At 34.4% G+C, this 243,947-nt stretch overlaps 25 protein-coding genes and 1 pseudogene across 39 annotated transcripts; 18 read left to right on the top strand and 8 right to left on the bottom strand.

Annotated features, from left to right (window-relative positions):
* The first annotated feature begins 3,213 nt into the window (after positions 1 to 3,213).
* LOC118051816 (probable sphingolipid transporter spinster homolog 2) lies at positions 3,214 to 12,775 on the top strand. Its single transcript, XM_035062540.2, has 16 exons — positions 3,214 to 3,619; positions 4,250 to 4,381; positions 4,997 to 5,098; positions 6,193 to 6,297; positions 6,455 to 6,530; positions 9,134 to 9,208; positions 9,407 to 9,509; positions 9,583 to 9,648; positions 10,171 to 10,213; positions 10,393 to 10,490; positions 10,780 to 10,856; positions 11,058 to 11,171; positions 11,610 to 11,729; positions 11,823 to 11,951; positions 12,356 to 12,434; positions 12,505 to 12,775. Exons 1-16 carry the CDS (start codon positions 3,558 to 3,560, stop codon positions 12,639 to 12,641), a joined length of 1,518 nt encoding a protein of 505 aa, XP_034918431.1. The 5' UTR covers positions 3,214 to 3,557; the 3' UTR covers positions 12,642 to 12,775.
* Positions 12,776 to 14,867: 2,092 nt separating this feature from the next.
* LOC118051814 (heat shock cognate protein 80) lies at positions 14,868 to 17,838 on the top strand. The gene is made up of 3 exons (XM_035062538.2): positions 14,868 to 15,104; positions 15,517 to 15,658; positions 15,775 to 17,838. The coding sequence occupies exons 1-3, from the start codon at positions 14,982 to 14,984 to the stop codon at positions 17,628 to 17,630; spliced, it is 2,121 nt and encodes a 706-aa protein (XP_034918429.1). The 5' UTR covers positions 14,868 to 14,981; the 3' UTR covers positions 17,631 to 17,838.
* Positions 17,839 to 19,285: 1,447 nt separating this feature from the next.
* Positions 19,286 to 22,565, bottom strand: LOC118051815 (soluble inorganic pyrophosphatase 6, chloroplastic). The gene is made up of 6 exons (XM_035062539.2): positions 22,192 to 22,565; positions 21,478 to 21,638; positions 21,184 to 21,284; positions 20,888 to 21,069; positions 20,224 to 20,322; positions 19,286 to 19,666 (listed from the first exon to the last, which is right to left on the bottom strand). Exons 1-6 carry the CDS (start codon positions 22,444 to 22,446, stop codon positions 19,574 to 19,576), a joined length of 891 nt encoding a protein of 296 aa, XP_034918430.1. The 5' UTR covers positions 22,447 to 22,565; the 3' UTR covers positions 19,286 to 19,573.
* A 3,256-nt stretch (positions 22,566 to 25,821) lies between these two features.
* LOC118051812 (probable protein S-acyltransferase 23) lies at positions 25,822 to 32,206 on the top strand. The gene is made up of 13 exons (XM_035062537.2): positions 25,822 to 26,246; positions 26,384 to 26,524; positions 26,656 to 26,768; positions 27,081 to 27,160; positions 28,008 to 28,171; positions 29,223 to 29,361; positions 29,446 to 29,545; positions 30,022 to 30,079; positions 30,349 to 30,426; positions 30,523 to 30,621; positions 31,100 to 31,178; positions 31,327 to 31,475; positions 31,794 to 32,206. The coding sequence occupies exons 1-13, from the start codon at positions 26,013 to 26,015 to the stop codon at positions 31,980 to 31,982; spliced, it is 1,623 nt and encodes a 540-aa protein (XP_034918428.1). The 5' UTR covers positions 25,822 to 26,012; the 3' UTR covers positions 31,983 to 32,206.
* Positions 32,207 to 35,857: 3,651 nt separating this feature from the next.
* On the bottom strand, positions 35,858 to 38,739 carry LOC118051811 (L-galactose dehydrogenase). The gene is made up of 5 exons (XM_035062536.2): positions 38,460 to 38,739; positions 38,112 to 38,340; positions 37,665 to 37,964; positions 36,884 to 37,012; positions 35,858 to 36,441 (listed from the first exon to the last, which is right to left on the bottom strand). The coding sequence occupies exons 1-5, from the start codon at positions 38,642 to 38,644 to the stop codon at positions 36,310 to 36,312; spliced, it is 975 nt and encodes a 324-aa protein (XP_034918427.1). The 5' UTR covers positions 38,645 to 38,739; the 3' UTR covers positions 35,858 to 36,309.
* A 3,624-nt stretch (positions 38,740 to 42,363) lies between these two features.
* On the top strand, positions 42,364 to 44,692 carry LOC118051893 (transcription factor bHLH25). Of its 3 annotated transcripts, none has more exons than XM_035062664.2 (5): positions 42,364 to 42,442; positions 42,800 to 42,850; positions 42,961 to 43,467; positions 43,577 to 43,951; positions 44,063 to 44,692. In XM_035062664.2, exons 2-5 carry the CDS (start codon positions 42,815 to 42,817, stop codon positions 44,135 to 44,137), a joined length of 993 nt encoding a protein of 330 aa, XP_034918555.1. In that variant the 5' UTR covers positions 42,364 to 42,442; positions 42,800 to 42,814; the 3' UTR covers positions 44,138 to 44,692. The 3 variants fall into 3 exon arrangements, with proteins under 3 accessions (XP_034918555.1, XP_034918552.1, XP_034918554.1); XM_035062661.2 differs by having other exon boundaries at positions 42,411 to 42,516; XM_035062663.2 differs by lacking the exon at positions 42,364 to 42,442 and adding an exon at positions 42,563 to 42,662.
* An 8,611-nt stretch (positions 44,693 to 53,303) lies between these two features.
* On the top strand, positions 53,304 to 54,809 carry LOC118051794 (protein TUNICAMYCIN INDUCED 1-like). The gene is made up of 2 exons (XM_073412743.1): positions 53,304 to 53,591; positions 53,762 to 54,809. Exons 1-2 carry the CDS (start codon positions 53,481 to 53,483, stop codon positions 54,380 to 54,382), a joined length of 732 nt encoding a protein of 243 aa, XP_073268844.1. The 5' UTR covers positions 53,304 to 53,480; the 3' UTR covers positions 54,383 to 54,809.
* Positions 54,810 to 55,347: 538 nt separating this feature from the next.
* Positions 55,348 to 58,483, bottom strand: LOC118051793 (malate dehydrogenase, glyoxysomal). Its single transcript, XM_035062512.2, has 9 exons — positions 58,206 to 58,483; positions 57,854 to 58,069; positions 57,316 to 57,630; positions 57,087 to 57,176; positions 56,898 to 56,981; positions 56,053 to 56,088; positions 55,831 to 55,920; positions 55,651 to 55,745; positions 55,348 to 55,555 (listed from the first exon to the last, which is right to left on the bottom strand). Exons 1-9 carry the CDS (start codon positions 58,275 to 58,277, stop codon positions 55,483 to 55,485), a joined length of 1,071 nt encoding a protein of 356 aa, XP_034918403.1. The 5' UTR covers positions 58,278 to 58,483; the 3' UTR covers positions 55,348 to 55,482.
* A 2,993-nt stretch (positions 58,484 to 61,476) lies between these two features.
* Positions 61,477 to 67,177, bottom strand: LOC118051839 (uncharacterized). 5 transcript variants are annotated; one of them, XR_004688112.2, is made up of 6 exons: positions 66,897 to 67,177; positions 66,420 to 66,589; positions 66,180 to 66,343; positions 66,025 to 66,091; positions 64,046 to 64,255; positions 62,300 to 63,963 (listed from the first exon to the last, which is right to left on the bottom strand). XR_004688112.2 is itself a non-coding variant. In XM_035062582.2 (5 exons), exons 2-5 carry the CDS (start codon positions 66,555 to 66,557, stop codon positions 61,612 to 61,614), a joined length of 468 nt encoding a protein of 155 aa, XP_034918473.1. In that variant the 5' UTR covers positions 66,558 to 66,589; positions 66,897 to 67,160; the 3' UTR covers positions 61,477 to 61,611. The 5 variants fall into 5 exon arrangements, 3 of the variants coding, with proteins under 3 accessions (XP_034918473.1, XP_034918474.1, XP_034918475.1); XR_004688113.2 differs by having other exon boundaries at positions 62,300 to 63,953; XM_035062582.2 differs by lacking the exons at positions 62,300 to 63,963; positions 64,046 to 64,255 and adding an exon at positions 61,477 to 61,710 and having other exon boundaries at positions 66,897 to 67,160.
* A 4,183-nt stretch (positions 67,178 to 71,360) lies between these two features.
* Positions 71,361 to 76,610, top strand: LOC118051789 (proline iminopeptidase). 2 transcript variants are annotated; one of them, XM_035062508.2, is made up of 11 exons: positions 71,361 to 71,517; positions 71,607 to 71,815; positions 72,141 to 72,239; positions 72,329 to 72,439; positions 72,540 to 72,602; positions 72,743 to 72,836; positions 73,463 to 73,560; positions 73,794 to 73,895; positions 74,362 to 74,475; positions 75,957 to 76,031; positions 76,343 to 76,610. In XM_035062508.2, the coding sequence occupies exons 1-11, from the start codon at positions 71,415 to 71,417 to the stop codon at positions 76,442 to 76,444; spliced, it is 1,170 nt and encodes a 389-aa protein (XP_034918399.1). In that variant the 5' UTR covers positions 71,361 to 71,414; the 3' UTR covers positions 76,445 to 76,610. The 2 variants fall into 2 exon arrangements, with proteins under 2 accessions (XP_034918399.1, XP_034918400.1); XM_035062509.2 differs by lacking the exons at positions 75,957 to 76,031; positions 76,343 to 76,610 and adding an exon at positions 75,566 to 75,931.
* Positions 76,611 to 76,792: 182 nt separating this feature from the next.
* LOC118051788 (uncharacterized) lies at positions 76,793 to 82,251 on the top strand. The gene is made up of 10 exons (XM_035062507.2): positions 76,793 to 77,660; positions 79,224 to 79,288; positions 79,375 to 79,436; positions 79,509 to 80,588; positions 80,680 to 80,755; positions 80,871 to 80,993; positions 81,074 to 81,199; positions 81,275 to 81,367; positions 81,483 to 81,688; positions 81,774 to 82,251. The coding sequence occupies exons 1-10, from the start codon at positions 77,519 to 77,521 to the stop codon at positions 82,030 to 82,032; spliced, it is 2,232 nt and encodes a 743-aa protein (XP_034918398.1). The 5' UTR covers positions 76,793 to 77,518; the 3' UTR covers positions 82,033 to 82,251.
* A 7,576-nt stretch (positions 82,252 to 89,827) lies between these two features.
* Positions 89,828 to 93,474, top strand: LOC118051889 (uncharacterized). Of its 4 annotated transcripts, none has more exons than XM_035062652.2 (5): positions 89,828 to 90,631; positions 91,026 to 91,192; positions 91,676 to 91,853; positions 92,546 to 92,819; positions 92,975 to 93,474. In XM_035062652.2, the coding sequence occupies exons 2-5, from the start codon at positions 91,151 to 91,153 to the stop codon at positions 93,264 to 93,266; spliced, it is 786 nt and encodes a 261-aa protein (XP_034918543.1). In that variant the 5' UTR covers positions 89,828 to 90,631; positions 91,026 to 91,150; the 3' UTR covers positions 93,267 to 93,474. The 4 variants fall into 4 exon arrangements, with proteins under 4 accessions (XP_034918543.1, XP_034918544.1, XP_034918545.1 ...); XM_035062653.2 differs by having other exon boundaries at positions 89,829 to 90,631; positions 91,679 to 91,853; XM_035062654.2 differs by lacking the exon at positions 91,026 to 91,192 and having other exon boundaries at positions 89,829 to 90,631.
* A 1,844-nt stretch (positions 93,475 to 95,318) lies between these two features.
* On the bottom strand, positions 95,319 to 100,087 carry LOC118051801 (DUF21 domain-containing protein At2g14520). The gene is made up of 11 exons (XM_035062527.2): positions 99,547 to 100,087; positions 99,073 to 99,149; positions 98,896 to 98,979; positions 98,426 to 98,539; positions 98,255 to 98,341; positions 97,814 to 97,953; positions 97,636 to 97,723; positions 96,343 to 96,416; positions 96,096 to 96,220; positions 95,694 to 95,953; positions 95,319 to 95,596 (listed from the first exon to the last, which is right to left on the bottom strand). The coding sequence occupies exons 1-11, from the start codon at positions 99,722 to 99,724 to the stop codon at positions 95,531 to 95,533; spliced, it is 1,293 nt and encodes a 430-aa protein (XP_034918418.1). The 5' UTR covers positions 99,725 to 100,087; the 3' UTR covers positions 95,319 to 95,530.
* Positions 100,088 to 104,726: 4,639 nt separating this feature from the next.
* On the top strand, positions 104,727 to 107,995 carry LOC118051810 (probable pectin methylesterase CGR2). 2 transcript variants are annotated; one of them, XM_035062534.1, is made up of 7 exons: positions 104,727 to 104,887; positions 105,033 to 105,188; positions 105,307 to 105,346; positions 105,661 to 105,702; positions 106,363 to 106,737; positions 107,195 to 107,250; positions 107,639 to 107,995. In XM_035062534.1, the coding sequence occupies exons 2-7, from the start codon at positions 105,066 to 105,068 to the stop codon at positions 107,789 to 107,791; spliced, it is 789 nt and encodes a 262-aa protein (XP_034918425.1). In that variant the 5' UTR covers positions 104,727 to 104,887; positions 105,033 to 105,065; the 3' UTR covers positions 107,792 to 107,995. The 2 variants fall into 2 exon arrangements, with proteins under 2 accessions (XP_034918425.1, XP_034918426.1); XM_035062535.2 differs by having other exon boundaries at positions 104,733 to 104,887; positions 105,022 to 105,188.
* Positions 107,996 to 119,195: 11,200 nt separating this feature from the next.
* LOC118051894 (pathogenesis-related protein 1) lies at positions 119,196 to 119,907 on the top strand. Its single transcript, XM_035062665.2, has one exon. It carries the CDS (start codon positions 119,250 to 119,252, stop codon positions 119,733 to 119,735), a length of 486 nt encoding a protein of 161 aa, XP_034918556.1. The 5' UTR covers positions 119,196 to 119,249; the 3' UTR covers positions 119,736 to 119,907.
* An 8,733-nt stretch (positions 119,908 to 128,640) lies between these two features.
* On the top strand, positions 128,641 to 129,334 carry LOC118051896 (pathogenesis-related protein 1). Its single transcript, XM_035062667.2, has one exon. It carries the CDS (start codon positions 128,679 to 128,681, stop codon positions 129,162 to 129,164), a length of 486 nt encoding a protein of 161 aa, XP_034918558.1. The 5' UTR covers positions 128,641 to 128,678; the 3' UTR covers positions 129,165 to 129,334.
* Positions 129,335 to 134,543: 5,209 nt separating this feature from the next.
* On the top strand, positions 134,544 to 135,294 carry LOC118051887 (pathogenesis-related protein 1). The gene has a single exon (XM_035062650.2). The coding sequence runs from the start codon at positions 134,700 to 134,702 to the stop codon at positions 135,195 to 135,197; it is 498 nt and encodes a 165-aa protein (XP_034918541.1). The 5' UTR covers positions 134,544 to 134,699; the 3' UTR covers positions 135,198 to 135,294.
* A 7,513-nt stretch (positions 135,295 to 142,807) lies between these two features.
* LOC140956070 (uncharacterized) lies at positions 142,808 to 147,328 on the top strand. Its single transcript, XM_073412239.1, has 3 exons — positions 142,808 to 143,101; positions 143,264 to 144,493; positions 145,286 to 147,328. Exons 1-3 carry the CDS (start codon positions 142,808 to 142,810, stop codon positions 147,326 to 147,328), a joined length of 3,567 nt encoding a protein of 1,188 aa, XP_073268340.1.
* Positions 147,329 to 164,906: 17,578 nt separating this feature from the next.
* Positions 164,907 to 167,984, top strand: LOC118051786 (uncharacterized). Its single transcript, XM_035062503.2, has 2 exons — positions 164,907 to 165,109; positions 165,822 to 167,984. The coding sequence occupies exon 2, from the start codon at positions 165,855 to 165,857 to the stop codon at positions 167,595 to 167,597; it is 1,743 nt and encodes a 580-aa protein (XP_034918394.1). The 5' UTR covers positions 164,907 to 165,109; positions 165,822 to 165,854; the 3' UTR covers positions 167,598 to 167,984.
* A 78-nt stretch (positions 167,985 to 168,062) lies between these two features.
* Positions 168,063 to 170,148, bottom strand: LOC118051787 (uncharacterized). The gene is made up of 2 exons (XM_035062505.2): positions 169,347 to 170,148; positions 168,063 to 168,822 (listed from the first exon to the last, which is right to left on the bottom strand). The coding sequence occupies exons 1-2, from the start codon at positions 169,964 to 169,966 to the stop codon at positions 168,102 to 168,104; spliced, it is 1,341 nt and encodes a 446-aa protein (XP_034918396.1). The 5' UTR covers positions 169,967 to 170,148; the 3' UTR covers positions 168,063 to 168,101.
* Positions 170,149 to 179,323: 9,175 nt separating this feature from the next.
* Positions 179,324 to 185,186, bottom strand: LOC118051879 (aspartate--tRNA ligase, chloroplastic/mitochondrial). The gene is made up of 15 exons (XM_035062639.2): positions 184,717 to 185,186; positions 184,469 to 184,612; positions 184,239 to 184,348; positions 184,037 to 184,148; positions 183,842 to 183,913; positions 183,409 to 183,500; positions 183,091 to 183,211; positions 182,168 to 182,290; positions 181,865 to 182,060; positions 181,574 to 181,761; positions 181,408 to 181,479; positions 180,392 to 180,490; positions 180,217 to 180,297; positions 179,634 to 179,691; positions 179,324 to 179,545 (listed from the first exon to the last, which is right to left on the bottom strand). The coding sequence occupies exons 1-15, from the start codon at positions 185,077 to 185,079 to the stop codon at positions 179,376 to 179,378; spliced, it is 2,001 nt and encodes a 666-aa protein (XP_034918530.1). The 5' UTR covers positions 185,080 to 185,186; the 3' UTR covers positions 179,324 to 179,375.
* Positions 185,187 to 188,028: 2,842 nt separating this feature from the next.
* On the top strand, positions 188,029 to 191,874 carry LOC118051888 (uncharacterized). Its single transcript, XM_035062651.2, has 3 exons — positions 188,029 to 188,443; positions 189,010 to 191,501; positions 191,597 to 191,874. The coding sequence occupies exons 1-3, from the start codon at positions 188,248 to 188,250 to the stop codon at positions 191,669 to 191,671; spliced, it is 2,763 nt and encodes a 920-aa protein (XP_034918542.1). The 5' UTR covers positions 188,029 to 188,247; the 3' UTR covers positions 191,672 to 191,874.
* A 2,825-nt stretch (positions 191,875 to 194,699) lies between these two features.
* LOC118051913 (serine/threonine-protein kinase TOR) lies at positions 194,700 to 225,456 on the top strand. 3 transcript variants are annotated; one of them, XM_035062696.2, is made up of 57 exons: positions 194,700 to 195,112; positions 195,619 to 195,957; positions 196,025 to 196,099; positions 196,304 to 196,476; positions 198,216 to 198,314; positions 200,126 to 200,285; positions 200,419 to 200,562; positions 200,686 to 200,855; positions 200,955 to 201,159; positions 201,248 to 201,442; positions 201,803 to 201,955; positions 203,306 to 203,427; positions 203,567 to 203,669; positions 203,751 to 203,846; positions 204,522 to 204,652; positions 206,346 to 206,448; positions 206,525 to 206,707; positions 206,779 to 206,871; positions 206,996 to 207,031; positions 207,612 to 207,710; positions 207,797 to 207,895; positions 208,033 to 208,195; positions 208,641 to 208,765; positions 209,053 to 209,105; positions 209,893 to 210,016; positions 210,134 to 210,319; positions 210,923 to 211,075; positions 211,143 to 211,295; positions 212,745 to 212,816; positions 212,925 to 213,059; positions 213,179 to 213,240; positions 213,354 to 213,451; positions 214,698 to 214,807; positions 214,885 to 215,058; positions 215,157 to 215,222; positions 215,360 to 215,428; positions 215,535 to 215,645; positions 215,982 to 216,122; positions 216,223 to 216,351; positions 216,479 to 216,644; positions 216,739 to 216,953; positions 217,347 to 217,553; positions 218,053 to 218,166; positions 218,247 to 218,450; positions 218,734 to 218,814; positions 221,615 to 221,689; positions 221,770 to 221,836; positions 221,917 to 222,077; positions 222,188 to 222,361; positions 222,510 to 222,638; positions 222,727 to 222,810; positions 223,428 to 223,489; positions 223,568 to 223,640; positions 223,745 to 223,879; positions 224,300 to 224,473; positions 224,556 to 224,818; positions 225,154 to 225,456. In XM_035062696.2, exons 1-57 carry the CDS (start codon positions 194,990 to 194,992, stop codon positions 225,170 to 225,172), a joined length of 7,428 nt encoding a protein of 2,475 aa, XP_034918587.1. In that variant the 5' UTR covers positions 194,700 to 194,989; the 3' UTR covers positions 225,173 to 225,456. The 3 variants fall into 3 exon arrangements, with proteins under 3 accessions (XP_034918587.1, XP_034918588.1, XP_073268578.1); XM_035062697.2 differs by having other exon boundaries at positions 194,701 to 195,112; positions 203,570 to 203,669; XM_073412477.1 differs by lacking the exons at positions 194,700 to 195,112; positions 195,619 to 195,957; positions 196,304 to 196,476 and having other exon boundaries at positions 196,081 to 196,099.
* A 3,312-nt stretch (positions 225,457 to 228,768) lies between these two features.
* On the top strand, positions 228,769 to 233,642 carry LOC118051853 (pyruvate kinase isozyme A, chloroplastic-like; annotated as a pseudogene).
* Positions 233,643 to 237,206: 3,564 nt separating this feature from the next.
* On the top strand, positions 237,207 to 239,829 carry LOC118051882 (uncharacterized). The gene is made up of 4 exons (XM_035062642.2): positions 237,207 to 237,580; positions 237,734 to 237,963; positions 238,195 to 238,302; positions 239,403 to 239,829. The coding sequence occupies exons 1-4, from the start codon at positions 237,370 to 237,372 to the stop codon at positions 239,520 to 239,522; spliced, it is 669 nt and encodes a 222-aa protein (XP_034918533.1). The 5' UTR covers positions 237,207 to 237,369; the 3' UTR covers positions 239,523 to 239,829.
* A 1,221-nt stretch (positions 239,830 to 241,050) lies between these two features.
* LOC118051796 (tubulin alpha chain) lies at positions 241,051 to 243,477 on the bottom strand. 2 transcript variants are annotated; one of them, XM_073412201.1, is made up of 5 exons: positions 243,258 to 243,477; positions 242,537 to 242,771; positions 242,080 to 242,450; positions 241,419 to 241,879; positions 241,051 to 241,336 (listed from the first exon to the last, which is right to left on the bottom strand). In XM_073412201.1, the coding sequence occupies exons 1-5, from the start codon at positions 243,348 to 243,350 to the stop codon at positions 241,195 to 241,197; spliced, it is 1,302 nt and encodes a 433-aa protein (XP_073268302.1). In that variant the 5' UTR covers positions 243,351 to 243,477; the 3' UTR covers positions 241,051 to 241,194. The 2 variants fall into 2 exon arrangements, with proteins under 2 accessions (XP_073268302.1, XP_034918410.1); XM_035062519.2 differs by having other exon boundaries at positions 241,051 to 241,879; positions 243,258 to 243,476.
* Between the last annotated feature and the right edge of the window lie 470 nt (positions 243,478 to 243,947).

The following is a 243,947-nucleotide window of genomic DNA, read 5'->3' as shown; positions in this document are numbered from 1 at the left end:
TTCACGTGAACAGTGCAGTGGATTGCACTGTTATTTCATTTTCACATGCTACAGTGCACGCAAAGCAGGTTTTTTATGCTTTTCATTTTCAGCGTTTTAAACGCAAAAAACACGTGGTCCCATGTACAGTAAATCAAGTTGTCCCATGCACAATAAATCAAGTTTTTTTACAGCCACAACCGCGTAGACAAACATACTATAAATTGAGTATGGCAAGAGAAAAGAACGGGGATGGGTTTAAAGACAGAAAAAAGGAAGAAGCTGCAACAACACATATAAAACCCATGAAATAATAGGGCCAAACCACCATTGAAACCTCACGTTATTTGTATTACTAGATCATAGATTATTAGCTAGCCTTGCATGTCGTATCATTTTTTTTAACCATAAAAATAATTTCAAGCATTATTAATACGGTTTTTTTTTTATATATATATATAGCCATGAATTCATTACATGGTTCGTCATATTATGATGCTGATTTTTTTATTTACGTGATCAAATAACCCTGACAAAATAAATAACAATCTAAAAGGCTGAAATCATGTTTAACATAACCTTGTTTAAGATAATCATGTATTTGATAATTAAATGTATTGAAAAAAAGATACAGGCCCATATATAAATTTATATTTAAAAACCCTAAGTATGTTATGAAGTTAGTTAATTTTCAATAAGTCAAAATGAAAAATCATATTTATTCTTTAACTTGTTGCAGAAATTTACAGCTCGAAAAAATATAATATATTCTCTTCTAACTAGCTCTAGTAAAATTTCTTTTGTGTTGTAAGCTAATAGACTTGAACTAATAATTTATTAACATGAGCTTAATAATGAAACAAACCCCACAGTGTCTAATGATACAGAAAAAAATTCAAATTAAAAATAATTATTCAAAAATAAATAAATAAATAAGATAATAAAAACAAATTCTCTATGCTAGAATTCTTTCATATAACTTGAATCTCAAATTTTAGCATTTTCTTGACAGATTTCGGTCTTGACTTTAAACATTTTATTCTCTCTTCTTCTTTTTTTAAATGAATTAATGGACCTACCATATGTGTTTGAAATTCTTGACATGTCTAGTTTCTAGTACAACTTGTATCACAATAAAATCTCACCTATAACTCCAAATATGTCCAAAACACTACACAAAGGTCTAATATTGCAGATTTTATAAGATTCCTTTAATAACTTCGACCATCTGAAATAATATGTTCCATAAATCCATTTTTTTTGAAAATTTACCACAATATATTTACATGTGTTTAATATATCTCTGAAAATTTTTAGCTCAATCCAGTGTACGATTTAAGAGTTATGTCCGATCTAGTAAACTAGTCAACACGTATTTCAAAGCAAAATTTGGACATGACTTTGTTCGTATCATGTTGGATGGTATCCTTTTAAAATATTAATATGGTGACATATTATATGATTTTTGTTTTTCAAGTATTGAGATAATGAAATATTTGATTTACACAATTTAAATTGTTAAATATGCAACTTGGATCATGAAACAATGATAATCATATGAAAGACACATCAAAATAAATTATGAAGGTTAATTATTGATCAACCTAATATCAAAGGATAAACTTAGAAAAATAATATTTAATTAAAAAAAGAACAAAAAATACCCAAGTCAACTCAAGTTAATTTGTCAAAACTCGCAACTCAAATAAAGAAATCAAGATAATCTCATTGAAAGTAAATTGAAAAAAATCACGAATCCCAATTTCCAACTAACCTCGTGCTGAAAAATAAAATTAAAATAAATCAATTAAAAAAAAACATTAGGAAACAACCCAAGTCAACCCAAATTAACCAATTAAACTTGTGACTTGGGTCACAATACTAAGATAACTTCATAAAAAAAAATTAAAAATTATGGAGCATCATTTCCAATCTATACAATATTAAAGATTAAAATTGAGGAAAAAAACTAAATTCATGAGGCCGAGATAATTCTACAAAAAAACAAATTGAAAAAAAATAACGGAGCTCAATTCCCAAACAACTCAATATTAAATGATGAAATTGAAAAAAAAAAAAAACTAAAAAAGTGATTGAGATTGTGGAGGGAGAAATTGAAAAAAAAAAACATTGAACTAAAAAATGACCAAAAAATGAAGCGAGTCAACCCAGGTCAACTTGTGAAATTCACACCTCTGGTCAATAAATTAGAATAACCTCATAGAAAATAAATAAATAAAATCATGAAGCCTAATTAAAAATTATTAAATTAAAAAACAGATCCAAATAAATAAATAAAATCAACCTGGCTTAACCTGTTAAACCAACAATTTGGATCAAAAGATCTGGATAACTCTATAGAAAGTAAATAGAAAAAATTACAAAGTTCAATTTTTAACTAATCGAATGTTGAAGGATAAAAATAAAAAAAAATCAACAATTAAAAAACTATGAGTCAATCTGGGGTAATTTATTAAACTTGTGACCTGGATTATGGGATCAAAATAAATTTATAGAAAATAAATAAATTTTTTTTATAAAACTCAAATTCCTACTAATCTAATATTTAAAAGTGAAAAATAAAGCTTAATACAAGAGACTAATATATAACAGATAAAAAACAAAAAAGATACGAATCATGATTTTCAAATATAATTTAATATTAAAAGGCTAAATAAAAAAATTATATTATTAAAGAATGAAATATAAAAAAACTAAAAAATAATTCAAAACGCTATTCTTATTTAGTGTTTTGTTAGTTAATTATTTCTCATTAAACAGATTTTCTTCTTTTTTTTATTGGGTTGAAAATCTGTCGGTCAGGTTTAAAGCATTCTAGAGTCCCGATCCAGTGCTATTTAATAACCCAGCCTCACGATAACTTTCAGTAAATACCCACGAAATCATAATTGCCCCATTATTATCTGTTGACGTGTCAACCCTGACTGCCATCTTCTGTCAACAAACCAAGGCACATAAATGAGGCTGACACAGAAGATCCAAACCCAAACTCGAAAAAAATCAAGGAATAAACTACCAGATTCCAGATTCGTTTTCGATAGATTTAACAATAAAATCATTACTAAGCGAGCGGTAATGTAAGCATCTTTTCTCATCGCTTGAAGCCAAAACCTTTTACCCCTTAATGTTGAGAAAAAGTTAATTTAATTTACTAAAAACCCCTCTCGCCATTTAAGCCAATAAAAAAAAAAAAAATTAATAACCTGGCTTAAGATGCTTTTTTAGAGAAAGGGAGGGACAGAGGGGAGGGATCAAGTAAAATCTCTCTCTCTCTCTCCCCTTCTTTCTCTAACTACCATTCAAAAGAATAGTCACGATATCCACCACCTACCACCTCTTTATTACATTCTTTATTTGGTTTCTTAACACGAAAAAACTTTCGTGTTAAGGAACCGAAACACTGGCAGGAAAAGTAATTTCTTTCAACCGCTCAGGTCCAATTAGTTTGTGTGTTCGTGTCGTGATCATCATTAAGAAGAAACTAGCGTTGCGTGCCATTCAGCTTGTCATGCAGTCCTATAAGCTTTAAGAGAAACAACCGAACTGTGGTCATAGAGATGGCGAGTAGTTCTACTGCATTATTATCACCTCCTAAACCTTCATGGTTCACTCCAGAAAGGTACCTTTTTTTATGGGTTTTGAACGTTGAGGCCTGAACAGCATTTTTTTAGTTTCAGTTTTTGGTTCTGGGTTGTGGGTTTTCTTGGATATTTTAGAATAAGATCAAAAAATATCTTATTTTGGGTATGTATATGAATATTTTTTATGCATGACTGGATGGATTGTTTGGGTATTAAAACATTGATTTTTTACGTTTTTGTGCTAGTATTAGTTTTTTTTTTTTTTTAAAAAAAAAAATAATTTGGATTAAGGTTTCTGTAGTTGTTGAGGTGATGCCTGTTTAGATTTTTCATACATCATGAGGGAAATATTGGCAAATTGTGCAATTGAATTTCAACTTTTTTGCATTTATAGGAAAAGTCTTGTTAAAAACATGACACCGCTATTGATTTTTTACCCCTTTTGTTTTAGTTATTGGATATGTTAACGTGCCGTGTTATTCGTGACGACGGACCTTGAACCCAGATACGCTGCTTGTGCTTTTTTTAATCTAATTTTTGTGGTCGTTCCGAGATTGGGGGAACGTTTGTTCCAGGATAAATTGCAAATTTTGTGGCCCAAATCTGAAGTTTTTTGCTTTCTAGTTGCTAAATGAGGCCTAATGAACTCTGTAATTTTCGCTTTACAGGCTGCTAGTTATCTTTTGTGTGATCAACTTGATAAATTATGTGGATAGAGGAGCGATTGCAAGCAATGGTGTCAATGGGAGTCGTGGAAGCTGCTCAAAAAGTGGTACATGCACATCCGGCAGAGGAATACAGTAAGATCTATTTGGATGCTTTTGTTTGAGCCTGATACAAGTTATTTTTTCTTTTTGAGGATTTGGTGATTGCGGCCACTGTTTCCTTCCTTGTTCTTGGGGGAAGAAATGCTAATTTTACATGATGGCCGATCTTCCGTTTTTAAATGTGCTCTCTAATAGAAACAGATTGGACATTGTAGGCTTATTTAAAATGTTAGCGTTCCATTATTTTTTACTTCGACAAAGAAAGTGCCTGTCCGTCCCCTCAAAGTAAAGATCCTTAAAGTTAACAGGTGTATAAGCATATGATAACTATATTTGCATTTTGTATAAAACCAAAAAGATAAAAGTAAGTATTAGTAACAAGACAAGTATGCTAAATTTGTTCCTTACTTAACCTGTAAGGTGAAAGTTTTAGAGACTGAGAAACCAGATTCTGAATTGTGTCCTTTCACTTCTGCTGTTAAGTGGCCGGGGTGTCAAACTTCGATACATTCTGCTTTATTCCTTGTATACGTTGTATTTGTGCTTGCCTAATCTGTAACCAACTGTTGACGGGAAATAGCAAGCATAGATACTATTTTGCTGGAAAAAAAAACATTCTGACTAATTTTAGTTACTTGGTTTTCATAGAGGGGATTTTAACCTGAGCAATTTTGAAGATGGAGTTTTATCCTCAGCTTTCATGGTTGGACTTCTCCTGGCTTGCCCAATATTTGCATCATTAGCAAAGAGGTAATGAGCTTCTATTTCTTTCATCCTAGCTTAATGATGAATTACTGTTGTTGGAAGTAAAACTTCAATATATATGATTCTAGGGAGATGGATGGTGCAGAAAAGAAAGGGCCACTAAAGGTTACTAATTTTCAAATGAAAACATGGTCAATTATTGGAGAGACTAACATTTAATTGATATGATGGCCCGTGAGTAAAATGCACTGGTGGATAGGCTTTTGGTTCAAATATGCTGATGACAGGTCCTAGAATGGCAATGGGGGACCTCGGATAAGCATGCCTGAAACATTTCTGTCGCATGAAGTTTACTTCTATTTGTCTAGGAATAGCCATCATAATACCTCGGGATGTATAAGTTAGGAATAGTGTCCCTATTTTGTGATGTTCCTAAGCACCGATGCCTATGAAGCAGCAATTATGCTATGCTTAAGATTTCCCATTTAATAAAAGGTGTCTTCCCTCGTACATCGTTTTCAAGTTCAAAATTTATGTAGATTTCATGGAGCTGGATCAAGAAATAGGCAACAAAAGTTGTTTGCCAGTTTATCAGATTATAAATTAGGGTTTAGAAAGTGGGGCAAAGAGGAAGGCGAGCTAATCTAAGTCAGAAGAAAAACTAACTGACCAAACCACTGGTCAGAAACCTTACCTGATGCATGTTAAATTTATGTATTTTATTGCTAAAGTGTGTGTTTGGTAAATTGTCTTGCCAAGAGCATCTTTTCTCATAAACTGAAGATCTCCCAACAGTCATCCTGTAAGAACTAGATATGCATAAAAACCCAAAAATAAGTTCCTCTAGGGCTTCAATGGATCTGGAACTATCATCTTGTGGCGTAGAAGTACCGGCTTGGCATTTTGCAGTCAAGCAGGCAGTGTGGACAGTTCATTGTCTTGTTTCTTGATATGGTGTAATGGAGCAAGTTACCTGCATTTATGCATTGTTGTTGCATTGACAACCACGTAGAACTGAAGGAAAGAGTATTCGACTTCTTGGTCTCTTTTATAATTTGTGGAATAGAAGTTAGATTATGATTTAATTCTCATTGATTTAATTCTTTATTGAGCCCTTATGCATTCATGAAAATTTGCAGCGTGAATCCATTTAGGCTCATTGGAGTTGGATTATCAGTTTGGACAGTTGCCGTAGTTGGTTGTGGTTTTTCAATTAACTTCTGGAGCATTACAGTCTGCCGCATGTAAGTACATTATCTATCTTGTGCTGTTCTTCGTAATATTGTTTCACTAAACAATTAAATAAAATTTCCTTTTATACAGGAAGAACAGTTTTTGCACATGACAATGATAAGCTGCTTTATGATGAACCATAGTTCTGATGTTTTGTTCCTTTTTTAGGCTAGTCGGTGTTGGTGAGGCTTCATTTATAAGTCTTGCAGCCCCTTTTATCGATGATAACGCCCCTCCAGCCAAGGTTTCGTTTCTTTCTTTTAGATCATGCCAAATTATGTATTATTGATGATTATGTTTTATTTCTGTTAACTTTGCATTACTTTCTTCTGTGGAATCATCCTTACATAAAGCTAAAACGGGTGGTATTTTATACTGTTTATAAAAACACTATTTACCCTCACATTTTACCGTGAATTACAACAGTATAATTTTTAAAAATCTTCAATTTGGTCCGTGAACTCTTTTTTTTAACACAATTGAACTCTTTTAAAACTGGATTAGATCCCAATTGCATGTTTTTTTTTTTTTTTATGAGGGAGGGTTAAATTAAAAGAAAAGAGATTGAAGTGAAAAAAATAGGTAACATAGGTGGTGCATTAAAAATTTCTGTTAAAAATTCATTTGAGTTGAGCCCAATCGCATTTTATTTTTTTTTGTATGGGAGGGTTGAATTTAAAGAAAGGGGACTAAAATGAAAAAAGTTGGTAATATAGGTAGTGGATTGAAAATTTCTGTCAAATATTCATTTGAGTCTCCCATTTTTTAACTTAAAAAAATATAGGCCCGCTTGTGGGCCGTTGCTTGATTGGGCCAGGCATTAGGCTAGCCTGATTTTAAAACAAATTGATTTTTTTTATAAAAATAAAGCATTAGTTGATTTTTTTTTCCAATAAATTTTTGGTTTATATTTTAATTAGTTTGTGATGATTTTTAAATGATATTAGGTATGTTTAGTTTTTAAAGAGGTATGTATGATTTATCTGTGATTTTTTTTTTAATTTTACATAGATTAAATTTGTTTTCTTTTTAAAATATTGATTTTTATATTAGATTTTTTGTATGTGCAGCCTTGTATTTGTTTTTTGTTTTTATTTAATAAATTTTATGTGTGTGTCGGTTTCTATTATAAATTCTATGTGTTTTTCTATTACAAGTAGAAATTCATTAAACACAATAAGGTAAATTACCCGTGTTACGATGTTAAATATTTTGATCTTTATTTGTCGCTTAATTTTTTACAGCATTTCAATACTAGGATGATGTTTTATTTTCCGATCATATATATATATATTTATCATGTAGTTAAATAAAAAAATAGTTTTGAAAAAAAAATTATAACTCTACTAGAGTTTATAACTCAGTTCACAGGTTTGATGTGCCAGCCAGGGTTACTTGGTTAATAGATTTGACGAGTTCACTCACTGGCCAAATATGTTTTTTTTTGTCCTTTAATTATTTTTAATAGTTTTTTCTTGATTTTATTCTTTAATATTAGATTAATTGGAAAATAAATTGTATGATTTATTTATTTATTTAGGGCTGTCATTGTTTCAAATAAGTTTTTAATTTTAGGTTGATGTTTTGACTATATATATATATATATTTGTTTGTCATATAATTAAAAAATATATACTTTATAGAAAACAAATTGTTAAACTCAATGGAGTTTATGACACAATTTGTTTGAGGACTGAGATCGATCTAATCTGTCATTGTCTTAATAAATTTTTTGAAAAAAATTATTATTTTGAAGTTTTGTTAAAAGTTAAAGCCATGTTTTTACCGATCATCAATATTGCATTTTGTTTCATGAAATCAATCAATTTAATTTGAGCTAATTCTCACGAGATTTAATTGGAAACTTAAAATAAATAAAAAATTAGGTTACAAGTTTTCAAAATTAATCCACTAAACTAGATTTAATAACACAATATTTTTGATGCTCTTAATATTTTTTCTAACATTTTAAAAAAATTATTTGACATACATGTACATGTAACAATATACACAGATGCTGGAAAACTATGTGACTTCGCTAGTGTTGACACGTCTTCTAATTCAGTTAAGACATTATCACCAATTGCATGCATTGTTGCAAGTCCACTTATCAAATGTTTTGATTTTTTTTTTCAACTCCCGTTACAATTAAAGTGTTATTACGGTCATAGTTTGTTTTTCATTTAAAAATATATTAAAATATTTTTTTTATTTTTTAAAATTTATTTTTAACATCAATATATCAAAACGATTTAATAATACTAGAAAAAATAATTTTAAACAAAAAAATTAAAATTTGGACAAACAGTGTTTTGGCCGCAATGTCAAAAGTAAGAAATTAACTAAAATTAAGTTGGACAAATTTCACTAAGTGCATAAGAAATAAATAGAATTCCATAATTTTATTAGACATGAGGCTGTGAAATTAGGTCCCTAACGACATGTTAAAGTAGTGCTTGGAGTTTTTCTTTATTTGTTTTTACATTGTTACAAAATTATTTATTCTATGTTGATAAATTGTTGGTTATTAAATCTTTATTAACAAGGCAAGTACTCGTGCATATTGTATGGACAATAACTAATTTTTAAATTACACATGTTAAATTTATCAGGTTAGGCCCCCTTTAATTCAGTAGAGGTTATATAAAAATTTTAATTTCAACTTGGCTTTAATATTTCACAATAACAAAAGTTCAAATGAATAGAAATTAAGTTGAAATGCTCTCAGAAGGTGTAAAAAGTAGCGGATTTTGTTTTATTGTGTGATATACTTCCTTCTTGTGTTGTTATATCCCATCAACTTTCATCTGCTCTGACCCTGTGTTTTACACCCTGCGTTTTTGTCAGAAAACTTTATGGCTTGGAATGTTTTACATGTTTATACCAACTGGATACGCCGCCGGCTACGTATATGGTGGACTGGTAAGCTTATTATTTGATTGTTAAGATTCTTTTCGTCAAAGAAAATCTCAATTACATATGGAGAATAGAAAAGAATTACTCTGAGGAAAGGACCAGCTCTTAGTAGTTCATATTAAAAATTTATGTCATATTTCATCTGCTTTGAAACTGTCAACACCTGTGGTTACTATATAACTGTATTCTCTTATTCTCAATTAGGTTGGTGACCATTTCAATTGGCGCTACGCTTTCTTTGGAGAGGCGGTTTTGATGCTTCCATTTGCTGTTTTAGGTTTTGTTATGAAACCTTTGCAGTTGAAAGGTGAGAGTTTGTTACATCTTGGTTTTTTGAGTTGAAGATAATTGCAGCTGCTCATAAAAAATTACTGGTACAGGTTTTGCTCCTGCTGAATCTACCAAAGCGCTGACATCCATAGAGACAGCTTCTTTGGAAGTTCAAGGTGCTGTGTGTAATGATAATATGGAATCTTATTATTTTGTATAATCCATACGTTTTCTGATTTTAAAGAAATGAATAAATAAGTCAAGATTTGAAGAGAAGCCATCTCACCTGATCACTCACACTTGAAAATCTCACAGAAAATAATGAACTCTAAAGAAATGCAATTGAATGAGGTTTTTAAACACTTTCTTGAAGCATGTGGCTAGACAACCATGGATTTGGAAAGAAGCAACAGAAATAGATGATAACGTTTATACTGTGATGGATTCAAAAAGGAACAATAGGTTGGATAAAAATCTCTAGAGTTATGTATCACGTTAGGCACCCAAGTACAGCCTCATACAATACCGTTTAAATTTTCATGACGGAAGAGCAAGTGGACTGGGTTATCATCTATTTCTTTTTCAAAGGCCCTTTCTTTTGGGATTTTTAATGTGCCTCTATGTTCTGTTATTTAGTTTCTAATAAATTAAAGATTTTTTTCTCGTAATCTATTAACTGTGTTTACATCTGAAAGCAGATACAGATGTCTCTGTTGTCAAAGGCTCAATGAAATCTTCCAAGTGAGCTTAACTGTCCTTAGCTCATAACATGTGCGGTATAGATTGCATATTGTAATAGATATATCGCTATCTTTCCGATTTAGATTTTTTATACATCATTGTGAGTGCGCGCGCGTGTGTGCACGTGCACATCCAAGTTGGGATATGTAGGTGATTTTTTGGATTTAAATTTGTTGCAGGTCAAAATGTGCATTTGTTGATTTGAAGCAATTCTCAAGATTTATGAAAGACTTGAAAGTGCTTTTGCTTGACAAGGTTTATGTAGTGAATGTTATAGGTATTCTTTTTCACACTACTTTATGTTAACCATCAACTTTTCAGCTAGTCTTTTCTTTACGAAAACCAAAATGTCAGGTTAAAAGTAATTTCTTGTGCTCCTACTGTCTTTTCTGGTCTTATTTAGTTAAATGTCTGCCTTGATAGTCAACTCTCAGCTAGTTTCTGGAAAGTTTGTTCATTATGAGTATTTTCCAGGACATCTGCAATTTTACCATCTCTGAAATCATGCTGATTTGCTACATCTATGTAAACTTATTGCCTGAACAGTATCTGGCTTGTTTTATTAGGTTACATAATATACAATTTCGTCCTTGGTGCATATTCATATTGGGGACCTAAAGCAGGCTATAGCATTTATAACATGGTAAGCTTTCAGATTTGATGTGGCAACGACATGAAGTATAAAAAAGCACTGATAACACTTCCCAATACATAAATGTTCTTTTTTGTTTCCATCTCATTACTTTTATATTAAAGGTAAAAAAATTTCAAAATAAACTATCGCAAAAAGTTGAGAGTGAGAGTTTATGATGTATTTATTCTACTTGAAGTGGGTTTTTTGCAGAGCAATGCAGATCTGATATTTGGAGGAATTACCATAGTCTGTGGTATAGTTGGCACACTAGCAGGGGGTTATGTTCTGGATCTCATAAATTCCACAATTTCTAATGCTTTTAAGGTACGTAGTCTTGCACATAAAGGGAATGTTCTAAGATATGTTTAAGTTGAGCTGCTATGCTGATAAGTATGGAATATCCACTATTTTGTCTTGTTTAATTGCTAAATGGTGTTTGGTATCTTTTCGGTTTTTATTTATTTTCATTTCTAGTGAACTCCTTTTCTCAACTAATACCCTCCTGTTCATCCAGTATTTTAAATATCCTTGCTCTCAAGACCTAGTAATTTTAATTGGATGATCATGAATGATACTAAGGAGAACAAAGGTGTCAATAATTTACAGCTGATTGAAGTAATAGCTTGCGCTTACTTTCGGTATTAACGAGACTCAGAATTTTCAAAATAGCTCTAGGCTGTTTAAATATCTGGCTTTGAATTGGTTTATGTCTCTAAAACTATTGAACTCTTTTTTTCTCTGAAATTGTTGAACTCTTTGCAGCTTCTTTCAGCAGTTACATTTGCCGGGGCAATATTTTGTTTCAGTGCCTTCTGTTTTAAGAACATGTATCCCTTCCTTGCTCTTTTTGCTATTGGTGAACTATTTGTCTTTGCAACTCAGGTACTAGATTTTGCTGCTAGCATCTGTTATACGTTTAGCATTTATATTGCACGTGTTTTTAACACTGTACCAAATATTTGTGTTCTTTTCCAGGCTCCTGTAAATTTCATATGTCTTCACTGTGTTAAACCAAGTATGAGACCAATATCTATGGCTATCTCGACTGTTGCAATTCACCTCTTTGGAGATGTGCCTTCCTCACCACTTGTTGGTGTTCTCCAGGTTTGCCTTCACAGATTCAATTCTTGTTTGAACGATGTGCTTTGCTGAACTGATGTTTTTTTTTTTTCAGAAAAGATAAACATGCATGCATCTGTTTTCTCCCAAAAAAAGAAAAGAAATTGTAGGATTTTCATTAATCTTAAAGAAAAAAGGAAGCATGGTCCTAGTTCTTTAGTTCTTTCCCGTGAGCATATTTCTCAAACTACAGAATAATCTTAGAGAGAGTTCATTCGAATTTGGGGCTATACATCTATCACAATATCACCTGATTTGTTGTAGTTTATACCTTCCCAGCATCTCAACCTGTGAAGTTTAACTTTCACATCGTTAAGATTGGATTGATATTTTTATTTTATGATGATTATTTGAGCTCCTCAACCTCAACAGTGGAAAATATCTTGCAGGATCAAACTAACAACTGGAGGAAGACTGCTCTTATTCTGACGTCCATTTTGTTTCCAGCAGCTGTGATATGGTTTATAGGTAATTGTTCATAGCGATTCGTCAATGGTGTATCAGAGTTGCATAAACTCATCGTTTTTCTCTACGACAGGTATATTTCTGCACAGCGTGGATAGATTTGATGAAGAAAGTGAGCATCCTGAAGTGACTACAGCTGACGGATCGAACACAACGCCTTTGCTTGATAGGAAGGCAGCCGGAACAACAGAAACACCGGCAGAACCATAAAGTTTTCACCGGAATTGTATACGGTTTTATTTTGTTTTCTGCACAATTTCTGAGCTTGTCCACGCGCAAACGCAAGTTTTTCTGGTATATATATATTAATCTTCCTACTGCGGATAGGAATTGATTATCTTTAATTCAATGCCTCTGAATAATCCTTGCAGATTCTAACAAAAAGTGTAATGTTGTTAAGAATGCACGCCATGTCAAGGTTTTGTACATACTAGCCATTTAACGCATTGCTTCGCCGTAGTCTCTTTTTTTTTTCAAAAAAATACCGGCTATGTAAGCTGATTAAATGTGTTTTTTAATATAAATTGAGGGCATTTTAAAATTTAAGAGGAAAAAACAATTAACAAAAGGGAAAAAAAAATCAAAAAAATTGCAAAAAAAAAAAAAAAAAAAACAATAGCATATACTTTGATTGAATGATTAAATTGAATATTAATAAAATATTAATAAAAGATCAAAGTGTAAAAATAACAAATCAAAAAAACAAGAACTGAATTGGAAAAAAACAATATATAAAAAATTGTAATTTAAAGATAAAATTTAAAACACAAAAAACTTTTTATAAGAGGGCCAATGAAGAAAATAAACAATAAAAAATAAAATGACTGAAGCTGAAAAACAAAAAGAAAAGATAACAAACATATACTTTGACTAAAAAAGAAAAAAAAATAAAAAGAAGAAATAACCACTAGAGATAAAATTGTTGGCCCACCACCAACATGCTCCATACCAAGAGAAGAAGAAGAACATAGCAACGTTTCCATTGACATGACAAAAGGCTATTTTTAAACAAATAGTAGCATCGTATGTGCTGTCGAAAGAGCACGGATTCTGCCAATACGCGCTAGCAACTTTTCTGAATTTAATATTAAAAATAATTATTAAAGTCACCCATAACTTTGGAAATAACAAATAAATCAATATAAAAGTACCAAAATATCTTTGAATGCATATAAGCTACTTTTTCTTATCTAAGAGCAAAGAAATATTTTATTTATTTTAAAATTTATGCAAAGTTAAAAAATTCTTGGTCAATATATTTAAATTTCATTGATTTTGGAGGTATGAGAATATTTTTATTGTATAAATAATCTAAAAAGATAACAATACCCTTATTCAATTTTTTAATAACTAATGGTCAGTGTAAAAGATTAAAATACCCATGTATCCCAACCTTTCAAATTTTTTTTTTCCACCGAGGGGTATAAAGATAAATTCAACAATAAACTATATTTATTGTTATAATAAGTTCACCACATGTTTTTTAGAGTTTTGTTGCAATCATATCCACGTTTGAATGATGTAAAGTTTTCTATTATTAGGCATGTCACTAACTTATATGCTAATCTAAGATAGATATTATATGATATATTAATGGTATGTGTTAACGTTAAATAGTAATGAGATCAATATTTCCATGATTTGAAAAATTTCCGTCGCCATTTGTTTTTTGGTTATGTTATAAATTGTGTTTGGATGTATTTAATTTGAAAAAAATATTAAATTAATAATTTTTTATTAATTTTTTTTATGATTTTAATATGTTAATGTAAAAAATAAAAAAAATCTGAAAAAATATTGGATTTAGTGCTTCTGATCTAATGATTCAGATCATAAATTTAAAAATTTACATATTTCTTTTAAAAAATTTTATAATTATTTTTATTTTTTTATCAAGTTATTCCAATAATATAATTTGAATTACGGCTTTGAAAAGATATCTATTTTGACCTAAGCCTAATTAGTGTTGTTATATATTTATTATGACTGATTTTTAATTATTTTTATTTCATTTCAATTCTTAAATATTATATTTTGTATAAAATTATAGTCTGATTTTACAGTAAAGCGCGGACACGAAAACTATTACTTCTCTCTCTCTATGTGTGTGTGTGTATTTATATTTTTAATACTTGTCATTTTCTATATTTTATATGAGGCCATATTCAACGCATAAACCTGGACCTAACGGGGCAATCTGAGTTCTGAGGATGAAAAAGAAAAGGAAAAAGAAAATAAGAAAAGAAAGGGCACAATAGAGAAGGTATGAACACTACTACTACTAAATAGTAAATACGAAAAAAAAATAGACGGCCTGGTTAATGGTACAGGTCGGTCACGGAAAAGAAGATTCTAGTATGTCAATGTCAACATACAGAAGAAGGATCTAGAATAAAGAAAGACCTTCCCTTTATCTATAAAACCACACTCAAGACTTCTTCTTTTTATTGCTTCAATTTCTTCCAAAACCCTAGATCTCCCTTTTCCCTCCACTCTCTCTTGTGTTGGCGTGTTGTTTCGGTTTCCTTCTTTGTGAGCACAGCAAAAACAATGGCGGAGGCGGAGACGTTTGCTTTCCAAGCTGAGATCAATCAGCTGCTGAGTTTGATCATCAACACTTTCTACAGCAACAAAGAGATATTTCTTCGTGAACTCATCAGCAATTCCTCTGATGTATGTCTCATTTTATCTAATTTTCAGCTTCTGTTATCTTTCTGTCTCATGGTTTTACGTGTGAATAGAGTGATTAAAATGTTGGGACTTTGATGAGTTTGGGGCTATGATTTTTTGTTTGATAAACCCTCTTGTTGTTCTGTTTTAATTACATTAAAGATCTAAACTTTTCTTTTCTTTTTTATGGTTTTATGCATGAATAGGGTAATTAATTTATGTATTAACGTGTATTAATGTTTTTCAGTTGAATTTTGGGACTTTGATGCTTGTTTGATAAACTTTGTTGTGTTTTTTTCAAGTTAAAGATTTCGTGTAATGCGGTGCGATTTGATTGGAATGGTAGAGTCAATGGGTGCGAATTAGCAGATGGTAGCAACAGCTTATGATGTTACCGTGTTTCTGTGTTTTATAGGCTTTGGATAAGATTCGATTTGATAGCTTGACTGACAAGAGCAAGCTCGATGCCCAACCCGAGCTTTTCATTCACATTATTCCTGACAAGGCCAGCAATACTCTCACTATTATTGATAGTGGTATTGGAATGACCAAGTCTGGTGAGCATCTTATTTTTGTTTTAAACTATTAATGTTTGAATTTTGTTGCAATTGTTAATTATGATTCTGTTTTTGTTTGATATTTGACTCTGCTTTTCTTCTCGTGTTTGTATCAGACTTGGTGAACAACCTCGGTACCATTGCAAGGTCTGGAACCAAGGAGTTCATGGAAGCTGTTACTGCTGGCGCTGATGTTAGTATGATTGGACAGTTTGGTGTCGGGTTCTACTCGGCTTACTTGGTTGCTGATAAGGTGGTTGTCACCACCAAACACAATGATGATGAGCAGTATGTGTGGGAGTCTCAGGCTGGTGGTTCATTCACGGTCACCAGGGACACCTCTGGTGAGAACCTTGGCAGAGGTACTAAGATCACTCTCTTCCTTAAGGAAGACCAATTGGAGTACCTTGAGGAGCGTCGTCTCAAGGATCTGATTAAGAAACATTCTGAGTTTATTAGCTATCCGATTTCCCTTTGGATTGAGAAGACCACTGAGAAGGAGATTTCTGATGATGAGGATGAGGAAGATAAGAAGGACGAGGAAGATAAGAAGGATGAGGAGGGTAATGTAGAGGATGTTGACGAGGAGAAGGACAAGGAAGAGAAGAAAAAGAAGAAGATCAAGGAAATTTCACATGAGTGGTCTTTGGTGAACAAGCAGAAGCCCATCTGGATGAGGAAACCAGAGGAGATCACTAAAGAGGAGTATGGTGCATTTTACAAGAGCCTTACCAATGACTGGGAGGAGCACCTTGCAGTGAAGCACTTCTCAGTTGAGGGCCAGCTTGAGTTCAAAGCTGTCCTCTTTGTTCCTAAGAGGGCACCATTTGACCTCTTTGACACCAAGAAGAAGCAGAACAACATCAAGCTCTATGTCCGCCGTGTCTTCATCATGGACAACTGTGAGGAGTTGATGCCTGAATACTTGAGCTTTGTGAAGGGTATAGTGGATTCTGAGGATCTTCCTCTCAATATTTCAAGAGAAATGCTTCAGCAGAACAAGATCCTCAAGGTTATCCGCAAGAACTTGGTCAAGAAGTGCGTTGAGCTCTTCTTTGAGATTGCCGAGAACAAGGAAGATTATGACAAATTCTACGAGGCATTCTCTAAGAATTTGAAGCTTGGTATTCATGAGGATTCTCAGAACAAATCCAAGATTGCTGAGTTACTTCGATATCACTCGACTAAGAGTGGTGATGAGTTGACCAGCCTGAAGGATTATGTGACAAGGATGAAGGAGGGCCAGAGTGATATCTATTACATTACAGGAGAGAGCAAGAAGGCTGTTGAGAACTCCCCGTTCCTTGAGAAGCTGAAGAAGAAGGGATATGAGGTTCTGTATATGGTCGATGCAATTGATGAATATGCCGTGGGACAGCTAAAGGAATTTGAAGGAAAGAAATTGGTGTCTGCAACCAAGGAAGGTCTTAAGATTGACGAGACTGAAGATGAGAAAAAGAAGAAAGAAGAGTTGACGGAGAAGTTTGAGGGTCTGTGCAAGGTGATCAAGGATGTGCTTGGTGACAGGGTGGAGAAGGTTGTGGTATCTGATCGTGTGGTGGACTCCCCCTGCTGCTTGGTCACTGGAGAGTATGGTTGGAGTGCGAACATGGAAAGAATCATGAAGGCACAAGCACTGAGGGATAACAGCATGGCTGGGTATATGTCAAGCAAGAAGACAATGGAGATTAATCCGGAGAACCCAATCATGGATGAGTTGAGGAAGAGGGCTGATGCTGACAAGAATGACAAATCAGTGAAGGACCTGGTCCTCTTGCTATTTGAGACTGCCTTGCTAACATCTGGGTTCAGCTTGGATGATCCTAACACCTTTGGCAGTCGCATCCACAGAATGCTGAAATTGGGATTGAGCATTGATGAAGACTCTGCTGATGCTGACACTGACATGCCTCCTTTGGAAGATGCTGCTGATGATGCTGAGGAGGGTAGCAAGATGGAGGAGGTTGACTAAACCCCGGCACTGCAACAGGCCCGTCTCAAGAAGCAGGAGCATCTGCTAGAGTGGTCCCCTCCTATCCTTCTCCTTCGTTAATCTAATCTCAGTCTTTACAATTATTGATTTCGGTTTTGTTAGGGTTTATCAAGGATGATATCTACCTTTGTTATTAAGACATGGTTTCTTTTTCAATTTAAGCAAGGTATATGGAATTTCATCCCCACTGCCTTTACCTGATGTTTAGTTAATTTTTCTTTCATGCTGTCAATGTTGACATGGCACAGAAATTTGCCACTGAAAGTTCTATCCTTAACACACTATAGTACTATTGGGTTGAAAGCTGAGTTTGGGTTAAAATAATGGTCTTCACAGAAGTACGCGTCCTTGAACTTGTGAACAAGAATAGAGGCCTATGACGCCATTGTTTTACAATTCAATCATCCTAGAAGGTTTTAAAAATCATGTAGGAGAATCTTACTTAATATAACACTTACTATATATATATATATAAATCCGGGCAACTTCAGTCAGCTGCTGAGCAAACCTAGAAAGTACAGCTGTTGTTTTTGTACACCTATTTTTGGTTCATTGTTTTCATTTTTACAAGGCCCACAGTTTTCGTTTGCCTGTTTTAGGCAAACCTACTACCTTGCGTTATTCGCTATGTATATATATATATATATATAGAGCCTTTCACTATTTCTTGTCTGCATTTTTTTTTTAGCCATGTCTCCTACAGCATCGATGCTACTACTTCCCCACCATAACAAATCTTCGTCTCCACCATCTCCTCTGTCTTTAACACCCTCACCTCCTTTTTCTGGGGCTAATTTCTCTGTTATGAAATGGGTTCGGCAAGACAAACCAATCTTCAAAGGAAGATCTCAGGGCAAAGAGTCTTTCATGGCTGGTCCTTCCTCGCCCCCTAATGATTCTGACAAGGTAATGAGGTTTGAAGAAGCGCTTGAACGCAGCTTCTGGTGCTAGGATGGCTTTATGGTTTTGCGGTCCTTCCATTTTCTTCTTTATTTTCAATTAGTGTAAAAAGTCTGGTTAGTGTAAAAGGTCCAGTATTTGTACATGTAATGCCATAGATCATGTGATGAAAACTGCTTGTATATGCTGTTTGCAATGACTTTGGAAGGATTTTACTTTGATTAAATGGGAGAATCAAAAGGGACTTGTTGCTTCGATTAAATGTTGGGTTTTAATCAATTCTGGATAAATTACACCAGAACTTAACAACCAAGCAACATCCAAGGTTACCATCAATGATCAATCAGTTGTTAGTATAATAGTTCTTCAACGTTGCTTCTTGTACATGGAGGCTTAAAGAATCCAGTTCCTTTGATTCCGCACGCGCTGAAAATCTTATTCTGCCCTAATGGTTACAAATTCCAACTGCCGGACAGTGGATGGAAGCCTATAATGGCTTATACAGTTCAATGGCCAATCCCCAGCTTAGCCCATCCTATGTATTGTAGGAGGCGACGGGACTTTTTAAGAGGCTTGCCATCAATTCACCTCTATATTAAAGGAAAACATCTAATTATTTGGTGCAGGAAAGGTTATGTTTAGTCCTTGGTATTTCGAAATTGAAGGTTGATGAAGTGAGGATTATATGCCAACCACCATCCTTATGAAAATGATACTGACCATGACAACAGGAATGTGAAATTCTTACTTGATTATAATAAAGCCTTGGCTTCTTACACCACCCATTCACAAGTAGCAGAAATGTATTCTGAATCTCACAAAGAAACACAAACATGGGAACAACGGCTTATTCAAACTCATTACCGAGGAAAAAATGTCATTGATATCGTCAATGTGTAAGACAACGCGGGGCTTGCTTGCCAGAAGGTAAAATCCTGGCAAGTAATGCCAAAAACAATACGACTTTCAGCTCCATCTCAATAATAATACTTTCAGCTCCGACTCTAGTCTACCGGTGGCTTTTATACAAGAGAGAGCTCTCCAGCAGGGATAGATCTCTTGACGAGTTTAGCCCAAGATTCGTTGGTCTCCATGATGACCTTGAGAGCATAGTCCTATCCATCACACGGAAACCACAAATCACAGAAGACACGGAAGATTATAGAATAGAGAACAAGTAGCAATAAACACACAAAAAATGAGGATAAAGCTAAGGCATGCTGTTCTATATTATTGTACCAAATTGGAACTGGCTATCAGAGGATCAGAACAGAACAAGGATGGCTATCAATTTATTAAATTATCCGTCAATGACAATGCTGTCCATGGTGTTCTGCCACGTGACATAAAGGCCCTCACTAAGTAACCGCCATTAATGGTAAAATTGATATCTGTACATTGTTGAAGAATTATGGCATTCAATTCATTTATCACCTTATGAGGTCAAAAGCGTTCAAAATGAAATGATGTTGTAGATAGTTGTATATCTAAATAATGCAATCTTTTTTCTGCATAAAAACCTTTTACAGCATGGTTAGCCAAACCCAAAATTCACAACAGGTAAAAAAAAGGAAAAGAAAATGAGGCGAAATTAACACCCCACAAAGCTATAACATACATGTAAAGATTCTATTAAATAAATTACCTTTTTTCTAACAAATTAATAAAATACCTTGTTTGCTGCCTTGTTGCCAAGACCAAACTTGTTGGCAGGTTTCCCATCAGGGATCTTATAGTCTCTGAACCAATCCCTGATTGCAGTGAGAGTGCCCTGAAGATAAACCACCAGCTACTTAGTCTATATATTCCTATTTATATTACATTCTTTCATTTCCAAATTAAAAAAAATGATTCTGCTATTTGCATGTTGGTATTAGCATAATTTCCAGATTTAATCAATGTCCTTGCTTGTTTTAGGACAACATTTTTCAGTTAATTCAAAGTCCATGAAGAAATCCTAACAAAAAGTACTTTCATCACACCCTAGCTTTTTCAAAATCCACACCATTAATCGTCTAATACAATGTCAGCGAAATTGGATGTGATAAATAACTGACATCTTTGGCGATTCCACATCCTAACTTAGCATTCCAGATTTTTCACACATTTGTGCGCTTATTACAATAGATTAGCACATTAATGCTTACAACTCTTTAATCATTTACATCCCTTTAAGCAGATTAAGAGAAGGCACAAATGCACCCTTATCTTTTGTGAACACAATCTAACTATTTAATAGCATATATCTGATTAGCTGGTAAAAGAACATGTAATGGAATCCACAAGTGATTGTGGTGCAGTATTGTTTGGCTGCTTTGTGATAGAAGAGGACTTACAGGGAAATGTTTCTCAACATCATCAATATCATTTACAAGAGATGCTCGTGGATCATCCAGAGAGATTGCAACAATTTTCCAGTCAAGTTCCCCTTCATCAATCATGGCCAAAGCAGCCAAGGGCTTGATCTTAAGAATTTCACCGATTTTTCCCCGTCTTTCACCAATCTCAACAACATCAACTACAAACAGAGACAACCATTTTACAGAATTGAAATGCTACTTAACTGGAACAAACAAATGCTAGAATCCACGAGAAAGACAAGTATCAATATAGAATATATGTTGATAAATACCAGGATCATTATCTCCGAATGCTCCTTCAACTTCAGCATTTGCAAGAGATGGGTCTTCCCATGTTTGTGGAAGCAATCCATAGTTCCAGTTTATATTGTAGCTGAAAATAAGGCAGAGAAACGAGTTAAAATCCAATACAACATACTCAGGTGATGATATAAGCAGGGGAAATGGAACTGCATGTTTAACTACAATGGGCTAACACTAAAAGTGCAAATGCCGAGAAAAAATAATCAAATATCTAAAAAAAAACCAATGAATGAATCATAAAGGAAGAAACTAGCGAATCTTACGGATAGTATCTTAGTTTCCCCTTTTTAGTATCTTGCTTAATGGGAGTGAATTGCTCATCGGTAGCAACCTCCATCTTTGCACTTGATTCTTTTGGAATTTCAACAACATAGTTGAAAGCCCCGTCTCCCAAGTGCAATGGTATGCCATGCCAGGGCGATACCTGTAATACCGAACAACACTTACATTACCAGTAAGCAGATACAAAACCAAAAGAGTGCTGTTCTAAATTGTTAAAGAAAATCCGAATCATAGGTGGTCTCTAAGGGAGCAGCATGTCAGTTTTCTTAAAGAACTAACAGATGACTGGTTTCAGGCATGTGGAAGACAAAGTCGCTTGCAATGCAAAATGGGATTTACATAATCTTATCTTCACTATAAAAACCTTTCATTTCAAGTTTCAAATTCAGATAACCAGAACTAAAATAAACATCGAGACCTCAAAATTAAAACATAGAAACACCAGAATCTAACATTAATCCTCGCAAGAAAAACTCAACTATCGAAAACAATGTATTCTTATTTTCCGAAACAAACATAAATTTAAGCACGGATATACACTGGAATCAATATCATTCGAGACAGGAATTAGTTTTCCAAATAATTTTCTTCTGGGTTTAGCAAATTACTTTCATTCCTCTCATTTTATCACCAAACAAAACAGATAGCATAAAAAAAGAGAAGCTTTTTAATAGATAGAGAGTGAAAGTTATAACCTTTTTGCCAGAACTGTCCAGGAAGTAGACTCGGTAATCAAGGGTCTCAGGCTGGCCCTCTTCCTTGATTCGAACATCAGGGTTGTAAATAGACTTGCAAGAAAATAACCTCTTTGAAACTCTTTTGGTGGTGTTGTTGAAGCAGAGGCTGTTAAAGTTGGGAACTTTTTGACTTAAACTGAAGAATGGTCTTTTATGGGGCAAACAGGATGCTGATGTGTTGCTTGCAGCTGACATCATTCTTGCAGTCGCCATTTCTGCTGCTAGATTCGCTGATACCACCCTTTTCTTGGTTAAATTCACTGAGAGAGTACTTCTCGTGGCTTCAGGGCTCTCGCTTAAAAGGTGGCGATTTTTCAAGTTTTTGAGCCACAGATTGAGAACAAGTTGTTTAACCTTGATATTGATTGGCTGTCTTTCACTCGAGTAAATTATCAAGCAGTCCCTAGTTTTATAAAATGAGTTAAATAATTTCTCTGATTTTGAAAATAATTAACTAATCTCTATATTATTAATTTTGTTTGTAACTTGATTTTTTTCCCTTATTTCATATATATTTTTTAAGTTATTATATTTTTAATTTATTAATCATCATTTTTTGTATAAAAAATGGCTCGACCCGCAGTGAAGCATGAAACCAAGGCTAATATCGACTAAAAACAAACTAAAACTCTTTTGTTTTTCATACTCTCTCAATGCATGCAAGATGACTATGTTTTTCCCAACCTTTCACACATTAATAAAAAAAATCAAATGACTTGTGTATTAATTGAGATTAAAGGCATAAGTTACTGACCTTATAAATTTAAAATTGATCACTACTTTTAGAGTTTTGGTGATTAATCATTGTGTTTTTAATTTTCTTATACCAGGGATTTATTTTTATTATAGATCCTTAATATTTATTGAATTTATTTCATAACCTGGATAAAAAAAAATCAAATTAATTATATAAAAGCATATTCAAACATAACTTGAGTATAGAATAGAAAAATGATTGTTTTGTTCTATGAAAGTCTTATGAAATGTTTAGGTTTTCTTAAGTGTATATACATTTTTTTTCATAATTAATTTTCTATTCCATTTTGTTTATGCCTATACATTTTACCTTTACAAGTTTTGTATAGGAGGAGTCTAAAAATCCAAGATATTTAGATATAAAAATGATTTATTGAACAATTAAATAATTTCTTGAAATTAGCAATCCAATTTATTCTTTATAATCAAGGTATTTGGTGGCTTGATATGAAAAGTTTAAAGGGTTAGTAACTAGTAGCATGTGATGTCTAATAAACAAGGTGATTAATAGCTAGTACTTACAAAAAGTTCTTTTTGATGGACATAGAGACTTTCTGATGATAAAGTCAATAACTTTTTTTTTTTTTAAAAGTGCAATAATATTATGGAGAGCAATGCTCTGAAAATATATATGCAGTAGAGAATAAAGAGATTGTGAACATTTGACTTGAAGAATTCATGATATATTTATAACTCATGAATCTTGTCATTTTATGGAGATGATGGACCAAAGTATAATTTTGTCCTTTTAATATTTTGAATTATAATTTACTCAAAATAAGACATGTTGGACCCATATAAAATATTAGGGATATGTGCGGGGTCCTAAACAAATTCATAGTGAATATTGGGCTCGGGCCCATTAAAGGTGAGAAATAAGTCAAAACACGTTGCCTAGATTCAAAAGAGTTGGGCTACACACTTGAACTCAAGCATTTTAGGCTCTCAAGCCCGAGAACATGAGGTTCAGGCGTGTATGCTTGAGCCCACAGAGGTGCATGTATATGCTGGGCATGATAACGCGCCTAGTAAGGTGTGCACCTTGCATATGTTTAGGCTTCTTACTTGAGCTTGTGTCCTTTAGAGAGTTGGGCTTCTTATTGGGCCCCTTGCTATATTTTATCCTTTGAATATCAAGCTCGATCCAAAAAATATTTTTTTTAGATCTATTTTAAAAAAAAAAAATTGGATCTATTTTGTGAATTTTTAGATCTTTTTATTTGGATGCATTAATATCTTATTCAATCATTCTCTTTTAAAAGTGCAGTTACACCATTGATCACCACCATCAATTCAACATCATTCCATTATTGTTGTTTTGCACCTTACTTATCGAACATCATAAAATATTTATCATGTAAAATATTTCATCCATTCATGAAAAAAATGACGCAAGACATGTGCCTCCTAAATGTAGTTTTTCATATAAAATATGAATACTTTTTTTTCATCACTTGATTTCTCTGCTTATTAGGGTATGTTTGCTACAAGGATAAAACACATGAAAAGCTACTCCCTTTGTAGTTTGTACATGTTTGGAATGGTACCTATTTTTTTTATCATATTTAAATAAAATTGATTTTTTTTTAAAAAAAATTTAGAACTTACTATTATTTATAATTTTTCTAACTCATTCCAGATATCCTTGCAATTTCACCTATTAATATTTTTTTACACCCTTAACATTCTATCCTTGATTCGGAGTTAAGAAATAGAGATTAAATATTACTGAGTTGAATATTAAAATATAAATTATGGAGTGTTGAAGATGCGAGGAAATAGCTGAAGGATATATTATTAAAGATATATTTGATATGCATATAAAAATTACTTGCAATGGCGAGATTCATTTACTAAATGTGTATAAAAAAACATGAAAAATGAAAGTTGAATTATAAAAAGCTCACAGAAGCATAAAAAATTCTCTCCTTGACATTTTTGTTCCCTCGTTCACAAGTAAACACAAAACCCTCATTTGAGGCTTAATTTTAAGGAATGTATGTTATTATACTTCCAGTTATTTTTTTGAAGTATTTTTTTATTTAGAAATTTATTAAAATAATATTTTATTTTTAATATTAATATATTAAAACATTTAAAAGTATTTTTTTAAAAAAAAATTAGATTTTTTCATAAAAACAAACACTTATGGAGTCTTCTTAACCCCTCCACCACCCTCTCCTGAAAAAAAAAAAAAAAAAACGATTAAGAAGGACTTAGAATTCAATCACAATCCAAACTATTCTTAAAAAAAAAATTTTATAATAAATTTTTAATCTTATATCAAACGTAATATATAAGAAAAGAATATATATGTGACAAGTAAAGGAAACTAGAGGAGACAAAAAGACACATCTCGTTGTTTTTCATCACTCACTTTCCCTTTCAATTGCACTCGTTTTCTTCTCAAAACCATTACTTGTATCCTTTCAAATATTATTTAGAAATATAGTTAAAATTATGTTTTTTAAAAATTTAATTTTTTATAATAATTTTTATTTTTTAAAATTATTTTGATATTATTAAATTAGTTTTTATGTCAATTAATTATTTTTTAAACACTCTTAAAAACTCACCCTCTAGCAGATGCAATATAATTTAACAATATTTTTAGGCGCTGTAAGCTGAAAAAAGGGTGCAAATCTTCTACTGCTAATCCACACTCTTGAATTTATTCTACATACAATATTATATATTTCAAAGTAAACAACATTAATTAATAATTCAAAATTCTAAAATCTGCTCAAGGACACACCTTAATTACAAGCCGTCGGATTTTTTTATCGGACGACCAAGAACAGAACAACCTAGTCATTTAATAAACACAACATTTTCCATCACTGGGTCAATATTTGGCGCGTTAAAAACCTAGGTAAACCTAATTATCATCCCCTGAACACGAGCATGCGTTGCTGTCATTTCCGAGTTCAAATCGGGAACTATAAACCCTAAATCCCCAATCTTAGAAACCCTAATTTATTTATCAAATCCAAAACTAAACCCTAAAGCTCTGATATTCTTCAATGGCATCTTCAGAGATCGAGATAGTTTCATCAGAATCCAAACAAATCCCAAACGGCGTCGCGGTCAACGTGATCGATGTTTTCTCTGCTTCTGCTTACGGTGATCTCGATAAATTACGCAAATTTGTCGAAGAAGATAAAGCTTCTCTCTCTACCCCTGACGGTAATGGTTATTACGCTCTTCAATGGGCCTCTCTTAACAATTTCCCCGACGTTGCCCAATACATAATTGAGGTATTGCAAGAGTAAAGTTTTCATTTTTTTAATTTAAATTGATGTAATTAGTGAGTATGTGTTCAGTGTATAATTGCATTTGATTGGTGTGTTTACTATTATTATTATTTGGTAATCTCATTTGTTTGTTTTTGAAGCACGGGGGAGATGTAAATCAAAATGATAATTTGAGGCAAACAGCACTGCATTGGGCGGCGGTTAGAGGTTCAATTGCGGTGGCAGATGTGCTTTTGCAGAATGGAGGACGAGTGGAAACAGCTGATGCTAATGGGTATCGGGTAAAAATGTTTGGCATTTTGTTATTATCCTGTTTTAGTAACCTGTTCGGCTGATATTTTTGTGACTGATTTTAGGCAGTATTCTGATTTTTTTTTTGTATTATTTTAATGTATGTCAATTTGTGTTGTAGGCAGTTCATGTAGCTGCTCAGTACGGACAAACAGGCTTTTTGAATCACATTGGAGCAAAATATCGTGCTGATTTTGATGCAGTTGATAATGAAGGGAGGAGTCCTCTTCATTGGTATGTTTTAAGGATATGGTGTGGGGAGTTTATATTTAAAACCTACAGCTCGCTGTTCTGGTGATGCATGTCAATGATATAGTGCTAGTTGAATTGGTTTGTGTGCGCGTGTGTATGCAAACAGATAAGACGAGATCTGTTTGTAACTGAAATTCTAGTTTTGCAAACGGTATTTTTAGTGTCAAAGAGATAATAAGTTTTAATGGTATTTCCTGACTTAGCAACTTAGAGTTAATAGTGTCATGTGGAGTATATTTCTATTGAAAATGTGTGAACTAGAGGTAAGCTTATTTTTGTGTTATAATGAACCAGGGCTGCTTATAAGGGTTATGCAGATACAATTAGACTACTTCTATTTCGAGACGCATACCAAGTGAGACAAGATCGAGAAGGTATTGTCAGAACACTAGAATCCTATCTTGTAATTCTTCAACTATTTGGAATTCACCTAGTTTTGGCTGTGATGATCACTATTTTACTCGGTTGTCATATGCTTGCTCTCTAAAATTTCTTATTATTTCCTTCTAGGACAATTTTGTGAATTTAACAAATATTATTTGCCCAAGTATATATTCCAGTGGAAAGAAATAGTTAGGGACATCAAAAAAATGAAATGATGAACATGTTTTTCAAGTCAGCAGGAGCATTTTCCCGAGAAGGAAAACAGGAAGCAATTACGTACTCATCATTCAATATGCTAATTATACATGGTCTCTAAATGATAAACCAGGATGTGGATCCTTTTAATAAATATATCTGGAGATGAGTTTTGCAGGATTAATATAGACAAACACATTTCTTTTCTGATATACTCATAGGCTGAGGATAGCTGCAATGATTCCTCACAATTGTTGTCAAAGTTTTGCAGGGGAGGGGGAGTGAAGCTAAGTTGAATGCCATAATTTTGTCACATGCAGTTGCTGGAGTTCTGGAACTGTCATTGCACTCAAACTTTATTGTTGGCTTTATGGTTCTTGGTATATTCATATTTTAAGATTTAATGGTATATGATTTATGGAATCAAGGCCATTAGTAGTGTAATATAGAATACTATATCATCTTTTTTTTCTTGGCGATTAAAAACTATACCACATATTCATGAAGATTATTAACTTATGTTAAATTCCTTAGAATTGTATCCCATTTTGGCATTTTCAATTTTATTACTCTTGACAATAATCAACCATTTTACTATACATCTATAGAACCGTGCTGACATTGATTGTCCAATTGTATCAGGCTGTACCCCTTTGCACTGGGCTGCATTAAGAGGAAATATAGAGGCATGCACTATTCTTGTACATGCCGGCACAAAGCAGGAACTTGCTGTGAAAGATAAAGCTGGATTTACTCCTGCTCAGGTTGCATCTGATAAAGGTCATCGGGATATCGCCCTTTTCCTCGTACGTACTTTATATCGATGTTACCATCGGTAGAATGGCATGCAGATAACTTTAAACCAATACCTACCAATGTGAGCATCTATAGGGATGTGAGACCTGTTGGTGTCCTATTGGGGAAAATGGTCTGATTCAGCCATCTATGAATTTTTTTTTTTTTTTTTTTTTTTTGTGGTGAACTTTAGGAGATAACATGCTGTGATTTTCTATGGTGAAAGTTGGATTTGCTTGCACTTGGTTCTCATAAGTCTTAACCCTCTTAAATGTCAACTTTTGCATGTTACTGAACAAAATATGCTGAACATTTGGTTATGGTGGATATTGGGAATAAATTGCTGTGATTGATCATGGTGAAATTGGGATGCGTTGCTGGAATTTGCTTGCACTTAGTTGTTATGAGTCCTAACCCTCTTAAATATTAACTTAACCATGTTACTGAACAATGTATCTTGCAGTTGGAAATTTTGTGCTCTGTTGCATTATACTGGAGGAGTCATCTAGTAGTTTGAATCATTGCACCACCTTCTTCGATGTCCTTTCTTTATTTTATTCTCTTTGAGAGGAAGTGCCGGACACCTTTTGAAGTGTCTTGTGCATTACTGTCTTTGGTCTAATTACTGTATTAGGAGGGACCTATCCAAACCATACATTATTTTTGTTCATCAGGTGAGATCATGTCATGTCTATTGTGTATTGACATTTTGTGGTGGGGCTATAATTTTTTGAAGTAAAGGCAAGCAGAGATACAAGAATTCACCACCAATCTGAGTAATACAGATTTTTTCATGAAAGATATAATCTTTTTGGCTCAATGGGTGACTTTATATCTGCACAGATGTCTTGAAAATGATTATTAATAGAATGTCATTTGCTGTAGCTATGGAATTGGTACATTTAAAACACTTTCTTTCTGTTTGTATTAAATTCAGTGTTGTTAATCAACTGCTGTCTGAGATTTAGTTTCACCATGTTCTGAAAGATTGTGTCTTTAGAGCATCTAGATCTTAAAAAATAATGGGAAAGTTTTCATATATTTTCTCTTGATTTTATTCAGTCAAATGCACAGCGGGCGCAAAGCAACCACTGGAAAGACAAAATTCGTAGTGGGAAGATGGGAGATGTTGGTTTTGCTCCTATCTTATTGTCCATTATACTCATTCTCATGTTCCTCTTCATCAACTCAGTTATTGCAGGTAAGTGAGTTGTTTTACTTCAATTTTATGTTGCGATGGGCATAAATTCTGCTCTAATCATGATTCACCTCACGTGGATGGTAGCTCCAAACCTTCCAAAGGTAACTGCTGTTGTTGGACTTTGGGGATGGACTGCTCTTTCTCTAGCTTTTGTTTCGATTATTATGTTCTACAGGTGCAGTAGGTAATATCTCTCTGCTACTAATACTGGTTGGGTTTTGTTTGGAATATTTGTTTCTCTTGTGGATTTTGTAGAGCCATAAAAATTTAGTTGGCTTTGACTTTTGCCGCTGATACCTTGAACTTGGTTTCCTTCCCAACGCAGTCAGCATGCATATTTTGCTTTCCAAGATCCTCCACACCTTTCACATTCTACTGATCAAATCTTTGTGATCACAAGATGTTATTAACAAAATACGTTCTGTGCAATTAACCCTTATGCCTGGCATACTTTGCTGAAGCATTAACCTGAAGTTTGCTGCAGACTGTCTATTTAACTATCTTGTTTAAAAGCTAAATTACAGTTACACTGGAATCTGCTTTTTTAAATTTGTGGTTTTACAACTTGCAAACACTTATCATAGAATGTACGCTGCTACCCTTTCACTTCCTCAAAATTTTTATTCCAGAAATTACTTTTTTCATGTTCTTTCTCTGCAGTAAAGACCCGGGTTTTATCAAAAGACTTGGAGATTTGAATAAAGATACTGATTCAGAGGTATGCAGTATCTCTGCTTAGTTTTTTTTTGTCATTGTTCATTTAGTAAAGTGTTTTGTCTACTGAAGGTCTATTGCTAGTTTATGGTAACTGTTAGCTAGGCAAAAATTTGAATTTCTCTGCTGTGCTTTATTCCTCTTTTGGTGGGCTGGCTTTTGTTACCAGTTGGTCAATGGTTATAAGATTATGGTCAAAGCTGTCCAAATTCATGGCTAGGTTCATTTCTACCATTTTTTCACTCTTTATTATCGTTACCTGATTTTTTGCAGGATCCCTTGTTGAATATTGATTTGAACAACTCCTCAGTGTGGACAGGGAATTGGTCTCAGCTTTGCCCTACATGCAAGGTCAAGTAGTTGGACCTTTAATTTTCTAATTTTTATGTTTAAGAGGGTTGAAATGCTATCTCAACTAAAGAAGTATTTTTTCAATTAACTTTTCAGATAATAAGACCTGTTCGCAGTAAGCACTGCCCTACGTGCAAACGCTGCATAGAGCAGTTTGACCATCATTGCCCGTGGATATCTAATTGTGTTGGCAAGGTGAGAAATTGAGCTTTACTGTTTCAGTCCTGGTAATTATGGCATATAATGTGGATTCATGAGATGCCTTTTATTGGAATCTCTGATTGAAATATTTGGTTTCTCTGTATGATGTCATTTGCTTGGATATCTATAACAAATAAGGCCACTTGATGTCCCTTCGCTTATCTTAATACAGCCTTTGGAAATACCACAATTGATGTCACTAATTCATCATACAATATTTTGTGACATCACTATTCTACAATCCAAAGATGACAAGAAAGTCTATGAACTTTTGTTCTCTGGGTGTATGCCCATTTTCAATCATTAGGATCTCTTCTAGTAGTTATTAGAAGAGCCCTTCAATGTTATCTCTCCATTCTATACACTTGTGGCTAATCAGCAAGCAAGATGCTTTGCATGGCTTTGCCCTGAAGTATAATTTCCTTTTGTCTCTTCATTACCTCATCAGTTGTCATCATCATGTATCTTGCAGAGGAACAAACGAGACTTTTTCATCTTTATATGCCTGGCAACTTCATCATCGTTTCTTGCTGCCATCATCGCAGTTCAAAGTGCGTGGGTTGCTAAAAATTTACTTTTAATTCTTTCCTGTTGGCTGAAAGGCAACTAATCTCCAGTTTCTTGGATTCTTTTATTTTGCTATTCCATATCTGTTATTTCATTGCGGAGTTTGTGACCCCCATTTCTGTGTCATGACAGGGGTTTGGACAGCTGCACAGTCATTGAATATTGAAGAAAGTTGGATTCGTTATGTGGTAGTTCATCATCCTGGTGTAGTTGCATTTTTGGTGCTGGACGTGGTTGTTTTTATTGCTGCCACTACTTTAACAACAGCTCAGGCATCTCAGGTAATGGACTAAAACCCTGTTTGCTAGCAAAGTTTGTCTTCTTCTATTAGTGCTTTAGCCATGGGCTTAAGACGTTATCAGTCGCATTCTTCAATTGCCACTGTTGCTCAAAGTTCTGGCAGACATAATAATTAAACCATTATATGGATACTACAATTAGTTTGGGATAAGACTTTTTCAATTTTTCTTTTTTTCCTTGTCTTGTGTTTCGTGTTTTTTGGGGCGGGAGAAGATGAATTGATTATTGCTCTTGCATTATTGGAAACTAGTTTGGGTTGAAGTTTCAAGTGTAATGGAGACTTTTCATGGATATTACAGATAGCTCGGAATATCACAACCAATGAATTTGCGAATGCTATTCGCTATGGGTATCTTCGTGGTCCAGATGGACGTTTCCGAAACCCCTATAACCATGGGTGCCGAAAGAACTGTGCAGATTTCCTTGTTCAGGGTTACACAGATGATAATGAGATTGCTTGGCCACCATTGCAGCAGGTTGCCAGTTAGCAGTAATGCAAAGATACGCAGCAGGGCCAGTTGAGGCTTATCAAGTGTTTTGCAAGTATCTTAGTTTCCGATGATGCTCGGTTAAACTATCATTGCAGATACCAAGATCCTTGTCCAGCTGTAGCTGCCATTCATGTTATATAAATTTGGTGATATAGATGAAACAATGTACATTCAATGCCATGAATTAGATGAGAAATGAAATGCTGCCCTTTTTCTTTTTATCCTTTGTGTCATGTTTATGTAATCGACTTGTTCAGGAGTTCCTGATTCCAGGTTATTCCCCAAACCAAACACTGCGAGTCCACTGCACTAACAAATCGAGCCGTCTTAGTTTTTAATGAACGTAGTTCATCTAACAGACTTGGCGAAGCTGATTCCTCATATGTCGCCAAATTACTTCCAACCTCGAAATAAATTTTCCCGGCCCTCGCTAAAAGTAGCAGGTCCGGTGACAGCAAAACACTAATTGTCCTCAACCCTTCTGTCAAAGAATGATAGTCAGTTGAGCAGTTATGGCATCCACGATACTCAGACTTCGTCATCGTTACCCTGAAAAACTGTAAACCAGACAAATCAGATGCGCTCCATGGTCGGTCGGTATTGATGATATTGACGACGGAATTTGAACATAGGAGTGGTAAGTTACTGGGAGCAGGCCTTTTCTCCTCTCTAGCCATGGCTTCTGCCCTCTCTATTATAAGTAACTATCTATTTCAATGGATTTTGCGTATATTTCTTTCTCTCTCAATGGAGGTCTTGGCTTAATGGAGGTCTTGGCTGTGCATTTATGCTATAGCTAACTTGCAGACAGATGATATTACAAATAATAGAGCGTGTCCACAGTCAAATGAATCTCTAGAACCGTCCCAGCAGAATTAGTTGAACAACATGCAACATGCAACGGTAAAGCTTTCGAAAAAGAGCGACAAGAAAAGTTAAGTGTTGAAATCAAGGGAAGAAAATGAAACAGAATTGCATCTGTCTAATAGAGTTCATGCCAACCAGCATGGATGAAATATAGAAAAGCAAGAGAAGTTTTCGATTCTCCCTCAACCATTGTTGTCAGCCCGACGAGTTAATGCAGGACCTAGACGAGTTAATGCAGGACCTAGGTGACCTAGGGTCTTGACTGGGTTTTACAAAGAAAAAACCAGAGTTGCAATTAATTTAGTCAAACCCGAGTGACTTATATATCAACCTGATGTAACCCATGTGAGACCTGACTTTTTTTCTTCTCAATATACGATGTTTTGTCCCCACTTCCCTTTCATCCCTTACTTTTCTTCCCCCTCCTAGTTCATTCTTCATTTCTTCTTCGATCTCACCTCCATTGCCACCTCTTGCCGATTGGGAAAACCCAGATGATCTGGGACATGGGTACTTGGTTGGGTTAATTCCTTGACATGGTTTAATAACCATGCCATGAAACTCTTAACACTCGTTCATATAATCCAAGAATTGGGCTCGCCATACTGTTTTATCACCCTTCTGTTAAAAATATAACCAATGGTCATTTTCTTCTATCACCTATCAGTGAAATCAATTCTCGAGTGACTCCCAAGTTTTTGCTTGTTCTTGAGCGTGTGGCAGCTCCATCTCCTTGAATACTTCCTTGTATCAAACAAAACCACTCGCTCGTAGTCTCAGTGCCAGTCCAATGGATCATCATCGTCTTTTTTATGAAATCCAAGCCAAAGGAGAGCTACATTCTGGAAAGTGAAGGAGTGCTGCCAATGTCCCTCTCCATGCTTCTCTTTAGCTCATACCAGAGACTGCACTTTTTAACAACGATGCACAACTCTGGCATCAAACCGAAACCCTTTGCCCCAGCATTATCATCGTGTAATATGTATTCAAATCTCAATTCATTGCTGTCGTTGTTATAGTTTATGATTTCCATCAGAAACTGCTACTTCCTTTAGTTCTTCAAGGTAATGTTGGTGGGCTTGGGAATAAAAGCAGGGCAACTAATTAAAAAGCACCGTGATTTTGAAACACACCTGAATCGTCAGAGCGACTTTAACAGGCAACCTTATCATGCCAAGTCTTCTGGATCTCTTAAAAGAAATGTTTGTGCAACTATGTATCTGTGTGTGTTTTTACATGTGGTCTTCACAGATTAGTACCAACGGGTTTAGCATCGACAGATATGCTTGTGTAACCATGGATCTGTGCGTGTTTTTACATGAGTTTTCTTCAGATATGTCTCGTTCAATTGGATCACTCTCTTCTTCGGTTGTTGAGAAGTGGCCTCTTCTGAGTCAATAATTTATTGCAAAGAGTTACAGCTCCCTTGAGACCCATCCGGCAAGGCTAGAGTCTCCGCATAATTCCCTCCCCAAAACAGTACAGACTGAGGAAAACAGATAGCAAGTTTTCTTTCGTCAGTTTGAAGATCATACAAAACCAATCGGCGAATTTGCAGTAAGAGAAGTTTCCCGTTCTCCCTGAACTCTAGTACCTTTCATATTTGTGCAGATAATTGTGAATTGTACTTTAATCCAATTTTCCATGCACTGACTACTGACTTGGAACCAACAGCTTCTGGAAATTACGTCTCCCTGAATACTTCGCTGGTCGTATCGAACAGTACCGCCCTCACATAGCCTACATCGTCAAATGGATCGTCTTTTTTACGATATCCAAGCCAATGGAGAGCTCCATTCAAGATAGCGGAAGATCGGTTTACAGATAGTTGGGGAGTGCTACCAATTTCCCTTCACGTGTTTCTATTTAGCTCGTAGACTTTTACCCGAGGCTGAAGATTATCTCGAAGACGCACAATATCGACAAGCTTGTAGTCACTAGTTCTGACATCAAACCAAAAACCCTAGCCCTAGAATAAAGATCTTCAGTTTTAGCAATACAAGGAAAGGGAAGGGCCGCATGCTTTCTCAGTAAAGGATTCCAATAAATAAAGGTTCGTGTTTTTGGTATTATAATTTCCTGTTGTTGTTTGAAAAATATATATTTAGTTAAAATTATAAGTGAATAAAAAATAATTTAATATGTTTGTTTAAAGAAATATATATTTTAAATTAAGGTTATATATATATATATATTGATGATTTTTAATTTAAATATTGTAAATTTAACTATTTCTATTATATTATGAAATAAATAATATTTTATATAAAATATTTTATATTGTTCCTTAAAACTATCTAAAATTATATTATATATGAAATACATCCGATAAGGACTACAGTTTTTATATATTTTTTAAGAACCCAATAATATAGGTAAAATATAATCAGAATCAAAATTAGAATTGGAATTGCAATTAAATTCTGCAAATGTTACGTCATCAAGCGATTTCTGTCTAATTTATATATTATTATTGAATAATGTTTAATGCTAGTTTTTTGAATAAAACATAATTAAAAATAAAAAATAATTATTTTTATTTTTATTTTTGCAGTGTCAGACCCTGGTTCAATGTATTTTTAATTTTAAACGGACCCGGTCCTAGCTGAAACAGTAAAGAATATCTTCATTGTTCATGTGAACAGTGGAGACATTCTCCACTGTTTAGTAATTCTTCAGAAGCAGCTAAATACTAGATTGCAAAATTGATAGGTCCTAACTAGCATAAAACACTTTCTTCTTCTTAACCAAACAGTATTACATGTGACTACGAGTGAACCTTTCCTGCCGCCATTCTATAAACATCACAATCATTACATGCTAAAGCTTCTAGAACAACATTAAATAGGTTTTTGAAGTTGAAAAAAACCTGGTAGCATCTTTCCATAACTGACCGCTTCATGAGGGGGGCCAACCCTACCTGTCGTTATTTACCATCTTAATAAAACATGCGCAATTCATATTTGTTTTACAAAGAAAACAAAAACCATCATGATAATGCACAGTAGGAGTTGATTGAGTGCAGATTTATTAATTTATTTAAGACAATCAAGAATACACTGCTAAGCAAATTAAAGGGTTTGAGTTTGGCACTGCATTAAATCATGCAACAAAATAATTTGCGCATTATAATGTCAGATGCGGAAAATGAAGGATTGACTAGCAGACTTTATACAACTTTGAAATGACCAAAGTTTTAATGTCAATAATTTGATCACACTTTTAGTAACTACCCCGGGATAATCGAGGATGTCTTACATATTTATTGAACTTTGGATCCATCAGCACAATGACGAACCCTCTCTTTTCATTTCAAATTATTATCTTCTTTACCTGGCTGGGTGGGATTATAATAGAATGGGCCCTCCAATGTACCTAATATGGATTAGGCGAACTGCTAATGGCAATTTGAACTGCACGAAGTACAAAGGTGGAGTGGTCATAGGACAGCAAAGAATCAGCTCTCTTGGATTCCACTAGGCCAAGTCTGATTCTTCACAGGGCTCAGAATTGCTTCAACTTCTGATAAAGTTTCCTGATCCTTGCCAAATGTAGCAAGTTCCGTAGCGGCATAAACATTCTCCCTGACCTGATCATCAAATAAGGTATATCACTCACACAATTATGATGTACATGGTGTATGTATATTTTTGACATCATTGCCATGACAAAAATGACAAATCAGATATATTGCACGTTAAAAGGAGTACTAGTTCAACAAAATAGTTCAATGAAATAGCTGCTATCTTCCTCTAAATTACTTTTTCAGCTTTTAGAATTGATGCTGTATGGCAAAATTCTGGACTTGCTCCCATATAGCAGACTTACAAACAGATGATGTGCAAACAAAAACCTCACAAAATGCAGATGTGGTCATATTTATATATCTGAGCTAACAGGACCATGCCAGAGGAATTGATCAAACAATACAACGATAAAAAGCTTTCAGATACTGTGACAAACAAATTGAGCCTAACACTTCCACAACGAATAAAATAATGAAAGCAAGGCGCAATATAATGAAAGAGAACCTGTCTAACAGAGTTCATGCCAACCAGCACCGAGGATATATCTTTATTTGCCAAACTGTATTGCATTGCTAACTTTGAAATATTCTTCCCCTTCGCTTTACAGAAGGCAGCAGCAGCTTGACATGCAGACTGAGGGAAAATAAGCATACATAAACAAATCAAATAAATTTCAAAAAGCTGCAATCCATTTTCAACTAGGCAGACAGTGCAAGCATCTCCAAGGTTTTCACGATTATATGCATGAGACAGCCCTTACAGACAGCCCATAAATATCCTGTTCCGATTGTCTGATTAGAATTCCTAAAAGGAGTATCAAAGTTTGCATGTACCAGTGCGATTGATTACATCCATATTGAAAGCAACAGTCCTCAATCCCATCAAGAAACATGGGTGCTAGCTGGAATCCTCAACAAATTCATAGTGGACAAGGACCATGATTTGACAGATATTTATTTCAACTTAAAATTTGATTTTCGTTATCATGATGTACCACTCTTCTATCTTATCAAGAGAGCTCCGAGTTTGATAATAGCCCCTGCAGATTAATCCAACCCTCTAAAATATGATCGGTGATCTTAAAAGGACTGTATACATGCCAAAATCTGGATGGTGGGTGCTGTGCACACTAGGATGGATGTGAACTATACTCAACAAACCTGAACACAAATCTTGTTGAGATAAGGTGGGGTGAAACAGCTTTGCAAGCAACATTTGTTAATAAAAAGGACAAATGATATGGAAAGAAAACACCATAGATTATTTAAGGGGAAAAAGGGCAGACTTTCAGTTCAGCAGAAGCTGGATGCCACTCTGGAGGACCATTCTCTGTAAGTAACCCCATTGCAAGTGGAGAAGCACTAATTACACCTACACCTTTGCTCTTCAAGTAAGGCAATAAATCCACCAATGTAGAATCATTAACACTGTAGTGGCAATATGACAGAATAACATCAACAGTGCCTGGTGGCACTCGATCAAGAACATATGTAAATACACTTAATGGCAGCCCGGTTATACCGATAAAACGAATCTTCCCTGCTTCCTTTAGTTTCTGTAGCGCAGGAATTGTTTCATTCGCAATCTGTCATTGAAACCAAACCAGCCCAGGTCATTCTTGGCCATCACATCCTCATGCTTTTCTAAAAAGATGTGAACTTTAAAATCTACGCAAAGCTAAAAAACGTGGATATTGCAGACCCAGATAGAAAAATAAAATAAAATTAAGAACCTGATCAAGAGACCCAAATTCAATATCATGGCATTGGAGTATATCAACATAATCCAACTGCAATCTTGCCAAGCTCTCATCAATGCTCTTAGTCACTCTCTCAGCACTAAAATCAAAGCCCTCCACGTACCTCCCACACTTTGTGGACACAATATATTCATTTCTCGGAACTCCTAGAGCTTTAAGTCCCTTACCAAGCATCTTCTCTGACAATGTCCCTCCATAATACCTATCAAATGGCAGAATCAATCATTATCTAGAACAAGAACATAATGAAAAACTGGCAAACAGAGAGTAGCGGTGAGAGTCAGAAGAATGTTTGTTGAGGAAAAAAAAACAGAGACATACGGAGAAGTGTCAAAGAAATTGATGCCAAGGTCGAAGGCTTCGCGGACAGAGGAGATGGCGTCGTGTTCAGAGACAGGGCCGAAGACACTGCCAAGGGGGGAAGCTCCAAAACCGACGCAGCTAAGTTTGAGACCCGTGTTTCCTAAGGGTCGGAGCTCAAGGTTTGGGCGTGGAGGAGATGCCATCTGATTGATTTGTTAACGTTTGGAGAGCGAGAAATGAAATGAGAAAAAAGGGAGAATTTGAAAAAGCGTGAGAGAGAAAGGGAAGTGTGGAAGGTGAGGAGTAATTTCGTTTTTTTGGTTGTACGGATTTTATTTTAAATTAATGTTTTTTTTTAATAATTTTAAATTATTTTCATATATTAATATTAAAATAATTAAAAGTGACTGGTACTTTCAAAACTCAATTCAAATTTTTGGTTGATAATACTAATCTTTATGTTAAATTTCATCCTTTACTTTCATTCAATTCTCAAACTTAAATACCCTCTATTTGGAAGCAACAGATTTGCCTTGAATTTAAAATTTTTTCTGTTTGCAACTTGTTTAATGTTTAATGAGACAAAAATTATAATATTGTTTAGATTTTAGATTTATTTCTAGAAATTATCAGTTTAATTCTTAAAACTATTAAAAACTTATCTGGTAGTTAATTTTAGAACTTAAAAAAATAATTGAGGTATACATAAACTAATCTAAATACCCATAATTATATAAAAAAATTTATTCAATTCAACTTGATTCTTTTTATATCTGTCCAAGTTCAATAGAAAAATAGATGGGTCATAGCAGTGGAGCCACATTATTATTATTATTTATTTAAAAAAGCTAACTAATCAATTTTAAAAAAATAAAAAATAAAGAGCTACATTAAAAAAATATATTAAAATAGATCCGCAAACCTCATTTTTATTACTAGTTTGTTGGATTTGCTAGTTTAATTGCAAAATTCATACATCAAATAATTTAATAATGAATTCTTATACTATATTGTTAATAAAGTCATTTAAATTAGAAATGTAACTTGAATTAGTTTATGAAGAACAAATCCGAGCAGCAAAACCTTTCCCCCGTTAATTTACACATGGACAAAGTAAACTATTACATATTCAAAACAAAACCACTGAGATTAGCGGCCGACAAAACGACAAGAACAAAGAAACCGGCAGGAAACCTCCCCTCCACTCTTTTTTGTTTTGTATTTAAAAAATATTTTTTAATATTTTAATTTACTAATATTAAAAATAATTTTTACACCGTGCTTTCCTTTGTGCGTTGTCGTGGCCCATTTTATTTGCCTTATCCAATTGAATGCAAAATGGCTTGAACGCAACCTTGTCTTCTACATTCTTTGGGCCTGAGCTCCCCTCTCTTGAAAGGCCTGTCAATAGAAGAGCGGCCCTGCAGAGCCCAAGATATGGATTTAAACAGGGGTCAAGCACACAATTTAGTCCCTAGAGAAGGCATTCGCTACTATTGATGCCACCATCTGTTATTTCCAAGAGCTATTTATTTTTGAAGGACCAATTCGGGTCTTCAAGAAACAATAAGGACCAATTCGTGTCTTCAAGAAACAATAAGGGCCAACCAGCACTAAAAAGTGGTCTATTCGGAATATTCTGAGTACTTCATTTTGCAGGCGAAGTAGTTTATTATTTTCTAACTAAATAAAACTATTAAATAAAAAATTAGGTAGTGATCGTTTATTTTCATGATCGATTCTAAATTAACATTTAATTGATAACACTCAAATAACTAAAATATATTTATTTCTCAAAATATTTTTTATTTAAAAATATATTATAATAATATATTTTTAAAAAGAATTTATTAGAAAATAATAAATCATATCTTAAAATCTTATTTAATAATTTAAATTATTAGGTTGAGAATTTGGATAATTATTTGACATGATATCAAAGTTTAACTGATCAAGCGATCACGAGTTTAAATCTCACCATTCTCATTTATTTAATAAAAAATTAAACACAAGATATAATAAATTTGTGCAAGTTTTAAGTTTAAAAAACTTTTACTTGATGATATGTATTAGAAAATAATATAAATTATATCTAGAGATTTTTATCTATAAGTTTAAATTATTGGATCGAGATTCTTTAACAAAAATTATTATTAATATTAAAAATAGAATAAATTATATATATATATATATATAATTTTTTTTTAACTCATAGTTAAACTACAGCAATAAACACCGCAAAAAACAAACATCCCCGGACCTACATTTGAGTTTCAACTATCACAATTGGCACTGGCAGTTTAATGAAAAAAAAAAAAAAAAAACTAAAATAATCCGGTGTTGAAGACACTTTTTTCAAAACAAGCAAGCACCGCCTACTTCTTTGTTTTGTTTATACCCAAGAACAACTGTGTGCCCTCCTTCTCTTCCTTCAATATATAAATATAAATAAATTAATTAATTATAATTAATGCTTGCAGAAAGGACAAATGAGATCGCATTGTCAATGTGCAAGCCGTGTGAAGGTTCTCAATGATTTTCACAGGTGGGCAATAGCAAGCAGAAATCGAAACCCCATAGCCAATGTTTGCTCCCAGCATTTTAAGGCCTGGACTCAACCATTGATCCGCTGGGAATTAGAGATCTTTGCAGATCCATTTCAAGTTTATCCACATTTAATTATTATTTTATTAACTCATGTTGCACTTAATTAATTCTTTAGTTTATACACTAGAGCTTGTTTGTTTTTTCCATAGGTTTTTTAAAATATTTTTTATTTAAAATATAGCTAAATAATATTTTTAAATTTTTAAAATTTATTGTTAATATTAACATGATATAAAAATATATATAAAAAAATTAAAATTTAACCCGACAGCGTTTTGGCTGCGAACAATCATGCTGTTAACCAGTCAAAAACTCTCATTACTTTTTGGCAACATCGTTATGGGTCCTCACTCGTAATCATGAGCCTACCTCTTTATGGGTCGGCTTTTCACAGGCCGTACCAGCCCATCATAACAACAGGTGTCGTTTTCTTATTGGATTAAAAATAAATAAATAAAAAAGTCAAAGGAAAGTTCCAAGTTGAACCTACCATGTATGACATTTTTAAGCAAATACTTGCACGTTTCCTTCACACGGGTTTCTAACTGTTTGCCTGATCGCTTCCTTGGATCATTTCGCAAGTAAATATTCTAAGACTATTTTCTTTTTAGGTTTTATTAAAGTTACACATTTTTTTCGTGAATTTAATATGGTTGCATATTTATAAGTATATTTTAAAAACCATACAATAAACTGTTGATATTTTAAATGCAATGGAAGTCCACTTCTTCAATAACTCTAACTAAAAAAAATCAAGCTAAATAATTAATGTTTAATTGCGTTTAAAAAATTATATATATAAAAATGAAATTCACAAAAATAATGTTGGCTTTGTTCTAAAATTAAAAAAAATACAATCAATTTTATCTTGGCTAGTTTGATTGAGACATTGATTTTTAGTTTTAATAGTGTTTTTGAAAAAAAAAATTAATTTATTTTAAATTAATGTATTTTTTATATATTTTAAGATTATTTTGATGTGTTGATATTAAGAATAAATTTTAATAAATAAAAAATATATTATTTGATTATATTTTTAAATAAAATAATAATTATTATAATATCAAACAATCCTTGTTATAATTTCTAATTAGCAAACCTTGAATGAAAATTTCAACGGCTAGTTGGTAATCAATCTCATAAAGTCTGCAAAACAACAAAAATGATTTCATAGAGGTTAATTGGTTTGTCAGCAAAAACGACCCACTGAGTTAAAAATATTCCAATTTGCCATGATGTAGCCATCGAATTATTAAATTAATCCAGCCTATATTGATCAAAACCCCAAGGCCCTTTCACATCGCTTATCACACACGAGGTGGAAAAGCTATAAAAGTTGAATTAAGAGGGCAGGATCTCTCCTGCTTTAGTGGAGGTTTGACATAGAAAGCTTGGTGAGCACTTACTATCGAAGGCTGACAGTTCATGCGACTGTACATTTGTTCCAATTCCTGGTTTTTTGGTCTCCGTATGTATCTTTATCTGATAAAGCCTTCGGGGTTTTATAATGCTTATATAATCATAGTTCTTAAGTGCTTGTATCTTACAAGTACAGGCTGTAACGATTATATTTTTATTCGAAACTGTTGTCCTCTCCTTCTTTGATTTGCCTGTGTGAGTGCGATTTATGTTTGTTGATTTGCATAGTTTTGGATTTGTGTATAGTTCATTAGATCGAATTAATTCAGCTGTTTTGGTGACCGCCCCGCCACACCAGTATTGATTTTCTCCTGTTGTCTTCCCATCATCAGAAAGGAGCTTCTTCCATGGAGACTTCATCAATTACAGCTTTATGTGAACTGGTAAGAGCACTTGTGATGATTGTTGAACTTTAATTATCAGGTATAGGAATTTGGAAGCTTTTTGTTTGTAATTCAGGAGTTTCTGAGATTTAAATACTGTTGGCCTATAGGGAATGGAGGATTCAAGCTTCACCAACCAGTGGTTCATGAACTCTCTTGATGATACCAGCTTTCTACCATTTGCTGCTGCATTTGGAGAGAACATACATCACTCTTTCTCTCACCAAAACTTCAACCTCAAAACCTCCATGGATAGTGTCAGACCAACAAAACAACTGAGAACTGATCATTTGTCAAACCCACAACCTGCTTTTTCTCCGAACATTCTTTCCTTTGTCAATCCCAACCACGCAAATCAAATGGGATTGATGAAGCCTAAAGAGGAGGCAGTGTGTTCTAGGAGCATCAACAATCTCCCTTCTGACATGGTAGTTTCTCAAGATTCCTTTGGGAACCAAAACTATGCATTCAAGGCCTCCCAAGGACCTAAGATGATTAGCGCGAACGGTACTAGACTTTCTCAAAGTCAAGATCACATTATAGCAGAAAGGAAGCGGCGGGAGAAGCTCAGTCAACGATTCATAGCTTTATCTGCTGTAGTTCCTGGGCTAAAAAAGGTATCGAATTTATTTTAGATAATCCTTTATTTTGCCATTCCTGATAACTTCATGATTTCCAATCTTGGCGTCTGCGGTAACTTATATATGGGAGCATGTTTGTCTTTAGATGGATAAAGCTTCTGTTCTAGGAGATGCTATCAAGTACTTGAAACAATTGCAAGAGAGAGTTAAGACACTTGAGGAACAAACAAAAAGGAAAACCATGGAATCAGTGGTTATTGTGAGGAAATCTCATGTCTATGTTGATGAGGGTGGTGAAAACTCTTCCTCAGATGTGTCTAAAGGACCTATTCATGAGACGTTGCCAGAACTTGAAGCAAGATTCTGCGACAAACATGTCCTCATAAGAATTCACTGCAAGAAAAACAAAGGAGTTTTGGAGAAAACAGTGGCTGAAGTTGAGAAACTCCACCTATCAGTTATCAATAGCAGTGTCCTTACGTTTGGGACTTCTGCTCTTGATGTTACTATTATTGCACAGGTAATTAAGTTCTGTCCTCAACCATTCCTTTTGAACATCCAGTTTAACATGTTTATGCATGCGTCTTCTCTTTTGTCAAATGCTAATAAAAAGCATATTCAATTTTTGCAGATGGATATAGACTTCAACATGTCAGTGAAGGATCTAGTGAAGACTTTACGCTCAGCTTTCCAGTATTTCATGTGAAAAATAAGCTCCGACTTCAGTTCATACGATGGTCCCATTAGTTTCTTTGCTGCTGCTGGAAACTTCGAAGACACCATAAATAATCAGAATATACAGACACACACACAGCTCAAAACTATCTTTCCAAAAGTAGACAAGGCTTGTAACGCACCACCACCTTCTATCCTCACATATAAGCTTATTTGCTGCGATGTTCATTTTGCAGGAGGGTTTTTTCTAATCAGTTTTTGCATGGTTATTGAATCCTCAGCTATGTTCAAGACCCATCCGTATCAAAAGAGTGATCTCGCTGCTTGTTTAGGCCTTTTTTTTTTTTTTTTTTTTTCTGTGAGGTTGATTATTCAACTGAACATGTTCAGTCCCTTTCTTACCTACTAAGGTGGTTGAATAGGGAAGATGGTTTTTTAGGTGTGTAGACAACATGCTTTGCTGTTGTAGTTTGTTTGGTCAATGTTTTAAGAGGCAGTCTGTGTCCTCTTTTCTCTTTGTAATGTTCTAATAATGATTTATAACAATTTCGTCCACACCAATGGAATAATAATTACTACAAAAAATCTGTATCCGCCCATAAACACGATTACCTGCGGATCAATGGCTGAATGGGTGTCGCTGGTTTCTCATGTTCCTTGAAATCTCCATATGGATTTTCAGCAGCTACATATCGATCATGGAGCCAAATGGGTTAGTCATGATCAGATTGGATGATCAGCTAGCTCCTATTGCATGGAAAATCACCTTCTCATAGTTTTCCATTCTAAAGGAAATGTAATTTTAATCAGATGCTCTTTCTGCTCCCTAGAGTTGCTTGATTGCTGGGAATGGCTTGTGGAACCGATACGTTGCCAACAACCATGTTAAGCTTCCCGGAAAGTGAGTCGGGAATTTAGTGCAGTATCCGACTTAAACTAGACGTGAGAATGTGTCGCACACAAACACAATAACAATCTTTATTTGAGATTTTAGAAGATTATGTTAAAGCTCAAGAATATAAAAAAGATGGTATCGTATATTTAATTTATTATATTTGGTTCAATTGAGCACACTTCAAAAGAATTACCTCTTTCATGAATCCATGATCATAGAAAGTCGCTACTTGGACGTTAACATCAGGATCAGAACAAAAAATGGGCATAAGATAAATTTTAATATCGCCATTGTTGCAGTCTCACCAGGAGATAAGGAAGGGCAGCGTTGAAATCAAGGAAAGCTCCCATCCCTTGTCAAGTTTTGCAGGATCGAGCACGTTACACTAATTAAATGGCTATGGAGCGCATGATTGATGTAGCTCCATAACCGACGAGCTTTTTTGGTGCTTGATGATGACTTCCAAGAATTGACAGTCCGCGAAAGTTTTCGCATCACAGTGGATCGTGTAGACAGTAATAAAAGTGGCGTCCAAGACATGAATCTGACTAATCTAATATTAATTGAATTATTGAAAGGAATCATTATAACCTTAGTCCCCACAAAAGATTGTGATCTTCCGATGACTTTCATCTCTCTCTGTCGCATTGAAGATAGCTATGGATTAATTGTTCCCATTAAAAAATAAAAGAAGAAAATGAAAACCAAGCAGCAGATACGCACATCAAAATGGAGAAACATCGCTTGCAAAATCGATCAGTGTCCAAAAGTGACAGACCATGCATGTGGATCAAAAAGAAAAGAAAAAGGTGACAAACCTATCGACAAGATTTCACATCTCACAGTACAATGACAAATACCATGACCTGACCATCACATGATATCAATTATCGTTTGGGTGTTCATTTGATAGCCAGGAAAATACAGATGACAGATAAGCTATACTGCGTAATAGGCTTTGAAAATCTACTCTTACAAGGATCGTTCCGGTGAGTTTCCTCTGAGAAAGGGTCCTTCTTAATGAAATCAAGCTCCGGTTCATGTTCAATGTATAGTTAGCTGGTTATTTCAAACTATTTATTATCATAAACATAGAAGGTACGTATTCTCTGCAAGTCATCATTAATTTGCAAATATTGCTGACTTCGAAATGGATAATAGCGAGGAAGCTCGAGCTTCAAACCTCTTGAAGATGGAGGAAACATTGAGTGCCGGTGCTTGTTTTTTTTTTTCCCCAGAATCTTACTGAGGAAATGCGAGTTCTGAATACGACAAGAAACGCTGATGTAACGTAAAGGGCCGTGAAGAGGTGATTGGTTGATGATTTTTTACTCAATTATTATAGTCAGTGAGAGACAGACACGTCTTCCTTAATCGACAACCTCAATTAATTATATGCTACTTCCGCACAGGGGAAGCCTATCTTCGTTTTATAAAGCGATATACAAGGAATTAAAAACATATGAAGCACAAGTGGGCGTCCCCCGACTACAAAAATTCAACCCATCTCCTGTAATCTTGGAAATCATAAATCCTTTTCATATTTTTCAGCATCTCGGAACCATCTTCATCGCTTGCCACTGTGCGGAGTACGGACAGGCTGGACCTACTAATGTACATTCTAGATTGACTCCAGGAACCCAACCCACTTTTCAGAGGCCAACAAATTCTCACTTTTGAATATTCAGTTCTGCTACAATTTCATGTTAAATATATATATATATATATATATATATATATATATATATATATATATATTCTCATGAATAGCCGTTGATAGTCCAAGAAAAAAGATTGTTTTCTAACCCCCTTTTTCCGATCAGGTTGATCGCTTGAAACTAGAATTCTACATGCCGGATTTATTGGAAGCGAGGATGAATATGAGAGTCCACCTGTTTACACACGGAGAACGAGGGAACAAGAGACTGAATGCAGCCATTCCAAATGCCGTGAAGGTGGCGAATATTGGCACCGACGATTATGATGGTTTCTGGAATGTTTGACCGGACATGTGGATGTGACCCTGTACCCCTTCGATTGTGATCGTGGTGGTCTTAACCCTGAAAGCGCGTCAAATTAATAGTAAGAAGAAACTAAGAAAAGTACTGTCTAGCGGCAGCCGCTTTATTCTTTTGAAAAATTAAGTTACTTTTTTGGTCATCATATTTGTTTCTGTATTTTAAAATATTTTAAAAAAAATTTAAATTTTTAATTTTTTTATTAACTTTAAATTAATAAGTATTTTTAAATTATTTTAATATAACAATACCAAAAATAATTTTTAAAAAATAAAAAATATCATTTACATACATTTTAGCACAAACAATTATTTGAAAAACAACTACAACCACACTATTAAACAAGCTTATGGATGTGTTACAATGAAACAAGATTTTGTCTGTATCTTTATATATTTTTATTAAAAAATATCAAATAAAAAAATATGAATATAATTTTTTTGAATTACTAGTGCAATGAACTAGCATGCATGAATATAAACACACTCTAATAGAGACGCGTTTAAGTCTAACCAAAGTTAGATCCAAAAGCTAATTAAGTCTGGCTCTAATTAAACTCAATCATGAATAGGCTTGGCAGTATGTCAAATCTTGAGCGCGTTGGGTTTGGCCAATGCTAGACTCAATAGTATGCCAAGCTCAGACGTGTTGGGTCTAGCGTTAGCCACACCCAACCATGCTTGGGCTTGACAGTGTGCTAAGCTTCTGGAGCGTCGAGTCTGGCCAATACCATATTCATGTTAGGGACTGACAGCACCAGTCCCATGTTTGGGTGTGACAACATCTATTAAACCCAACACTTGGGTATGGTGGATGGCGTCAGGCCCAATATTTAGGCCTGGTAGTACATTAGGCCCAGATGCAATCTAAGTCTGATGCCTGTCAAACCTAACTCTTGGGTCCAACAGGTGTTGCCAAGCCTAGTAGCTTAACCTGATGCACTTTCAGGCCAATAGGGTGGGTCTGACACGTGTTTTCTAAAAGTATCGAGCCTGAGGATTTCTGTTATCATAGCCCAGGCATGGCCAAATTCGCTACACCCGCAGATTCAAACATAATACATGAATCTAACACCATTAATTCCATATATTTTTTCTTAAAATCTTAGAGAATTTATATCTCAACAAATAAGCTTAATTAAACAAATCTACATTTCGCCAATACCATTAAATGTATTAAAATCTTTCATGGCTCGTCATATCTCCATCTTTTTGTTGGATAAAATAAGTGGAATACAACTCACAATACAACTTAAAATATCACAAAGATAAAATTACAATCTAGTCCCTCATCTCCATAAAAGGACAAAACTCATGAGCTATAAATATACTATAAGACCTTTAGAACAGAGATTCATAATCTTCATTCTCTACTACATATATATTTTTAGAACATCTCTCTCTAGAATATTATTGTATTTTCTTTCTCTATAAATATATTTATTTAAACATCGGAGAGTCTCCACCTCCACTAAAGGGGATCTTTTATAGGTACTAGCCACAAGCACCTTAGCCTACCAAGTATCAAGTATAAGTTATCAACTATCTTGGCTAGAGAGAATGAATGAGATTGTTATGACTAATTGATTAGCCAACCCAGGATCCCTTTTCTTAGACTATTTGGATTTTTTAAGACATCATGAAATTACCTAGTAAATCTCCAAATTCATCTAATGACCGGCATGAGACCCCCTAAACTAAAATTACACTAAATAATGCTATACAAAAAAATGAACAAACCTTTGTGAGTCTTTCCAAAAATTAATTTAAGGTGACTAACTTATCCTCTCCAATTTACTACAGCGTTTTCTTTTGGAAAAAAAACTTCTAATATCTTTAGCAACCGATCCAATCAAGGGTTTCTAAACCTGGTTAATCAAGCAACGAGGGAAAAGGAATGGGTCAAGACTCTGTGAGTACGTGATTTTTTTCATGATTTTTCTTATTATTATGAGTCTTTACAGCAAAAAAAATAAAATAAAATTACTTCAATTGTTTATAGTATTGTTGAAATCACACATTTAACTTTATTTCCTTCTGTTTTTTAGAGAACCAAATTCATGGGACATGTACGAAAATATTTTGACCATTTTTCTCCTTTTATTTTTCCCAAAATGACGGATTTCATCCATCTAGATATTTATTCTGATTCATAGGTTTTCCTTCCAAATATTGTGTTAGGTGATCCTTTGCTTTGCTCTTGTAATTTTCATAAGAAATCTCTTCTTGAATTATATGCATCACCAACCTTATTGCTTCATATTAAACATATAGTTACTAGTCGGTGATGTTATTATGTTTATCCTTTTAATCATTTACATTAACAGAAAGTATCATGGTTTGAAAATGTTATTTTTGAAATTTGCAATAAGGTGTCGTGTCATGTTGTATTTGGTTATAATATATAGAAAGATCTTTGGTTCTAATCCGACCTTCCACTTACTTCTTTTAATGACAAGTCATTTATTTAACATCAACCGAACATTTAATGCAAAAACAACTCTAAATATCTTTGTACCCCACCCTCCTCCATTTCTTCCACGTTAATATAAAGCTTATTCCTTCTCTAGACACCAACAAATCTTAACCAATCATCTTTTACCTTCGTATCATTTTCTCTCTTCTCATTAGCTTTTTTTATTACATGTCACCATTTCATAAACCCTCCACTAATCTAGAACCTTCTCCCTTTTATAAACCTTGAAAATTAAAAAAATCCCCCTCTCTAAAATCCAATTCTCAATCTATTGATTTCCCCTCGTAGTTTGATCCCCTTATTTGGTACGCATATTAATGGCTATGAAATCATCAAACGGATACCTAACCCTAATCTCACTAATTTACAAATTGTATGCTTAATCAAAGCTTTGATCTCCACACTGGACATCAATTCCCCTCCCCATTCAAAAGTGATCTTGGTATGTAATTAACTTCATAAACTATTAATTCCTCTAACCGTATCTTTCATGTAGTAGGATTTAAAGGAAGCGATAGTGTAGGGTTTAGGGTTTCAAACGGGTGATTTAAGATTTTGAGTTTTGATTTAAGAGACACACTCTATTACCAATCTTCAATATAAAAAAAATAATGGAGATTTAAGCATGTGCAGAATATGAAAGACATGTAAAGATAATAGTTGTAACAAATTAGCTAATTTGATCATGTGAGATTAGTTAGTAGTGAGATAGTTAATTGTTAAAGTGGTTTGTCATTCGTAGTTAGAATAAAGTAGTTATAACAATTATAATTAGAAGGAAAACAATAGAATATAAGCTAGTGTATTGGAAATATAAAGCATAAGAAATAACGATATGAAGGTGTGACTTGGTATCAACTTCAAGCTTTTTTGAAGTTATTACAATTAGGAAGGTCTGATATAGTCATAGAAGTAGATCAATTAAGGATTTATTCTCCTATCTTATTTGATTTTATCAAGATGAAGATCTCTTTTAGAAAAAAAAAAAAAAAAAAAAAAGACCAATAGAGTTAAAAGGGATAGTGAAAGAAGCCATATTAAAGATGATAATAACAATTAAAGTTCATAAAAATTTAAATGAGGCTTTGTTTGGTTTTGTTTAGCAATTGTTTTCAATATCAATCTCAGAAAAACCAAACAAGAAGATTGAAAATACAAAAGTAAAGGCATTGTCAAAAGAATTTCAGTCTATCTTTGATGAACCTCAGCAATTACCATCAGTGAGGAGACTAGATCATAAAATTCCTCTTGTTCCGAAGGTGTAACCAATTAACATCAGACCTTACAGGAGTTCTTTCATTCATAAAGAGGAAATTAAGAAGTTGGTAAAGGAAATATTGTCAAATGACGTTATCTAGCACAATTAATGCCCTTTTGCATCACCAGTTATAGTGGTTAAGAAGAAGGATTGAACATAAAGGCTTCGCATGGATTACAGGCAGCTGAACAACATCACAATACAAAAAAAGTTTCTAATACCTCTCATTGATGAATTGATGGACGAGTTGAATGGAATAAAGTTCTTCTCAAAACATCAATTGAGCCCTCCTAATTCGATGTTTTTTTTTAAAATGATCATTGATTGTGAATTTCTTTAATTTAGCTCTTAATTGACCCCAAAACTTTGATTTTGTTATGATTTTGTCCCTGATTTGAACTAAATGACTTTGTGAAAATTAAGTTTGGTCTTCTAAAATTTCAATCTTCTCAATTAAGTCCAAATTGAGCTCCCAGACTTATTTTTTCACCAATTAAGCCCTTACTAAAATTAATTTGACCAATTTAAAGTATAATTAAATCATTGCATCTAATTAAATCCTTTAATTAGATCCAAAATAATTCTTGAACATAATTAAACTTTTAATTTGGCTCATGATTAAATCAAATTGACCAATTAAAAATCTAATTGTATGATCCTGAACTTAATTTTTATGCAGAATCTTTCAATAATCATTTAATTTGATTGTAAATCTGCATTATCTCTCCAGTTTTAGATATAATAAAGTACAATTATGCTTCTAATTCTATCTAAAATTATAACTTGATTTTTCTATATTTAAAATCTTTTCTCTGCTAGCTTTTTTAACATCATTAGTCTCTTTACTACTATTATTTTTTTTATTATTTATTTTTTTTATTTTGAAAAAAAAAGTAAAATTGTGGGGAATAACCAAAATTGGTTATGACAACAATGATCCAAAATGGAAGAATGTTGTGGCTGAGAAACTAATATTCAATGCTGCTTGTTGGCCCGACTACAATCTTTCTGGTGGAGTATTAAAATACAAAAACATAATTGTGATTGAGAATAATGATGACTTAAGAAACAGATTGGTGGGTGCTGCACATGATTCCTACACAAGAGGACATGCAGGGGTTCAGAACTCTTAAAAAAGGTTGAAGGCATTTTTCTATTGGCATGCAGCGAAACAAATGGTTAGATAATTGGTGGAGGAATGTGATGTTTGTGAAAGAGCAAAGATAGAGAGAGTGGGTTATCCTGGCCTATTGCAGCCCCTTCCATTACCAGAAGGCACATGGAGGAACATCACGATATATGGACTCCATTGAATCTCTACCCAAATCCAAGGGAAATGATACAATTATGGTGATAAATGATAGATCCATCAAATATGCTCATTTCATTACACCGTCCCATCCTTTTACAGCTCAGGATGTTGCTCCAATATTCTTGAATCATTTCTGTAAGTTTCATGGACCCCCAGCTTCAGTTTTCAGTACTAACAAGTTTGTTCTGGAGGGAATTATTTAAAAAGTTGGGAGCTAAGTTACTTGAGCCCAATATATCACCCCCACACAGATGGACAATCTGAGAGGGTGAATCAGTGTTTGGAAAAGTGCTGAAGAAGTATGACGATGTATAATCCTAAGAAATGGCTTTCACGGTTGTCCTTGGCCCAATGATTGTATAACACCAGCTATCATTCATCCATTAAAATGTGTCCCTTTCAGCCACTGTATGGATACCAACCTCCCAGTAGGGGAATAGTGCCACAAGACATATATCTCTAGTGGTGGCAGTGGATGCTATGTTGCAGTTAAGGTTGGACATGGATCAGGTTCTTCAAAGACAGTTAGGAATGGTAAGAGACAGGATGAAACATGTGGCTGGCAGGGGAAGGACTAAGAAAGAGTTCAGCGTGGGCGATTTCTTCTACCTTAAACTACAAACATATAGACAGAAAAGTTTGGCTTTGAGGAAAGACTTCAAGCTTAACCCTAGATTTTATGGCCCTTATAAAGTGATCTAGAGGATTGGTGCTGTAGCTTATAAATTACAACTTCTAGAAGGAGTTTTAATTTATCCAATCTTCCACGTCTCATTACTTAATAAGAAGGTGGGAAGTAATGTGGTGGTATCAACTACATTACCTGCAATGGATGGATATGGGAAGATTCATTATGAAGAAAGGTAACATGGCCGCCACAATGGGGATGATGCGGTGGTCTAATCTGTTCGATGAAAACGCTATCTGGGAAGATTTATATGAGCTTAGTAAACAGTTTCCAGGCTTCAGTCAAGATTCTTGAGGGCAAGAATCATTTTAAGATGGGGGAATTGTTACCAGTCTTCAATAAAAAAAAAAAAAGGATGGAGATTTAAGCATGTGCAGAATGTGGAAGGCATGTGAAGAAAATAGCTGTACAAACTAGCTGATTTGATCATGTGAGATAAGTTAGTTCTGAGGTAGTTAGTTTTCAAGGTAGTTAACCGTCAATAGGTGGAATAAAGTAGCAAATACAGTAATTCTTCTTTTCTCTACTTTTCTTCTATAACTCTTCTCTTGTTAAGCTGATAGCTTAAAACACTAGTGAGTCCTTCAGTGGCTTATGAATTTATTGTGGAGGTCGATAATAAGGTGGTTCCGTTCAAGTTATTGGACGACGTGAACCGCTGGGAGTTTGTTGATTTGCCTATTTTTAGAGTTGAAAACCTTGTTAGACCCGGTGATGAAAACGGGTTGATGGAACCAAAAAAGGATGGTAATGGGTTGCTTGTTTTAGCTCCGTTTCATCTTGCTGGGCCCATCGAGATATGGGTTCAGGATGCCAAAGATATGCGCATTTCATTGCCGGTATGTGATTGATTTCCATTTTATTCGGTTCATTCTAATTCATTCCGGGTTCTTTTCAATGGTAGAATTTATTTTTGCTACCATGATTTCGGCTACATTTTCACCCCTAGTTTACCATAGGAAATTTCTTCGGGATCTGAAAAGATTTATTGTTATTTTTTAATCTGCAGCATGATGTGGATGCTGGTGTCTTGAAGAAAGTCATTTTAGCAGATGGTGCTGTTGTCCCGGTGAAGGGTGCGAGATCAGTTAGTCTGCGTCGCCCGATTGATCTTCCATTGCCTCTATATCGAACTCGATCTGGTTTTGCTTCTGGGCTTCTAACCTTAGCTGAAGAGCTGCGTCAAGCTGTTCGTTCTGAAGGGGCTCCACTCCTCTCTCCGAGGATTGTTGGGCCCACCTCGTTCACATCTCCATCATCATCACCTTCTTCTAATAACAGACTCAAGCTGAAGCGCCTTGCTCCTGGACTTGAGGAGCTATCCTTGCCTGCAAAATCTCAACCTGTTGATGCCCTCTCCACCGTTGATTTGGAACAAGCTACTACTGTTCTAACTCCTAAACATTTCACTACAATGTGGCCATTCGCTTCTGTGAATGGCTCAAACTCGAACTTGGTTGATCTTGAGAAATTGCTTACCTCTATGTTGGGTCCCAAGGCTAATAAGAAAGGTTCCTTCAAGTTGTTGAAGGCAGATGTGTCAGCTCAGACATTTGTTAAGACAGGGTTTGGTGTTGAGAAGAAATTGAAAGGAGTAGATGGGCTTGGTCTGGAGGCTATTCCTAAATGAAGGACAAAGCCTGGGAGTTTGAGGATGCATTTTGAGGTATCGGCTAAGGTTGATGACCAGAAGATAGTACCGGAGGGAGTGGTGCAGGTTAACCCTGTGATCGTGGAGGATACAGTGGCTCCTCATGTGCTTAGAGGGAATGTGAGCATGTCCAGAACTCCTGTTGTCCACCCTCCTTCCAATCCCTTCACCTTGTAAATCCTTTTGCTGGAGAAGCTGTAAATATTTTCTTTTTTCCAGTTACACGTAATGAGATGGTAGAGATGGACGCTGTAAAAACTATTGAACGAAGAAGATATGAAAAGGTTCATATTGTCTGTTCTATGAGTGATAAAATGATAGCCTTCAATCTTTTGGTGTTTCTTATAATTATTTGTGTTGCCAACATTTTCTTGGCAGCACCTGGAAATCTTTTTCAGGAGCTAGTCCAACAGGCTACATATAATTATCATTTATAGCTAGTCATTTCTGATAACTTTCTGGAAATATCCGCTGTAAAATCAATCCAGAAAGTGTAGGTTATATATCAGGTCAAGAGAGAACGAGCTGATCATACTTTTTTCCGGTGAAATTCATTATATTTAAGGCAGTATCAAGATGGAAACCATTGCAGGAGACCAAACAATCTTTACCGATCGAATTAACGTGAGGATTAAGGCATTTGAGCATTAAGTCCAGCCATCTGTTGCTTTCCCCATGCGTGGAATAAAACAGCTGGACGGGATTTAAGATGAAGCTTTCGTGTTATGGGGAAACAATGCCATTTGTTGTCGGTTCTTGAAACAAGCCGGTGGAGTCAGTTTACCCCTTTATAACCACTTCTGTGGAGAGACGGGTATGTTATTCTGGGCAATAGATTGGTCAGTTGACATGTCTCTGTGGTAAAAGATCGATTCTTGGTGTTCAAGAATACTGAACTCAGACTTGACGCCATCATTGCAAGTACTCTCTCAAGCCATAAAAGATGTTAAAAAACGAAAACTCTTGGTGAGTTTCGTATCGGCTAATTATCATTTTTCAGTAGAGTTGATTTCCAACAGGTCCGGAAACAAGAAACTACTCATTTAACTCTTGAGTAATTTGCTTTACTTGGATTGAAACTATTTCCTGATGAAGGAAACCCCCTTCTGAATGCTTTCTGCCAACTCTTTTTTAGCCCTTTCCAACCCCACCCTGTTAAAAACGTAGTTAAAAAGGTGAATATTTTTGTTGATTGTCTTTTACCAACAAAGGAAAGCCAGACGAGTGGTAAAATGCTTTCTTCATACCTCTCATATTCGTTTAGGGGACCAAGTTGATAGACTTCCTCGGCCCCTCTGCGGCCGAGTCGTACCTTGGTTGCGAAGAATGGGAGTTCTGTCACCTGTTATAAACAATATGCTTCATTATTGAAAGGTTAAACTAGCAAGTGTGAAGATTCTTGCAAAGAAAGGCTTCCAAAAAAATACCTCAGAAGCTACAAATGCACATTCCACAACACCAGCATCTCCCCTCAAGCCACGAAGGCAGGCATCTGCAAATTTAACAGCTGCATACGCCTGTACAATTGCATATCCCTTGTCAAATTTTTGGTTCTATAAGTCCACTAGGTTTGGAATTTTATAATTCACTTTTGTAATCAAAGTTGCAGAATGAAAAAAGAAGAGAAAGGAGGAGATAGATTGGCTAACCATTGACAGTGTTGCAGAGCCAGCCCCAGCTTTCGCCTGCCAATAACAGGGACATTGTTTAATGTAGTTTAACCAATCTATTAAATCCAAATGGAAAGGAAGCATACAAGAAGTTTGAGGAACTTTTATGTTGGGAACCATGAACTTAAGAACAATTGCATTTAAAAATTGATGAAAATAGGATGCAGAGAGATGATACACGTGCCAGCATGAAAAGGAGAACTCAATTCCTGCAGAGACACTGTGGCACTTTGCATTGAGTTGGAAATCATGATTTAGCGAACATCATGACAAAAACATGCAGTGCCACATAAGAAATCAAAATCTAAAAAAAAACAGAGAAATCATTGCTGAGAATGATATTGCGAACTACAATTATAGCTTTAAAAATTCGCAAAAATGTGCAGCTGTGAGATCGGATGCCATCTAGGAATGTACTTCAAAATGTTAGCAGTTAATGAAAGGAGAATGAAATGGTGAGGTTTGGAAGCATTGGACTTCTTGATCAGAAACGATGCAATAGATGAAATTAGCAAAACTGCTCTTCAATAAAAATATTAATTCTAGCAAGTTCAATTAAAGAAACCACCATCCTTGTCCATGTCCCTCCTGGGATTTTACACTCAATCTACAATAACAAGCCGCTGTAGGACATGCTTATCTATATCAGATCACTGAAATGTTACCAGAAAGGTGGTAACAATTTGTATCTTAAACATTGGCTGATTCTCTTTCTTTGTCCAAGCAGATGACTCCAACAAAACGCTTGGAAGGGTGGTCTAATAACACCCAGTATTGCAATCCCACGTGCTCCAAGAAAAGAAAAGGAAGAAAAAAAAATTTACCTGAACAACCTCTGTTCCACCATCTTGAATTCGTTTGGTCAGGTTTTCAGTTTCTTCAGGGGTGAAGGAGGAAGGAGGCTTAACCTGCAAAGAGTGAATCAATTCATTTCAAAATGTGCCACATTTTTTAGCAGTAGCTCTAAACATCTAAATTAACATCGAAATGTTTGGCAAAACAATCTACGAAACCTGTGACAGAAGAGGCAAAATTGTGACTCCAGCGTGGCCTCCAACAACTGGAACATCAACTTCCTTAGGATGAAGTCCCAGAACTTCTGCCTGCGAGGAAATCACAGGAGAAAGTGTAGAAAACTTATAAATGACTGTAATAGAAAGCACAAAAGCTCCACCTGGCGCTTTTCCAGCAGGACTATATGTGCAAGAAACTATCAGTGAGTCCAATTTTCAGATTAGATACCACGAATGTGTTTGCTCTCACAACATCAAGCATTGTAACTCCTAGAAGTCGCTTTGGATCATAAGTTCCAGCTTTCTTGAAAACCTCTGCTGCAATTGGAACTGTAGAATTGACTGGATTACTGATCAAGTTGACAATTGCATTCGGGCAGCACTTTGCAATTCCTTCGCAAAGAGTTCTGACGATCCCAGCATTGATGTTGAATAGATCATCTCTAGTCATTCCAGGCTTCCTTGGCACGCCAGCAGGTATGATCACAAGGTCCATCCCTGTAAGAGCATTCTCAAGCTGCGGCTGCCCTAGGAAACCCCGAACCTAGAAAACCAAATAGTATAGACTGTAACTATCAAATACTTTCTAGCCTACATGATAAAGTTTGAATTCATGAATAAAACATCTGTTAATAATGAATCCCAATTCCAAATCAAGAAAATTACAATTCAGAGATACAAGGATTACCTTACTTCACAATTAGACATGAATACACATGCAAGATAAAAAAATGAAAAAAATAGTTAATGATGGGTTAATAAATTACCACGGCGCCAGTGTCCATGTGACCAATATCAGCAGTGACACCAGGAGTATTGACAACATCATAAAGATGAAGAACAGAGACCAAAGGATTCATCTTCATAAGCATCGCAAGAGGCTGGCCAATTCCTCCAGCAGCACCCAAGATAGCGACTTTGAACCCTGGTGCCCCGCCTTTCGCTCTGCAATCAGCTCTCTTCAAAACACAGCTTTCCTCCGTCTATTGAAACACAAACCACAAATCTTTCTCAAAAAAAAAAATATCTAACTTTCTTGAAAATCATATATAGGGATATGCACAGATAACAAGTATATTAACTATAAAACAAGTGAGAAGATGAAACAAAAAGAAGGACCTGGGAATTTGGAGGTTGGAGATGAGCTGATATCCTTGCAATCCTTTGGCTAGCCTCTCTGATGGACTCCATAGCTATCAGCGTGTTTTGCAAGACTGGGAGGTCAGGAGTTGTTTTGGCGTCACAGGACACACTACCTATATGATCAATGAATGGATTTATAACTCCAATGAATGAATTTTTGGAGATAATGTCATAATTGGCAGATAAAATTTTTGAGGAAAGGGAGGCAAGAAGGTGACATGTTTTTTGTTTTAAATGCTATTATTTTCGTAGAAACAAGTTTTTGGACCCTTATCCTCTGGATGTCTCAGATTGTCTGCCTGTGGCTGTAATATTTTTCTTCTTTTTTATTTTCGAAGTGTTGAAAGATTTATTGAATAGATCATTATTTCTTATGACCAGAGAATGCATTCAATTTTCTCTTGGTGTTGGTTTGTGATAAAATATTAAAATTCTGAATTCTATTGTTTCAAACTGGCTAATTGCTTAATGTGATGGAAAAAAAATATATCCACTACTAGTGAAACAGTTCACGAGATATTTTCTATTATGGTTTTTTTTATGAGATGCCTCTTCATTGTAACGTTGTGTGGAAATCTCAGAGAACCGATCATTGTATGTTAAACTTCCATTAATGCTTCCAACACACAAGAAATTAGGTTCCCCAAGCCACCAAACACTGTTGGGGATTCCATCAATTCTTGGGGACAAAGAAAGAAGAAACAAGAAGTTAATGAAAAATTGAGTCTTTAATTGTAAAATAAATAATAAACATGGCTCACATGCGATAAATATGCAAAAAAAAAAAGAAGAAGCTCCACAACATATATAGGTCTCTCACAATGACGAAAAGCAATTGCATTTATTCATCCAAACTATACTTTTAAACGAAAGTCGAGTTGCCCAAGTTCCCTCTCGATCTTCACTTGAAAGGAGTTAAAGACTTTCCACCGCCAACACTAGAAGTAGTTCTAAGCTTAACCTTGCCACAGTCAATGTAATCCGTAAACTTATCTTTTCCTGAGCTAGCATGTTGGTTTTCATGTCCAGCACCTGACAAAGTCCTCTTAAGCTTAATCTTTGTACGATTGATGTAGTCAGTGAATATATCTTCAATGTGCATCCCTAGCTTTTTGCTACCTTCTTCCAACTTGTTATGCTGAGGTGATTCAACCTCGGGATTGTTGGCTTTGTTTCCTTGGCTTGGACTTTGCAGCACAGCCATGCTTTATGCTTTAGCTTCAGGTTCCATCCTGGAAGCAACTTGGGTGTTCTTTGGAATGGAAGGAAGTGGAGTAGTAGCTAACTTGGATTTACCATTTTCTGGAACACCCTGGCTTGAGAAATCGAAGATGACAGGAACCATTTCTGCTGCTTCTCTATTCCTAAGAGTGTCATGGCTTTTGGCACCCTCTGCAGACTTGCGATGTTTTCTTGGAGAATATGTTTGGGGTTGGGTATCAATGATTTTCTTAGAACGAGAGGGTGGTTGTGATGAGTTTGGAGCAGGTCTAGCAGGCCTAGGATCTTGCGGGCGAGTTGAGACGCGGCGAATTGCTCGGAAAGAAAATACTTTGTAGATTTTTTCACACACATCCTTGGGGCAGCTACTGCTATTCCTTTCCATGGTGAAAGATACCAAACGAAGAAGATGGTTTCTTTCTGTTCAGAGATATGAGTGAAAATATCCTGATGCAACTGTAATTCAGGGGGGCTGAAGGGCTTGGATTTTATTTTAGCATAAACTGGAATATGGAGGAGAAATCTAGGGCCCGAAGCACTTTATTTTGGTCTGCAAATAATAATCTTTAGAGCCCATCCCTGTGATCTAGGGTGAAAATCAGCTGTGCTTGTTAAATTAGTTGATGGGGGGCATTACAACCAAAGATTCCTATCAATTAGAAAGACAAACAACTTTCTGGGATTTTCAAAATGATGTGATGGCGAGGGATCATATTCCCCTCTCTTTTTTTTCTTTCTGTAAAGCTAGAATCTGACTAAAACTCCAGAGATTTTAAGACTTTCTAGCTGTTCCACACATTCGGATAATGATACATGCTGCCGTTTGAAGACTTCACCTAAGCAACAAGGCATCAGATTCAGCTTGATGTCACTCTGCTCAACTTTGCTCGCAATTTCAGGGTTGCTGCCCTACCCTTTTTGTTTTTTCTGCATCTGTGCATTGCCTGTGTTTTGATGGCCATTGGATTTGAATCCATTGAATCTCTTTTTACTATTTTATTCAAATTCAATGACATAAAAACAGTCAATTTGATCCTTCAGTTTTAGGAAGGGTCCATTCAAACCATTATTCATCTAGATTATATCGTAAGATTTGTTAACTTCCATATCAAATAAATGTGATGATAAATGAAAAAAAAAAAAAAAAAAAAAACTTGCGTGCTTAAAGAAAAGGAATCCGCTTCCTGTCCTGTTCTACAAAAAGGAATTCTGGGGGTACAAACAACGTAACTCATTCTGAATGAGTTCTGTAACTGAGATAGGTTAATGAAAAAACAAGTCAGTGATGCTTCTATTTCTCAAACAAGATCCATTCTTCCTTCCGGTGTGTGTGCAAGCTGCTCTTAAAAAGTGCTGCATCGATCCCATCTTCCAAGCTAAAACATGCTCTCATGCTCTTGCATTCCAATCCATTTTTGGGGATCAACCGAAGCAATCCCTAATCCTCCAAGTTGTGATTATTTGATGGGTGACCTGCAGTATTGCTATGATGTGGCAGACTTTTAAGCAACCCCATTGGAGAACTGCGTTTCTGAATTTTGGACTAGATGCTTGCTATGATAGAAACATGCTGGTATTTGGTTCTTATCAAAAGTGGGAATAAAAATGGCAGTTGTAATGATGACAAACTGAAACACCAAACACTCCCAAGAGTACAATAGTTTCAGTTTCTGCTTTTCATTGTGTCTTTACTTGAAAAAACCTCAAATTGTCGCTACTTGAGTTATTTTCGACGATGGTTTTCACTTTGTCAAATTGGAGCCATAAATAATTACTTGGTTGAGTGTTTTGACCAGCTGCACCACAGATCTGCTGATGATTGGTTTTCATCTTTTAATAACTTCCTCTCCACGTTGTTATTTAACAGTTTTTCAGACAATCAGTTGAGGTTCATGATTCTCGGTTCACAAGGAAGTTACTATATTTTATAGGTAGCTTTCCTCGTACAGTTCTAAGTCCTTTTGCCTGAAGGTCACTTTTATTGTCAAGGGAGCCAGATGAGAAATAGAGGACAGTGAACAGTGAATAGTGGAAAAACCCTTCCATGATAAAAGTCTGCTATCATTTACAGCCTTGAAGAGAATTTCACTTGCTGTTATACACATTAGAGTGACAGGATAGTGTGACTATGGAAATTATACAAAACCTAAAGAGGCCACCTTTACAAGTTTTTGTACAACAACTCATATCTTGGTATCCGCTCTGGGGGCAGGGGGCAATTCGCGATCAGCTTGCCTTTCATGGCTGCTCTGAATATGGCCTGTAAGAACAGGAAACGAGTTTTTATAAGATAATATCAAGTACAGTCTGCAACTGATCCCATCATATACAAGAAAAGATTTATAGATCAAATATCATTTTTGAAAAAAGAAACTGGTTTCATGTGTGACCAACTGCAGAAGAACTTGTACAGACATTAAAATGAATACAATCAACACACTGCTGCGGACATGGTGCAATTGCAGTATAGCTCGACAATAACCAAGTTTGAGGACTAGTCAGTTGCCTCCATTGTAATTTCATTATGAAGGTCTCCTCTGTAACGGAACATTTATTCCTCAAAGTTTCAATACTTTAAAACAGTCTCCCATCAATTAACAAACTCCGACATGTTAATTAAAGAGTTGTCAAAATAGCTGCTAGATCATCCAAGTAAAGCATCTAATATTTGCATCACTTCACACCAAATTAAAACCAAGGAATTGAATAACAAAACCTGAAAGAACAAATATTGGTTCTCAGTACTCTTTACGCACAAGGTTCTTAAAATTTGGGAAGACAACTACACAGACCCTGAAGAAACCTCGGCCACTTGAGTTTTTTTTTTTTCTTCCTGCTAGTTGCATTACACAAACTTTATTGATCTTTTGATTTGGTAACTACGTTACCTATTATTCTTAATATATCATACACCTAATAATGTAGGACAGATTAGGGATTTGTGTCCTACAAAGGATTCATGGTGGTGAGCTATGGTTTGTTATTTGTAAAATTAGAGTAGAATAGAGCTTGTTTAGAAAGAAATAATGAGAAATCAAGCTGTGAACCGCAGGTTGCAGCACTTTAGCGGCAGAACTTCAAAACAATGGAGAAGAATTATGAGAAAATAGATAAACAAGAGATAGGAGAAGAAACCAACAAACCGTAGGCACCATGCCTTCAAATTCTCAATTTATTTCATAATAACTCGACTATGCTAAAAAAAATAGCATTTCTATGTAGAGATTGGGACTCCTTAAACGACTAGGATTACTAATCCTTACTTGAATAGGAAAGAAAAACAGAAATAAACTATTAAAAACTAACACACCAACTTCCTAAATAAGAATGGACTTTGAGTAATCCTGCTTACAAAATAACTGATGACTCAAAGCTATAAAACCCAAACATTAAAAATCCACAAGGACACTTAATTTTTTGACCAAAAAGACTTCTTGCTTAATTAAAAATCACTTAATGTTGAGTTCAAAAGTTGAGTGCTTTCTCTAAGTATAGCATAGCTACTCCACAGTTCTCTTTGAAAACCTCAACTCCGTTGAGTTTGGGGCAGGACCTAGGAATACATCACCCATAAATCTACACGCATTACAAAGAATGAATGACCTGGCAACCTCTTCAACTTTGACAACAAAAGATCATTCTGTGCCCTGAGCTTAAATTTCTTTTGATTTAATAAGGAATATATATTTTCAAAGGCATCATGCTGCATCCTTCTATGAAATTACCATGGATGACCCAAAAGAATATGGCAAACGCTTAGAGGAAGGACATCACATTGCACTTCATCGACTAATCCACCAGGTTTAAGAGTAACCAAGCATCCAATTTTTCAATTTGTGTTATCCACCCAAGCGACTTTATATGGTTGAGGGTGAGGTTCTGTCTTCAAACCTATAACTTCTTGACAGCCTCTTCAGATATGATGTTAGCACAAGTACCCAAATCCATGATCATAGTGTTAACTCTTGAGTTGAATATAGAAATATGTCTCCAATTGTCATCATCTACAACAACCTCATAAGTTGCAAGCATGGGTCAAAATACTAAACATTGGAATCCGATTTCCAACTTTGATTGTCATCTTCTTCAACATTGGAATCTGATTTCCAATTTTGAATGTTTATCTGTATCCATCTCAGCAAATAACTTCTTCAAATTCTTCCTCGTTGACGGCTTCTAAGGCTTGTCCTTTATTAGGAAGTGAGAGCGCCTTACCAGGACACTCAAAAGAAAAGCAGCTGAAGCCCCTGCACTTGAAACATCAACCTTCTTTATTTCCCTTGGTATTTGATCAACTGCTTCCTTGGGATGAATAGGAAGCATTAGGATGAGTGGACTTGTGAATAGAGTGGGAAATTCCTTGAGATTTATCAACAGAATTCTCTGCAATGAAGCCAACAGCTATCTTTTCATTCCTACCAGGGGACGTGGCTGGAATCTCATGGAAGTCTTCTTCCTCAATCTTAAAAGCAACTTGAACTGCTTCAGCCATTGAATAAAAGCCTACAAGTTGCTAAAATGAAGGAATTTGTGAAATATTGTCCTTCCAGATACAACAGAAATCATGACATCTTCATTCCAGTTGAAGTTCTAACCTTGTTAAGCAGAAAAAAATGTTGAAATATTTCCCACCAAACATTAGTTGTTCCTTTCAGCTCCACAAATAAAAAAAAAATCGCCCATCCCTCAAGTGATACCATTTAAAGAAACTTTCCAGACCAGATAAACTATCAAGAAACACCTTAGGATTGTTCTCCACAAAAGCACCTAGCATCAAGCTTAATACCTTTATAATAGAAATGGTCCTGAAAAGAAAGGTACAACAATGCTTATATCAATAGACTTTAGAGAAATCCTAATCTAAGAAGGAAAACCAACTAGCACTAGAAAAACTAAAGCGAACTCCTAAACTATCAAGGAAAAGACTACTAATCAATAACTACTGCTAAAAATCTTTGCTCTGTAAAATGACAGAAATACTCCTGAAAAAGGGACTATTCTTCATCAATTCCCCTTGACTTTGAAAAACTCAGCTCGAACAAGTTCGTTGATTGGTGCATTGTGCGAAGTACTCAACTCATCTTTTGGAATTCTTGAGCAGTAATCCAAATGCTTCAAAATACCGGTATACCTCTCCATTTAAACAAGTATTTTTGGTATCCCCCACGTAAATGCTGGTCTTGAATAACACGCTCAGTGTCTTGAGGATGGACAATTAGAAGTTTCACCACCACCATCTTGATGTCCATGATAAATACTTAGATCCACAAAAATTGAATATAGGGTTGATGTGTAATTCCAAGGGTAGATCCCAGAGATAAACATTCTCACCTAACTACTTAAATACTTGAAATGCCCTTGGCTTTCTCAAATGAAGCTATTGATATGTACCCCTTGGTGGAACCATAACTAAATCACTCTTTAAATTCAACAAATCTCTACGCAAATCAACTGCCATTTTATACCTTTCATTGTTGTCTTGTATCCTTTTCCACACATCAGCATGTATCTCTTGAATGTGCTTAGCAAAGGAGTCACCATCTTGACTAATAGGAGAAAATGTAGGCAAAGAAGGTCTCTAGGCTGTCTTGGTTTTAACCAATTCATAACCTCAGTTGTTCTTCTAGTAAAGCAGTTAAAGGAGCTATTAAAAGCAAATTCAGCTTTTCGTAGGATTCTGTCTCACGATGCTAGATGATCATAATTAGGCCTCGTAATAGAATTCCAAGGCTTCAATTAACAATTTCAGTTCATCTATTGATTTGAGGATAAAGAGTTAAAGAGCGTTAGTTGAGTTGATGTATATTAGTTGTATATAGCTGTCAATTAGTTAGTTGATTTTTAGCCTAACTTTTAGCTCCTAGCTTGTAGCCTATTCAATTGTATAGTTGACTTATCTAAATGATTTATATGTGTCTTGTATAAAGACCCCTTGGTGATATGGAAAAAAAAATCATCCTACCTAATTCTATTTTTCAATTTGGTATCATAGCTTTAGGCTAAAGGTCCTAACTCGATTTCTTGACGAGATTCTGTCTGAATCTTCATTTTTTTATCCAGTAGCCATTGCTGACACTGTCTTGCCTTTTTTTTCCCTTGCAATAGCTTCATTCAACCCTAGTCTTCTATGTCTAACGAGCAAGCAATTATGTCCAACAGCGACAAAGTCCTTGTAGAAATCAATTAGTATCCTTTTTCACACAGTAAGAAATTCACAACTTTTGCCAAAGGGTAAAAATGGTGCAGCTGTAAATGGGTTACAACCAGGAGGGAACAATTGGCACTTTGTCGGTTTGCCCCTAAACTAGTCCAATACCAACTGACAATCATCAATCATAATCTATAACCTATAATAATCAAAAGATCCAATACAAGAAACTAGCAAGCGCAACTGAAAGGCAAATCAAATTCCATGGTGTGTCCTCAAGTAGAGATTAAATCAGCAATTTCATTATTAGTTTAAACCAAAATATTTATACTGGTGCATGGCTTTCAGTTCTCACAAGTGCATGTTGGATACACAAACTCAAAGTGGTGAAAAATAAAGGGAAATTAAATAAGAAAACAAGCATACCTCAACTACATCAATGAAATCTTGTTTTCTGTGAAAAGCACCAACCCATTTAGTGTGATCTGCAGTCCTGAATCCACGATGAAGATACACTAATTATCATTACAAAATAGAAATGAATATTTAAATTTCCCTTATAGGGAGGGGGGAAATTGTACCCAGAATCCATTTTCATATGATGAGCGTTGAAGAAGAAAACAGTAGAAGGAACCAAAGTTATGTCAAAATAGTTGACGTAAACTTGAACATCCTCGGAATCAATGTCTACCAAGGCTACTGTTGCAAATTTCGAAACCTCACGAGCTGATTTCGATAACTGCAACTTGGAAACAATAGTTTAATTTGTGTGAAAAGGAGAGAGAGGGGAGTGCTAAAAGCAAGGGAGAGGGGTATCATACAATGTCATCGAGATGGAGACAAACGGGATCGGAGGCGCGGCCGAAGCGGAGGACAAGGACCTTGTCGATTGTATCTCTGATAATGTAGTCGATTTCTTTCTTCTTTGTAAGCAGCGTTGTTAATAGGTAATCACTCATCTTTCTTTATTGATGGGTCAAAGGAAAATAAGCTGTATGAACATCCAAAGAATCAAAACTTTGACTAACAATCCTATTATCTATCCATCATTGAGGCTACAAATATAATAACGATTTAAACCCTATGTCACTAAAGGAGTAACATTGCTGCAAACAAAAGTCGAGAAATTCGAAACCCTAACCAACGGTCTTTTTTGGAAACGGAGGAATAATAGAGAGGGATATGAGAAAATAAAGCAAAAGGTATCGAATCTAAAAACAGTAGCTCAAACAAACAGACCCGTGCACATGCATCCAGTGCGATAAAAAAAAATAGAAGAGAGAGAAATAGAGACTTGCCTGAGAGAGGAGACAGCTGCGGGAGAAAGCAGATAGAGTAGAGAACTGGTATCAGAGAGGCGGAGAGGGAGGGTGGGCGACGGGCGGGGGAGATCGAGTGAGCAGGGAGGGAGGAGACAATCACATCCCAGGTGTTTCTTATAAATATGTTAGTAGAAAATAATTTTCTCAAATATTTTCATGTTTACTGTAAACTAATTTCTGTATGAAAATATGTTCATAAAAAATAATTTTCTTAAGTAAAGTGGTCCAAAGTTTAAAGTTTCAATTGTTTTGTTGAAAATAAGTGATTTTCTTAAAAATATTTTGCATAAAACACATGAAAAAATTCCTTGAATAAGTTTTATTTTTTATAGCTTATTTGTATTTGAAGGTAGTTTGAAAAGCATTTTATTTATATTGTATGAAAAAGAAATATAAAGTAAGAAAGAATATGGAATAGTAATGCTGGTGATGCAAAATTATCTTTTATATTTTTAGAGAGAGAGAGAGATTTGTTGATTTGTTGATGTGTCCTTTTAATTCTATAAACTATAAAGGGCTTAGCTGGACTCTCTTGGGCCTTCCCTCTTATAATTATAATTGATTTATTTTTTATATTTCAAAATCAAATTATTTTTAAATAAAATAATTATAATGATATTTTAATAGTCATATAATAATCATATAATGATATCACATATGAATTTGATATGTGTATTTAAAAAAAAAATATTCATGAATATTCAATTAAAATAAAATATTTATTTTTTATTTTTAATTGTGATGTTTATTACAGTTCTCTCAATTTAATTATTCATTATTTTCTCACATTGTGACATAAAAAATATCAAGACATATTTTTTTCCTTTTTAATTAAGAATTTTTTTTCAAATCATTATAAACTTGTATTCAAAAAATCATATTATGAGTAAAAAGGGTTTTTTTTTTAATAAGAAAAAATACATAAACAAGGAAAGGTGTTTTTTACTGATAGAATTTTAGCAAAAAACTTTTTTTTTTTGTCTGACATGATGATGTCTCCATAGTTTTTTTTGAAAAGAAAGGTCTTTTTATGCACTGTAATTAACTTTCCAAGTAAATAAAGTAAAAACAAAATACACAAACATCAATTTTTTCCGATAAAAAATCTAAATTTAAAAAAACACTATCATTTTTTTCATCTATTTCTTTTATATATTCACTAGTTATATGATTCTCACTCCATTGTTGAACATTTTTATTTTTTATATAAAAAAATTATATATAAAAAAAAAAATATGATAAACCTATCTAAGATCTTAAAAAATCTATAAAACCGCATTAAAAATCAAAATCAATCTAAATTCAAAAATCAACCCGAGTTTAGATATGTTTTCTCACGAGCTTTAAAGGTAAAAAATACCTAATATGAACTCTCTTCATCAAATGAATGATTTAACACAAATACTATTTGTTTTGGTGGCTTAAATCATTGTCAATGACACTTTTTTTCTCTATCGATGAAATTCGATGACCCCTCTCTCTACTCTCTCAGCCATGGACTAAAAAAGTACAAATAAAATTTTATCATAAAATTGAATTGGGAAAATATTAAGGTGCTATAATTGTATAATTTGTGTAATTTTTAAAGTTCAAGGACCAAAATGTATCTTTTAAAAAACTTATGGCATGTCATCCAAGTTTGATATTTTTTTCATTTCGATCACTCTTCTTTCAATTTCACTTTTTTTTTTAAAAAAAATCAAAATCAATTGATCTTCAATTAGACCAAATCACAAAAAAAAATGTTTGAGGACTAAACTGAAAAAACTTAAAATTTTGCACAACCTATCCACGATAATGTTTGAAATGATGAACAGTGGAACCTTACACAGTAAAAAAAACTCATACCTCTTAGAGTAATAATTAATAGACTAAGAAACAAGCAACATAACATGGACAATAACATTATTATCTACTAAAATAAACAAATTAGGATAAACCTAACTCATGTGCCCCCATTTTTCTTTTTTTAAAAAAATATATCTTTTAAATTTTTTTCAATATAATTCTTTTTTCTTTCCTAATTTTATCCTTTAATAATATGTTGATTTTGAATTGATTTTCACAATTTATTTATAATTATTTTTATGACATTATCACACTCAAAAAAATATCTAGATATTTAATTGATACTTAATTTGTAAGAACCTATGTTTGTTATCATATCATAAGTGAAAAAATAGTTAGAAAAGAATCAAAGTTCTTAAAAAACATAATTCAATATTATGTTGGCTTCTTATCACACACTCAAATAAATATCCTAATATTTTATTTATGTTTAATTTTATGAGTATCTATTTTTGTTATCATATTATTAAGTAAAAGATAGTTTAAAAAAAAATTAAAGTTGTTAAACCCAGGGCATCCAAATTTGGATCGCAGGTTTTACATGTTAAATAGCGAAACCTTAGTCAATTTAATATGTCATCATTTTAATATTAAAAAAAATAAGTCATCTTGTTTTTTTTTAAAAAAGTTAAATTATGCTTTTTACTGGTTATCCAGGTTGTCTTTAAACTTTGCAAGTCAATTAGGTCACATTGTAGACAACTCTCACATGAATTAATTTTAAACTCAAGTTCAAGTAATGAAATGTATTGAGAGATTTCAAGGTTGACCTGCTAGGTTGGGGTCTTGTTTTTTTTTTTTTAAAAAAAGAATTCCGTCTTTTATTTTTTTTTTATTGAATCTTTTACTGTGCTTTCTTTTTCATTAACATTATTAAACTTCATTTTGAATTAGTCTTCGTAATTTGTTTTAGTTTGCTTTATATGATGTTATTACATTCTCAAATAAATATTCTAGTGTTTGATTAGTATTCAATTTTACGAGTGTCTATTTTTGTTATTATATCGTGAAGTAAACAAATAGTTAAAAAAATGAAGTTGTTAGACCTAATGGAGTCCATGATTTGAGTTGCGGTTTAACAGGTTAAGTCGTGAAAACCCGAGGTGATTTGATATGCTATTATTTTAATATTAAAATAAAAAAAATATTATCTTGATTTTTTTTAAAAGTCAAATTATTTTTTTACTAATCATTTTAGGCTGATTTTAGATCTATTGAGTCATGTCAAGATAATTTTTATATTAATTAATTTTAAATATCAATTAGGTAAGTAGTTGGGTTGGGAGGTTTCAAATTTAATTTATTGGATTGAGCTCAATAATAATACTAAATAGTTTCATATGGCTTAAATATTTTTTCAAGTTTTTTTTTTTTATTCAGTCCATAGCACGATATGGGCCTCTAAGCTAGTTAATACTATTAGACCCATACTATTTTTGAATCTCATGGTTTGATATTGTGGTTTGAAACCAAGTATCTAGAGTCCAAGCGTTTGAACCATCATAATAGCAATGATAATTATCTTTAAATTTTCTTTGATATAGTAAGGTTATCCAAGGTAAGAAGTCATTTGGAAGAACTAATTTGGTAATATAACTTTTTAAATAAAATTAATATAGCATTCTATATATATGCACTTTAATAAAAAAAATCATTTAGAAAAGCTAATTATATTTTAATATATTTAATATTAATAAAGCTATTTAGTAATAGTGACTAACTAATACAACTCTAATCATTTTTTTTTTTTGCATAAAAATATATTAAACAAACTTTTCAACTCTTTTGACCAAAGTAGGAATAGCTTTCTAATTTATAAATATTATTTTGGACTCTCTAATACAACTATTCCCTCGTAGCTATAAAAATAAAAAATGAAAGCCAAATTTTGTTTTCCTTTTCTTTTAGCTTTTCTTCCAACTCTTTCCTTAAAGATGCCTAACAGTCTTTTCATACAAAAAATCAAAATTAAGAATAAGAATAATAAAAAGAAGAAAAGACATCTAAAAAATGAGATGCTACTTAAAAGAACTAATTTAATAACATAATTTTTTTAATAGTGTAAACATAGATATTTTTTATGTGCACTTCAATAATAAAATGTCATTTAGAAAAGTTAAATATATTTGATACATAACTATTTTAAAAATTTAATATGATCTAATTGACTTAATGGGTTTAAAAGTAACCTCAACGATTCTAAATTAACTAAATATTAAATGAAGTATTTAAAAATATCATTCAGGTCAATTCGGTTGAACTCGTTAAATTTATGTGAGTTATAAAATCAGAATAATTTTATTAAAAATAAATAAAAGAAACATAGATTTTAGAAAAATTAAAGAAAAAAAAAGCTAATTAAAAAAAATATTCTTATAATAAATAGTATTTTTACAAGATCCGCAGGAATAACTTTTTTTTATTATAAAAAAATCGTAAAATAACGTTTTCTTGGGATTCCTCTTATAAGATGTAAAAGAAGCATTGAAAGCCAAAATAATATAATAAAAGAATCACCGAAAGAGTTAAATAAGAAAGGGCATATTTCATTTAAAAAATTGGGCTTGGAATCTGAACATGATACCTTTGTAAGCTAAAGCTAATCCAAAAACATTACCCACGCTGCTATTATATGCCCACCAAATCATGAGTTTATTAGGCTTCACTAGTTCACTCGTCTCTTTCACACCTTCTCATCCCCTTCCTTCCCTCACTCCTCTTCTCCCTTCACTCTCCTGTCTTTCCATCAGTAAGTACTCTCTCTGTGTGCGTTAGGTTTTACTTTTTTTTATACAGAAAACACCTGGAATCCTATTAATGTTTCGTGCTACTTTGCAGGAAGAAGGAATCCTTTACTGTTAAGTGTGAGAAATCTTGATTACAAGTGTGAATCACAGGCAAGTGGGTTGTACATGGAACCAGTCAAGGAGTCAGTGGAATTAAATAGGAATCTTTATGCAAATATAGAGCCTTATGAGACTGGTTTTTTGAAGGTCTCTGATCTTCACTCAATCTACTATGAACAATCAGGAAGTCCCTCTGGGCATGTAAGTAGCCGTGGTCTCTAAAATTTACTTTTTTATTCATACAACTCTCATGTTCATGTATTTTTGTGGATCTGGGTATTTTTGTTTGTTGGGGTTTTGATAATTGAAACTGTACACACTAGCATGGCTGAATATGCATGTTGAAAGTAGCAGTCTTTCCCTTGTCCTAATGCTAGTTTTTGCAATATGTTTGAGTCCTTTCCGTAGTATTCTAGTTGATCAGTTTATTAAAAGTCGGTTGAATTAGTCTATGTTTCTCTTAAGAAATTGTAGATGAAAAGGTATCTGAATATTTGAACAAAGGAATTTCCTTGCCCTTTTGCAGCCTGTTGTCTTTCTTCATGGGGGCCCAGGAGGAGGAACTGCACCGAGTAACCGAAGATTTTTTGATCCTGAATTTTACAGAATCATTTTGTTTGACCAGGTTGTTATTCTAGTATCCACTATGGTAAATTACGAGCCTCCATTTAATCTCTACAATTTGAAATTTAATTTCTCGTATTGTTTCCTTAGCGAGGTGCCGGAAAGAGCACACCCCATGCTTGCTTGGAGGAAAATACCACTTGGGATCTCATTGCTGACATTGAAAAGCTAAGGGAACACTTGAAAATTCCGGAATGGCAGGTCAAAATTTTGTCCAGTTGTTGATCCGGAAAGAAAACTCTATTTTCTATAATGGGGGTGAAATTGTTGAACTGGATGTTTATATTCTCGTACTGTGCAGGTTTTTGGTGGATCATGGGGAAGTACACTGGCACTTGCGTACAGCCAATCACATCCTGAAAAGGTACATAATTACTTTAACCTGACACTGTTTCTTTGGTGGGAACTCGTAAACAACAGGAACCAGGCCATTGAAATTTCATAAACTTTTGTTTGGAGCAGAACTAATTCATATTTTGATATTTTTTCTGTGTTTTTTTTAAGGTTACTGGACTGGTCCTTCGAGGGATTTTTCTTTTGCGAAAGAAAGAGATTGACTGGTTTTATGAAGGTGGTGCTGCTGCTATATTTCCTGATGGTATGCTAGATACTATTCTTTATATGATCTATTATAACAAGATAAGCCATAAACATATGCATCATAGATTGGTTGAGAAAAGGCCCAAGGGCTAGCTGGCAGTAGCAAAGGGCAAGAGGATTGTGGTGTTCAAGAAAAAGTGCGCCAACATTTTTTTCGCTGGCAGTAATAAGCTTTCACATTCTTATAAAAAAATGACCATGCTCAGATGCTACAAGTAATTTAAGCTGGCATTTCCATCTCTGTATGCTTTGAGATGTAGATAATGTTAATAAATTCGTAGATAGCCTAATTTATGATTTTTTTTAAAAAAATACTTGTCATGATGGTGGTTATTTCTCTTATTATTCCATCCTACAGTACATGCAGGGAGGTTGTGATTGCATTCCCCCAATTCTTAGATACTATATTTTATAATTTAAGGTAATTTCAATGTTTATTAGGAGGACTGTGGAACTGCTGTGGCTGGTCTTTGTTTCAGAAACCATGCACAAGAATGTTTATTAGCTTGCTTTGAAATGCTTTGTTGATTTGTGCCCAGTAATTTAAAACTCTGGTTCTTTTTGTTGAGCATGCACAAGTGTTTTTGAAGTTTCTTATATATTTAGCTGACTCTTGCCATGCAGCTTGGGAGTCATTCAGAGATTTTATTCCAGAAAATGAAAGGGGATGTTTCGTAGATGCTTACAGCAAGAGATTAAACTCTGATGATTTGGAAACACAAGTAAGCTACTACCTGTTTTTTTGACTGATTTTATATCTAAAAATTGTGTCGGTCTAGTTTCAACAACAACAACACTAATTTTTACATTTGTTTATGAAAACCATGACCATTTATCTGATCTTGACACTTGAGCATGCACAAGTTTTAAAATATGTTGAGAATCAAGTGCATGTCCTTCAATTATGGGTCCTTACAATAGAAATAATGAATGCATTACCCTCATAATTTCTTAGTATGCAGCTGCAAGAGCATGGACCAAATGGGAAATGATGACTGCCCATCTTCTTCCAAATGAAGAGACTGTCAAGAGAGGGGATGATGATATTTTTTCCTTGGTAAGTCAATCTAGCATCAATTATTATAGGCTTCTGTGTTGTTCCATCAACGAGACATCAAAACATGTCTTCCTTGAGATTTCCTTTAGTCTACTGTTGTAGAGTAGGAAAGGAGAAACTAAAATGCCCCATGATACTGCACAAGAAAAGTGAACTCACTGACATATTTCTTCAGTTGTTGCTCAAATGCAGAGTGAAAAGTTCGCGTGTTATTGTTGAGAACCAAAGCATTTCAACCTTGTAACTTCTCTTTAATACAGTTGCTTCCAGCGTTTACTTAAATTTGATATGGTGCTGAGAATATGTTATCTTTTTTCTCAATTTTTAATTCAATTCACCATAGCAGATTGAGATAAATAATTCATCACTGCTTATTTTTTTTTTTGTTTTTAAGATGTTTGAATTTGAATTGTGGGCATGATTGTTGAAATTTTTAATGTGTCCCTGCTTGTTTCATTCTATTCAGGCATTTGCAAGGATTGAAAATCATTACTTTGTGAACAAGGGGTTTTTTCCTTCAGATTCTTTCCTATTAGAAAATGTTGATAAAATAAGACACATCAACACTACAATTGTACAGGTATGTGTTACCTTTATCTCTACTGTCATTTTATGTGCTTTGTTCAGAAAATGAGTGATCTTTTCAGACAAATAAATGATTTTCATGTGCTAAATGAAACCATATATAATGTGCTCTCTGATATGATTCTGTTAACATCCTAAGTTTTTATCAATCCTTGCAATTTGATCACTTTGTCAAAATTCAATTTTTTTGTGGTCACTGAATCAAACGTTATATATATATATATATATATATATATGTATATATATATTATTATTAATAATAAGGATCGATCGAGGGTCTGAAGAATCTTCTGATTTACCAACAACTAAAATTATGTTTTAAAACTATGAATATAATAATGACAATAAGTTAAAATGTGCTACTTATTCTTCCTACACTCAATCTCTATCTTCGATTTTTATTCGCACACTTCTTATCTATATTTTATGAATACTAAAATACTAAATTCAGATGAGTAAGCCACATATAAAGAGAGTTTTTCTAGAAAATTCAGCTTGGTAATAAAACACAGTTATATACCAAATAAGGTACTGATCAAGGCCATAAAACTAATCCTTAATTTGGCCCATAAACAATCAAGCCCATGGAAGGGCTGTTCTTCACTTCATATTCTTAGAATCATTTGGTCAAATATGCAACAGTCCAACATTATTAGTGAGTATTTGGAAACGCAATTGTACCCGTGTTTCCAAAAAATTTATTATTTTTTTTTTGCTAAAAATTATTATTTTTTTGCATGTTTTGGATCGTTTTGATACGCTGATTTAAAAAATAATTTTTAAAAAATAAAAAAAACATTATTTTAATGCATTTCAGCATGCAAAACACTTTAAAAAATAACCACAACCACACTCCCAAACAGGCATGTGGTTTCTTTCTTTATCTTCTCAACCATTGGTTTTTCCACCATAACTCCATCAAAGTGCTTGAAATCTTCTAAAAGTGTGCTCCTTTGCTTTGTTTTTCTAGACTTTATTAACCACTCTTTTTACTCGATTGTTCTCATCCCTCTTCTTATTCTTAGTTTTAACTCACACGGTTCAGAATAAAAGTAAGTGATAATGATTGAAGACTTTTAAATCAGAGAGTGGAAATGGGATGATCGAGAGGAGAGGAGGTGGAGAAATTGAGGTGAAGAGAAATTACAAGCGACAACTATAGATTTGGTAAATAACAACATATGAGGACAGCAGCACAAGAGAAGCGGTTACTTCCGTTATCATATCAAAAACTCGTAATCCCTTTCAATTTTGAAGTCATTAACAATGCTGGTAAACTCACGACTATAATGATCCAATTACCAATCTTAGTTCAAGATCATTCTAGTATGATATCTTAGACAAGTTAAATTGTCAGGTGAATTTTGAAACATAAAACCGTAGAATTTATGATCCAACACGTGATTTGATAACCTTTTGCTGCATTTTTAAAGGTGTGAAACATTTATTGTTCAACATGGTTGAATTATGTTGCAGGGGAGATATGATGTTTGCTGTCCTATGATGTCTGCTTGGGATCTTCATAAGGCATGGCCAGAGGCAGATCTAAAGGTAGGAGAACTTCTCTAAGCTGCTGAATTTTTTCATTCAGTATTATTAATGTTTTTCAGCACATATAACAACTACATCTAATTGTAATGCAAGCCACTTGATGTGGCTTGCATTGCTATTTGAATTATTGGACGGGCTAGTTATGCATGTACTATTTCAACTTATAATCTTGATAGATGATGACATTGGATTGACACAGAGCAGATCTCATGTTAAGAATGGATCATGGGATTATGCATTTTTTCTCCATGGCTTCATTTCCAGCTTTCCTCAGATTTGAACTAGTTAACATATGAAATCACCTTGGACAGGTTGTCCCAGACGCAGGGCATTCTGCTTATGAACCAGGAATAACCGCAGAGCTTGTGGCAGCAAATGAGAAACTCAAAAACATCATCAAGAATGGACCGTGAAAGGAGGTGGATCAAGCTCACACGAATAAATTCCTTGACTAAAACATGTCACATTTCATCACCATGGTTTGCATCCACAGGAAAGCAGGTTGTATAATTACAGGATTTAAATTGTGAACGTTGAATAACTATGGAATGTCTATGTTGCCTGTGCTTTTACTAGTCATTGTGAGGGGCCACCTGATTGGTTTATGACCAGTCCTTCAACTGTGCTTTCCCAATCTCTTTGGATAACCACGCTGTAGACATTGCAGGACAACCCTGAGAAAAACCATTTGTTGTCGGGATGATAAAAAGGTGGAATGCCGAGTTGTTGATGATGGTAATGCTTAAGGCTTTAGATATGGCTTGTGAGGTGCAATGCCTCGGTTTATTTAACGGTAAAGAAAAACAAAACATAGTTTAGCCGTTTGCTTGCATTTGGCAAGGACTTTATAATTTTCTATTGCATAAATATTCAGAGGGGATGGATATTATATATAGATTACTATGACTAAAAAGACTAAAAGAATTGGGCAGAATAAGCTGAGTTCAAGTGGGTTTATTTATTTATTTAAATATACAAGAGGTGTTTAATAATCTCAAAGTAAATGTACATTACCTGTAATATATCTAACCTGTAGGCTATACCACCAAGCAGTTTTCCCGCCCGTAGCCAATGCATATATGATTTTTTTAATTTAATATCTTTATGGTGCTTAAGAGAATAAAAAATCAAAAGAGAAAGATGGGCTGGACTGGATATATGGAACCGTGGGCCCCTGGAAGGCCGTGTTTCTGGTCTTGTCTGGACCGGGTTGCAGACGTCTGGTACTTATTGATTGGACGAAAAGAGACACGAGAATCGGTTATTATGACAATCGTGTCTGTCAGAATTTGCACCTTTCCTAACGGCTACTTACAGTAAGAGAGGAAAGAAAGCGTTCATTTTTTTATTTTTATTTTTAAAACCGTCTCGATCCTCTCACCGTTACCGATGCAACAGATTTTTCTCCACACAGCTCCACTCTCCCTTACACACACAAAAGCAAAAAACACGCTCCTTTCTCTCTCTCTCTCTCTCTCTCTGAGAAAATGGAAGAAGAATCTCAGTGTTTGAAAACCAACGGCGAAGAAGACTTCTACGAGAACATCGAGGCGCCGAAGTTCGTGGACCTTAACGCTCCCGATCACTACCACCCGGGCGATGACCGATATTGGTTCTGCTTGCGTGTTGGTAAATATTGTAAATTCAACTTTGTTTTCTTCTTTTCTCTAATTACTTCAAACCTGAAGCTCTGTCGTGAGTGGTCGATGACTTGACTTGTCGTTTAACATCTGATGGGTGAGGCCTGGACAGGGCTCTTAAAGATGGAGGAGGTTACGTTCTCCTTCATGACGTTAATTAAGAGAGCAAGAGCACAATTAATTCAATACCGTCGGATTATGGGCTGCATTTAATTTTTTTAAGTTTAATTAATGTCTGTTGATTACCAGATTTGTTAAGAATTGTGTGGAACTCAATCCAAACTATGAATCACTTTATGGCATGCCATGCATGCCACTTCTCTTGCTTGCTTGGTACGTGTATCTTGTTTTGAACATGTTAAAAAGAAAGAGATTTCTCTAGTAGAAATCTGACTTCTTTTCAGATTGCTTAGAGTCATAAAGTGTAGCTGGAGCTGGAATTATCCTGGATAACATCACTTGAATTAAGTATGCAACGTCATGTTTGGTAGAATAGAATTGGGTCCAATTCATGCTGTTCATTGTTTGTCCTTTACTATCTCGTAATTGGATTTGTACTTTCAGATAATTTTTTAATTAAAGATCAAGTGAACTTGCCACAGAACCTTTTTTTTTTATTATTTTTTTTGCAATAACAAGATTTTTACCCTTAAACTAAACCTAGTTTAATTGTTGTTAAGAGAAATGCTACAGTCACTTGCAAGTAATGAAGCCCAGCGCATTCAATGGACGTATGCAACCTGCATCTTTGGATTGGATGCGGGAGGGTGAGTCACTTGCGAGTGTAGGTTGCATTTCCCTTACTATCAATTCAATGTCTCCAAGTAGCCTTACGTTAGAATCTTATCTGGTATAAATATTTCCAATATGGCAATTTTTTTCTCTTATTATTGAAACACGTGGATAAAATAGTTTCCAAGTTGAGGATGAGACCTTTGCGTGGTGAGATCCACCATGCAATGAATAAATCAACATAAATCCTTTCCATATGAAATTTTATTTCTTAACCTTTTGAACTCAATTAAAAAGCTAAATAGATATACCAAATAAGGAAATGGCGAAAGGTGATAGAACTGGAGTGAATTCTATGTAGTTTTTGTCTTTTCAAGCATCATGTTATGATAGATTCGTGTTGATTGATCCACTACTTGGCAGGGCCCTATCATGCAATGGCCAAATTCTCAATTTTGAGGACTTGATTAGCATGAATGGGCTTGTTGTTCGTATGTTTTGATCAAGAAAAGGAAAGAAAAGGAAAGGAAAGGAAAGAAAAGAAAAGAAAAGAAAAAGGTTCATTGTAAATATCTGCAAATTCATACCAGTTCGTTTCTAACTCCTTACATACTTGCATACAAGTGAATTCAATAAAAAATGAATTCAAATCCACTGCAATTCTACTCCTGAATTATTCTAAATGAGCTGCATTCTATACTTTTCAATTGCGTATTTGATTATATCAGCGGGTTATTTTTTTTCATTTTGTTTTTTGTGAGTGACTTCAAATGCTAGATTTTGAATTTCTCTATTTGCATCCCATGTGCCTTTGCTGTAGGATGCGATCAAAAGCATGAAGAAGAAATGGATTCTGAAGCAATCTACAAAAAATTTGTTTTACGGGTTAGTTATCACTTTCTTTTGTGCAGTATGATGGTTTCTACAGTAGATCAATTTAGAATTAGGCAGTAAGTTATTGAGTCATGCAGGTTATGGCTGCAAGGAGTCCCAACATACGGCTTCGGAGAGCTCTGTACAGAAAGGATTCAAGGTATATTTAATGTCTTCTCTTAGGGCTCTAACTGGATTTGTACTAACACGATTTACTATTTGTATGTGATAGTGCCAATATTAAATGTCCCCAGACAGTTCCAGCAAAATCTTCAAAACCTCGAGTATCAAGATTGGCCCTCATTTCCTCGATATCTAAAAGAATGGTTGATCCCAAAGTGAGAGTCAAATCCCTTGCTAAACAAAATGCAACCCCAAATGTGAGGGCAAAGCAATCTGTTGTATCCAAGGCTCTGACAACTCCAAGGAACAAAAAGCGACTGTCAAATCCTGATGCATTTTGTAGTGTTAGGAATCCGAAAGCAACAGCCGTAGCAGTGCCAAATAGTAGAGTGGTAGCGAAGGCATTATTTCATTCACCTAAGAAGTCAACGAGGACAAAGACTTCAATTGAATTGGATACAACTGTCAAGAAAATATGTGCAGGTCTAAAGAATCTTGAGATCGCTGATGGAAAGAAGCATGCTTTGGTGTGTAATAGACAGTTGCCTTCAAATGCTCCAAGGAAACAACCACGAGGACGAGAGGTTAAAAGCAGAGTTTATGATGGACTACTTTCTCAAAATTGTAAGGGAAAGGAACCCAAATCTTTCAAATGTGTGATGAAAAAGAACAAGGGAAAGAACTCGAAGCAGAGTCATGGTCCCATGCCTCGAGAAGGGGCTGAAAATGATTTCAGTGACATGGAGATTGAGGAGAAATCAAGAAATGGTTTTCCTGGCGCCTGCTATAATGCTAAATGTGATGAAGGAAATGATGCCCTTGAAGGGCCCTCAACAACTGTAAAAATAGAAGCATCGATGGTTGAGAACAAAGTTGAAGCCTTGTCAGATGCCAAGGCAAATACCCCGGGATGCAAGGAGCCAAATCAAAGACTTTATTCCCGGATCCACGAGAGGGGCTTGGGAGAAAATGATGTTCCCAAACTTGTAGCTTCAAGAGAAGATGGCAATGGTGCCAATGACAGACATGGCAAAGAAGACAAAAGGAACTCGAGTATGGATAAGGGCATTGATGGTCCCATGGAGAGTAATGATAGTAAACATATTTTCATCTCAGATGAAAAGGAAAATGACAGAGAAGCCATTGGGAGCGACAATAAGGAAAATGCTTCAGCCTCTGATGATAACAGGTGAGTAAACTCATTTCAATAATTTCATCGGCCATATAGATGTTGTTAGATACTTTTGGCCATCACTTATCAATGAGTTTTGGATTTTCAGAGAAATGGATCTCAATACTGGCCACTTGAAAAGACAAATCCTTGGCAAGCATGAGAGTGTGAAGAGCACTCAAAAGGTCACTTACTCCTATTTCAGGAACTTGCATTCCTCTTTCTGGATATTTTTATCACTTTCTTTCTTTCTTTTTCCTTTCTGTTTGTGATTTGTTTGTGAATACGGAAATGATGCAGATGGCCAAAGCAAAGAGGAAGCCATCCAAAGAGAGCTTCGTTACTCATGCCACTGGTGCTCAAGAACTAAAACATAGAAAACCTAGGCCTACAAATCCCAAGCCTTTTCGGCTGAGAACTGATGTATGCACTTCATTATCCTATCTACGTCTTAGAAATAGTAATCTTTTAATAGAATCTGAGAGTACTTAATTTATATATAGGAAAGAGGGATTCTTAAGGAAGCAACCTCAGAGAAGAAGCTCCACCCTGCTCCTCTGAAAGAAATCCTGCCAGTTACGAGGTTCCCAGGAGGGAATTTACAGAAAAAACATCAGAATGCATTACGAGTGAGTTTTCAGTTAAATGCTCTTTTAGCCGTCAGCAATGGTTCAACTAGACTGATATTATTATTCTAATTGCAGAGAAATGACAAGAGCCTTGAACAAACCGAATCAGCCAATGACACTCAGGAAGCATGTGAAGTGCAAAGAAACATGACACAGAAGGAGCAACATGTAAGACGATCTACTTTTGAAGCGTAAAAATAACAGTAAAAAACATTAAGGTTTGGTTTCCATGGTTGTTTACATGGACACTGGCTCAAGCCTCCTATTATGATACTTTTTGTAGCAAAACCAGACTTCCAGCTTGAAGAACAAAGAAAGAGTGATACGAAAATTATCTTCAGCTCCACAGAGACACACAGTTTCGTCACAACAGAAGCTTGTGGCCCCACTGAAGAAATATAGCGAGGATCAGACAGCAGCTCAAAATCTGGGGAACGTCTTGAAGAAGACCAGATCATCATTTGTGAGAAAAGTCGCAAGGCCTCAAGAGTGAGTTTCTACTTTTTAAAAACTTATTTTAATTGTAGAATTACTTCGGAATCCCTCTACTAATTAAGCCACTATGCTCTTGCAGGACCTCATCGATTACAAACGAAACACTCTCGATTATGATACCTGGTCAACTAGGTGTGATAAAGGAAGACTCGCCAACATTCGTGAGACCCAAAGAAGCTGAAAAGCCTAGAAAACGCAGTGCTTCCCTGGAAATCAAAGCTTCTGCTTCTACTGTCTCCAGGCAATCACTACAGGGGAAGAGGTCAACAACTATTCCAAAGGAACCGAATTTTCATGCCATCCACACACCAAAGAGCTGCACACGAAGAGTGGCTTAGGTTTTTTTCTACAAAAATATTCCTGTTGGTGTACTATATCTTGTTGTTGTTCAATCCATTCATTGAATTATGTATTCCGCGTGAACTGCTCGAGTAATTCTTTGTTGTTGTCTCCATATTTATTTCTTGGCCCATTGTTTGTAATCTGTAACATTTTGGGCTTGATTTGTAGCTCATATATAAACATATAAGGGATCTTGTTCGTCCCATTCACTCAAAGCGATGCGTGCATGTTCTTAGTGATGGCGTCATCGAGTGTTCTTACAGAATTGCTGAATTATAGATATAAAATCATCATCAGTCTCGATAAAACTCTTATGACATGGCATTTCACGACTTCGGATCCTTTAATGCTTGAGACACACACGTGAGCTCCAGAGATTGAGAAAGAGGATATTTTGTTGCTAGGTAAAGCTTTTTAGGTTTATGAATATATTTTTCATGGACTTGATAATCGTGGTGTGAGTACGAATAGATTGTTATGAAGCTACAGGTACGACAGGTTCGTGGATGTTTATAGGTTGAGATTGTGCTGGTGTAGAAAAAGATAAAGGTGAAGCTACATGAGAACTATTTGTCACGATGATAGCAAAGGAAGGTATCATTTCAATGTGAGGCACCACTAGTATAGCACCTGAAACTGACAGAAGGCATAGTAACATGGGTAAAGGTTGAAAAAAAAATTACATTCATAAAAAATGACATGCCGAGACAAGAAAATATGAGATGAATTAAGGTCAATATATTTATAAGCATTTTATGAGTTTGAGTAACCGAGAAATAAACAAGGCATGGATTTTGAATGTAGTTTACTGGTGGTATAAGGTTTTAGCCATAAATAACACTAACAACAAAAAATACATATTTTTTTTTTTATAATCTGATAAACGACCAAATAGACACTCAAAAGGACTCTTATTTTGTAAAACAAAAGTAGACTTACAATTTATCAAACAAACCGTTATTTGAAAAGTATAGAATCAATAAGATGAAGGAAAACTTGCTTGACTTAATAGAGTTAGTCTTGTTTCAATAATGTGATGATGACAACAATCACTAATACAATTTTGTTGAGGTGTATGAGGAGTTGTGGTTAACCGATTAATAAAATTATAAGAAAAATAGTTGTGAAGAGCATTATATTCTCCCCCTCATTATCAGAGTAAAAATGCCTAATTTGAAAACAAAATTATTTTTCAAGTAATTCTTTTAACTGACACAAGATGGAGTGAACATCAATGAATTGAAAATAACCAACAATACATGGTAGAGTGATCAACAAATAACACATAAAAACAAAATCCATCAATTGAAGTTGAAGATGCAGACCCTAAAGATCTGTATAGATGTATTCAAGAGGATGAGTACTAATAGGAGAAGTAGAAGAAAAAAGCAATTTGTGAATTTTATTGCATTGACAAGCAAAATAAAGTGATGGTAAGAAAGGACGATACACTATAGTTGGAAGAGAAAACGATGAATAATCAAATCAATGATTTTATTTGATGGATGCCCAAATTGCCTATGTCAAATGTCAGATGTTGTTTGTTCACCAACAAGTGCTAAAACAAAAGATTTGATAGAAGAGAAAGTCATCGGTATTGGATAAACACCATCATGGCATTTATCATGAAAAAAAGTCGCCCCCTTTGCTTTGATTATTCACAAGAAAATAAAATGGGTGAAAGTCAATAAAAACATTATTGGAATGGGTGAAGTTATGAACATAAATCAGATTATGGTGAATATTAGGAACACAAAAAATATTAGTTAGTTTAAAAGGTTTCGAGAAAGAGGGAAAAGTCATAGAGCCAACACGTGTGACTTGCAAACTTGAGCCATCTCCAATGACAACTTTATCAGTGCCATCATACTCCGAGTGAACATATAAATTGGCATGATCAGATGTAACGTTGTGAGAAGCAGCTAAGTAATAAGCCATTTCTTATTATTAGACCCATTGGTAGTTGCACAATTCATAGACTTGTCACTAGAAACCACACATCAAGCTTGGCTGAGTGTCCCACTTTGTCACATAATTAGCAAATAATTTGGGGCTTACTAGATCGTTCTCTGTGACCATTACGATTATAATTGGTGCGATGTTGTCTAGAGGAACCATTGTTAAAGCGTTGGTTGCGGTTGAATTTGGAATTCATGGGACGACGTTAAGTTCTATTGACAGTAGCAATAATGATGGAGTTTGAAGCTTTAATATGTTTTAAATAGCTTTAGTGATAAACTAGCATATTATGAAGCTCTTCAAAGGTAAGAGAAAACTCACGATTTCAAATTAGTGCTACAATATCATGAAAGTCAAAGCCAAGACTACCGAAAACATAAAAAGTTATGTCATCTGCTAAGATGGGAGAGTCAATCACTGCAAGTTTATCAACAATAACCTTGATGACATGAAGATATTGCAAGACCAGGTGAGACTCTCTCTGAATAAGAGTTAAACTCTCCTTAAGTTGCATAACACGAGTACATGAATGATTGGCTTACAATCATTGCAACTTGGATCGTGCTTCATGATTAGTAGATGAAGCAATAATGAGAGACATAACTGATTTAGAGACAGATGTAAAGATGGCATGAAGAATCAACTTATCTTGCCTAAGCCAATGCCAAAAGACTAGATTAGGAACATCTACAGAAGCTAAGCCATCAGAAGAGGTGCTGAGAGGAAGTGTTGATGACAAACATACAATGATATTGTCAATATAGCCTTAAAGGTCATAGCCAATGAGCTAGGACATCAGTTGGGCATGCCATAAAGAAAAATTGGAAAAAGTTAGCTTCAAAGGTAATTAAGATCCAGTATTGAAGGCAACATAAGTAGTCTCACTATTGCTAGTTGGCACACAAGGGTTAATAAACACTGATTCAGGAGATGTAGCCATTAGAAAGAAAAAAAATCTTGTTAGAGGAAATGACTCTAATATCATAAAGAGTTTTACAGAAAGATAATTTTATTACTAACAGTACATATTATATATAGGACTTTACAAATTGTTAATCAGAGATATATTATCGTAACGAGTGAATCCTAAAAGAAGATTGGATAAGAGAATTAAAAGGGATAAGATACAACTAATTTAAATATGAAAATTAATATTGTTATAACTACTTGATTTCCTTTATATCTTTTAGGTATCACATGGAAGACCACGCTTTTGTTATTGGCGAAGGGTTTCCTATGTCAAGGCTTTTCAGAATACGATTAAAGGAGTGACAATTGCACAACACTTTGAACTTCATATTATAAAAAGTGACCTGATTCGATACTTTAAAAAGTGTGCTTCAGAAGGTTGTCCATGGTATATTCGTGCAGTTAAGCTTTCTAATGCCTCAACCTTCACAATAAGAAGCCTTGAAGGTACTCATACTTGTGGTATAAATGAACAAATTAGGCTTCTGTAGATTGGATTGTGAGATTTAAAGGGGAACGACTACAAAATAACACCAATTACAAACCAAAGGATATATTGTATGGTATCCATCAACAATAGGGATAACCATTCCACATAAGCAAGCCTATTTTTCCTAAGAATGGGAGGATACTGTTTACTTCCTTTATAATACGAGCAATTAAAAAGAACTAACCCTGGTAGTATTGCAGAAGTGATCAAAACCAGTGTAGATAATCCATTTCAGAGGCTATTAATGTCTTTTTATGGACCGATACATGGGTTTTTGAATGGTTGCTTGCCTATTGTTAGGCTTGGTGGAATCCATCTCAAGAGTAAATACCTTGGCACCTTACTTTCAGCCACATCTTTTAATGTTGATGACAAGTTATTTCCACTTGCATTTGGAGTTGTTGGTGTGGAAAATGATGAGAGCTGGACGTGTTTCATGTTAGAGATTCAAAAGGCATTAAAGATGAATGTTGAGAATATGTCATAAGTCACATTTTTGTCTGATTGATACATTAAAAAGAAAGCTCCTAAGTTCTTTACATGCATTTTGTATGAAGGTTCTTATAATGGGTTAGCTAAAGGGAGACCAAGAGGGAGGAGGTTGAACTGTTGTCCTGGTTTAATGGTTCTTTCATCATAGGAAAAAAGAGGTTGAATAAGAAACAAGGATGATCATAATGAAGGAGAGAGAGTTGCAACTGGAGGTATGACTTACTTATGAGTTAAGGGGGAGATAAAAAAGAAAACAAGGTTAGCTAAGCAACTAAAAAAGTGGTGTGTAAAAGCTGATTTTTTTGCTCGCTTTCCACTTAATTTTGCAAGAAATCCATCCCTATTTATAAGGAATGAAAAAGGAACATTTGGTCTTTATTGTGTACGAATCTTGACTTTTGATTCAAATAGAAAGGATCTTAATTGTTGGCCAAAGATCACCATCACAGGTTGCCAAAGGTGGTCGAGCTAGCTTTTTTGGGTTAACTTTACAAACATATCGAAGTAGGGATAGGATTGAAACAAGGTTGATGGGATCCTCCTTCATCAGAAGATCAATGAGAGCAAGCTTTTTCGATCATTGAAATTACAAAAAAGAGAAAAAATAACGCCTAAATCCCTTATCCAAGTAGGTTGTCTTTGCTTGTTTGGGATAAAAGACAATGAACAATACCCTTCAAAACGATGTTGTTTCTTTGTTTTTTTTTTAATTAACAAAACGACGATATTTTATACAAAACATGTCATTTCATTTAAAAGAAACATCATCGTTTTGGCTCTTTGGGTTTAAATTAGACTTAAAACTCCTCTTTCAATTTCAACCTTCAAACCTTTCAATTTATTTAATTAGATCCTTAATTGAATTTTGATTATAAAAATCAATTCAATTTCACCCCTGTCAAATTTCTTTGGGTCTTGGATTTTTTTTTATTTTATCCTTAATTAACCTTTAAACTTTCAATTTCTTCAATTTCACCCTTGTTTTCAACTAAATTTAGCCCTTGAATTCACGTGTCTTTTGTGAAAAGGGTCTTGGTCTTGAGTTTCTTCAATTTGGCCCTTGATTGACCCAGAGTTTGATTTTCTTATGATTTTATTCATGATTTCACCCAATTAAGCTTGAAAAAAAAAAATTAAATTTGGTCCTTTAAAATTTTAAATCTTCTCAATTAAGCTTACAAACTAATTTTTTTACCAGTTAAGTCCATAATAAAAATAATTTTACCTATTAAAAGTATAATTAAGTCCTTGCACCTAATTAAATTTTTAATTTGACCTAAATTAATTCTTAAACTTAATTAAACATTAAATTGAACCCATGATTAAATCAAATTGGCCTTGCAAATTTGGCTTAATTTTTATGCAAATTAAGTCCAATAATCATTTAATTTGACTTTGAATTTACATTATTTTTTGATTTTATGTACAATGAGGTATAGTTGGCCTTCCATTTTTGTCCAAAATACCAGTTTCGTTCTTTCGTGTGTCTATAACCTTTCTCGGCGTGCTCTAGCCAAGGTTCAACTAATTTTTTCATTTTAATTTTTTTTGTTATTTTTCTCTTTTTGATATGCCTTTTTTTTTTTAATTTAAGAAGAAGATATAGTTTTTTTTTGGAAAACCCAAAATTAGGTTGTGACACTAATAATCTCATCAATTCTCCTTGGTCAAGATGGTTGATAGTTTGTACTTGGTGCTTAGTAGGCCAATGTGACTTGTGGCTAAGACCTGCAAAAAATATATTTTTAGATATTTCAATAATTATCTTTTTAGATAGAGAGATGGTACAATAATATTCTAAAGATATATGTTCTAAAAATATATATTTAGTAGAGAATGAAAATTGTGAATTTTTATTCTGAAGGTCTCAAGATATATTGATAACCCACGAGTCTTATCCTTTTATGGAGAAGATAGAATGTAATGCGATTTCACCTATAATATTTAAGTTGTATTGCACTCATTTTATCAAGTAAAACAAAAGGATGGAGACATGGTGGGCACTTATATACTTTAATACACTTAATAGACTTGTTTAATTAAACCTATTTATTGATAAATAATTCCTTTATGATTTTATGTAAAGATCTATAAAATGGATAGTGTTAGACCTAATAATCTCTTGGGCTTCGTCAGCGCTAGACAAAACACATTTAGGTGCGGCATATTGTCAAGCTCAATTGTGGCTGGGTTTGGCTACTGTGATGCCCAACATGCTTGGATTTAATGTATTGTTAGACCTAATCATGACTGTGTCTAGATAATATAAGACTCAACGTGCCTGGGCTTGATATGCTAAATTTCTTTAATTTCACCATTGTTTTCAACTAGATTTGGCCCTTGAATTCATGTGTCTTCTGTGAAAAGGTTCTTGGTCTTGAGTTTCTTTAATTTGGCCCTTGATTGACCCTAAAGTTTGATTTTCTTATGATTTTATTCATGATTTCACCCAATTGAGGTTGAAAAAAAAAATTAAATTTGATCCTTTAAAATTTTGAATCTTATCAATTAAGCCCAAATTAAGTTTACAAACTTATTTTTTTACCAATTAAGTCCATAATAAAAATAATTTGACCTATTAAAAGTATATTTAAGTCCTTGCACCTAATTAAATCTTTAATTTGACCCAAATTAATTCTTAAACTTAATTAAACATTTAATTGAACCCATGATTAAATCAAATTGACCTTGTAAATTTGGCTTAATTTTTATGCAAATTAAGTCCAATAATCATTGACTTTAAATTTACATTGTTTTTTGATTTTATGCACAATGAGGTATAATTGGCCTTCCATTTTTGTCCAAAATACCAGTTTAGTTCTTTCGTGTGTCTATAACCTTTCTTAGCATGCTCTAGCCAAGTTTCAACTATTTTTTTCATTTTTATTTTGTTTTGTTAATTTTCATTTTTTTTTTTTTTTTATTTTTCTCTTTTTGATATGCTTTTTTTTTTTTAAAAAAAAAGAAGAAGATATTTTTTTTTGGAAAAACCCAAAATTAGGTTGTGACACTAACAATCTCGTCCAATCTCTTTAGCCAAGGTAGTTAATAGCTTGTACTTGGTGCTTGGTATACCAATGTGACTTGTGGCTAAGACCTGCAAAAAATACATTTTTAGATATTTCAATAAGTATCTTTTTAGAGAAAGAGAGGGTACAATAATATTCTAAAAAGATATGCTCTGAAAATATATATTTAGTAGAGAATAAAGATTGCGAATCTTTATTTTGAATATCTCAAGATATATTAATAACCCACGAGTCTTATCCTTTTGTGGAGAAGATGGAATGTAATGTGATTTCACATGTAATATTTAAGTTGTATTCCTCTCATTTTATCAAGCAAAGCAAAAGGTTAGAGGCATGGTGGGCACTTATAGACTTTAATACACTGAATAGACTTGTTTAATTAAGCTTATTTATTGATAAATAATTTATTTGTAATTTTATGTAAAAATTTATAGAATTGATAGTGTTAGACTGAGTAATCTTTTAGATCACTAGACCAAATACATTTGGGTGTGACACATTATTGCGAAGCTCAATTGTGGCTAAGTTGCTTATTGTCAGGTCCATGAATTTGAAGCACTGTAAGGTCAATCATAATTAAGTCTAGATAATACAAGACTCAACATGCCTAGACTTGATCTACTGCTAAGTTCAATCATAGCTGAGTCTAGAGCACACAACAAGATTAAGGTTTGGGTTTGGCATTGGTCAGATACAATTATCTCTTAGGTTTAGATAGTGCTAGATCCAATCAGCTCTTAGGTCTGGTTTTTGCTAGACTCGTTGCATTTCTATTAACTCAACATTGGGAATTCAGAAAAATTATAAATGTATGTTTTCCTTGATAACAGTACTTTTTTCTTGGTAAACATATATAAAGATAAACTTATGAAATCTTATTTCCTTTTCAACATTCTGGTTTCTGCAGTGAAAGAGAGTGAGCTCGAAATGAAATAGACTAAGAAACCGAAACGCAAAAGGCAATTATGGAATCAAGATTATCGATGATAATGATTTTTAGTACCTAGCTTTGAAGGTAGTAGGGGCGGCTAAAAAAGCCGAGGAAGAAAAAGAAGAAGAAATTGAAGTCGATAAAAATTGCGTTTTCTCCGATTTTGTGTGCACTTCACTCACTGAGACACAGAGAGAGAGGGCAATGAAGTTATAGTGTCGTGTACTACGGTGCTTTTAAAGGAAGGTAAGGGTCTCCGGCTTCCTTTTCTAAATAATACGAAGAGCCATCACGAATCACGTAGCATCGACTGACCTAATTCGTGTTTTCCATTCGTTAACTATTAAGTAATAACAGTTGCTTCCGTTCAATTAAAAACCCTGAGATTCATAGTCGACGGTGAGTTAATGAGCGTTTTAGGGATCAACGGTCACGTAAAACTCGGTGTTCCCGGGCCCAATGAAGAAATGGGTTGTGTTTCACACCGGCCCATATCTTCTTGTTAGAAAATACTAGTAGCAGCAGGCGACGCTATTTCCCTACTTGCTCGGGCTCGAGTAACGGACATTTATGAAAGAGGATAATAGTAAAAACTAGGATTAGGGGTGTTCTTTGCAATCCGAAAGCGTGAAAGGAGGGAGAGCAATAGCTACATTCTTTTTTGCTTCGATTGAGATTGGGATCTCCTTTTTTCCTCACATCTGCCTTTTCCTTCAATCGGTTTGGTAAGTTTTTGTCTTGTTAATGGCTTCCAAAATAGATTTTTCTGCTTTTGTTGTTTGGTTACTGAGAAAATTGAGGAATACAAAAGAAATTCGAAAGTTCGATTATTTTTATTGTATTAGACAATAATTTCTAGGTTTAATTAATAATTGGATTAATTGGGTTAGGTTCTTAATGCCCTGTATACCTCCATTTTTTGTTTGCTCAAAATTCAATGAGCTCCAATTTTTCTACAGGTTTATTTCTCATCAAAAACAATACTTTGGACATAAAAAGCTTGAATTTCTTGCTAATTTACTTGGTCGAAACAAAACTAGACTGGGTCCAATGGTACCCAAAATTTTAATTATTTTGAATGGAAAATCGTGCTGGGTTTAATTAACTAGCTTTTTGCAGTGTGATTTGCTGAGCAGTGGAGCTATTGTTTGTGTGATCCATGGTTTTTCCAATGAGGATTTGCCCAATAACTTCTTTTTCATGGGCACAAAGTTGAGAGTTTGTCCTCTATACCAATCCAACACATGATCAATGATCAATCTTTATTGTTCAACCAATCGAAACAGGTATTGGATTGTGAGAAACATATAAACTTGGATTTAAAAGAAGCAACATGATACGAACAAAACCATCTAAGAAAACAGGTATATTTGTTGTTAGGAAAAATTCTAGAGAAGCAGGGATAAACTATTCCATACCATATTTAAATTGGAATACTTGACAAATAATCAATGTGAACTAAATTTGAAACTATACATTCTTATTTCGCAAAACAGGTTAGAGTTTTTTCTTTCTTATTGAGAAATTTTTAATCAAAATCTAGAATGCCAAAAGTATTAAGCTTTGGAGAATATTCAGATTATTGGGAGGAAAACCATTTTTTGGTTGTTGCGGTGGCACAAGTGAACTATTGAAAAATATATAGTCTCAAGCTAGTTTACTGCTTGTAAATTAGATGTCTAATTAGTTGAGTATATTTATGCTGCCAAGCCAATTTGTATGCTCTTCTTTGTGTTACTCACCGCACTAGTGCTTTGGGGTTTTTTTAGCAGGTTTTAATGGATCTGGAGACTGAGAACAGAATAGCTGCTATTCTTATGAAAGAAGCAGCAGAATTGCGGCAACGAGCTAAAAGGGAAGGTGTGCATGTTTACCTTGAACAGCCTAAAGTAAGAGCGCGGCCAAATTCTCGCTTCCTCACTGCTACTGTCCTTGGAGTGCAGCAAAGTCAGTGTTTCATTGCTTTTAGTTTTCAGATGGTCATCTTTCCTTTTAATGTTTTAGTGCTCTCAGACAAGAATGCGAGTTCACCTGACAAGTGGCTCCTTGCTTTACTCATGCATGATTATACAGCCTTAAAGACTAAAGTTGTTATCCAGCTTCCTTGAAAAGATTTTTATGAGTTGGCTGACATTTTGTAATTGAAGTCCAGCTATGGATGAATCAAAATGGATTTTGGAAAAAGCATAAAGTTATGCCTCATTCTAAAGAATAATGTTGTGCTTGATTATCTAACAGGTTGTCTTCTGATAATAAGCGGAACCCCACTGGATCATGAGATTATAGGATCGTGATTGTTTGGATATATGCGTATGTATTCTACAATATATTTCTAGCATATTTTGACATGTTAAAATTGATTTGCATAGAAAAAGATCCATGCACCTATTAAGGACTGCTTGAAAAATATGTGCAATGTAATGATTTTCCAATTTTTTTATGGGGACTTGAAATGAGAACAATTTCGTTTCATTTCTTTTCTTTTTTCTATATTAAAATGTGTCATTCATGTATGTTTTTCTCCTCCTCTCATGATTTCATCATTGTTTTTGTTTAGAGGACTTAGAATTGGCTTGTTTAATGCCACTGATGTCCGTATATCTTTCATGTCTGATTTTTTATTGGTTTACACTTTTCAGCAAATCGAGCTGTTGAGGTCAATGAGATGTGGCAAGTCCGGCAAAAGGAGCTCAAGATGGATGATAGGCTGAGAGAAGGATCAGGATACGATGATAACTGCAGCAAGAACTATGGGGATGTTGGTGATATCCCTAGAAGTACAGGCAGAAGGCATTCTGTAAATGAGAACAATACTAGGGTGTCATCATCGTCAAGCAAAAGAGTAGGGAGCTCTTATTCAAGAGAAGATGAAGGTTTAAGGGATGAAGAAGTTGAGGAATTTTTACACTCGAGGTCATTGAAAAACTCTCTTTTTCTCACGCTTACGTGTTCTTTCCATCATCTGTAGACTCATTTTATTGCACAAATATCATTTGTGGCTTTATTTCAAAATTCTCAGGGGAAAAAAAAACTTACTGTTTTGGCATGGATATTTTTGCTCATGACAGGGTTAAGCGAGGTCGAGGTGCAGTAGGTTCGAGGATGGATGAAACAGGGCCTTACCTTCCACCTTGTCCAGACTACGAGGAAAAGCTTTCCAGAAGCCCGGATGCGAAGCTGCTGGGTGTTGTTTTTAAACCAGAGAAATATTGTTCATCATCCGAAGAAGAGCTTAAAAAGGCAAAGAAGGTTTGTTCAAAGAGTTTGGATAAGAAGCATTCCAGGAAGCACAGATCTAAAGAAAAGTCGAGGGATAAGAAGAGGAAGAGAAAGGATGAGAAAAGAAGTAAACACCAGTAAGTGCCCTCTTTTTTTTGTACACCATTGTTCCCATGCAAGATTCATAAGCTAGTTGTGTTCAATACGTATTATAGTTCTTGTTTGGTAAATTCAAACTACCACGAGTATTATACAGGTTTTGCAAGAATGTATTATTTGTATTTAAATATATATTTGTTGATTAAATTTCCTCCCACTAAGGAAACTGTAATGATATTTTCCTTGCATCTGTTGGGTTTCTCATGTCATCTGCATCTTCTCTCGAGGCAAGTTTTAAAGAGTAGTTTGAATTGGAGGCATAGATCCCTTAACAAATTATAATTTGATAAATTATTTTAAATAAAATAAATAATAATTAAAAAAACGAGGCTTAAATCTGATAGATAAAAAAATTTAACTAAGAAAATGATAAGAAAAAAGCAAGTAACAATCATAAAAATGAGGATTAAAGTTGATATAAAAATCAATTTAAATTAATTTTTAAGGGATGAAATTGAAGGAAAAAAAATAATCAAATTAAAAATATATAATAATTAAAAATTTAAGGATTAAATTTGATATAATTAGTAAATAATATGATATTTTTAAATTTTTTATAATTTTAAGTGTTTTTTTATTTAAAATAATTTTTTTTTTGAAACTAAGTTAATATTTTTTTAATTAAAAAGTGTTTTTTATTGATTAATTTTTTAATAACAAATAAATACAAAAAATTTAAAAATTAAATTTAAAAAAGTTATTTTTCATGAAACAAATGAGGCAATATTTTTTACACACGCACGGACGCAAAGAAGAGCAAATCTCACTTCATCTCATATGCGTGCTTGGTTACATATTGCCATTTTCCGGGTTAAATCACAGCATGTAAACAACACTTCTGTCAAATGGGCTTAAGTTTTTGCTAATTTGTCTGGTAACAATTTCCGAAAAGGGTTCTGGGTTGAGTTCCTTTTTAGTTTCGAGGGAGAAACAAGAATCGCAAGAGAGCACGTGAGACATTAGTAATGCGGCTTCAAAGTTCAAAGCATTCAATAAGTATCTCATTATTGATTATTTGACTTCAAACATTACTTCAATGCATCAAATTTATTTAAAATTACAACGGAAGCAGTTTGGATTGAAAAGGTCCAATTGTCCCGACTCCATATAGAGCATTTACTTACCATCAAGCATTACCTTTCTAATGTTTTATATATATATATATATATCCTACTTTCCAAATTATCAATACCCAAGTCAATTTATAACTATAAAAATAACGAGTTTTAACTCTTAAAGATACCCTTTTAACAGTATTCTTAAAACATATAATCTACCATTTTAATGGTACTCTCAAAACAGGAATTCATGAGCTGCTAAATCTATTTTTTCTACGTTTAACTATGTATTTAGTTGGATTTATAATTCCATGGTAGAATCTTGTAAGTTATATCCTCGAATTATTTATTATTTATATGAATGTTATTTATATGAAACATTCATGTCAGGAGGTAATTATCCCCTATATTTATAAATATATAAAAAAAATCTTTAGAGATATTTTTCTTTATATATATAAAAAAAAAAAACCTTGATTTATTTCCTATTAATACCATAAAAAAAAAAAAACTTTTCAATCCTTTTCTTTTCTACTCTAAAAAACTTATATATCTCATAACATAAATTACAAAATACTAGAACAAGCATCCTTATTCTTTAAATTTACAGTTTTTTCTTTCATTTATCATCCTCTACTACTTTATAATAAGTTCCACTGCCAGTGACTGTTTTTGCACGTAATTCATTAGAATAATTTGAAAGGAATAAACAACACTTGAATATTAGTCTCACATATAATTTGAATAATAATAAATATAAATGATTTTCTATTTTAAAGAGCATAGATGTGATATGAGGCACTTTGTGATAGCTGATCCAGCCAGTCAAGTTGCCGACACTAGCTGATTAATTTGATATAGCGCTAAAGTAAGTTGGTGAGCTGTTGCGAGGGACCGTTCCTAAATTGTTTCATCGCACTATCATGTGACCCACTACTACCTCTTCAAAATTATTTTGATATGGTAAAAAGATACATATTCAATCCTGACATTAAAAACATTTCATTCAAAAAAAGTTCAATAAACAATCCTTTTTGCTCCACAAACGAGTCTATTTAAGATCTCTCCGCAACAAAAGCAACACGATATGTATATATATTCTGAAACTAGAACTTTTGATCATTGCATAATCAATCTTCCATCAGAAACAACTTTTTTCGTCATTGTCTGTCTATACCGTAGAATGTTCTACGGCTTAGCAGTGCCAGTGCAAGAATCGTCAAAATGATGATCAGTTTCATCGAAGATCTCCTCCTAAATGGTGCCAAGCAAGATCACAGCATGAGGTAATCTCTAAGAAACTGGAGGGAGATACATAAGTGTAATATAAATGACAAAACATGTCGCTTACCTGTAAAAGCTCTTCAATGACATCTTCCATTGTTATTATGCCCACTGCTTCTTCTTCCTCTGGGAGCTGTGGTAGTGGATTGCCATTTAGATGCAAGATGTCTGAGTCCAAGTCCTTTGTCCACTTCTTGCTCCTCGAGTTCCTAAATGAATTGTTGCCGCTGTTGGGAAAGCTTTTCCACTTTTGAAGTGGTCTCTTCAAAGTCTTGTCTTTGGGAGGCTTTTCACCATCGATATCAACTTTAACTTCTTTCACCGGATCTGTTGTGAGCAAGGACAAGAGAGCCACAGTTATCTAAATGATTGTACTTGTCATAAAGAGCGATGCTCTCCAGATTAGGTTGATTTTAGCACAGCTTGGGACAACAAATAGCGGCAAAATCCCGTAGGAATTGACACTTACCGTCACTAGCACCGCTAACATGCTGCTCCTCTTGCCTTTTGCACTGCCTTACAACAACTGCCATGTGGCTATGACCTTTTTGAAACTCGTTCAATATATCATATAAAGGTAAAGTTTCTGGAACCCTACAACACATAATTATTTAGAGCCATCAGTCTGTAGGTAACAATGGACATCATTTTTCTGTCCAATAACAACTAAAAATATAACATCTACATACAAACAATTGTTGACCTAAATGATATACCTGGGGATCCTGCGTATAGTGACATTCTTTACAGGTACTTTATCTTCTGGGTGAATTGTCAACAAATTCTTGGCCTAAAAGATCACAATACACATGCATGTTCAAGAAAAAGCAGCCAAAAATTTCTGCCAATTCATTTGGCGTGTGAACTCTGATCAAAAGATATGAAAGTAAAGGCAAGAGATCATGGACAAATCAAGTGCCAAACAAAATAAATTAGCATGTAAGAATAGTCTTATTCCGTTACCCTAATGAAAGTTATGCCTCACTTCCCATAGTTATGCTTGTTTGCAGTTTTCCATGCTCAAGTTCTCAATGCACCTGGCCCCCTTGTGGTTTATCCTTTCTCTTTATCATGTCAATGTTAGGGGAACATATTTACTTATAAGTTCCAACATTATTTTTTTGGTGATTTCATAAAGAGAAAACACAAATCTCAGTCCAAAATTATAAGCAGACCTTTTTAAGATCCAATATTCAATTCCAAACTAAATAGTAAGAAATTGAAGTCAGATTCCACGTGTGGGGAAAAAAAAAAGATGTCTCCTATGTCAAGTCTTGGGGAAATACATTAGCTTTGAACATAAAAAATAATGGAGCAGGCCTCAAGGAACGCCTAAAGACAGCATTAACATAAGCAAGCAATACAAGGGAAATGTCTACCCATCAGATGATAAATTCAAACAGATACAAGCATATCACAGAGGCCATGGTCCAAGGTTCCCCAAAAGGCTAATTTGAAGGGAGGCACTCTTCTCATCTTGCCTACAGCAGTTGCTCTACAGAGTAGACCCTCCCTCCACACCACACCACCCCCTGTCTTAAAATTTATATAATAGTTGAAACATGTGACTAAACCATTTATTTACTTAAGAGATAATCTGAAAGTCCGTATATTATAATGATTCATCATAATATTGAACATTGCTGGCTTCTAAACTTTCAAACAATTTTTTCTTTCTTTCTAAAACTGCCAATAAATCTCATAGTCAAGAGGCCATTGACACAGTTCTCTGTCATATTTGACTTTTTTTTCACATCATACAAATTTAAAAATTAATAGGGAATAGTGTCTTGCAATTCAAGCATGCATGAATTGCTAGGGAAAGAGCACAATGAATAGGTACAGAAGATAACAAATAAAAGCTTAATGTTGGTGGAGAGAAGGAGACTATCAGGATACCATGTTATTCAACCAATGCACCGCCATTCCAAGTATATGGAGAAAAAAAGGAAAAAATAAAAAAAGATCTCTTTTCATTGTTGCTGAATACATTACTATCGTCAATTTACCAGAATTAGTCCAATTATGTTTGTAGATTGCTCATAATAAACTGGCACCCTGCTATGCCCTTTCTCCAATATCAAACTCATCAACTCCCTGTACAAAGTATATAATGCAGCTAATCACAACGAATGTCATGCAACAGAAGCAAGTGATTTTTAAGTTTACCCTTTTTGAGCACCCCACCTGTCAAGTTTGGCATTAATGTCAATAGCAAAAGTTTCAGATATAGGAGTCATGGCATCACTAGCTGTTTTCTCACTGAGCTCAAGTGCTCCAGCAATAATCGTTGTCTCATCGTGAGTCAGTTCTCCACCTTTTCCAGCCTAATAAACACCAGCAACAGTGTTACAAAGCTGATGGAAGATGTAAGAGAAAAAAAGGGGGTAGCAGACAACAGATTCCGTACACAAGTTATAAGCAATAGAAGAGATTTTAATAAAGGTAGAAAATTGCATCAAATTGATGACTTGATAGGCAGAATGAAAGACTACAAACAAGAACGATAACAAGAAGCTAGCAGATAAGCTGTGTGGCCATAATTATTAAGACAGCCAATCATCAAATTGACAATAAAGCATAATATTCTGTTCAAAGATGTGTAATTCTGAAGGGCACAAAACACACCTCGTTACCATGAAAATCAACAAGTGTTTTCAACTCAGCTCTGCGAAAAAGAGCAACATGACCATGTCCCAGCAGAAAGTCCAGAAGCTGGAAATATCACACAAAAATGAAGTCACTCTTCCATTTAAGAGGGTTCAACAATGTGCAAGCTTTAACCTACATATGTGTCACCTTGCTTATAGGATAGGCAACAGGAAAACAGATCCAAACAAGAACACGGACAAATGGGGTCACTGTTGCGCCAATTGCCAGACCATAGCGGGTACAAACAGATTGTGGTATAATCTGCACATCCAAACAAAAAGAGCAATTAGTGGACCAATAAACCATTTTACCATTCCTACCATCTTAAAAAGATAGTTCTAGATGAAACTAGGCTATATATTTCCATTGTTCCCAAGAAGCATCTTTTGCTAGGCAAACTTGCAACAACATTCAAATGTCTGAATATTTGAAACAGTGCAAGAACTAGGTCTCAAAACAAAGTGGATCATCACAAAATCTGTCATCGAAAGAAACTAATTTTCAAGTAGCATACCCAGAACAAGTTAAGACTCATGAACCTCTACTTCCGTGGTTCTACCGTGCATCCTGATTGCTTTAAACTAATAAAAATGCACAAACCAACATGGATGCCTTACCTCACCAAACAGAAGAATCAGAGTTACTGAAATTAGAATAGCACCCCAAGCTGTAACCAGACTATCAAGAAAAATGGGAAGTGTCTGACAAAGTAAAACAAGAAAGACATTCCATAATCAAGTCATATTCGAAAAACAATAATCAAAGCTTATAAATTCTCTCTCTACATCACATACCTCCATAGCAGCAGCATTGCAAATAAGGAGCGTGCAAAGCAACAAATGCTGGTTTTTAACCACCGGCAATATTTTCGCTGTTTAGAGCATGAAACAAGCAATCAGCGCCCGCAGCACATAACCACACGCAATTAAACTTACAATAACCCCGGCGTAAATTTCTTATATGGAATAAGCATTCAGCATAAAATACTACGATTCCAATTAATTCGTACAGATTAAAGCCAACAACCACTAAGAAATCAAAGCCAAATATCTCTAAAAGACAGGCTAGTAATTGTAATAACTAATGACCACACTTAACAAGTCTAGCTAATTCTCATTTCCCTGGATCCCATACAACAAAACTACACCCGTCCAAAATCACAAGTTTCTCACTTATTTTCTCACTTTCTCACTATCCAAACAGAACTTAAACGATCTAAATAAATTAGGAAAGAAAAGAATGCCGAAAGTGAAATTTTAAATCTCTACCTGCGTATATTTGATCTTTTGGAGTACCAGATTTAGCAAGAACTTCAAGATCAACGAGACTCATAGACATGAGCCCTAAAGTGAGGCCAGACATCAGTCCAGCGAACATAACAAGAAACACTATTATCAAAATGTGTAAAAAGAAATTCGTTTCGCAGCAACTATACTCCACCGTCATCTCTCTTCTAAAATTCTCAAAATTCAGTAAATTCAGTAGCGGTTAATCGTCTAGAGAAACACCAACCAGAGCAATATCTCCTCCATTCTCTCTTTGAAATTTCTCGAATCAGCTCGCGCGTTTCGAAACGGTTACGAAGAAATGAAAAGGCAAATCCTTCTTTAACTACTTATACTAAATTAAACAGCTATAAAGCGTGCACACGTGAAAGCCACGTAACGTAAGGATTGTGTGTTCTGTGTAGAGAATGAGGAGGTGCGGTTCTGTGTGCAGAGATTTGATTGCCGGCAAAAGAGAGAAAAAGGGGGAAGGGGGCGAGAGAGAGAGAGAGATTTGCAGGCGTTGTTTTGAAAGTGATGTAAATAAATAATGGGAGGAAGATATGGAGAGACGGAAACGGAAGAGGGGCTGTCTTTGGCGCTGTATGAGGGTGACGTGTGGTGTGCGTGTCTTGGCTGTAGCTGTGAGGTGTCGCTGTCTGTTTCTCGGATTTATTGAGCTTTGTCAGGATATTTACATTTACAGTTACAGTGTTTTATTAGCAATGCGTACCTGGCAGCTTTGCAAAAGGATTTTTTCATTAAAAATAAGACGAGATGATGTTTTTTTTTTTAATACGATGAAATTAAAATATCTAAATAAATAATAATAATAATAATAAAATATTCTTAAATAAAAAGTGTTTTAAAAAATAAATTAAACTACAAAAATAAATACACTTATTTGCTAGCTAATTGAGTGCATATTGAATAATTCTTTTTAAAAAAAAGTATGCAAATTTTTTTCAAAATGTTTTTCTAACTTTCTCAATCATAAATCAAAAAATATTATACATGAATTTAATTAAAAAAATTAAAAATCATTTATGCCAATAAACACCAAAAACAAAGTCGTTAGTGATAACTAAAAAATTAAACTGAAATAAATTAAAAAATAAATTTAGATCAAAATATTTGACCTGACAATATAGATTATATACCTAGTTGTATTTAATAACTTGATTTTCAAATATTTTTTTAATCCAAAACTCTTGGAAAACACCATATGCACTATGATAAACCCACTCATGCACTAAAATAGCCTAAGAACTTGAATCAATCCAAAACAAAAAAAAAACCTTTCTAAGATCAGATCTATTATCTTAGGTAGGGCTAAGAGAAAATAACACATATAATAAACTTTCTTCATCGAAAAAAACTCATTGATTCCAAAATTGACCATTTTTCATCACTGGAATTGATATCAATTAAGATTTTCTCTCTCTACTAAAAATTGACCACTTTCTCTCCCCTCACTCAAACCAATAACTAAAAATTAAAGACAATAAAGTTTTAGAATAAAAATATTTTTAAAAAAATTAACAGAGTTATAATATGAAAAGTAAAAGGACCAAAATGAATTTGTTTACCAAATTACAAGATTGCCAGTCATTTTGTATATCTTTTTTACTCTGGTCCTCCTTTCAATATTGTCATTTTTTAATAAATTTAAAGCAATTAGATTTTATTTATGCCACAAAATAGATGAAATCATCAAAAATAAAAGTTTGATGATTAAAATGAAAAAAAAATCATAGCGAGTCATATTGAAATGTAAAAGAAAACATGATGTTTTTACTATAGTGAAATCGACATACAATTTAGAGTTTACTAGATTATTGACATGCACTTCGTTACGGATCGGGTCAAATTTTTTCTTGAAAGTAAAAAATATATTCAAGTGTTGCAATATTTTAAATTTTTCTAGTGGAAAATTTTTTTTGAATCATGTGGGGATTAATCTGATTTGACTTGGTTGCTTTTGTAAATTCAAAAGCTCAGATAACTTGTAAAAACATAATTTGACTTATAAAAATTTTCAAGATGATTTTTTTTTTTAATATTAAGATAACAACATATTGAATTGATTCGGGTCAACTCAAGTTAACATGTAAACTTGGTGACCAGATTATGAGACTATGATAGCCATATAGAAAACAAATAACAATAAATTATGAAACATAATCTCTAATCAACCAAATATTGAAGAATAAAATTTTAAAAAAATCAATTAAAAAAGGGTCTAAAAAGTAAACCAAGTTAATCTGTCAAATTTGTGATCCGAGTTATAAGATCGAGAAAAGCCTATAGAAAACATATTCAAAAAAAATTACAAAGTCCAATTACTAATCAACTTGATGTTAATGGATGTGATTAAAAAAAATCATTTAAAAATAACATAAAAATTACTCAAGTTAATTCGTCAAACTCATGACTTAGATAAATAATAATAATAATAAGATATTGTGTAGAATTAGATCAAAAGCTACATTGAAAAGGCCATCAAAATCTATTTAAAACAAGCAAAAAAGACATAAACTAGTTGCAATCATCTTTTAAAGGTAAGCTATTCAACTTGATGGAGAGATAAAACTCATTGAGAATACCTCTCATCTCTGTATTTTAAGCTTTGATTTTCTTTCATTTAAGAATTGTTTATGATGTTTATTGTATGAAATGACCATGTTTTAGTTTGTTTTATATATATATATATACATTTAATTTGTAGTACAAGCTTGTTATATAATTAATTGTTTTGTTGTTAATTGGTTGTTTTATGATGTTTAATGAATGATTAATGACATATTTTTGATGATTGGATACTTGTTTTTATTCAGTTTTAAAAGTTCATATAGGTCATTATGATGTTGCTTGTGATGTTAAATAAGCTTTTAGATTGATAAAAACAATATAGGTGCATATTTGTATGTTAACGGTAGGTTATAGACTTTGGTTCCTATATATTTTAATGTTTACATGTTTATTGTTGTTTTTTAAGATAGAAACATGAGTGTATGTGACTTGCATGAAAAAGTTTTAGTCATTGTTTTTGGGCTTGGATGTATTTTTTTTTTTGGGTTTAAGCCTTTGACGGATGCTTCTAGGTTTTTGGGATGACATTTATCAATTGAACTTTATTTTAGGCCATGGATTTTTGTGTCATTTTGATCGCTTTATAGTTCTGATATGTGTGTGAATGCTTTTTAATCATCATTCTAGGGTTTTTATGGTTTAAAAACACTAAAATTATGGCATTTGATTTTCATTTCTTTCATTTTATACTTTGCCCCAAAATCAATCGTGACAATTGGGTGTTTATTATAATGATTCATTCTTAGATTTTTGTATAAACATTGGTTTTGCTTGTTTATGTGCCTTTCAATGTGATGTACTATGGTCTTTTTTTGGAATCACAAAACTAGGTTTATTCTTGTATTCTTCGTTATATTCAAGCCAAAACACCTTGTTTAATCTTTAAAATTTTGTTTTGTATTTTTGGGCTTTGTTTTATGGGTTTGGGTCATTAGGTTATGAAGCCTAACTTACATGCTTGGACCGAACCCTTTTTTTTTCTTCCCCATAAGGCCATGTTTGGAGTACCTTATTTTTATCAAAGGTAAAATGTATTTTCTTGTCCTTGAAAGCATGTTGGTCAAACATGACCTTAATATATTTTTTAAGCCTATGATTTTTAGCTAAAGATGTGTTTGACAAATATGTTTTATTGACTTTCCAACAGTGTTCCCTTTTTCATTTTTATGTCTTTGCCATCAAATAATTTCCAAAAACATATGAAAAAATTTAAGGACCCTTTTAAATTTATTTTTAGATCCCTCGTATGTTTTTCAATAATTTTGTTTAATTATTTGAGCTTTAAACTTATACTATAAGATATTGATCCAATCTTAAATATATGCTTTTTGTTTAAGACTTCAAAAAATATAAAAAACTAAAAATTAAATATAAAAATATGTTTTTCTTTATGTATATATGACCAACTTCTAAAAATTTCATGCATTTTTTATTTTTATCATACTTGAAAAAATACAAAAAAAAATTAATTAATGTGTATTATAATAAGTTTGTGATTATCCATTAAGATTTGACAAAAAATTCAAAAATAACATAAAAATCATTTTGCTTAAATTTGGGATATGTTTTTTTTTTTTTTTTTAGAATGGTTAGGTTTTTCACTTGATAATATAAGGATTTCTTTATTGAAATAAACTTTATTTAAACTTTAGACAGACCAATGAATAGAAACATAACTTTTAAAAAAACAATCAATTAATAATATAGTTTATCATATATAAGATGCATTGAGAGTAATGTGTTTTTTTTATATATAACTAGTTTTTTTATTCAAACTCTCACGTATTACTAGATTTTCAAATAACTATTATTATATTAGATTACGAATAGTAAACCTTTTAAATTATAATTTTATAATTTATCTTAATACATCCAAAACCTTCTCATCCAACAGCTATATCTGTCACCATAAGCCGACAGTTTTATTGCACCCAAGTACTAAATTTCTGTTAAAGTCGAGTGATAAATAGTTAGTAAATAAAGACAGTCCAAGATTTAAACCCGATCTTTGCTCACCAACTTCAAAGTTGGTATCGCAGTTCTTAGTAAACTTATACTAATATTATGTCTATATAAATATATGCTACACTGCTTGCTTTAGGTGTCGCATATGTTTCTTTCACATTTATGACGTGTCCATTTCTAATGAGAAGTGCTTGAAATTTCTGTTGCAAGAGTATAAAGTCCGAGCAAAGAACAAAGCTGTTGGGTTGGGCCTATACTGGGCTAAAACATACTTGGACCCTCTCATCTTCAAAACAGACTTGGGCCTAAAAGATTAATCCAATCGAGGCTGCATCGAATCAATCCCCGCTGTGGCGCTTGCTGGATTCCACTCAGCAACAGAATGTAAACGGATAAATTCGACTCAGTAAATAAATAAATTAATTAATAAACAAAAGCAACTTGGATCAATCAATATTGTATTTTTGGCTGTATTTTAAAAATATCTTTATTAATAAATTAATATTCTTATAATGATCTGATGTACAATATAAAAATAAAAAATATTTTTCTAAAAATTATTTTACTACAATTCTAAAAAAAATAAACTACTTTTAAAAATCACTAGATAAAGACGCTGTAAATCTCATTCCCCCTCTCTTTTTCTTCAACTCACTCTCTCTCTCTCTCTCTCTTTCACACCCAAAGAGCTTACAATAGTAAGACACCGACAGTTACAGCCAAATCGCGCTCTAAAAGATCTTGAGACCTAACTTTTCTCAATTTCTCGATCTATCTCAACTCTCAGGTAACTTTGTGATTTATATTGCATCAAAAATGAAAATTGCCGAATTATTGAATCTAAAATGATAACTGGGATGCTATAGAAGAGGTGTTGTTTAAATGTGATCATAAATGCCGCATTTAATTGATCCATTACAGTTTGATTTCAGGCCCTCTTGTCTTAGATTGAATTAAAAATAATAATGTCAAGGAGGCCAGGGAATCCTGCTAGACGTTTTGCTGATGGGGGAAGTCTTCCTTTTGTTGGTTCAATGCATTCTAAATCACGTTCATCGCCGCTACTATCCATTGGCCTTCTTGTTGTGGTTGCTCTTCTCAACTCTTGTGATTTGCATTTTCGTTGGGACGCTTTGTAATTAAGTGCGTTGCTTTACTGTGGAAACTGCTAATTCATTTCCTTTTTTTTTCCCTTGTTGATTTCAGGGCGCAATCCTTCTCATTGGATATTTTTACAGTGGTTCAGGTCTGTGGTTTCTCTACCAACTTTGATCTGTTTCATCTGATGCTAATTCACTGCAGGATCTGGTTTAAGTAAACTAGATGCATCAACTCTGTTTCGTCTGCTAATACAAATAGTAGCTATATCTTTTTGTGGATGCAAAGAAGGGAAAACAGTTAATATTTAATATTAAACAAAAAGCCAAGGAAAGAGAACTGTCTGTGATGTGTTTCTTGTTTCCTTTTGCTGACATTGATTTTAATAAATGTAGGCAAATGATGTTGAATTGGAGAGTTTTCAGTACTATTTTTAGTGAATTTGTTATGGTTGTGTGACAGGTGGGCGTACCAGCGATAGAGAAGCTTTAGGCAATGCAGAAGGTAAATTTGTATGATATCTTTATGTGTGTATTTTTGAGTTGTTTGGGTCCATTAGATTAACTAACATATAGGACCATGTAACCGTGTCCAATTACTTGATGTGGGTTTTTCGTACATTTCTGTTCTATTTTTTTGGGGAATGGGGATTTATTTAATTTTATCATCCAAAAAAAAATCATATAAATCAAGGCGGCTGAGAGCTCCTGGATTTGTTTTTTTTTATTGGTAGACGTTAGACGTAGTCTATTTTTGTACAGCTTCAATATAAATTCTGAGTTGAGCGTATTTCTCAAGTAAACAATGGCTCAAATCTTCAGCTCCTTGACTGTGATATAATTTCATTAGCTGTCATTATTATCTTTAACCTGTATTTCCTTGTTATCTTTCTTATTGTGACCAAGAGTTAACGGGAGCTCTGAGAACCTGAAAATACTTGGGTCGGGTGCAGGGCCCAGCTTTTGCCTCTGAACTAGACTTTGTTCATTTGTCTTTGTTCTCAATGTTTCCTATGTGGAGTATTGAAGACTATTAAGAAAGTTTTTGAGCCTGCACATCTTATATTTTAAGCATTTGCATTCTCTTGTCTAGAAAAGTGTTGCCAGTGTGAAAATTTCTGGGCTAAACAATTCAGTAATCTGAGATTTGGATATGCATATTCAGGTGGTGTTTCATGCACATCAGAAGTCCAAAGAGCGATACCTATTCTGAAGAAGGCTTATGGTGACAGCATGCGTAAAGTGTTGCATGTTGGCCCTGACACTTGCTTAGCAGTATCAAGCTTATTAAAAGAAGAGGATACCGAGGCCTGGGGTGTGGAACCATATGACTTAGATGATGTGAGTGCCAACTGCAAGAGTCTTGTGCGCAAAGGCCTTGTTCGTGTGGCTGACATCAAATTTCCTTTGCCCTACCGGGCAAAATCATTCTCTCTTGTTGTAGTGTCGGATGCTTTGGATTATTTGTCTCCGAAATATCTCAACAAAACTCTTCCAGAATTGGCGAGAGTGTCAGCTGATTACTTAGTTATATTTTCTGGTATTTGGTTATGTTGCTTATTTTTTTTTTTTATGTTGTTAGTCTCCGCTGCATGAATTCTTGCATATCAAAGCCAAGCTAAAAACTTTTCTAATTTGTAGTGGCATTTTGAACAGCAGAAACTTAAACCACATTCACCTTGCTCATAACCCAAACTAGTCACAACCTTGCTACTTGCAACTTGAGTCCTCTTTCTCTTTATCAACATTGCTCTTCTCATGTCAAGAAAGAAGCATTGATGTGAAAGAGTCAAAACTGATAGCTCTTTATTTCTTAATCAGTGATTAGAAGAGTGATTTCCTTGGAAATTTTAATTATTTGTTCTGCCATGTTATTAACAGACATGTAAGAAGTTTCTGTTTATATTGCCAGGGCATCTTTTTTTGTTTGAGATTTTCTGTCTTTCGAAATAATTAATCTTCTGATTTGATTGCTGATCTCCTTTTTCTTTCTACAGGCCATCCAGGTCAGCAAAGAGTTAAAGTTGCAGAAATGTCTAAGTTTGGTCGTCCAGTAAGTGGGCAATGTTTCATTTACTGTTCTGATTTTACTTTAGGGATTTTCTCTGGACATTGAGGTGTCATTTTATGCCAATTCTGATTTTTTTCTTAGATATTAGTCTGTTGGATGAGCATTCTATGCCTTTGGGGCTTTATGTCGTTTGTTGTTGAGAGGGTTTGCTTATTTCCATCGAGGGAGAAAATTAATGGGGAATATGGAAACTCTGATCATGTCTAGGATAAAATCGATGCTTTCATTTGAATCTTTATATTGCGCACATCGCTCACTCGCACTAATCTTTGTTGCCACACACCGAATTCTTTTTTTCCCTTCCATTTATCGATCAGAGAAACTGAGATTCTAGTCTTAAAGAGATAACTAAATTGCTATTTTTGTGAAGGCCAAATTTCGGAGCTCATCCTGGTGGACAAGGTACTTTGTTCAGATTGGTTTACAAGTGAATGAACCCGCCTTAAAGAAGTTTGAGCAGGCTTCGTTGAAGAAGTCATATAAGCCAGCCTGCCAAGTTTTCCACCTCCAGTCACACGATTGAAAGTATTGATGTTCCAACAATTTCCATTGCTCTTTCTGCGAAATGGCAGCAAACCACGGCCAATGTTAAAGCTATGTCGTGGAATACGTTCTCTTTCTTCCGTACCTTGATAACAGTAGATCTTCTTTATCATTATTTATCGAGAAAAGTAAAGCATGTATGGATTCACTCACACTCTTCTCTATAAGATAAGTTTTTGCACCCTCCTGCTGTATTGCTTGCATTTACCTTCTGTTATTATATCTAGATCCATCCTTTATTTTGATCACAGAACATATCTCAAATGTCATTACAATGATGAAATCAGTATGGAAAACCTTTAATTTATATGTTCCACGGTTCATTTTTTTGACTATTATTATTGAAAATGTTTTGAAGGCAAGAACTTTCGATGGTGTCTTAGGCCATGTTTGTTTCCTGGAAAGTAGTTTCCGAAAAACTATTTCCCAAACTTTCCTGTGTTCGTTTGCCATTAGAAAAGTTGATTAACGGAAAACATTTTCTGGTCAATGGAAAACACTTTCTAGTCAACATAAAATGTTTTTCGGTCAACGAAAAACACTTTTTAGTCAAAGAAAATTTTGGCTTGGTTTTCAAGAAAGTGTTTTTCTTTTTAGCTTTGTTTGTTTTCCAGAAAGTGGTTTCCGAGAAATCACTTTTCAAACTTTCTTGTGTTTGTTTGCCATTAGAAAAGTTGGTCAACGGAAAACACTTTTCAATAAAAGAAAAATTTGACTTGGTTTTCAAGAAAGTGTTTTCCTGAAAAATTTAGACGGAAAACACTTTCCGGAAGTTATGAAAAATTTAGAAATGTCATTATTTGCTGATTATATCAAATTTGATCCTCAAACTTTTGATTGCTATATATATTTTGTTTTGAATATTTATTATTCAATTTCATCTCTTAAAATTTTATTTTTATATTAACTTTGGTCCTTATTTTTATAATTGTTATTTGCTTTTTCCTTATCATTTTTTTATTGAAATTTTTTTATCTGTCAAATTTGATCCTCATTCTTTTGATTGTTAATTATTTTATTTGAAATAATTTATGAAATGTTGATTATTATTATTTTAATTACTTCATCTTTTATTTTTTTTTTTTAATTTTTTTAATTTGATCTCTATTATTTTGATTATTTTTTATTTTATTTGAGATAATTTATAAAATTATATTTTTTTTCAATTTCATTCTCATTCAACTTTTTAATTTGTAAGATTTGTTCCTCATTATTTTAATAAACTTGAGAAAAATAAAATATTAATAAGTTGTTTTCTAGATCATTTTCAATGACATAACTAAATACTAGAAAATATTTTCTAATTTATTTTTTATTATATTACAAAACATCGGAAATATTTTCTTGAAATTTACTTTCAGTAAACAAATAAAACCTTAGAGAAGGCTCAAGATGTGTTTGTGCTATACGCTGAGTTCTACTACGTGGATTTCAACGAGTTCTAGACTCTTAGGTGAATAACATGTCTCAATTCTTAATGTGTATATATTCATAAATGTCAATCAACAAACATGTCGTAGAAAGATCATGATCAAGACTTGCCAAAACCTAACTCCTTGCAGGAAAATTACCACCTAAAGAACCACAAGAAATGAATTTAGCAGAACAATGGCATCGACAATCGCATCTTCAGCTACTGGAAACAAGAGGCTACTGGAAACAAGAGGGATCACCCAAACCATGTGAAATGGTGGGCCTTGGATCATCTTCTCTGAGATTTCTTTTAGCTTGGTCATCATGTCACCACCAATGCTGGCTGCTTGTGTATTTTCAATACCATGTTTAAAACACTGAGCTGTAGTCCGACGTTCTTTCAAAGGGATATTCATTTTCCATAGGGAACAAGATTTCCTTCTGAAAACTCGCCTCCAATTGAGCATTTCATAATACACATGAAATCTGTGGGAGAAAGGCCACACCCAACATTATTTCAGTTGATATCACCACCAGACTTCGATCACAGTCTCCCTGTCATCACTGTTTTCACAACAGAAGCCATGGAGCATCGTAAGAACAGATTAATCAACATTGAAGGGAAGAGGAGCAGTTAATGTGGTCATCATGCACACAACTTAAAAAAAAAAGAAATTACTATTAAATTCCTGCAGAAAGAAAAGGTTCAAAATTAAGTTTAATGTAGCACAAGAGCATTCATGATAACTACAAAGACTTGGAAACCTAAAAATCAAAGAAGTTAAAAAATTAGTTGCTATTAATATTAGCAGGGTGGATGGTATCCAAAAGAGTCCTGTTTAAAAGTGCGTGGATGTTGCGTTTCAAATTATTTTATAAATATATTAAAATAAGATTTTTTATATTTTAAAATTTGTTTTTAATATCAGAATATATATACATTAAAATTCAAATTTTAAGCGAGGATCCTTTTGTTCTATAATGTCAACTTGTTATTATGGGCTAATTCCTTGGGCTGAATCAACTTTGGGTCTATTAATGGTCACGAGGCCTGGACATGCTGGACTGTGGACCAATCGGCTGGTTGACAAAGAACGTAGGGATTCTGTCCATTTCTCGGCCCAAATTTGAAAGGTCTGTTTTCTTTGCCAAGGAACCTTAGAATTCACCCTACCTGTCGATGAAAAAAAATGGGATTTTTTGCGCACTTTAAGTCTTGACCAGCGGTTGAAGGGACTTGTTCCCTCTCTCTGTATCCTGGGTTCAAACCTTACTGTGCACGCCTATCACCCCCGCGGTGCCTTACATGCTCACTGGGTTTGCAGGATGTTCAGTGAGCCGTGGGATTAGTCGTGGTGCACACAAGCTGACTCGGACATCCACGTAAATAAATAAAAAAGGATTTTATAGTCCTGGCCGCGGATTGCCACAAACATAACGACTTTATATAATGCTGTGTGTGGTTCGAGGTGTAGAAAAAGTAATCTTGAAGCTCGGATGGGAAGAGGTTTTTAGAGTATCGATGTCTACTTTATATAAAAAGAAAGAAACAAGTAAATATTTTAAAGAAAGTGCTCGGGTATTAATAAAGACTTTAGAAAATTTCAAATTTTATTCTATACAATATTTCACTTTCATGAGTCCCAATTAGATGTAGGCTGAGTTTACCTTGCTTTTATTGATGGGTTGCAATTAATAGCTCTTGTGTTTTTCAGTAGTTGTTGATGCTTTTTTTTATGTTTTAGCTGCAAATTGTGTCAGTTGTTGGATTTTTTTTATTGTTCTTCTTTTCAGTTGGTTATTTCTAGTATTTGTTGGATCCTTAGTTCCTTAGCTAACTGATTGATACTTTTGATTCTTTTTCTAAATAGCTGTCTCTTTGTATTTTTTGATGAATAAGAGCATGCTTTTTTTTTTTTCTTTTGATTTTGTACATGTGTATATATAATTTGCCAGTTTCAAGAACTGCTTTATTTTAATCTATTATATTTGATAAAAAAAAAAAAAAGAGGAGATTTTATAGGACCACTAGCTAGCGAATTAGTTATGGAATGTCCTCCTCCTTCCCGAGCTTTCCGATCAACTAATCCCCTATTTCAGGGACTGATAAACTGTATCTTATTAGCCTAATGCTTTTTTTTTTTTTTTTTTTTTTTTCTTGGCACGAAGCAGATGCAAAAGTTTCTTTAGTGTCAATTGTCAAAGCTTCCCGGAAAACAAAAATTTAGACCTAACAAAAATGAGCTCAGCAAGACTTCAAAGGCCTCCTTTATGAAAACAATGAGCTCCTATTCTTTTTTAACTGCTGAAAATCTTGCTATGATACCGTGAACTTGGTTTCAGAAGCATACAATATTTTCTCGCAAGTTTCAACCTCGTATTTATAACTTTTTATTTAGAACATGTTAAAAAAAAATAATAATAAGAGGAGATTTTCTTTTTTCTACATAGAAGAGATTCAAAATGAGTTTTTATTCCTAATGAAAGAAGTATAGTTATTAAACTAGACTTAGCCTGATAAGTCAACCGGGTAGCTGAACTAGTTTAGGTAAAATAAACGATCGAGGTGAGTAAAAACCAGGCAAAACCAAGTTGACCCATGACCCAGATGACTCTACAAAACTCGGTTGAGACATTTTTTTTTTTTTTTTTTATCCAAATGTGTTTTCTCTCCTAGCCAAAACCTTTTTTTTTTTTATATATATATATATTTTTTAATTAGTTATTAACTTTCGTTAAAGTTTCTTATATAAATACAAGAAGAATGTTTTATTTTTTCAATGTAAGATTTGAAACCTTTTAGTATATATACTTATTGTTCACAAGAAAAAAAAAAGTTTTTTCAATGTGGGATAAAAAACCTTTTTGGTTTAAATACTTCAACTTAAAAAAGATAACATATGAACATAGTATCTTTTTTAATCTAAGATAAAAAAATATTTTGAAATAATATTTTAAACGTCATTATTTATAACATGTTTAGTTTTTATTTATATGGATTGTTTCTTATTTTTTTTATATGAAATATTAAAACTTCAAATATAATTTTTTAAAATTTTTCCGGATCGATTTGGGTTAATCTATGTAACCTGGGACTTGATATTTTAACCAGGTCAACCTCGGTCAGGTCTAATAACTATGAAAGGAAGATGGACATCAATTATGTTACAAACTTATCACTAAGGGGATTTTTCTTTTCAACGAATAAAACTATGTTAAGCATTCTTAGAAAGATTATTTGATCATGCGTTTGCTGGATTTTTGAAAGTGTGATCTGTTATACTTAAAACATGATAGCTTTTTATTTTTATATATTTTTAAAAATATTATTTTAATATTTTTTAATAATTTTGATGTACTAATATTAAAAATAAAATTTTAAATTTTAAAAATATTTTTAAATAAAAATAATTTATAAGAAATACCCAAAACACACCCATACACGAAAAGTTTGTACATATTATCCAGATGCACCGTGACACAAATATTAAAAAACCAAATAGTCAAGAATCGAAGTCAATTCATAAGAAAAAAAAATAATTAGCTGTAGTGACGGGGAAGAATAATATTGAAGTTATCTAGAAATAGAACGAATTAAGATATATATATATATATATATATATATATATATATATATATATATATATATATATATATTAACTTAGTTAAATAACAGCAGAATTGGAGTGGTTTGAGCATCCATTACAGTGGTGAGTGTCGTCGAAATTATATTTCATTTCAACTATAATTTTAAAAGTATTTAATTAATTAATACATATTATAATTTACAAGAATTCTACTAAGAATTTTATCTTAAAATCTTGATTATAAAAAATTATAATTTATAATTTTTTAAATCACAACCACAAAAATTAAATACTATACAAAATAAACACTTATTATCATCAAGAATTTTCTACTCCTAAAAAAAGAAGTAGTCATAGCTTCATCGGGCCACCGTTTTCCTTGAACGTTCCTACCATATTAATCCATGGTTACACGGCACTTTTTTTTTATAAAAAAATTATTTTCATGGAAAGCAGCCAACACATGCTTGACTCAACTTTTTTTTTTTTTTTTTTTTTTTTCTTTTGGGGTCATGACTCGTGATGATAAGATATTGTCGGACGTGTCAGCTTTTAAAGGGCATGTTACACGCACACTTTCCCCTGTATGATCATGTTAATCCACTTTTTATATCACTCTTTATGCGTTTGGTAAGAGATTTCTTTTAATTTTCTTGGAGGATTGCATTTCAATAGAAAAATCAACTACCTGTTCTTTAATTAATCTCTGGAGGAAAAGAAAATAAAGAAAAAGATGGTGTCATGTTGTTGACGCAATCATGGATGATGATAAACAATGGAAGCGGCGTGATTTGTGGAATAAAAATTTGAAAAAACAAGAATACAGGCGGGCAGTGACAAGGGAAAACACAAGGAAGGGCCACTCGATATTAATAAATTGAGACCTTTCTGGTACAGATGCTGTGGAAATGTGGGTTGATGAGAAGGCAAACTATGGCTTCAACTCGAATTCACTATTGGCATTAAATACATTAGTTATTTTTGGCATATATTAAAGGTGATTTATGTAACATGATTTACTTTTACCAAGGATTCTTTTTTAAGGGAACTAAAAGCAAAGTGATAACCTAAACGCATCTAAGTATTGAACTCAATCATATATTAATCTGACAAGTTGCTAAATTTAATATTTTTAGATTTAGTCAAATATTGATTCCAAGTATATACCTAGACTCAGCACCCTTGGGTTCAATTAAGTGTTGATCCAAAGGATATACGGATTTGACGAGTTGATAGACCCAACATTGTTGGGCTAAGCCAAGCATTGAGCTCAAGTATATATAAGTATGATGAAATGCTAGACCCAACACCTTTGAGTTTAGCCAAGCGTTGAGCCCAAACATATATAGATCTAACGAGCTGTCAGACCGAGTTGCCAGACTTAACATCCTTGAGCACAGCCAAATACTGAGCCCAAGTACGTTTAACTTTGACAATCTTGTTAGGCTTAATGATGGACCACAAGGTTCTGATGAGTCAAACGTATTTTTTCTTTTGACGAGTCAGATATATTTTCTCTTGAAAATATAAGAGATGTTTAATGCTATCGGAGAAATATAACTTTTCAATCCTCCTATCTACCAAAGGGTAAGAATCATGGGCTATAAAGACCTATTGAATCCTTACAAGAAGCAGGTTTACAATCTCTATTCTTTACTGTATATTTATTTTTAGTGTTTCTTTAAAATATTATTGCATTTTCTCTCAAGAAAATACTTAAGCATCATAGAGTCCCCAAATCCATTAAAAGAAATCTTTTGCAAGTACCTACCAATAGTTATCTTGGCTTACCAAACACTAGCCATCAGCCACCTTAGCTAGAAAGAATGAATCATATTTCTAGAACTAAGAGATTAACCAATTATCCAATACATAAACTTTGTTTTAAGCTACAAGTGTTAAGAACAATGGTTGTGAAACCAAACTAAAAGGTGAAACAAGAAGTTCCTTTACATTAAGTTCATTTCTCATATTAAAGTCAAATGATGACTATAGCTCTCACCATGCATCATTAAGATGTTTAAAGGGATGGTTAGGATCCTCTCTAGTAGTCTTCATCACCTCAAGACCAGTCTCTTCAATTCTTGATCATCCACCAACAATGGCCTCCATAAGTTCTTGCTCCTTCTTAGTTAGGGTAGGGAAATTGAAAGGAGCTCAACCAATAATGAGGGTAGGGAAATTGAAAACGCTATCAGGAATAGCCCAAGTAAAAGGCCCAACTATTGCAACCTTTATAGGCAAGGTTATAAGTTGAAGTAGAGGGAATGCCATCACCAGAGCCTCCATGATCGAGGATGGAACACCAGTCTCCATTGGGGTAGAGACCTTTTTTCTTTTGAAACTGGCAACAACTCCTGTAATTACATTAGAGGGAGTCAAATCTACTTGACCTTCGACTCGAGAAGTATGAATGACCCAATCTTCCTATTCTACGGCAGTCTTGACTCCCATCGTTGTTTTTTTTTAGAAACAGAGAGTTCATTAACAATGGTGGGGTTGTCCTCTATCACATCTTTATTTCTGCCTCCACTCACGTCGAGAGACAACGACTTTCTTTGTGAACTCTTTATAGACCTTACTTAAGTTTATCATTCTCCTTTAGCTATTAGTTCTACATTAAAAAAAAAATAGTCAGCAATAAACTTAGATAAATAAAAAAAATAAAAAATCAAGAGACAAAGACTTACTTTGTAAAGTCTTTACAGACCTTGCTATAGTTTCTCTTTCTCCTTAGATGTTAGTTCTACATAAAAAAAGAAGTTAGCAATAAACCTAGATACATAGAAAACAAAGTATAAGGAAGTTGCATACTTCGTAATGTGGGTTGATAATATCCTTTTGGCTATTTTATTGACTTTATACTTAGTCGAGGTCAATGCCATTGTAACACATATTTTCTCTTTATCCGAGCTCAAATGAAGCTTGCTGTTTACATCAAGGAAGGAACCCTCCAATAACATGAATAACCCTATAATTGTTACATTCCACCTTTAGGACTAACTAACCTGCTATACCTTATAATCAGCCTACCTACACTTCAATTTCTTGACATGCACGAGCTTTCTAACCAGAGTTCTTTCATAGATCTAATAGGTCTATTGGCGAAGGTGTAAAACCAATGCACCTATAATTGGTGCCAACGATCAAATAGTAATAATTTCTAAAGACATTAATTGTAGGCTCGATTCCGAAAAGCTTAAAAAACTTATCAAAGATAAACAAGGTTATCTATCCATTAGGGTGCAACTGGTCTAAACCTAATTAGAGGGAGAAGGAATACCTTAATGCATACATGTAAAATAGGGATGTAATTTCAAATTGACCCCAGGCAAAGCCCAAGGTCTATCGATTGATACGTTTAGTTTGATTAGACATTTGAGCTATATTCTCTCTTGGCTGCAAGTAAGTAATAAACTTTTTATCACTTAGGGGTTTGAGGCAACCCCCTTTCTCTCTTGAGATTCCTTGTTAGTGGCAGGAGAAAAACTTCTCTTGAGTGGAGAGCTACTTCCGTCTTACCAGAGGTGGACGTCAAGGTATCGCCCTTTTTAGTTTTGAGGCCCAATATGATGGACCCCTGCCCCATACGACTTCTTTTAGTCTCAGGTTGGAACCTGAAATCCTCATCAAAGGCAACAACATCCCTACTTCTAGGAATAAATTTGACTTTTTTTTGGTTTATTTCTATGTTCAAAGTAAAGAAGAAAAAAAGAAGTTTATGATAGAAAATACTCAAAGTGATGGTTTTTATATCAGATTAGAGCGAGATTGGCTTAGGATTCTTTCACAAATTTATTTCTTAGAAGTTACGAAGAGTAAAAGAAAAAGAAAAGTTGGTAGCACAAATGGATAAGGTTATAAAAGAAATAACTTTTTACCGATACAGTTAGATGACTGACCTTTTATGTCATCTTAGATCTCCAAAAATCCACGTAATTACTGTATTAAATACAAGTTGCCATTTTGTTTCCTAAATGATACCTTGAATAAAGACAAGTCACCTGGTCACAAGAATCCCAACATCTCTATATGGGACAGAAAAATCTTATAGAAATGGTAAAAAAACTCTCATTTACCACTGATAAACTTTTAAAAATCTTTGTGTATTAAATATGTAAATGTTTGATGGGCTATTAATGGATCAATATGTTTTATTTTTACCTGGATTCTAATTTAAAAGAATCAAAGGCAGGGTGATAACCTAACATCTTTGGGCTCATCCAAACAACGAGATCAAGCATATATGGGTTTAGTGAGCTACCAAACCTAACATCCTTGGGCTCAACCAAGTTACTAGACCCAACATCCTTGGGCTTAGCCAAGTGCTGAGCCTATGCATATATGAGTCTAATGAGATGCCAAAACCACTATTCTCGGACTCAGTTAAATTTTAAGCCCAACTATGTATGACTCTAGTAATCTTAGTAGACTTCATGTTGGACTACAAGATTCTAATGAGTCGGAGATTTTTCCCTTGATGAGTCAGATATATTTTCCCTCTTGCATACATAAAAGATGTTTAATGCTATCAAGGAAATATAACTTTTTAGTCCTCTTCTCCATCAAAAAGTAACGATCGATCGTAGGCTACAAGTCCCATTGAATCCTTAAAAGAAGCAGAATCACAATCTTTATTCTTTAGTGTGTATTTATTTTTAAAGTCTCCTTAAAATATTATTTTATTTTCTTTTAGAAAGATATTTAAATATCAGAAAGTTCCTAAATCTACAAAAAAAAAAAAAAAAACCTTTTACAGGTATCAACAATCAGTTACCTTGGCTTACTAGGCACCAAGCACCAGTCACCATGGCTAGAAAAAATGGATCATATTACTAAAACTAAGAAATTATGTGATTATAAAATACATAAAATTTATTTTTAAACTACTTGAAAATTTTAAAACAACATCAAAATAACATAAGAGTCAGGTATACAAGTCATGCAGACCTATATACTAATCTTTTAATGGTGGCATGGAATATTTTGTTATCAATATCTATTCATATGGATACCATTTTGACTAACTACATGGCTGGAAATTTGCACCAAGACAACTTTATGTACCTACAGTAGTGAGCTAGACGTAACTGCTAGCTACAATTAATATGGGGTGCCATAGAATGAAAACAATCTAAAAAGAAATCGTCCTAATAGCAGAACCCTCAATTTCCACATAAACCTCCAGAAATGAACGTCTTCTCCTGTCTGTAGGTCCTATTTGTTTTTGTATTTAAAATATATTATTAAAAAAATAGACTCTTAATCTTTAACTTTGACCTTAAGTTTACATCTCCCTTTAATAATCGTGATTCGTTTATCTCACGTAATTGTCGGCAGCCACCGGTGACCAGAGACGTTAACAGTGACATGACTTCCCAAGCAGCCAGAAAGTTAACAAATCATTAATCGCATATGTAAAACTGATCGTAAGTAACAAGTATTATCAAAAATGAAAAAAAAAAAACAATAAATACAAAAAAAAATACATGTAATAAAATAATGACAAAATAATAAATACAAGATATAAATATATGTGGGTACGATGCGTCTCCGTCGGCCATCGTGTTTGCAAGGCTATTCAACTCCTGCCCCGGTCTTCGCTTTTACAAGTAGAAATCTTTCTTAATTCACACTTAATTGTATTCATAGATGTGGGTTTCAATGGATCTCTCTATTACTATCGGTAAAAAATAGCACTCTCGGAAAGTCGTTGATTAATTATCCATCCAAGAGGGATAATTAAATACTATATATTGTACTCGTGTGCTAAAATAATAATTCCATATATATATATATATATATATATAACAATATCTCCTTTCTATGAAAAATTAAAGGCACCTCTAGAAAACGAACATCAAGACCCGATTAGCTGATTTTATCAGCTACTCCACGTGATATTATCTTCAAATTACCTGACAAGACCGCAATTAGAATTCTTTAGTCATTCCACTGTGGTGGTGTTTGAGTAATAGCTTGTTTATTTGTGTATTTTTAAAAATATATTTTTAAATATTTTTATATTGATATTAAAAATAAATTTTAAATTTTTATTAAAAATATTAATTTAATATATTTTTAAAACAAAAAAATATTTTTTAAAAATAACTATTATGAAAAATTTATCAAACGGATCAAGTTGCTTGACATTTGGCCATGAAGGTCTCATTAATTAAAACAATTTTTCCTGGGCCCACGTCGACTCCTCTCCTTTTCATTCATAACAAAACTATTTTTTAATTTTTTTAATATATTAATTTAATATATTCTCAATTAAAAATATTTTATAAAATAACTATTATCAAAATATCAAAGCCGCCATGATGGTCTCATTAGAACAATTTTCCCCAGACCCTATATATAGATGCGTCCACTCTTTATCATTCATAACAAAACTATTTCACATCCCGCTTGGAAAAGGAAAAAAAACACAACATGGAAATCTCCAAGAATTCACTAGCAATTGCTTTTCTTTTTGCCTTGGCTATAATAATCCCTCTATCCCTTGCCCAAGACTCCCCACAAGACTACGTCAATGCCCACAATAATGCTCGTGCACAGGTAGGCGTTGGAAATATTGTGTGGGACACTAACGTGGCAGCTTATGCAAGTAACTATATTAAACGGCTCACGGGCGATTGCAGACTTGTGCATTCTGGTGGGCCTTACGGCGAGAACCTTGCAGGTGGTAGTGGTGATCTTACAGGCAGCGCTGCCGTGAAAATGTGGGTTGATGAGAAACCAAAGTATGATTACAAGTCCAATTCATGTGTTGGTGGAGAATGCAGGCATTATACTCAGGTGGTTTGGCGCAACTCGGTTCGTTTAGGTTGTGCTAAGGCGAGGTGCAGCAATGGCGGTACAGTCATCAGTTGCAACTATGCTCCCCCCGGCAACTACGTTGGCCAGCGTCCTTACTAGAGCTGTGACTCTAGGGTTTGGCATGCAGGAATGCGTGCGTGATAAATAAGCCATCTCATTTGGCCAATGATAGTAAAATGGAAACGATGTATTTCCGCGACTAATTATATCAAACGATATTATGGTGCAATAATATTCACTTCAATTTCTCTGGAAAATGAAGTTTCAATTATCTAATACTTCATAGGGAAAAGGAGAGATATATTCCTCCCAACATCCCTTAAATCTCCATCAAGCCTCCCCGTATTGAGATAATCATTGCTATAATATCAAATAAAAATTTAAATGATTTGTTTAGCTTAAATTATTATTTTTTAATTATGTTGAATTCTTTTACGGTCGAGCTAATAAGAGAAAATTCAGCTACTATTTTGAACCGCACTATCATGAAAAAAATGGATATTATTTCATTATGAAAATGGATGAATGAAAATGAAGACGATTAGACGACTAAAGTAGGAGAGCACATGATCCGTATAGTGACAACCATGATTGTGAGGTCAACATAACATATTCTTAATAAATAAATAAGAAATTCTAAATTAGATATTTTTATATCACGACCATAATTAGATTAAAAATGAAGATAATAAAACATTTATTAGGATAGACAAATTACCTTAATATTTGAATTAGGGCACTATTTTTTCGTAGATGTTATTATGACACTTTTTTCTTTGCTGGAAAGTCTTTTTGTATCTACCTAATTATTAAATTTTTATGACAAATCCGAAAAAAAAACTTTGTATTAATTTTGTCCTCCATATTGTTTCAAAAATTCTTAATTAAGTCTTTTCATCCATGTATTCTTATCATGGATTCTATCCACGTTATTGTTGTTTTGCAAAAAAAATTAATAATAATATCGTCTCATAAAGAACTTAAGAAGTTTTGTTATATAATTCTAATAATTGAGAAATAAAAATTAGTTAACAATAAAATTGATATATATATATATATATATATATATATATATATATATATATATATAAAAGATACAAATTAATATTAATATAGTAGCTGGTGTCATTTTTGAGGTTTGCCTTTAATTTTAGTCAGAAGAAAGAATTTTGACCTTTCCAATAAAGGAGAAAATTATTGATGGCTAGAAGACAATACTTGCAAGAAAGCAAAGGGATAAGAAGCATTATTATGTAAGTGAAACTTCAACATCTCACCCTTGGACCAATTTGAGTTTATCTGATCGCCTTCAGATTAAACGAAGTTGACCGCAATCTTCCTTGTAAATCCATGGGCGGTGTAATAGAAAGCTTTCGTTTGAACATCCTGCCATTGATCATATAATTTTCAGCACAGAGACGTTATGTATACGTTTTATACTGCCATCCCAGTTTTTAGTCATTGCCCGGTATGGAGATTAGCGAAAATTCTTTAGCAATTGCTTGTCTCATTGCCTTAGCCTTACTATTCCCTGTTTCCCGCTCTCAAGATTCACCTCAAGACTACATTAATGCTCACAATGCTGCTCGTGCAGAGGTTGGTGTTGGACCTATGAGTTGGGACGATAATGTGGCACTCTCTCAAGATTCACCTCAAGACTACATTAATGCTCACTCATATGCACAGAACTATACTGATATACAGTAGAGTGATTGCAGAATCGCACTCTCTCGTGGGCCTTACGGCGAGAATCTCCATTGATCAGCTGCAACTATGATCCTCCTGCTGGCAACTATATATGCTGCTGTTGAGGCCAGGCCAAGTGAAAAAGAATTCACAACCAGATGCAGGTCGCCCCTTTCTGACGTGAATAGAGGTGTGCATGATGTCTCCGTCGTGGCTGCAACCATTGTTAAGACGACGAAAGGCAGTTGATAACATCTGAATTTCTCTCCTCTGCTAAGGAAATTGAAATAATTTTTTTCTCTTATGCTGCCAATCAACTAGGTTTAGTTTAGTTCTTATCTTGGTATTTTATGTACCTAATAAATTCGTATTTTGGAAGGATAATGAAAGAGTTTTTGTTTTCTTGTTCTTCCCACTCCTTTTAGACGTAGGCAGAAGAGAATAAAATCAAAGTAACTGCTGAGTTCATTGTGTAGAATTTTGATTCATACCTTATCATATGAAAAATGAGAGTGCTCCTGGAGAGGGTCACTCAACTAGTTTTAATTTGTTTTCAGTTTAAATCACAACCACAAAAACTACATGAAATACAAACACACTTATTATCACTATAGCAAGAATTTTCTACTCATAAAAGAAGAAGAAGAAGTAGTCATAGCTTCATCGGGCCAACTATTTCCTTGAACGTTCCTCCCATGTTACACGGCACATTATTTTGATAGAATGCAGCCAACACATGCTTGACCTTAACAAAGCTCTACTTTTTTTTTTCTTTTTTTTTTTTTCTTTTGGGGTCATTCTCGTGATCATAAGATAATAACAAGTTTGGATATTGTCGAACGTGTCAACTTTTAATGGGCATGTTACACGCACACTTTTTCTCTATTTTCGAATTGTTTCGCCATCTAAAAACTGATTTTTTACTGTCATTATGCTAAGGCCAGTTTGCCAAAACTGAAGATTACGCGAGAGTTTAATTCCGTATGGAATTAATTTGAATTTTAATATCCTAAGAGAAGACCTGTCCTTCAAAGATTAAGCCAATTTTCCCCTGTATTCATGTCAATCCACTTTTTATATCACTGTTTATGCGTTTGGTAGAAGATTTTTTTTTTTTAATTTTCTTGGAGGATTGCATTTCAATAGAAAAATCAACTACCAGTTCTTTAATCTCTCGAGGAAAAGAAAAGAAAGAAAGAGATGGTGTCATGTTGCTGACGCAATCATGGATGATGAAAAACAATGGAAGCGGCGTGATTTGTGGAATAAAAATTTGAAAAAACAAGAATATTACAGGCGGGCAGTGACAAGGGAAAACATAAGAGCGGGCCACTCAATATAAATAAAGAGGACTTTGCATGGAGCAGCGGAGACCTTTCTGGTACAGATGCTGTGGAAATGTGGGTTGATGAGAAGGCAAACTATGGCTTCGACTAGAATTCACTATTGGCATTAATTACATTAGCTATTTTTGGCATAAATTAAAGGTGATTTATGTAACATGATTTACTTTTACCAGGATTCTTATTTAAAGGAACTAAAAGCAAAGTTATAACCTAAGCGCATCGAAGTGCTAAACACAATCATATATGAGTCTGACAAGCTGTTAAACTCAATATTTCCGAGCTTAGCCAAACACTAATCCGAAGTATATACCTAGACTCAGCACCTTTGGGCTCAACCAAGTGTTGATCCCAAGCATATACGGGTCTGAGGAGTTGCTAAACCCAGCATTGTTGGGCTAAGCCAAGCATTGAGCTCAAGTATATACGGGTATAACGAGTTGGCAGACCCAACACCTTTGAGTTTAGCCAAGCATTGGACCCAAATATATATAGGTTTGACGAGCTATCAGACCAAGTTGCCAGACCCAACATCTTTGAGCTTTAGCTATTAGTTCTACATAAAGAAACGAAGACTTTATTTGTGAACTCTTTATAGACCTTACTTAAGTTTCTCCTTCTCCTTTAGCTATTAGTTCTACATAAAAAAGAAGTCAGCAATACACTTAGATACACAGAAAAAAAAATCAAGAGACAGAGACTTACTTTGTAAAGTCTTTACAGACCTCGCTAAAGTTTCTTTTTCTCCTTAAGCTGTTAGTTCTACACAAAAAAGAAGTCAGCAATAAACCTAAATACATATAAAACAAAGTATAAGGAAGTTGCATACTTCGTAATGTAGACTAATAATATCATTTTGGCTATTTTATTGACTTTATACTCAATCGAGGTCGAGGCCATTAGAACACATATTTTCTCCTTATCCAACCTCAAACGAAGCTTGTTGTTTACATCAAGGAAGGAACCCTCCAGTAACAGGAATAGCCCTATAACTGTTACATTCCACCTTTAGGACTAACTAACCTGCTATACCTTATAATCAACGCATCTACACTTTAATTTCTTGACATGCACAAGCTTTCTTACCAGAGTTCTTTCATGTAGGTCTATTGGCAAAGGTGTAAAACCAATGCACATTGCTATAATCAGTGGTAATGACCAAGTAGTAACAATTTCTAAAGACATTAATTGTAGGCTCGATTCCGACAAGCTTAAAAAACTTATCAAAGATAAACAAGGTTATCAACCCATTAGGGTGCAACTGGTCTAAACCTAACTATAGGGAGAAGGAATACCCTAATGCATACCTGTAAAATAGGGATGTAATTTCAAATTGACCCCAAGCAAAGCCCAAAGTCTATCGGCTGATACGCTTAGCCTAATTAGAAATTTGAGCTATATTCTTTCTTGGTTCCAAGTAAGTAATAAACTTTATATCCTTTCCACCTAATGTATTAGGAACATCATTTTTAGAGGTTTGAGGCAACCCCCCTCTCTCTTGAAATTCCTTGTTAGTGGCAGGAGAAAAAGTTCTTTTGAGGGGAGAGCTACTTCCTCCTCATCAAAGGAGGACGTCGGGGTACCACTCTATTTAGTTTTGAGGCCTAATATGATGGACCCCTACCCCATGCTACTTTTTTTAGTCTCAGGTTGGAACCTGAAATCCTCATCAAAGGTAATAACATCCCTACTTCTAGGGATAAATCTGACTTTTTTTTGTTTATTTCTATATTCAAAGTAAAGAAGAAAAAAAAAGTTTCTGATGGAAAATACCCAAGGTGATGGTTTTCTTCTCAGACTACAACGAGATTGGCTTAGGATTCTTTCACAAAATTATTTCTTAGAAGTTACAAAGAGTAAAAGCAAAAGAAAAGTTGGGAGCATGAATGGATAAGGTTATAAAAGAAATAACTTTTTACCCATACCATTAGATGGCTGACCTTTTATGTCATCTTAGATCTCCAGAAATCCATTTAATTACTGTATTAAATACAAGTTGTTGTGTTGTTTTCCAAATGATACCTTCAATAAAGACAAGTCACCTAGCCATAATAATCCTAATAGTTCTATATGAGACAGAAAAAACTTATAGAAATGGTAAAAAGACTCTTGCTTACTACTAATAAACTTTTAAAAATTGTTGTGTATTAAATAAGTAAATATTTAGGGGGGCTATTGATGGATCAATATGTTTTATTTTTACCTGGATCCTCATTTAAAAGAATCAAAGGTAGAGTGATAACCTAACATCATTGGGATCGTCCAAACAATGAGATCAAGCATATAAGAGTCTAGTGAGCTACCAAACCTAACATCTTTGGGCTCAACCAAGTGTTGAGCTCATATATATATGGGTGTAGTGATTTGCTAGATTTAATAATTTTGGGCTCATCCAAACACTGAGCCTAGTTATATATGGGTCTAGGAGGTGTCAGATCAAGCGCTCTTAGACTTAGCACTTAACCTATGCTTATATGGGTCTGACAAGCTATTATAACCAACACCCTATACTTAACGAAGCATTGAGTCCAAACATATACGAGTCTGATAAGTTACTAGACCCAACATCCTTGGGCTTAGCCAAATGCTGAGCCCATGCATATATGAGTCTAATGAGATGCTAAAATTATTATTCTCGAGCTCAGTTAAATGTTAACCCCAAGTATGTATGACTCTAGTAATCTTAGTAGACTTCATGCAGGACTACAAGATTCTAATGAGTCAGAGATTTTTCTCTTGATGAGTCAGAGATATTTTCCCTCTTGCATACATAAAAGATGTTTAATGCTATTAGGGAAATATAACTTTTTAGTCCTCTTCTCCATCAAAAAGTAAGGATTGATCGTAGGCTATAAAACCCATTGAATCCTTGAAAAAAGCAGAAGCACAATCTTTGTTCTTTAGTGCATATTTATTTTTAAAGTCTCCTTAAAATATTATTTTATTTTCTCTTAGAAAGATACTTATTTAAATATTAGAAAGTCAATATATATATATATATATATATATATATATATATATATATACTTTTACAGGTACATAAATTTTATTTTTAAACTACTTGAATTATTTAAAACAACATCAAAATAACATAAGAGTCAGGTATACAAGTCATGCAGACCTATATACAAATCTTTTAATGGTGGCATGGGATATTTTGTTATCAATATCTATTCATATGGACACCATTTTGACTAACTACATGGCTGGAAATTTGCACCAAGACAACTTTATGTATCTACAGTAGTGAGCCTGACGTAACTACTAGCTACAATTAATTTGGGGTGCCATTGCACTTAAATTTCTTTATTAGATGACACGTAATGTTTTGACTGCTAGTATTGCTAGGACTTATTAAAAGGAATGAAGGGACTATTTTAGTCCACAACTTTTGATCATAATCTTCTCACATTGCTCGTTGATGGACCATAGATAGTCCATTGTGGTTAGAAACGTAATCTATTCATTTTGACTAACTACATGGCTGCTAATAGTGCTGACTTGACAGCCATAGATGCTGTGAATTTGTGGTTAGAAACGATTACAAATCTAGTTCATACGTCGAACAAGAGTACATGGCTTGTATTAACGTGGTCTTGCGCATCTTGCATCGTTTAGGTTGTGCTGAAGCGAGATGCAATAATTGAGGTCCGGTCATTTATCCCGCCTGTGACCCGCCCGTCGACATCGCTGGCAAGCGTCCTTACTAGCATAATGAAGCTTCTATTCTGAGAAACGGCAATAGAATGAAAACAATCTGAAAAGAAATCGCCCTAATAGCAGAACCCTCAATTTCCACAGAAACCTCCAGAAATGAACGTCTTCTCTTGTCTTTAATCTTTAACTTTGATCTTAAGTTTAATCTCCCTTTAATAATCGTGATTCCTTTATCTCACGTAATTGTCGGCAGCCACCGGTGACCAGAGACGTTAACAGTGACATGACTTCCCAAGCAGCCAGAAAAGTTAACAAATCATTAATCGCATATGGAAAACTGATTGTAAGTAACAAGTATGATCAAAAAGGAAAAAAAACAATAAATACAAAAAAAATACATGTAATAAAATAATGACAAAATAATAAATACAAGATATAAATATATGTGGGTACGATGCGTCTCCGTCGGCCATCGTGTTTGCAAGGCTATTCAACTCCTGTCCCGCTCTTCGCTTTTACAAGTAGAAATCTTTCTTAATTCACACTTAATTGTATTCATAGATGTGGGTTTCAATGGACCTCTCTATTACTATCGGTAAAAAATAGCACTCTCGGAAAGTCGTTGATTAATTATCCATCCAAGAGGGATAATTAAATACTATATATTGTACTCGTGTGCTAAAAATATATAATTCCATATATATATATATATATAACAGTATCTCCTTTCCATGAAAAATTCAAGGCACCTCTAGAAAACGAACACGAAGACCCGATTAGCTGATTTTATCAGCTACTCCACGTGATATTATCTTCAAATTACCTGACAAGACCGCAATTAGAATTCTTTAGTCATTCCACTGCCGTGTTTTTTAGTCTACCTTTCTTTTGTTTTGTTTATATATTTTAAAAATGTTTTTTAATTTTTTTATGTGTTGATATTAAAAATAAATTTTAAATTTTTATTAGAAATATTAATTTAATATATATTTTTTAAAAATAATTGCTATAAAAATTTTATCAAATGGATCAAGTTGCTTGACGTTTGGCCATAATGATCTCATTAATTAAAACAAATTTTCCCGGATGTGCGTCGACTCCTTTTCATTCATAACAAAACTATTTTTTAGTTTTTTTAATATATTTTTAAATAAAAATTATTTTAAAAAATAACTATTATCAAAATATCAAACCAAATGAAATTTCTTGACATTTGGCCATGATGGTCTCATTAGAACAATTTTCCCCCGATCCAGTTGCGAAGCCACGTAGGGGCAAGAGGGGGCAATTGCCCCCTCCCCCTCCCAATTAGCAACCCTCCATAGCCAGAGAAGCATAGGCTATAAACGTGTGGCTCAGACACCTCAAGGATGGAGCTTAACTATTTCATGGTATAAAGCTATGTTACTTTTTTACATAATTTATATAAATTAATAGTAGATAAATCAAACATTCAAATGAAATAAAATATAAAGATTTAACAGCTAAATCAAAACATAATATAATAAAAAAAGAGTTAATCAAAACTAATATAAAGCTGTGTTATTTTTTTATTTGTTTCATTATATAATTTTAGTTTTATTTTTTATAATTAGTTATTGAAAATGTTAGGATTTATAATAATTTATGGGTTTGTTGAATTAATATGTGTATGGATAATATTAAAAGCTAATAGATATGAAATGAAATGAGTTTTGATGAATTGATACGTATTTTATTATGAATTTCATATAAAAAAAATGATGATAATAAATTTACTAATGATTAAAAATGAAGTACAGGACAACTAAAAAAATTAAGGATATAATAAATAAATTAAAAAAAAAAACATTTAATATTTATGTTCAATCCACTTGTATAAAACAACAAGCTAGCAAGAACATTAATTTGTGACAATCCTTTTAAGCTATAATTTTAGATGTTATGTACCATATATCAGCATAAAATTGTTGCCAAGAACTTTTCTAATCCTTGAAAAATTTAGAAATAAATAAATGAAAATTTGTTGTATATATTGAGAAAAATAGTTTTAATGAGATTAAATATAATCATTATGAAACAATTTTAAAATATTAAATCTTGAAAAGAACAATTATAATATAAGTTTTTTTTTATTTTTAAAAGTATTTCTTAAATTAATTTTGCTTAACTTGAGTTGGTATATATATTTCAAATTAATTTATATATATAACAAATATAATATATAATATCAAATATTTGTTAATAATTTGCCTCCATATTTAAAAAAATCTTAGCTTCACCACTGCCCAGACCCTATATATACATGCGTCCACTATTTATCATTCATAACAAAAACTATTTCACATCCCGCTTGGAAAAGGAAAAAAAACACAACATGGAAATCTCCAAGAATTCACTAGCAATTGCTTTTCTTTTTGCCTTAGCTATAACAATCCCTCTATCCCTTGCCCAAGACTCCCCACAAGACTACGTCAATGCCCACAATAATGCTCGTGCACAGGTAGGTGTTGGAAATATTGTGTGGGACACTAACGTGGCAGCTTATGCAAGTAACTATATTAAACGGCTCACGGGCGATTGCAGACTTGTGCATTCTGGTGGGCCTTACGGCGAGAACCTTGCAGGAGGTAGTGGTGATCTTACAGGCAGCGCTGCCGTGAAATTGTGGGTTGATGAGAAACCAAAGTATGATTACAAGTCCAATTCATGTGTTGGTGGAGAATGCAGGCATTATACTCAGGTGGTTTGGCGCAACTCGGTTCGTTTAGGTTGTGCTAAGGCGAGGTGCAGCAATGGCGGTACAGTCATCAGTTGCAACTATGCTCCCCCCGGCAACTACGTTGGCCAGCGTCCTTACTAGAGCTGTGACTCTAGGGTTTGGCATGCAGGAATGTGTGCGTGATAAATAAGCCATCTCATTTGGCCAATGATAGTAAAATGGAAACGATGTATTTCCGCGACTAATTATATCAAACGATAATATGGTGCAATAATATTCACTTCAATTTCTCTGGAAAATGAAGTTTCAATGACCTTAAAAGGATTGGTTTAATTATTTAATATATGTATATATATACATATATTAAATAATTAAACCAATCCTTTCAAGCCATCATGTTTGATGAGGCACGAGCTTTAAAAGGGTGCCATTCTTAGTCAGCAATAAGGTTAGTAGAGAATTAATGCAAATTCTTTCATATCAATTAACCACATGTATTAATACTCCATAGGGAAAAAAGGAAAAGAGATATATTCCTCCCAACAATTAATCCCTTAAATCTCCCTCAAGCCTCCCCGTAAACAATAATGATATTCAAATAATCATTACTATAATATCAATCAAAGAAAGAAAACCATCAAGAATATTAGGAGAATCATTGCATATTTTTCCTTTTCATAGAAATATAAATATAAATGATTTGTTTAGTTTAAATTATTATTATTTTTAATTATGTTGAATTCTCTTACGGTCGAGCTAATAAGAAAAAATTCAACTACCAATTTAAACCGCACTATCATTAAAAAAATAGATATTATTTCATTATGGAAATGGATGGATAAAAATGAAGACGATTAGACCACTGAAATAGGAGAGCACAGGATCAGTATAGTGACAACCCCAAAATAGCATATTCTCAATAAATAAATAAATAAGAATTCTAAATTATATATTTTTATATTACGACCATAATTAGATAAAAAATCAAGATAATATAATATTTATAGGATAGACAAATTACCTTAATATTTGAATTAGGGCACTGGTTTTTTCATAGAAAATTATTGTTTAATTTGATTATTTATGGCACTTTTTTCTTTGCCGGAAAGTCTTTTTGTATCTACCTATTCTCTTTGCCGGAAAAATCCTTTTGTAATTATTAAGTTTTATGACAAATCATAAAAAAAAAAAAAAAAAAACTTTGTATTAACTTTGCCCTCCATATTGTTTCAAAAATTCTTAATTAAGTATTTTCATCCATATATTCTTATCTTGGATTCTATCCACATTATTGGTTTTTTGCCAAAATAAAATAAAAATAAAGATGTTTTGGTATATAATTATAATAATTGAGAAATAAAAATTAGTTAACAATAAAATTGATATACAAATATATATATATATATATATATATATATATAAGATAAAAATTGATATTAATATAGTAGTTGGTGTCATTTTTGAGGTTTGCCTTTAATTTTAGCCAGAAGAAAGAATTTTGACCTTTCCAATAAAGAAGAAAATTATTGATGGCTAGAAGACAATACTTGCAAGAAAGCAAAGGGATAAGAAGCATTATGATGTAAGTGAAACTTCAACATCTCACCCTTGGACCAATTTGAGTTTATCTGATCGCCCTACACGTGGAATCACACCTTGAGATCAAACGAAGTTGACCGCAATCTTCCTTGTAAATCCATGGGTGGTGTAATAGAAAGCTTTCGTTTGAACAATCCTGCCATTGATCATATAATTTTCAGCACAGAGACGTTATGCATACGCTTTATACTGCCATCCCAGTTTTTAATCATTGCCCGGTATGGAGATTAGCGAAAAATCTTTAGCAATTGCTTGTCTCATTGCCTAATTAGCCTTACTATTCCCTGTTTCCCGTTCTCAAGATTCACCTCAAGACTATACTAATATACAGTAGTGAGTGATTGCAGAATCGCACTCTCTCGTGGGCCTTACGGCGAGAATCTCCATTAATCAGCTGCAACTATGATCCTCCAGCAGGCAACTATATATGCTAACCAACGTGCTTACTAATTATGGCCTCGGATTAAAGTTCCGAGTTAATAATGCGTGTGTGTGTTAAATAAGTCGTGTTTATTTTACATGTTTGGTGAAATCTATTTTACATGTTTGCCAAGATAATGATTCCCACCATCAACGCTAGGGCAAGCCACACACTACACCGCTGCTTCATGAGTATAAAGACATTCCATTGTCTCTACAAGCTTTGTGTTCCGGTGACTACAAATTTTCTGAACGAGGCACAATGGATGCTGCTGTTGAGGCCAGGCCATGTGAAAAGGAATTCAAAACCAGATGCAGGTCGCCCCTTTCTGACATGAATAGAGTTGTGCATGATGTCTCCGTCGTGGCTGCAACCATTGTTAAGACGACGAAAGGCAGTTGATAACATCTGAATTTCTCTCCTCTGCTAAGGAAATTGAAATAATTTTTTTCTCTTATGCTGCCAATCAACTAGGTTTAGTCTAGTTCTTATCTTGGTATTTTATGTACCTAATAAATTCATATTTTGGAAGGATAATGAAAGAGTTTTTGTTTTCTTGTTCTTCCCACTCCTTTTAGACGTAGGCAGAAGAGAATAAAATCAAAGTAACTGCTGAGTTCATTGTGTAGAACTTTGATTTATGCTTATCATATGAAAAATGAGATTTCTCCTGGAGAAGGTCACCCAACTGATTTTAATTTGTTTTCCGTTTATGATGAAGCCCGTTCAATTTACAAAGAAGCACAGAGGTCCTATAGTACATATAACGCACAGACCCGTCGCAGTGTTAGCCCATGCAGCTAGCAAGCTAGAGCATTGGGGTAATGTCTGAAAACTAAAACATTAAGCCCACAAGCTAGAAATCAGCTAAACTTATTTCAAAATTCATGGCCCTTTTGTTTTTAATAATATTTTTTGTTTTCGTTTTCCTTTTCGTTTTCGTTTGGAAAATAGTAGTCATGGCTCGGCATTTGATATAAGAATTATCACAAATTATCACATGTATCTTATAGTTAGAAACTAGTTATCTACCGTATTATGTTGTTGGCTAATTTATTTTTAAAAAAATATATATTAAAAATTCAAAAAACATTGGATCTGGTCGTTACCTACCATAAAAAAAATATTAAACTAGTTAAATATTATAATGCCGAATCCAAGAGCGTTGAGTTTGGTTACAACATCAAACCCAACAATAATATTTATAATATTAATAATAATATTTAACTTGTTTATCTAAATTCTTATATTTTTTATTTTTTTTTAAATGATGGTTTTTCTTTCATAGTAATGACAATATTTTTTAAATTTATTGATGATAATAATAATAATAAAAAAAATTTCAAATTTATTAATTATTTTATTAATAATATTAATTATAATACAAATTATAATATTTTTAATTTTAATACTTTTAATTATAATAAAAATAACAATAAGTATAATACAAATAATAATATTTAGAAATTTATGACCTAAGAACCTTGAATCTTAACGCAAGACCTATTAATCTCAAGTCCTGACGCAAGACCCAAGAGAATTAAGTCCTAACACCGGACCCATTAGCTTTTGGTCCGGATGCAGGAACCATTAGCCTTTGGTTCGGATGCCGGACCCATGAGAATTGAATCTTGACGCACGACCGATTACCCTTGGATTCTAAAGCCGAACCCAAGAGAATTGGATCTTAAAGCAGTCCCATTAGTTTTGAGTGTTGACACCGGACTTGAGAGAATGAGGTCAATGTCGAAGCCAAGATAATTTGGTCTTGACAATGGACCCATTACCAATGGTTCTAAATGTAGGACCTCAGAGAATTTGATCTGGATGTAAAACTCATTAACCTTGGATCCTGACCCTAGACCCTAGAGAATTAGGTTCGGAAATGAACACATTACAATTCTTAATGTTACCATTTAAATCAAATATATTATTGTTTTTTAATATTAATAATATTTTTTACAAATTTATTAATTATTATATTAATAATATTAATTATAATCAAAATAATAATATTTATAATAAAAATAATGGTATTTTTAATATTAATAATAATAACAATCATAATATTTATAACACAAATAATATATTATTTTTAGTATTAATAAAATAATAAAAATATTTATAATACAAATAATAATATTCATCATATTAATAATAATTATAGACTTGAATGGCCCTGGTTTTTATAGTAATAAAATTATTAACAATAATAACAACAACAATAATAATTGTTATTTTATTTTTTTTATTCTATAGACCCAACCGCACGGGTCTGCAACCCCTGAGGGGGTTTGTAGACCCTAGGCATCGGTCAGAAGAGACCTAGACGTGTGAGCCCGCATTCAACACGTGGTTCTGCAGACCCAAGCAAGTGGGCCTGCAGCTCTAGATGCACTGGCTTGCAGACCTGCTCGCCTGGATCTGCGGCCAAGCACAAGTCTGGTCCTAGTGCTCAGGACATGGCAGCCCCAACACTAGGTGTCTGCACTCTTGAGCCTACAACGCATCATGCCCCACCAAAATTTGCACTGATCGTTTTCTTCCAAATCATCTTTTCAATGCTAAATGCATACGAATGTAAAGACAACCCCACCCTCCCCTTGCAGTCTTTATAATTCTCTATAGCAAGAATAGCTTTGTTGTTACACTGCTTTAATCAACAATGCTTTGTATCTTGGTAAACAGTAACAAGGACAATGAGCTCTTTTAATATATCATATAATGTTAATATCGTTAGCATTATTTTTCACCGGTGTCAATTCATTTTTTTTTTCAATAGAAGAAACAAAGACAATGAAAAACAAATAGGAATTTTATTAAGGTTTTCAATATCTATCAAATTTAAAGTGTTTTTCGTTCAAAAATAGATTAGAGTGTCTTTCAAAATAATACATTAAAATAATTTTTTTAATTTTTAAAAATTATTTTTGATATTAACATATCAAAACGATATGAAAATATCAAAAAATATTAATTTAAAGTAAAAAAAATTATTTTTTTCAAGAATATTTTTAAAATACAAAAATAAAGGTGATATTATCCATTTGTAAATATCTCATATGAGTGCACTGTATATATCCGTACGTCTTCTACGAAGCATGGGAATTTAAAATATGCAGAATTTTTAATTTAATGTAATTATATAGATAAGGACGAAATAAGTTATGAAGAAAAGGTGAAAGCAAGTTGAACTTGAATAAAGACCATATGGGACAACACATGTTCTCAGGAAACATCTTTTAAAAGCTCTCTTTTTAATTGAATGAGGATAAGCCGCCACCTTATTTTCCTGTTAAGAACGCCATCTGATCAAGTTGAGCTTGGAAAAATAGAGTACCAAAAAATCAACTCATGGTGGGTCAGTCTATGAGCACATTGAGTACCTAACGGTGGCGGCCTTGCCTAGAGGTGGCGGCCATTGTTGATTTTTATATATTATCGAAAATGACTTCTTTCTACTGGCATACATTAATCCAAATTTACTTTTAAATATTTCCCACTAGCTACTAATCCATAATTCTTCTCTTGCAGGATGATGTTGATGAACATTAAACATTAAGTGGGAAATCCCTATATATACCTACGTAAATGCTCTTTCCTATTCATCAACATTAGCCCCAAGTGCTTCCTCCTCTTCCTCCAGGCGAATCAACATGGAGATGAGTAAGATCGCCCTAGCAATTATCTCTCTAGTAAGTCTAGCCACTGTCGCCAATGCCCAGGACTCCCCGCAAGACTTCCTCAATGCTCACAACGCTGCCCGTGCATCGGTGGGTGTAGGGCCCATGAGATGGGACAATACAGTGGCTGCTTTTGCACGAAGCTACATTAATGGACTAAGGGGCGGTTGCAGAATGGTGCACTCCGGTGGTCCTTATGGTGAAAACCTTGCATGGGGCAGCCCTGACCTTGCCGGCACGGCTGCTGTGAAAATGTGGGTGGATGAGAGGGCAAACTATGACTACAACTCGAATTCCTGTGTTGGTGGGCAGTGCTTGCATTACACTCAGGTAGTTTGGCGCAACTCGGTTCGTCTAGGATGTGCTAAGGTGAGGTGCAATAATGGCGCCGGCACAATCATCAGTTGCAACTATGACCCCCCAGGCAACTATAACGATCAACGTCCTTTTGAATTTATATCTAGCTCTTAGTAAAATCTCCAAGCTACCATGAGTACTGTTGATGTGATATGAATAAGTCTGTCATTGACAGATTGTAATAAAATATTGGAGTTTTTTTTTTTTTTAATTCTTCTGGGATGGCAATCTTTCACCTCATCGCTAAATTCAGTAAAGATAGGATCTTTCAAAAACATTTCTTTTCACGCACAAAGAAATCAAGGAGATCACCATGATGCCTCCTAAAACAAACAAGCAATCAGCCATTAATTCACATAAAGACACCAATTTTGAACGCAGAGTAACTTATATAAATCCGAGAAATTCCAATTCCTATAACTTTCCATCCCTTTATTCACTTCCACGTATCCTTAACCATCATATTCGTAAGTAAAAAACTTACATATACATATAAAAAAAAGTTTATTTGAGCACAGAAATTGGGTATCTCTTTGTGAGTCTCTTTTACATACAAGAAAAGGTGTGGATTCTGTGTGTGTGTGTGTGTGTTTGTGTGTGTGAGAGAGAGAGAGAGAGAGAGAGAGAGAGAGAGTACCAAGTTTACTGCGCTCATGGTTTACAGTATTTTCTTCATTCCATAAAGGGCAGACCAAGTTGCTAGCTAGCGCTATGCACTTTGAAGATGATTTTTCCTCTGTTTCTGAGTTACGAAATTAAGGTAATGTTTGTCTCGAATGACTTTTCCTGCCTAACAGCGGTAATACTTCAATAATATCTTTTTCACAGAATATTTCGCTGTCTTCATGATTGATATACATTTCAACCATTTCTTTTTCTTTTTCTTTTTCTTTTTTCTCTTTTTTTTATTCTCATTATAATTTGCGAGAGGAAAGAAAAGAGAGGAGACAGAACAAACAAATAAATAAATAAAAAGACACTAGAGGATTGGTTCCGCCATGGGGTGACTTTTTTTTTTTTTTTTTTTTTTTTATGATATTGGATTCATCTTATAAAAATGATATTAATAATGTTACAATTGATATTTTAAAGTGTTTTTGGGGTCTTTTTGTTTTTTTCTTTTTCTCTGTCATCTCTCCTCTTTTCTTGTTAAAATTTATATAGTTCAATTCATAATTCTTTTAAAATGTTGCATTTCAAATAGAAACAAGCTTGGATATCATGTTTTCTAAATACAACATGTATAAATTAATGTCATTTCACTAAATTTTTTCAAGCTGTATTATTTTATCAATTTTTTAAAAAATATAATAAGCAAAAATATACCAAATAATCCAGTATTAAGGAATCTGATTAGATCACATCACAACACATTCAAATGCAGTTGTTATCATAAGTCATGCTAGATTTTGTGCTCTCCATAAATATAGGATTTGTTTGAAATATTGTTATTATCCTGACTGTAAATATTCTTCAGTTACACACATATTTGAATTCAAAATTCAAGCTTCCAAATCTGTATAAATGTTACAGCAAATGAATAAGAAAAGTTGTGTGTTGCATTACAAAAAACATTGCAATATAAGTTTCTATATGGTATCAGAGCCTGAAAATCTCTAACGAGTATTTTCGATCATCCTGCTACTCTTCTTCTTCTGTTCCCTGCAAATGGCAACCATCACTACATCCACCACCGACTCCACACACTCACCCATAGTCACAATCAATGCTGCCACAACCATCAATGAAAAACTCATCCCCTCTACTTTTCCACAATGGCGAGCTCAATTCGAAGCCTTGCTCATCGGCTACGATCTCATTGAGTTTGTAACAGGCAAGCATAAGTGCCCTGCCATTGATGCACTCAATCTTACTGCATCCAAAGCGGCAAATTCCCACTGGATTCGCCAAGACAAGCTCATTCTACATGCCATCCTTGCCTCCACATCTACCACCATTACCCCTCTTTTATCTGCCTGCAAAACATCTTGTGATGCTTGGACAGCACTTACCCGTTTATATCCAGGAAAATCAAGAACACGTGTGATGCAGCTCAAAGAAGATCTTACCTTGAGCAATCGTGGGTCTCGTTCGGTTACTGAATTCCTTCAAGGAATTAAAGTTATTGCTGATGAATTAGCAATCATCGACCACCCTGTTTCAGACGATGATTTGACTCTATACATCCTAAATGGCTTGGGTGTTGAGTTTAGGGACATCGCTGCTCCTATTCGTGCCCGTGAGACGTCTCTGAAATTCGAAGAGCTTCATGATCTACTTGTTAATCATGAAAGTTACCTTCGGCGGCTGGAGCAACAATCTGCAACTTTGTTTGTTCCCACTGCTAATTACTCTCATCGCTGGCATCCACAATCCTCCTTTAATTCTAGACAGTCCAGATGGCGTCCTCCGGCTGCTTCTCCACCTCCACGTGGCAACAATGGTGCTCACCGAAATGGGTCTTTTAATTCGGGATAAAGGAGGTTTAAACCAAAATGTCAATGGTGTGATCAATTTGGGCATACAGCGAAACAATGCCCAAAAATGTCTACTTTTGACTTCTCAGCAAATTGTGCAGCCTCTTCTCAACGCAAAAATCATAAATGGCTAGTGGACTCAGCCGCATCTCATAATATGACTACTGATCTCTCTAATCTGACAATTAATTCAGAATATAACGGCACTAATGAAGTGGTAATTGGGGATGGATCAGGTTTGCACGTCTCTCATACTGGGTCCTTATCTCTTAAAACATCCAATCATGTCTTTCATTTACGTGACACTCTTTGTGTTCCAACCATCCATAAAAATCTTATCTCAGTTCATCATTTTACCAAGCATAACAATGTTTTCATTGAATTTCACCCTACTTACTTTTTGGTGAAGGATCGGATCACGGGGGCGATTCTACTCAAAGGCGAATGTGAAGATGGAGTGTACCCATTTCCGGAATACCTACCCTCTATTAAGAAAAATATTACTGCTTATGTTCATGAACGTACCACAACCGATGGATGGCACAAACGTCTTGGTCATCCATCATCTAAATTGGTTAATCATCTCATTCATGCTTTTTCCTTACCCATCAATAAAAATGGCCATTCCTCTTTATGTACTTCATGTTCTCAAAACAAAGCTCATTGTCAACCTTTTAATACTCATGGTCTTACTAGCAATATTCCACTTGAACTAATTTACACAGATGTTTGGGGTCCATCTCATGATATTGGAATTAATGGATTTAAATATTATGTTATTTTTGTTTACCATTATACCAAATATATATGGCTTTATCCCATGACCCAAAAATCAACTGTTCAAACTATTTTTCCTCAATTTCGCAATCTTGTGGAAAATCATTTCAACATAAAAATCAAAAGTCTTTATTCTGATAATGGTGGGGAATATATTGGTCTCAAAACTTATCTCTCAGTTCATGGAATTAGTCACTACACTACTGCTCTCCACACCCCCCCAACAAAATGGTATTTCTGAAAGGCGACATCGTCATCTAGTTGAAACTGGTCTTACTTTGCTCACTGATGCTCATATGCCTCTTTTTTATTGGCCTTATGCATTTCAAGCTGTTGTCTACCTTATAAATCGCATGCCAACTGTCATCTTGAATAATAAATCTCCGTTTGAATTATTATTCAATTAAACACCCAACTATCTCAAGCTTAAACAGTTTGGCTGCCTTTGTTTTCCATTAACCCGACCATATAATAAACATAAACTTGAGCCGAAATCCAAACCGTGCACATTCGTTGGTTACAGTTTATCTCAAAATGCATATATGTGCCTTGAGTCTTCTACCGACAAAATAATCACTTCCCGACATGTCATCTTTCATGAAACAACATTTCCTTTTCAACCGACCAGTCATTCCAATGTCAGTTCTTCTCCATCAGCGGGCCAACACTCTTCTGTGTCAATCTCCTTACCAAAGTTATCCTTTGATCCACCTCGTCCTAGCCCCTCTCTGGATGTGGGTAATGAAGTCTTCACATCGTCTGAGCATGGATCGTTCTCTAACCCGTCTCCTCTCCAGGTAAGTACTCCATCTTCACCACTGTTTTTCGATTCCCCTGTTTCAATTGAATTACCTGCTTCAATTGACATACCTGCTTCTACTGTTCCTTCATCTGATGCAATACGTGTTCATACAATGACTACTAGATCCATGAATAACATTTATAAACCAAAAAAAAAATCTTTCCTTGTTACCAAACATCCTCTTCCATCTTCTCTGGAACCCACCAGTGTTACTGCTGCCCTCGCCGATCCTAGATGGCGTGACGCCATGTCCACCGAGTTAACTGCTTTAATGCAACATAATACTTGGCAATTAGTATCCCCTCCTTCTGATTGCAATATTGTGGGTTGTAAATGGGTGTTTCGAGTGAAACGGCTTGCTGATGGGTCTGTTGAACGGTTCAAGGCCATATTAGTGGCCAAATGGTTCAATCAGCGACCCAGTCTCGATTACAAGGAGACATTTAGTCCTGTTGTTAAACCAGTCACTATACGCACTGTGTTAACTCTTGCTGTAATGCAGGGTTGGACCTTGAGACAATTGGATGTTAATAATGCATTTCTACATGGGCATCTTACCGAAACAGTATACATGAAGCAGCCTCCTGGGTTCAGAAATCCTGACTATCCAGATCACGTTTGTTGCCTAACTAAGGCAATTTATGGCTTAAAACAGGCACCCTGTGCTTGGTTCTCTGCCCTTAAGCATGCCTTGACTGAGTTTGGGTTTCTTAATTCTAAATCAGATTCCTCTCTTTTTGTGTTTCATACTGGCTCCAATCTTGCTTATTGCCTAGTGTATGTTGACGATTTGATTATCACAGGCAATAACTCAGTCTTTGTTGCAAGTCTTGTTGATCATCTTGGTCAAAAATTTTCTATCAAAGACTTGGGATTACTGCATTTCTTTCTTGGTGTTGAGGTTATTCCCACTGCAGCCGGCTTGTTTCTGACTCAGCACAAATATATCAGAGACTTACTTGCCAGGACAAATATGGATGGTGCTAGAGATGTCAACACACCACTCTCAACATCGGTTCCCTTACAATTGAATGATGGGTCTTCCTCTATTGATTCCACCGAATATTGTCGAGTCATTGGAGCATTGCAATATTTATCTCTTACCAGACCTGATATAAGTTTTGTTGTGAATAAACTGTCCCAGTTCATGCATCATCCCACACAGATTCATTGGACAGCAACGAAGAGGCTACTGCGATATTTGAAGAATACAATCTTCCATGGAATTACTATTAGTAACACATCCAGCAGACTGTTAACTTGTTTCTCGGATGCTGACTGGGCTGGTAATTTGGATGACAGGAAATCTACTTCTGCCTATTTGTTATTCCTTGGCACCACACCAATTTCCTGGAGTTCTAAGAAGCAGCGTGCCATTACAAGATCATCCACTGAAGCTGAATATAGGGCCCTGGCAACGACTGCTGCTGAAAGTGTTTGGCTACTATCACTGCTCCAGGAACTGAAATTTTGTTTATCACAGCCACCCCTGCTCTTATGTGACAATTTGGGTGCTACTCACCTCAGCTTTAACTCTGTGCAGCACTCCCGGATGAAACACATACAGATTGATATTCACTTTGTGAGAGATTTGGTTGCGAAAAAAATTCTTAATGTTCGACATGTCCACACCACTGATCAGCTCGCAGATCTGCTCACCAAGCCTCTCTCCAGACAACGGACCAACTTCTTATGCAACAAGATCGGCCTATCCGATGGTAGCCCGTTCTTGCGGGGGCGTATTAAGGAATCTGATTAGATCACATCACAACACATTCAAATGCAGCTGTTATCATAAGTCATGCCAGATTTTGTGCTCTCCATAAATATAGGATTCGTTTGAAATATTGTTATTATCTTGACTGTAAATATTCTTCAGTTACACATATATTTGAATTCAAAATTCAAGCTTCCAAATTTGTATAAATGTTACAGCAAATGAATAAGAAAAGTTGTGTTGCATTACAAAAAACATTTCAGTATAAGTTTTTATATCCAGATTGTAAATTCTACACATATGCTTGGTCTAAACCTGTTTGTTGGTTGGAAAGTAGCTTTTTTATTAAAAAAAAAAATAGTTCTGAAAAGTGAATTATTTTTTTATATTTTGCAATGTTATAGAAAATGAGTTAAAAAATACTTTTTTTATATTTGACTATGCCATGAAAAATAAGCTAAAAATAACTCATAATGTTTTAATTTTTAAATTTGTTAAAATTGGGACAAAATCTAACATATGAAAAGGTTGAATGAAGATTAAATTGAAAAACTAAATTTAAAGGTTTTGATATTTTAACCCAAGTTAAATCAAATCACTTTTTTATTTTCTTTGTAAGATGTTATCTCAGTCTCATGACTTGGCTCACGGGTCCTTTAATATTAGATTTGATTTTTAATGGGTTGTCCATGTCTCATGATCTGGGTTACGAGTTTGCCGGGTTAACCCAATTGACTTAGTTTTTTTTTAATTGATTTTTTTTAATTTCATCATTTAATATTGTGTTTGATTGAGAATTAGGCTTCATGATTTGTTTCAATTTGCTTTTTATTATGTTATCTTAACCTCATGACCCAGGTTTGACAGGTTAGCTCGAGTCATTTTTTTAGGTCTTTTTTATTTAATTTTATTTAATTTCATTCTTTAATATTGAGTTGATTGAAAAATTAGCTAGGTTTAATAATTTATTTGATTTGCTTTATATTGGGTCATCATAGTCTTATAACTTGAATCACATATTTGAATTGTTAACTCAAGTTGATCTAAGTTAATACAATATGTTGTTATTTTAATATTAGAAAAAGATATTATCTTAAAATATTTTTTAGTCAAATTATATTTTTACGGATTGTATAAGTTGTTTTTAAATTCACAAAATCAATCGAGTTATATCAAATCAATCCTTACACGGTTTAAAAAAAATTTAATTAATTTTTTATATATATATTCAAGAAAAATTTAACATGAACCTATCAAATATCTAGTTTTGTCTATTTCTTGCATGCTCGCTGATAATCACAGGTCCGCTTGGCATGATCTGGCTACAGGGAGATTACATCAGTGATATGAAATGATAGCATATCGAACCAGCAATGCATGGAGAATATTGGAACATAGCACATGCTCCCACAGAAGCTAACGCTGCAAACAATTCTTCAATACTTGCAGAACAAGCCACCCCTGCAGCCGACTCTCCTACACCAGAAGACTCACGAAGACTGGCCATGATATCATAAACACATTGTCATTTATGGATATAATATAGTTAGTTATATTCTGTTACAATTAGTTAACCGTTTGTTAACAGACGTTAGTTAGAAATTGTATATATATATGTATTGATATCCACTGTAAAAGAAGTAGAAAATACAAAGAAGCATTACTGCATTTTTTGATTGCAGACTTTCTAAACGTATCTTCCTTCCTTTTCTTTTCTCTCATAGGAAATCCTATTCTTTTCATTCTTTCTCTGCTTCTACAAGCAAAAGATACATTCTGCTATTGCAAATTCATCATGGTATCAGAGCAATAGAAGAAATCAAGATTTTATAATATCTCTGCTATATTCTAAAAACTCTGAAAACATATACTCTTCTTTAATTTTTAAAGATTCATGATCTTTGTAGTTGGATACCTTTTTCTGTCATCAACTTCTTGATTCTTTTTCAAAATGTCTGATCATTTTGAAGAAAGTGCTTCTACAGCACATAAAGATTCATCCAATATCGCTACTCTAAATCTTTCTGATGATTCTTCCAGCTGCTATTACCTCCATCCTTCTGATAATCCTGGCGCTCTTCTGGTTTTAGAAATCTTCACTGGCGAAAATTATATTGCATGGAGCAAATCCATGACAATTGCCTTGACAGTGAAAAACAAGATTGCCTTCATTGATGGATCTTTAGTTCAACCAAATACAACCAATCAATCACTTCGTATGGCTTGGCTGAGATCAAACAATTTGGTCCTATCATGGCTGATGAATTCAATTTCCAAAGAAATTCGCAGCAGCCTTCTTTACTTCACAACAACTTTTGATATCTGGGAAGAAATATGAACTAGATATCTTAGAAGTGATGGACCAAGGGTTTTTAGTTTAGAAAAATCTTTGAGTTCTATTGCATAGAACTCAAAATCTATCACTGAATATTTCAGTGAATTCAAGGCCCTATGGGATGAATACAACAGTTATCGCCCAATCCCAAGCTGCAAATGTGGACATCTTGATTCCTGCTCATGCAATATTTTTAAACATCTAACTGCTCGACAACAATCCGACTTTGTCATGAAATTTCTGGTTGGCCTTCATGATTCTTACTCATCAGTTAGAAGCCAACTATTGCTGCAAACTCCTTTGCCATCTATGGGCAGAGTCTTCTCCCTGCTTCTTCAAGAAGAGAGTCAGAGATCCCTAACAAATGCAGCAGCCATTCCAATTGATTGCCAAGCAATGATTGCTGAACACTACCACAATCAAAATTCCAAATCAGGTTCCAACTATACTACACGATTTGCTAAATACAAAGGTAAAACTAAGGCAACCTGCACCCACTGTGGATATCCTGGACATATTGTTGATAAATGTTTCCAACTCATTGGATACCCTCCTGGGTGGAAGGGACCAAGAGGAAAAAGATTGGCTACCATGCCACATACCAGCAAGAACTTTCAACGATTACCTACTGCACATCATACTACTGCCTTGCAACCACATCTTGATACCCCTAACATTGTTTTCTCTCAAGAACAGATGCAAAATCTACTCACTCTAGCAAATAGCATTTCCAGCTCAAAGCTAAATAACACTGCTACAGAAGTATCTACATCAGGTATATCTTTTTCATGTCATACAGCATCTTCACCTCATAACAGTTTTTCTTGGATTCTTGATACTGGAGCCACAGATCACATGATCTGTAGTCCTCTTCTTTTTGAATCCATCATTCTTCCTAAAACTCAGAATAACGTTCATCTGCCTAATGGTCAACATGTACCAATTCTCTTCACTAGAACAATTAGATTTTCCCCTGACATCATTTTATACAATGCACTCTATGTTCCAGCCTTTAATATCAATCTTATTTCTGTTTCTAGACTAACTGCTGCTAACATTGTTGGTTTATTTTTTCTTCACACCAAATGTATTCTACAGGACCTAAGCAAATGGAAGATGATTGGTCTTGCTGAAGCTGAATCTGGTCTATACAAACTTCACAAACCTCCTGCTCCAAATGCTACAAAATCACCTCTTATAACAAACATCAAATCCTGTGCTGTTGCCACAAATATCTGGCATTTACGTTTAGGCCACATACCTCCCTCCAAAATCGCCCTTTTGAACAAAACTGATCCTTCAGTCACTATCAGCAACAATAGCTTTTGTGATATTTGCCCCTTAGCTAAACAAAAACGTTTGCCTTTTTCTTTATCTGTTCATCAATCTACAAAAACCTTTCAATTAGTTCATATTGACATTTGGGGACCCTTCTCTGTCACCTCTTATTCTGGTTATCAATTTTTTCTTACTATTGTAGATGATTACAATAGATTTACTTGGTTGTTCTTAATGAAATCCAAATCTAAAACAAGACATCTTCTCAGCAATTTTCTAGCATATGTTCATACTCAATTTAACACAAATATTCAAACTCTCAGATCCGACAATGGCCAAGAATTTAATATGCCTATCTTCTACCAAACACATGGCATCATACATCAACAAACATGTGTTGAAACACCTGAACAGAATGGAAGGGTTGAAAGAAAACATCAACACCTGCTCAATGTAGCTCGATCTCTTCTGTTTCAAACCCAACTACCTTTATCTTATTGGACAGATTGCATATTAACAGCCACACACCTCATTAATCGTACCCCCTCCCTCCTTCTCCAAAATCAGACACCTTACCAACTTCTTTATCAAAAACCACCACATTACAATTACTTAAAAGTTTTCGGCTGTTTATGCTTTGCTAGCACAATCACTCATAATAGAGGTAAATTTCATCCAAGAGCCACGAAATGTATTTTTCTTAGATACCCTCCACACATTAAAGGATACAAAGTTCTTGACTTAAACACTTGCAAAACTTTTGTCTCTCGCAATGTAGTTTTTCATGAATCCAACTTTCCATCTATTCCAAATCAGGTTCATACACCTCTTGTATTCCCTGACTATCCTCAACACTTTGATCCTTTTCCTTGTCGACCATCAAACACAACTCTACATGATTCTGTTGTTCCTACAACAATTCCTATCCAACCTTCTGTTCCTCACATTTCTACCCTGCCTCCTCCTCTTACTCAACTTAGAAAATCTGAAAGAACTAAACATCCACCTACTTACTTAACACAGTATTATTGTGGACATATGGCTCAGATTGCTTCAGCAACACCAGACTCTTCCCCTTGCTTCCTGCCTGGTAAGCCCTACTCCATCCTTTCTTACTTATCTACATCCCATTTATCTTTACCCCACTGTGCTTTCACTTCTTCTGTTTCCTCTATTTATGAACCGAAAACTTACAAACAAGCTAGCTCTATCCCTCATTGGCAGCATGCTATGACCAATGAAATAACAGCCCTTGAGAAAAACCAAACTTGGGACTTAGTCATTCTGCCCCCTAATAAAACTGTCATTGGATGTAAATGGGTCTACAAAGTTAAATTTCAGGCTGATGGACAGGTTGAGAGATATAAAGCACGATTGGTCGCAAAAGGATACACACAACAGGAGGGAATTGATTTTTTTGACACCTTCTCTCCTGTTGCAAAAATCACTACAGTACGTGTTCTTCTCACCATTGCTGCAGCCAACAATTGGCATTTACATCAATTTGATGTAGACAATGCCTTCCTACATGGGGACTTACATGAAGAAGTATTTATGCAATTACCACCTAGTTACTCCAATCACAATGACCCTCGAGTATGCAAACTCAAAAAGAGTATCTATGGCCTTAAACAGGCTTCAAGACAATGGTTTTCCAAACTCTCTGCATCTCTTCTTCAATTTGGTTTTCTACAAGCCAATTCAGATTCTAGCCTCTTCATCAAGCAATCTGAAACCACCCTCATTGCCATTTTAATCTATGTTGATAATGTTCTCATCGCATCAAATGATCTTACAGCACTGACTATAGTCAAAAACTATCTTCGCAGAATTTTCCCCGTCAAAGATTTGGGACACCTCAAATACTTTCTCGGCATTGAGGTAGCTCGATCTACCAAAGGCATTGTTCTTTGCCAAAGAAAATATGCCTTGGACATCCTCATGGACAGTGGTTTTTCTGGTGCTAAACCTGTCACTTTTCCCATGGAATCCACACTCAAACTCAGCACACACGATACTAGCCCTCCCTTGCCTAATCCTGCATCTTATCGTAGACTTATTGGTAGGCTTCTCTACCTTACACTCACAAGACCTGACTTATCCTATGCCATCCAAACTCTTAGCCAATTCATGTCAAATCCTCACACCCTCCATATGCAAGCAGCAGAGAGAGTCCTTCGGTATCTTAAAGCCACACCAGGCAAAGGTTTACTACTCAAAGCTGCTTCTCCCCTTCATTTAAAAGCTTATTCTGACAGTGATTGGGGAGGTTGTATTGACACTCGTCGAAGTGTTACTGGCTATCTAGTTTTCCTTGGCGATTCCTTAATCTCTTGGAAATCAAAGAAACAACCTACTGTAAGTAGGTCCTCTTGCAGAAGCAGAATATCGGGGCATTTGGCAACAACTTCTTGTGAACTACAATGGCATTCTTATTTACTGGCTGATTTCCACATCCCTCACTCTCAACCTGCCTTACTCTACACTGACAGCAAACCAGCCTCCGAAATAGCTTACAACCCTATTCATCATGAACGCACCAAACATATCCAAATTGACTGTCATCTTGTTCGTGAAAAATTGCAAGCAGGACTCCTTACCATCATTCACATTCCTTCCAAGTTTCAATTAGCTGATGCCCTCACTAAACCACTTGGTTCTCATATGCTTAATCCTCTACTTGACAAGATGGGAATGATAAATATCCATTCTCATCTTGCGGGGGGATATTGGAACATAGCACATGCTCCCACAGAAGCTAACGCTGCAAACAATTCTTCAATACTTGCAGAACAAGCCACCCCTGCAGCCGACTCTCCTACACCAGAAGACTCACGAAGACTGGCCATGATATCATAAACACATTGTAATTTATGGATATAATATAGTTAGTTATATTCTGTTACAATTAGTTAACCGTTTGTTAACAGACGTTAGTTAGAAATTGTATATATATATGTATTGATATCCACTGTAAAAGAAGTAGAAAATACAAAGAAGCATTACTGCATTTTTTGATTGCAGACTTTCTAAACGTATCTTCCTTCCTTTTCTTTTCTCTCATAGGAAATCCTATTCTTTTCATTCTTTCTCTGCTTCTACAAGCAAAAGATACATTCTGCTATTGCAAATTCATCAGAGAAAAACAAGTAAAATCCAGCAAAAGAGAATACAAGACAAGTCCAATTCAATAGATGCAGTTTACTGGAAACATGAAACAAGCAACAGAAGAAGAAACATGCATTTATAAAACAAAACCAATTAATCTTAAGAAAATTTAACCTGAAGGAAGGGTCGGGAGGATAGTGAACAGACTAGAGAGCACATAACACAGGCTGTGCTCATGAGGCCATATAAAAAAAAAACGAGTCGTAATCAAATCTAACCTAAAGAATCTTGTGAGTCTCTGACAAACACTATCTAAGCATGGGTCATATGGTCATGAAGAATTGATCATCCACCACCATCACCATCTCTCACTGTCCCACTAAAACTGATATGTCCATTGCTTTCTAACCCTTTCTTCACTTCCACAATTCATCCATGCCAAAAATATCAGAATTTTGTGCATCAGTATCAAACTCAAGTACCGGCTTGTCTCCTTGACTGGCCCTCTCAAATGTCCTAGCTAAGACTTTGTCAGGCCTGAACCGGTCAGTTTTCGGGATATTAATTAACTGCTCGTCTTGGACCAATGGGCGCGCTCTCTGAGCAAGTGCACCCAATTCCTGGTCTCTCCTTTCCTTCTCCTTTACCATAATCTCATTATGCAATTTTGTTCTCATAGTAACATCTTCTCTATTGTTCTGTTATGCAACATAAAGTACCTCGGCTAAGTTATTGAAATTAGGACTAATTCTTGCAAACCATTACCATAAGCTGTCAAACGTTTGGCACAACCCCTGGAATTCTTCCATTTAGAGATGGAAGGTGGGATTTTCCAGTCCTGTGTTTTATTCAACTTGACAGGCCGAGAAGGGGACTGGATTACAGGCACAGGTTTCATACTTGACGCCTTCGGAACGCTCTTATTTTTGTACTTAGCAGGTCAAATGGAACTATTGGCTTCTCTACCTTTCTCATGAATCTTTCTTTTGCACCTGATGATGGTTTGTGCTTGATATAACGCGGTTCACAGTTAAGCGACAGTGGTCTGGTTCTTAGCTTAACATTCACAATCTTTACAAATGTAGCCTTTATCTTTTGCAAATCATCATCATCAAACAGACCAGGCTCTATCTCCTGTTACGTGCGACACGCATGGTTACGTTAGTAGGAAATTGAAGCAGATATCTAAAAACCAGAAGGAAGACAATATTGCAAAAGAAAATTTGGGTTGATCAAATTAATCAAAACAGTGATAAATATTTGCAAGGGTTGCATGAGTATTTATAGAGGGAGATTCGTACTAGTCCATGTACAACTCAGAATCCCGAACCAACTAAATCCCTAGCTGATTCAGTCCTGATCGGACTTCAGTCCAGTCCTATACGCAGCAATTAAGGATGCAGAATCTTTTATGGGGTCCGCAACGCTGCATTAACCTGGGCTCTGGGCTTCACCTTTGTAGTCTTAGGGCTTTGCCGATAAGTTCATAGTTTCTTTTAGGGTGAGGCAAGAGAGCAGGTTTAAGAATTTAGAGAGTGTTTTTTGTGACTGTTTCTATGTTTGAAATAGCCTAAGAAAAAAATTATTTATTTAATTACTAAATATAATTTATTGTTTGTGGAACCTTATATAATTTACGTTCAAAACTCAGGTTTACCGAAAGTAGCTTCAAGCTATTTCTCCCTTCTCCTACTGTCTTTACAGTGGAGAGTTTCATGTTATGTATGGACACAAACCGGCTATTAGACTTCATGTCAAACATGGCTGTATGGTGAAGATCAAGAGTGGTTGCTGAATATTAAATACAGTGGCAGGAGTGACTGTTATAATTGACTAAAATGGCGAGGATTGTCTCCCATATCAGTTATAAAAAGAGGGTGCTAATAAGAGTTAAGTGACACGAAAATAGAGAGAAACAGAGAGAGAGAGCTAGAGAGAGTTGGGTTGAGTAGAGAAGACTTTTCCCCTCCCCCTTGTTTTGTTATTTATATTGTTTCTAAGCTTGATTAATACAAACCAATAGCTTCGTGGAGTAGGCAAGTTGCCGAACCACGTAAATTATGTGTGTTTGATTTTTGGAATTTCCTAACAACCAGTAACAGAGTGTGTTCTTGAAAAACAAGGGTGTTTGATCCAAACCCAGAAATCAAAGTTTTCAAAACGTGTTTTTGAACATACCATTGTGTAGGGGATGCCGACAGAAATCCACTAGTGAAACTCCGACGAAGAACTGACGTGTTGCATGCCCACACGATCCTGCACGTGCCTACGTCAGGACTGCCTATGCGCATAAAAACACCACACGCGTACCACACTCCTTCTTCACCCGACTACCAATGACTAAATCGGGTTGACCCACCACATCATCAACCAATCAACACCCCATAAGCTATCCAGCACAGTCATCTGCCACGTAACTTGAACAGTCAGCAATCCATGTCAGCAATTGCCGCGTTAACAAGCTTCCACGCAACACTGCCATGTCATTGTCTGTGGGCATGTTGTGTTGTGTGGATGACATGTCGTCATTTGGGTTTCGATCTGGTATAGCAGAGATATTGTTTCACTTGACATACGGCTTCATCTGCACCATTTTTTGGTTCAAAAGTTTAATTAATCAAATCTAAGCCATCCAAAGTCTGATTTGGGTGATTTCAAAGTCATTTCCAACGTTTCTAGCCATTCCAAACATAACCATGAAGTCAAATTCAGCAAATTCAAATTCTAAAATTATTAAAAATGGCAAATGAAAAAAAAAGCCTGCTAGAATTGAAAATTTTGATGAGACAGATTTTGGATATTGGAAAATGCTAATCGAAGACTATTTATATGGGAAGAAACTTCATCTTCCTCTGTTGGGGAGCAAATCGAGAATATGCAAGAAGAAGAATAGCTAATTCTTGGTAGACAGGTTTTGGGCATTATCCGACAATCCTTATCAAGAAGAGTTGCTCACAATGCCACAAAAGAAAAATCTATTGTAAGATTAATGGAAGCCTTGTCTGGGATGTATGAGAAGCCCTCAGCAAATAATAAATTGCACTTGATAAAGAAGTTGTTCAACTTAAAGATGAAAAGAAGCACCTCTGTCACACAACATCTTAACAACTATAATACCATCACAAATCAATTATCATCTATTGAGATTGAGTTTGATGATAAGATTCGTTCATTGATTTTGCTAGCTTTACTTCCAAGCGGTTAGGAAGGTATGAGAGCAGTTGTGAGTAACTCAGCTGGAAAATCCAAACTTAAATATGATGACATCCGAGATTTGATTTTAACTAAAGAAGTGTGTGGAAAAGACTTTGGTGAAAATTCAAGTTCAGCTCTCAACATCAACACTCGAGGGAGGAGATAAGATAGAGGCTTATCTAGAGGCAAATCAAAATCAAGATACAGAACTAAAAGCAAGTTTGGACCCAGAAAGCAGGTTGAATGTTAAAATTGTGGCAAACCTGGTCATTATATAAGGAGTTGCACAAAACCAAAAAAACCTAAGGCTGACTCTGCAAACACTACCACTGATAAGGTACATGATGCTTTGATTCTTGCTGTATAAAGTTCAATTGATGATTGGATTCTTGATTCTAATGCTTTATTTCATTGTATACCACACCACGAAATGATGCAAAACTATGTTACTGGAGATCACAATGTAGTCTATTTGGCCAATGGACAACTAATGGATATCGTGGGGGTATAAAAGATGTGTAAATCAAGACAATGAATGGATCTATATGGAACTTACAAAATGTAAAACATGTTCCTAGATTAAAGAAGAAACTGATGTCCATTGAACAACTTAACGATAGTGGTCATTCAATCCTTTTTTCTGAAGGTATGTGGAAAGTATCAAAAAGAGCAATGGTCTTGGCTTGTGGAAAGAAAATCAGCACCTTGTATATAACCACAAGATTTGCAAGCATTATTGCCTCTACTGAAGAAGAAAATCAAGCACAGTTATGGCACCGTAGATTCGGCCATACGAGTCAAAAGGGGATGAAGATACTTCAATCAAAGGGAAAGCTACTAGAGTTAAAAAAAAAAATGTTAATCTAAACATTTATGAAAGTTGTATTCTTGGAAAACAGAAAAAGCTCAGTTTTTTAAAGGTTGGCAAAACCTTAAGAGCAAGAAAGCTAGAACTAGTACATATAAATTTATGAGGACCTTCTCCAGTGGCATCTCTTGGAGGTTTTCAATATTATGTGACTTTCATTGATGTTTTCAGTAGGAAGGTATGGGTCTACTTTCTGAAAAATAAATCTAATATGTTTGAAACATTCAAGAAATTGAAGGTTATAGTTGAGACTGAATCGAGTTTAAAGTTGAAATGCTTTAGATCTGATAATGAAGGAGAATACATTGATAGAGGTTTCGAAGAGTATTGCGTTGTTAATGGTATTAGGATGGAAAAAACTATTCCAGGCACACCATAACAGAATGGCATTACTGAATGCATGGACAAGACCATCAATGAATAAGCTAAAAGTATAAGGTTGCATTCAAGGTACCTCAAACATTTTGGGTTGACGCAGTTCATATTGCAGTTTACTTAATTAACCGTGGACCATTAGTTCCTTTGAAATTCAGATTGCCCAAGGAAGTATGGAAAGGAAAAGAGGTATAACTCTTTCATATAAAGGTCTTTGGGTGTGTTTCCTGTGTTCATATAGATTCTGATGCTCGCAACAAGCTAAATAAAAAATCCAAGAAATGTTTCTTCATTGGCTATAGAGATGAAGAATTTAGGTTTCGATTCTAGGATGATCAGAATAAAAAGATTATCAGAAGCAGGAATGTGATTGATGCAACCATATTATTCGATAGTTTCACCCACATTTAACTAGTGTTTTGCCTATGTTTTATATATAAAATGCCTTGATATTCTTTGTTTTATGTTTTGAATGCACTTTTGGATGAAAGATGCAAAAGGGAGTAAATTGAAGGTAATTGGCAGATTTGACGTTCAGTCGATATTTTGTGCAGAACGTGAGCTTTAAAGGTCGAAATGAAGTGACATTAAAAAGCTAACATCCATACCTTTCTGGACATCTAAGGCAAGACAATAAAAAGATTATCGGAAGCAGGAATGTGATCTTCAATGAGAAAGTTTTGTATAAGGATAGATCAAGTGTAGAAACAAATATGGTTGATTCAGATACAAGTCAATAAAAATATGAATACATAAGATTAAAAGGACTTCCTAATGTTACCGAGCAGAACAAAAACCAAGATCCTTTACAAGAAGATTCAAGCACATTTATACCCACTACTACACAGGAAGATACAGAGCCATGTGAACCTATTATTTATATACGCATGTCTTTAAGGACTGTAAAACCCCCACAACGGTTCACACTTTTCCTGAATTATATTTTGTTGATAGATAGTGGTGAACCACAAACTTATGAAGAATTATTACAAGATGAAAACTCAAGCATGTGGGAGTTAGCCATGAAGGATGAGATGGATTCTTTGTTGAAGAACAAGACTTGGGAGCTAACCACACTACCTGAAGGAAAGAAGGCTTTGCAAAACAAGTGGGTTTACATAGTAAAGATTGAGCATGACGAAAGCAAATGGTTCAAGGCAAGACTTGTTGTGAAAGGGTTTCAATAAAAAAAAAAAAAAAAGATTGACTACTATGAGATATTTTCTCCAGTCATGAAACTCACAACAATCAGAGTTGTTCTTGGGATAGTAGCTGCAGAAAATTTACATCTTGAACAATTAGATGTAAAAACAGCATTTCTTCATGGTGACTTGGAGGAAGACATTTATATGTAACAATTAGAGGGTTTGCAATACAAGGAAAGGAGAACCAAGTCTGCAAGCTAAAGAAAAGCCTATACGGTTTGAAGCAAGCTCCAAGACAGTAGTACAAGAAGTTTGCCAACTTTATGTGTAGTTCGGGGTACACAAGAAGCTAAGTTGATCATTGTTGTTATGTCAAACATTTTGACACCTCCTACATCATTATATTATTATATATGGATGATATGTTGATTTCAGGATCTGGTATTGAGGAGATTAACAAGTTGAAATAACAGTTGTCAAAACATTTTGAAAAGAAGGACCTAAGAGTTGTTAAACAAATACTTGGCATGAGAATCATCAGAGATAAAGACAAAGGCTTACTAAAGCTTTCACAAACAAAGTATGTCAATAAGGTTCTCAGCAGGTTTAATATGGATAATACTAAATCACTAAGTACACCTCTGGGAATCATTTCAAGCTCAGCAAAGACCAGTCACCAAAAACTGAGCTAAAATATGGATATATGGATAAGATTCCATACGCCTAAGCTATCGGCTCTTTAATATATGCTATGGTCTGTACCAAACTAGACATTGTCCATGTAGTAGGAGTTGTAAGCTGATATATATGAGCAATCCTGGAAAGCAACATTAAAGGGTGGCAAAATGGATCATGAGGTACTTAAAAGGTTCCTCGGAGACTTTTTTTTATATCAGAATGTAAGTATATATTTAGATCAAAAGTGACAATGCTGTTAAAACAACAATTACAAAATCATATAAAGAGAAAATGGCAGCATGCACCTTGAAACAAACAAAAATAACAACAAAGTGAACAAGCTCCCTAGAATAATTTATATGAGTCATGCAAGGCTGACAACATATTAAAAACTATAACATAAATGCACTGATAAAGTTCACCCATAAGTAGCTATCCAGAGGGAGGAACAGTATCATCCAGAGAAGCATGCAAAGCCATGCAACCAGTAAACAGTGGCAGGCAATTGTCTCCCAAATAAACTTTGTAAAGGAGCGGGGAAAGGATTAAACACAAGACAGTATCCATATCAGCTAGCCACATTATAGGCTAAGGGGTTCTTTTCATGAAAATACAAGATTGTGTAAAACAGAATTTGGAATTTTCTGAAGCTAACCTCGACTGATTTAGCAATGTTGTTGAAAATTCATTTGTTTCTTTCTTCCCAAATCAAGTACACAAGCAGAGCAAGTGAGACTCTTCTCATTTGCGGTTCCAAACCTTTTTTTGTTGTTATTGAGGCCCCGAATAGCCCTATTCAAGGTTGACATTCTACTATGGATCTCAAGCTGGAATCGAGCCTTGCCCTATAATGAAGAAGACCAAAAACAATTGAAGAAGAGATACACATAAGATTCATCTGCATTCTAACAAAGGGGGCATAAAGGATCAAAGGATAAAAACTAAAGCATTCCCCTTATTCTAAGCTTTCCAACATTGTCAGCCATAGGAAGAAGTTGTGCCTTGGAAGAGACCATTGTTCCCAAACCACTATATCCCACTGGATAGGAGCAGCTTTATATCTAAAGAACTCATAAGCATTGGCTGACAAGGTCCCCGAGCCAGAGTGCCAGCTTGATAGCATTTCTTGCACTACAGGGATCCCTCCTCACTGCTCAATCATTTTGTTTCGAAGAAAGAAGATGGACTTCCAAAGAGGAGAAGTTGTCTTCTTATATTAGAGAACCAAATAAAGGTATGGGGAGTGTAGTAATGATCCACACATCGGTTTCAAAGAGAGTCTATTTTCATATGGATGTTCCAAAACAGTAATCTTGCTAATAACCAAAGCTGGGATTGGAAAAATATTGATCCAAAACTGAACTATACCCTGCAAAACATATCTAATTAACACAAGGTGATCAGCATAAGAGAGGTGTTTACCTATCTAACTTTAAATTGATAATTCTAACTTGTGCAGAAGAGGAGAGAATTGGCTAGCCAGCAGCCTGTACGAACTGAGAGGAACCCCTAGGTACTTGAAGGGAAAACTTCCTTCAGTGAATCCTGAGGAACGAAGAATGGCCTGTTTCACATCACCCGAAACTCCAGCAAAGTATATAGAAGATTTGGTTACATTAATAACAAAACCAGATGTCTCCCTAAAAACTAGTTGTTGAAGAAGAATACTAACAGAAGGCATATCTCCTCGGCAGAGCAACAAAATGTCATTAGCGAAAGCTAGGTGGCTGATTCCAAGAGCTTGACATTAAGGATGAAAATGGAAGGCATAACTTTGAGCACTTACTTCAGCAACCTAGACAAGTATTCCATACAAATAATGAAGAGATATGGCAATAGTGGATTTTCTTGCCGAACACCACACTTTCCTTTAAAGAAGCCAAACAAACTGCCATTTACATAAACTAAAAAAGAGGTGGTCTCAACACACTTCATAATAAGATAAACAAACCAATTCGAAAAACCCAAAAGCTTAAGAAGGTCACGAAGGAAGGGCCATTGGACAAAATCAAAAACTTCTTCAAGTCTATATTAATGGTGTATCTAGGGGAGATACGCTTTTGCACATCTGCCTAAGGAGCTCCTGCATGAGATTAATATTATCCGCCATATAACAACCATCAAGGAAAGCATTCTGAAAAGGGTTTATAATATCATTTAATACATGAGCCAACCACCCTGGTAGAATTTTAGAAATCACTTTGTAGGTGATGTTACAACAAGAAATGGCCTTGTAGTCTGCTGTCGAGTTAGCATTACCTGACTTTGGAACAAGGGCAATGATAAAGTGGTTGATTTTTTTTAGAATCTCTCTTGAAGTAAAAAAAAAAAAAATCTTGAATGGCTGTATAAAAATCACCACCAATAATACTCTAAGAGTTTTTGAAGAAAGAAGTATACCCATCCGAGCATGGAGCTTTACTATCCCCTATACTAAAAAGAGCTTGTTTAATGTCAACTCCAATTACAGGAGCAAGAAGAAAACCATAAGAATCTATAGCAATGCAAGGACCATAATGAGCCACATCAGTACTTGGTGGGAGGGTAGGTTTCGAGGTTTCCAACAGCCCTTGATAATATGAAATAAATTCTCTTCCAACCACTTTAACCTACGTGGTGAGTAAGCCATCACCATGAAGAATAGCAGAGATATGGTTTCTCTTATGCTTCTGGCTCATCAAAGAATGAAAAAATTGGGTTCCTGTCACTTTCTTTAAAGAATGTGCATTTCAGTTTCTGACCCAAAAAAATTTCTTTACTAATTTTAAGTTCACAAGATTCAACCTCTGCTATTTATCAAGCATCAGAGGGTGGGCATTGTCTTTGTCATTTTGCAAGAGGAGCTGAATATTATCCAGGTTAATTTCTACTCTAGCCACCCACTCAAAGATATGATTGAAATGAAGTTTCTTTAAATCCTTCAGGGCCCTCTTTAAAAGCTTTAGTTTTTTGCAGAGAATAAACATACGAGACCCATAAATATCTATGTTCTAGTGAAGCGTGATGACATCAAAGAACTGAGGATGAGCAACCCACATATTAAAGAATTTAAAGTTCCATTTCCTATGAAGATTCTGAGATCCTAACTCGACAGAGGCTAGAGAATAATCCGAGAAAGCTCCTAGGGTACCAAAATGAACATAAGTCTACTATTACAAGGTGAACCAATAAGGATTTACCATAACCCTATTTTGCTCCAAAATGTGTCATTTGTCCATGTGAAATGATAGCTCGTAGAATTCAAGTCAGCTAGCCCAAGGTTTGCACAACACTCCTTGAAATCTGATACCTCATAGTTAGAAACAGGGTTATCATTATGCTTATCTTCATGGGAGAGAATGGAATTCAAATCACCAAAGAGTATTCATGGCGAGTCATTGCTCCATCTTTTTAAATCCTCCCACAGAGCTCTCATAGCAATAATAGTGTTAAAACTATATATAAAAGTGGCTGTAAAACTGTACTAGTGCTTCAGACTAATGATTTGAACATGAACCCCTTAAGCAGAGAAATGAAGCAGCTCAACTTTCACAATGTCGGGGTTCTACAAGATGACTATCCTAGGATTTATGGTCGCCTCACCATTACTAAAATATTGACAAGACTTCAAACAAAATTTATGTATGCATGCAACTTTAGATAAAGTCAACTTAGTCTCTAAAAGACCACAAACATCAATTTTCTTACCCTTTATAAAGCTAGTAACCTCATGCTATTTGAGAGGGCTATTTAGCCCTCTCATATTTCAGTAGTAGACTAATATTGATAGGGAAGGGTGGGAGGTTCCCTACCACTATCAGAGGATCTTTAGAATTACGTTACACTGAACTTCTTATGAGCATACCCGATGTAGGTCTGTGGTGTGCCTTACTACCATTTATGTCAACTATGACTGCAAGATCTTTCCCCTTAGTAGAGACAGACTGTTGTGAAGGATGACTATTTTTTGCAGGCAAAGAACCGTTGTTGGAGAGGAATGCTGCTTATTACCTTTTTTTCTTCTTCCTTACAGTTTCCCATCCATCTGAAGGGACAGCAACTGAAGCTTGGTCACAAATGCTGCTCTACTTGGGCAATGTTAAAAACTTCAGGGTCAGTAGGAGGATTAGCATAGGGACTTAGCCTCATAAAGAACTACCTTTGGTATTGTTCGTGATAGCAACATTTTCTGAACATGTCTTCTCTACTAGTTTGGTATCGACCTAACTTTTAGAGCATGCTCTAGTTGAATGCCCAAGCACTCTACAGTGTTTACAGAATTTCAGGAGAGTCTCATAGACAACCTTTTGACATAGAGGATTTTCATTGGGCAGAACAACATCTATGGAAAAATAGAGATCTTCAAGGCAAATCCACTTCCACAAGAACTTGAGCATAGGACAATCTCTCCTTGATGGAAGTCAGTTTATCACACTGTATTAGCTTACCAAGGATGCTTGCAAGTTTAGATAAACATCTCGGTGTCCAGCATTTCCAAGGCAGATTTGGGAACTTCACCCAAACAGAAACTTGTGTCATTTCAGAACAGGAGAAATCAAAGTATTCAGTCATGGGGTGCAAGATTAAAGGATGACCATATACTAGATAAGGACCCCCACACAAAACAGAGAGTTTGTCTTTTTCATTTTGAAATTTGTAAACCAATTAGCCCGATTCATATATTGTGAGAGCAACTTCACACTTCTAGGCGTTCCCAATAATGTTATTCAATGCCCAATAACCAGGGAATTTCCTAAACACATAACCCACAACACATAATTTCCAATCATCACTAGTATGGTCTAAATCTTTTACCAAAAGAGGACATGACTAAACAACATTATAGTTTGAGAAATGCATTAGCTTAAAACAGATGGGAGTGTTACATTTAAAAGAGAACAGATCTCTCTATCTACCACTAGCTGAAGGAGGAGAATGAGATTTACCTGTTTTTTCAGTTTTTGACGGGTCTAAACTGACATTATTAGGGCTTGTAGATGGCACGGGGATGGCAAGAGACGGGGAAGAGATTGGATACTTCTCATATTCATCCTCCGAGAATGTGAAATCTAAGTGCTCCTTTTCAAGATCCTCCTTATAGGAACAGTCCTCAACAAGAAACCCCTCTAGGGATGGAGATCCATTAGCCACCGGTGATCCATCCACCTCTATAAAAGTGCTTAGCCTTGCACCGCTAAAGGGCATGACAGTAAGGGGAGCCAAATCTAAGTTTGGTTTTTAGGAAACAGGGCCGGATAGAGTATCAAGAAAAGACTTTAGGCCTACAACCAGTGAACCACCTTGATAACTATGAGATGCAATAGGAGCATGCAAAAGACTTTGTGTACGTAGAATAATGGAAAAAATTTTACGTTTGTTTCTAGCCATTTAAAAAACAAGTAAGAAAGGAAGAAGAAACAAGGGGAGAAGGCAAGTCAAGAAAAAGTTCAGATGAAGTAGTTGGTCATGAAACTTGAGGGAACCAGTTTCTTAGAGAAGGAGAGTATCTCTCTCTAGGCTACTACTTGAGAGCTCTACTACCTCGAAAACTTGTCTTAGTTTTACAGCTAGTGGTTTGAAACTTGAAAGTTTTGTAGACGTTGATCTAGCATAAGATGTTTATAGCAGAAAGAGCACTACAGGATATGTATATACTTTAGGAGGTACTGTTATTTCCTAAAGTTCTACCTTGCAAAATATCATTGCTATTTCAACAACAAAAGCTGAATATGTTGCAATTTCAGAATCTGCAAAAGAGATAGTACGTCTACAAAGTTTCCTAAAATAATTAGGCATGATGAATGGAAAGGGTACTCTATATAGTGACAGTCAGAGTGCAATCTTCCTTGCCAAGAATCCAACATTTCACTCCAGAACTAAGCATATTCAAATCAAATATCACTTCATCTGACAATTGTTGGATGATGAGCAACTAATGCTAGAAAAGGTTTGTGGAAGCAAGAATCCAGCTAACATGTTAACCAAAGGAGTTACTCTTGATAAACTGAAGCTGTGTAAAGTTTCAGTTGGTCTCCAAGACTAAAAGATGGATATAGTACCATTGTGTCCATGTGGGAGATTGTTATGTTTGGACACAAACTGGTTATTGGCTGCCACGTCAAACATGGCTGCATGGTGAAGGTTAAGAGTGGTTGCTGAATATTAATTATGGTGGCAAAAGTGGATGCTATAGTTGACTAAAATAGAGAGGATTGTCTCCCATATCGGCTATAAATAGAGGGTGCTAATAAGAACTGAGTGACTCATGAAAATAAAGAGAAACACAAAGAGAGGGCTAGAGAGAGTTGAGTTGAGTTGAGTAGAGAAGAATTTTCTCCTCTTTCTTGGTTTGTTGTTTGTATTGTTTCTAAGCTTGATTAATACAAACCAGTAACTTTATAGAGTAGGCAAGTTGTTGAATCACGTAAATTATGTGTGTTTGATTTCTATAATTTCCTAACATTTCACTCTCCACTGTTCATGTAAACAATGGAGAACATTTCCACTGTTCATGACCGGACCAGGTCCCACCCAAACCTAAATGCATTTGACCTGATCTAACCCAGTAAAAAAAAATCCAATTATGTTTTATTTTTAATTGTGTTTTATTTGAAAAACTAGTGTTTAACATTATTCAATGGCACTACATAAATTAGAAGGAGATCGTATGATGATGTAGCATTTGCAGAATTTGATCACAATCCCAATTTATTCCTGATGATATTTTACTTGATGTTGTTGCACGCTCAAAAAACCATGGAAATTATAGTCCTTGTCGGATGGATTTTTTATGTAATGAAATTATAGATAGTTTAATGGAATAATAAAAAATATTTTATATAAAGTATTATTTATTTCATGATGTAATAGCAGTAGTTAAATTTACAATATTTAAATTAAAAACCATCAATATTAATATATATCTTTTTAGTTATTTTATAACCTCGATTTGAAAAGCATTCTTCACCAAACACATTGAACTATTTTTTGTTCAACCTCAATTTCAACCACGATTTTAACCAAACATATATAAATTCCAAACCAACCTCAACCAAAAATATTTTTTATAAAATAATTTTTTTCAAAGCACAACCACAAAAGTTACCACAATACCAAACACACTTTTGGAGGACCACCAAGTATTTGAAAAGGATAAGCAAAATTGCAAATTTTTGCATTTATTTTTTCCTGCCTTCCCAAATTCCAACAGTCCAATGGCTAATCACTTGATGCTAAACAGATGAATGTGAACTTGAAATAAAAAAAAAAAACATTATGGATAAATTGTTGTAGTTTTTTTTAATAAACATCATATGATCCAATCCACCCATATTGTACCTTTGAGATATGTGCGTGTATATAATATTCAATTAATATGAAAATATTTTATTAGTTTTAACATCATATATGTTTCCCTAAGTGATTTATAATTTTTTTATAATTGGAGTTTTTTTTTTTAGAAAAATAGATATTTTTTAGTTAAGTTTATATTTTTATTTTTCTATTCAATATTGTTGTGCTTTTAAAATTTTTTTATTAAAATAAAATAAATTTCCTAGTTTATTTTTTTCTATTTAATATTACTATGATTTTTTAGTTTTTTCTATATAAATGATTGAAATAACCTTTTGGCAAGCAAGAACTTTGATAAATAAAAATGAAATATTTTAGGTGTCTCTCTATAGTTATGATGTTATTGTTCTTTGAGGATTTTAACTTGTAACAAACTTTGTTATTCTTAGCTCATTTTTACACCAATTAGTATCAAAACTCAGTGATTCCTGGTGATTTTGGTTGGAGGACATAGAGGACATGTATCAAAGCTCATTGATTATAATGGTTAGTTGTTGTGTGTTGTCAAATAAATATAGTTGGAATAGGTCACAAAATAGGACATGGTTATGTAGAAAGAGGATGAAAGAGGTTCCCTCTTATTAAAAAGATGTCTCGAAACAACACACAACAACTAACTATTAGGAATCATGGTAGGGCGGCCTGCACAAAAGTGTTGTGTTAGGACCCTTAATGAGATGGCCTACAAAAAGGTATTAGGGACCTGCAATAGAGTGAACAACATGTAAAAAGATGTTGGTGGTGGATGACAATTTATGAATGAGATATAAATTCAATGGTGAGTTCCTCCCAACCCAAAAAGACTTTTGCATGATTTTTTTAGGAAAAAAGTTATTTTCCTTAGTTGATTTTATATATTTTTTTTTTTTTTTCTATTCAGTTTTAGTAAGGGTTTCTAGTTGTTTCTATATAAATGGTTGAAATAGCCTTTTGGCAAGTTGAGGCTTGGATGAATAAAAAAAGAATATTTTGGGTGTCTCTCTATGGTTATGATGTTCTTAGTCTTTGAGGATTTTGATTTATAACAAACATTATTATCCTTCGCTCATGTCTACATCTGTTTGTATCAAAGCCTGGTGGTTCCTAGTAGTTTTAGTTAGAGAATATAGAGAACATGTATTAAAGCTCATCAATTCTTAACAGTTGATTGTTATGTGTTGTTGAATCAACATGGTTGGAATATGTCACAAAACATGATATGTTTGTGCAAAAAAGAGATGAAGAGGTTTCCTCTTGGTAAAAAGCCATTTTAGAACTAGTGTGTTATTCTTTTTACATCAATTACTGTTATTTAAAATCTTGGTGGTGAAATCCACAATGGGGTAACCCACACAAAGGTGATGTATTAAGAATCCATAATGAGGCGGCCTTGCACAAAAATGTTGTCTTTGGGACATAAAAGGAGATGATCTGCATGAAGGTGTTAGGGATTCATGATGGAGTGGGTCACATATAAAAGGATGTTTATGATGGATACGGTTTCTGACCGAGGTTTAAACTCGATGATGATTTCCTTCTAATTTAGAAAAACTAATACAAAAGCTTTTTTAGAAAAATAGATATTTATCGTAGTTAATCTTATATTTATCTATTTAATATTATTACATTTTAAAAAAAAAATTCTTATTTAAAGGAAATAATTTTTCTATATTATTTTCTCTATTCAATATTATTATGATTTTCTAGTTTTCTCTATATAAAAGATTGAGATAGTCTTTTGGTAAGCAAAGACTTTGATGATTAAAAATTGAATATTTTGAGTGTCTCTTCATAGATATAATGTTCTTGGTCTTTGAGAGCTTTGACTTGTCACAAACGTCGTTATCATTTGCTCTCGTCTGTGTCATTTGATATCATAGTTTAACGATCCCTAGTGGTTTTTGTTGGAGGATGTAAAAGGTGTATAATAGAGCTCATTGATTATTGGTGGTTATGTGTTATTGAATAAACATGACTATAAGAGATCACAAACAGGACATGCTTGTGCAAAAAGGGGTGAAGAGGTTCTCTCTTGAAAAAGAAAAAAACAAATCTCAGAATTAGTGTGTTATTGATTTTTGCGTCAGTTGTTATTATTAAATTATTAAAATCTCAGAATTAGTGTGTTATTGATTTTTGTGTCAGTTGTTATTATTAAAAATTATGGTGGTGAAATCCATGATGAGACAATCCGCACAAATAAATTATGTTATGAATCCATGATGAGGGAACCCATACAAATCTATTGTGTTATAAATCTATGATAAGATGATATGCACAAAGATATTAGTGAGTCATGATAGAGTAAACCACACAAAAAATAATGTTCATGGTGGATAATATTTTTTTTTATTGTGGTTTGACTTCGAGAATGAGTTTCTTCTAACTCAAAAAGACTAATCCATGAGTTTTTTATAGAAATATATATATATTTTATAGTTAATTTGATATTTTTCTATTCAATATTATTATGTTTTTTAATTTTTTTTTATTTGAACAATTATTCCTTCAAAAATAGGATTTGGACACTCCATCCTCTCCTTATATGGTTCAAAAAAAAATCATCTCTATATCTAGCTTTGCAAATTGATCGAATGAGTCAATTTTTTTGCTGCCAATTGAACTGATCAACTTCATTAATAAAAATATCAAAATAAAAGGTCATCGATTGATAAAACTAACCCTATAAAAGTAGTGATAAAGAAAAAGACGGACCTAGTCCAATTAAAATCAATCTCTTGATTCAACTTTCTTTTATAATATCCTGAATTAAACTAATCCAACATAATTTTCTTTGGAAAAAAAAAACACAATGCAACATAAATCATATAAGATTCTCAACAAAATAAAAATAATGTGAAAAACGAGTTGCAATATAATTGCCATGTAATTTACTAGACGGAGTTTTTTTTACCCTCCCTTGATTCGACCACCCTCTCCTTTGTCGCAGCCAGTGGAGCCGTCAGCGGAGTTTCCTAACCATAAAACATGAATCCTGATTCTCGTTACTTTTTTATGCCTTAAATTGTAAAGTATGTTTTTTGGTCCTATAGTCTTAGTAATATTTCACTTCGAATCCTATTCTCTTAAGTTTTTCAAAATCACCTCTCAAGTTTCCAAAACATCTAATAACGGCCTCCTGTTAAAGTTTGTTTTCCCCTAATTAGAAAGGTCACAAAGACACTGAACAGAGTAACGAAGAAATTAATTAATATACAACTTTAAGAAACTGTTTCAATAATACAATAACAATATTTTATTTTTTATCTTTTATCTTTTTTTATTATTATTTCTCTCATTTTGTTCTTATTCTTTCCTCGTAAACTTCAAACACTTTTTGGGATTGTGACAATAATAACGGTTCAAAGTTTTTTTTATATAGAAATACATCAAAATAAATTTTTTTAATTTTTAAAAAATTATTTTTTACCTCAATACATCAAAACGATCTTAAAATATAAAATTAATTTTAAAATTTAAGAGAACGCGGTGCCCAAACACACTCTTAGACCAAGAGAAAACACTAATAAATTTTGGTAGGTTTAAAAAAACAATTAAAACCCAAAATTTTAATATAATAAATTACAATAAACCTGATATGTTAATATATATATATATGAATTTTCATCAGTGGTAAAACAAAGATAGAACATTTTGAGAGGAAAAAAGAGAGGTTGGAATAGAAAAGAAAGAAAGAACATCTCAATTAGAGCAGTGTTTAAACTATATGGACCAAATGCTCTAATCACCTATTTATCAGATCCCATCTGTACTTTACCACTACCGAACGCTCGAAAAAAGTATAACAAGTTGGAATATAATATAAGTGAGGGAGAAGGAACTTGGAAAAACTTCATGGCTTTATATCTTTTCATCTAGGCCATTTAATCCACTCAAACCGTAGCTCCCACTTTTGCTGACACAATAAATACTCTCTTGCCTCACGGTCTCCATTCCCAGGTACTTCATTGCTTAGTTTTAACTATTATTTTATTTTTATTCGGTAGCACTGCATTTGCAAGTAGCTTTGCACTGCTTATGTTTCTAATTTTGCTGGATTTGTTTGCATTTGTAGCTGTTAAGTGCTTGGCTGATGGGTTTTGATTTTGAATGTTAATGGATTAGATTTTGGTTGCTGATTTGTGGGTTTTGCTTGTTGAAGGAGTTAGGTGCTGTTTTGTTTCTGGATTTTATTTTTCTGTTTAGGGTTTTCTAGGGGCTTTCACTTTGTTTTACTGAAATTATTTTGGATTTGGTTAATGGTATTAAATGAATCAATAGCGAAGTAAAGAAATTTGTGTTATTTCCACTTGTTTTAACTGTTCTAGTCCTGGCATGGAAAATGGTTGACTGATCAAGGAATGGTGAAATATGTTTCTTGTCTCTTATTTTTGTTTTTATCCCCTCTTCTGACTTCAATAGTCGATTCAAACAGAGCAGATTGGCTCTTATGATTGGGGTTCCATAACCAAAATGATTTTTCTTGGGAGTTTTTTGAAGATTTGATTGATTGATAGTTCAAATTAAAGTAGGTCAAAACTTAACTATATCAAAATTAAATTTTGGAGTTGTAAAAAAGAACAAGCAACAATAACATTGGTAGATTGATTTCTTATTTTTATCGTACTGGTAATTTGGATTGTGACTGGTTTCTGACATACTATATGTTTAGGGAGGAGATCAGAGCTGTAAATTGGAGTTGATCATGATCAAGCGGTCACCAATTAGAAACCCCAGATCCAAAGGAATCAAGGCAAAACATGTTCTTCAGATTTGTTTGTTGCTTGGTGTCTGCTTCTGGTTGATCTACCAAGTCAAGCATTCCCATGACAAGAAGAAGGAGCTTGAAGGAAAAGATGCGAGTTTCTCTCAAAAAACACTAAGCCATGATGTGCTTCCGAAACTTGGGAGGAAAGACCCCCATCCTGGTTTGCAAGACAAAACTAGTGAGAAAAACGAGGAAGAAGAGGAAGAAGACACTGGAATGGACGAGGAAGGAAATACGAAGGAAGAAAATAGGCATGAAAAAGAGGATGAAGAAGAAGGAGGGCAGGAAGGGGGAGGAACCAAGGATGATGAGGTGGAAAGAGAAGAAGAACATATGCATGAAGAGGAAGAAAAAGGAGGAGAAGTAACTGATCATTTAGAGAAAGAAAAGGAAGAACAAATTGAGCATGAAGAAGATGAGCGAAATGAAGAGGCAAACAGTGAAGAAAACAACGACGAGGGCAGAGAAGTTGGAGATGATGAGGTAGATGAACGTGACCAAGAGAAAATAGAAGGAGAAGCTGACCCTGATGGTGAATTTATGGATGAAGAGAAAGAGAGGGAGGATGATGAAGGTGAGAAAAAGGAAAGCCAAGGCAATGAAGGCGGAGGAAAGGAAATTCAAGGTAATGAAGATGAAGACAGGGAAGTTCAAACAGACAATGAAACTCAATCAGAAGATCAGGATCATGATGGAGGTAAGAATTCACATGTAGCCCGAGAGGAACATTACATGGCAGACGATGCTTCCAGTGCAGTGACTCATGATACCCAAATTATAAGCACTGGACCGGAGAAGGAAGGTCTGGAGAAATCAAATGAGAACTTGGCAGCAGCTGATTTGCAACAAGAGAAGCATTTCATTAATGATAACCCTTTGGATGTTAATGGGGATAAAAACAACTCAACGTCTCAGCTTGAACAAGCTGAAAATGGCCATTCTTTGAATGCAACAACTGATGAAAAGAAAAACGATGAGACCACTCTGGCCAAGTCCAAGGATGAGTCACCTAACAACACAACAGTGACGGTGCTGTCCAGTGATCAATCAGTATCAAGCAATAAGTCGACAGAAGTGAGTTCAGAAGCTGGTGATAAGCAGGTCAGTGAAAACCTTGAAGTTCCCGGTACATCCCAGCAGAATGGAATGTTGAATGTCTCAGATTCAACTCAAATTCGAAATGCAACAGTTGATGGTCATGTTACTGGAGACGTAGCCAACCTACAAACCACTCAATCGGAACAGGTTAATGATGGCATAAATTCTGAAGGTATCCAATCTGATTCTAACTCAAAAATCCTTGGTCAAACTGAGAACGCAGACTCATTTGGCAACGACTCCTCAAACTCTACTAGTAATTCAGAGTCTGGTGGACCTGATAAGACCATTAAGAAGCCTGAAGTAACAGCTGCAGAAGATGTCAATTCCGGGTTTTCTTCTGGAACAAATGAGACAACGGAAGCCACTCATGATGAGAACTCTGACACCATACATGAATCAGGTGGAACAGATGAAAACACCAATTCTTCTACCGCGAATGAGACCGGAGATGCAGTCATTCATGACCCTAATGATTCTTCAGATTCTTCAATTGGCCAAGACGAGAGAGAGGCTCGCATAGATCTGGGTACGCTGCCAGATATAGGAGGGGTTGACAGTGGAAATGTTGCAGAAGAGTGAGATTCCTCTGAAATGTCCCTGTGCTTGTGAGTGATGTAAAGTTTTAGTTACTTTTTCACTCTGTTTTGATTTTACACATGGGAGGGCTTTAGGGTGTTTCCAGTTTTCTATGAAATATTTATCAATGTGAGAATACGGCGTCAACTTTGCAGGCACGGTAACATACAGACAGGACATCACGAATGGGTTTAATTGTATAATTTATCAAGCCTTTTCTCTTTAGATCTTGCTCGATGTGTCTGAATGGTTTGGTGACTAGACGATAAAATGCCCATAGCACAAAAAAAAAAAAAATTAAAAGAATAAAGCCGTGCCTTGTCATTCCTCACTGTACAAAAAAATAATAATGCATAACATCCAGCTAAAAAACTGTTGTTAGTTATCTAATCCCTCTAAAACGACGAAGCAATCTTTCAACGCCCCCCCGCCCCCCCCCCCCCCCAAAAAAAAAAAAAAAAGAAAGAAAGAAAGAAAAAAAGAAAACAAAACAAAACAAAAAAAGAGTCAAACGACAAAACTCTGACTCTGTCTCAACTCTTTCCTTAGCTTACGAGTAAAGGATTTACAAGCATCCACACTTAGATCCACTGCTGCTGCCAATGCCACAAAGGCCGCCGCATCCTCTGTGCAATTCACGTGTTGCACCCCTATCTCCACCTCTGGCTTACTACTTTGGTCATTACCATTGTTGACACTTGATTGCATTACAAAACCTTTGTACACAAACGGGGACAACAACCCAACACCAAACTCCGATCCAGACCACGATCCAGAACCGAAATCGCAACTAGAATGTGGACTGCTTACTGGGGTGCCAACACTATTTGTCATGTCAATTGTAAACTTCCCTCCATTTTTAGCATTGATAACACAATTGACTAGTGTGGTGGTGGTAGGGGAGGCTGAAACAGAGTCATGTAGCAATTCAAAATGGTATCCTAAAGCATTGGCATTACGTTCACGCCATGCCTCCAGGCGGCCCCATGGTTTCCAAGTTCCTTGTGCTGGGCGAAGGATTAGCCATGCCCCGGGATTGGACCGGCTAACATGGTTCGAACCCGGGGATGGTACAAAGGGTGTCACCATTGATGCCATAGCAACAGGCGATCCAGATAGGTCATGGATCGTGATTGACCATCCTTTTCGCTCTTTTGCTGATGGGTCTTTATCAGTTCCTAGGGAGGGCAGCCAATTTCTTGGTGGGGCTGGTTCTGTCATTGATGGCCTGTTCAACAACAATGTAAGCAATAAAAAATCATTCAACTTATAAACAACAATGATCACGAACAAGACAGCAAAATATTGACTAATGTAACAAAACTCGAGATCCAAATTCTAGAAACTTGAAGTGTTTTTTATGCAAGGGACAGAAATTGATTCTGAGATAACCAATTACAGTTTGTAATCCACATCAAAACAAACAGAATCAAACAGCTTTTGCTAACATAGTTGCCGTCAAAACAAGGTTTTTGGGATTCGAAAATGTCTTGAAGATTTCTAAGACTATATTTGCATATTTGACTATACATTCAACGATCCATTCAGTCAGTTTATGTCAAATTTTCTACTTCTGAAAACAAAAACCAATTAAGTGATTCAATAATAATTAAGTTCCTTTCCCGGCAACAAAAGATCGAAAAGAAAAATTACCCTCCCTGTTTTCCCTTGATTTAACTTTCTCATCAACCAAACACCAAAACAAGATAATAAGAAAAGCAGAAGGCATTAATGATGAATTAGAAAACTCACATAGAAACCAAATTACGATCTCCTGGATTCCTCAAGCTGAACTTGCAAGTGAAAACCGCCTGCCTAACACTCCCTTGCACCTGAAAAACCTGAGGACTACACTCAGGATCTCCACCAAACTGGAATGAATATCTAGGATCGGGCTCAACTCTAACACACAAATAAAACCGTGTAGGTTCTCCTTTGTTGTTTTCTCCAATATCAATCCATTCATTATGCATAACACAAGGCCTAGACTCTGACTTTCTCATGTCTAAAGGCACAGTCACTCTCCCCAACATTTTCTCATCTTTCAATCCACAAGTAACCCCGTTGTCCCTAATGTACAACTCAATCTCCAAATTCTTGGGTTTCTTGCAAGACAAGAGATCATCAATCTGAGTCTTGTCAAGACTATAACATGCAGCTAAAGAACTCGATAAAGGATTGCCTTCTGGTTTTTTATTTTCTTGTTGTTTTTTATTGTTCACTAAAGGGATTGTAGCTTTTTGAGTAGGGAAATTCTTGAGCTTGATCTTGCAAAAACATTGAACAGTACTTAACAAGGAAGGTTTCGAAGAGACGGGAAACTTGAGTGCTAAGTTACCAACAAGGATCCGTACAAAAGGGCACGGATCCATTTCTCCTTTGAAAGATTAATGGTTTCTGAAAATGATAAGTGGAGTGGTTGTTTTTATTGCTGCAGCGTGAGAGAGAAGGGGACGAATGGTGGGTTCTTAGGAGGGAAGATATACAAGAGTTGCCGACTAAAGAGAGATGCGGAGGAAACAGGCTGTAATTTTAACTAGCTGGTTTTTATTTTTTATTTTATTTTATTTTTTGACGATAAAGATCATGCATGATGAGTTCAAGCTCAGCACTCACAGCTGGGAGCTCTTTTGTTTTTTCAGCCAAGAGGTATATCGAGATGCATGTATTAATGGTATTTTTGTTGGTTTGATTTGAGGAAAGAATTACAGCTTGGAAGAAATTAATCATTAAGGAAAAGATATTCCAATGCCCTTACATTATTTGGTTTAATTAGACTGTACACTCCTTCTTGCAAGATATGATGAAGGTTTTGATTTCTGGCTTGGGGAATAAAAATCTCAAATAATACCGCTCTAGATTTAATTTAACTTTTGATTTGAGTGTTGTAAATATGGATTTGAACCGTGTTTTTTTAAAATTTTAATTTTTTATTTTAAATTAATTTTATTTTATATTTTTAAATTATTTAATTTAATATATTGATATCAAAAATAATTTTAAAAAAATAATTTGATATATTTTTTAATGAAAAATACTTTAAATAATAATCGTTACCATACTTTTAAATATATTATAATTAATATATATAAAAGGGTGAATCTTTTCGATTTTCCAGTTTAGAAAGGGTTAAGGAAATCTAGATATGCAAGGCTGTCTTTTAAAATTATTTCCATGCTACAATTAAACTGCTTCATTCCAGCTTTCGCCGGAAAATAAAAATAAAAATTAATCTATTTTGAACTATCAGTAAACTTTTTTTATCCTGATTTTTATCAGGTCTGGCTTATGAACAATATAAAAAAAATTAATGACGTACGTGTGTATCGATGCGTGTCTCCTTCTACATGGTTCTGTAATGGCACACGCTAGCTGATAGAAGAATGGAAAGCTAGAAAAAAATAAATTAAGGATCTAAATCAAAAAGCAAAAACAAAAAAAGATTAGGGCCTTTCAATGAAATTAAAAAAAAAACAAACTAATTAAAAAAAAAAAAACATCATGCATGTTTTCTCTCAATTCAGGGTGGCAACTAATTGCGTTTATATGTATGTGACATGATATAAATTATGAGAAAATATAATTTTTTTTATTTTTTTTGGATATTCTTATACTCTTTTAAAGTATTAGACAAGTTTTATTTGGATTCATAATTATCTCTCTTAATAAATATGTTTTTTTTTTTAAATTGAACTTGTATTATTACTCTTGCAAAGATATAACAATATCTTAACAATTAAACCAACAGTTCATTGACAATAACAGCATTTCTATACATGTTAATGATGATGTGCACGTATTAATCATTTTTCAAGTTTTTATGGTGAATATTTTAAAGCCTCCACTCTCCATCATCATCATCATGCAAACACAAACGTAAAGTCCAAAGAAACTAAAACCCGTCCAAGGTCTGACTTCGTAATTAAGAAAAAAAACCTTAATTACAACAGATAAACACTCTAATCCACCCAGAAAAATCAATTGATTATTTTAATTTCCCTTGCATATAATTAAGAGGGTGTTTATACATTAAAATAATTATATTTTATTTTTAAAAATTTATTTTTAACCAACCACAATAAAATAATATTTAAAAAAAAAAAAAAAAACAGGGCTCAAATCTACGTATCATTAAATAATTAAAACCTTGATTATACAAAGAATTAATGCGAGGACAGAGATCATCAAACGGAATATCAAAAGAATTATGAGCTGTCCATCATCATGAATCACTGACAGGGATTACAATAATCAAGGGTGTATCAAATGCAGAATAGATAAGGAAAATTATTATAGTGATCAGAAAATGCATTGGTGGCAGTATGCTGGTGCGGTGAGCTGGCTCCCACTGCTCAGCCCGTACACTTTGTTACTAGATGCCAGCAAAGCGCATCTCTGTCAATAATTAGTGCAAAAAACGAAAAACCGAAAAAACCGAGAAAACCGAGAAAAAATAACCGAAAAAACCGAAAATGAACCGAATAGATTTTATAGAAAAAACCCCGGTTCGGTTCGGTTTTCGGTTTTGCAGTGCAAAAATAACCGGACCGAACCGGACCGGTTAAGAAAAAGGTCCGCTGACTCCGCTCCGTACTCCCTGATATAAATAGAAAAATTTGTTCATTTGTTCATTTTGTTGCACGCCGCGCCCCTCTCCTCTCAGTAAACTTTCAAATTGAAGATTGAAAACTCTCGATTCTCTCCAGTCTCCTCTGGCCTATTAGCCCCTTCAGTGTAGCTTACCCCCTGTCCCCTCTCGCCCCCTCGCTTGACTCTCCAGTGCTTAGACCGACCACCGGCGACCGACGTTTCCTCAACGGCTCAACCTCTCAAAAGCAGTGAGTTTTAGCTGTTAATTTTAATCCTGTTAAGCTAATTTTTTTGACGTTTCTTCCTCAGTCTCCAGACTCTCCACTGGATCGCGATCAACACGGTCGGTGACTCGGTGTTTGAGCCTTAGTTTTAATCCCAGCTACGACAGCTAATCTCCTTGCGTTTTACTGCTTTTCTTGCTCAGCATTTTTTAGTCATATTTAAGTTTCCATTTTAGTTGCCTTTAAAAGCTTCTGCCCCCTGTTGTCTCTTGGCCATCCCCACTTGTAAAGACAAGTCAAAATAGAACTGAAACGCTTTTGCTTTGCTGCCATATGGAAAAGGTATTTTATAAACTGTAAATGATTAAAGACGGGATAAATACTTCAACTAGCTAGCTAGAATGTGAAACGGTAAATGTTTAATTTTCCTTGCTTATGAACCAAACTTCTTTAAGTAGAGAACTCCAAGTAGTTTGCATTTGGTAATTATTCTGTTTGCATTTGATTCTGTAAACTAACCAAGTAGTTTGCATTTGGTAATTACAGATGGAAAACCTTCAAAATCAAAATGCGCCCAAACTTTATATTTTCTGATTTAATTTATCATGTTATAATTCTAGATTATGAATTTCAGGAATCAAGGTGCAATGCTCTTGAAGTGCTTTTTTATTGAGATGATGTGCAGTTGTGCACATGAAGATTTATTTTTTGTGGCTTGGAGTGTTTATGATAATGTTATTTGTTGTTTTTTTGTTAAGCCCTTTATTTAGATTTTATCGTGATTTCATAAGTAGAAAAATATTAGTAAGATATATTATTGGTCATTTTGCTCACCCCTACTTACTACTCGCTTCGGATATTTTAATATGAGTATTTGATTTAATTTATATATATTTGATTTAATTTTATATATTTTAAAATTAATAATTATATAAATTTCTAATAATTTTAACTCACGAGTTTTATAAAATTTGAATTAATAATTTTTTAAAAAAAATAAAAATTGATTAGTTAAGTTATACCTTAGGTATTCAAATTCGGTTCGATTTGGTTTTTATCAAAAAATAATCACCAAACCAAAATTTAAAAAAAAAACCAAAACTGGTTCGAACCAGGCCGGTTTTTAGGTAAAAACCGGTTCAAATCGGTTTGGCTTGGTTTTTTCTGATTTGATTTGTTTTTTTATTCAATTCGGTTTTAGACTTATAAAACCAATACCGAACTAGTAGGTTTTTTTAAAATTTTTATAGATATTTTTTAATTATTTTTTTCTTAATTTTCTTGATTTATCGATATTTTTTTCACCCCTAGTTATACCTGGCAATCTTGGTCAGATACGTGACTCATCATCAATTGCACAGAAATTCATGCCAGATCTGCAATCTTAAAATTTGTTGTACATTGGTAACAGTTTTGCACAGTAATTGTGATGGGATTCTTTGAAGCCTAAACATGTGGTTTGGTACAGCGCTCAAGATATTGTTTGATATTTTGGATAAATTATAATTTTTTAAAATTTTAAAAATTTTAAATTTTAAATTATTTTTTTAAATTTTGTAAAGCGTTGACATTAAAAATAAATAAAAAATATTTTAAAAAATAATATCTATTATATTTTCAAATAAATTCTAACCGATTTGAAAATTTATTTATAAATATATTAAAATAATATTTTTTAAATTTTTATATCAACATTAAAAATATTTAAAAATATAAAAAATAATTTTAAACATGAAAAATTTTATTTTTTTATAAAAATATTTTCCGATTCATAAAAAACAAATTCACAGCTATCAACTCATTTAATGAAACAATTAAAACCCATGATTTCTTGTTTATGATTTGCTAACATGATAAATGATTTAATTTGTTATCTATAATTGATTTATGAAGTCATCAGACTAAATATTATTTATGTCTGTGCACAAAAAGGAAGAGCCCGTCACAATTCATAAATGCAGCGAAGCAAGGCAAGGCAAGGTTTTTTTTTTTCTTTTTTTTTTCTCTCAACATCCAGTGCGATATTTGAGAGAGATGTCGCATCAGAACTGGAGCACAGCTGTGGCCACTTAAGACTTGGGTCGGACGGTAGTTTGACCCCTACCTTACCCCCAAGACAAAAAAAAAACTGGGCAACCTTTGCTATGGGACCCACTAACAGCCATCTCTCCACTTACGTTGCCTGATTTTTTGTGGCCTTTGGGCAGTCCCTATCGAATCCACCTCCCCTTCCCATTAGAGAGAGATCTTCTTTCTGCTTTTCTTTTCAACTTGTTTTTCTGTTCTTGTTTGTTGGGACATTGAATCTTTGAATTGCATCACACGTGCAATTCCTTTTGTGTTTCTCGTTCTTGCCTTGCCTTTACTTGGCCAAGAGAAAACGGTGGCGCCACCTTTTGAGAGTGGTGGTTGAGAAGACAGATACTGACAAGCTATGATCAATACAAGATTATTCCCTGACGTGGCATGATTATTTAGTTGACACTGCTTAATAGGTCTTGATTTGATCAGTGTTTGAAAAACACGGTTGAACTTAGACGTGAGAAGAAAACCGAGAAAACCGGAAAAAAAAAAATTAAAAAAACCAAACCGAAAAATAAACCAAATTAACCGATTAAAAAATCACAAAAAAATTCCGATTCGGTTCGATTTCAATTTCTAAAATTTAAAACCGATTGAACCAAACCACGGCGAACCGGTTCAACCAGGCCACCACTTAAAAAAAAAAAAACAAGTATAAATAGAAAGTTTTTAACCCTAAACCTACATTCAACCGCCCCCCCCTCCTCCTCCTTTACCCCCCCCTCCATTTGCTCTCTGCATCTCCCCCTTATCTCTCCTCTCTTATTTTTCTTCATGCTTTTTTAACCTTAAACTTATATTCAGCCCCCCCTCCCTTTGCTCTCTGCATCTCCCCCTCATCTCTCCTCTCTTATTTTTCTTCATGCTCGGCTCCATGATTGTTACTTATTAGTTGTTAAGCTCCTGCTTCATGCTCCTTTACTTAAGCTCCATCTCTTTTAACAGCCCCCTCTCCTTGTTCTTTGTCTCTCATCCCTCAAATGATTTGAGTCAAATCTGTCTTATTCTCTTCCATGCTCTTTATCTCTATCTCTCATCTCTCAAATCTGCATGTTCTTGGCCCAAATGTTGTGGTGCTTGATAGTTTTAGTAGGTTCATCTCTCAAATCATGCTTCTGTTCAATTATTTCCCTGTGGTAATGTTTGGTAATTGTTTTTGGAAATGCTTCTGGTTGAATCAGTAATCATGGACTCGATTTAATCTTTTGTGACCTCAATATGATGAGATTTGGGTGCTGGGAATTGCTTTCTATTTGTTTGCAATTGGTAGGCCTTGTAACATTCCCTGGAGAAGGAGTGAATTGAATCTGAAATTTGCTTGAGCATCATAATTTCGGTTTAACCGGTTTGGAAGGGGAAAAAACCGAACCGACCCAAACTGAAATTAATCGGTTTGAACCAGTTTTCGGTTCGATTCAGTTCAAGAACTTTAAAAAAAAAAATTTGGTTTGGTTGTTAATTTTGCTCCAAAACCGAACCGAACCGAAAATGCTCAGCCCTAGTTGAACTTGTGTTTTTAAAAATTTTAATTTTTTTGTTAAAAATTATTTTTATATATATTTTTTGATCGTTTTGATATGCTAATCTTAAAAAAACAAAAAAACATCATTTTAATGTATTTCTAGGCAAAATATATTTTACAAAATAATTACAACTACATTCTCAAATACACTTTTAATAAAATTCCTGGCAATATTATTAACGATGAAGAAAGCTTTAGGGCACAGAATTTATGGCTTGTGGGTGTAGCTTCACAGGCAAGATAGAATAAAAATCTCCCCTTATTGGGTCTTGTAGCCCACATATGCCTACCCTATATAAGTCACCTACCTTATATATGCGTTTTCGTTCCTTTTTTCACAATGAAAAAACATGTCTGGTTATATTTTATTTTAATAATAGTCTTGAATCTTAATGCAATAAATAAAAAAATTCTTTGGATAAATCTTATTTGACCAAAATTTAAACTCCTTTTGAATAGAAGAATCACATATTCACATTGGTGTTTGTGATAGAAAGAACAAGTAACTTTAACTAAACAGTTTCAATTTCTAAAATTTTCTATAGTAATTTGCAACTAGTCTCTCGTTTCACTGAATTCTCTGGAAGCTGGATAACTTAAATAAATGAGCCGTTAATATCACATTTGGAAAAAAAAAATCATTAAAGACTCATTATTATTCTATTATGGGCATTGTCCATTACCAGAAAAATTTGTTGAGATAGTCAAAACCCCCACTACAAACAACTACATGTTGACATTAAAAAAAGTTGCATGAGTTCGTTAGAGCAACACTCCAAAAAAGAAAACCAAAAAAAAAAAAAGAATTGATCAACAACCTATATTCAACTAATGAATTATATTTAACTTAAGAATCAAATTTATCTTTAAAAAAATAAACTTAATAAATAATAATAAATAAAAGACCCTAGAAAACACAAATCAAATTAACAAAAAAGGACAAAACAAAGAACACAGAAAGTTAGAAACAATTTCAAGTCAAACCTTCAATTAATTAAATATTGAAGAATAAAGCTGGAAAAGAAATAGATTTAAAAAATAATAAATAAAACAAATAAGTCTCAAGCAAACTCTCTAAAGATAAGCTAATTTTCAAAACTTACAACCCGTGAAATTCTAGATGCTAGCTTAACAAAAAAAAAGCTAAAAAAAAAAAAACAAAGTTGAAAGATGAAATCGAGTAAAAAAATCAAAAGAATAAGGGTGAAATCTAATAGAAAAAAAAATAATGGAGGTGAAATCACAAAAAAAAAAAATTATTTCAAATTTTATAAATAGCAATTAACAAAATAGAGATCGAATCTGACAAATCAAGAATCTGAATGAAGATGAAATTAAAATAAAATTCAAACTTCATTAATTATTTAAAATAAAGTAAACAATAACCAAAAGAAAACGGACTAAATAAAAAAGAAAAGAGAAGTTCAATGGCTAGTGTGAAAAATTACAGGGCGAGCTTAGCTTTGCACACGCCACCTTTTCATGGAGAACACATTGAGACGCATCAGACACCACCCTAGAATGACAAATTTGGTCGTCGTATCCTAGCGCAAGCATCATCCAAATATGACGAACTGACTGGTGCACCTACACGTGCACAACACACGTCAGGTTTTTTTTCAATTCCTTTTTTTTATTTAGTAAAATGACCCCAACCCGATGATGAATCCTCCATCATGCAGCTATTTGATTATACTAGGCCATATTTAACAGGCTTTACTGGACTGTTAGTCCGCGCTATATCAATTTTTTTAACATAAAAAATGTTCAATTGTTGCTAGTGTTTTTTAGTAAAAAGAAATTAAAATATGAGCAATGGGATTAACTCGATGTGATCTAGTTGACTTAATAATTTAAAAGCAACCCGAATAAACAGTAAAAATATAGTTTGACTAAAAAAATTCAAGATGATATTTTTTTTAATATTAAGACAACAATACATTTATTTGATCAGGGTCAACACGGGTTAACCTGTCAAATATTCAACCCTAGGTTATGAGACTATGATAATATCATATAAAGCAAATCAAAATAAATTATGAAACCAAATTCTCAATCAACTAGATGTTAAAGGATGAAATAAAAAAATATTAAAAAAAGGATAAAAAAAAAACTCGAGTCTACTTGCCAAACTAACGACCCGGGTCATGAGGTTAGGATAACCCCATAGAAAATAAATCAAAACAAATTACGAATCCTAATTCGTAATCAATCTAATATCAAAGGATAAGATTGAAAAGAAATCAATTATAAAAAACACAAAAAACACTCAAGTGAACTCAGATTAACTCATTTAATTTAATATCCAGGTCATGAGATTAAGATAACAATATAAAAAGTTAAAGCAACAAATCACAAAGCCCAATATCTAGTAAGTCAAAAGTTAACTGATAAAATTAGAAAAAGATAAACATAGATTAAAAAATAAAAAAAATTATTATTAAAATAAATAGTTTTTTTATTAGATGGTTTACAGTAAAAGCATTTTTTTGTTAATTTTTTATTTAACGGAATTTGGGAACGATTCTTCAAAAACTCTTGAATAACCCCAACGGCTACATCATATCTTGGGCTGTGTAATGCTTGCGTCTCCATCAAAAAGCTCTCATGGTCCCTGCTATTCCTATCAGATTTTCAGAGTTTTTGCTGTATGATGAGCTTCGAAGCTCCCTTTTGATCATTGGGTGTTGTAATTGTGCTGATCAGGCTTGCTTTTGCATGTGCTTTTTGGGCCATTCCCTTAAGGGTTTCAATATTCCCTTGCCTGTATTTTTTTTTTTTTTATCTTACTTAATCGATTAAATTTCGATCCAATTCATCAAACCAAAAAAGAAGCCCAGAACTGATGATTTGTGCTAGATGATGCTGGCAGGTCAACATATACTACGGCTTGATGAGACTTTTTTTCCCCCGAAAAACTCAAAGGACTCGAATGATGTTATTGCAAACTTGTCGGAGACATTGCCAGAATTAGTCTCATTTCACAAGAACAGAGGGTGGATATTAACAATCGACACCAATAGACGGCGATGAAAATGAGCAACAGGGATTCGAGCACGCAAAATGTTTTTTAAAAAATAATTAGAAATTAACTGCCAGTTCATGATAGGGATTCAGATTTGCCCCATAAATACATATACAGGAAAGGTTAAGAAAGAAATAAGAATATTCAACATATATATTGCAAAAGTTTTCCGTTCCAAGATTACACATGTAATTCCGGCGTAACTAAAACTTGACTGGGTGCAGAAGGCGCAAACTCAAAGACCTCAGTGCGGTTGGCAGGCATTTCGTCTAATGGGCAACGAACCCCCCCCCCCCCCCACTTACACTACAATGAGCAACAGAAGAGAGTAGAGACCACTATTGGGTACTGAAAGATAAATCTTTAAGCTGTTGAGGATCCACCTCTGATGGTGCCCTAGTAAGGGCACACTGAGCTGTTGTTGTCTTTGGGAAAGCTATGACATCCCTGATGGAATTAGCACCAGCCAACAGCATAGCCAATCTATCCAGCCCATAAGCAATCCCCCCTGTTGTAAAAAGACATCAAAACCGGTGAATTGTGTAGTTACATAGTAAATGATCATGGAGTCCTAGAACAGGCTCAGCATTCCATACCATGTGGAGGAGCACCCATGTCCAACGCCTCCAGAAGATAGCCGAACTTCGCTTCAGCCTACAGACAAAGAAATGTGACTCAACTTACTATAAAGGATGTGAAGAAATTCATCATAAAGATGATAATGTGTTGTAACCATAATATAAGATGGGCCCTAAGGCCTGTAAGTTCCCAGCATTGTTACTAGAGATTCCAGACTTCTGGTTGGGAGTTGAAGTTACCAGATGCCCAGGAGGGCTAGTGATAAACTCCAGTTACTTGTGTTTTGCCTTTTTAAAATAATTTGTCCATGTGCCTTGGAGAAACACAAAACCAAACATAAAAAATTCCCACCCTGAATAAAAGCAAGTGGACTTTTTAAAATCCAATTCCGATGTTTTAATTCTCACACAGAGATAATTTCTAATGTTTCAGACTTCATCCAACTTTTACATAATCCACCAGCCATAAATTTTCCAGAAAAAGAAGAAATGACAGAAAAATAGACACACGAAAGTATGGAAACTCCCTGGTGATATTATGTATATTTGAACATGGAGTGCATTACAATCAAAAGTGAATATAGCATAAGGTGCTTCTCACCTGTTCGGGGGTGATGCCAACAATTTCCAAAACTTTTTGCTGGATCTCACGTTTATAAATTCTCAAACTTCCTCCACCAATCTGGCAGTGCAACAAAAGAAAAAAAAACGTGGTTCATTACAACCTGGCATAGCCTTCAAGTTTGTAGACATTTTAAAGATACAGGGCTAAGTACCTCAACCCCATTATAAACCATGTCATAAGCAAGGGCACGTGCAGAGGAAAGGTCTTTCATGTCTTCAGGATTGGGAGCGGTAAATGGGTGATGCAAGGCCTGCCAGAAAACTAGAATTTCAAGGAAAAGATAGAAAAGGATAGGACAATACAGAAAATGACTGGTGATGACTTGATGACACTAGTTATTAATCACACAACACCCCCACCATGAAAAACAACTTAAGTGCAATTTAAATAAGCACATAAATTTAATTCTTCTCGATCAAGGGAAAGGATAGTACAATACAGAAAATGACTGGTGATGACTTGATGGCACTAGTTATTAATCACATAACAACCCCACCATGAAAAACAAGTTAAAGTGCAGTTTAAATAAGAACTTAAATTTAACTCTTCTCAATCAAGGAAAAGGATGGTACATTACAGAAAATGACTGGTGATGACACTAGTTATTAATCACACAGCAACCCCATCATGTAAAACAACTTAAAGTGAAGTTTAAATAAGAACTTAAATTTAATTCTTCTCCATCTTTATTCTCTGAATTCCTTGATCTAACTTAGAGCTAAGTCCCAGGTACCCAAACAACACCCTTTTCTCATTCCTCCTATGTGTTCAATTTTTTTTTGAAAGAAAAAAATGGGTGATGGAGAGTAGGGTTTGAGAGCATCCATCATCTTAATGAGGCAGAAGCACCAATGGTTTAATGTTTATAGCAGAAACCAGTGAGCCTAGCAAAATTTTTCAGCTAACATACAGGGTAGAGAATGTTTTGAGATAAAATATATAGAATTTTGTAAACTAGGTTTACTAGAACAACACAGGCCATAATATACATCATCATGTACTCCAGATATAGTATATCCACCTACCATGTAATTGACACCAGACCCCTACACAGTTGACACATGATGCATTTTGATAGCCTATGAATTAATTGGAGATTTTTAATGAAAGATGGTGCAACTGTTATTTCATTAGAGTTTCAACAGACAAAATTGATGAAAGACAAACCTCAAGCCTCTGCTCTGTTTCGTTCCACTCAAACATTGGAAAATCAGTCACCCACAAAATTGAACACCTGGACTGAAACATTAGAAGCAGAGAAAAAGTTAAATATCAAAGAATAAGAGACCACTGGTAATATGTAATACATAAACCAGACAGGTCCAAATCATACAGGATCAATCAAGCCCAGCTGATTGGCTATGAATAGCCTAAGTCGATCAAGAGTTTTATTAACTGATGAATGATGACCAACTGCAAACAAGATAAGGTCCCCTGGTCCTGCAGAGCAGCGACTTAGCAACTGCTCTTTATTTGTTGGATCCATACTTGAAAGTAATGCAGAAATTCCCTCAAACTCCCCTTCAAAAATTGAAAAATACACAGTTGAAGTGCTGAAGTAATAATGCCATTCGCCTTTAAGTTAGGGGTGGAAAGAAAAATGTAAGGAAACATCTTCCTTTACCATTATCCAAGACCTTTAGAAAGGCCAAACCTTTTGCTCCTGATTTGATTGCTTCATTGTAAATGTCACCTTTTTTAAGAGCAGTGTTTGAATAACTTTTAGCACCTGAAGGCACACAGAGAACTTTAATAATACCCCCACTTTTCAAGCTATCAGCAAAAACCCTAAAAGAGGACTCTGAAAAAATATCAGATACCTGCAGCATCAGAGAGAGAACATTTTTTAATGGTTTACATGTAGAACTTGAAGTCCTCATAAAATGTTCTGTGATGCTAAGTATACAGGAGAAAGGAGATAATTTACGTCTTTCAAATGAAGATCAAATCTTGTGTCTGGCCTGTCTGAACCATATCTGCTCATTGCTTCAGCATATGTAAGCCTAGGGAATGGGTTTGGTAGCTGGACACCTTTAATCTCCAAAAATACCTGCAAGCAAACATAACTTTTTAGTCAAACCCAGAAATGTAGTCAAATGTAAGTGTTCAAACATGCCAAATTTCTGCAAATGGAAAATGAAAATACAATGTGACCAGCATATACTGTTGAGTGCATGCCCAACCACTTGGATTCCAATAAAACCACCACCTTTCAACAGATAACTGATGAGAGCTGAAGAGTCTAGTCAACTCTCAATAAAATGAAATGACTTGTTCACTAGGAAACTCAAAAAAGAGGAAGGAGAAATGGATGAAAGGCAAGCCCAAGCTGCAGCGTTGTTCATGTCATTGAGACATGATTAGCTCAACTCGAATAGAACTTTGAATCAAAAATTAACTTTGACATAGATATAACATGAGTAGACACAGGAATTAACTTATATCCTATAATTAGATATTCAATGATATCCTATAATTAGATATTAAAAAAAATTGCTCTCTTCTATACAAGAAAACTCCTGCACTTGGCATGATAAATGAAACTCATTATCCACCAGCAATGCCATCTGTTACGCTGCTAATATACAACACTCAAACTTAAATAAACTAAGAACTTGAAAGGTTTTTCCATTTAAAGCCAAGAGAAACTAATGAATACTCAAACATGGTCAGAGGAAAGAAAAAACATCTTAACCTGATAAATCTCATTTACAGTTAGCAAAACCAAAATGATTATTAGCCCACCATTCTTGTTTTTCCTTTCTCTATACCGCTCTGCCTTTTATATATGTCTTCTTCTAACAATACCAATCAGAAAATCATAGGAACCATAGAGCAAGTTTTACGAACCTTTCGAATTAGATCTTCATTGAGTCTCAGCATATCCTCCATGGGAGTGAATGCCAATTCCATATCTAACTGGGTGAACTCGGGTTGTCTATCTGCCCTTAGATCTTCATCTCTAAAGCATCTGGTTAGGAAGAAAAAGAAAATCTTCAACACTTGTTATATGAAATTCAAGCCCAGGTAAAGCTCACTTGCTGTGTGTATACAACAAAAAATTATATATGATGAAAAGTATTGCCAAAGGAGAAAAGTGAGACCATAATTGAATAGCACAACACCACAATCATATCACAATACCAAACATCTAGGAAGAGAATTTACCTTGCTATTTGATAATATTTGTCAAAACCAGAAACCATTAACATTTGCTTAAAGAGTTGTGGACTCTGGGGTAAAGCATAGAAGGTTCCTGGCTTCAAATGGAAATTAAAGTGAATCGGAGCCATGCAAAGCTTGAATAAAGTATTATGAATTAAGGGGCAAATGATATCATTCCATCCATCTAATTTAGTTATTCAATTTGTCGACAATTTTGCCAATAGAACTCCAATACCTCACCTGGATAATCCCATATCCAACAGATAAAACAAGTACACATTACACAGTTGACAATTTTGAAATTGACATTCAGCGGAGTAAATCTCTCTAGCAGTTGAGATGTAAATATTGTTGAATTCAGAGATTTTGTACTACTATCCAAACTCCAAAAAGCATCATATTACACTTGAGTGGCAAGCTAATAAATCCCAAGTACCTGAATTCTTGAAGGCACTAAATAATCCCGGGCACCTTCTGGAGTAGATCTAGAAAGTATGGGGGTCTCAATCTAACCTTATAACCATGCAAAAGGTCAGGATCAAAACAACATACAAACATTATCTAAAACCCTGCAAACAAAGTAGAACATAAGCAAACTAATAGACGATGCATCAAAATTTGTATCCTGTACCTCCACAAAACCCTGCACATCCTCAAGATATCTTCTAATGAGTTTCACCACCCTGTGTCTCAGCATAATGTTAGAGCTCATTTGCTGCCGCCGTAAGTCAAGGCATCGATATCTATTAACAAGCATTTAGCTTCCTTTCATCAACAAAACGCCAAGAAATATAAATCAATGTGGTGCATAAATGCAATGGGCTGAGATGTACCTCAAACGAATCTCCTCCTTAACAGAATCCTTAGCACCGTCTACTGTAGTAACTAAAAACGGCAACTTTGCTTTCACTGCATTCAACAATTGAGCATGCTCCGCAACTACCTGGCACACATGATCAACATTCCAAAGAAAACAAATAAAATGGGGGAGCAACTAAATTACCAATTAGAATGTTCAAGCTAAGCAGTAAGAACAAAGGAAATGGAGCCCAGCTAACATTACCTCAATAAAACCAGTGGCCATTTTCTTATTAACAGACTCAACAGGCCGAGACCGAACAACCCCTTCGACAACAACCACATACTCAACTCTCAAATCATTTATAATAGAATGCGCATCAGGAAATTCATCAGGCAAAGTCGCAACCTTTAAAAAAAAAAACACAAAATCAAACTCATTCTCTACAGACTTCACTTGAAAAAACACAATCAAATTCCCATAAAGCAATATATTAGATTAATAAGAGATACCTGGACAACGCCAGTGTGGTCTCTGAGATTGAAAAAGGTGAGACCACCATGGACTCTGTGAAGAGCTACCCACCCACAGAGACGAACACGTGCACCTACATCATTGATGGATAATTGGCCGCAGAAGTTGGTACGAGAGACCCAGAGGAGGGTATCTTTTGGTTGTTGTTGTTGCTTGAGAATGGTTTCAGGGGAAGAAGAAGAAGAAGAAGCAGCAGCAGAAAGAGCTACAAGGGTTCTTGTGTGTTTTGTTGAAAGTGATTTGGGAAAGTGATTTTTGAGAAGAGTTTGGAGGAGAGGAAGAGAGTAGGGTCTGGTGGTGCGGAGAGTGATTAGAGGGAAGGATCGGAGAAGAAGAGTCATGGTGATGGGGGGGTCAAGGAAATGGCGTGGGAGTTTTGGAGATAAAGGAGCAGAGGGTTTAAGGAATAAAAAGATTGGGTTTTGAGCGTAATAGAGTGGGAGATTCGGAGCACGTGTGGCAGACAGCATCGAAGACTGAAGCGATAGAAAGAGATTATTGTGGATTATTAGAAGTGACTTTATGATTTTGCTTTTCACTGCTTTTCACCAGATCAGTGAACTAGGATAAGTTTATGGATAAAAGTGCTTTATATGTGATTCGTTTGTTATTTTTATTTTTAATGGGGTTACAAAAAAAAAAAAAATTAAAAAACATTGAAATACCCTCATTGCCCTTGAAAGTCAAAACCAGATAATTGATTTTCATGGGTTTTTTTTTTTTTAATTTCATATTTTTTCATAATAAAATTACTAACTTATCCTTGGAATAAAATTTAATTTAGACTTACGTTGGGGGCATTTTTTGAATTTTCATGTTAGGTTTTATGTTATAACAATATTAGTAGAGGAGTAAATTAGTATTTTGCATTAATTAAAAATTATTTAATTTTTGAATACGTCAGACACATGTTACGTGTGTGGGTGAATGTGGAAGGGATCGGGGATCTGTCGTGCTTCAATGACATGTATAATGTCATCTGACAGTGAAAAATTATCTTTTATAATGTCATTAGATTCCTTACGGTGTTTTTTTTCTCTACAAATAATGTGTGTTTGGTTTTGTTAAACCGAGCTTTTTTTTCTCTTTGTTTTCTCTCTCCTACCTCGAAATTCATGCTTGGTAATTAAAATTTCATGGCAATCCTCTTGTTAGGGATATTTGAGTATCAAACCTCGTTCTTTTAATTTTTTTATTTTTATCTTTACCCTTTTGTAAGTTTATGTTTTGTATTTCAATTTCATTTTTTAATCTAATTTTTTTTTTTTTCTCTTCAAATTTGGTCATGTTTTTTTTTCTTCATTTTTATCTTATCTCTTTTATAAATTTTCAATTGTTATCACTTTTATGTTTTAATCAAAATATTTAGTTTGTTGTTTTTTTTTTAATTTAATCCTCATTTTTTGAGTGGTTTTTTTTATTTTAATTCTTTTGTAAATTTTATTTTTCTTTTCAATCCAAAATTATTCATCCTTTTTTTTTCAAATTTGATTTTTATTTTATGCTTTTAATTTTTTTTTTCGTGATTGAATTTTTTTCTCAATTTTATTTTTTTACATTTGATTTTTAAGGATTGGACTTCATGGTTTTACCAAGTTTGATACTTCTAATCAAATGACCTAGGTCACGAGTTTCTTGAGCTAACACAGGTTCCTGTCTGTTTTTTTTTTTTTGATTGATTTTCTTTTTCGATCTCATTACTCCATGTTAATTTTTTAAAAATAGGCTTTATTGTTTTTTTTTAAAAAAAAATTATAGGGTTATCTCAATCTTATAACCTGGTATGTGAATTTAGCAGGTTAACTCGGTTAAGCTCATGTCTTTCTTTTTCCTTTGAGTTACTTTTTTTATTTTCTAGGACTTTTTTATGTTATTATTTTTTTTTTAATTTTCATCTTTTAATAGTTTAATTTGTTGAAAATTAGCCTTCGTGGGTTTTTCTATATTTGGTGCTTCAAATCAAATGGTCTGGGGCATAAATTTTATAAACTAACAAGATTTAGCATCAATTTTTTTTTACTTATTTTTTTCCATCTCATAATTTAACACTGATTTTTATAAAAAATAAGCTTCATGATTTTTTTATTTTTTATATCAGGTTATCTCAATTTTCATAACTGACTAATAGGTTTAGAGGGTTGACCTGAGCAGACTCATGTTTTTTTTTTCTTATAATTGTTTGTTTTTTTTTTTTATCCTTTTGTATGTTAGGATTTAATTTTTCAATTTCATACTTTAATATTTGGTTTGTTGAGAATTGGACTTCAAGGTTTTTTCAAATTTGTTACTTCTAGTTAAATGACTTAGGTCACAAGCTTAATATATTAACATGGGTTGGCATTGATTTTTTTTCTTATTTTCTTTTTTGTTTTCATTCTTGCGTCGGCTTAACATCAATTTTTTTTTAATTTGTACATGGTGAAGCTCGAATCATATAGCTAGTGAAAGCTAAATTTGAAAAATTTAAAAATAATTAGAATATTGTTTGTTTTTAAATTTTGATCCCCATTCTTTTAATTGTTATTCTTTTTAATTAGTTTGTATAATTTTTTTTTCAATTTCATCCTTTAATATTTGATTGATTGAGAATTGAACTTCATGATTTGTTCAAATTTGATACTTTGAGTCTAATGATATGAGTTGCAAGCTTGAAAAGTTAACACAACTTTATAATCCTCTTTACTTTTTTATCTGACTATTCCAATCTCATGATTTAAGTTGTGAGTTTAGCGAAATATCCTGGGTTTGTGCGACTCTAATATCATGGTTATAAGTTTGTCATGTTAACTCATGTTGACCGAAATTAATTATTTTATCTTTTTTACGCTATTTTGATATTTGAACGTCATTTTTTTTCTAAAAAAATTATCTGACGCTGCGGTGAAATGTAGCTACCGAGTCTACTAATATCTAAAACCCAATGAACTTGTATTTGATATTGATATAGGAGTCACAAACTTAAAAATACTTTGTTATTTAAAATCAAATTGAGTTTCTCAAAGTATTTAATCTTCTTTTATATCTTCCAATATAAACTTTATTTTGAAATTTAAAACAAAAATCGGAATAGGAGAGACCGGAAAATTAAAAAAAAAATCTAATTGCAGAAGTGAAACCCGTATTTACCTTGTTGAAAATGGACTTTCCATGATCCTTATTCCATGCTTCCATACAGTAATTAAATCAAGCAAAGTAGATCCTCGTTTCTTAACGGCTACAAATCCAAGCTATAAAAATCACAATCCCGCTATAAAGCCTAACGGCTCTGCCTTTTTGCCCTCACTATTCAAATCCCATTCTCCAACGGTCAACAACCCCCAACAATATTTAAATCCCCCCAGTTATTTCCAAAACTAGCCGTTGCCATCATTCTCCCTTCCCTCTCAACAAACTCTCTCTCTCTCTCAAATCAAATCCATAACATTAAGCATTCAAAGATTACTTTTTGACACTCAATTCAAGAAATTAGTCAAGATTTACCCGTAATCAGTACTTTGGCTAAAGAATCCATGGCTGCAAGCAAGAAGTTGGATTCTCGCTCTCCAATACCTAGCAGACCAACCAATCCTAATTCAAGAAACTCAGAGACTAGTAATCCAATGAGAAGGAGTTTTAGTGGAAGCCCATTTGTCAAACCCTCTATTATTTCCAATCAAAGAGGAGGAGGAGGCTTTAACCCCAACACTCCTGTTAATACTCCTTCAGGTTTGATTTCTTTTCTTTTTTCTTTTTGGCGGTTAATAAACGATTACTATATTTTTATTGGGTTTTGTTTCATCTTTTCTATAATTGAGTTGGGCTCTGTTTTTATTCTAATTTTTATTTGAAAATAGCTTATCGGGTTTTGTGTTTGTTTATGGTTTGATTGGTTTACAAGAAAATGTGGGGAAGTAAGGGAAAGGATAGAAAATCGTTGCATTAGGTGCTTGCTTGTATGAGGTTTTGGTATAATGATGGCTTATGGCTTGTTAATTCCTGGTCTAGCAATTACGTATTTCATTTATGAACGTTTTTGTTTTGCTGCTGGAAGCTAGTTTGTACGTCAATTTTGCAATCTAACATGTTGGGTGTTTTAGAGTGAACTCTGTAGCTTCATGTTAATGTTACGCTGAAGTAAGTTTACTTGAAACCAAAAATTACTGTTAAAATCATAAAGTACAAAATGTTACAATCCAGTTCCCTTTTTGTCTTCAGCAGCCTTGGAATTGCTTTATTGGTTCTGTTAAAATCCCTTTTTGTCTTCAACAGCCTTGGAATTTCTTTTTTTGCAGATTATCCTCGAAGAAACTCCATTAGCAGAGAAAATATAGCTGTTGCTTTGCCTGATCACGAGGACAAAGAAAATGGTAAAGACCAGAATTGGAAATCAGTGCGAATACGTTCACCAGCGAAGGGTGCAAAGAATTTCATGTCTCCAACAATTTCTGCAGCTTCGAAAATTAATGCATCTCCAAGAAAGAAAATCTTGGCAGACTGGAATGAGCAAATTCGCACTTCAATCTCGTTTTCTGATACTAAAAGCCCTTTGATAGAAGACTTGTACTCCAAACCGAACAAGGGTTTGAATCAGAAGAAGGAGGTCTCGTTTGATTCAACAGTCACTTACTTGGGAGACAATTGGGATTCCAAAAGTGAGGAACATGTTGATTTAATGGTAGATTCGCGTTCTAAAGATGATTTGATGGAAGACTTGTACTCAAAGCCGAACAAGGGTTTGAATCAGAAGAAGGAGGTCTCGTTTGATTCAACAGTCACTTACTTGGGAGACAATGAGGATTCCAAAAGTGAGGAACATGTTGATTTAATGGTAGATTCGAGTTCTAAAGATTATTTGGACTTGTCATCAGAGAACCTAACTATGGAGAAGGATTGTGTTAATCTTGATCCAAGTTTTGAGATTAGTCCAAGGGTTTCTTCTTCATTTCCAAACCCTGCTTTGGCACCTCTTGATGCAGATCCATCAGTGCCTACTTATGATCCTAAGACTAATTACCTCTCACCAAGGCCTCAGTTTCTTCATTACAGGCCCAACCCTAGAATTGAGCTTTATCTAAACAAGGAGAGAGATGGCCAGCCACTTGAGGAGATCTTTGCATCTGAGTGCTCTTCGGAAACTGAAGTTAGTGAAGCAGAAGACAGTCACTCTGATGATTCACGGAAAGAATCGGATGCTTCTTTGGCTGATGAGGTGAAAGAATCCGATGCTTCTTCAAGTGATGAGGTGAAAGAAGAAGAGGAGTTGGAAGAGTTGCTGCTAGCATCCGAGCCCATTTCCATTAGTACTTATGTGGAGGAGGAGGAGCTGCTTGTATCTGAACCCAATTCCATTAGTACTTCGGTGGAGAAGGCTGAAGAAAAAAGGGTGCCTAAATCACGTTTCTATACAAGAAGAAAGTTCATCGCTTTGCTTTCGGTCCTGACTGTTGGATTTTTATATGTTTCAGTTTCTAAATCCCAAGTCATGGATCCTTCTGTGCTCAATAACTTTACCTTTCTCGAGCCATATGTCCCACCTGAATTCTCAGAGTATAACAGGCAAGCTTTTGATGTTCTAGCTCAAAAGGTCCAGCTTTGGCTACATCAGTCTCTGTGTTACACGCATAATCTGATAAACTGCTTCAGAGGTGTGCACATTTTGGGTCCATTTCAGTATGCTAATTTGACCGTTTTGCTCGAGGATGGCATAGTTGATAGTCAATTTGTATTTGACCGGAGCATTTTAGGATCGAAAGTTAAGTATGAAGAGAAAGTTTTGGAGTCCATAAAGGGGGCAGAGGTCAACATTAATCTAGTGGATGAAGAAGATCAACCAAGGGCAGTTGATGAGAACATTGAAGTCGTAGGAGATAAAAATGAATGGGATTTTGATAGTGCTCCGGATTCTGAAGAGTTTAGTGTTCCCGAGTCCATAAAGGGGGCAGAGGTCAACATTAATCTATCAGATGAAGAAGATCAACCAAGTACAGATGACGAGAACATTGAAGTCCTAGGAGAAAAAAATGATTGGGATTTTAATAGTGCTCCGGATTCTGAAGAGTTTAGTGTTCCCGAGTCTGAAGAAGCAAATCTGCGTCCCGGATCTGGGGTGACTGAAACTGGTAAGTCAGCACAAGAAGTCATCGAAGAAAGTGCTGAAACTGCCGCCAACGTTGTGGAGCTTCAAAGTAACATGGTCCTTGAAGACCAGTCTGTTCTGATCCCACAAGCTGCAGAAATTCAACCAGAAATCTCGAATTCGCCATCTCAAGGTATAAATGATATTAGTTCTGCAGGTATTGAGTCCCCTGCATCAGAGGTCAATTTTGAAATACTTGCAGGTTCTGCAACAGAAAATCTGCGGAGTTCAGAATTAGTGAACACACGCTCAGCACAGATAATGGTGGGAATTTCCTTGATTGTTTTCAGTCTACTTGGAACAGCCTTCATTTATATGAAAAGTCAAACTCCCACAACTCGAAATGCTGCATCTGCAGTGGATCAAATGCTAGCCACTAAGAAACTGGATGATAGCCCAATGCCAGTTGCAGCAGAACATACAGGCATTGTTGGAGAGTCATCATGCCCATCGGAAATGAGCAGTTTCAGCTTGTCCTACAGCAAGAAAGGACAGGGGGGTACAAGTGAAGCTCATAGCTGTGAGAGGAAGCCTAGGAAGAACATCTACAGGAGAGAATTCATGGCTTCGCCGGATTACTCTGTTGGCTCCATGGGTTCGCCTTCTTACGGCAGTTTCACCACGTATGAAAAGATCCCTAGCAAGCATGTAAGATCCAATTGTCCATTTATGCTTGTGCGTATACATTACAGCTATAACTTGAATTTTTATCTTATGAGTGTCGTTCTATTTTGGTTTTGAAGGGAAATGAAGATGAAGAGGTGATCACTCCAGTTAGGCGCTCTAGCAGAATTAGAAACCAAGTCACTTCTCCGTGACCCACAAATCAAAAGCAATTTCTGAATGATGTCCTCTCTAGTGATTGAATCGCTATTTAATTGCCGAGTTAGATTATTTCATTGTTTGTGATTAAGCAGTGATTCTGTAGTTTTCCCTTGTTAATACAGGTTTTCTTTTTCTTTTTCTTTTTGTTTTGCTTAGCAATTTTTTAACCAAACATGGCAAATATGGCAATTGAGCTGATATTGTTGCATCTGGAGTTTTGCAACTTGAATTTTTAGTTTCAGGTGAGGAAAAACTAGTCTTCGGGCTCGAGACCAGATCAGATAGTTTGCTTCTTCTTCTCTCTATTCATAAAATAGCTCAATGAAAGAATCTAGGCAAAAAATATAGATGTTGCTCGGAACAATAATCTTTTTATGATTTAAATTGCGAGATTAGAGTGATTTTATAAAAAAAAAAAAAAAAAAAGTAAATTTCTAATTAACCCAATATTAAATGTTAAAATCAAAAAAATAAAAATAAATCTTATTTTTATGAAGTTAAATCTTATTTCCCATAACATGATTCTTCTAGTATAAAAAATAAAATCAAGTTAACCTGCTAAATTCGCGACTAAAATTATAATAACTTTATAAAAAAAAAAAAAATCACGAAGCTCTATTTCCAACGGATTCAATGTTAAAAGTTGAAATCGATAAATAAAAATAAATTCATGATACCGAGATAACTCATAAAAAGTAAATTGAAAAAAAATTGTGAAGCATAATTTTTAATCAATATAATATTGTAAGATGATATTAAAAAAAAATTGTGTTGTTGGGGGTGAAATTAAAAAAAAAAAAAAAACCGAGTCAACTTGTTAAATCCACGATTCAGGTCTTGAGATTAAAACTCATGACTATTTCCAAAAAAAAATATAATGTTAAAGATTAAAATTGAAAAAAATAAATAAATCAGATCATTATATAAAATTAATAAAAAAATATTTTTTATGAGAGTACAAATTATATATATATATATATATATATATATATATATGAAACACTGATTTTTGTTTACTTGGATCGCGAGTTTCATAAGTTAACCTGGATTGACTTGAATTATTTTTTATTTTTTTAATTTAATATTTTTGTTTCAATTTTATGTTTCAACATTGTGTTGATTATAAATTAAGCTTTATAATTTATGTTGTTTTGCTTTTTATAGAGTTATCACAATCTCGTAATACTGATTTTCTCTTTATTTTTTTTTCTTCTCCTCTATCTTTTTTATAGGTCCTTTTCTTTTTCTAATTTGTTTTCTTTTCAATTTTGGTTTTTGACATTTAGTTGGTTAAGAATTAAAGTTTCGTGATTATTTTAAAATTGCTCTATTAAGTTATTTTAATCTTATAATTTACATTATAGGTTTACCAGGTTAACCCATATTGACTTATTTTTAAAAAAATATATTTATTTTTTTATTTCATAATCCAACAATGGGTTGGTTTATAGCTGAATTTCGTGATTTTTTTAGATTTTTCTTTTATGTGGTAATCTCATTCTCATTACTTAGGTTGCAGATTTGTTGATTGAAAATTAAATTTCATGATTTTTTTAATTTACTTTTATACTAGTTATTTGGTCTTATGACCAGGTTATTGACTTGTTGACTTAACCCGGGATGATTTATATTAATTTTTTTTTTAAAAAAATTGTTTATAGTTTTTTGTATCACCACTTCTTACTGTAATATTTATGTCAATGCATTTTCTAATGATACATGAGTAAGGTATTTTCAGGTCCTTTTCAATGTTGTTCTTCAACAATGGATTGATTTGAAGTTGAGTTTTGTAATTTTTATTTATTTATTTTTATAGGATAATATATTTCTCGTTATACATGTTGCATGCTTAATTGGTTGAGAATTGGTTTTTGTAATGTTTTTTTCTATTAAATTATTTTGATCTCATGACTTAGATCACAAGTTTGTTGTGATAACCCATAATGACTCAAATTATTATTTTTTTGCTTTTTTAATTTTTTTTTCATTTTACCTTCTAACAATGAATTGATTGAGATAAAAAATTTGTAAATTTTTTTATTAGTAAAATCATGTTCAATTAAAAAAATTCAAGAACCAAAAAAATAATTTGAATTGATTTTTCATAAATAATTTATTATTAATTTCATTATTTTTATAGATACATAATAATTGAAAATAAATTTTTAATATTAAAAAATATATATTTAAGAACTATGTCTTATAAATGAAAATAATAATTTTTTTAAAGGGTAAAAAAAACAAGAAAAAAAAAAGGAATAAAAGAAGCAAAGGGTCAGCCCATCCATGTACTTGGCCCAATATTATTTTTATTAAAAAAATGGATGACATGTTATTTTATTTATCTAAAAAAAGTAAATAAAATCAAGCAACCCTTATGTTTCAACCCAAAACATCAAAATTGCCTTGCACACCAATCACTGAAGCTACGCTACAATATTTCATTGAAAACACAAAAAAACATAAAATATTAACCTAGTTTAATATTCATATTAATAGATAAACCAAATTTCATTTTTTTTTAGTATAATGTTCAAAAAGAATAATGAAAATAAGTATTCACGAGTTGAGTTTTTGTATATTTATATCATATTTATTATTCATCAGTAAAAAAAATTATATATTCATATTATTTTGTTAAAATGAATAATTATTATCTATTTATCATATATTATTTAATGTAAAATAAAATTATATATATATATATATATAATATTTATAGTTTTAATCCAATATATATTTATATTAGATTCATTTTAAATTTGACAATATTTATATTTATTATTTTATGAATAAAATTATTATAAAAAAACCCGCCTGTTTACTTGAGACTAGTGTATGAATCAATTTTTCATAATATTTTTTTTCAAAATGAATAAAAAAAGAAAGTCTAGATATTTTGCGATTTTTAGACTCCGTTCCATTTTCTTGTTCCTTTTTTTAATATAGACAGTCTCGTCACTAAACTAAAAAGAAATAACATAAACGGTCCCGAACCTGGACGCAACGAACAGAAAGCGCAAAAAGTGAAAGATAACAGATGCCTGTCATCACTCCCTTCTTAAGCCTCCACGCGTACTTAGAACGTGTACATCTCTCTCTTGAAAAATATAAAAAAATAGAAAATAAAAGAGAGCACCAAAAAAACCCTCTCTATTTGAAGTATCTCCCCTCTCTCTGTGAAAGTGAAACCCTCGCTCTCCCGCTCTCCCTTTTAAGAAAAGTCGATGTCTTAAACAAGATCCATACAGCAATTGCTGCTAAGTTAAGTTAAATTAGAGAGACTAGTAGTAGTTAGGTTTCTGTTAAAAATGGCCTCCACATCACAGTCCCTCCGTTTTCTGGTCGGGCCTGCAACCACCGCCCCTGGCGGCGGAAGTTTCGACGCTCTTAATCGCATTCTTGCCGACCTCTGCACTCGCGGCAACCCTAAGGTATCGCTGAATCTCTCGTTAATTTTAGCGAAGTTAATTGTCGCGTAGGTTTCTGTGTTCAATCAGTGATCAGCGATAGAGTTACTAGTAATTAGCAAAGTTAACATTCAATAGTTTTTTGTACTGATCACAAATTGAGTTACTAGCAGAAATGAAGAAAGGTGAAAGCGGAAACGTGAGTGTGTTAGAGTTACGCGTTTTGTTGCTTTCCTCTTAGTAAATTAATTTTTCTGGTTTTGAATGGAGAAATGTGTTTCTTGTTAGTTTTTGCGTATAATCAGTAATTCATGATGGAGTTATACTTGATAGAAATTAACAAAGTGAATTTTTAATTAAGCAATCGTATCTAATTACCAATCAGTAATTAAGTTATTAGAAAAGTCAGAGACTACAATGGAAAATGAGAGTTTTTGGCTCTTTTATTGTCGGTTTTTGTGGTTATTTATTCATGCATTTAAAAATTTGTTTGGTTTTGATGTTGGAATGCTTGTGCTGTTATGTTGAAGGAGGGGGCGACATTAGCATTGAGAAAACATCTAGAGGAAGAAGCACGTGATATAAGTGGAGAAGCATTTCCCCGTTTTATGGATCATTTATATGAAAGAATTTCTAGTTTATTAGAGAGTAACGAGGTTGCTGAGAACTTGGGAGCATTAAGAGCAACTGATGAGTTAATAGATGTAGCACTTGGAGAGAATGCATCCAAAGTGTCTAAGTTTGCTATTTATATGCGGAGTGTGTTTGAGGTAAAGCGAGATCCTGAAGTGTTGACACATGCTAGTAGAGTTCTTGGCCATTTGGCTAGGGCTGGTGGAGCAATGACTGCAGATGAAGTAGAATTTCAGGTTGGTTATACCTTGTCTGGTTTGATTATGTTGTTTGTGTGGCTTCTGATATTTTTGTTTGTGTTAGGTCAAAATGGCACTAGATTGGCTTCGCAATGACAAAGCAGAATTTCGCCTTTTTGCTGCTGTCTTAATTTTAAAAGTAAGTGACTTACTTTCCCTTTCCTTTTCTCTTTCAGTCGACAAATTAATTGCATGGTTGTTTATTATTCTATTGACAAGCGTATTTTTTGTTCTTTTGATGATGTTATAAAGACTGTACCTCACCATCCTAAAGACTTTTTTGCCTTTCCGTTAAATTTTTGAAAATTTCTACATCCTAAGGATGTATTCTTGATTATTGTAGGAAGTGGCAGAAAATGCCTCCACAGTATTCAATGTTCACGTACCTGAATTTGTCGATGCAATCTGGGTTGCACTGAGGCATCCAACGTTGGCAATTAGAGAGAGAGCTGTGGAGGCACTGCGCGCTTGCCTTAGAGTTATCGAGAAGCGTGAGACACGTTGGCGTGTGCAGTGGTCAGTTATGATAATTTGTGATATATTTTGATTTTACAGAAGTATATACACATTTTGCATCCAGAAGCTGAGAGTTATAATGGGAGGAAGGGGCTTTAACTGTTGCACAAAATTTTAAAATTCTGTACTGATGGGGCATTAATTCTTATCCCTTGGATTTGATTCATTTAACATACACCTTTGGGTTAAAATTTAAATAATGAACTGGTTGATTACTCAATCAGTTATCATGCTGTTCAGCTTCTTCCTCCCGTTTTCTATTCTTCATTTAGTTTCCTGAACCTAAATGAATAAAATTAATTTCTTGACATCGTTGTGAAAATGTACCTTCATTTTATAAATGCAATTTATTTATTTAATTATATGGCAAACAAGAAATCTCCTATTCCCTATCTTAAAATCATTGATTTTCAAAGATGCAAATCTACAATTATTTTGGTTCTTAATGATTTAATTACAGGTTTTCCCATTCTTGTGAATAAAATTTAATTCCACGAAAGTATTATTAGGGTTTTATCTAACGGTGATTTGATTTCTATGTTTATGTAAATTTGCAATTGAAAGGGCAAACATGTGAGTTAGATATGTCAACGAATGAAGGTTGTCAAGGATAAACATCTTAACAAGCATGCAAGTTTAGGATGGAAGGAAAAGAGATTGTTTCTGCAACTACTTTTTTTTTTCTTTTCTTTTATATTAGGAGAGCTTTTCTTATCGTTATTTGTTTCAACCAGGAGAGTAGGACCAGAGAGACTCGTAAACACAAATAACATGTTTTTGTTATTTCTTTTAAATTAATCAGGTATGGCCGGTTTATATGTGTTGGGTTGATCCAATCCAGTGGTTATAAATGTTCTTTGAGGGTACAGAATTTTATCTACTCTGTATTGTAGAATGACCTTGGAAAAGGAATTCCAATCAGGACTAAACTTGTTTTAAAAGATTTTGTGGGCCTTTAGTAATTTATTGGTTTATTAAATAGAGTAGCATTGTTTTCAATTTGCAAATTGATTAGGGCCTTGAATGGTGCTTGTAATAGTAACAGGGGGTATTTTTGAGCTTTAAGTTGTTAATGTTTATTGTGTATGTTAAGAAAGTGGTAGTGATAGCAAGAATAAGAAGAAATAAAATACCTAGAAGCTTTAGAATTATGTTGTTAGGATGTCAGCATGGGTTTAGTATTTACTCAACTGCAACAAGACTTGATAATGTAGGAGTAAAATTGAGATTTTTTTCTGCCACTTGATTAGCATAAAGATTTGATTGGGACTTCCCATCAAATGCTTATTGTAATGCACTAAAATAAGATGAACAAGCTAAATTCAACATGCCATCTCTGTATTTTTGCGTGTCATAAAGATTTGATTAGGACTTTCTAATTGATACAGTTCTAATAAAATTTGATCTAGGAGCCTACCTCAATGCTTGAAATATTACTCCGATGAAGTGTTGTTTTCTCCAATGCTTGATGCAGCAACAAGGCAGGCATTTCCTGTTTGAGTTTGTCTAGTGATAGGTCTTGTAATGGGTGCTTGGAAGTAGTTGGAGCTAATTCTTTCTGCGTCTCTATTCCTTTTATATATGGATAAGTGAATATCTCATATTGCCTTTTCACTATGTTTGAATACATGACTTTCAAACTGCTTGTTTGAATGTATTGATGTTTGTGTTGCCTTCTACAAACAATTTTTCATCATACTTATTGAGTAAACACTTCAATTTGATTGGGTATTTGGCAGGTATTATCGTATGTTTGAGGCTACACAAGATGGATTGGGTAAAAATGCTCCTGTTTACAGCATACATGGTTCTTTGCTTGCTGTTGGAGAGCTCTTGAGGTTGTTATAAATGACTGAATTTGTTATTGCAGAAATGTTACTGACGTGGACTTATTGAATTTTCTAGCTTGAATGAATGGTTGCAAAATGATTGCATGCTTATTTTTGAGCTAACATGTTGCTGTAAATTGTCTTGCAGTGACTATTGTCCCGTACTTCTATTGGATAGTGTTGGCTATGAGCTTAAAACTCTGCACCCTATCTCATGCTATGTGACATTCACAGCTAGCCAGTACAAGTCTAGTCAACAGCAGTATATTAGGAACTGTTGCCTATGAGCTAACAAATGAAGCACTTTATGTTTTGTCTATAATAATAAATAAATAAATAAATAAAAGATTAAACAGTTAAACTAACTTGCTCAAAAAACAGGTTCATGTTTCAACTTTGATAACAGGTTTTAGGAGATGAATCATGAAATTAGTTTAATTGTGGTATTTTGTATTCAAGGATCCACTAGTTTGATGGAAATGAATTGATTTTGGAAAACAAATTTTGGGACAGTGATTTTTTTTCCTGATATTTGCTTTGCCATTGAAAATGTGCTGGAAACATTCCCAGCTGTTTGGCAATGGTGAAAATAACTTCACTTTTCTATATGCTATCCTGTTTCTGCATTGAATTTATGATATACCATTTTAAGTTTGATAAGGAAAGTTTTTTCTCCTTTTCAAACTGGAAAACACTTGGCCTCCAAGGAACTAAAGAGCCCAAGTTTCAAATCCCATTTTGCAACAAACATACCAAACTAATGGACCTTACACTAACTTCATCTCAATTCCTTAGTACACTCATAATAGAAATGTTAATTATTTTGAGTTTGGTTGTCAAAGTTATTCATAGTTCATGATCTCCTTCATATCCTATTTGGCCATTCCTCAGGGCTTATGCTGTTGAAGAAAAAATACTCCTAGCTGCTTTAGTTGAAAGAATGCTGTCAGCTTTATTTGTTGAGTTTTAGCTCTGATTAAGAAATTTGCAGTCGTCCAAAAATTTATGGTTTCGTTATATATTCTTGCTTTGATAGCAATAAAATTGGAAGGAGACTTCCAAGGGACAGTAGTGAGCCAGTAGTTTAATTACTGGTTGATTGGTTGGAGCTAGTTTTGCTAATTTGCTTATTGTAGAATTGTAAGCTGGTGTACTCATTGTATTTAGTTTGGCATCATGACACTTCAATTATTCTGCAAAATTAGTTATGGAGGGTGGGTGTTGTGGCATTTGGCATGTGAATTATTGATGTGGTGGGATCATGGAAAGGTGCCAAGAAAGACCTTGGAAGCTTTCGCTGAATGGATGGGATTTCCATGATCTTGCTGATACTTTCTATTTTGCAGTTCTGTTAATTAGTCAATATATGTTCATCTTATATCCTATATCCAATAAGGTATATTCTGAATTTATTGCTATAGATTCATTTATAATGCATGTGACTGTTACGCTAGTAAAAAAAAATACAAAGAAAAATGACGTGACAGTGACAGTGACATGAAATACTTTTTGTTGGCAAACTCACTGTCATGATTTTAAGATACTATGCAAAAGTATTCATAAGGACCACACTACCGTTTCTGATTATAATGATATATTTGTGTGCCAGCTGCACTTGATAAAATTCTGAATAGATTGACTTATTTCTCAGGAATACAGGGCTTCGATATTGTGTAAACTGTATAATATTTTTAAGCTCCACATGATTGTTTGTGATTGTATAACTGCTGGCAATTTGATAAATGTTGAACAGGTACTACTACCATGATTTAGTTTCTTATAGCATCTAATATTCATGTAATTGAACATGATTTATGTAGGAATACTGGTGAGTTTATGATGTCAAGGTACAGAGAAGTTGCTGAGATTGTTCTTAGATACCTCGAGCATCGAGATCGACTTGTTCGCCTGAGCATAACTTCATTGCTGCCACGCATTGCTCACTTTCTGCGGGATAGATTTGTTACAAACTACTTAGAGGTTTGTGATTTTCACTGCCTTCTTAATTGTACTGCAGCAGCTATAATAAATAGCATTTTGGAACAGAGTATCCCAGATGCATCAACAATTATTTAACTGATTGTGAACAACATCAAATGATGATGTCTTGCAGATATGCATGAATCATATTCTTGCAGTGCTAAGAATACCAGCCGAACGTGGCAGTGGATTCATTGCCCTAGGGGAGATGGCTGGTGCTTTGGATGGGGAACTTGAACATTATTTGCCGACAATTACAGCTCACTTACGCGATGCAGTAAGCTATCCACTATGTGGCTGACATTATTTTCTCCAATGATTTTGGTTTTCTTTCTATTTCATCTTTTGCGGTTTGGGGTTTATTGGTATTTTTCTGTTTTCCCTCCGCACCCCCTTTTAGATTGCTCCACGCAGGGCCAAACCCTCACTTGAGGCTTTGGCTTGTGTTGGAAATATTGCAAAAGCCATGAAAACTGCTATGGAACCTTATGTCCGCGGCCTTTTGGATGTCATGCTCTCTGCTGGGCTCTCTCCCACGCTTGTTGAAGCCCTTGAGCAGATAAGTGATAGGTATGGTGTGCCATTTAATAACCTCATTTTTTTAATAAAAATTTTCCTTTAAAAGTGGTCAGGAGCTTAAAATCTCTATGCTATCATTTGCTGTTTCAGTATTCCATCATTGCTGCCGACTATTCAAGAGCGGCTGCTGGATTGCATTTCGTTAGCTCTTTCGAAGTCCCATTTTTCTCAGTCAAGGGCAGCTATTCATACTGTTCGAGGGAGTATGATGAACGCACCTCAGCAAGTATCGGACCTCAGTGGTTCTGCACTGGTGCAACTTGCTTTGCAGACGCTAGCTCGCTTTAATTTTAAGGTTTGCTAACACACACATACACACACATATATCCAAATTGAAGCATATTGCACTCAAGATTCTGTTCTGAAGCTATTTTGTTGTCCAGGGGCATGAACTTCTTGAGTTTGCCAGAGAATCAGTGGTTGTATATTTGGATGATGAAGATGGAGCTACCCGGAAAGATGCTGCACTTTGTTGCTGTAAATTAGTTGCAAATTCCTTTTCTGCCATGGTATCTACACAGGTTGGTTCTGGCAGGTCCAATCGTGCTGGGGGAAAGCGATGGCGTCTTGTCGAGGAGGTTTAGTTTGTTCTTATTTCCTGTATCTTGATGTTCTATTCTTGTTAAATGATGTTTTATGCTCCCATGTCTAGAGCTGTTTGTTTGTTCCCATCATTTCCTGTGACCTGTGTCCTTCCAGTTGCGGCCTCTGTCTATGCATTTCTGTAACTGTTTTTCAAATTTTTGTTACATGTTACATGAATAGACAGCTTGGTTATATGCATTAATTTGTCAGCTTCATGTTTGCTCGAGCTTGTCAAATTGTTGAGACCTGTATTAAGATTAGTTTATCATGTTTGCCAAAAACAAAAGTTGAGTGTGGTTGATAATGTGAGCTTTCTTTGTTCTTTCTTGTAATCTGACATGGTGCATCTGCAGCTTGTGGAAAAGCTTCTCATTGCGGCTGTTGCAGATGCGGATGTCACTGTTCGCCAATCTATCTTTTCCTCTCTTCATGGAAATAGAGGTTTTGATGATTTTCTAGCACAAGCTGATATTCTCAGTGCAGTTTTTGCCGCTTTAAATGATGAGGTGTGTATGTGACTCCTGGAGTTATTTCATGTGATGGAAGACTTTATTTTGGTTATGTAATGTAATTGTGTTAGGTGAATTTGTCAACTGTTTGTCAGTAATGGAAAGTATATTTGATTTGAAACTTGCCCCAGATTTTCTGTGATATTCTTTTTTATTATTTTGAAGTTGTTCTATTTTGTAGCCAATTGTACATCTTGCAATTGAATACTTAAAATGTTGGCATCTGAAACCCAGGATTAGAATCAAATTGCACCACTTCGACCCCGTTTGGAATTGAGGTTGAACTTGCTTTTCATCAAAATTTGATTTTTTTTTTCTTCATAATAATTTTTTTTAGTGTTTTTGAATTGTTTTGATGTGTTGATGTTAAAAATGATTTTTTTTTAAAAACATTATTTTGATGCATTTCGAAGCGAAAAATACTTTGAAAAGCAACCCTTACCACATTCCCAAACACCCCCTCAACAAGATTTCATGGGTCATTAACATTGCATTAACAATTTTATTCTTTTTCAAATTTAATTTGGATTCTTGTCAGATAATCTTCTGGTTTACTATCTATTTGATTATTTGGCGAGGCTGGTTGCTTCCTGTAATGTCTATTCTGGAAAGTACATGATATCTTGCTACTCTTTCTGGTTCCAGTAGCTTGGTAAATGGATTGCTTACTCTTCTCTATCTATTCATCTCATCTGTTTTGAAGAATCACACTATGATCTGTGAAGTGTTTTTATTTCGATTTAGAATGGGAGGTTTAGAAATAATTCCACTTCCAATAATGGGTATGTTGTCTGTAATTCCTGCTAATTTGTGAAATTAAGCAATAGGGTTTTCCTTACAGTAAATAGGACATGTGATGGAAAAATTCCTGAGTAGCTGCATCTTTTCATAGATATGGGAAATTCTAGACATACTCTGACTGCAAGTTTCCCTGTTCCCTTCTTTTTCTGTTCTTGATTTCCGTATTAACCCTTTTTCTTTGCATGCGTTTGTTAGTAAACCTAATACGCAGATTTTTTTCACCCCCCCCCCCCCTGTAAATGGTGTTTATTGTTATTTTATTGTTAAGGTGGTCTTCCCATCTTCATGTTCAATTTTTCTTCTGTAATTCTAGAATCTGCATATTTGAGTAAGGATTTGGTTCAGATACTTCTCTTATTAACATCTTTCCTCCAAAAATAGAGAGTTGGCCATTATTTGGGCCTTTTGATTTTTATATTCTTCATTTGAGGTTTCTGTTTGGTTGCACTTCATATAACTCGGTTCCATAAAGTGTACGTGTCTGTTTTTGAATGCTTTTATGCCATCGTTTGTTTTTTTGGTAAATGGATATTGCTGTTGTGACAGGATTTTGACGTTAGAGAGTATGCAATCTCTGTGGCCGGGAGACTGTCAGAAAAGAATCCTGCATATGTTCTTCCTGCACTCCGTCGTCATCTCATACAGCTGTTGACCTATCTAAAACAGAGGTGATGTCAACAGTTAGCTATTGTGCTATCATACAAACTTATATTACTTGTAAAAATTATGATAATTTGGGTTGGATGAAAGAAGTTTTCTCAACCAATCTGTGAAGTTGTCTGATATTCAACTTTCCTGTGTTGTCAGCAGTGCAGATAACAAATGCAGAGAAGAAAGTGCAAAGTTATTAGGTTGTTTGATACGTAATTGTGAACAACTTGTACTTCCATACATTGCTCCAATACACAAGGTTTGATCTGTTTATTGTTTTTATTTTGTTTAGCTCTTCTAGTTATCTTCCTTCTTAAGATAATGGGTGTCCAATGTGCAGGCACTTGTGGCAAGACTTCTTGAAGGCACAGGAGTAAATGCCAATAATGGTATCATTAGTGGAGTTCTTGTAACTGTCGGAGATCTTGCTAGAGTGGTGGGTGGACTCTGGTTTTATAGATTGCTTGCAATTAGGAAAAAAAGAGTTTTTTTTTTTTTTAATTTCTGTGGTGGGGTTGGGTTTTGTGTTTTTGTTGTGTGCGTGCGTGTGGTTTGGGGGGGGGGGTGCTGTTATGAATTTGGGTTTGACGTCTCATTTGGAAATTCATTATCTGGGAAGAATATAAATCGTTGATTGGCCTTTTTGTCACGAGCCTTTGGTGATGCTAATAAGTTTTTCTGTTTCTCTCTTATTTCCATGATGCTTTTTAACATTTAAATACTCAGAAATCTTCTTGTGGCACTTTCTGTTGTTGATACAAGTAAGAAAGTCCAGCCTGCTTTTTAAGACCACATCTGGTTGCTTATCTTGTCCTCTCCGTCGATGTTAAACTGAAGTTTCAGCTGGACTAGGAATCAACCTGATTGCAACGATGTCTTTCAAATGTGCATTCAAGGACCTGTTTGATTTCATACTCATAACCCTACAAAGCATGAAGTCTATCTATGTAGTGCATTTCCAAGCCGGAACACTAGACCAAGGGACATGCTGTATCAGCTGTTTCCATATATGTTGTTTTGCATCCTAGCCTGATCTACATGTCTCTGTGTGATATATTCCCCCCTTATTCTGATGTGTATGTGGTTAATTTTGATTGTGATACTTGTTTAGGGTGGTTTTGCTATGAGGCAATATATTTCAGAACTTATGCCGCTGATAGTTGAAGCTTTGTTAGATGGAGCAGCAGCTACAAAGCGTGAAGTGGCTGTTGCAACTCTTGGGCAAGTTGTTCAGAGCACTGGGTACGTGGCATGCCATTTTGTCTCTTTGAAATCATGATAAATATTTTCTTTTCCATCCTTTTGTTTCATGGTTTTATTTGAATTGTAATTGGTAATGATATATGCTAATTTTTTTTTTCATGATTGAGATCATGTCGGGTTTTTCATCTTTTGGTCAGGATGGAGCGTAAGATATTTTTTCTATGCAACTTTTTCTGAAATTTCATGATTTCCACGGAATGCAGCAACAAAAAATTTCCAATAGTTATTTTTCATTTGGGATTGTTTTCATTTTGCTCTTCTATGCATGCTATAGATCATAAATAGTTCTTTCTCAGTAAAACATCTCACACCACAGAGAAAAAATGTTGCCAGTTGGATCTATAGTTCTACCATTTGATTTTGTAGTTGGACCATCTTAGATGACTCATTTATTCTATTCTATTTTTGACTCTTGATTAGAAATGTAGATGAGTGTTGGGCTAACAGCACATTCTTAAAAGCTGTGCATAAGGTCCCACATGCTCCTTCCTCTTCTCCTCTGTTTTTCTTCATTACATAATCTTGATGGAATAATTAGGGGTGAGCATTTTCGGTTCGGTTCGGTTTTTACTTAAAAAGCCAATCAAACCGATATTTTTTTAATTCAGAATCGAAACCGAACCGAAACCAGTTCAAACTGATCATTTTCAGTTTGGTTCGGTTAGTTGAGGAAAAAAATTGGAAAAACCGATACTATATAGTGGAAGTGCTAAGCGTAAAAAGTGAAGAAGCTTTGAAGCTAATCGAAGACAACGAGAGTAGCAGCTGATCTTCTACCTGATCTATCTACTATATTGATTGATATATTAGAGAGACCAAGTTCCTACGAGGGAAGAAAAGATTCACCAGCTCTATCGATTATCAAATCCCTGTACCTTTGTGAAAGACATCACATGTAATAGCTTACAAGGGAACGGGGAAAGGTAGAAACTTAGATTCAAAATAGAAGTTCCTAAGAGCTAAAAGGAATGGGGTCAGGGGTGGAGACTGACTGCCAAGGAGCGTAGTAGCTTGACTAGAGAATCAAAGAATAATGAGAGAATTAGAGAAGGAGAGTGGTGAGAGAGGGACAACTTGAAAGACATTTGGGAGAGGGGGGCGGCTGAGAGCTGAGGGATTGTGAAGTGTAGTTTTAGGGTTTCCTTTTATAGTGGGTTTAAATGTTGGTTGAACCGGTTCGGTTTGGTCCGGTTCAATCGGTTTAATATTTCAAAAGCCGAAACCGAACCGAACCGAACCGAACCGAACCGAACCAATTTTTTTCTTAGGCTTTTTAATCGGTTTATTCAGTTTTTTTTCTTAATTCGGATGTTTTGGTTAAATTTTTTCTAGTTTTTTTTGGTTTAATCGGTTTTTTGGCTCACCCCTAGGAATAATTCCATCCCGGGGAAAGTTGAACATCTAAATTAGCCAATTTCCTTCATGCAAGGAAAGATGGTTCAGTTGTCTATGAAGGTGTTTGAGAGACGCGTTTCCACAAAGTAGGAAATTCTATAGTGAATAATGTTGATGGGTTTTCTTTTTCCATCCTAGTATAGACAGCAAGGTCACAATGCAATGACTTTACTTTCACTTTTAGGATGTAGATAATATAAATTCTGGAGTCATTTGTAAGGTTTGCATTTTTTTTTATCATTAATGCTCGATCGGGGCCTTTTCTTTTTGCTGACAGGTATGTCATAACTCCTTATATTGAGTATCCGCAATTACTTGGCTTACTCCTCAAATTGTTGAATAGTGAATTAGGGTGGTCTACTAGACGTGAAGTACTGAAGGTAGCTACATGCCAACTAAAATGCTTGGCTATATCCTTTTAATTATTTGATGCAAGGTTAACTTTTTGGCTCTCAGGTTCTTGGCATCATGGGAGCTCTGGATCCCCACGTGCATAAACGAAACCAACAAAACTTGCCCGGTTCACATGGTGAGGTTGCCCGTGCAGCTAGTGATTCAGGTCAACACATCCCATCAATGGATGAACTACCTTTGGACCTTTGGCCATCTTTTGCTACATCAGAAGATTATTACTCAACGGTAGTGCTTATGTTGCATTTTTCATTGCTCTCATTCTTGTTCGTATTAACATTCCTTTTTGATGAATTTAGGTTGCAATCAACTCCCTCATGCGAATTCTAAGGGATCCTTCACTTGCTAGCTACCACCAAAGGGTGGTCGGATCTCTAATGTTCATATTTAAGGTAAATTATAACAGTGCATGCCATTTTTTTTTCATTGATAAGAATGACTGCACTATCTTAATTTCATTTTTGACTTCTGACACCATTAATCATTGTTGGGAATTTTTATGATCTGCGAGGTTAGTCAATGGGCCTTGGCTGTGTACCATATTTACCTAAGGTTAGTGAATTAATCTTCAGCTGTATTTATTCCTTTTCTTTTTTTCCTCATATATTCTTTCTATTGGAACTTAAGTCTTTGTGAATGAATGATAAATATCATGGGAAATGGCTTCCTTTTGCCTTCCACATTATCTCTTTATTTCTATGTGCTTCTATCTGCTGGATTTTCATTATCATGTTGCTTGCCCTTGTTTTAATCTTAACGTATCGACTCCTTTATTGGGAAGTTCACCTGGTTGCTTATTTTGCTCAATTTGATTTCTGGGCTTTAGCTCTAGTTGTGGTAGTCTGCTATCTTTCACTCACACAAAACTGGAAAATTTTTAATAACACAAGCTGATATCAGGAAGTTAAGAAAGAGTGTGTTTATTCAAAAGGTGAAGATAACTTTCCATGTTAATGTCATTGTTTGGTTTGGAACTTAAAAAAGTTTCTAGATAATATATTTATATTGTTGGATGATGTTAGTGCTTGTTTGGTATTTCATTTTTGTGAGCTGTAATTTTGTTTGGTATCCTGGACAGCATTTGTTGTTTTATACTTGATTAACATGTGTTCTCCTTTACTATTTTATGTAGGTTTTGCCTGATCTCTTTCACACTGTTCGTACATGTGATGATTGTCTTAAAGACTTTATAACCTGGAAGCTTGGAACTCTGGTATCTATTGTGCGCCAGGTGAGTTGTTATTTCTTGAAGTGATATGTAGTGCATTTTGGTACTTTTCTGTTAATGATATATTGGGTTTTTATGTGGTTGTGCAGCACATTCGTAAATATCTCCCTGAATTGCTCTCTCTAATATCTGAATTGTGGTCATCCTTCAGCTTGCCAGCTCCTATTCGTCCTCCTCGTGGCTTTCCTGTAAGTTATGTTTTCATTATTTGGTGTGGTTGGAATTACCTGCATGTCATGTTTGGAGGCTACTCTTGTAATTTATTGTGTTGGTCTCTTCCTCTTCCTCTCTCTCAAACACGCATGCTTTCTTTTTTTCTATTCAGGTTTTACATTTAGTGGAACAACTTTGCTTGGCTCTCAATGATGAATTCAGAAAGCATCTTCCTGTCATTTTGCCTTGTTGTATTCAAGTTCTAAGTGATGCTGAAAGGTGTAATGACTATAGCTATGTTCTAGATATACTTCACACGCTTGAAGTGTTTGGTGGTTAGTACTCTCATGAGACACTGGTTTTTTTCATTCTTCGATATATTTCTAGCAACTATTGTGAATCATTGTAATGCATTAGTAATCAAGTGGAAGAGTGTAAAGAATGTAGAACCTTCTCACTGCTGTATAGGAGTCTAGAATCTACTAGGAAGTTATGTGGCAAGACTTGGATAATGTGCTCTTCTATTTTTTAGTAATAAAAAATTGAATCAATGAAAATAATCTTGGGGTATGGTCTATGGACAACATTATTTTCGTTGTGGTGTTGTGTTGGAAAGGAAAGTGGTATTTTTTCATGAATACGTCAAAGAACTCCATCCTGGTTCTCATTCCACTTGGAATGCTTTCAGACTGGATGCTGCAGTGGATACAGAACATTCTGTTTTCCAAAATGCCAAATTGCAGCCTGAATAGAAATTCACATCATGCTTACACAATGTAGGGACATTGGATGAACATATGCATCTACTTCTTCCTGCGCTCATTCGATTGTTTAAAGTGGATGCCTCTGTGGATATAAGACGGGCTGCTATCAAAACTTTGACGAGATTGATCCCTTGTGTTCAGGTGGGCTCTCAGCTTGTAAAATCACTCCTGTTTTCCTGCATTAAAATAGCCCGCTATGATCGTTGCTTCGTGCTACCATGATAGGATCCAGATGGGTACTGTATATTTATCATATTGTCACAGTAGTTAAAGTGTTTTGCATAAATGGAATAAAAACATATCTCTTAATGTGTTCTAAAGCACTATCACCAAACACTTGCTAGCATGTGTATAGACACAAATGTATGCATGTGTAATTGAGGATTCCTGTACCTAATTGACATGTACTCTTATATTATTTTCTTCAGGTTACCGGTCACATTTCTGCTCTTGTGCATCACCTGAAGTTAGTGTTGGATGGGTAGGTTTCACTGCTTCCACTTTCTATATAGAGAACATGGTTTGGTTCCTGGTTGTGTTTGTGTGTGTATTCATGCATGTCTGTTAAAATCAAACATGGTCCTCTTAGTCCATTTTCCTTAATGATTCATGTTTCTGTTTGCCAATTTGAGTTAAACTTTTAAAAGGTGTACCTGTTTTCTTTTCATACCTTTCTTTAATTGATTCTCCTGTCCTATTTGATGGTTTCTGTTGCATGGAAGTCTCTTCTGTGTTGCTGGGGGGCTTTGTGAGGGAAAGTCCTCTTTTATGCTTATGTCCTTGACATGAAGTTGATTTACTTTCTGGTTTTTTCCCTATATCCTGACTTCAATAAGAGCAATCAGCTCAGTGGACAATTTCAGATCGTTTCTGACTCTACACTCAATCAGAGATTACCGATTTTAAGAGTAAATCAAAACCTTAGTTGTCGATGGTTTCTGGAATTAAATAGTTTTATTGATAAAGTCACGTTTCTGTATATTTAAATGATTGTCTTGACCCATATTTCAACCTTAGAAGAAAATCAAACATCAGTTCTTCTATGGTTCTGTAATTGTGTTTCCCCTCACTCTGAATTCCTTGCAAATTATAAAGATATTTGCTTGGTTTTAATTGGGGTTAGATTTTTTCACAATCTCTGTTTACTTCACCTTGGAGACAATATTGTAACTTTCATATGACATTTCCCCCCAATTCCATATTTTTTGTGCACATGTTGCATTTTTCTCTAGCATGATGCTCCAAATGTGCAAGCTTGTAATTTTCAGGAAGAATGATGAACTCCGGAAAGATGCTGTTGATGCACTCTGTTGTTTAGCTCATGCATTAGGGGAGGATTTCACCATTTTCATCCCATCAATCCACAAACTCTTGCTGAAGCATCGATTGCGGGTCTGTGCTTATTTGACTTGCTAATATAACAACGTTCTCTTGGGTTGCTGCATTATATTTCAGAATTGATATGACTATTTTTTCCGTAATTTAAATTTAAGTTCTTTCTGTTGTCAGCATAAAGAATTTGAAGAAATTGAAGGACGCTTGAGGAGACGCGAACCTATAATCTTGGGGAGTACAGCTGCACAAAGATTGAGCAGACAACTTCCTATGGAGGTTATTAGTGACCCTTTAAATGATATGGATAATGATCCTTATGAAGATGGGATTGACATGCAACGACATCTTAGAGGCTATCAGGTAACTTTGTCTTATGAGTGTATGCTCAATGGTTTTTGTTACTGATTTTTGTTTAGTATATAGGCTATACCAAGTCTTTAAGTAAAAGTCTAGGTTGCGAGCTCTGGATATTTTGTTAGCGTGCATGTAAGAAGCTATAAATATTAAATGATTTCTGTTAATTATTTCATGTGCATGGTTTTGATTGTCTAAAGATCATCCAACTTAAAAAGCATAAGCTATTAGGTGAGACCAGAACAGTTTTATATTACTTCCAGATATTTCCTCAAGTTATAGCCCATAGGGCTTGAATCTTGGACAAAACTCGGGCATTTACCAAGTTAGAAGCATGCCATACACGTAGTAGCATTCTAGCACTGACTAATAAGCCATAATACTGGTTCATTGTACTTATCTAAAAATTTTGTAGAATCCTATTCTAAAATTTTCTATTGGAGACCTACCCTTGATAGATGAATTACCCATGCTTTAAGCCCAATTGGTTCTTGTTTGAGAGGGCATGTTAAAAATATTGACTTTAGTGTTCTGGTGCGTGGCATTTTATCTCAACCATGCCTGCATTATTGTCTTGCTGTGTGGTTTAACTAATGTAAGTTTGTGCAGGTTAATGATGGTAGATTACGTACTGCTGGAGAGGCTTCTCAGCGCAGTACAAGAGAAGATTGGGCAGAGTGGATGAGGCATTTGAGCATTGAACTTCTAAAGGAGTCTCCTTCTCCGGCATTACGAACCTGTGCAAGGCTTGCACAGTTACAGGTATGGACAATAGCACTGTTTATCAACCTACCCTTGCTGTTTCCATTCTGATCCACAGCTTTTGTAGCCTTTTGTTGGACGAGAGTTATTTGCTGCTGGTTTTGTTAGCTGCTGGGCACAACTGAATGAGGCTAGTCAGAAACATTTGGTTCGGAGTTTGGAGATGGCATTTTCATCCCCAAATATTCCTCCAGAGATTCTAGCAACACTCCTTAACTTGGTATGTCGGGTTGGGATTTTGTTTTTTATTAATAATTTAAGAAACCACATTGTGGTGTAAGATGAAATTTTTTTTTTCCATCCTTGTGCACCAGAATCCATTGCTCAGTTTGTTAAGTGTGTGAAAGCTATTATTTATTGTTTTGTTTTTTAGTAACCAACTAAAAATTTCCCTACAACTAAACAGTTGGAGGTTTGTATAGCTATGTATTTAAAACCCCGTGACCTGAATAGATAACTCTCTGTTTGACCACATGTCAGCCTGACTTCATTTTGGCAATGATACTTCTTCCAGATATTCATGCTACAGGTGGCTTAGAAACAATTCAATGAAACTAGTCCCTTTTCTTCTATTTTGCCCTTTTTATCAGCATAGGAATGGGCAATAAATTTTGGGCAAAGCTTGCTAGAGTAAGTAAAGCTCAAATTATTTATGGTGTTCCATTTCTTCCACATTTGAAAATTTAAGTTCAAAATTTCCCAAACTTTAGGCCACTATATAACTTTTATGAGGATTTACCTGAATCTTCACATGATGCATAATTTTGCAATTAAAAAATGTTTCGGTAATGGTCCTGATTTCTCATGAAATGAATCTGGTGATGTTTATCCTTTTGTGGTTGCCCTTATTAATGATAATTGGAAATTTGGATTGTGCATTGAGATTAAAGGAACAGATTATGAGGACATGCAAGATTTAGTTGTCTAATCCATTGCCATCATTAAGAAGCTGTCCTATGCTATTGTCTCTGATCACCGATTCCAGCATTATAAAATTTGTCAAGAGGAGTCATTGTGATGCTGGACAGCCTTGAAAATTGAAATTTTAGTGTTTTAGATGGGAATTTGGTTAGGGTGTAATGTATGTTGAATGGGGTTTTGGATTAAAGATGTGTTTTAGGAGAATTTGGGGGTTGATTTGGGCTGTGAATAATAATAAGTGATTGTAGCATTAAGAAATTAAAATATAAGAAAGAAGAAGAAAGAGTGTTTAGTGAAAAGGAAGAGGAAGAAATAACACACGGTTACAGTCCTTAAACCAAATCAAATACTTGTAATTTCATTTTAAATTCCTAGATGCACCAAAAACCCTAGTAGTCCTGATCTAAACACAAAATAAAAATCTAAATAGGAAAGGAAAACACAATAAAAAAACTCCTACCTATAGTCCATGTCCTAAATAAACTAAGATTCTGAATTGTATTAACATTCCTGATTAAATCAAATCCCTAAATACTCTAGTTTTACAGGATATGTTAAAATATACAGTAACTGTAATTTCTAAACCTTTCTCTCTCATTGACCTCATCTCATTGTTTCATCTTGGGTCCTACATTGTGAAAAGGAAGTTAAAAATAATGTATGTAGTCCTTGGGAATTTTGACATGCTTGCCCTGTTCTGCTATTAGATGAAGGGTTCACTGTTTTTCTAATTGATGTTTCTTTGTAGGCAGAGTTCATGGAACATGATGAGAAACCTCTACCTATAGACATCCGCCTTCTTGGTGCTCTTGCAGATAAGGTTTTTTCCTACTAATAAGCAACTCTATAACTGCATAGCCCTCATGCTTCTGTCTATATTAAAAGATGTATATTTCATTCTTTGTTTATGGTGAATGCTACATTCCAGTGCCGTGCATTTGCCAAGGCTTTACATTATAAAGAAATGGAATTCGAAGGTTCACGCTCCAAGAAGATGGATGCCAATCCTGTTGCTGTAGTTGAAACTCTCATTCATATAAATAATCAGTTACACCAGCATGAGGTATGTTTTGAGGAAGAGCAATGTTTTACTTCTTGTACCTTTCAGCTGCCTCTTAAAATCTTTCTGTCAGTTTGTCTTAATCTCTGATCATTCTTATCTCATCCATTGTTGATTCTTAGGCTGCTGTTGGAATATTGACCTATGCCCAACAACTCTTGGATGTTCAACTTAAGGAGTCATGGTATTATCAAGCATTGACGTGAAAGGAATATATATCTGCACTATGAATAAAACATCGATGTTTATTGTATCAGATAAAAATAACTTATACTTTAATTTTCCTGCATTTTTTAGGTATGAGAAGCTGCAACGTTGGGATGATGCTCTCAAAGCATACACTGTCAAAGCCTCCCAAGTTTCAAGTCCACATCTTGTACTGGAAGCTACATTAGGTTTGCTTTAATTAGTCCATGTTGGTTGTTACGACTGCTTGATTTATTTTCATTTCTATAGTTAATTTATTGGAGTCATTCCATCATACCAGCCTAACTTTTTATATCAAAAATCTGATCTTGGCTCTTTTTTCCTATGTGACTTAAAATGAAGAGGAAATTGGTGGAATCAAATTAAGAAATCGACTGTGATATCAGGGAACCACTAATTTCTTAAAGCTAGTTCATGTATATACTGGTTGTATCAAATGTTCAGTATGGCTTTTCATGGGTCAGGATAGCCTAGGAAGTCAGATGTCCAATAAGGATTCTCTCTTGTGTTTTTTCTTGGTCTATGGGGAGGCACATTGGTTGCAATCTGAGTATTCCTTTTTTGTCTCTTCCATAATATGTGTGGGTTTCGATCCAATTTTTTTGGTATGATGCCAAGTTGATGCAGCCTGGGAAGAGGAAAACAACACTAAACATAAATTATAGCTGAATATTGACTAAACCAGCAAAGAAAATTGAAGTTGGAACAAGAAAAGGAGATCTGAAGTTCACAGAGAAATCTCTAAAATCTGAAATTGATTGATAGGATTTAAAACATTGACTAGTAAAAATATCCCCAGTAGACAATCATACTAGTTAAGACTCTAGTCCTATTTCTTGTAGGAAAATGTTCTCTCATTTAGAAGTCAAATGTTAATCACATGACAACTAAATAATCCAAATAACTTAGACTTTTATAGCTAAAAGAAAATTAATACGGAAAATATTAGAAACCTCGTGCATTACAAGTGACTACTAGCTAAGCTAACCTGTATCCTCTCTGCTTTTATTGACTAACTGCATGGCTTTGCTTTTAGTCTTTTCTTGTATCCAACTTGACGAAGCTTGTCAGATGATTTCTGTCAAGGGCTGTGATTGCTAACAGTAGTAAGTATCGGTTCTTACAGGATGAGCCATGTAGGATGTCCCTTTTGGTTTGCTGAAAGATCATCTTTGAATGAAGCATTTTTTATTGGAGATGGAAGCCACCTAGAGGAATTGGGTCATTGGGCCTGCATTACCTTGATGGCCTATTCTTGCAATGACATCCCCCTTAAATCATCCGTTTAGATATTGAACTTCATAGTCAACTTCCTCCCATGTTTTTTTACAATTTGAGGGATGGGGATGCATTACGTTTTTATGCTTCCATATTCCAAGAGTTTAAAGATCTTGACTTATGTCCTGAAATTAATCATCCTTGTGTTCTATGCAGGGAGGATGCGTTGCCTTGCTGCTTTAGCTCGTTGGGAAGAGCTTAACAACCTATGCAAGGAATATTGGACACCAGCTGAGCCATCCGCTCGATTGGAAATGGCTCCATTGGTTGTTTTCTGTACTCAATGCAGATTTTTTAACTTAATCCCTGTGCATGCTTATTTTTTGTGATGCGCTTGTTTCAGGCTGCCAGCGCTGCTTGGAACATGGGTGAATGGGATCAGATGGCAGAATATGTGTCTCGGTTAGATGATGGTGATGAAACCAAAATTCGGGGTTTGGGGAATACTGCTGCTAGTGGTGATGGAAGTAGCAACGGCACATTTTTCAGGGCTGTGCTTTTAGTTCGTAAAGAGAAGGTACTCTTTGAATTAGATCTATATTAATTCCAATTTATTTGCTTTTTTTTTTTTTTCTGCATGGTTAATCACTTCATTGTTACCATTGTTTCTGCAAGTATGATGAAGCTCGTGAGTATGTTGAGAGAGCTAGGAAGTGCTTGGCAACTGAGCTTGCTGCTTTGGTTAGTTTCTTATTTCATTACTACACTTCCAATGAAGCATGGGTTTTCAAGTCAGCTTTTGCATAAATGACTTCTCTTTCCAGATGAAGTTCTTTCTTATCTACTATTATGATATCTCAAGTTATTTTCTTCTCTAGGTTCTGGAAAGCTATGAACGTGCTTACGTAAATATGGTCCGTGTTCAGCAGCTGTCAGAACTAGAGGAGGTTTGCTCAATAGTTTATGAGAATTCATCAACCTTTTTCATTCTATTTCTGCATACAGGCATGGAAATTAAACTGGAGTATGGAGTGGTAATTTGATTTTTAACAGGTCATTGACTATTGTACACTTCCTGTGGGAAATCCTGTTGCTGAAGGACGGCGGGCCCTTATTCGAAATATGTGGACAGAGAGGATACGAGGAGCAAAGAGAAATGTTGAGGTAGAGATGATTTTATACTCTCTCTCTCTCTCTCTCTCTCTCTCTCTCGCACGCATTCTTGTTTCCTGCTAACTGACTGAAGTTGAGATATTTTCCTGCAAGTGAATATTGCTAGATGTGATGTGGTGGTATATGAGGTTTCCAGGATGTATGATTGTGAAAATGATGTCACCTGAGGATGAGTAGTTCATGGCATTGAAAGCTAGGTTAAAAAATATAGGAAGTCGACGAGAGTTTATTGACAATTGCTTCCCACTTTTAGTGAAAAGCTTTTATGGATAGTGACAATTGTTTTTGCTCTGATCTGTTTGACCATTTTTATGCTTGATTTTTCAGGTCTGGCAACTTCTTTTGGCTGTAAGAGCACTTGTACTGCCTCCAACGGAAGACATTGATAATTGGCTCAAGTTTGCTTCTCTTTGTCGAAAAAGTAATCGGATTAGTCAGGCTAGATCCACTTTGGTTAAACTTTTACAGGTCAGTGGTACATGTCTTGAGAAACTAACAAAGATGTTAATTTTGGGATTGACTTTCATTTGTCTTTGCATGCTGAAATCTTGTTTTGTATTGTAAACAGTATGACCCTGAGACAAGTCCTGAAAATGTGCGATACCGTGGGCCTCCTCAAGTAATGTTGGCATACTTGAAATATCAATGGTCACTTGGGGAGGATCACAAGCGAAAAGAAGCATTTGCTAGGTTGCAGGTGTGTATAACTGATTTAGCTGTGACCGTGTCAGACACAATTACCATATTCATATAGTCTCATTTGCTATTTCTGATTCTGATTCTCTTGCTACATATTTATCTTAACTGCCCAATCACTTTTACAGGATTTGGCCATAGAGCTTTCAAGTGCCCCAAATATGCAATCAATCACACCAACAGGTTTAATGGGCAGCATGGGTCAAAATGTTCATCTCCTGGCACGTGTATACCGTACACTTGGAGCCTGGCAGCGGACACTTTCTCCTGGTTTGGATGATGATTCCATACAAGGTGGCTGCTTCCTTTCCCCACTAATTTCTGCAAGAAATTGAGTTTTTCTAGTCTTATTTTTTTTTTTATTCACATTTTTTTTCCTTTTGTGCAGAGATTCTTTCATCATTCAGGAATGCTACCCAGTATGCAACAGAATGGGGAAAAGCATGGCACTCATGGGCTTTGTTCAATACAGCAGTGATGTCACATTATACATTACAAGGGTTACCAAATGTAGCCTCACAGTTTGTTGTTTCTGCGGTCACTGGATATTTTCATTCAATAGCCTGTGCAGCAAATGCTAAAGGGGTTGATGATAGTTTACAGGTAAATAATACTCATATATAGGCTTCCTAAAAGAAAGCGGACACCATCTATTGACTAAAGCTTTCACTATAAACTTTGGTCTTTTCGTTGATGACTTTTCTATTTGTTCTTCTTTCGACATTATAGCTTTAGTCACTCTCTGTTGAATAGGCTCCTTGTTGGTTGTTACAAGAGATGGAGATTATGGTGGGAATCTGGTCATGATTTCAATGAACTGCAGTTTGTACTTTCAAATTTATATGGAGATGTCTTAGCTTGTATATGATCATTTTTAATACTGTTGGTATGAATTTATATCGTGATGCCTGCATTTTTTGCAAGGGAGAGGAGTGTTGTTTCTTATGCATTGTTTCCCATTTTCTGATATGTTATTAATTGTGCTATATTTTTCAGGATATACTCCGCCTTCTTACCTTGTGGTTCAACCATGGAGCTAGTGCAGAAGTTCAGATGGCACTGCAGAAAGGATTTGCTCATGTTAATATCAACACATGGCTTGTTGTTCTACCTCAAATTATTGCCAGGATACATTCAAATACCCATGCTGTGAGAGAACTAATTCAATCACTACTTGTGCGAATTGGACAAAGTCATCCACAGGTGAGCATTTTCCGCTTGATGCTTTCCAAATTGATAAACATGATGTCTTAGGTGGGGCTATTGGATGGACGAACTGAGATATAAAATTGTTGAGTATGTGCATTGGATCTAGAATTCCATTTAACAATCCAGGACATTTTCAAATCAATTTTGCACTATAAAATGTTATTTGTTTATTGTTTCTTTGAGTTAATATTCTGTTGTATCTCATTTCTTCAAGCATGGATAAAAACTTCTGAAAGTGAGAAAATCCTAATTGAATTGAAGTAAAAAACACAAGTTCTAAAAATTCTTCTTGCAGTAACTAGATTTTGACTGCTCTATACCTAAAAGGTGGGAATCTTCCTTTATTCAACACGTGGAATCTCTTCCAACACATTCATAAAGTTTACTTTGGATGCACAAGTTTTACTTTGCATGTAGATTCTTAAGATAGATGTCTCTTAACTCAAATGCTTCTGGACCTCTGCATGTATTTGAGGAATTGATATCTTTGCAGGCTCTTATGTATCCTCTTCTTGTGGCTTGTAAATCTATAAGCAATTTACGTAAAGCAGCTGCTGAGGAAGTGGTAAACAAAGTTCGAAAGCATAGTGGTGTGCTTGTGGATCAGGTTAATTAAGTGTTCTCTTTGCAATCAATTAATTGTTTGTTGTAGTTTGGTTTATCTTAATAACGATCTTTTATATGTAGGCACAACTTGTATCGACGGAATTAATTAGAGTTGCTATACTTTGGCATGAAATGTGGCACGAGGGACTGGAAGAAGCAAGTCGTTTATATTTTGGCGAACATAACATCGAGGGAATGCTAAAGGTGCTAGAGCCTCTGCATAAAATGCTCGAGGAGGGTGCTGTGAAGGATAATGTTACTATAAAAGAGAGAGCATTCATTGAGGTAGCTATTAATACTATTGCAGTAGTCATTTCATATTTTTGCTCTGCGGTATCTGCTATCAGTGCATATGATCTTAATTTGAAACTGTTTTGATTTTTTAAGCACAGTTCAATTATTGAATTCTGGATCTTGCCTTTTTTTAGTCCGAATGTGCCATGTTTTTATTCTGAATCTTGAAACCTATTTGTAATTCTTGAATCGGGTCATTTCTTGAAGCATCTAGCATTATGGCACTGTTTTGTTTATACATTTAGCTGATAACCATAAGCTGTTATGACTGCAGGCATACCGGCATGAATTGTTAGAGGCATGGGACTGTTGCATGAAGTACAAGAGAACTGTAAAAGAGGCGGAGCTTACTCAGGTATGATAGCTTGAGGGAATGATTTATGCGAGTTTTTATTAAGGTCTTTTCTACTAGTTAAGAAAATGACAAGCGTTTCTTGTGTGTGCATGAACCTGCCTAGGGGTGGATGGTTTGGTTGGAAAATCTTTGTTTTTTATGAACACCATTTTCAGATTTGCAAACATGGATCTTTTCCTTGTTGCCTTTTATACTTTCACGTCAAAGCATCAAAAACATCAACAAATTTTTAGATTGCCACTTAGTTTCATTAGAGTACCAAAACCTCTTTACCTATGATTCAAGAGCCATTTTTTTCTTTCAATTTACTCCCTTTCTATTATTTTTCAAGTTTTTGTTGTTTAAACAATCCAAATAACTGTACATGCATTTGTCTTGCATGCAATCACCCTTGTAGGTTGCAGTTTAAGCCAAGTCCATTAAGGACATAATTTAGGTGAAACTAGATCATTGATCTATATTAAGCTGTGGGTGAGGTCAAAATTTTTTTGAACGTAGGAAAAATGTTCAAATATTGTGAATTTTTTTTTTAGTGGAAAAATAATTTAAACCTTGTGGGGGTTGGCTTGATGTGACCTAGTTGACTTTTCAGGTTCACAAGCAATCCGGACGACCCATAAAAACGTAGTTTGACTCATAAATTTTCAAGATGACATTTTTTTTAATATTAAGATAACAACATAGTGGATTGACTTTGTTCAACCCGGTTTAACATGTAAAATCCGTGACCCGAGTTATAAGACTGATAATCTCATGGAAAACAAATCAAAATAAAATATAAAGCCTAATTTCCAATCAACTCAGTGCTAAAGGATGAAATTGAAAATAAAAACCTAAAAAAGCAACCTGAGTTAACTTGTTAAACTTGTGTCTCGAAATATAAGACCAAGATAACTTTATAGAAAGAATATTGAAACAAATTATGAAGTTCAATTCCTGATCAGTTCAATGTCAAAGGATGAGACTTAAAAAAAAAAAATCAACTAAAAAAACACAAAAAATGACTCAAATCAATCCGCTAAACCCATGACCTGGATCATACTATCGAGAAAACCTCATAGAAAGAAAATAATAAAAAAACAACCTGATATAACCCAAATTAACTTGCCAAATCTATAACTCTGGTCTTGAGACTGAGATAACCTAATAAAAAGCAAATGATGAAGCTCAATTCCTAAAAGATCCTGTTGGATCTAATGTTCAATGATGAAATTTGTAAAAATTTTAATCAACAAATGACACAAAAAATGAGCCAAGTAATATGGGTTTAACTCGTCAAGTATTATTCTCGGGTCATGAGACCAAGATAACCTTACAAAAATCAAACAAAAATAAATTATGAAGTTTAATTCTCAATCAAACACAATATTAAATCATGAAATAAAAAAGTGTCAATTAAAAAAAGAAAAAAAAATGAGTCAACAAGATTAACTTGTCAAACCTGTAACTTAGGTCAAGAGATGGGGACAACTCAATAAAAATCAAATCTAATGTTGAAGGACATAAGATCGAGATAACCTCTTGGAAAGAAAATAAATCACCTGGTTAATATACCAATACTCGTTACCTTGATCACGAGACTAAGATATCCCTATGAAAAACAAATCAAAACAAATTATGAAGATCAATTCTCAACTGACCCAATATTTAATGATAAAACTGGAAAAAAATAAATTAAATAACACAAAAAAACAACTTGAGATACTCAGGTTTACCTGTTAAGCACTTTTCCTAGGTCATAAGACCGGATTAATGTAATAGAAAGCTAATAAAACAAATTATGAAGTCTAGTTTTCAATTAATCAAATATTAAAGGATGAAATTTAAAAAAAAAAGGTTAAATAAGGAGAAAAAACCCAGTCAACTGGGTTAATTCACCAAACCCGCAATATGTGTCATGAGAGTAGGACAACCTAATAAAAAACAAATTTGATATTAAAGGATAAAATTAAAAAAAAAATTGAAAAAAAAAAACCAAAGAAAAAAAAACAAAGGCAAAGGTTTTTTTTATAGGGCTGGGGAAAGTACTATTCATTACTACAGTTCTTTCCCCACATATTTTAGTGTATTGTTAATATACTCTTTCTACTCTCTCTAAATGCTGATGCAACAACAAAGCCTTAATCTAACAAGTCAGGGCCAGCTACATGTATCCTTTTGCATTATTTGGTGTAATCATAAACCATATCCATCTCCATATTAAGGCTGTTTAAGTCATTTGATATCACTTCCATCCACAATATTTGGTCTCCCTCCTCCTTCCACAATCCCCTTTTGATTTCTCTGACTCAGTGCCTCTAGTGGCCTACTCTAAACATACCCAAATCATCTTAGTCTCAATTTATCTCCAATTTTCTGAACAGTGGAAAATTGGTTAATTTCTAACATTTCCTCTTTTTTGTTTGTTGCCATCAATCCATCTTAGCACACAAATCTCAACCACACTCATTTTATGGGTATGCTGTTTTCTTGCCCGAGATTCACTCTTATACAACTTGGTTCACTCCTATACAGCATGGTTGGCCTACTGTGTCATGTGGAGCATACCTTGCACTGATAAAGTTTTTTTTTTTTATTTATATATATATATTATTTGATGGAAAGGTAAGTTTTGAATGAAAATATGTATGAACGAAGAATGAGGAATACACCTGAAATACCAAGAGGAGGAACATCTTTTTCCATAGCTGAAATAATCTAGTCACATTTTAGGCTTACTTAGTTGAAGCTATGGATGGGGAAGTGTGCGCTTGTATCAAAACTGAGAAGAAGCTAATGATATGAACTATAATTTGAACAGGCATGGGATCTATATTATCATGTCTTCAGACGAATAGACAAGCAGCTTCAAGTCATGACGACTCTTGACCTGCAGGCAAGAATGATATATCTTTATGTTGATATTTAGCTTGTTATTGAAATGGAACTAACCATTCTCTGGTTGTGGAAAAATAGTCTGTTTCTCCTGAGCTGGTAGAATGCCGTAATTTGGAGCTTGCTGTTCCTGGAACATATCGTGCTGGTAATCCTAATTACAAGACTTATTAATTATCAAACCTCACTTTCCTGGCTAATCCTTCAACTCGGTTTCTCATGCTTCAGATTTACCAGTAGTAACAATAGCATCATTTGCACCTGAGCTTGTTGTCATAACATCAAAACAGCGACCCCGGAAATTGACTATTCATGGGAGCGATGGGGAAGATCATGCCTTCTTACTGAAAGGACATGAAGATTTGCGCCAAGATGAACGTGTAATGCAGGTAAACTATATTTTGCACTTGAGATATTTATTACTGTGCTCTGTTGTGCTAGATGTTACTATTTGGGTCTAATTGCTGGTTAATGCTAAAAATCCGTTGGCTGTTGTCAGCTGTTTGGATTGGTGAATACTCTGCTGGAGAATTCAAGAAAAACTGTGGAGAAGGATTTGTCTATTCACCGATATGCTGTAATTCCATTATCTCCAAACAGTGGGTTAATTGAATGGGTTCCTAATTGTGACACACTACACCAGCTTATTCGAGAATATAGGGATGCCAGAAAGGTACATTAAAGTTTATTCGTGAGTAATGGAGTGGTGGGGTGATGACTGTTGAAGTATCTGCCTTCTTGTGTTTATTATATGGTTATGTCGGTATTTTGTCATGAGACAGCTGCAATTGATGGATTCCTGTTTGTCAAAATCATTTCAGATCACCCTAAATCAAGAGCACAAATACATGCTCAGTTTCGCTCCAGATTATGACAATTTACCACTCATAGCTAAAGTTGAAGTCTTTGAGTATGCTCTTGACAATACTGAAGGGAATGACTTGGCTAGGGTATGGAATGAAAATTCATCTCTTCAATATTTAGTTCTTCCTCCCCTGTGGAAACTATTTCACTTTACCAAGTAATGTTATCTGCCAGGTTCTTTGGTTAAAAAGTCGCACTTCTGAGGTATGGCTAGAAAGGCGAACAAATTACACACGGAGTTTAGCAGTTATGAGCATGGTATGTGTTCACCTTGTATTATTGTTTAGCAGTCATGGATATATTATGTGTCTGCCTTGTATTATTTAACAGCTTTCTTAAAGGATTCCATCACATGATTAATGAATCTCTCAATGAATGTCATTATATTGCCATTCTAGCTGACTGGTAAGTTTTCCAAACAAACTTGCCAAATAATTGAATCGTGTTTTTGGTTTAACTTGAATACTTCACCGGGGATGACTTTTTGGCCATAATTTGACAATCATTTCTGATTCCATATAGTTGAATAGTGTCTAAAAGATTTAGGACATAGAAGCAGATAATCCCAAATCATCCGGTCCTTTATGCCTTTGAACTGTTCCAGATTATGAACAGGGAAATAAGGTCGTGATGCATCTAGTTGTTGGATTCGAAGTTTTAACTTCTAACCAAAGAAGTTGTTGCTGGCCATCTCACGTGCTTTTGTCTACTAGGTTTTTTAACGTTGCTTTGTTTCTATCAAATAAATTAATAAAGCTGCTTTGTTTTCATTCAGGGCTCCTACAATCTTTTCCTTTTAATTCACTCTCTTTATTGTTGAGTTTTTGATTTTTTGAAAACATGGTAATTATTTAACGCTAATTGCTTTTTCTCAGGTTGGTTACCTTCTTGGCTTAGGTGATCGACACCCTAGTAACCTTATGCTGCATCGCTACAGGTATATAATGACTTGAACAAATCAGAGGAAAGAAAAGTGCTAGTTTATGGGATTAATCATACTACTTATGTTTTTTAGTGGGAAGATCTTGCATATTGACTTTGGAGATTGCTTTGAAGCTTCAATGAACCGGGAAAAGTTTCCTGAAAAGGTGCATTCTAGAAAATACTGCATTATCATGCGCTTCCTAATGCACATGATGGTTCTTTGAATTTAAAATGTGGCAGTATGCTTAAAATTATATTTTCAATGTAGGTTCCTTTCCGTTTGACAAGAATGCTTCTGAAAGCTATGGAGGTTAGTGGTATAGAGGGTAATTTCCGCTCTACTTGTGAAAATGTGATGCAAGTTCTCCGAACACACAAGGACAGTGTTATGGCCATGATGGAGGTATGAACACTGAAGTTTATTTTTCTATTTAGTACTTTTATGAGCCTACTACATAGGGAAACTAAGATCAAATTAATTGCATGCTTTGAATATCTTCTGAAAGTCCACAATTGTAGAACAGTGGATACTGGTGAAAGCAACAGCAATCAATGAGTATACAAGAAGTTTAAAAATTTGCAATATTACAAATGATATAAGACTATTAATTGTGTGAAAAACAAGTATACGTGTCATTTCATAACTTATAAGAAATTTATAGTGTTGAGGTAAATATATCCAGTTCAAGGAAGAAAAAAGGTAAAGGTTTCCAGTTGGTTAATATATTGGTCTGGTTTTCAATACAATGCTAAAAGGAAAATATAGATTCTTGTTTGTTGAAATGACAATAAGGTAAGTCAATCCGGTTCCCCTATTTTTCAGGCTTTTGTTCACGATCCCCTCATCAATTGGCGCCTTTTTAACTTCAATGAGGTCCCACAAATGTCAATGTTCACCAATAGTCATGTCCCTGCTGTTGTGAATGCCGAGGAATCTGCTCCTAGTAGGGAGCTCCCTCAACCTCAACGCAGTGCTCGTGAGAGGGAACTTCTTCAGGTATCATATAGTATCTTAAATGCAGGAACCTTTGCAATAATGTTCTTCAATGATGTTTATACATTCAATTGGTTTTATGCAGGCTGTTAATCAGCTTGGTGACGCTAATGAAGTTTTGAATGAGCGTGCTGTGGTTGTCATGGCCCGGATGAGTAATAAACTGACTGGACGTGATTTCTCCACTCCTTCATTTACTGCAAGCTCTATCCAACATGCAGTAGATCACAGCTCCTTAATTTCTGGAGATACTCGTGAAGTAGATCATGGCTTATCTGTTAAATTGCAAGTTCAGAAATTAATTATTCAAGCCACATCACATGAAAATCTGTGCCAAAATTATGTTGGGTATGATGCCAGTGTGCCTTCCCGCCTTTTTTTACTTGTTTTATGCACACTCAAAGTTTTGTAACAAGGTGGCAAACACTGGCCAGTATGTCTTTCAAGATGACATGCGGGTCAGTGTTGCTTTTGTTGGTATAACATGCATGGTTTCATTTAACTTGTTAGCAGAAATGACAGCTGAACGAAGGTTGCATTGAACAGTTCCTTTTCACTTTTAATTTCATCATAAAAAGTTTGTTTCATGTCATTCTTGTCATCTAATTTTGCACTGATTGAAAGAACAACTCTACAAGTTGGCAGACTTTGTTAACTAATGACTTTCACGTCTTACTTTCCAGGTGGTGTCCGTTTTGGTGAAGGGAAGCAACCCTGTTGTATGAAGTGTACATGGTTCAGTCACAGTGGATCTCGAGACGTCCTGGTTTGCATTTTTTCTCATTGTAACTTCTGTATATAGATACCAGTTTGAAGCAACGAAAGTTGCATGTATTCTTGTATAGTGGAATGGCATTTAAAATGTATGGGAATGACCATCATCCCCGCAGTATCGCTGCTATTTATTCTCCGCTGTGTATTTCATCCTTGTGACATTTGCAAGAATCGGAATTTCAGTTACGGTAAATATTGTTCGTTTGGTTTCACATGGGTGTCATTTATCATTTCCTCCCTCCCACCAAGTACTTTCTGTGACATCTTGAACTATGTAACTTCCTTGACGTGACCTATTCGCAAATTTAGATACAGTGCATAGCGTTGACATGACCATTTCAATTTACGTGGAAAAATATATATTTTTCCGTACTTGTACAAAAGGATGCAAATTTGTATTTTGGTCTGTTATCATTGTCGTACTTTATGTAAATGTATGGAACACTGTATTTAGCGGAACTTAGATGGCATTGGCATGAAAGCCTCATATTTTGTCATGTTTTGATGTAGTGGGAAGGGAGATAGTAATTGGTATTTGGAGGTATACTTGTCTTGTGTTGCTAAAGGAAACGGCCTCTAACATTTTCCTGCTGTTTCTTGCTTAGAGAAAAACGCAGATCAAAATGAAAAATGCCACTCGTAGAACATCCGTCCAGAGATTCCTCAGTCTAATGGAGGATTCGTTTGAATGCTTGGTATGCAAAGACAATGATTGGGTGCGCATGAAAGTAAGGCCTAAGCCTGTACCAGGGTCAGCTCCGTTTTCAAGTACCTGGTTTCGGCATTATGAAGATTTTTGCAGGTGTAGTATACTGATCTTTACATCTCCCGAATCAAAGCGGTGTTGATTGTTGTGACAAAACTTTAACGGAGGAGATGAATTCTGAGCTAAGATTTAAGTCATTGTTGTTTTTCAAAGCATGGAAGAAGGGCAAGCACCTGTCTCTTGTATAGTCATCCAGTCGGTCTTTGGACATCCTTAATAAATTATAGATACAATAAGCTCATTCTTTAAGTCCATAATGCTCAAAACCATCTAAGGAAGGAAGAAGCTGAATTTGAGACAAAACTTTAAAGCCTAAAGATTAACATTAACATTAATTAATTAATTAATAATAAATAAATAACTTTGTGGCTAAAACACTGTATCAAGACAATGACAGATCATTGTGGAGGCTATTTGGACTTGCATTGTGAATTTTTTATTTTTTTTTTAACTTAAAATCGCATATTTTTTGTTGACCTTTTTCTTTTTCAAGAAAGAACAGACAGGCTCTAGAAAAAAAATTTCATCCCAGATCTCATATTTCTCTTAGTTTTTTTGAAAGAATTCCTTAAATTTCCCTAATCTAAAGGCAAGCAGGACTCTAATCTACCCTCGACGATGAAAGAATTGAAAGTGACTAAATTGAAGGAGTAAAAAATGCATAAAATAAGGTCTGCTCTGTGATGCTGAAGATGTTGTTATTTGCCAAGCAGCTTCTGAAATGGATCACAAAATGTAAGAAAACCTAGAAAAGATGCGCTTTTTGAAACCCTGAATCTTTTATGCTTTTTTTTTTTTGCAATTTCATATTTGGATATGACACATGCAATTATATATATATATATAATATATATATATATATATATATATATATATTATGGGTTTTTATTTCTGAGATTAATTTGCGATTTGAGTTCTTGGTTGTAGATTTCATTTTTTTAGGATTTGCCTTTGTTTCTTCTTCGAACCGAGTTTGATTTCTCTGCCAATTTGCTAGGATGGTTGAATTGATTTGTTTTGTTCCTTCTCTTGCCAGATACATATTTTCATGTTCACCTCCTTTCATCTTTCTGTTAGATCTTCTTATATATTTGTTGACTAGGAAGACAATCAGCACTTGATTTTAGATTGATGCTTAGATACATCGATGTATGTATGTGAGCCTATATAATCTCTATTTTTTATGTGCTACAACATCAACTGATGCAATTACATCTTCACTTTTTTTTTTTTAATTTCCTGGGAGCTGTTTTTTTTTTCATCAGAATTGCTTATTGGTTTGTTTTAGCCTGCCTACCTAAGGAGATTTATTATTATATTTTTTTTTAACAAATCACGGGTCCTTTATATTTTGATATAGGAAAGAATTTTATTAAGAGATTGCTTCCTATTGATGCTTATATTTTTATGTGGCCTGCTCCTGTACCTGGTAGACATATGGAGCTTCCTATTGGAAATGTCTTCCTTAAAAGGTAGCATCTCACTTGCTCACTGTCCGTGTTTTAAAATTGGGATATTTGAAGAATTTGTTTTTGCCATGGCACCAACACCTTTGTAGACCTATTTGTTGTGTCTTTTTTTATTTTATTTTAAAGAGCATTAATGATTGCCATTTTTTTTTAACAAGCTAGGCCAAATAGTTTGTGTTATTTTTCTCAGCTATACGGTTGAAGATTCCACCTCTGAAAGTGATACATTTATGGAGGCTGGCACAGGCTAACAATTTTTTGCTAATATGTATGTTCCAATGCTAGCAGCTGATGCAAGAACTACGTTCCACTAAGAAAGCAACAGTGAATGTAAGAGAATGAAATTAAACTAACCGGTTTATTGGTCTATGCGACTATATGCTATATAAAAAATATTTAGAAAGTACAAACCTGAATTTTTTTTTTTAAAAAAGCATTACTTTTATGAAAGAATTTTAAAGAAATTAAGATATCCAGATAGTTTAAACTGCTTTATTAAGAAAAAAGGACCAAGATACTGTTGAGGAATCCATGTAAAAGATTAATTATAGGCGCCTAGCCATTAAACCACCTAGAAATCATGACTTGTAACATCAGCATCACCCAACTCAAGAATCCAACCTAACTAATTTGAGGGATAGTTCAATTGAATTTACTTCTTAGTAATCACACTTTGAATTTCTTTTAGATTATTAAAAATTTATATAATTATTAATTTTAAAATTTATAAGATTAATCAAAATATATACAAATTAGTTTGAACATCCACATTAATCAAAAAATAAAAAATTCCAGCCCAACTAGCTCTACCTCGTCCCAGCACAGTCCCACAATGCATTGCTACTGTCATCTTCACACCGACACAAAACCACCACAACACCAGCCAAATCGCAACCTCTAATCAACCCTCCACTCTTTCCTTTTTCCACGACCAACATTGCTAGAATCACTTCCACACTAATTGAAGAGTGTTATATATAATGTGTATTGTTTACAGAGCTAAAATAAAGAGTCGTTTGAAGAGAAAAATGTCATGGATGGAAAACATATTTGTTAGCTATTACAGTTCGAGTGTTTTTCCCAAACTAACATAGGAGTTTGGAAAGTTTTGAGAGATAGCACTGCCAGAATATTTTTTTTTTTTTTTATAATAGCACATCCATAAAAGATTTTAAAAAAACATGAATGATAACTGTAGTTTTTTCAAAAAAGAACTTTACACTAAAATTAAAAATTGGAATGCTATTTTTAATAAATCACACTTCCTATTAATTGCTTCTTTTAAATGCTCTAGTTTTCTCTTGTTATTTTTTAAAAACTCGCAAATGAAAAGTAGTTCGATTGTGCAACTTTGTTTTTAATGCTAGTTTGTTGATTTAAAAAAAATAAAATTGTGCACACCCTCTCCCCGTCCCTTTCCCGTGCGAAGGGTCGGTGTTAATGTACCTGTCCCAAAGTTTTAATCTTTGACTTTCAAAATTGAATCTTGTTCCAAAAAACTACACTTTTTTTTTCTTGAACTCAAAATAAGCCATGGCAGTTTCTAGTGATTCAATGCTTCAAAAGGTCTTTGCAAAGAGCCCAACTTTTGATTCGAACAAAAAGGTTCTAGGAAAATCAGTGGGTATATCTGGTGGGGTAATTTCTTGCAATGAAAGGAAGCTAAAAAGTGAAGACAAGATTGCAGTAAAAGCATCGGCAGAAGCTGGTTTAAAGGGTTTGAAGAGTTATGAGGTGAACTTGGATCTGGGGTTTGATGTGGTGGCACACAGAGAGTTGAGAGAAAAAGGGTTCTTGGGGATAAGGAAGACAAAGTTAGTGTGTACTATAGGCCCTGCTTGTTGTTCTTTGGAGGATTTGGAGAGATTGGCAATGGGAGGGATGAATGTGGCTAGGCTTAATATGTGTCATAACACAAGAGAGTGGCACCGTGATGTTATTAGGAAAATCAAGAAATGAATGAGGAGAAAGGTTTTTTTTGTTTCGGTTATGATTGATACTGAAGGCAGTCTGATTCATGTAGTGGATCATGGAGCTCCTTCCTCTATCAAAGCAGAGGTATCTAATTAGAATCGCATTGTTTATTTCTCTCTTTCTTTTCCATGTTATTGGAGTGGTGTGGACATTTTTCTTGTAGCTGTTACTTCAGGAGAATTATGAGTAGAATGCAGCGTCACTCGAACCCAGTATTTAGTTTCCCTTTAATTATGGGAAAACATGACTATAGACTATTTCTAATCTTGGATTATAATAATAATTTGTTGAAATGAATTTGTTGCAATCGATGGATTTTTTTTCTTACTTGGGCACCAGGAAGGTTCAGTTTGGGTATTTACAGCTAAAAAATTCGAGGGTTCTCGTCCGTTCACTGTGCTAGCAAACTACGAAGGCTTCTCTGAAGGTGGTGAATTTATTTTCTTGTTCACCGGGTCACTTATCCTTTAGTTTTTTTTTTTTTTTTATGTTTTATAAGAAATTACAAAAGGATACAATTACTTTATTTCAATTTATCTCAATAGAATTGAATAATCGGCAGGCATCATGGTGGGTGATGAACTGGTTATTGATGGTGGAATGGCGAAGTTTGAAGTCGTTGAAAGGATGGGGAATGATTTGCGTTGCAAGTGCACGGATCCTGGTCTATTCCTTCCTCGAGCCAAGTTAAGCTTCTGGAGGGATGGGAAGCTTTCCTATCACGGTCTTCCAACTCTATCAATAAAGGTTTTATTCTCCTCTCTCAACAGCTTATATTGATTACACTATTTCAACTTTCGCAGTCTGCTACCTGTTTTGCTTGCATGTCTCAAAATCCAAGAAATTCAGTACCTTTACAGTGTACATTAGATTGTTCAAGTCTGAAACACTAGATCAAAATTGTCATTCTGCAACTTGCATACTTAGTACTACAGAAAACCTAGCATATTTCTATCACTTTCCAGGGACCTATATGATGAAGTTCATAGATTCACTGAAAGGAAAATAGAAAGATAGGCTCTCCACGTTATAATCCTTATTGTCCCTTAACAAAAATCATCACATACTTTCCTTGATGGAATTTGGCGAGCAAGTGGCATCACTTCCTCAAATTCATTAGATTTCAAACTCAATCAGACTTACATAGATGAAATCTTGGTTTCATGCTCTGATAAATTTCTCATCTATACTCATTGAACCTACAGGATTGGGCAGATGTTGATTTCGGAGTTTCTGAAGGTGTTGATTTTATTGCCTTGTCCTTTGTAAATGATGCCAATTCTGTCAAGAATCTGAAGAATTATCTCTCTACCAAATCATCCAAGTAAGAACACATTCACCAAGTTGAGATCTCATGTAATTACCCACATAAAAATTTCCTTTCATCTTTCCATTTGTCTCCAATAATATAATGTCTATGACTAGGACTAATTATTTAGGTTTTCTTTTACAGACTGACAAATAGTTTCTGAAACCATACCTGAACCTTGCTTGTGCAGAATCCTCCCCCCACTCTCCTCCCCGCCCGCTCGTTTACAACATCCTCTTTTTTCTTTCTCGTTAAAAGTTATATCTGCCTTGATGTAGCTAATATTACATTGCCATATTTGTGAAATGGTGTTAATCTATGTCCCTACATTATACAAAGTTAGATAACCACATAGATATAACTGTTTTTCCCCTTCTATTTAGTATCTTCTGGAAAACGGAGTATGAAACTTAAAGATTGCTGTCATTTACAGATCAATAAGAGTGCTGGCAAAGATTGAGACCTTGGAGTCTCTTCAGAAATTGGAAGAAATTGTAGAGGCATCTGATGGAATCATGGTGGCTCGTGGTGACCTAGGAGTTGAAGTTCCACTTGAACAGATTCCAACAGTCCAAGAGGATTTAACTCGTTTATGTAGGCAGCTGAACAAGCCAGTAATTATTGCTTCTCAACTTCTTGAATCAATGGTCGAATGCCCAACTCCAACACGTGCTGAGGTATTATATGACCACATCTGTTGTAATTACAAATTAATATCTTGATAGTAGCATAGGGGGACACTGTTTTTCTGGAGGGAGAGAGAAACATCTAAACATTTTTTTTACAAGGTGCTTTCTTGAGAATAGAAAGCCGAAACATTCAAATTTCAAACCTTACACATCCGGTTTAAAAGCTCTGCACTAGAGGACAAAAAGAAAAATTCTATATGGATCTACAAAATCAGATAAAGAAGTGAAAAAAAAAAAAAAGGAACACCTTAATTCACTGTTTGGTCGTGAAAGATTGAAATTCCATTCGATGTAGTCTGGAATTAAACAGGCGTGGCTTCCCAGTATTGCATCTCATGGAATGATGGCAGCTGCTTTTTGTTAGACATGGCATGAACTTGGATCGTTGTCCCATTAATCTGAATGTGGAATGATTGGATTGAGAGGAACAGTAGGGTTATTCAGATTGAGACTTCTATTCATGAGATTAAACTGTCTTGTCTAAGGAGCTGTTTTGTTCTAGAGAGCCCGTGCTTTTCTTTCTGTAAAGAAAAACAATATATAGTCTTGTTGAAAATTTTTAAGACTTACTGCCTTCTTTTATTTGATAAGGTGGCAGATGTGTCTGAAGCAGTTCGACAGTATGCAGATGCACTGATGCTGTCTGGTGAATCAGCTATTGGACTACATGGGCAGAAGGCTCTTTCTGTCTTGCAGATGGTCAGCAGTCGAATGGAACTATGGAGTCATGAGGAAAACCGACAGAGTGCTCTTCATAACAGTCAGCTGGGCGATACGTTGTCTGATTGCATTGCTGAAGAAATATGCAATTGTGCTGTTCAAATGGGTATGATTTTCCTTTAACCTTCACTTACATTTTAGTACTTTTGTTGTGAAGCATCAAGTGGATAGATGGCATGACAGATGCTAATCCTTTTCTCTAAATATCTTTTCAGCCTTTTCTTTTTTTTCCAACAAAAAGTATCCTCTCAACATTCTCTATGAGCTGTAGAAATCTATTGATGAAACAATAGCTTTCCTTAAAAATTACATGATCATTTGAACTTAGACAATACTGAGCCAAAAGTCAATTGATGTATTGAGTAGGCTTCTGTGTAGCACCTTAATGAATCTTTCAGTCAAATTATAACTTGGAGCAATCCCTTGGAGGTTTCGAACTGCTTCATATTCTCTATGTATAAGATGGTTAACTGGAGAGGGCATGGGATTTGTAGTTGTAGTTTCATTGATGACCAAATGTGTGTTTTAGTTGTTCTCGACGTGCTGCCATCCCTAAAAATACCAGATATGTAAGCAACTGGAACCCTTTGGGTTTTTGTAGAAGTGCAGTGAAATATGCTAACAAATGTACTTCATCAATCATTAATGCGTGGTCTTTCCTTATCTTTTGGACATATAAGCACACACATGATATTAACTTTTGATGTATCACTCCAAATTATCCAGGCCATGACTATTTGGAATTTATGCCGGTGTTTTTTTGTTCTCCAGCTAACAACCTCGGTGTAGACGCTATCTTTGTGTACACAAAGCATGGTGAAATGGCATCACTTTTATCTCGCAACAGGCCCTACCCTCCCATATTTGCGTTTACCAGTGACAGTAATGCTCGGATGGCTTTGAATTTGCAGTGGGGAGTTATCCCACTTCTTGTTGATTTATCAGATGATATGGAAGCCAACATCTCAAAAACCATTGATCTGATAAGAGCAAAGGGGATGATAAAAGAGGGAGATGCTGTTCTGCTGGTCTCAGATTTAACTCCGACACATGCAACTTCAACGACTTTCCAATCAATCCAGGTGAAGACCATTGTTTAGGAGAATTACTCCTTTCTGAATACTGTTTAGAACATGGGTGAACACAGGCTTTATTTTGATCTTTTTTCTGCAAGAAAAATATGCTGTCAAGACTGAGTTTGGTAATCGAAAATAGACAATACAAGAAAACCACGAAGTGGTGTGAACAATACAGTTAGCCTATAAATAGTTTTATGCAATTACTTGTTTGATGACAGTACCTGAAACTTGCAATTTTTATTTAGGTTTCAGACCATGGCCCTACAAGAACTACAAGAAAGTCGTGAAAAAAACTTCACAAAAAAAAAAAAAAAAAATTAGTTAGCGAGGAACAAGAAACTCTCATATTTAAGTCAGTATGAGTGCAGAAAAACTCTTATAAACTCTCTGAGGAAGTTTGTATAAAGTAATTTGTACATAAAAAAAAAAAAAAAAAAGGTATTCAGGGCAAAGGAAACACCATGTTTCAGTGGAATTTTTAACTAGAAAATTCTAGCCACTTTGCTTAGGCGGCTGGAAAAAAAAAAAAAAAAAAAACTTTTTTTTTATTGAAAGAATCCTTTTTTTTTTTTTTTTTTTTTTTTTTCATCATCAGTAACTAACTCTTCCTTGGCGTATACATGAATCATATTCTCCAATAATTACGCTACATAACAAAGATTATAATATAACTTGTGAAATCCTGTGCGTAAAAGACGTGAATTATGAATTTATTCCTCTCTATATGACACTCGGTTATCAATGTAGAAAGTTCCGTGAAAGTTTGAGTTCCTCTCTTTCCCTGTCAAGAATCAATCACATATAAGTTCCAAGCTTTGTTTGAATTTGGATTAGAGATTTTTTTTCAAAGTAGCATAGGATAAATTTTTTTTGAAAAAACAGCAGTCACTTTCCTGCATTTAAGCGTCTATGGCAGCATTTATTATATAACAGTTGTAACATATCATTTGATTATAAAATTAGTTGTAATTTTTATGGGTGGCCTTACTATTATTTGCGTTGATAACGCTCTTTTGTTGAAACTGAGTGGCTATTTGTTTACACGGTTGTTGCTTTTTAAGCAAATCGCAGCATGTAAATATTTGGTAACTGAGAACCACAACTTATTTATAAAAAAAATTAAAATTATTCACGTAAATAATACGAATTGAATTAAAATTTACTCGTACTGTTTACTTAAAAAAGTAAATAGTGAAGGAGAAAAACAGCCAAGAACTGCTTCAGCAAAACCTACATTGTAAATGTGAATAATTATTAACGTGAATAAGTTTTAATTTTTTAAAATAAAATAAAAAAAAACAGTGCAGTGTGAGTGAATTTTAAGTCACTCACACGTTCATTCAATATTTTTTTTTTAAAAAAATGGTGCAATAAATTATAAATTCACTTGTACCGTTTCATTTTTTTAAAGTGAATAGTTTTTTTTACAAAAAAAAAAGTTTAGTGAATTAAATTCACTTCGCACTGTAATCTTAATTTAATTCCTGATAATATTTTATCTAATTTTATTGCACGCTCAAAAAATAATGGAAACTGTAGTTCTTTTCGAATGAATTTTGTACATAATGGAATTGTAGATGATTTAATGGAATAATAAAAAATATTTTATATAAAGTATTATTTATTTCATGATGTAATAGTAGTAATTAAATCTATAATATTTAAATTTAAAACCATTAATATATATATATATATATATATATTTTTAATTGTATTTTATTCGAAAAATTAGAAGGAGATCGTTTGATGACATAGCATTTGCAGAATTTGATTGCAATCCCAATTTTGTTCTTGATGATATTTTTACCTGATGTTATTACGCGCTTAAGAAAATATGAAAAATATAGTTCTTGTTGGATAAAATTTCGTATTTGATGAAATTATACGTAGTTTAATGAAATAATAAATAATATTTGATATCAATATTATTTATTTAATAATAATAATAGTAGTTAAATCTACAATATTTAAATTAAAAACCCTCAATATTAATATGTATATTTTTTTAATTATTTTATAACCTTAATTTAAAAAGTATTTTTTAATCAAAACATATTAAACTATTTTTTGTTCAGCTTTAATTTCAACCACAGTTTTAACCAAATATATTTTTTTTTCAAACCAACCTCAACTAAAAATATTTTTTATAAAATAACTATTTTTAAAACCATAACAATAAAACTACCACAATACCAAATACACTTGTATGCTGCTCATTACGAAACCTGTAACACAAGCCTCTCTCTCTCTCTCTTTATGTGCTTAACGCGTAGGCCCTACCATTATTTGTTTTCTTCCCTTTTTATTTATTAATCCTTGCAAATCTTAAATCTCGAACCATTTAAACTGTGGCTTGCCTTCCCATCTCATCTCTGGATTTTGTTTTCGTCTCCTGTTTAAGGTATTTGATCTCCATCTTTGTTCCCTTCCGGCTCTACTATAATTATATATTATTTTTTGTACGTGATTTTGGTTTTTTAAGTCTTTGGATTTTTCGGCCGGACCGGATCCAGGTCAAAACTAAATATATTGAACCGGATCTGATGCAATAAAAAAAATTTTAATTTTAATTTTTAATTTTTAATTATATTTTATTTTAAAAAAAATGGTATTTAACATTATTCAATGACACTATATAAATTAGGACTGAGATCGCTTCATGACATAGTATTTGCATTAAAAATTATCATAATATTATATATATATCTTTTTTTAATTATTTTATAATTTCAATTTAAAAAGCATTATTAATCAAACACGTTAAATTATTTTTGTCAACCTTAATTTCAACCAAAATATATATAATATCAAAGCAACCTTAACTAAAAATATTTTTATAAAAAACTATCACATACCAAATAATATCTTTTTCATGTAAATCATGTATTTACATGGAGGAGAAACAACTCCATGATTGTGAACTAACCAGTGTTTTGCATCAACTTTACTACACAAGGCTTGGAGTTTGAATGAGTCCGGAGACACAAAATTCAGTGTTTCAGCTGTTGCCTTCAATATCTTGTATGCCATGATTCTTCTGCAAATATTTGGTGACATTTAAAGCAAGTCTACACAAATGAATAGATATTGTACTTATTTTACCCTAAATTCAGGTTGCAATAACTCTAGGTAAGCTCACCACTCATGCAAAAGCTTCGATGGCTAAGATAATAACATGAGTGTTGCAGATAATATCAGACTCTTTATCTTTATCAGATTCCTACCTGTACTATATTTGGTTGTGTATAAGATACGGTAGTACATCAGACACTTTGCACTATTTATTTTTATATTTCAAAATATTAAAAAAAATTTTTTTAAATTAATATTTTTTTATGTTTTCAAATTATTTTGATGTTGATATCAAAAATAATTTTTAAAAAATAAAAAAATATATCATTTTAATATATTAAAAAACATTTTAAAAAACAATACAAGATGCACTCCCTTTTTACCGGATTCCTTGCCTTATATATTGTATCAGATACGGTAGTAGATATGAGAAAAGCAAGTGACACCTGAGGAAAATAACCTTATGTCAAATACTATGGCTGCTTACCCTCAGTTCATGTTTGTAAAATGAATCCTGTCAAGGATCAAGCACTGGAAGAGAAAAGAGTGAAAACCAAACAATTATTGACTTATAATTTTTTTTTCTTTTTACAATTGACTTAATATTTTCTTACACGCTCGCAAATCATAATTTTCATAGCTCATTCAAGTTTCTAAACAGTAAATGAAAACCCTTCATTTTAATATATTATTCCTTTTTTCTTTCTTTTTTTTGGTTCTTGGCTTGCTTCATCGATTTGTGGAGAGTAAATTGTGTGGCAATTCCTATTCCACAAAACATGGGCTTCACCCTACTTAGCCACAAAAGCCACCCAACAGACACGTCACTTCTTCGCACGTTAGTTCCATATAACATGTACTCACTAAAATACGCCCACTCGTTCGACACAGACAACCGAAACCCACCTCTTGTCTTCACCACTGTGCCTTCGTTTCCCTAGAAAAAAACACAACTTTTTTCCTTCTGATTTTATTTTATTTTATTCTATCTTATCTTATCTTCTCTCTTGGAAAAGTGCTCTCATTACTCATAGACTCATTCTCTTGATGCCAAACGCCACCTCAGAATGGATTATCAAATCAACTCTCCCTCCACTCTCCATTTCCCCGTCAAAAAACTTTCCTGGGAAATCAAATTCCAGGAAAACAATTCTTAAATTGAGAACTTTTTATGGCAGCTCAAGAAGATATTATGAGAAACAGCAAAAGTTTAAGGTCTTTTGCTCAGTCCGAGAAGAAGACAATAATAAAAGAAATGGCAAGTTCGGTTTTTGATACTCGTGTCGAAGTTTCGAACTTTACTGGTTTTTTGTGTACTTATATATTAAAAAGATAGCAACTCTTTGTTAATATTTTATGTTATTTGTTTGTGGGTTTGCTTGGTGAAGAGGGTTTTTGTTTTTTTTTTTAGGGGAAGAGCCACCGGAGTCATTGTTTATGAAGGAACTGAAGAGGAGGGGTATGACTCCGACTTCATTGCTTGAAGAGACCAATAGAGGCAATTATGGAGTGGAGGATGAAATGAAAATTGGAGAGGAAGACTGGGGTTTCTCTAAAAGAAATTCAGTATCAACTGAAATTGATAAAGGTCTGTCTAATCAAAGGGAGAAGTCAATGGCTCTTAATAGTGAAGGACTTGAGGTTAATTTCGTTTCTTTGCTCTTTGTTTATTTCTCAAAGTTTGTTTTTCCATTTGCTTATTTGTCAAAGAATTGCTTGAATGTTCTACTAACTATGCCATGCCAAAACTTGAGCTACAATCGTGGGAGAATTATTTGGTGTGTATACTTCCTTACCTATATGTAAAGGTTATTCCTTGCACATCTAAGCTCAGGCGTGCTAAGACGGGCTTGCATTTTTCCTCTGTTCCAGGGATTAATTCCTCGGGCTAAACTTCTGCTTACAATTGGAGGAGCTTTCTTCTTGGGATTTTGGCCATTGATTCTCATAATTGTTGCATCTTTTTCTGCTCTCTACTCTGTAAGTTATCTTTCTGCCACGCTTTTGTCTCTTATATGTTACCACGGATCATTGCCAATTCAGTCAGCTCTCCTTTGTCCGAACCTGGTGCTGTATTAGGTTAAGGTGTTTTTATTTTCTAAAAATAGATTGTACTGTGGATCAGTGCCAATCCCGTTATCATTATTTCTACACTGACATGTTATTCAGCTATTTGAGATATGCTTTTTGGTGGAAGGTGATCAAGATATGTGGTGTATTGAGAAATGAGATCTGAAAGTGGCTGCTGTCATATAATGTGTTTATGTTTGGATTCTGTATGTATACTTGTTTTAAAAGTTGCCATTATTATGATTATACATAGGAATCGCTTGGCCATGAGATCAGACTCAGTTTATATACACAAACAAGAAAGGTAGCAAAGCATGAAATATTTCTTCAAATGTGGTTCATGACATGTTGTCGAGGAAGACTCAGCAAACTAGTGGCATAACATCAAATCTAACAATCATTTAGTTTGCTCTATAGCTAAGAATTACAGGCATCTTATACTGCAGCAATTACTTATTGATCTTTTTTTTTTTTTTGGGAGTTGGATGCCTGCTGGTTTAACCCTCTATTTCAATTTTGAAACATTCTATTACTAGGTTGAAAAAAAATACAGAAAAATTATAGAGAAGGCAATGAGTGGATAATTTTTTTCTCTCTATCGAGTTGCAAGTCCACTTCTTGTTAATTCTGCATGATGTCACATACATTCTTTTATAGCCATAAGGGGGGCCATATCTTTGGGAGCTTGATTCGAATTTGAATTGAAGGTGGTTGAGATTTTGGCATTTATATAGCCTTGTAAATCTTCATGTGACCTTTACTTCTGTTTCCAGCTAGCTTCTCTTATTCTCTTTGTTTTGTGCTTAGTAAATCTGATATTGGTTGTTGATGCTTTAGAGAGACTCAAATAGTCCCTGACATCGAATTGGATGCGCATAACTTAGAATGTGTCTCTCATAGAAAGCATGAATTTCATGCTTTCCAAGCGCGACGCACCTCTTAAACAAACTTACTCTTATTTGTGCGTCATGGAATCTAGTTACTGATATGTTTCCTCTTTTCCTGGACAGTGCTTTGGGTCAAGTTTCATCCACGACGGAAGCGATGCACCAACCTCGCCACCACAACATGTCGATCCATATGAACTGCTGGAAGATGAAATATCTCAAATAGCTCCTAGTTTAAAATGAACCACCAAAAAAAGCTTATGTAAAACCAGATCCTTGATAGATTCTGTATCATATTATGTCTGCCCTGGTTAACTCTTTATCTTCGTAAATGCTATCAACAATTGGATCTCCAGCATCTGTTACAATATTCTCAATATCCAGTTGCTTGCTGGTATGACAGAAAAGATGTTAATGGTCTCACTGCAGCAGTGTTTGAATTTCGGGGTATGACTTGCAACCATTAGATTCCTGTCGTGCATGTAGCATGCAATTTAAGTGCGTGCAGCAGAATGTATTTATATATACGAGCATTAGTTATTTTAATTCATGCTGATGAAATTTATTTTCATACATTTTTAAACATCTCGTTTTTATAAATCGTTCAGGGTCGACGTGGTTGGGCGAAAATTTGAGTTGACTTTAGAAAGTCTTTTTCCCTCCCGTATGAATTATAAGGAGTTGTGTCACCTGAAATGAATAATTAATTATTTCTCAACTGAAAAAATAATAATAAAAAAAAAATGGTTGCATCATCAATTCTAATGAGATGTAGAATCAAATAAATCTGAAATCCAAAAAACACTTTTTTATTGTATGCTTACAAACCTCCTGATGCCATCTTTCATGCTTAAAGAGACATAAATTGTGTTTCAGAGTGTTTGAAAAATGGTCAATCCACTAAGAGCGTGTTTGTCTTCATGGACATACTGATATAATCATTTGATTATAGTTTATCAAAAAAAAATCAAAAACATAAATCCTGCCATTTACATGCGGGATGGCCTTGATTATAAGAAAACAGTAAAATATTATTTTTTGCAAGTTCAACCTATGGTTGAACTTTCAAGAAATGAGTTATATAGAAATTTACAAAAAACATTATGTTCTCTTCTTCTTTGGTAAATTGTTTTGTTACTAATCATGACAACAACAGACAAGTGCCCTTTTTAAACTCAACCTAACCTTGAACTATTCTTGTTTTCATTACTTTTAGTGTTGATTAAAGAATTCGGCTGACAAATTAGTTGTCATGTAATTTCGAAAAAAAATATATGGTAAGGAAAAAATTATTAATACCATGCATAATGGAACCATATCAACATAAAAATTAGAAATAATATCCAAAAAGATATATATATATATATATATATATATATATATATTTTTTCCTTAATATAGAAATTTTTTTTTTTTTACAAATGAATTACATGATGGAATTGTTTCAAGTTTAATGACACAATTATAAAATATTATTCTAATATGTTTAGATTTATTTGTAAAAAATTATTAGTTGTAATGTTACTTTTATTTTAACTATTCATTAATATCATGAATAAAATCCTTCTAAGTAATTATATCATAATATAAAATTGAATTATAATTTTTAACCAAACACATTAAATAATTTTTTATTTAATTTTAATTTTAATTTCAATCACAGTTTTAATCAAATATATATTTTTTCAAACTAACATTAATTAAAAATACTTTTTATAAAATTATTTTTTAAAAATCATAACCATAATAATCACCACAGTACCAAACCACATCACCAAACGAAAACTAAATCACATTCCATATAGAATAGGAAACAAGTCGCATTAGCTTTAAATATAAAAGGGTTCCTTCAACACCTTTGGAGCAGGACACATGGCACTGCCAAACAACAACTCGTATCGAAGTGTCAAGCACTTCATTGGAGAAACAGGTAATGCAGCACCTCACATGTACTCCTCGCCGTCTTCATCGTCGCCCTCGGCTGATTCCGCACCCACCTCTTCATAATCCTTCTCGAGTGCAGCAAGATCCTCGCGAGCCTCGGAGAACTCACCTTCCTCCATACCCTCACCAACATACCAGTGAACAAAAGCGCGCTTGGAATACATGAGGTCAAATTTGTGGTCAATGCGAGAGAACACCTCAGCAACACTGGTGGAGTTGGAGATCATGCACACAGCCCTCTGGACCTTGGCAAGATCACCACCAGGAACAACTGTGGGTGGCTGGTAGTTGATACCGCACTTGAATCCAGTGGGGCACCAGTCAACAAACTGAATTGTACGCTTGGTCTTGATGGTAGCAACTGCAGCATTAACGTCCTTAGGCACGACATCACCACGGTACATCAGGCAGCAGGCCATGTACTTGCCATGGCGAGGATCACACTTGGCCATCATAGATGCAGGTTCAAAGGCGCTGTTGGTGATTTCAGCAACAGAGAGTTGTTCGTGGTAGGCTTTCTCAGCAGAGATAACGGGTGCATAGGAGGAAAGCATGAAGTGGATTCTAGGGTAGGGAACCAAGTTGGTCTGGAATTCAGTGACATCCACATTCAAAGCACCATCAAACCTCAGAGAAGCAGTCAGGGAGGAAATGACCTGCAATTGCCATTCAAAAGGTCAGTTCAGTACCATCTTCAAATTTGCGACAACTACAGAATTGAGGTTTCCTATATGAACTTGATTCGATATCAAGACCATGTAAACCATTACACCTCGCATTATTATTGATACATCCAATTACATTCCGAGCATCAATAAATCCACAAAAGCATCCCAAGCACGAGTAGATGATATACCTGAGAGATAAGTCTATTGAGGTTGGTGTAGGTGGGTCGTTCAATGTCAAGAGAGCGCTTGCAGATATCATAGATGGCTTCATTATCAAGAAGCACAGCCACATCAGTGTGTTCCAACAGGGAATGAGTTGAAAGGACACTGTTGTAGGGCTCAACAACAGATGTAGAAACCTGAGGAGATGGATAGACAGTGAAACCCAACTTGGATTTCTTTCCATAGTCAACAGACAAACGCTCCAAGAGAAGGGATCCAAGACCAGATCCAGTACCACCACCAACAGCATTGAATACAAGGAAACCTTGCAGACCAGTGCAGTTGTCAGCAAGCTTTCTGATACGGTCCAAGCACAGGTCAACAATTTCCTTGCCAACTGAAACAACAAAGACAATCATTAGAATCATAAACTCTCAAGTCTATAGAAAAAAGGAAAACGAACAAAAAACAGAGGACACTTACTGGTATAGTGTCCACGGGCAAAATTGTTGGCAGCATCTTCCTTGCCACTGATGAGTTGTTCAGGGTGGAAAAGTTGGCGGTAAGTTCCGGTTCTGACTTCATCAATGACAGTGGGCTCAAGATCTACAAAGACGGCACGTGGGACGTGCTTCCCCGCACCAGTTTCACTGAAAAAGGTGTTGAAGGCATCATCCCCACCACCAACAGTCTTGTCACTTGGCATCTGGCCATCAGGCTGCAGAAGTAACGCACAGACAATTATCAGCAATTCATATCAATAATAAATACAAAAAACACTATTCATATTCTGCTAATATTTAGTGGAATATACAAAATATTCAAAAATAAGACTTTACGATTCAAGCATTCGTTTGCAAAGATATACATTTAGATCTAAGAAAGATCGATACACAATAAGAACTAAACTTAGATCTAGAAATATTAAACAAATTTGAAAGCAATGATAAACAAATATGACCAAAATGAGAATAAAAACTCACATATCCAATGGAAACCAAGCAAACAAACCCAAAAATCGAAAAAATATTTTCACATCAGGTGAGATCTAACTAAAACCAAAAAACAATCCGCAAATCCAAGCAAAAACACATATAAAACTCGAGATTTAAGCACAAAAGCAAATGTGTAAATGTATAAAGTATAAGATCTACAGAATGTTGAAAGATATGAAACCAGAATTGACAGATCTATCGAAACATACCTGGATGCCGTGCTCGAGGCAGTAGAGTTCCCAGCAGGCATTTCCGACCTGAATACCAGCCTGACCAATGTGGATCGAAATGCACTCTCTCATTTTCGCTGTGATTAAGAGACGAAAGAAAACAAAAAATAGTAGATCTGATGGAAGAAAGAAGGAGATTTGGAACGAAAGCGTTTATCAAGACGCCTTCTGGGGAAGATTTTGCAGGGGATGGACTTGGGTGATGGTTATTTATAGGACAGACATTTGGGGATTTTTTAACCGGGGTTGGTTAAGATAGGGCAATATACGGCAATGATTGCTGACGTGGTGTATTTTCATTGGGTGTGTATTAACTATCGTTAGGTTTTACGTCCCTTTCAATTATATTTTCAAATCTTGCCGCTCGAGGCTAGACTTTGAATCTTTGATTCAATTGGATGGAAGGGAGGAAGGGTGGATCAGCCTGGACGTGAGTGGACCTTACCTGGGCTGTTTGGCTGTGACCTGTAAGTGGCTTTTTCCGGTCCATATTTAGGGGACCAATGCGCTGTCTTTTTATTTTTGGTGCATTTTCAAAATATTACTTAGAAAAAAAAAAGGAGGAAAATTAAACCCATTTTACCATGAATGCCCAAATTTTGTTGTCTGATATTAGAATAAAAATGTTGCAAAACAAATGGAACTAAATTAAAGCCAATCCAATGGCAG

Source organism: Populus alba, chromosome 11, assembly GCF_005239225.2.
Source record: "Populus alba chromosome 11, ASM523922v2, whole genome shotgun sequence".
Classification (NCBI taxonomy): domain Eukaryota; kingdom Viridiplantae; phylum Streptophyta; class Magnoliopsida; order Malpighiales; family Salicaceae; genus Populus; species Populus alba.
The sequence above is the reverse complement of the archived record's forward strand: the minus strand, read 5'-3'. Positions and strand labels throughout refer to the sequence as shown.

Excerpts from the sequence above, each read along its gene's own strand:
- LOC118051816 (XM_035062540.2), top strand. The coding sequence starts at position 3,558 with ATGGCGAGTAGTTCTACTGCATTATTATCACCTCCTAAACCTTCATGG. Across the intron at positions 5,099-6,192 it reads TTTGCATCATTAGCAAAGAG|CGTGAATCCATTTAGGCTCA; the intron begins GTAATGAGCTTC and ends GAAAATTTGCAG. Across the intron at positions 10,857-11,057 it reads GCTATAGCATTTATAACATG|AGCAATGCAGATCTGATATT; the intron begins GTAAGCTTTCAG and ends GGTTTTTTGCAG.
- LOC118051814 (XM_035062538.2), top strand. The coding sequence starts at position 14,982 with ATGGCGGAGGCGGAGACGTTTGCTTTCCAAGCTGAGATCAATCAGCTG. Across the intron at positions 15,105-15,516 it reads TCATCAGCAATTCCTCTGAT|GCTTTGGATAAGATTCGATT; the intron begins GTATGTCTCATT and ends TGTGTTTTATAG. Across the intron at positions 15,659-15,774 it reads TATTGGAATGACCAAGTCTG|ACTTGGTGAACAACCTCGGT; the intron begins GTGAGCATCTTA and ends TGTTTGTATCAG.
- LOC118051815 (XM_035062539.2), bottom strand. The coding sequence starts at position 22,446 with ATGGCGACTGCAAGAATGATGTCAGCTGCAAGCAACACATCAGCATCC. Across the intron at positions 20,323-20,887 it reads ATGTTGAGAAACATTTCCCT|GGCACTCTCACTGCAATCAG; the intron begins GTAAGTCCTCTT and ends GTTTATCTTCAG. Across the intron at positions 19,667-20,223 it reads GCAACAAGGCAGCAAACAAG|GACTATGCTCTCAAGGTCAT; the intron begins GTATTTTATTAA and ends TGTGATGGATAG.
- LOC118051812 (XM_035062537.2), top strand. The coding sequence starts at position 26,013 with ATGGCATCTTCAGAGATCGAGATAGTTTCATCAGAATCCAAACAAATC. Across the intron at positions 26,769-27,080 it reads GGGAGGAGTCCTCTTCATTG|GGCTGCTTATAAGGGTTATG; the intron begins GTATGTTTTAAG and ends ATAATGAACCAG. Across the intron at positions 29,362-29,445 it reads CATCAACTCAGTTATTGCAG|CTCCAAACCTTCCAAAGGTA; the intron begins GTAAGTGAGTTG and ends CGTGGATGGTAG.
- LOC118051811 (XM_035062536.2), bottom strand. The coding sequence starts at position 38,644 with ATGGCATCTCCTCCACGCCCAAACCTTGAGCTCCGACCCTTAGGAAAC. Across the intron at positions 37,965-38,111 it reads AATTTGGGTCTCTTGATCAG|ATTGCGAATGAAACAATTCC; the intron begins GTTCTTAATTTT and ends TTTCAATGACAG. Across the intron at positions 36,442-36,883 it reads GCATGAACTCTGTTAGACAG|GTCAGGGAGAATGTTTATGC; the intron begins GTTCTCTTTCAT and ends TTTGATGATCAG.
- LOC118051893 (XM_035062664.2), top strand. The coding sequence starts at position 42,815 with ATGGAGACTTCATCAATTACAGCTTTATGTGAACTG. Across the intron at positions 43,468-43,576 it reads TAGTTCCTGGGCTAAAAAAG|ATGGATAAAGCTTCTGTTCT; the intron begins GTATCGAATTTA and ends GTTTGTCTTTAG. Across the intron at positions 43,952-44,062 it reads ATGTTACTATTATTGCACAG|ATGGATATAGACTTCAACAT; the intron begins GTAATTAAGTTC and ends CAATTTTTGCAG.
- LOC118051794 (XM_073412743.1), top strand. The coding sequence starts at position 53,481 with ATGGAACCAAAAAAGGATGGTAATGGGTTGCTTGTTTTAGCTCCGTTT. Across the intron at positions 53,592-53,761 it reads ATATGCGCATTTCATTGCCG|CATGATGTGGATGCTGGTGT; the intron begins GTATGTGATTGA and ends TTTAATCTGCAG.
- LOC118051793 (XM_035062512.2), bottom strand. The coding sequence starts at position 58,277 with ATGGAGTCCATCAGAGAGGCTAGCCAAAGGATTGCAAGGATATCAGCT. Across the intron at positions 56,982-57,086 it reads TTTTGCCTCTTCTGTCACAG|GTTAAGCCTCCTTCCTCCTT; the intron begins GTTTCGTAGATT and ends CACTCTTTGCAG. Across the intron at positions 55,921-56,052 it reads GCTCTGCAACACTGTCAATG|GCGTATGCAGCTGTTAAATT; the intron begins GTTAGCCAATCT and ends GCAATTGTACAG.
- LOC118051839 (XM_035062582.2), bottom strand. The coding sequence starts at position 66,557 with ATGAGTGATTACCTATTAACAACGCTGCTTACAAAGAAGAAAGAAATC. Across the intron at positions 66,344-66,419 it reads GTCTCCATCTCGATGACATT|TTGCAGTTATCGAAATCAGC; the intron begins GTATGATACCCC and ends ATTGTTTCCAAG. Across the intron at positions 66,092-66,179 it reads CATATGAAAATGGATTCTGG|GACTGCAGATCACACTAAAT; the intron begins GTACAATTTCCC and ends TCGTGGATTCAG.
- LOC118051789 (XM_035062508.2), top strand. The coding sequence starts at position 71,415 with ATGAGTTTATTAGGCTTCACTAGTTCACTCGTCTCTTTCACACCTTCT. Across the intron at positions 74,476-75,956 it reads TCAACACTACAATTGTACAG|GGGAGATATGATGTTTGCTG; the intron begins GTATGTGTTACC and ends ATTATGTTGCAG. Across the intron at positions 76,032-76,342 it reads GGCCAGAGGCAGATCTAAAG|GTTGTCCCAGACGCAGGGCA; the intron begins GTAGGAGAACTT and ends CACCTTGGACAG.
- LOC118051788 (XM_035062507.2), top strand. The coding sequence starts at position 77,519 with ATGGAAGAAGAATCTCAGTGTTTGAAAACCAACGGCGAAGAAGACTTC. Across the intron at positions 79,289-79,374 it reads ACAAAAAATTTGTTTTACGG|GTTATGGCTGCAAGGAGTCC; the intron begins GTTAGTTATCAC and ends TGAGTCATGCAG. Across the intron at positions 80,589-80,679 it reads TCAGCCTCTGATGATAACAG|AGAAATGGATCTCAATACTG; the intron begins GTGAGTAAACTC and ends TTGGATTTTCAG.
- LOC118051889 (XM_035062652.2), top strand. The coding sequence starts at position 91,151 with ATGATCAATGATCAATCTTTATTGTTCAACCAATCGAAACAG. Across the intron at positions 91,193-91,675 it reads TGTTCAACCAATCGAAACAG|CAGGTTTTAATGGATCTGGA; the intron begins GTATTGGATTGT and ends GGGTTTTTTTAG. Across the intron at positions 91,854-92,545 it reads TGTCCTTGGAGTGCAGCAAA|CAAATCGAGCTGTTGAGGTC; the intron begins GTCAGTGTTTCA and ends TACACTTTTCAG.
- LOC118051801 (XM_035062527.2), bottom strand. The coding sequence starts at position 99,724 with ATGACGGTGGAGTATAGTTGCTGCGAAACGAATTTCTTTTTACACATT. Across the intron at positions 98,980-99,072 it reads GCAATGCTGCTGCTATGGAG|ACACTTCCCATTTTTCTTGA; the intron begins GTATGTGATGTA and ends TTACTTTGTCAG. Across the intron at positions 95,597-95,693 it reads TCATTGAAGAGCTTTTACAG|GAGGAGATCTTCGATGAAAC; the intron begins GTAAGCGACATG and ends GGCACCATTTAG.
- LOC118051810 (XM_035062534.1), top strand. The coding sequence starts at position 105,066 with ATGTCAAGGAGGCCAGGGAATCCTGCTAGACGTTTTGCTGATGGGGGA. Across the intron at positions 105,189-105,306 it reads CCATTGGCCTTCTTGTTGTG|GGCGCAATCCTTCTCATTGG; the intron begins GTTGCTCTTCTC and ends TGTTGATTTCAG. Across the intron at positions 105,703-106,362 it reads AGCTTTAGGCAATGCAGAAG|GTGGTGTTTCATGCACATCA; the intron begins GTAAATTTGTAT and ends ATGCATATTCAG.
- LOC118051894 (XM_035062665.2), top strand. The coding sequence starts at position 119,250 with ATGGAAATCTCCAAGAATTCACTAGCAATTGCTTTTCTTTTTGCCTTG.
- LOC118051896 (XM_035062667.2), top strand. The coding sequence starts at position 128,679 with ATGGAAATCTCCAAGAATTCACTAGCAATTGCTTTTCTTTTTGCCTTA.
- LOC118051887 (XM_035062650.2), top strand. The coding sequence starts at position 134,700 with ATGGAGATGAGTAAGATCGCCCTAGCAATTATCTCTCTAGTAAGTCTA.
- LOC140956070 (XM_073412239.1), top strand. The coding sequence starts at position 142,808 with ATGTCTGATCATTTTGAAGAAAGTGCTTCTACAGCACATAAAGATTCA. Across the intron at positions 143,102-143,263 it reads GGCTGAGATCAAACAATTTG|AACTCAAAATCTATCACTGA; the intron begins GTCCTATCATGG and ends TCTATTGCATAG. Across the intron at positions 144,494-145,285 it reads TGAACAAAACTGATCCTTCA|GTTCATACACCTCTTGTATT; the intron begins GTCACTATCAGC and ends ATTCCAAATCAG.
- LOC118051786 (XM_035062503.2), top strand. The coding sequence starts at position 165,855 with ATGATCAAGCGGTCACCAATTAGAAACCCCAGATCCAAAGGAATCAAG.
- LOC118051787 (XM_035062505.2), bottom strand. The coding sequence starts at position 169,966 with ATGGATCCGTGCCCTTTTGTACGGATCCTTGTTGGTAACTTAGCACTC. Across the intron at positions 168,823-169,346 it reads GATCGTAATTTGGTTTCTAT|GCCATCAATGACAGAACCAG; the intron begins GTGAGTTTTCTA and ends GTTGTTGAACAG.
- LOC118051879 (XM_035062639.2), bottom strand. The coding sequence starts at position 185,079 with ATGACTCTTCTTCTCCGATCCTTCCCTCTAATCACTCTCCGCACCACC. Across the intron at positions 183,914-184,036 it reads ATGTGCAGGGTTTTGTGGAG|ATTGAGACCCCCATACTTTC; the intron begins GTACAGGATACA and ends TTATAAGGTTAG. Across the intron at positions 179,692-180,216 it reads TTGGCATCACCCCCGAACAG|GCTGAAGCGAAGTTCGGCTA; the intron begins GTGAGAAGCACC and ends CTTTGTCTGTAG.
- LOC118051888 (XM_035062651.2), top strand. The coding sequence starts at position 188,248 with ATGGCTGCAAGCAAGAAGTTGGATTCTCGCTCTCCAATACCTAGCAGA. Across the intron at positions 188,444-189,009 it reads TCCTGTTAATACTCCTTCAG|ATTATCCTCGAAGAAACTCC; the intron begins GTTTGATTTCTT and ends CTTTTTTTGCAG. Across the intron at positions 191,502-191,596 it reads AAAAGATCCCTAGCAAGCAT|GGAAATGAAGATGAAGAGGT; the intron begins GTAAGATCCAAT and ends TTGGTTTTGAAG.
- LOC118051913 (XM_035062696.2), top strand. The coding sequence starts at position 194,990 with ATGGCCTCCACATCACAGTCCCTCCGTTTTCTGGTCGGGCCTGCAACC. Across the intron at positions 208,196-208,640 it reads CACGCTTGAAGTGTTTGGTG|GGACATTGGATGAACATATG; the intron begins GTTAGTACTCTC and ends TACACAATGTAG. Across the intron at positions 223,490-223,567 it reads CTTATGCTGCATCGCTACAG|TGGGAAGATCTTGCATATTG; the intron begins GTATATAATGAC and ends TATGTTTTTTAG.
- LOC118051882 (XM_035062642.2), top strand. The coding sequence starts at position 237,370 with ATGCCAAACGCCACCTCAGAATGGATTATCAAATCAACTCTCCCTCCA. Across the intron at positions 237,964-238,194 it reads TTAATAGTGAAGGACTTGAG|GGATTAATTCCTCGGGCTAA; the intron begins GTTAATTTCGTT and ends CCTCTGTTCCAG. Across the intron at positions 238,303-239,402 it reads CTTTTTCTGCTCTCTACTCT|TGCTTTGGGTCAAGTTTCAT; the intron begins GTAAGTTATCTT and ends TTTCCTGGACAG.
- LOC118051796 (XM_035062519.2), bottom strand. The coding sequence starts at position 243,350 with ATGAGAGAGTGCATTTCGATCCACATTGGTCAGGCTGGTATTCAGGTC. Across the intron at positions 242,772-243,257 it reads GCCTCGAGCACGGCATCCAG|CCTGATGGCCAGATGCCAAG; the intron begins GTATGTTTCGAT and ends TTACTTCTGCAG. Across the intron at positions 242,451-242,536 it reads TGCCCGTGGACACTATACCA|TTGGCAAGGAAATTGTTGAC; the intron begins GTAAGTGTCCTC and ends TTGTTGTTTCAG.